The sequence below is a fragment of the Pseudophryne corroboree genome, chromosome 6 (assembly GCF_028390025.1).
Source record: "Pseudophryne corroboree isolate aPseCor3 chromosome 6, aPseCor3.hap2, whole genome shotgun sequence".
In the NCBI taxonomy this organism is placed as follows: domain Eukaryota; kingdom Metazoa; phylum Chordata; class Amphibia; order Anura; family Myobatrachidae; genus Pseudophryne; species Pseudophryne corroboree.
Window position 1 is genome coordinate 454,428,236 of NC_086449.1, and position 288,358 is coordinate 454,716,593.

Below are 288,358 nucleotides of genomic sequence, written 5' to 3' on the forward strand. Positions count from 1 at the left end.
GGTGTTATTTTGCCCACCCCTTCTCTAACCATTAGAAAAAAGTATTGGTGTAGGATTAACAACAACATTGCTGAACATTATCAAGGCCCTGTTGTGAGAAGGTGCTGTGTGGGTGTGGCTAATACCATGCGGACAGGTACACTATCAGCCTCATGGGGAGATGTATCAAATACTGGGCATACACTATACAATTATCTGCCAGATCTGGCTGGTTGGAATGAAAATCTGGAAATAGACAAGAGCAAATGACAATCGACCGTTTGCTCCCAAACACTGGAAAATGGACAAAAACTGTTGTTCATACAAGTTGTTAAATCATGGATTTAAACATTTTTCTGAATGACAGGTTTCGTCCATTTTCCAGTGTTTGGGAGCAAATGGTGAATTGTCATTTGCTCTCATCCATTTCCAGATTTTCATTCCAACCAGCCAGATCTGGCAGATTATCTGCTAGATAATTGCACAGTGCACGTCCAACTAAACCTTCGAGAAAGAGAAATTAAAAAAGTTGTCCAATCAGTTTCTGTAATTTACTGTATCTAGCACAGTCCATAATATGACAGGTAGAAGCTTGTTAGTTGCTATGGACAACTTCTCCACTCTATCTCTTTGCATCATTATGCAAGGAAAAAAATACTATTTTGATACTTACAATTTCTGGACATTGGGCCATGAGTACTGTTGTTCTGTCAGTTGGTAATTGTCACCCTTTTCTTTGAAATAAAGGGGGTCATTCCGAGTTGTTCGCTCGGTAAAAATCTTCGCATCGCAGCGATTTTCGGCTTAATGCGCATGCGCAATGTCCGCACTGCGACTGCACCAAGTAAATTTGCTATGCAGTTAGGATTTTTACTCACGGCTTTTTCATCGTTCTGGCGATCGTAATGTGATTGACAGGAAATGGGTGTTACTGGGCGGAAACAGGCCGTTTTATGGGCGTGTGGGAAAAAACGCTACCGTTTCCGGAAAAAACGCAGGAGTGGCCGGAGAAACGGGGGAGTGTCTGGGCGAACGCTGGGTGTGTTTGTGACGTCAAACCAGGAACGACAAGCACTGAAATGATCGCAGATGCCGAGTAAGTCTGGAGCTACTCAGAAACTGCTACGAGGTGTGTAATCGCAATATTGAGAATACATCGTTCGCAATTTTAAGATGCTAAGATTCACTCCCAGTAGGCGGCGGCTTAGCATGAGCAAATCTGCTAAAATCCGCTTGCGAGCGAATAACTCGGAATGACCCCCAAAGGCAGAATCCTGTACCAGTCTTAGGGGCCTATTTACTAAGCATTGGCTGGAGATAAAGTGGATGGAGATAAAGTACCAGCCAATCAGCTCCTAACTGTCATTTTTCAAACCGTGTCTGTGACATGACAGTTAGGAGCTGATTAGCTGGTACTTTATCTCCATCCACTTTATCTCCATCCAGGGCTTAGTGAATAGACCCCTAAATTGATTAGACTAAGCAGGATATGACCTGATTTGTTACCTATAAACTGGAGATCTGCCAGCCTAGAGGGTGAGCATCCTGTGCCAGGGACCCATTATTTCTGAAAATCAGTTCATTGCTTCTAGTTCATATGATATTTTATGGATTTGTGTAAAGTCTATAATGATATACAGTATATGACCATGTGGCAAAATGGGTGGCTGGTCATCATGATGTCATGATGATGGGCCTAATATTATGTGGAGGCCTGGGGTGTAGTCCTGTCCATTGCCTTGCCCACTATACAAATGTTATAAGGAAAATCACACAGAAATTTTAAGATGGAGAAAATTGCCCCCAATTTTTTCTTCTGTTCAATTTTGGTTCTGATCTGGGAAGGCCACTTTCCATTTCCATAGTATTGCCTTGATACTATGGTCCAGTCACCATAACTACAACTTGCTACAGAACAACACCTGCTGCATACAGAAGCATAACAAGGGTTTTTGGAGCCCAGGGCAAGATTATGAATGGTGCCCCCCCCCAAAAAAAAAGATTAATAATATAAGCTATGTGCGTGCGCGCAAAAAAGTGGGCATGGTCACACGCTATATGGGGCAGGGTCACGCACCAATGGGGCATGGCCACTGAAATTAGGGCTTGCTTACATGACACGTCACAATGGAAACATTCTTTTCAATTGCACCTGCACCTTACCTGTATGATGGTTTCTCACAATGTGGAACCTCTGGAGAAATGTATCCTCTGAGGCAGACGGCGTCTTCAGTCGGTATTCACTAGTCATGTAGGAGATCATATCATCCAGAAGATGCCTGTTTGTGTAGGAATATTAACAAGGTCAGCATCATACAACAGCGATTCAACCAGACTCACATTCTGCCCCCTACATCTCTCAGCACACCATCACCTACCCCCGTTTCATCTCTCAGCAACCATCACCTACCACTTGTGTCGTCTCTCAGCGCACCCTCACCTACCCCCTGTCGTCGTCACTCAGCACACCTTCACCTACCCCCTGTCATCACTCAGCACACCATCACCTACCCGGTGTCGTCACTCAGCACACCATCACCTGCCCTCTGTGTTGTCACTCAGCACACCATTACCTACCCCATGTCGTCACTCAGCACACCATCACCTACCCCGTCTCGTCACTCAGCACACCATCACCAACCCTGTGTTGTCACTCAGCACACCATCACCTACCCCCTGTGTCTTCACTCAGCACACCCTCACCTACCCCCGTGTCGTCTCTCAGCAACCATCACCTACCACTTGTGTCGTCTCTCAGCACACCATCACCTACCCCCTAAGTCGTCACTCAGCACACCCTCACCTACCCCCTGTCGTCGTCACTCAGCACACCATCACCTACCCCCTGTCATCACTCAGCACACCATCACCAACCCGGTGTCGTCACTCAGCACACCATCACCTCCCCTCTGTGTTGTCACTCAGCACACCATCACCTACCCCGTGTCGTCACTCAGCAACCATCACCTACCACATGTGTCGTCTCTCAGCACATTATCACCTACCCCCTGTGTCATCACTCAGCACACCCTCACCTACCCCCTGTCATCGTCACTCAGTACACCATCACCTACCCCCTGTCATCACTCAGCACACCATCACCTACCCGGTGTCGTCACTCAGCACACCAGCACCTCCCCTCTGTGTTGTCACTCAGCACACCATCACCTACCCCATGTCGTCACTCAGCACACCCTCACCGACCCCCTGTCGTCGTCACTCAGCACACCATCACCTACCCCCTGTCATCACTCAGCACACCATCACCTACCCGGTGTCGTCACTCAGCACACCATCACCTCCCCTCTGTGTTGTCACTCAGCACACCATCACCTACCCTATGTTGTCACTCAGCACACCATCACCTACCCCCTGTCATCACTCAGCACACCATCACCTACCCGGTGTCGTCACTCAGCACACCATCACCTACCCCTGTGTCGTCTCTCAGCAACCATCACCTACCACTTGTGTCGTCTCTCAGCACACCATCACCTCCCCTCTGTGTTGTCACTCAGCACACCATCACCTACCCTATGTTGTCACTCAGCACACCATCACCTACCCCGTGTCGTCACACAGCAACCATCACCTACCACATGTGTCGTCTCTCAGCACACCATCACCTACCCCCTGTGTCATCACTCAGCACACCCTCACCTACCCCCTGTCATCGTCACTCAGTACACCATCACCTACCCCCTGTCATCACTCAGCACACCATCACCTACCCGGTGTCGTCACTCAGCACACCATCACCTCCCCTCTGTGTTGTCACTCAGCACACCATCACCTACCCAATGTCGTCACTCAGCACACCATCACCTACCCCCTGTCATCACTCAGCACACCATCACCTACCCGTGTTGTCACTCAGCACACCATCACCTACCCCCGTGTCGTCTCTCAGCAACCATCACCTACCACTTGTGTCGTCTCTCAGCACACCATCACCTCCCCTCTGTGTTGTCACTCAGCACACCATCACCTACCCTATGTTGTCACTCAGCACACCATCACCTACCCGGTGTCGTCACTCAGCAACCATCACCTACCACATGTGTCGTCTCTCAGCACACCATCACCTACCCCCTGTGTCATCACTCAGCACACCCTCACCTTCCCCTGTCATCGTCACTCAGCACACCATCACCTACCCCCTGTCATCACTCAGCACACCATCACCTACCCGGTGTCGTCACTCAGCACACCATCATCTCCCCTCTGTGTTGTCACTCAGCACACCATCACCTACCTCGTGTCGTCACTCAGCACATCATCACCTACCCCGTGTTTTCAGTCAGCACACCATCACCTACCCCCTGTGTCTTCACTCAGCACACCATCACCTACCCCTTGTCATCACTCAGCACACCATCACCTACCCGGTGTCGTTACTCAGCACACCATCACCTCCCCTCTGTGTTGTCACTCATCACACCATCACCTACCCTATGTTGTCACTCAGCACACCATCACCTACCCCGTGTCGTCACTCAGCAACCATCACCTACCACTTGTGTCGTCTCTCAGCACACCATCACCTACCCCCTGTGTCATCACTCAGCACACCCTCACCTACCCCCTGTCATCGTCACTCAGTACACCATCACCTACCCCCTGTCATCACTCAGCACACCATCACCTACCCGGTGTCGTCACTCAGCACACCATCACCTCCCCTCTGTGTTGTCACTCAGCACACCATCACCTACCCCATGTCGTCACTCAGCACACCATCACCAACCCCGTGTCATCACTCAGCACACCATCACCTACCCGTGTTGTCACTCAGCACACCATCACCTACCCCCGTGTCGTCTCTCAGCAACCATCACCTACCACTTGTGTCGTCTCTCAGCACACCATCACCTACCCCCTGTGTCGTAACTCAGCACACCCTCACCTTCCCCTGTCATCGTCACTCAGCACACCATCACCTACCCCCTGTCATCACTCAGCACACCATCACCTACCCGGTGTCGTCACTCAGCACACCATCATCTCCCCTCTGTGTTGTCACTCAGCACACCATCACCTACCCCATGTCGTCACTCAGCACATCATCACCTACCCCGTGTTGTCAATCAGCACACCATCACCTACCCCCTGTGTCTTCACTCAGCACACCATCACCTACCCCTTGTCATCACTCAGCACACCATCACCTACCCCGTGTCATCACTCAGCACACCGTCACCTACCGGTGTAATCACTCAGCACACCATCACCTACCCCCTGTGTCATCACTCAGCACACCATCAGTGGGGAGAGTGGGGGGCACAGGGAGCAGAGTGGGGGACACAGAGGGGGGGATGGGGACACAGGGGGGAGAATGGGGCCACAGTGGTGGAAGTGGGGCCAACGGGGGGTGGGAGTGGGGCCACAGTGGGGAGAGTGGGGCCACAGGGGAAGAGTTGGGGGCACAGGGAGCAGAGTGGGGTTACAGAGGGTAGAGTGAGGCTGCAGGGGCTAGAATAGGAGCCACAGTGGGGAGAGTGGGGCCACATAGCGGAGAGAAAGGGGCACAGGGAGCAGAGTGGGACCAAGCTCAGGCACTCACCATGAACACTGGCCATGCACCGTGGGGAGCAGCGTAAACATCCCTGCAGACAGGTCCCCGGCACTCCGGAGCCAGAAGGATCACACAAGGGACCTAGCAGCCTCAGCAGCGCTATCACCAGGGAGAGCCGGGAACCACTTCACATGTAGCAGGAGATTGCACGCCGAGTGCGGAGGACAGGAAGAGTCGGGGACAGCTCCCCGCCTCGTCAGTGGCCGTTACCATGGTAACAGGCTGCCGGTTGGCTGAGAGACAGTAATTGTCAGCCAATCACCTCTGCTCAACCCCCTCCCCTTACCTAGTAGTGGGAGCCGAGAGCCAGCGGGCTGAGGCGGCAGGCAGCGCAGCAAGCTGTGTAGACAGGAGAGCATGACACATCACGGTCATGCTCAGTGCTCTGGTGGGCGCATGGGGCGAGCGGGCTGTGCAGGGGCCGGTGGCGCCCCCCTCTGCTGGGCAGACAGCGTCTTCAGTCGGGATTCACTAGTCATGTAGGAGATCATATCGTCCATAAGATGCCTGTTTGTGTAGGAATATTAACAAGGTCAGCATAATACAACAGTGATTCAACCAGACTCACATTCTGCCCCCTACATCTCTCAGCACACCATCACCTACCACTTGTGTCGTCTCTCAGCACACCATCACCTACCCCCTGTGTCGACACTCAGCACTCCCTCACCTACCCCTGTCGCCATCACTCAGCACACCATCACCTACCCCCTGTCGTCACTCAGCACACCATCACCTACCCCCTGTGTCGTCACTCAGCACACAATCACCTACCCCGTGTTATCACTTAGCACACCATCACCTACCACCTGTGTCATCACTCAGCACACCATCACCTACCCCGTGTCGTCACTCAGCACACCATCACCTACCCCCTGTGTCATCACTCAGCACACCATCACCTACCCCATGTCGTCACTCAGCACACCCTCACATACCCCCTGTCGTCGTCACTCAGCACACCATCACCTACCCACTGTCGTCACTCAGCACACCATCTCCTACCCCCTGTGTTGTCACTCAGCACACCATCACCTACCCCGTGTCATCACTCAGCACACCATCACCTACTCCCTGTGTCATCACTCAGCACACCATCACCTACATGGTGTCGTCACTAAGCACACCATAACACCCCTCTGTGTTGTCACTCAGCACACCACCACCTACCCCCTGTGTCTTCACTCAGCACACCATCACCTACCCCTTGTCGTCACTCAGCACACCATCACCTACCCTGTGTCATCACTCAGCACACCATCACTTAACCCCTGTGTTGTCACTCAGCACACCATCAGTGGGGAGAGTGGGGGGCACAGGGAGCAGAGTGGGGGACACAGAGGGGGGATGGGGACACATGGGGGAGAATGAGGCCACAAAGGGGAGAGTGGGGGCCACAGTGGGGAGAATGGGGCCACAGTGGTGGAAGTGGGGCCAAAGGGGGGTGGGAGTGGGGCCACAGTGGGAGAGTTGGGGGCACAGGGAGCAGAGTGGGGTTACAGACGGTAGAGTGAGGCTGCAGCGGCTAGAGTAGGAGCCACAGTGGGGAGAGTGGGGCCATGGTGGGGGGGAGAGTGAGACCATGGGGGGGAGAGTGAGGCCACAGAGGGGAGAGTGGGGCCACATAGGGGAGAGAAAGGGGCACAGGGAGCAGAGTGGGGCCAAGCTCAGGCACTCACCATGAACACTGGCCATGCACCGTGGGGAGCAGCATCAACATCCCTGCAGACAGGTCCCTGGCACCCCAGAGCCAGAAGGATCACACAAGGGACCTAGCAGCCTCAGCAGCGCTATCACCAGGGAGAGCCGGGAACCACTTCACATGTAGCAGGGGAAGGAGATTGCATGCCGAGCGCGGAGGACAGGAAGAGCCGGGGACAGCTCCCCGCCTCGTCAGTGGCCGTTACCATGGTAACAGGCCGCTGGTTGGCTGAGAGACAGCAATTGTCAGCCAACCACCGCTGCTCACCCCCCTTCCCTTACCTAGTAGTGGGAGCCGGGAGCTAGCGGGCTGAGGCAGCAGGCAGCGCAGCAGGCTGTCTAGACAGGGGAGCATGACACATCTCGGTCATGCTCAGTGCACTGGTGGGCGCATGGGGCGAATGGGCTGTGCAGGGGCCGGTGGCGCCCCCCTCTGCTGGGCCTGCCACGGCGCCCAGGGCACGCATCTTGCTCACCCTGTGCTAGTTGCGCCTCTGGCTGCATATTTATGGAGTTATGAATTTTAACACATACAGTACATTATTACATAATGAAGGATGATTTAAGGATCAGTTAAGGCTCAGTTAGGGCAATTGGTACAAGATGAGACAAGCTCTGTTGTTGCAGTGATGTGCATGTGACCTGCGCCATTTGCAGATGTGAGCCAGCCAGAGGCGTCACTTACTTTGTGTGCAACCGGTGTGGCGCCGGCAGAAGAAAGGGGCATGGCTTACCAAAAAGTGGGTGGGGCATTGCAGAGGGATGGGGCTTCACATCCTGACCTCCGTTTTTCATCACTTGTGGGGTTCGGGAGGTGCAGGCTGCCTCCCGCAGAGTGCTGTTTCTGCAGTGCAGGCTCCTGCTCAGTGACAGGAGCCGAGTGCTGCACATAATGTAACATAATGTGCAGCACTTGCCGACATTTTGGTGTCACCCCTCGGCGGGTGACACCGGTTGTGGGTCACACCCCCCTTGTGATGCCACTGAAGCCGGCCATACCCTATACATGGGAGGCAGTGGATGTGACCTAGAGCAGCATGGCACAATGTATACACATCGCGTCAGTGCTAGGAAATGTCAAGATCTGCAGCAACAATGGATCTGTATGCATCTGTATATGCATACTTTCACATATAACAACTTAGTTAAAGGTAATGTGTAGTCGCATGCATAAAATTATTTATTTGGAATTTTTACATACGAAAACATTTGGCAATTATGTTTGTCTTCTGTATCCCTGAGGGATGTAGTTAGGTGACCGACGGTCACAATACCTATGCCAGGATCCCGCCCCCACACAATCCTGACAGTCAGCATGCCGACTAACAGGGACTATTCCCACTCGTGGGTGTCCACAACACCCATAGAGTGAGAATAGAACCTGCGCTCACCACAGAGCCACATCAAACCCGCAAGGGGCTTTGTTGCAATCGCCGCCCCGCCGGGCATCTAAAAGCTGGGATCCCGGTGTCGGTATGGTGACGTCAACCCAACCCTGATGGTGTGAAGTATACTTCTAGGTGAAAAACTTATTGATTAGAGCCTACCTGACATGCCTCCCACTTTCTGTACTCTGAGAGTAGGTAGTTGGTAACAAGATCTCTACCAGCTCACTGTGTATTGCATGAGCTTGGGGAGGAGGTTGATGAACTGTAATGCTAGATTATGCAACAGACAATAGCAGAGCACAATATCAGATTCTTTATCCAGACAATATAACAATACACCACCATATTTGTAAAGATACCTGAACATAGGTTTTAATAGCCCAAATGTTTGTTCTATCACTCATCTAGTGGATTTGTGTGTCTCATTTACTACATGATCTACAGAATCACGTGTAAATAAAAAGAGAATTGGAAAATAAAAACGTAGTAACATACATATACAGTATTGTACTTGTGTGGGGCTGTGGGCCAAGAATGAAGAGTAAACAAAATGTGTACATACCCAGGAGCCTTCCCTCTGTCATTTAATCCACCTCAAACTTATCATAGAAGGATGACTGACTGAGGATAAAGGTATTGTGACATGAGCCAAAATACCCAGCTACAACACTCATTATTTTTTGTTTTGCATCACACACTACCTGCACATTAATAGGAAAGTTGTGGCACCCACTTATATATATGTTACTGCCCTATTTCTAGTTGGTTACAGCCCAATGTGTGTGCACTCTAAGCTTCCCAGTACATTAAGCTATAGATAATCACAATTAGATCCTCCTATATAATTTTAAAGAAATATGAGGAATCGGGTGCACATTTATAAAATGTAAAACTCTGTCAATATAATCACCTTAATTAAATATGGATAAACAGCTCCTATAAGACAATCTAGGTGTCAGGTATATAAAATGTAATATTTGTTACTTAGTTGTACAGCAACAAAAATGAGTGCTTTAAAAATAAAAAATATCAATTTGAATCACATATAAAAATGTGTTGACACTTTAAATACAAGAACAAATATAATAAAATAAAACAATGTCAATAGTTGGGCTAGTATAGATGCAGTTTTAAAGTGCTGATGTCTATAATCCTTATTTAAGTCTAATCTCTTCATTTGAATAGCAAGTAACTTTGTAACAATCTTATTTAGACAAACTCCCGAACTTTCAAATGGTATTGAGCCAGGTATACTATGCTCAGACCCCCAATTATGCTTTAATGTTTCTAACCCGCAATTGTTTAATGGGGCTGCCCTCAGTCAGACCTTTCACCGGGCACTTAAAGGCTCCGTTCGCTGCCGCACTCGTGCTGATGTTGAATGCTTTGCACAACTCCTGTAGCGGCTCGGCTTGTGGTAGGGGGAGGGTGTACCCAGGCAGAGGTGTATCTAGGGTCCCTGGCGCCCCTGGCAAAGTAAGGGACTGGTGCACCCCCCCATATTCGAAATAGGGAAGGCGTATATGCAAAAAAGGGGCATGATGTTGTCGAAAAGGGACATGACCGCACAATGGGGGTGATTCCGAGTTGTTCGCTCGCTAGCAGATTTTAGCAGCATTGCACACGCTATGGGAGTGTATCTTAGCTTAGCAGAATAGCGAACGAAAGATTAGCAGAATTGTGATTAGAAATTTCTTAGCAGTTTCTGAGTAGCTCCAGACCTACTCACAGATTGCGATCAGCTCAGGCCGTTTCGTTCCTGGTTTGACGTCACACACATGCCAAGCGTTTGGCCAGCCACTCCCCCGTTTCTCCAGACACTCCCGAGTTTTTCCCTGACACGCCTGCGTTTTTCCGCACACTCCCAGAAAACGGCCAGTTTCCGCCCAGAAACACCCACTTCCTGTCAATCACACTCCGATCACTTCAACGAAGAAAATTCTTCGTTCGGACGTGAGTAAATCTACTAAGTTTTGTGCTAAAATACTTAGCGCATGCGCACTGCGTACCATGCGCATGCGCATTTTTGCCTTAATCGCTCCGTTGCGAAAATCGGCAACGAGCGAACAACTCGGAATGACCCCCAATATTACTCCCAATTCAAATTACGTTACATAGTAGTAACCCCTTATACACATTATGTCACACACTAGTGCCTCTTACACATCATGCCCACACAGTAATCCTTGTCACAATGTGAAGAAATAAGCAGTGCATGGCGCGGCCAAGGAGGGGCATCAGCCGGCGATGCCACCCACGGCCATGGGGTATAATGAAATATTAATGGCAGTGAAAAGGTATCTATGCGCACTACCTAGTAGTGGTAATGTAGTGATATATTAAGAAAACCATTCTAGTAGTTTATTTTGAGTATCTTCACTGTGGGGCATTGCGGTGCCAAACACCGGCACCAACTCCTAGCTGCTGTGCGAACCACCAGCCCATGCAATGCCACTACTAAGTGAGTCCACCCATTGGCTGAGGGTGTCACTGCTGGTCGGCGCCCCCTCCTCGGCTGGTTCCCCTGGCGAGTGCCATCCTGACCAATGGGTAGATACACCCCTGTACCCAGGTTTAAAGACGCAATCGGTATAATTTCCGTAGATGGATGTATACACATCTGCACATACTCTCTACGCATTTTTCCACTATAGCAAATCTGCGGTTTCCTCAGAAGATGCATATTGATATCCCATTAGATAGGTATTTAAGCTGGCTGCAGCCAATCAAAAGCTTACTTTTGGACAATCACTTGTAATCATTACTAATCAGCCCAACACTACTGACCAGGAAATAGGGCAGTACGGATGGTGTAATGGTTAGCATTACTGCCTTACAGCACTAAAGTCATGGGTTTGATTCCCACCATGGCCTTATCTGTGTGGAGTTTGTATAGTCTCCTTGTACTTCCGGTTTCCTTCCACAATCCAAAAATATACTGACTAAATTAACCCTTGCATGAATGTGTGTGCATATAAAATATAGATTGAAAGCTCCACTGGGGCAGGGACTGATGTGAATGGCCAAATATTCTCTGTAAAGTGCTGCGGAATGTGTGTGCTCTATATAAATAACTGGTAATAAATAAATAATATTCAAATATATATATATAAAATGTATAAAAATATGACATATATTTAGCAGGAAATACATACACTTCAGTATATCAGTATAGCTTAACCCCTTCAGTGGTGGGTTTTCAATTTTACAGCTAAGCCCGCCCCCCGTCCAATAGGAGAATGGGGGGGGGGGGGCGGGCTAAACTCCATAATGGAGCATGCTGATTCCCAGGTGCTGTTCACGCTGAATGGCTGTCCCTGAGGAATCAGTCAGTAGTATGCCTGGAAATCTTCCGGGGTTACCAGCGCTGTCAGTGCTGGCTACCCCGGAAGATTTCCAGGCAAACCACGGAAGCGGTTAATGAACAATGTGTATACATATATATTTGGGCATCATAGAGAAATTATATTTATTTATCAAGTTTATGCTACTTTATATAGCTATGACTATTACTTGTGGAGCTCATTGTTTAAAGGGAGCTACTATAGCTCTCTTGATAAGGCTCCGGACCACAACACAGAAGGTCGGAGGATTGAGATCAAGATGGAATGTCCCTTGACTTTATCATCTATTTATTTAATTGATATTTTATAGTAAGATGCTAATTATTTATTATTGTCTTTATTATTTAGCCATTTTTTCTATTATGTTTTATATTATGGCACATGATGTTTTAGACCTAGACAGCATAATTATTTATGATCTACAGATATTTAAATAGAACCCTAGATTAGTTTGTAGATAATCAATCCTAATTTATTAGCTGTACAACCTAATTGTAAAGAGGAGAACAGTCTATTCAGGGGCTAAGGACTAAAAAATGTAAATGTGGGGTGGTGATACTGGGAGACGTGACATTGGGATGGTGACAGACGTCATCTCATTTCCCACGTCAAGTGTTCCAGTAGCACTATCACCCCACTATTTATAGTTGTATATGTAAATAAATAAATAAATGATAATAATAGTGGGGAATTAGCAATATTGTCATTTGAAATAGTGAGCAATAAGGTCAAAGAAGAGAGAACAAGAGGAGTAATAGGTGGATGGTGATGTAAGACACGTGTATGGTGACTACCGTCATCTCAGTTCCCACGTCGAGTGTCCTGACCGCACTATCATCCCCCTAATATATATATATATATATATATATATATATATAAATATATATATACATATACCAAAGGAACATAACCGAATGCACTTCTATTATTAACAAGGATGCAGGTGCCTAAACAGTGATATAACTATAATATTTCAAACCAATTACAAAATGCAGAATAGTTTGAATCAATGCAAATATTCCAGAGGAAAAAAACAGAAGTGTAAAAGGTTTTTCGATTTTCATAGAAGGATCTGTTAGTATATATACAGGCACTAGTTGATATGTTGTTCATCTCAATGTTTTCTTTTAATCCCATTGGAAACAGGGTATTTAGTGAGCATATCCAGTATGCCTCTCTCTTACAGAGGCGGTTGTACCTATCGCCTCCTCTGGGGGTCCTACAGATATGCTCTATACCCTGGCTGGAGAGAACTTTTATATCGCCATTGTGTTCTTGATTAACATGCCTAGGAAAACTATTGGTATTTACTTTTTCGAAAATACATCTCTTTTGTTCAAGAAACCTTGTGTTGAGCGATCGGGTGGTCCTCCTCAGTGGTCCCGAGAGAGGGGGGGAGAGGGTATAAATTACCCAGACCCAGGTCTGATGGAGGGGCCCAGTGAGGGTCCAGTAGGGGCCCAGGCCCCCTCCCCTTTACCTGGCAGCAGCATCTGCAGCTCTTCTTCTCAGCCCAGCACATGCTGCTGTATGCTGGGCTGCAGTGTGGCCATGGAGGTGCTTAAAATACAATATTTTTCAGTATTTTTTTTGAAGGGTACATGACCACACCTCCTGTGATTAGGTCACACCCCTTTAAAAGTACCTGGGCCCAGAACGACTCTCGACTGCCCTGGTCCTCCCCACATACTGAATGCCACAGATACAGGTAAGTAGATATACAATAAATCTGTTATGACAATAAATATGACCTACAACATCAAACTGTGTATTCTTTGTATCTCTAGGAGGAGAAAATTGATAGCTTTCATGTTTTATATAATTACAAGTGATGCATCTCGATTTCAAGCATTTATAACAACCCTTTTTAGTGATAGTAATACTTGGACTGCCAGGACAACAATTGAGAGTCAACTAGTGGTTTAAAGTGACTAGGTGAAAGATAGGTTTTTTTATGCTATTTGCTTTTCTATATACCACTTTCATTTCTTCTTCCAAGCATCTTGATAATATTCTATCCATTTTTAAGATGGGAACGTTTTTGTTCAAAGTGTTTTTAATCTTATTCGAGTTGTTGTTAAATCTAGAAACAAAGGGGGTCATTCCGAGTTGTTCGCTCGTTGCCGATTTTCGCTATGCTGCGATTTGTTGCTAAATGCGCATGTGCATGATACATGCGCTAAGTTATTTTACACAAAACTTAGTAGATTTGCTGGTGTTCCTGCGGCGCTTTTCAATCGCACTGCTGATCGGTGAATGATTGACAGGAAAGGGGTGTTTCTGGGTGGTAACTGAGCGTTTTCCGAGAGTGTGCTAAAAAACGCAGGCGTGTCAGGGAAATACGCGGGTGTGTCTGGAGAAATGGGGGAGTGGCTGGCCGAACGTAGGGCGTGTTTGTGACGTCAAACCAGGAACTAAACGGACCGAGCTGATCACAATCTAGGAGTAGGTCTGGAGCTACTCAGAAACTGCAAGAAAATATTTAGTAGCAGTTCTGCTAATCTTTCGTTCGCTATTCTGCTAAGCTAAGATACACTCCCAGAGGGCGGCGGCCTAGCGTGTGCAATGCTGCTAAAAGCAGCTAGCGAGCGAACAACTCGGAATGAGGGCCAAAGATAGGTTTATTTTGCTCCTATATTACTCAAGAGGCATCACTTGATATATCCAACATTAGTAAGTCCTCTCTATCCTTTTTATGGGTTTCTTCTAGAGCTTTGTCTAGTATGTGTTTTGGATACCCTTGATCACAAAGTGATTGCGGAACTTCATTACTTTGGATAGTTAAGTCATTATCCTCAGAGCAATTTCTTTTAACTCTGAGGTACTGACTTTTAGGTATATTATTAAGCCAGGGCCTATAATAGCAACTTGTATAATTTAGAAAGGTATTACAATCTACCATTTTTTCTATAGTTCTTTGTACTGTTTGTATTGTTTTATTATTATCCCTGGCATGCAGAGCAATATCCAAGAATGTTATTTCCGTTTTGTGAATAGTGGTAGTCAAAGTAAGACCAAAAGTGTTCGTGTTCAAAAAGTCAACAAATTATATTACCGATTGTGTATCCTCTTTCCAAATAATAAATAAATCATCTATATACAGATGGAGCCACGCTAATCTGTGTCTGGGCACGCCTGCCTAGGCATGCTCATCGCAGCGCCTGAGGCGCGCACACGTCCGGGATGTGCATGCGCCCCATTCCCTTTAATGGGAGTCTCTATGTGCACTCCCGTAGCGGGGCTAGGCGCCAGATTGCCTAGTCCCACCGACAGTGCAGGTCTGAGATGGAGCCACACTAGATGAGTGAAACACACCCAAACTCAGGTTTAAATATAGGCAGTGATCCCTTTCAATTAGTCTTGCTTATGCTGTATTGTCTACGGGACTTGGACGCCAATGGACCATTGCTTTAACATGTAAGTTTGCATCTGTATTCACTATTTTTATTTATTGATTTATTTTTTTGTCCCGACAGAGAATTCATGTTTTCTACAGCGTCCCTGAAGCCAAGCGTTCATTAGTAAATCAGGGTGTATCAATGCGTGTGTGATGCAATGCATGTTTGGCACCCGCACATCACTGCCGAAATGACAGTCCAGTAAAGTACTGTAAATCTTATTCCACTTCTCCATTCAATTCATACTTTAGGCAGCCTACACACGCCGCTGGTTAACCCCAGCCTCCCCCTTCCCCCTCCCCTGGGAGACTGCTCATTTCACAGACAGGGAGGCCAGCTTAGAGCCAATAAATTGACAAAACAGTATGCAAATGAAGGGCTCATACTACAGTAACTTCAGTTGTGGGAAGGGACTAGAGAGATCCAGAGTAATTTTTTATTTTATTTGTATCTTTGCTTGCTAGACCCAGTCCCACGTTCTGCATACAGGATACTGTGTGTATATTAAACAGTAAGTAAGTGCTTATATGAAGGACTGTACTACAGATTTTGCGTAGCAGATGAGCGGCCAGTTTGTAATGAAAACTGATCTTTTCCAGCATTCATAATTCTATTTATTGTAATGTTCTTAAATGTACGAATGTTAAAAAAAATTAATAAAGTGTAAAGAAAAAATAAATAAATGAGCATTCGCTCTTTCCGGGAATCAAACCTGGGACTATGAGCATGGGGCCTGGAACACCTCACCGCTAGGCCACAATGCCTGGTGATACAGAAGCAAACTCAGGTGTAAATATAAGCAGTGAATCCTTTCAATTGGTTTTGTTTATGTTGTGTATTCTACGGGACTTGGACGCTCACATAACCCTAATTCCAATGGACCATTGCTTTAACTGTGTCCAGAGCTGTCCCGATAATAGTTGAACCAATAAAGCTTCTTTTAAAATGCAGATTCAGATGAAGAAATACACTTCCTAAGACTGTTTGTGCTGAAAAAAGTCTTTCAATTGGTTTTGTTTATGTTGTGTATTCTACGGGACTTGAACGCTCACATAACCCTAATTCCAATGGACCATTGCTTTAAAATGTATTGATTTATATTTATATTTATTGATTTATATTTTTGTCCTGACAGAGACAAAATATTTTCTACAGCGTCAATGAAGCCCAGCGTTCATTACTAAATCAGGGTGTATCAATGCGTGTGTGATGCCCGCACATCACTGCCGAAATGACAGTCCAGGCATCATGAGGCCACTGCGTAAAAATATGCCTCCTTTATTTACAGTACGTAATGAACTTCAAGTTCTCTCCGTCTGACCGTTGGTCTGTGTACAGTATAACATTACAATTGTCACCGGCCATTTGCCAGGGCTTGCTAAGAGTACACTATTACAGTACGATTACTGTACTGTACTGTATATCCATCCACTGCAATTCACTCTACATACAGTACTGGATTAGTGGCGCATCAGCTACCCAGTGGTGAAGGTGTGTACTGCATGCTGTGTATGTTGTCGCACCTGAACGTGCCTTTCCTTGCAACACCTGAAGAACCTGAGGAATAGCTAAGGCGCATCAAATACGTTTAGGCGGAGAAACTGCAATGATGAGGGAAGCGCCATCTGTATAGATATCACTTGGGGAAAACCCTACTCCTGAACCCTCTGACATTGTGTACTAATGATGGGAGGTAGTATGGCAGTTTAAACATTGGGAAGTTACATCATCTTAATGTCTACACAGAGCTCTGGTTTAAAGATTCCAAGATGGCAGCCAACCTTATAAGTAAACGCCTCTTTGGAGGTAGTAAAGTGTATGGGGGAGTGCCTCAAGTTTTGTAGAATACAGGAGATAGAAGACTTTTTAGCCGAGAGATGTATGCTGCTGTGCAGATTCCCCCTCTCACCTCTAGTATATAGGTGAGGAAAATATTGTGGAGTCACTGGGCACAGGTAGAAGCTGCTGCTCTTAACTCTAGTTTCAACTTCAAATCCTGTAGGGTGCATAGGAGATGCAGTGAAAGTGTCTATGATTTCCCTTACAACTGTGTCCAGAGCTGTCCCGATAATAGTTGAACCAAGAAAGCTTCTTTTAAAATGCAGATTCAGATGAAGAAATACACTTCCTAAGACTGTTTGTGCTGAAAAAAGGCTGGAGCAGTAACGAAGTGTGTCTATTTCCTCTGCACACCTTACTACATTCAATGGGCCTGATTAAGAGATGGACACAGTAAGCACAGCAGCTGCATCTTTGGAGGCAGCTGCTGTGCAGAAATATGCTAATGCTGCTGGAGATGTATGGTATTTATAGATGCCTCCTGCTTGCTTGTGTGATCCACTGCTGTGTCTGAAGATACAGCATAGAATCATCTGCGTGAACATCGGCCATCTGAGTAACCTGGCTACTCAGGATGTCAGGGCCATTCGCGCTGCAAGACCAATAGATCAGTATTGTCCGACACACACCTACATTTTAGGAAACCCTCGATTTTGGGAAATGCTTCCTGTTGTCCTAATTTCCCCACACCCAAATAAATGGACACAGCCTGTCACCCTGTGAAACAGGCAGGGGCTTAGGGATACTAACAATGCATGACCCTTCTGCACATGTGCAGTACTGGTCCTGCGCATGATCAGTTCAGCTAACATCAGAGGGATACATAAACCATTGGTTTGCATAAGTCTGAATTAGCTGCAATATCATATTTCTTTCATAACTTTTATAATGTCAACAGTAGTAACATTGTATCAATCTTAGTAATTGCTCTCACATACCATTGACCTCAGTGAGAGTTTGATTAATCCCAGCCTCTGCCATTTTTATTACAACAGTAATAATAGCATATGTACTGTGCAGTGGTGCAAGTAGAAAAAATGTCTTATAGGTATTGTGTGCATGCGGTGAAGGCGCGTGCCAAAAAATTGGTGTGGCCAAATGCCACATGGTGCGTGGCCAATGAAAATGGGGACGTGATACACATATGGAGGGGCCAGATAGACATATGACTCCAATAGTGCCAGATACACGTTGCCCCACAGTGCCAGATATACATTGCCACCACAGTGCCAGATACACAAATGCCCCCACAGTGCCAGATATACATTGCCCCACAGTGCCAGACACACAAATGCCCCCACTGTGCCAAATACAGAAATGCCCCCACTGTGCCAGATACACATTGTCCCACTGTGCCAGATACACAGTGCCCCACTGTGCCAGATACACATTGCCCCACTGTGACAGATACACATTGCCCCACTGTGCCAGATACACATTGCCACACTATGCCAGATATACATTGCCCTACTGTGCCAGATAAACATTGCCCCACTGTGCCAGATACACAAATGCCCCCACTGTGCCAGATACACAAATGCCCCACTGTGCCAGATACACAAATGCCCCCATTGTGCCAGATACAGAAATGCCCCACTGTGCCAGATACACATTGCCCCACTGTGCCAGATACACATTGCCCCACTGTGCCAGATACACATTGTCCCACTGTGCCAGATACACAATGCCCCACTGTGCCAGATATACATTGCCCCACTGTGCCAGATACACATTGCCCCACTGTACCAGATACACAATGCCCCACTGTGCCAGATATACATTGCCCCACTGTGCCAGAGATACAATGCCCCACTGTGCCAGATATACAATGCCCCCACAGTGCCAGATACACAAATTCCCCCATAGTGCAAGATACACATTGCTCCACTGTGCCAGATACACATTGCCCCACTGTGCCAGATATACATTGCCCCACTGTGCCAGATATACATTGCCCCACAGTGCCAGATATACATTGCCCCACAGTGCCAGATATACAATGCCCCACTGTGCCAGAAATACATTGCCCCACTGTGCCAGATACACATTGCCCCACTGTGCCATATATACAATGCCCCACTGTGCCAGATATACAAATCCCCACTGTGCCAGATACACATTGCTCCACTGTGCCAGATATACAAAGCCCCACTGTGCCAGATATACAATGCCCCACTGTGCAAGATATACAATGCCCCACTATGCCAGATATATATTGCCCCCTCCCACTGCTCACCGCTGCCTATTTTGTTGCTGCTATGTGAGTGGAGGAGAGCGCAGCACCTCTCCTGCCCCTCAATGCACGTGAAGTCCGGTGAGGTCTCCGGTGGTGGGTATTTCAAATGAGGTGCCGGTTCATTAGCCAATCAGAGCTCGCGGACCGGTAGCTAATCAGGAGCCACGGCTGCCGGTCCGCGAGCTCTGATTGGCTAGCACCCTGCCGCCGCTGGAGAGTGAGACTGGGCATCACAGAGAATTGAGGGGCAGGAGAGGCGCTGTGCTGTGCTCTCCTCACACAGCAGACAGTGGGATGCAAGTATGGTGGATGGCACGGCAGTACGGCATACCGGCTGGGAATTTCTTACCGGTACGCCGTACCGCCCCGTACCACCATACTTGCAGCGCTGGTACTGTGTGACGATAAAGTGCTCTTCTTAAATGGAAAGAAATATAAAAAAAAATACTTTATTTATAATCTATTCTTAATTGTTTGGGTAGCTTGTTATCCAAAATCAGCAATAGTTAAAGTAATGTTTATACCAGCAGCATTAATTGTTTGAGAGGTGCTTAGCATTATTTACTATATTAGTGCAAATAAAAATTTTACAAATCAATGTAAAGTGTAGAAAGTGTTTTGCATCAGTTGTTATGTGTCAAAAGAGTGCAAAATTGAAGGAATGTTTTAGCAAAGACACTGAGTGCTGCAACCTTATAATCAGCATGTGTTCCTATCAGATGGCAGTTGCTGAGCAACTGTAGCATTGTCACAGCAATGGCTTTTGTGCTTAACAAAAACATTAGCTGTATATTTGTAAAAACAGAATTATTTTTAACTTTTCTGTTGGCACAGATGGTCCCAAAAGAACACCATGGTCTATAGTGAAATATTTTAATTTCCTGTTTCGTTTGCTACTGTGCATTTTGAATACATTCTTATGCATAATTCAAGTAACCAATGAGTTTGCAATGGCCAATACACTTTGGAATTTCACATTATTATTATTATTATTATTATTATTATTATTATTATTATTATTTATTACCAGTTATATAGCGCACACATATTTCACAGCACTTTTACAGAGAATATTTGACCATTCACATCAGTCCCTGCCCCAGTGGAGCTTACAATGACATGTACAGACACACAAATTCACTCTAGGGTTAATTTTTGCTGGGGTGCCAATTAATCTGCCAGTATATTTTTGGATTGTAGGAGGAAGCTGGAGTGCCCAAAGAAAACCCACGCAAGCACGGCAAGAATATACATGACCTCAGTGCTGTAATGCAGTAATGCTAACCATTACACCGTGCTGCCCTCACATATACTACAATTATACTTAGTGATAGATAATAAAATATATTTACTAATACTGTACTTCCCTTTAAAATAAATTGACTCAACTAACTGCACAGTGTCATTAACAAAAGTAAAGTAAAAGTGTGGACTACTGTGTATGAAAGCGTAAATGTTAGCTAAAATTCTTTCCTCCTATCCCTTTAGTACCACCACTTCTGGACTATCTATATTAAATATGGTTGTATATGTAGTTGTGTCTGAAAGCCCCCAGAAGCTCTTGTTGCACGCAAGGGGGGTGGGGTTGGTGGGAGGTTTCTAAGTACTTAAAACTAGAGATGTGCACTTGAAATTTTTCGGGTTTTGTGTTTTGGTTTTGGGTTCGGTTCCGCGGCCGTGTTTTGGGTTCGACCGCGTTTTGGCAAAACCTCACCGAATTTTTTTTGTCGGATTCGGGAGTGTTTTGGATTCGGGTGTTTTTTTCAAAAAACCCTAAAAAACAGCTTAAATCATAGAATTTGGGGGTCATTTTGATCCCAAAGTATATTAACCTCAAAAACCATAATTTCCACTCATTTTCAGTCTATTCTGAATACCTCACACCTCACAATATTATTTGTAGTCCTAAAATTTGCACCGAGGTCGCTGGATGACTAAGCTAAGCGACCCTAGTGGCCGACACAAACACCTGGCCCATCTAGGAGTGGCACTGCAGTGTCACGCAGGATGGCCCTTCCAAAAAACACTCCCCAAACAGCACATGACGCAAAGAAGAAAAAAAGAGGCGCAATGAGGTAGCTGTGTGAATAAGCTAAGCGACCCTAGTGGCCGACACAAACACCTGGCCCATCTAGGAGTGGCACTGCAGTGTCACGCAGGATGGCCCTTCCAAAAAACACTCCCCAAACAGCACATGACGCAAAGAAGAAAAAAAGAGGCGCAATGAGGTAGCTGTGTGAGTAAGATAAGCGACCCTAGTGGCCGACACAAACACCTGGCCCATCTAGGAGTGGCACTGCAGTGTCACGCAGGATGGCCCTTCCAAAAAACACTCCCCAAACAGCACATGACGCAAAGAAGAAAAAAAGAGGCGCAATGAGGTAGCTGTGTGAGTAAGATAAGCGACCCTAGTGGCCGACACAAACACCTGGCCCATCTAGGAGTGGCACTGCAGTGTCACGCAGGATGGCCCTTCCAAAAAACACTCCCCAAACAGCACATGACGCAAAGAAGAAAAAAAGAGGCGCAATGAGGTAGCTGTGTGAGTAAGCTAAGCGACCCTAGTGGCCGACACAAACACCTGGCCCATCTAGGAGTGGCACTGCAGTGTCACGCAGGATGGCCCTTCCAAAAAACACTCCCCAAACAGCACATGACGCAAAGAAGAAAAAAAGAGGCGCAATGAGGTAGCTGTGTGAGTAAGCTAAGCGACCCTAGTGGCCGACACAAACACCTGGCCCATCTAGGAGTGGCACTGCAGTGTCACGCAGGATGGCCCTTCCAAAAAACACTCCCCAAACAGCACATGACGCAAAGAAGAAAAAAAGAGGCGCAATGAGGTAGCTGTGTGAGTAAGATAAGCGACCCTAGTGGCCGACACAAACACCTGGCCCATCTAGGAGTGGCACTGCAGTGTCACGCAGGATGGCCCTTCCAAAAAACACTCCCCAAACAGCACATGACGCAAAGAAGAAAAAAAGAGGCGCAATGAGGTAGCTGTGTGAGTAAGATAAGCGACCCTAGTGGCCGACACAAACACCTGGCCCATCTAGGAGTGGCACTGCAGTGTCACGCAGGATGGCCCTTCCAAAAAACACTCCCCAAACAGCACATGACGCAAAGAAAAATGAAAGAAAAAAGAGGTGCAAGATGGAATTGTCCTTGGGCCCTCCCACCCACCCTTATGTTGTATAAACAGGACATGCACACTTTAACCAACCCATCATTTCAGTGACACGGTCTGCCACACGACTGAGACTGAAATGACGGGTTGGTTTGGACCCCCACCGAAAAAGAAGCAATTAATCTCTCCTTGCACAAACTGGCTCTACAGAGGCAAGATGTCCACCTCATCATCATCCTCCGATATATCACCGTGTACATCCCGCTCCTCACAGATTATCAATTCGTCCCCACTGGAATCCACCATCTCAGCTCCCTGTGTACTTTGTGGAGGCAATTGCTGCTGGTCAATGTCTCCACGGAGGAATTGATTATAATTCATTTTAATGAACATCATCTTCTCCACATTTTCTCGAAGTAACCTCGTACGCCGATTGCTGACAAGGTGAGCGGCGGCACTAAACACTCTTTCGGAGTACACACTTGTGGGAGGGCAACTTAGGTAGAATAAAGCCAGTTTGTGCAAGGGCCTCCAAATTGCCTCTTTTTCCTGCCAGTATAAGTACGGACTGTCTGACGTGCCTACTTGGATGCGGTCACTCATATAATCCTCCACCATTCTTTCAATGGTGAGAGAATCATATGCAGTGACAGTAGATGACATGTCCGTAATCGTTGTCAGGTCCTTCAGTCCGGACCAGATGTCAGCATCAGCAGTCGCTCCAGACTGCCCTGCATCACCGCCAGTGGGTGGGCTCGGAATTCTGAGCCTTTTCCTCGCACCCCCAGTTGCGGGAGAATATGAAGGAGGAGATGTTGACAGGTCGCGTTCCGCTTGACTTGACAATTTTCTCACCAGCAGGTCTTTGAACCCCAGCAGACTTGTGTCTGCCGGAAAGAGAGATCCAAGGTAGGTTTTAAATCTAGGATCGAGCACGGTGGCCAAAATGTAGTGCTCTGATTTCAACAGATTGACCACCCGTGAATCCTTGTTAAGCGAATTAAGGGCTCCATCCACAAGTCCAACATGCCTAGCGGAATCGCTCCCTTTTAGCTCCTCCTTCAATGCCTCCAGCTTCTTCTGCAAAAGCCTGATGAGGGGAATGATCTGACTCAGACTGGCAGTGTCTGAACTGACTTCACGTGTGGCAAGTTCAAAAGGTTGCAGAACCTTGCACAACGTTGAAATCATTCTCCACTGCGCTTGAGACAGGTACATTCCACCTCCTATATCGTGCTCAATTGTATAGGCTTGAATGGCCTTTTGCTGCTCCTCCAACCTCTGAAGCATATAGAGGGTTGAATTCCACCTCGTTACCGCTTCTAGCTTCAGATGATGGCAGGGCAGGTTCAGGCGTTTTTGGTGGTGCTCCAGTCTTCTGTACGTGGTGCCTGTACGCCGAAAGTGTCCCGCAATTCTTCTGGCCACCGACAGCATCTCTTGCACGCCCCTGTCGTTTTTTAAAAAATTCTGCACCACCAAATTCAAGGTATGTGCAAAACATGGGACGTGCTGGAATTTGCCCATATTTAATGCACACACAATATTGCTGGCGTTGTCCGATGCCACAAATCCACAGGAGAGTCCAATTGGGGTAAGCCATTCCGCGATGATCTTCCTCAGTTGCCGTAAGAGGTTTTCAGCTGTGTGCGTATTCTGGAAAGCGGTGATACAAAGCGTAGCCTGCCTAGGAAAGAGTTGGCGTTTGCGAGATGCTGCTACTGGTGCCGCCGCTGCTGTTCTTGCGGCGGGAGTCCATACATCTACCCAGTGGGCTGTCACAGTCATATAGTCCTGACCCTGCCCTGCTCCACTTGTCCACATGTCCGTGGTTAAGTGGACATTGGGTACAACTGCATTTTTTAGGACACTGGTGAGTCTTTTTCTGACGTCCGTGTACATTCTCGGTATCGCCTGCCTAGAGAAGTGGAACCTAGATGGTATTTGGTAACGGGGGCACACTGCCTCAAGAAATTGTCTAGTTCCCTGTGAACTAACGGCGGATACCGGACGCACGTCTAACACCAACATAGTTGTCAAGGCCTCAGTTATCCGCTTTGCAACAGGATGACTGCTGTGATATTTCATCTTCCTCGCAAAGGACTGTTGGACAGTCAATTGCTTGGTGGAAGTAGTAAAAGTGGGCTTACGACTTCCCCTCTGGGATGACCATCGACTCCCAGCAGCAACAACAGCAGCGCCAGCAGCAGTAGGCGTTACACGCAAGGATGCATCGGAGGAATCCCAGGCAGGAGAGGACTCGTCAGAATTGCCAGTGACATGGCCTGCAGGACTATTGGCATTCCTGGGGAAGGAGGAAATTGACACTGAGGGAGTTGGTGGGGTGGTTTGCGTGAGCTTGGTTACAAGAGGAAGGGATTTACTGGTCAGTGGACTGCTTCCGCTGTCGCCCAAAGTTTTTGAACTTGTCACTGACTTATTATGAATGCGCTGCAGGTGACGTATAAGGGAGGATGTTCCGAGGTGGTTAACGTCCTTACCCCTACTTATTACAGCTTCACAAAGGCAACACACGGCTTCACAAATGTTGTCCGCATTTCTGGTGAAATACTTCCACACCGAAGAGCTGATTTATTTGGTATTTTCACCAGGCATGTCAACGGCCCTATTCCTCTCACGGACAACAGGTGTCTCCCCGGGTGCCTGACTTAAACAAACCACCTCACCATCAGAATCCTCCTTGTCAATTTCCTCCCCAGCGCCAGCAACACCCATATCCTCCTCATCCTGGTGTACTTCAACACTGACATCTTCAATCTGACTATCAGGAACTGGACTGCGGGTGCTCCTTCCAGCACTTGCAGGGGGCGTGCAAATGGTGGAAGGCGCATGCTCTTCACGTCCAGTGTTGGGAAGGTCAGGCATCGCAACCGACACAATTGGACTCTCCTTGTGGATTTGGGATTTCGAAGAACGCACAGTTCTTTGCGGTGCTTTTGCCAGCTTGAGTCTTTTCCGTTTTCTAGCGAGAGGCTGAGTGCTTCCATCCTCATGTGAAGCTGAACCACTAGCCATGAACATAGGCCAGGGCCTCAGCCGTTCCTTGCCACTCCGTGTGGTAAATGGCATATTGGCAAGTTTACGCTTCTCCTCCGACAATTTTATTTTAGATTTTGGAGTCCTTTTTTTACTGATATTTGGTGTTTTGGATTTTACATGCTCTGTACTATGACATTGGGCATCGGCCTTGGCAGACGACGTTGCTGGCATTTCATCGTCTCGGCCATGACTAGTGGCAGCAGCTTCAGCACGAGGTGGAAGTGGATCTTGATCTTTCCCTAATTTTGGAACCTCAACATTTTTGTTCTCCATATTTTAATAGGCACAACTAAAAGACACAGAGGTAGCTACAGCCGTGGACTACCGTACTGTGTCTGCTGCTAATATAGACTGGATGATAATGAGATGAAATCAATATATATTATATCACACTAGTACTGCAGCCGGACAGGTAGATATATTTATCATGTAATGACTGATGACGGACCTGCTGGACACTGTCAGCTCAGCAGCACCGCAGACTGATACAGTAAGCTACTATAGTAGTATGTATAAAGAAGAAAGAAAAAAAAAACCACGGGTAGGTGGTATACAATTATGGATGGACGAGCGACTGCCGACACAGAGGTAGCTACAGCCGTGGACTACCGTACTGTCTCTGCTGCTAATATAGACTGGATGATAATGAGATGAAATCAATATGTATTATATCACACTAGTACTGCAGCCGGACAGGTAGATATATTTATTATGTAATGACTGATGACGGACCTGCTGGACACTGTCAGCTCAGCAGCACCGCAGACTGCTACAGTAAGCTACTATAGTAGTATGTATAAAGAAGAAAGAAAAAAAAAACACGGGTAGGTGGTATACAATTATGGATGGACGAGCGACTGCCGACACAGAGGTAGCTACAGCCGTGGACTACCGTACTGTGTCTGCTGCTAATATAGACTGGATGATAATGAGATGAAATCAATATATATTATATCACACTAGTACTGCAGCCGGACAGGTAGCTATATTTATTATGTAATGACTGATGACGGACCTGCTGGACACTGTCAGCTCAGCAGCACCGCAGACTGCTACAGTAAGCTACTATAGTAATATGTATAAAGAAGAAAGAAAAAAAAAAACCACGGGTAGGTGGTATACAATTATGGATGGACGAGCGACTGCCGACACAGAGGTAGCTACAGCCGTGGACTACCGTACTGTGTCTGCTGCTAATATAGACTGGATGATAATGAGATGAAATCAATATATATATATATAATATCACTAGTACTGCAGCCGGACAGGTATATATATTTATTATGTAATGACTGATGACGGACCTGCTGGACACTGCGGTGCTGCTGAGCTGACAGACTGCTACAGTAAGCTACTATAGTAGTATGTATAAAGAAGAAAGAAAGAAAAAAAACCACGGGTAGGTGGTATACAATATTATATATATATTATATACAATTATATATATATATATATATATATATATATATATATTAAACTCACTGGTGGTGATTATTAAACTGGTGGTCAGGTCACTGGTCACACTATCAGCAACTTGCAAGTAGTACTCCTAAGCAGACAATCACAATATATATTATACTGGTGGTCAGTGTGGTCACAATGGCAGTGTGGCACTCTGGCAGCAAAAGTGTGCACTGTACGTTATATGTACTCCTGAGTCCTGCTCTCAGACTCTAACTGCTCCCCACTGTCAGTGTCTCCCCCACAAGTCAGATAATACAGTCACACTATCTATCACTTCAGCAAGTAACTACTAGTACTCCTCCTAATGCTCCCCAAAATTACTACTGTGTCTCTCTCTACTGTCTCACTCTCTTCTCTATAAACGGAGAGGACGCCAGCCACGTCCTCTCCCTATGAATCTCAATGCACGTGTGAAAATGGCGGCGACGCGCGGCTCCTTATATAGAATCCGAGTCTCGCGATAGAATCCGAGCCTCGCGAGAATCCGACAGCGGGATGATGACGTTCGGGCGCGCTCGGGTTAACCGAGCAAGGCGGGAAGATCCGAGTCGCTCTCGGCCCCGTGTAAAAAAAACTGAAGTTCGGGCGGGTTCGGATTCCGAGGAACCGAACCCGCTCATCTCTACTTAAAACCCCACCTGTGCACACACCAACAGCCCAAAACTCCCTCCGCAAGGCTGTCTGAAACTATACCCTCTGTTCCTTGCATTGTATCAGTGACAGTTGAAACTAAAAGTAACACTTTCTCTGCACTCAGTGCCCCCTCCACAGTCTGCAGCACTGGAGCTCTTCACTGGGTTCAGTGTAGCCTGACTGCATAATGTACCAATAATGTAACATTGAAGATTACTAAACCAGGACTACGGTGTGCCCAAAAAGGGGCCATGGTCCGGGGAAAAAAGGGGTGTGGATCAGTGGGAATGCCACTATCGTGAGCCATGCCTCCTGTTTCATCACTAGCATGCCTCACCATACACCTACACAACTGTACAATAGTAAAACATGATCTCATTTTCTTTTCACATTATAACCACATTTAAGTTTAACAGTAAATGAGGTCATTATCATCATCATTAAAAAAAAATGCAGTCCACAATGTCCCGCTCTGCGGTACATTGTGCAGGAGTCTGTGGGAGTGGTAGAAGAACCTAGTACTGATCTTGGACATATATATGTACCCATTGGTCTTTTTATACACAGTATAGAGTATGGAATAATGTTTTCATAATTAACACTATAGATTGTGTATTGTATAAGCTGTGTCAAACATATTATATTAATATAAATAATGTAAGTGGTTAGCAAAAAGTTAAACATCCCATAATAATTAAATAAATACACAAACATAATAGAAACAGTAGGAGACAGAACATCACATTCTAAGCACACATTCTCCCACCTCATTGTAAGGCTCCTGTCTTTTGTCTTTTCTTCCTTGCAGATATTCTCTGGTCCAGTGCATGCGCAGCAGCTCTGCCCTGTCCTCAAACTGCATGTTGTGGCAGCAGCTATAGTGCACCATCCTCCTCCCATTTGCCTATGAAAGCTGTAATTTAATTGTCATATCTTTTGCTGTGGAGACAGAGAGGAGGTCAGGATGATCAGTAACCTGTAGCTGTGACACGTGCGGCCATAATAGAAAAAAAAAACATGTAGAGACAGATAATAATAGAGGAAGAAAGAGGCTCAAAGAAGCAGAGTACCAGCTGGAGAGAAAACCAAAGAAAATATGGGTGTAATAGATTGGGAAAGAAATAGGTAAAGAATAAAAAATAGTATCTGAGGAATTGTGAAAAGAAGAAGGAAATAGAGTTTAAAAAGAGATAGAAAAGTGAGAAAAAAAAAGCAGAGCATAGGGGTCATACCGAGTTGATCGCTCGCTGCCATTTTTCTCAGCGCAGCAAACAGGTTACTACTGCGCATGCGTATGCACTGCAATGCGCAGGCGCGTCGTACAGGTACAAAGCGGATCGTTGCTTGGCGATCGATTTAACAAAGAATCCATTCGCACAGCCGATCGCAAGGAGATTGACAGGAAGAGGGCGTTTGTGGGTGTCAACTGACCGTTTTCAGGAAGTGTTTGGAAAAACGCAGGCGTGTCCAAGCGTTTGCAGGGCGGATGTCTGACAATAATTCCGGGAACAAAAAGACTGATGTGATCGCAAGGGCTGAGTAAGTCCAGAGCTACTCAGAAACTGCAAAAAAAAAATTTGTCCCGCTCGGCTGCACACGCGTTCGCACACTTGCAAAGCAAAATTACACTCCCCCGTGGGCAGCGACTATGTGTGTGCATGGCTGATAAAAGTTTCTAGCGAGCGATGAACTCGCAATGAGGGACAATATACAGTAGCTCAAAGGATGTCACAAAGAGAGAGAGAGAGACAAACGGAAGGAAAAGTTAGAGACAGCTACTGAGGGCAGGATGTAATGGGATGTGATTTGGTGAAAAATGCGAGTTTAGTGCTAAACTCGCACATTTTGACCATCTCGCAAATGTAATAGGGTGTGAATACATTAAAACTCACATTTTTTAGGCTTACAAAAAATTAGCAAACAGCAACTCGCATCCAGATGTTTTTCAATTGAAAAGATAGATCTCGGGCAATGTAATGCAATGCCAGTTTGCAACTCAGCTCACAAAACCTCATAAAAAATCGCAAAAACTTTAGATCAGGATCTGATAGGCTAGTTTAACAGAAGCATGCACAGAATAGTGAGATCCGTGCACGCTTCTTTCTGCAAAAGTGCTAAAATAGTTTTTAAAAAAAGTAAAAAAAGAAAAAAAAAGATGTACAGGTGCCCCCCCCCCCCCTCCCCTCCCCAAAGCATAACCAGCCCTGTGCTCTTTGAGCAGGTCCGGGTTGCTAAAATACAGGGAAAAATTGACTACCGCAGACTGCAAGGTTAATTGAGGTCACCCACAATATTTCTAACACGTGTACCACCATGTATTTGTTTTTTATCTATGTTGCATTTTTCACACATCTTTTACACTTGTAACATGGTCACCTTCTAACACTCTGGCACATTACTGCTGTCCTCTTTCTAATACTCAGCAGCTACTTTGACTTGCCTAACTCTCTGATTTGTCACTGCTATCCCTTATTTGTGTGATGCCGTGAGGTGGTTTGGCTGGGGTGGTTTGGGGGTGCCCTGTGCCCCAGAGGTGAACCCATATAATGCTAGAGACATGTCCGATGAGATCACCTTGACAATTGGTGGGCAGGCTCATATATATATTGGCCAATTTATGCTAAGAACCTCAGATATGATGTATAATTAAATTGATTATAATTGTAATGGTTCTTAGGTGCACTTGCTCTCTTTTCCTATATTGTGGTCTGTATTTTCACCAGATCTTGCATAAAGGTAGAGTTTTTTACTAAAAACGCACACTGTATTACATTTGTGAGTTTCAGTATCAACTCGCACTTTCTCAAAGTTTGAGAAGGTACAAGTTGGAATCTGTCTAAAAACTCACACCACATTACATCTGGCCCTGAGTCTTTGTCAGAAAGCTCGAGAGTTACTTGCTGCCAGTCAGCTAAACTATAGTGATAGCTTAGTTTGTTAGTCAGCACAAGAATAATAACTGCTAGATAGCTAATTACTACTGCGTTCAATAGCAAAGCAATTAATCATTTCTGTCATATAATCTGTAAGTTGCTAAAACCCTGTCAGAAAGCCAGCTAGTTTAATAAGAAGGTAGATTAGTTACACAACATGTAAAAAAAAAGTGGAGAAAGGATATGAGCCCAACAAAATAGTTTTCAAACCTTTTCTGTGACTCATACTATATTGCCAAACGCTTGCATACCAAAAGGAAAACTATAACAGGCTTATCTGTTTTCAGATTAATCATGTTCTTAGATGTTCATCAATAATGGAGGATCAATCCTCCTGCACATTGTAGATCTATTGGTCGCATATATAGTTAAAGGAAAGAGAAAGGTGCAATAGTGTGATATTTACTATTGCCTCAGTCATGCCAAATAGGGCCTCTCTTCTTATCCTGTCATGTGTGACATGGCCACATCAAGCATCTTTCTCACCCAAACTGTGGGCCTTAGTCACAGAAATAAAACAACTGAACTACAACAACAAAACTACACTACCGTACACTGTACAATTTGGTGTGTGACATTTGTACATCTGTGAGTGACTGAGCCTGAATCTGACCCTCTTTTTGGAGCATCTTAGTCACGCCAAACGTTTTGCGCCATATGGTGTACCAGACAACCAGTAAGTGAGGACACAACTATGCAAGTTGATTACAGGTCATGCATAAGTGCTCCTGAGGAAGCTGGCAGTTACAAGACCAGCGAAACGCGTTGAGCTATATCTTTAAGGACCACAAGGTGTTTCTCCAACAACAACTCTGACGCTATGGACTCTTTTGCATCGACCGGATCAAATCCCAGCACAAGTCACTTACAGACCCGGATACATCCCTGTTTGCCAATTTGGATCTTCATGTATGAGATTCCTAGGGGGTTCTTCTTCCGGAAGCAAGTCTGGTAACAACAATACATGTCATCAATTGAACTTGTGAGCTTAAGTGGAATAGAGTCCTAGTCAGAAATTTGGGACATTACACCTAAAGGACATAACCAGTGGTACCTTATAATCTCAATCTTTTATTTTACTACTCCTAGCAATTGCTATAATATTTTAATAATTTACATCTGTTAAGATTGTTTAATAAATTAGTGGTTATATTTTACTTATTCTTATTTGTATCATGTCCATCATTATTTGACTTACAGCCGGCGCCAGTATACACATCTTTTTCCAGCTTTCTCACCCAAACTGTGGGCCTTAGTCACATAAATAAAACAACTGAACTACAACAACAAAACTACACTACCGTACACTGTACAATTTGGTGTGTGACATTTGTACATCTGTGAGTGACTGAGCCTGAATCTGACCCTCTTTTTGGAGCATCTTAGTCACGCCAAACGTTTTGCGCCATATGGTGTACCAGACAATCAGTAAGTGAGGACACAACTATGTAAGTTGATTACAGGTCATGCATAAGTACATCTGCTTACCAATAGTAATGTACAGTATCAATCCACTTACTGTACCTGTTGGTCTTTATTGTCGTTCTTTGATAGTCTTTATGGGGGATGTTACATATGTACACTTCGGAGAGAAGAGGAAGGACATCTGTAATGGAAATTAGAGGCAAGGGGACATGGTGCAGTCAGTGAAGGGGAAAGTAATATATAGTCAAAGAATATAAGGAGGAAAAACAACAAATACTGTAAGGGGCATAAATCACCGGGATGTAAAATATACTGCTATGGATTGTTTCAGGGAGGGGGCCCTAAATTGGTATCTTTCTTAGGGCCCCATGAGGTCTAAATACACCTCTGGTTCCACAGAAGCTGGAGTGCCACAGCTTGTCTACACAAAACAACAAGACCTTGGGGGGTATTTCAGTTTGTGGCAGCGATCGCAGTCTGAATAACTATGCACAGTGCACAAGCGCAGGGGCGCACTGCACATGTGCAGCCAGTGAGATCGCCTCTGCCTGATTGACTAAGAGACGCAGTCACGGGGCGGGAGGGGGCTTGCGAACAGCGTTAGAACGCAGTTGGCGGGGCGCGTTACGGACAACGGAGGCATGTATGGACCGTTAGGGGGGCCGGCCGTGGCAGCTGCGTGATGTCACATGCAGCCACTGTGACCGAAGACGCGGCGGTTAGCCCCTTGCCAGCGCGCAATGCTTTTGTACCTGTGAGGGGGGGGGGGGGGTAGGGCCTGACATGCAGGGCAGGCTAGCCCTGTGCTGGGCGTCCCCCCGCATGTCAGAGAAACTGATCATAGATGTGCTAAATTTAGCACATCTGCGATCAGGTTGGAATTACCCCCCTTGTCTCCACCAGCTTCGAACTGATGCATATTTCAAATTTATTTGCAGAGGAGGAGAGGAGCACAGCATGGAGAAAGTGCACCCTTCCCACCTCATTATCATTTTATAATATCTCTGCAAAGTAAAAACATATATATTTGCACTACTCTGAAAAACGAGTTACACTTAACTCCACCCTTCTGCCTATACAAAATTGCTGCATTTCCACAAGTATGGTCATCTTGTTTTGCAAACCTTTGCATTATTTAGCTTACTTAGGTGCATTTGCACAAAAATCTCACACGCTGCGGTTGCAAAGCAGAATCAGTCATTCTGAGCTTTGTAAGTGACCTCTTGTGTGTTGTGAATAGATATGGCATTCTTTATTGCAGTATTTGGCTCATGCTCATCAGTTAGATCACTTAAATTTTTTTACATTGTACTGAGGTTATAGTGTTTACTTGAGACATTGTTAATTTTCAGACCCAGCGATATTGCATAGTCATTTGCAATTTTGTTATTAGTAATATTTAACCACTAGAATACAGTATTTAAAATCACCTCAAAGTTATTTGACAAAATGATTTGCTGTATGTACACTTCTTTTTATTTACTCTACAGTAGAGTGTAACATTATATGTCATTTCACATTTACTGTAGGTAAATAACATTTAATGGTTATTCAAAACATATTAATGAAGCAGAAGTAATTGCAGTGAAAGGTTCGCCAGAATCTGCGCTAGTTGGAACAAACTTGTTTACTACAAAACAAATATGTGCTGTCATAAGCTGTTCAATTAACTTTCATCAACAACTGTAAGTAACAGCAAAAGAAGTAGTGTTTGTCTTACACTGGGATTGTCACTGCAAGGCATTTACAATTGCAATATTTATAATTATGTTTCAAATGTAGGGCAATAAGAGACCAACTTGGCAGTAAGGGGGACATTTACTAAGCAGTGATAAGAGCAGAGAATTGAGCCAGTGGAGAAGTTGCCCATGGCAACCAATCAGCACTGAAGTAACATCTATAATTTGCATTCTATAAAATGATAGAGAGCTGCTGATTGGTTGATGGGGCCACTTCTCCACTGGCTCACTTCTCCACTCTTATCACTGCTTAGTAAATGTACCCCTTAAGGTGGGTACACACTAATAGATATATCTGCAGATCAGTTGATCTGCAGATATATCTAGGGACGGACCGGGCAGTGTGTTGAGCATACACACTGCCCGATCCGTCGGGGACTGACGTCATGAACTGGGTGTACAAGCCCGCCCAGTTCAGCTGTCAATCACCGCCGGCCCCTGCAGCATGTGTACGGGCGGTCCGCCGCAACGCACCAATATATCGGTAGATATATTGGCCGTCGGCTGTGCAGCGGGACCGACGCGATACGTCTGTGAACGACGGAGTTCACAGACGTATCGGCCGTACACACTGGCCGACGGTCCCGCGATATATTGGCCGTTCAAGAGAACGGCCGATATATGGCCAGTGTGTACGGGCCTTTAGTTACTAATATGCAGCTTTACAACCAATCAGATTCCACTTATCAATTATCCGGTACATGCTAGAAATGATAGCTAGTATTTGATTGGTTGTTATAGGCAACATGTCTACTTTAGTAAATGTACTTCCTACTTCCTTTATTAGCTGTATCTGATTGTGCTATTGTCCCATCAGTGGCAGCACTGCAGCCTGGAAAACAAATGTTGCATTGCTACCTAAAATGATTGTAGGATTTCCATTCAGATCTGCAAACATGGAAAAGGATGCAGTAGCAGGGCTTGCAACATCCTGGCATACTCTAGGTAAATTCGTTGTAGTGGATGAGGTGGACATTAAGCCTTATATTCTAAATGGAAAAAGTATTGCACATCAACATATTTTATAGTTTGTGTGGTCTAATTCCATTATGAATGAAGGTTACACTGTCAAAGATCAATTTTAATATTTGGATCACAACTCAACAGAGGAATGATATAGGAGAGACAGGAAAAAAGGTGACATATGTACATATATGAAATAGAGTTGTGCGGGTTCGGATTTACTCGGTTCTTAACACCATAATTAACGTAAGTTCGGATTTATCCAGATTTTTCTTATTGGCTAACCAAAACATGTGACATTCGAGAGCCAATAAGATGCCATTTTGAGACCCGGGTAAATCCAAACTCGCACATCTCTAATATGAAACCACATTCCCTTGTCACCAGCTCAGAGCATATGGTGACTTCCAATACCTATGGTGTATGGTGTAGATCAGGCCAACCATACTTAACATAAACTGAATTTCTGCTGTGGGTTACTAATGAAATTTCTCAAAAAGTAAAAGTATATTCCAATGGGGGCATGCACAAGTACATTAGCTGATGACAGATCTGTTCAATCTTAATGTATAAATATTAATAAGATGTTTAAAATACATTTAGCCTTCACCTTTTATGAACACCTGGTGCAGTGAAAGAGCAATAACTTTTTGTATCGTATACAAAAAAACTCAATTCTCATCTACAACATGATGAGATATTCTTCATGAGGACTGGAGATCAAGGACAGCAGATGGTACAAAGAAACAAAAGAGTACTGTCTTAAATATCAAAAAGGTTAAGCATGAATATTGTTTTACTGTAGGTCAATCCCAGGTGTAGATGTAGCATCAGGATTACATTACAGGGTTATATGTTCTTCAGTACCTATAGCAGTCTGTATATTAAAAGGTAGATTTTATATAACTATAAGTATATCAGAAAACAAATCATTTCTCAATACCTAAGATACTTTGAATAAAATAAAAACATTCACATCATTTCTAAACACATGCTTAAGTCAAACAGCCATCCTGGGGAAAGCTTGTACAAAGCAATTCTGCTTATTTCCAAGCCACTTATTTACATGTACAGTCCTACTCTTACAGTATGTAGGCTAGTGTTAGCCTGCAGAAAGAGAGCAAAGTGTCTTTTTTGAGAAGACAGTTTTTCAGAGAGTGACAACTTCCCCTCTGCAGCCGCAGCACCAGAACATGGGAGTGAATATGATTTTTTTATATATATATATATATATATATATATATACACATCTAGCAGGCAGATGATGCAGCAGTGTGGTAGTCAGGTTTTAAGACTCTGTGATAGTGTAGGACCTGTATGAAGGTGGGGTACCTTGAATCGGTATACAGGCTTCCGTGCATTGGCCAATCCACCAACTAAACCCCCATCATTTATTTATTGAATTGTTGAGGATAAGTGAGTTTACTTTGGTGAGTGCTGGGTTCTCTGTTTGTATATATATATATATATATATATATATATATATTTGGTCAAGTCACATTATTATGACCACCAGCTAATAGCCAGAGTGCCAAGTGCAGCATGGACAAAAGCTATGTGGGATGAACTGTCGTTTTAGACACACATCCGGTAGCCCCCAGGTTCATTTTGATGGGTGAACTGCTCCACTGTATCATGTTGGTTGGCCCTCATGCACCTTTGCAGCCGCCGTTCACCTATCAGATCAATGGCACTTGGTGCTCCGCAGTTTCCACACCAGTTATTTGCAATGGTATGATTTGCCCAGTCACAATACACCTTCACCACAGCAGCACACGAACAGTTTACAAACTGCGCTGTTTCAGAAATACTGCCACCCTTGACCCAAAAGCAGATAATAATCCCTTTTTGTAACTTGGATAAATTGCTCCTTTTACCCTATCGCACAATTTATATACCCACCAAGCTAATGCATGACACATGACATACTTCATGGACTACGTGCTGCCGACGTCAAATGTAGAAGGTGGTCATGATAATGTGACTCAACCTGTGTCAATCTATAGAATTACAAAGGTCAGCTGCTACTCACTTCTGTTAGAAGAACTAAATAATAGAAATGGGGAAAGGAGATTGTGGGAGAGCGCTTATTGGACTCACCCTTTAAGGTGGTCTAGATTATTTGAATTGGGAATGTAAATCTCTTTCAATGAAAATGCATAAGAAGACGTGTTAACACTATTATAAAAACAGTACAATTTATTACAATAAAATTGATTGATAGTACTGGTGCAATTCTGTAAGATTAAATCATATCACAAAGTTTTACACCTGGGTGTAGGCAGTTCACAGTACACCATTCATAGAAGTGTAGAATTCATAATAATGGTATCCCCCAGGTAAATTTAGAACACAGTTATCCTAAGCGTTTCGTCTCCTCAGAGACATCCTCAGGGGTTAATTATCAATTGCAGATCCACATTCGTAGTCTACGTGTTGGAGTGCGGATGTGGTCTGCAGCATGTGGGAAGCACCATTAGAACCCTGCCTTGTAGATTTATGGAACATAAACAAAATATTGAGAAGAAAATGAGAAGTAATACTTTGTATAGACATATTACAGATTGTCAATATGGAAACATGGAGAAATCACCATAAAAGCAATAGAACATGTTAAAGTGGCCATTAGAGGGGGTATCGTTTTATTAGACTCTGTACGAAAGAAGTATACGAAATCTTTTGCCTCAGAACCTTGACACCACAAGGGCTGAATGACACAATAGAACTGAATAATGTATAAAGTGTAGTCCTCTCTTCTTTGTATGGGTAGTAGTTTATATGTAATGATACATTATTAGACTATAGCATCTATAAAAATTGTTGAAATTAGGGTGTAATAATTGAGGTATCAATGAAAGTTGGATTAAGCAGTAGATAGGTTAGTTTATGTATGTGAGATAATCTAAAATGCTGGTGGAAATAAAATAATACAGAAATATAGAGATAAAAATAAATATGAGAAGAAAACTAAAATAATAAAAAGAATGTGTAGGATTTACTTTATATTTGGAGATGTATATATATATATATATATATATATATATATATATTGAATGGTGGCAATAAGCATTCAAAAGAACTATTTTTTGTTCAACAACTCATTTTATTTACAATTGCGTGGCACAGCGATGGGGTCCATTTATTTATGTACCAGTATGAGCAAAAACACATTATGGGAGATCCTGTATTTTCAGGGTACATTACGTTTTACGTACATTACATTGACGATCTGTTTATGCTGTGGACTGGGGGCGAGGAATTATTGCTGAGCTTTATTGATAAGTTGAATACGTTGCCAGGGTCCATTAGCTTTACCAGTATTCACAGCACAGTTGAAATTAGTTATTTGGATGTCCTTGTGAGACTAGAAAATGGACTTTTAACCACAGGGATCTATAGGAAGCCGACTGACAAAAACTCTCTACTATTAGCATCAAGTTTCCACCCGATTGCGTTAAAAAGGGGGTTACCATATTCGCAGCTTGTTCGTGTGTCCAGAATCATTTCAGACTGCACTCAATTATCTGATGCCCTTGCACAAATGGGGGACAGATTTATCGCCAGAGGCTATGACAGGAATGAAGTTGGACAGGCCATCAGAAGATGTGAGCAGCATTCCCGCGAGGAATTATTGGAACCTCAAACAAAGGTAGATGCAGACCGGCTGGTCTTTGCAAGTACATATTCCATTGCATCTGGGAAAATTCGTCAAGCCATTTTAAGACATTGGCATATATTGCAAACAGACCCAGTGATGAAAGAATATTGTGCTCAACCACCATTATTCTGCTATCGGCGAAGTCGTAATTTAAAGGAACAAATTTCCTGCACAGATATTGGCCCACGAGTGGGCAGGGGAACCAGCTGGTTGCAGTTGTGTAAAGGTGCCTTCAAATGCCATGGTTGTGTCAATTGTGCATTTATGATGACTGGTAACAGCTGCTCACTCCCGACGAAAGGGACGCAGTATCCCATACAACATCGGTTGACTTGTGATACCAAGTTTGTCACTTATATGATTGTCTGTCCGTGTAAGAAACTACATATTGGGAAGACCATACGCATGCTGAAAGAAAGAATAGCGATGCACAGGTCCTCCATTAAAAAGGCCTACACGAAAATGGATGGTGGAACTCCCCCTGTTGCTAGGCATTTTGTCACTAGAAATCACAAATTGAGTGAATTCAGGTTTATGCCTATTGACCATGTGCCACCTCTGAGGAGGGGTGGTGATAGACATAGACTATTACTCCAACAGGAATGTCGGTGGATCCATAGACTGGAAGCAATGGCCCCACAAGGACTAAATGAGGAATGTTCTTTTGTTCCTTTTCTGTAGAGCTGTGATACTGTTCTATCGATGGACCCTTTTTCAGTATTTATGATTCTTGAATATTTCCGTATCTTTCGTAATAATTTACAATATGGCTGAAGCCTTATGATTCGCTTTGAGTGATGGTGTTTTTCAATACTGTGTATCATTATTATTTTTTATTTTATTATTTTGTTTGTTTTTTTTCATCTATGTTATATACTTCATGTTTAGAATGCATAGTATATATGAAAGTGGGGGATTTGATTGCTATTCCTGTTTATGCTTACTGGATATGACCCCACATGTTGCTTCTTACATGATTTAAGCATTCGCTATGTGGTGACCATGGCAACCGTTGCACTTAGGTGTTAGTGCACCAGTATACGGGTGGTTTTTCCATCGGCTGCGCAGAACGGGGGTGACTTCCTGTCTGTGGACCGAGGTGTGCGTTCCACGGGCCGGAACTTCCGGTCGCGTGGAGCGCATGGCGTGCGTTCCACGCCGGATTGCCTCTGCAATGCGCGGCTGAGTGGGACTGACCCCCGCAGCTGTGTTGTGCCCACTGGTGTAATTGGTAAGTATGGTCAGTGGGATAAATAGAGCCCACATTGTTGAGCAATATTTGCACTGCACGCAGACACTTTACTCTCTTTGGCACATGGCACTTTAGCTGGTAATTCCGCTGAAGAAGGTCTGAAACCGAAAACGGCTGTTTGGGATGCCGCCCATGCTTTGCATCTGCTGCTGTCAGGAATCAGCGCTCTGCTACGTCTCACTTACCAGCGCGCTGGTGTGCGGGCCTCCGGAGGTCTTGTCCTCAGTTGCGGCTGCATGGGTGTAGTAACCGCGAGCGTTCTATTTCACATTGCTGAGTACTCCTGAGTCTGGTCCTGTGTGGGTTTTGCGGCGTGCCGATGTTCAGCCTGTGTGGGCGTTACCATGACACATGCACGCAGCTGATTCTGATGTTCAATCCAGCTTGTATCTCCGCCTGCAGTTTGTGTCCAATCACTGCTGGGCAGGAGGTATAACTTCCAGCTTGTGGCTCTCTCACATTGCCTCGGACAACAAGTCACACACCGTGTGCCTTAGTTCTTCTGGTTCCTGTTTCCAGCGATCCCCGTGGTTACTTCCGTTTGTTCCAGTCTTCATTCTCACAGCTCTCCTGTTAAACTCCGGACTCCAATTCCATCCAGCCACAATCACCAGCAGCAGAGACTCTCCTCAGGTGTTCGTATTACCATCTCACTTGTACACTGGCTATCTGTATTCCATCCGTGCATTTCAGCAGTATTACTATTGATAGCTTAGAGACTGTTTCCTGCTTGAGCCTAGTAAAGCTATCTGGACTTGTGTGCTTTAGAGAGACTGAGTCTTTCTTATACATACCGGAGTTCTGCCTTTCAAGTTACTTTATCTTACGTTATACTGAGACTGTGTGCTATCAAGTACTATTGGACTTTAGTTATATCATCTGCCTTCAGTTTTGTTGTTTCACATTTCATTTGCAAGAGACCTCAGCTATTTAAATCCAGTTATCAACCATTGTCATTCCATTACCGGTTTTCTGTTTATACTGTGTTATCCGATCTGCTCAGTAACAATAAAACATCAGCGCCTATGCGCAGGACTATTATATTGCCTCCACGTTTTATCCATCAGACCAACACTGACCCACTAGCGCCCCCGCCGGGGACAGACAAACCTAGAGACCTGACAGTTTGTCCGAGGCCCATGGACCCGGACGGTGGTCAGAGTGTGGGGTCAGGGACACTCCAAGACCTAGTGTCATGACTGGATGGTCAAGAGGCTGCGCAGCAGCAGGTTATGCAATTCCTGCAAGGAATGTCTTTACAATTAGATACTTTGCAACAATCACTTCCAATTCCAGTTTCCCCAGTGTCCTCTTCAGTTATAGTTCCTGCTCCAGGTTCCTCAGATTCCAGCTCTCCAGTTGCTTCTGTTCCAATGTCTCGCATCCATCTTCCTACCCCGAGTAAATTTGATGGTAATTCTAAGATGTGTCGTGGGTTTCTAAATCAATGCGAAGTTCAGTTTGAATTGCAGCCACAGAACTTTCCAACACCTAGAACAAAGGTGGCTTATATTGTATCTCTTCTAGCTGGCTCTGCTTTGAACTGGGTTTCTCCGCTGTGGGAGCGAGCAGATGCAATATTGAACAACTATACTGAATTTGTTGCCGCATTCCGACGCATCTTTAACGAACCTGGGCGTACGTCTGCTTCTTCTGACCTCCTTCAGATCCGCCAGGGAACACGTACTGTGGGTCAGTATGTTATCCAGTTCCAGACATTGGCATCGGAGGTGAAGTGGAACAACCAGGCATTGGTTGCCGCCTTCTGGCATGGTCTGTCTGACCGCATCAAGGATGAACTGACTGCTCGAGATTTACCAGAGCAACTGGAAGCTCTAATTTCCCTATGTGTCAAATTGGATCTACGTCTACGCGAGCGGACCTGTGAACGCTCTCGAGGTGATCTTCGCAAGCACCGAGCTATGCCTCCTGTACAGTCTCTACCTATTATTACTGATGAACCCATGCAGGTAAACAAATCTCGTTTAACACCTGAGGAGCGGTCCAGAAGATTAAAGGAAAGACTGTGTCTCTATTGTGCTGCTGATGGTCATCTGATTGGTTCCTGTCCTGCTCGGCCGGGAAACGCCAGGTCCTAACTTGTAGAGGAGGAGTCAAGTTAGGGCTTATGAATAAAGCTCCTTCATCTCAGGATCTTATATTACCTGTCACCTTGGAAAGATCTGAGGGACTCCAATCTTTGTCTGCCTTAGTGGATTGTGGTGCTGCTGGGAATTTTATCACGCAAGCTGCAGTGGATAGACTTCATCTCCCAGTGACTAAGCTGTGTCGTCCAGTTTATCTCACGGCCGTGGACGGAAGCCGTATTTCTGAAGGTTCCATCTTTCAGCAAACCAAGCCGGTAGTTCTAGGAGTAGGCTTCCTGCATTCTGAGCTCATTGAGTTCCTGGTTATACCCAAAGCAGGCTATGAGATAGTACTGGGTATGCCTTGGCTCCAACTGCACAATCCACAATTTGACTGGTCCACATTGCAGTTAACATCATGGAGTTCCTCCTGTCGTCAGTCTTGTCTGGCTCAAGTGTTTCCAATAAAGTCTTCTGGTGTAAAGTCTCAGCCTGGCCTCCCGGAGGCCTATCAGGAATTCACTGACGTATTCAGTGAGAAAGCAGCGGATGTCTTGCCTCCCCATCGAGAGTGGGATTGTCCCATCGATCTGGTTCCAGGGAGCAAGCCGCCTAGAGGGCGTACATACCCTCTTTCAGTCCCAGAAACTCAAGCCATGAGTGAATACATAAAGGAAAATTTACAGAAAGGTTTCATCCGTCCATCCACTTCCCCAGCTGGTGCTGGATTCTTCTTCGTCAAGAAGAAAGATGGAGGACTTCGCCCCTGTATCGATTATCGGGGTTTAAATGACATCACAATCAAAAATAGCTACCCGTTACCTCTTATCACAGAGCTGTTTGACAGAGTTAGAGGGGCTTCCATCTTCACGAAACTGGATCTTCGCGGGGCTTACAACCTTATCAGGATTCGAAGTGGTGATGAGTGGAAAACCGCCTTCAATACTCGTGACGGCCACTATGAATATCTAGTGATGCCCTTCGGTTTAAGTAATGCCCCTGCCGTGTTTCAAAACTTTGTCAACAAAGTGTTTAGAGATCTCTTGTATAAATGTGTGGTGGTTTACCTCGATGACATCTTGATATTCTCCCGTGATTTAGTCTCTCATCGCCAACAGGTGAAGGAGGTTCTGCAACGTCTTCGACGGAATCATCTGTATGGCAAATTGTCCAAATGCACATTTGAAGCTTCTTCAATATCTTTCTTAGGATACATAATTTCCGGAACAGATCTTCTGATGGATCCAGCTAAACTGGAAGCTATAGAAAACTGGTCTCTTCCAACAACACTCAAGTCAGTTCAACGCTTCATTGGCTTCGCCAATTACTACAGAAAGTTTATTAAAGGCTTTTCCAGGCTAATAGCTCCAATTACCTGCCTTACCCGGAAAGGGGGAAATCCTTCCCAATGGTCTGATGACGTACTGTCTGCTTTTCACAAAAGAAAACAAGCTTTTATTTCAGCTCCTGTGTTACAGCAGCCGGATGTCAGTAAAGCCTTCATCTTGGAAGTGGACGCTTCAACGGTTGGCATGGGCGCAGTTCTGTCCCAGGTTGGCAGTGATGGTAAGACTCACCCCTGTGGGGTTTTTTCTCGTAGGTTCTCATCTGCAGAAATGAACTATACCATCGATGACCAGGAGTTGTTAGCAATCAAATTGGCCCTTGAAGAATGGAGGTATCTGCTGGAGGGTACGAGATTTCCCATTACCATCTATACGGATCACAAGAACCTTCTCTACTTGAAAGCCGCGCAGTGTCTGAATCCTCGGCAAGCAAGGTGGGCTCTATTCTTTTCTCGCTTTGATTTTAAGTTGATGTTTAGACCGGGCTCACAAAATGTCAAAGCGGATGCTTTGTCTCGCTCCATGAGCTCAAACGAGGAATCCTCAGAACAGGCTGCTCGACCAGTATTAAATCCAGTGGTTTTCGCAGCTACAGGGATGTCGCAAGTCCCGCCTCCAGGCAAGATGTTTGTCTCTGCGGAGCTTCGTCCAAACCTTCTGTCTTGGGCTCATACGTCCAAGTTTAGTGGTCACCCTGGGGTTCTAAATAGAGATGAGCGCCTGAAATTTTTCGGGTTTTGTGTTTTGGTTTTGGGTTCGGTTCCGCGGCCGTGTTTTGGGTTCGACCGCGTTTTGGCAAAACCTCACCGAATTTTTTTTGTCGGATTCGGGTGTGTTTTGGATTCGGGTGTTTTTTTCAAAAAACCCTAAAAAACAGCTTAAATCATAGAATTTGGGGGTAATTTTGATCCCAAAGTATTATTAACCTCAAAAAACATAATTTACACTCATTTTCAGCCTATTCTGAACACATCACACCTCACAATATTATTTTTAGTCCTAAAATTTGCACCGAGGTCGCTGTGTGAGTAAGATAAGCGACCCTAGTGGCCGACACAAACACCGGGCCCATCTAGGAGTGGCACTGCAGTGTCACGCAGGATGTCCCTTCCAAAAAACCCTCCCCAAACTGCACATGACGCAAAGAAAAAAAGAGGCGCAATGAGGTAGCTGACTGTGTGAGAAAGATAAGCGACCCTAGTGGCCGACACAAACACCGGGCCCATCTAGGAGTGGCACTGCAGTGTCACGCAGGATGTCCCTTCCAAAAAACCCTCCCCAATCAGCACATGATGCAAAGAAAAAGAAAAGAAAAAAGAGGTGCAAGATGGAATTATCCTTGGGCCCTCCCACCCACCCTTATGTTGTATAAACAAAACAGGACATGCACACTTTAACCAACCCATCATTTCAGTGACAGGGTCTGCCACACGACTGTGACTGATATGACGGGTTGGTTTGGACCCCCCCCAAAAAAGAAGCAATTAATCTCTCCTTGCACAAACTGGCTCTACAGAGGCAAGATGTCCACCTCATCTTCACCCTCCGATATATCACCGTGTACATCCCCCTCCTCACAGATTATCAATTCGTCCCCACTGGAATCCACCATCTCAGCTCCCTGTGTACTTTGTGGAGGCAATTGCTGCTGGTCAATGTCTCCGCGGAGGAATTGATTATAATTCATTTTAATGAACATCATCTTCTCCACATTTTCTGGATGTAACCTCGTACGCCGATTGCTGACAAGGTGAGCGGCGGCACTAAACACTCTTTCGGAGTACACACTTGTGGGAGGGCAACTTAGGTAGAATAAAGCCAGTTTGTGCAAGGGCCTCCAAATTGCCTCTTTTTCCTGCCAGTATAAGTACGGACTGTGTGACGTGCCTACTTGGATGCGGTCACTCATATAATCCTCCACCATTCTATCAATGTTGAGAGAATCATATGCAGTGACAGTAGACGACATGTCCGTAATCGTTGTCAGGTCCTTCAGTCCGGACCAGATGTCAGCATCAGCAGTCGCTCCAGACTGCCCTGCATCACCGCCAGCGGGTGGGCTCGGAATTCTGAGCCTTTTCCTCGCACCCCCAGTTGCGGGAGAATGTGAAGGAGGAGATGTTGACAGGTCGCGTTCCGCTTGACTTGACAATTTTGTCACCAGCAGGTCTTTCAACCCCAGCAGACCTGTGTCTGCCGGAAAGAGAGATCCAAGGTAGGCTTTAAATCTAGGATCGAGCACGGTGGCCAAAATGTAGTGCTCTGATTTCAACAGATTGACCACCCGTGAATCCTTGTTAAGCGAATTAAGGGCTGCATCCACAAGTCCCACATGCCTAGCGGAATCGCTCCGTGTTAGCTCCTTCTTCAATGCCTCCAGCTTCTTCTGCAAAAGCCTGATGAGGGGAATGACCTGACTCAGGCTGGCAGTGTCTGAACTGACTTCACGTGTGGCAAGTTCAAAGGGCATCAGAACCTTGCACAACGTTGAAATCATTCTCCACTGCACTTGAGACAGGTGCATTCCATCTCCTATATCGTGCTCAATTGTATAGGCTTGAATGGCCTTTTGCTGCTCCTCCAACCTCTGAAGCATATAGAGGGTTGAATTCCACCTCGTTACCACTTCTTGCTTCAGATGATGGCAGGGCAGGTTCAGTAGTTTTTGGTGGTGCTCCAGTCTTCTGTACGTGGTGCCTGTACGCCGAAAGTGTCCCGCAATTTTTCTGGCCACCGACAGCATCTCTTGCACGCCCCTGTCGTTTTTTAAAAAATTCTGCACCACCAAATTCAAGGTATGTGCAAAACATGGGACGTGCTGGAATTTGCCCATATTTAATGCACACACAATATTGCTGGCGTTGTCTGATGCCACAAATCCACAGGAGAGTCCAATTGGGGTAAGCCATTCCGCGATGATCTTCCTCAGTTGCCGTAAGAGGTTTTCAGCTGTGTGCGTATTCTGGAAAGCGGTGATACAAAGCGTAGCCTGCCTAGGAAAGAGTTGGCGTTTGCGAGATGCTGCTACTGGTGCCGCCGCTGCTGTTCTTGCGGCGGGAGTCCATACATCTACCCAGTGGGCTGTCACAGTCATATAGTCCTGACCCTGCCCTGCTCCACTTGTCCACATGTCCGTGGTTAAGTGGACATTGGGTACAACTGCATTTTTTAGGACACTGGTGAGTCTTTTTCTGACGTCCGTGTACATTCTCGGTATCGCCTGCCTAGAGAAGTGGAACCTAGATGGTATTTGGTAACGGGGGCACACTGCCTCAATAAATTGTCTAGTTCCCTGTGAACTAACGGCGGATACCGGACGCACGTCTAACACCAACATAGTTGTCAAGGACTCAGTTATCCGCTTTGCAGTAGGATGACTGCTGTGATATTTCATCTTCCTCGCAAAGGACTGTTGAACAGTCAATTGCTTACTGGAAGTAGTACAAGTGGGCTTACGACTTCCCCTCTGGGATGACCATCGACTCCCAGCGGCAACAACAGCAGCGCCAGCAGCAGTAGGCGTTACACGCAAGGATGCATCGGAGGAATCACAGGCAGGAGAGGACTCGTCAGACTTGCCAGTGACATGGCCTGCAGGACTATTGGCATTCCTGGGGAAGGAGGAAATTGACACTGAGGGAGTTGGTGGGGTGGTTTGCGTGAGCTTGGTTACAAGAGGAAGGGATTTACTGGTCAGTGGACTGCTTCCGCTGTCACCCAAAGTTTTTGAACTTGTCACTGACTTATTATGAATGCGCTGCAGGTGACGTATAAGGGAGGATGTTCCGAGGTGGTTAACGTCCTTACCCCTACTTATTACAGCTTGACAAAGGGAACACACGGCTTGACACCTGTTGTCCGCATTTCTGGTGAAATACCTCCACACCGAAGAGCTGATTTTTTTGGTATTTTCACCTGGCATGTCAACGGCCATATTCCTCCCACGGACAACAGGTGTCTCCCCGGGTGCCTGACTTAAACAAACCACCTCACCATCAGAATCCTCCTGGTCAATTTCCTCCCCAGCGCCAGCAACACCCATATCCTCCTCATCCTGGTGTACTTCAACACTGACATCTTCAATCTGACTATCAGGAACTGGACTGCGGGTGCTCCTTCCAGCACTTGCAGGGGGCATGCAAATAGTGGAAGGCGCATGCTCTTCACGTCCAGTGTTGGGAAGGTCAGGCATCGCAAACGACACAATTGGACTCTCCTTGTGGATTTGGGATTTCAAAGAACGCACAGTTCTTTGCGGTGCTTTTGCCAGCTTGAGTCTTTTCAGTTTTCTAGCGAGAGGCTGAGTGCTTCCATCCTCATGTGAAGCTGAACCACTAGCCATGAACATAGGCCAGGGCCTCAGCCGTTCCTTGCCACTCCGTGTGGTAAATGGCATATTGGCAAGTTTACGCTTCTCCTCCGACAATTTTATTTTAGGTTTTGGAGTCCTTTTTTTTCTGATATTTGGTGTTTTGGATTTGACATGCTCTGTACTATGACATTGGGCATCGGCCTTGGCAGACGACGTTGCTGGCATTTCATCGTCTCGGCCATGACTAGTGGCAGCAGCTTCAGCACGAGGTGGAAGTGGATCTTGATCTTTCCCTAATTTTGGAACCTCAACTTTTTTGTTCTCCATATTTTATAGGCAGAACTAAAAGGCACCTCAGGTAAACAATGGAGATGGATGGATTGGATACTAGTATACAATTATGGACGGACTGCCACGGTTAGGTGGTATAAAAAAACCACGGTTAGGTGGTATATATTATAATAATAATACAATTATGGATGGACGGACTGCCTGCCGACTGCCGACACAGAGGTAGCCACAGCCGTGAACTACCGCACTGTACACTGGTTGATAAAGAGATAGTAGTATACTCGTAACAACTAGTATGACACTATGACGACGGTATAAAGAAAGAAAAAAAAATACCACAGTTAGGTGGTATATATTATAATAATAATACAATTATGGATGGACGGACTGCCTGCCGACTGCCGACACAGAGGTAGCCACAGCCGTGAACTACCGCACTGTACACTGGTTGATAAAGAGATAGTAGTATACTCGTAACAACTAGTATGACACTATGACGACGGTATAAAGAATGAAAAAAAAACCACGGTTAGGTGGTATATATTATAATAATAATACAATTATGGATGGACGGACTGCCTGCCGAGTGCCGACACAGAGGTAGCCACAGCCGTGAACTACCGCACTGTACACTGGTTGATAAAGAGATAGTAGTATACTCGTAACAACTAGTATGACACTATGACGACGGTATAAAGAAAGAAAAAAAAATACCACAGTTAGGTGGTATATATTATAATAATAATACAATTATGGATGGACGGACTGCCTGCCGACTGCCGACACAGAGGTAGCCACAGCCGTGAACTACCGCACTGTACACTGGTTGATAAAGAGATAGTAGTATACTCGTAACAACTAGTATGACACTATGACGACGGTATAAAGAAAGAAAAAAAAATACCACAGTTAGGTGGTATATATTATAATAATAATACAATTATGGATGGACGGACTGCCTGCCGAGTGCCGACACAGAGGTAGCCACAGCCGTGAACTACCGCACTGTACACTGGTTGATAAAGAGATAGTAGTATACTCGTAACAACTAGTATGACACTATGACGACGGTATAAAGAATGGAAAAAAAACCACGGTTAGGTGGTATATATTATAATAATAATACAATTATGGATGGACGGACTGCCTGCCGACTGCCGACACAGAGGTAGCCACAGCCGTGAACTACCGCACTGTACACTGGTTGATAAAGAGATAGTAGTATACTCGTAACAACTAGTATGACACTATGACGACGGTATAAAGAATGAAAAAAAAACCACGGTTAGGTGGTATATATTATAATAATAATACAATTATGGATGGACGGACTGCCTGCCGACTGCCGACACAGAGGTAGCCACAGCCGTGAACTACCGCACTGTACACTGGTTGATAAAGAGATAGTAGTATACTCGTAACAACTAGTATGACACTATGACGGTATAAAGAATGAAAAAAAACCCACGGTTAGGTGGTATATATTATAATAATAATACAATTATGGATGGACGGACTGCCTGCCGACTGCCGACACAGAGGTAGCCACAGCCGTGAACTACCGCACTGTACACTGGTTGATAAAGAGATAGTAGTATACTCGTAACAACTAGTATGACACTATGACGACGGTATAAAGAAAGAAAAAAAAATACCACGGTTAGGTGGTATATATTGTAATACAATTATGGATGGACGGACTGCCTGCCGAGTTTCGACTGCCGACACAGAGGTAGCCACAGCCGTGAACTACCGCACTGTACTGTGTCTGCTGCTAATATAGACTGGTTGATAAAGAGATAGTATACAATACATACAACAATATACTACTATACTGGTGGTCAGGCACTGGTCACCACTAGTCACACTGGCAGTGGCACTCCTGCAGCAAAAGTGTGCACTGTTTAATTTTAAATTAATATAATATTATGTACTCCTGGGGGCTCCTGCTATAACAACCTGCAGTGCTCCCCAGTCTCCCCCACAATTATTATAAGCTTTGCCTTTTATACATTGATGTGCAGCACACTGGGCTGAGCTGAGTGCACACAGACTGAGTCACACTGTGTGACTGGCTGCTGCTGTGTATCGTTTTTTTTCAGGCAGAGAACGGATATAGCAGAGAACGGATATATTATATTAAAATAAATAAAAGTTAACTAACAACAACTGCACTGGTCACTGTGGTAAACTCTGTCTGACTCTGCACAATCTCTCTCTCTCTTCTAATCTAATTTCTAATGGAGAGGACGCCAGCCACGTCCTCTCCCTATCAATCTCAATGCACGTGTGAAAATGGCGGCGACGCGCGGCTCCTTATATAGAATCCGAGTCTCGCGAGAATCCGACAGCGTCATGATGACGTTCGGGCGCGCTCGGGTTAACCGAGCAAGGCGGGAGGATCCGAGTCTGCTCGGACCCGTAAAAAAAACATGAAGTTCGTGCGGGTTCGGTTTCAGAGAAACCGAACCCGCTCATCTCTAGTTCTAAAGACTTTTAAGTTTCTATCTCAAACGTATTGGTGGCCTCGTATGAAGGTAGATATTTAAGAGTTAATAGCTTCATGTCCCAAATGTGCTCAGCATAAAAATTCTCGTCAGGCTCCCGCAGGCCAATTGATTCCCAATTCCATTCCTAAGCGCCCCTGGTCTCATGTGTCGATGGACTTTATTTCTGATCTCCCTCCATCCAAAGGGTATGACACCATCTGGGTAGTAGTCGATAGGTTTTCAAAAATGGCACCCTTCATTCCACACATGGGATTACCCTCTGCTCCAAAGTTGGCTCAGTTGTTTCTTCGTGAAATATTCAGGTTACATGGACTTCCAACAGAAATCATATCTAACCGAGGAGTACAATTTGTGGCCATGTTTTGGAGGGCTCTGTGTTCAGCGCTACAGGTAAAACTGAAGTTCTCTACGGCCTATCATCCTCAAACAAATGGGCAGACAGAGAGGGTAAATCAAGAACTTGAGACCTATTTGAGACTGTATATCTCTTCTTCGCAGGATGACTGGGTAGAATTGTTGCCATGGGCGGAGTTTGCTCATAATTTCCGTTATCATACTTCAACTGACACAACTCCTTTTTTCACAGTTTATGGCCAGCATCCTAGAGTACCTGATTTCCAAGAATTACCTGCCATAGATGTGCCTGTGGCTGCTTCTGCTCTCCAGCGGTTCGCTCAAATCTGGAAAGAGATCCATTCATCTCTTAAAAAAGTTTCTCAACGGTACAAAATGTTCGCTGATCGGAAGAGGCGAGCAGTTCCTAGTTTGAAACCGGGCGATAAGGTCTGGTTATCTCTGGCTCAGAGTCCCCTCAATGAAGTTTGCTCCACGGTTTATTGGACCTTTTCCAGTAGAAAGTGTTATTAATCCGGTGGCTTATAAATTGAAACTGCCTGCTTTTTTGAAAATACCCAACTCATTCCATATTTCTCTCCTCAGACCACTAATTCTCAATCGTTTCCAGAGAACGCTTCCAGCAGCTCCAAAGGTACGAACTCATCGGGGCGTGGAATACGAGGTGGAAAAGATATTAGACTCTCGACATCGTTATGGTCATCTGCAATATCTCATTGACTGGTCTGGATATGGTCCTGAAGAGAGGAGTTGGGTCGATGCCACGGATGTACATGCTCCACGTCTGGTCCAAGCCTTCCACAGACTCTTCCCTGCCAAGCCTCGTGGGTGTTCGGTGCCCACCCATAAAGGAGGGGGTACTGTCAAGAATCGGCGCTCTGCTACGTCTCACTTACCAGCGCGCTGGTGTGCGGGCCTCCAGAGGTCTTGTCCCCAGTTGCGGCTGCATGGGTGTAGTAACCGCGAGCGTTCTATTTCACATTGCTGAGTACTCCTGAGTCTGGTCCTGTGTGGGTTATGCGGCGTGCCGATGTCCAGCCTGTGTGGACGTTACCATGACACCTGCACGCAGCTGATTCTGATGTTCAATCCAGCTTGTATCTCCGCCTGCAGTTTGTGTCCAATCACTGCTGGGCAGGAGGTATAACTTCTAGCTTGTGGCTCTCTCACATTGCCTCGGACAACAAGTCACACAACGTGTGCCTTAGTTCTTCTGGTTCCTGTTTCCAGCTATCCCCGTGGTTACTTCCATTTGTTCCAGTCTTCATTCTCACAGCTCTCCTGTTAAACTCCGGACTCCAATTCCATCCAGCCACAATCACCAGCAGCAGAGACTCTCCTCAGGTGTTCGTATTATCATCTCACTTGTACACTGGCTATCTGTATTCCATCCGTGCATTTCAGCAGTATTACTATTGATGGCTTAGAGACTGTTTCCTGCTTGAGCCTAGTAAAGCTATCTGGACTTGTGTGCTTTATAGAGACTGAGTGTTTCTTATACATACCGGAGTTCTGCCTTTCAAGTTACTTTATCTTACGTTATACTGAGATTGTGTGCTATCAAGTACTATTGGACTTTAGTTATATCATCTGCCTTCAGTTTTGTTGTTTCACATTTCATTTGCAAGAGACCTCAGCTATTTAAATCCAGTTATCAACCATTGTCATTCCATTACCGGTTTTCTGTTTATACTGTGTTATCTGATCTGCTCAGTAACAATAAAACATCAGCGCCTATGCGCAGGACTATTATATTGCCTCCACGTTTTATCCATCAGACCAACACTGACCCACTAGCGCCCCCGCCGGGGACAGACAAACCTAGAGACCTGACAGCTGCACCATGATGAATATATGCTGGATCTTACCAAGTTTCTTCAATTAAATTGTTTGTTCAAATATAGAACAGTGTGCTGGTTCTGTTCAAACCTACATGCGGATGCTGGGGGATGGACATGTATTCATATATATATATATATATATATATATATATATGTATATATTGAATGGTGGCAATAAGCATTTCTTAATTATGGCATATAAGCAATTTTATAAGTATACTTATTGAATATATATCATGACATTGATATACGGGATCCGGTCAGGATCCCAGCTGTCGGGATCCCAGAAGTCGAAATGATGGTGCAGGCATTTCCAACACTCTTTGGAATGCTGGCGCCAGTTTACCCTGCAGGAAGAGGAGGTGCCCCCAGAGAGGGTTAGGCTGTGGTTAGGTTTAAACTGTGAGGTTGGGGGATTAGGGTTAGGCGCCCCCAGGGAGGGTTAGGGTTAGGCTGTGGGGGGAGGGTTAGGTTTAAGCTGTGAGCAGGGAGGGTTAGGGGGCATTGGGGGAAGGTAAGTATACTTACCTTTCCCCTGTCAGGATTTTAACCATTGGGATGCACCTGTCGGTATTCTGACCCCTGGCATCCCCAATGCCGCCATTTCATACCCAATGCTGATATACAGAACTCTGCTGGAACACATGTTAAGATGGCCACTGGAACGCATTCTTAGGTGTCCAAATGATATTGGAAATATTTATTTATTAGCAGTTTCTTATATAGCGCAGCATATTCCGTTGCGCTTTACAATTAGAAAAACAGTTATAGAACAAAACAGGGCAAAGACAGACATAGCGGTAGGAAGGCCCTGCTCGCAAGCTTACAATCTAGAGGGAAATAGGTATTGATACACAAGGATAGATGCAACCTGTTACATAATGTTTCCCCAGATTGCTAGCTTCTTAGTGGGTTGTATGATAGGATCCCCCAGCAATGTTGGAAGACAAAATGTGAGGTTATGGGGACTGTGCAGAGGGAATGTAACTGGATAGGGAAGCATTGAAGGTTATGTGTGTGGGTCAGGAATTTGGTAGGCTTGTCTGAAGAGATGAGTTTTCAGGGTACGTTTAAAGGTTTGGAGACTAGTGGAGAGTCTTATTGTGCGTGGGAGGGCATTCCACAGAGTGGGTGAAGCCCGGGTAAAGTCCTGTAATTTTGAGTGGGAACAGGTAATACATCTGGATGAGAGACGCAGATCTTGTGCAGAGCGGAGGGGTCTGGTAGGGAGATATTTTGAGATGAGTGAGGAGATGTATGATGGTGCAGTTTGGGTAATACTCTTAGAAGAAAAAAAAGGGAAAAACAGAAGCGCTAATAGATTCCTTGTTAAAAGAACTTTTATTTTTTACTTTTTACAGCTATTGCTAGATAGCTCCTTAACATACCTAAATATCTAATTATACATTAAAAATATTACTTTTTATATATATATATATATATATATATATATATATATATATATATATATTATAAAAAATCTGGCCAGTTTTATAAAACAACAACAATGACAAAACAATATTAACACATACACAATTGGATGCTCTTCTCCGTGCGGAGAGATGGACAGTTAAATACACATAGATCACACTGTTTCCTTCTGATATTAGCAGGTTAACCAGCCTCAGGAATGATACATAGTTGCTCATTCAGCTTGTGCTTAGAGCCTTTAGGATTTTGTAACTGTGTTAAAGATGGATTTTTAGTACACAGTTTCTTGCTCAGAGTGTTAACTATTATTCACAAGTCCACGCTCTTATAGATTGTAACACATCTTTGCTTTCAAATGTATTGAGCCATGTATACAGTCTCTGTAGCTGTTCCTTTCCACTTAAATAGTATAGATGATTTTAATACACAACAGTGATGAATAGGTTAGTTGTAAATTAGCATGTAAAGCCAAAATGTAAGCTTCATTCACGGCAGTATGGAGTTTTTACAGCTCAGCTGATGTTTTTAGAGCTGATACACAGCAACGACCACTTAATTGCTCATAAGTTGCGGTGATAGAAACTTTTACTGCACCTCCGCTGATATTATAGCATGGCCATGTTGTATAGAAATAGTTACCACACAGCCTCCTGGGTTAAAGTCCTTGTCGCTCCCGGCTCCGGTGCTCGAATACCTTTTCAAGAGCCTTATCCGGAGGTCTCTGGATATTTCCCAGCGTAGTGAGGCAAGTTCGTGGTATAGCTCTCTTAGGTAAGTAGAAACCAAACGATGAGACGCGTTTCTCCACCTTTAAAACTCAGCGGCTTCCTCAGTCAGATCTTTAATTTAATTACCATCAGCGCCAGGGGGTCACTTTGTTGTGCCTTCTTTTTAGTTTGGGTAATAGCCTTGTATGTAAGTAAAAGTATTTTATATTTGACACGGTAGAATACCGATAACCAATGGAGGGACTGACAGAGCGGATCAGTAGACGAAGAACGTCTGGCAAAGAAGATTAGCCTCGCAGCTGCATTTAAAATGGATTGAAGGGGTGAGAGCCTATGTTTGGGAAGACCAGTAAGGAGACTATTACAATAATCAATGCGGGAGATGATGAGTGCATGGATCAGAGTTTTTGCAGTGTCTTGTGTAAGATAAGGGCGTATTTTGGATATGTTTTTAAGGTGCATGTAACATGATTTAGAGACAGATTGAATGTGTGGAACAAACGACAGTTCAGAGTCAAGGATGACACCTAGGCAGCGAGCTTGTGGGGTAGGGTGGATAGTTGCATTGTCAACAGTTATGGCAATATCAGGTTGGTAACTACCCTTAGCTGGTGGGAAAATAATTAATTCTGTTTTGGAAATGTTGAGTTTGAGATGGCGAGATGACATTCAAGATGAAATGGCAGACAGGCATCCAGTGACACGAGCCAATACAGATGGTGATAAATCTGGGGAGGATAGGTAGATTTGAGTATCATCAGCGTACAAATGATACTGAAATACGAAGAAGCTGATTAGTTTACCAAGAGAGGAGGTATAGATTGAGAAAAGCAGAGGACCTAAGACTGAGGCTTGCGGTACTCCAACTGATAGAGGTAGAGAAGAGGAGGTAGAATCAGAGAAGCGAACACTGAAAGATCGATTAGATAGGTAGGATGAGAACCAAGTATGGGCTGTGTCCTGAAGACCTAGGGACTCTAGTGTTTGTATGAGAAGAGAGTGGTCAACAGTGTCAAAAGCAGCAGAGAGATCTAGAAGAATAAGTAGTGTGTAATGGCCTTTTGATCTAGCAGTGACCAGATCATTCACTACTTTGGTCAGTGCCATCTCCGTGGAGTGTTGGGCACGAAAGCCTGACTGAAGTGGGTCCAGTAAGTTGTGGGAGTTAAGAAAGTGTGTAAGGCGAGTGTAGGCAAGTCTCTCAAGTAGCTTGGAGGGACTGGGTAGCTGAGAAATGGGACGGTAGTTAGAGAGTGTGTTTGGGTCAGAGTTGTGTTTTTTCAGAATGGGAGTAATCACTGCATGTTTAAACAGAGATGGAAAGATGCCAGTAGAGAGAGAGAGATTACAGATTTTAGTTAAGGTTGGGATAAGCACAGGAGACAAACTTTTGCTGACCTGTGAGGGTATAGGATCAAGAGGAGAGGTAGTGGAGTAGGAGGATGAAAAGAGTGTTGATACTTCATCTTTACTTGTGGGATCAAATGAAGAGAGAGTGCCAGAGGGTTCAGAAAGGGATTTGAGCAGGTCACTGGCTGAGTTAGAGCATACCATTTCATCTCGGATTTTATCAATCTTATCCTTGAAGTAGGAAGCAAGTTCTTGTGCACTGATAGTAGCTAGTGGGGGAGGTGAGGGAGGGTAAAGAAGTGATTTAAATGTATTAAAAAGTCGTTTGGGGTTGGTGGCATGATAAGAGATAAGAGATTGGAAATATGTTTGTTTGGCAGTGTCCAGGGCCTGGCGATAGGTGTGGTAGGTAGTCTTATATGTGAGAAAGTCACTTGGATTCTGAGATTTCCGCCACTGACGTTCTACCTTACGTGACAGTTTTTGTAGGTGTCTTGTTGATTTAGAGTGCCATGGTTGGCATCTAAGCCTACGTGGAGTGTGATGGGTAGCTGGAGCAACTTCATCAAGGGCACTCTCTAGTGTCTGGTGCAGGTGGGATACAGCAGTGTCAGGTGTGGTGAATGTAGAGATTGGTGAGAGACGTTGTTGCAGAGAAGTGGAAAGTTGTTGAAAATTTATATTGTTAGTATTTCTGCGTGTTAGAGGAGGCTTGCTTGGTTTTAGTGTCCTAGAATTTAAAGTAATAGAAGAGATTGTGAAGGTGATCAGGTTGTGATCAGAGAGAGGGAAAGGAGTGTTAATGAGTTGGGAAACTGAGCAGAGCCTGGTGAACACACAAGATCAAGGCAGTGGCCCTCCTGGTGAGTAGAGGAGTCGGACCATTGGGTTAGGCCAAGGGAGGAGGTTAGAGAGAGGAGTTTGGATGCATGAACAGATTGTGGACTGTCAAGAGCTATATTGAAATCGCCCATAATGATGGTGGAGATGTCAGAGGATAAGAAGTGTGGGAGCCAGGCAGAAAAATCTTCTAGAAATTGTTGTTTAGGTTGCCCAGGAGGGCGATAGATAGCTGCAACACGCAGAGAGAAGGGGGTGAAAATCCTGATAGAGTGATCTTCAAATGATGTGAATGTGAGTGATGGAACCTGAGGTAGAACAGTGTATGTGAAAAACTGTGACAGTAAGATTCCAACCCCACCACCTTTACTATTATTAGTCCTAGATGTGTGTGTGAAGTGGAAACCACCGTGTGACAGTGCTGCAGGGGAGGCCGTGTCTGATTGTATGAGCCATGTTTCTGTTATAGCCAGCAGATTAAAGTTGTGAGATATGAAGAGGTCATGGATGGATGTTAATTTGTTGCAAACAGAGCGTGCATTCAATAAGGCACATTTTAGTGACTTGGAGGGGGATGGGAGACACGTGATATTTATGAGGTTAGATGGATTTCTATGTTGTTTTGAGACAACCGAGTGTGAGAGGGAAAGGTGGTTGGGGCCTGGATTTGGTGATATGTCACCAGCTAATAAAAGCAGAAGAGTGAGATAAATATTGGTGGATGTTTGCGAGTGTTTATTCTGGTGGCCAATTGTGGTTGTCAAAGTACTTGCAGAAAAGTAAGTATAAAGCTCATGAGTGGTTAGAAGAGGGGAGTGGAGAATAGAAGCTGTAATGTGCACAGAGGGGTGAGTTACTGGGTGAGTGTAAAATGTGTGAAATTTGGTGAGAATTCCATGAATGGAAATAAGAAACAGTAGTTTGATGAACATGCTGTGGTTGTTCGTGTTTTCTTGGGTTAAAGTGGAGTAGGAGTAAGTTATAAAAGTAAGTTACCTTTCCTTGATGTTGTTCAATGTTTTTTCAACTGTTTTTTTTTAACTGTTCGGATAACACACTTCTTAAATCCACACTTATTAAAATCTACGCAAGCTACCCCCAGCAAGCTGACCCCTTAACTAAATCGAAAGAAATACTGTCTCTGATTAAGAATAGGCCTACCTCTTAACATTTGGTCACCTGATTGAAATGCTAATTGATCAAAGAACAAATTGCACAGGGTGGGTAATCAGACTAAAACTACTCTAGCTATCCACAATAAATGCAATCATATACATAGGAAATGGCAAGAGAAACATCACATACATTTAAATATAACTAAAGCTGACCACTGGAGGTCTTTATCTTCACATTGAGGCATTGCTTATAATCAAAATAAGGCTTGGTTCACATCTAAAATGGCCGCCGGAGATCAACAAACAAAATGAGGCTTGGTTAATATCTAAAGATGGCTGCCGAAACCTATATAAAGGGCAAAGTGAAGTTGGGGCTTGAGACATATAGCGTGGAATGTGCATGTGCATGTGCAACTGAGTGCCGGGACTGCTAATAACGGTCAATGTAAACCGCACCAGGAGGGCTCACAATTTGTCTGAGGAAGGCGATAATTGTATTATAAAGGAGAGATACAGTATTTGGTCTGTAAGCACACCATCTGTTCATTACACCCTGCCAGGACTGTATTACAGCTGACCCAGGAGAAAGCCCATGTCCACCAGTACTGTATTTATTGGTAACACCAGCAGCAGTAGATAAGAGGGAGCATACTGGAAAGTCACAAGCCTAGCAGAAGGTGATAAAATAGGTTTTATTGGAGCTGACAATTATAGTAGCCATATTTGTTTTGAGATTGAATATTACACAAGAGGACTCGTTTGTGTTCCAAAGTGAACTGTGACATACACTGAATTTGTCCTTGCCTCTTTGTTACATATACAGTATAGATCTTAATATATAACAAACTACTGTACTAATACAAGTTCATCAAAGATTGGACTTTTAGTGCATGCAAATTACCCTGTTTTTGCACAAATCAATCAACATGCTTATTTCCATGTTTGAATATATTTATTGTATTTTATTTGTATTTTAAAATGTGTATTACTTTGTAGCCTACAATATATATATGCATATGTGCAAATTTGTAGCAATTAAATTGGTTTAAACTGGTTGAGCAGCACTTTCTTTTCTTGGGGGTTAATTCCTGTATTTCTTTGTAGTTGTCTTTTATTAGTGAGGTTCACAATTACCTCACAATTCGAAGCATCAGCTAAATAAATTAATATATTGATAAGCTAATATTTCCATCAGCTAGACCAGCACCCTTTTTTTTCTTGTTTTTCGCACAAGGATAAAGCACACCAAACAGTAGAAGCAATAGATCTATATATATTTTTTATTATTATTGATTTGGAAGTCGCAGCACAAGTTCAAACTGCATGGCGTAAAGGGCTTTGAACAAAGCGCATTAGGCTAAAACACACCAAACAGTACAAACAATAGAACTTAACTATATATATTTATTTTATTTTTATTTTTTTAATTCACAGCTAAGATCAAATTATGTAGAGTCACAAAGCTTTGAGCAAAGCACACTAGAGTAAAGCATACCAAACAGTACAAACATTAGAAGAATATATTTATTTTTTACTTCGCAGCTCAACTCACACTGCAGCAATTCAAAGGGATTTTATTTTATTATGTACATGAGTAATAAACGCACAGGGGAACAGCACACAAAGGTATTTTTTTTACTTTCTTTGCAACTGATAATGACAATGCTTGTGTACACACAGCCACTTTAGATGGACACAGCACAGCCAATTTCACTAGCAGAGTACAGCGCATATACACACAGATCTGCCAAATTACAGCAGTGTACAGCGCAGCCCACAGCAGGGTTCCCCTTGTATACACACACTATAATACACATCTCGGACAATTTATCCAGCAGAGTACAGTGCAGCACATTTTCTAAAGGGGAGGACACAAAGTCCAATGGACACTGCACTGGTAACTTAGACAATTACAGGATGTCAAATATAGAAACCAACCATTTGAGAAAAATTTTTTTATAAAAAAGGGCCACTAGAGGGTCCTTCTAGAAATCAATGAGGGTTGGAGGTGCGCCACTAAGCTAGATTATAGTATTTTTTGGGGGGAGATTGTTAGTGTAGGCCACTAGTGGACCTACCACTAAAAGAGCTTAGTGTGTGGCGCACTCTTTTGAAATGATTATTTTATATTAAAAATATTTCAAACTTTTATTTCCATATTTAAAAAAAATTGTTAGCATCACAAACAGGCATCCTGTCCTATCTGATGGCATGAAAAGGTGCAAAAAATTTTTTTAATTTTACTTAGTTTAATATATCTAAAATATGAATGTGAAAATCATATATTTTTTGCCTATGAAGTAGAATCATCACGGTGATGTTAGTTATCAATAAATTTATTGTCTAGGCAAAAAGAAAAAAGGAATGTGATTAATAAGCAATATGAAATATTGGTTAAATTAGTCAGTGCTAATTTAGCTACTGATAGGCTCTCTTGAGAGACTATATTATAGAGGTGATACCATGCACTAAATGAAAGATAGCATATTTCTTTTTTGGGATAACTATTATAGGCTATCACTTATACATATACCAAGGAGTAAAATTTGAAAAACCGATACAAGCAACAGAAAGAGAGAGCACTGTAATTTGTATGGGGATTTTGTAACATATATGCACTCTTTACATCAGTCCACTGTTCAAGACTGCAGTAATAGTGTTAATGTAATTTAATACAGTTTTGTGTCCACCATTCTGCAACAGTGTATAGTTGATAAACAATCCATACTGGAGACCAGATAATGGGTACACTGTCTCAAGTATACTTGTCAGGAGAAGGAATAAAGCAAAGAAGACTTATTATTGACTGATATGAGGATAAACAATTCAAAATGAATCAATTATTAGTAATCTCATTGGATGAGTGAGATATACGCATTCATATTACATCCTTTTCTAGTAGTAAGTTATTATTCCTTTTTCTTCAAAAGGGAAAAAGGAAAAAGGGAAAAGGAAAAAGGAAAAAAGGTTACTTGTACAATTATTCAATTAACTATAGACAATGTATCCCTGGTATAGGAAATTAAACAGAATTGTAATTCAGTGAATTCTTTTTCTGGGTCACGGTTAGGCTAATCGTCGGCACATGAACTAATTGATTCCCACTTTGAGTAGCAATATACTTCATGTTGTCTGGGCACTGTAAATTATAAGCGGTAGGCTCATTATAATTACGCTCTTAAAAACTCAGTATATTCCCCAGACACACTACACCTTGATATCATTTGCTGAATATTTCCAGATAAATCTATAAGCACAATGAGTATATTGATATCATTTCATAAACAAGGCACAGACACCAGAGATGCAAAAAGAGTCCCAGGTGTGTGGAAACAGATTCCCTTTCTGCTTTTGCCCCATGTGCCCTGTTGGGCAGTGAATGAGAACAATGAGAGCAGGGAAGAGCCGTCCACCTGGGGCTGAAGGGAAAGAGAAGTGCGGGCTGCTTCTGCTGTCCACGCTTAGTATCCCCCTCCTCTGTTACATAGGAGCATTGCAGGGGAGCCCGAGATACCATGCAATGGATGAGAGGGCAGCCCTGAGTACCTGATCAACGTGCGTCCGTTGTGTGGTATGTAACCTTGCCAGATCCTCTGTGTTCTAATAGCACTGCAAGTAAAATCTCTCCATTTGGCAACCTCAGCAAGAGATGGACGCTGAATCAAGTGATTGCATGTCAGTGTCCCGTTTGTCAATACATGCTATAGGAGCCGGACGCCAGAGCAGGGATTTCCCTTGCCCGATGTATCAGGTGTGTCTGTGTGAGGTATTCACCATGGGTGGATCCCCTGTGTCCTGATGCTGTTACGAGTAAAGTCTCTCTGCTTCGGAGCCTACAAGTAAGGTCTCTCTACTTCGGAGCCTCAGCGGGAAGGGAGACGCCGGGTCGGGTGATTCCCGTACCGCCGTATTCCATGAGCGTCCGTGTCCCGCGTTTGAATGGATGACGTACGTTTCACAAAGAAGCTTGATCACATCCGTAGTGTCAAAAGGGGGTGAGGTCTCATTTAAAGCTGGAGCTATGTATGTCATAATTGATTGACTAAGTGATCACTTAAGGATAATGACTATTATTATGAAGAGGAATTGTTTAGTTATTACAAACAGAGAGATATATACGTACGTATATGTATTTTAAGGAAAAGGTAAGAATAAAGATTATTTAGCTGTACATTAGTCCGGAAGTGGATCGTTTATACCTATTGCTTAGACCTTTAATCCAATAATAGGATGTGTAGTTAAGGAGCTGCTAATTGGTATGTCTCTGGGACTCATATTGTTTGCCAAAGCAATCCATACACGCATTTATACATAAGTAGCATAAGACATAGAAGCGGTAATATCCTAATATTTATTAAAAGTATATGTATTTCCATATCATTAAGGTGAAAGTGATAGTATATAGATTAGTAAAAAATCTAACATGAAATTCATGTATGCATATCTGTTAAAAAGGAAGAGGGGATAAAGGGGGGCGGGGGGGGAAAGAAAAAAGTCGAGAGACGAGGGGGAAAAAAAGGTTCGGATTAGAAAGGAAAAACATCGAGACCACATATGAAAATTAGAAAGTCCATTATAGTAAGTGTCCACCCATTTGAAATAGTCAATAGGAGTAGTGGAACATGCTGACCAATTAATTAATATAACCACTCTATAAGTCCCTGTAAGCTCTCGGCACATTGTTTTAAATAATAATATTAATATTATCACCCGACCCGGCGTCTCCCTTCCCGCTGAGGCTCCGAAGTAGAGAGACCTTACTTGTAGGCTCCGAAGCAGAGAGACTTTACTCGTAACAGCACCAGGACACAGGGGATCCACCCCTGGTGAATACCTCACACAGACACACCTGATACATCGGGCAAGGGAAATCCCTGCTCTGGCGTCCGGCTCCTATAGCATGTATTGACAAACGGGACACTGACATGCAATCACTCGATTCAGCATCCATCTCTTGCTGAGGTTGCCAAATGGAGAGATTTTACTTGCAGTGCTATTAGAACACAGAGGATCTGGCAAGGTTACATACCACACAACGGGCGCACGTTGATCAGGTACTCAGGGCTGCCCTCTCATCCATTGCATGGTATCTCGGGCTCCCCTGCAATGCTACTATGTAACAGAGGAGGGGGATACTAAGCGTGGACAGCAGAAGCAGCCCGCACTTCTCTTTCCCTTCAGCCCCAGGTGGACGGCTCTTCCCTGCTCTCATTGTTCTCATTCACTGCCCAACAGGGCACATGGGGCAAAAGCAGAAAGGGAATCTGTTTCCACACACCTGGGACTCTTTTTGCATCTCTGGTGTCTGTGCCTTGTTTATGAAATGATATCAATATACTCATTGTGCTTATAGATTTATCTGGAAATATTCAGCAAATGATATCAAGGTGTAGTGTGTCTGGGGAATATACTGAGTTTTTAAGAGCGTAATTATAATGAGCCTACCGCTTATAATTTACAGTGCCCAGACAACATGAAGTATATTGCTACTCAAAGTGGGAATCAATTAGTTCATGTGCCGACGATTAGCCTAACCGTGACCCTGAAAAAGAATTCACTGAATTACAATTCTGTTTAATTTCCTATACCAGGGATACATTGTCTATAGTTAATTGAATAATTGTACAAGTAACCTTTTTTCCTTTTTCCTTTTTCCCTTTTGAAGAAAAAGGAATAATAACTTACTACTAGAAAAGGATGTAATATGAATGCGTATATCTCACTCATCCAATGAGATTACTAATAATTGATTCATTTTGAATTGTTTATCCTCATATCAGTCAATAATAAGTCTTCTTTGCTTTATTCCTTCTCCTGACAAGTATACTTGAGACAGTGTACCCATTATCTGGTCTCCAGTATGGATTGTTTATCAACTATACACTGTTGCAGAATGGTGGACACAAAACTGTATTAAATTACATTAACACTATTGCTGCAGTCTTGAACAGTGGACTGATGTAAAGAGTGCATATATGTTACAAAATCCCCATACAAATTACAGTGCTCTCTCTTTCTGTTGCTTGTATCGGTTTTTCAAATTTTACTCCTTGGTATATGTATAAGTGATAGCATATTTCTTTTTTGGGATAACTATTTTAGGCTATCTTTCATTTAGTGCATGGTATCACCTCTATAATATAGTCTCTCAAGAGAGCCTATCAGTAGCTAAATTAGCACTGACTAATTTAACCAATATTTCATATTGCTTATTAATCACATTCCTTTTTTCTTTTTGCCTAGACAATAAATGTATTGATAACTAACATCACCGTGATGATTCTACTTCATAGGCAAAAATATATTTTAGATATATTAAACTAAGTAAAATTAAAAAAAAAATTTGCACCTTTTCATGCCATCAGATAGGACAGGATGCCTGTTTGTGATGCTAACAATTTTTTTTAAATATGGAAATAAAAGTTTGAAATATTTTTAATATAAAATAATAATTTCAAAAGAGTGCGCCACACACTAAGCTCTTTTAGTGGTAGGTCCACTAGTGGCCTACACTAACAATCTCCCCCCAAAAAAATACAGTGCAGCACATATCAAATATATATGTATACTGCATTATGTATATATATATATATACTGCTCAAAAAAATAAAGGGAACACTAAAATAACACATCCTAGATCTGAGTGAATGAAATATTCTTATTAAATACGTTGTTCTCTACGTAGTTGAATGTGCTGACAACAAAATCACACAAAAATTATCAATGGCAATCAAATTTATTAACCCATGGAAGTCTGGATTTGGAGTCACCCTCAAAATTAAAGTGGAAAAACACACTACAGGCTGATCCAACTTTGATGTAATGTCCTTAAAACAAGTCAAAATGAGGCTCAGTAGTGTGTGTGGCCTCCACGTGCCTGTATGACCTCCCTACAACGCCTGGGCATGCTCCTGATGAGGTGGCGGATGGTCTCTTGAGTGATCTCCTCCCAGACCTGGACTAAAGCATCCGCCAACTCCTGGACAGTCTGTGGTGCAACGTGACATTGGTGGATGGAGCGAGACATGATGTTCCAGATGTGCTCAATTGGATTCAGGTCTGGGGAACGGGCGGGCCAGTCCATAGCATCAATGCCTTTATCTTGCAGGAACTGCTGACACACTCCAGCCACATGAGGTCTAGCATTGTCTTGCATTAGGAGAAACCCAGGGCCAACCGCACCAGCATATGGTCTCACAAGGGGTCTGAGGATCTCATCTCGGTACCTAATGGCAGTCAGGCTACCTCTGGCGAGCACATGGAGGGCTGTGTGGCCCCCCAAATAAATGCCACCTCACACCATTACTGACCCACTGCCAAACCGGTCATGTTGGAGGATGTTGCAGGCAGCAGAACATTGTCCTTGGCGTCTCCAGACTCTGTCACATCTGTCACATGTGCTCAGTGAGAACCTGCTTTCATCTGTGAAGAGCACATGGCGCCAGTGGCGAATTTGCCAATCTTGGTGTTCTCTGGCAAATGCCAAACGTCCTGCACGGTGTTGGAATGTAAGCACAAACCCCACCTGTGGGCGTCGGCCCCTCATACCTCCCTCATGGAGTCTGTTTCTGATCGTTTGAGTAGACACATGCACATTTGTGGCTTGCTGGAGGTCATTTTGCAGGGCTCTGGCAGTGCTCCTCCTCCTGTTCCTCCTTGCACAAAGGCGGAGGTAGCGGTCCTGCTGCTGGGTTGTTGCCCTCCTACGGCCTCCTCCACGTCTCCTGATGTACTGGCCTGTCTCCTGCTAGCGCCTCCATGCTCTGGACACTACGCTGACAGACACAGCAAACCTTCTTGCCACAGCTCGCATTGATGTACCATCCTGGATGAGCTGAACTACCTGAACCACTTGTGTGGGTTGTAGGGAGGTCATACAGGCACGTGGAGGCCACACACACTAGTGAGCCTCATTTTGACTTGTTTTAAGGACATTACATCAACGTTGGATCAGCCTGTAGTGTGTTTTTCCACTTTAATTTTGAGGGTGACTCCAAATCCAGACCTCCATGGGTTAATAAATTTGATTTCCATTGATAATTTTTGTGTGATTTTGTTGTCAGCACATTCAACTATGTAAAGAACAAAGTATTTAATAAGAATATTTCATTCACTCAGATCTAGGATGTGTTATTTTAGTGTTCCCTTTATTTTTTTGAGCAGTGTATATATATATATATATATATATATATATACATATAGAGAATTCAGCACTCACCATCGCAAGCTCACTTGTCCTCACAACATCAATAAATAAATGATGGGGGTTTAGTTAGTGAATTGGCCAATGCACGGAAGCCTGCATACCGCTCCACGGTACCCCACCTACATGCAGGTCCTACACTATCACAAAGCCTTAAGAATTAAAACCTGGCAACTGTATCACATAATATAACTGCAAATATGCCCACTAAGTTTAATGTATGCCTGCCACATATCTAGTGGCTTTTAAAGGCATACTAGTCACCTGACACAGCCGGTAAATTACTAAGGAGCAGCTGACACAGGTTTAGAACAATTGAGATTACACAGGGGTGCATGAAAAGGCCTGTGACCATGGTTAATAAGAGTTATATATATATATATATATATATATATATATATATATATAGTATTTCCAGATGGTAGGCTCTCCCTTAAAAAAAACAGCTTGCCATGGTGCCAGTCAGGAGGAATTTCTGTATATATATATATATATATATATATATATATATATATACTGTATGTATATATATATATATATATATATATAATATTTCTTATTTATTTTATATACTGTAATGGTTACTTCTCTACTAAAAAAATGTCAACTACTGTGTAGTTTACTTATACTTACCATGATGTATTAATTGTGCAGGACTTCAATTATGGCTTCAGAGGTGTCATGTATGATCACCCAGGGCCTGAGATATGACGGTGCTGTACCCCAGATCGGCCCGTGTCCTCCCTGCAGCAAGGTAGCGCAGTGTAGCCAGTGCCACAAATCTCTGCTCAGGGTAAATTAGCCTCTTCATATAGGTGTCCTCCTTTTATATTAACGAGGTTATCCGAGAGAGAAGCGCCTGGAAGGATGGATCCTTCATCTGTAAAAAAAACATCCTGAAGATATCAGGGTTGTTCTCACGTACGGTTGTTCTCCTGATCCAGATACATGTGAAAGAAGGGGTCTAGTCTTTGCAGCCAATCCTCCGTACAGCAACTCCAATTTTTGCTCCTCTTTCTCCTCCTGATAGCTTGCAGTGCTATTGCCATAGCAGCAAGAATACAAGCATGAACCTTCTTTTTTCTCAATCTCACACTCTTGTGGGGAATTACATGAATGAATGTTCTGCATCCAGACCAGCTCAGAAAATGGGGAGGTTATTCAGGGAGGCTTGTTTTAGACTCGTAATCACACCTCCCAACGGGTTGGGTATGCGTGACCATACCAACGGTGGGATCCCGGTGGCGGTATGCCGGCGGGAAGGGGGGGGCAAGCTCAACAAGCCCCTTGCAGGCTGGGTGGTGAGCTGCACTCGCCACAGGTTCTATTCCCACTCTATGGGTGTCGTGGACACCTACGAGTGGGAATAGTCCCTGCTGGTCGGCATGCCGACTGTTGAGATTCTCAGGAGTCGGGATGTAGGGGAAGGTATTGCGATCTGCAGTCTCCTGACTGCCGGTCACATAACTACATCTTCTCCCTGCCCAATATGCTAAATATAGGTACACCTGCTGGGAGTGCAGCCCACAACTGGGAGAGTGTGTAAGCTTGTACAATCATTTTCTTGCAATATTTTGGCGGCACGGGATTGAAGGTCGCAAGTGTGATTGTATATGTGTGTGCGCGCTTATTGGCACTGTGATTATGACTTCCGAATGAGAATACAGTCAATCGAACCATCCGTTGCCTCCGGGAAAGTGTGGATATACAAGTGTATACTTAGCATTATTCTGTTACCATATGTGATCCAATATAAATATACAGTAGGTGCACGTGTGAAAACTGAAACTCATCAGGTTTTTATTAACTGCATTTGCAAGACTCACACATAAGAGTGAGCCATGTGTAACAGTCAGAGGACACATCTGCTCCCTTCCCTTCTCCACTCTGTCTCATGCTTTTCCTAGCCAATAATTGGTTGATAAGACGCTAACATGCTTTCATATAGATAAAAGCAGGGAGCCGGGAACGTTTAGTACACACAGAGAAGGTCTGATATCGAAAGACACAAGCATTCATGGTGCTTCAAATTGGTTCTTCACTGCTGTTTGTAGGAGACTCTGCCATGAATTGTGCTGAAAGACTTTCTATAAACACATTTTTATAACCCCATTAGATAAAACATAGCTCAAAAAATCAGTTTAGTGTTACTTTAAATGTAAGCACTTTCAAATATTGTACTTAATCGACTGCTATTTTATGCTATATGTCTACAATGCATGTACTGTACCCACTTCTTCATGCATCCATCAGACTTTGCACTTAATCTACCATATTTTATTGATGCATTCAATGTATTATTTATGTAGGCTTTCTGTAATGTGCTGATAAGGGCATCCTAGACCTCACTGGCTCTTCCAGGCTCTCTGTTACATTCATATCCTTGCTTCACCTCACAGCCCACACACAGTCTCTTCTCTCAGCAGTAGTCATAGGGAGCTTGAATTATAGTTGCAGCGAAGTGTATTCACACATCTTAAAGACTTGTCTTAATGAAAAATTGTCCTAATTATATCCATATTTAGAGTTGCACAATCATACACTTGCAACCTTTGCACTTTAACATTTGGATCAATGATGATATCATGGAAGTGCAGGTTTGTGATGTCTTGCAGACACAAGTTAAACATATTCGATTGTGTTACTTCATATCTTGAGTCACAAGTATTGTGAAATATGTTTGTTACAATGCATGAACTGGGTGCAAATTAAACATATTTCAACTTGTAAATCAGGCCCAGTCAGTGGCTATATACATAGAAGAATAGGGGTGTCAGCAACCGACAGTGTTTTTTCTTCCCAAGAAAGTATATATTGAAGAAAACCAGTACAGGTTGAGTATCCCTTATACAAAATTCAAAATCACAAATTTGTGGGTCCCCTACTGAGATAATGACATAATAATTATATATATTATATTTATTATTTAAAAAATATATATATTTAAAGATAATATATATAATACATATGTCATTATCTCAGTAGGGGACCCAAAAATGTGAGATTTTGAATTTCAGATAAGGAATACTCAACCTGTAGTACTCTAAAAATAAGGGGGGACTACAAGCCTTTCTAGCAAATAAAAGTTTGTACATTAAATTTATTGAAAAACAAGCTAACAATGCATATAAAACAATAATTAAAAAATGCACAAAATATATAGCAAATATAAAAAAAAATGCATATATAAAAATGAGGTGATCTAAAATATAGGTTTATAAAATAGATTTTCTTATCTTAGCATGGGAAGTCAATGAGGTAGATATATATATAGGTTCTCTATGTGACCACTGTTATATTTTTTATTTGAATACACATTGGATTATTTATACCGACGGAGTGCCGCTGCTTCTTTTTTCCTTATTTGATTCATTGTTTGCTGCGGAGGGCACCCGGACTTGTCATATTATACTGAGAGTGCCGGGCATTTTCACATCATATATATATATTTATATATATATATATATATATATATATATATAAATACATATATAGCCAGCAGGTAATGTTCAGCACTCCAGTAGCATACTTAAACATATTAAATGCAAGGTTCCCTCCACGTAAACATACAATGGAAGTAATTGGCGGCACTCCTGACAAATGTTAATAAAACCAAAATGTAGAAGCCTCACTGGTTGGATTCTATAAGTGTCTGTAAGTGCCGCCAATTACTTCCATTATATATATATATATATATATATATATATATATTTATATATAGATTTATTTACTTATATCAGTGTGTATGTCCTCCTACAGTTCATATGTGGAGTGTGAGGTGACTGACACAGATGAGAAATGAAGTAAGCTCATTTTGAACCTACCCAGATTTCACTGTTAGCCACCGGTATCCTTACACAGTGATTGCTAGATGAGACACAATCTACTTGCCTCTAAGGACTCACTGTTGCAGTCTCCATAAAAGCAATATACAAACCTAGGTTCAGAGCTGGATTATGGGTGAAGCTACTGTACCAGGTTGGTTGCCCTTGGACCCCCACATATCAAGGAGCCATTATACATTTTCCAACCTGGCTACCCTGATCCATTGTGGCAGTGTGGTGCACAGGGTATTAAGAGAGTCAAGCCAGAGCAGCTCTCACTCCAGGTCATCTCCAATGACCTGTTAAAGGATGAAAAGTGATGGAGTCAATCTATTGTACTTATGTAGTTCTTGAGGGGAATACAAACATACACTACTTACATGTGAACAGCGAAGCTAGTAGCTGAATGATCACTTTGGTACTGCTGCAGTTAGATCATCAGTCACCTTAATGCCAACACATACTGTGACCAGCTGTCAGTTTGACAGAGCCCTTATAAATTAGTTGCTCTTATGTTTCCACACATCTTAATCATCTTTGCCTAGCTAGTCCCAATTGACCATTAGCTTTGCGCCACTTGAGAGGAGGTTCTCATCTGAGCTTTTGGTAGGTATGCATATTACCATAAATTATCTACATATAATATGTCATAAAGAACACAACAATATGGAATTATGGCTTGCAGTAAAGCTTTAACTATATTAAGTTGCAGAAATCAACATAAGCTTTACTTTTCAGTATACAGAAAAAAAACAATTTTGCAGTAGAACATGTATTACATCCACAATGTTAAAGAAATGTAAAGTTATAACTAGTGATGAGCAACATTTTAAGAAGCTTTTCACAAGATATTCACTAAATTCCTAATTTGGGTGTAGAATTCTCTTCTAATTTTTTTTTGTTCTGCTTGAACTTCTTCTATAATAGGGGTCAACAACCACCAGCATACAGAACAGTTTTAAGTTGCACATTAAAGGTTTGGAAGATTAATAAGCTATGGCCAATATATGACATCACGACTTACATTTAATTTCAATATTTTATAATGAAATGAGCAATTTATTTATTCAGCTACAGATAGCACACAATGCCAATAAACCTAAACTGACCAATTTTTCTGTCATCTCAGTCGGTGCATTGGTCCTGCCGGCAGCCACCATCTCTTTAATCCTGCTGCTCGTGTTATACTTCCACCACTTTACAGCTGTTTGAGTTTTAATGTGTTACATATTTTAGATAATTAAAAAATATGCATTATGTTTATTTGTTGGTACCATTACTATAAATTAATTATATTGGGCTGGATGTAATGGCATTCGAGTTTGTCGGCCGTGCGGGATGCCGGCCAAACTTGGATGTTTTTTTAAAGGGAAAATCATTTACAAGGCTAAACCATGCCCTAAAAATGATTTCCCCTTTAAAAAACATTAGATTTGGGTCGGCTTCCTGTACGGCCGCCCAAACTCAGATGTCCATATAAATATATAAGAGAAATGTATAACTGCACACTGAACGTAACTATAGTTTAGCCAGCACACTAATAGGAAAAGATTGCCTACCCCTGTACTATTATATACTTGAACGACTGTACACTACAGCGAAGAATGATTTGGCAAGGCCATTATAACCCCTATATTTCCAAACATTAAATTCTGTGGAGCTGCGTAGTAAATGAAACATAATATTCTTCTACAACTTTTTCTTTCTATACCTCTCACTTTCCAGTTTTTAAACTAATTAAGCCAATTGGATCAGTAAGTAATATTAACTGAAATCTTTTAATAAATCAGTCTAAATTTGTCACATTAGTGTTATAAATGAGAGCTTCAAATATAATGTCCTTTCCATATTCCTACTAAGGGGGTAATTCCAAGTTGATCGCAGCAGGAAATTTTTTAGCAGTTGGGCAAAACCATGTGCACTGCAGGGGGGGCAGATATAACATTTGCAGAGAGAGTTAGATTTGGGTGGGTTATTTTGTTTCTGTGCAGGGTAAATACTGGCTGCTTTATTTTTACACTGCAATTTAGATTGCAGATTGAACACACCACACCCAAATCTATCTCTCTCTGCATATGTTAAATCTGCCTCCCCTGCAGTGCACATGGTTTTGCCCAACTGCTAACAGAATTCCTGCTGCGATCAACTTGGAATTACCTCCTAAGTACAGGCACTCTAGGAAAGTGTTTTGTACCCATTAGAGATACTTTCTCTGCAATTTGTTTAAAATAATATAGTCAGACTACAGTCATATTTTTTATTATAATTTCTAAGAGAATATTTACAATATTTAGTTATGTGAGGTAATGATGCTACTCTATTTGTTGTCCTCTGTCACATTAATATGCTACAGTATGTGACTGACCAATAGGAAGATTTGAAAGACTTGAAAGCTCAGAATATGGAAAAGTAAGGCAAAGATTTATCGAATAATCCATTGAAAACCATACATTTTATTTTATTAAACTGATAGACAGTTTTTACATTCATTTTCTGATGTTACAACACGATACACCCCAAAAGTGTAGTAAATGTCATGTAATCACTGGGAAGATGCAAAGAATACAACTAAAAGGCTCTGCTGCTATTAAAATCAAGAGATTACCTACAATCAACCTCCACACTTCTAGGCAAATCCCAGCAGCACTGTAACAGTGATTTATGGAACACATGTATTGTTTCCTTTGTATACTACAGAGACTTGTTCAAGAAATTCTGAGTTATTCACAGTGTATTAGAGGCTAATTAGCTAGGTTGAAATTCCGTCACCGGCAATTGCATTATTAAAAAGCAATGTGATTTTATAATGCATTCCTTTACTATCAGAAGGCATGTAATGCCTTTTTTATTATCAGTATTTACTGTTTACTGTCACAACTGAGGGCCTGAGCTGACGGGAGGCAGCCTCAGTTGTAGGGGCTGAAGTGTAGTGGAACCTGAGAGGTTGTATCAGACCCCTAGACATGTAAGTTACACGTAGAAGAATTGCTCAAAGGCGTGACCACGACAACCAGAATAAAAGTCAATGATGTTTATTATGACATACTCCGTATCACAGCAGCAATAAAAGGAAAACATAAAATCAGCAGTGAAATAATACAGTTCCTGGGTACTACAGGGTGGCAAGGGCCACAGGGCTCTGGTAGTATGAGACAGTTCTTATTATCTTCTAGTTGAAAAGTCCTTACCAGGCCCGACTGTAGCAATGGAGATAGCCCAGGATCGTACCAGCTGGTGTTCCAGGAAAAGCTGGGCTGCTGTGGGTAAAATGGCTGCTGTGGGTACTGGCTGGAACCAGACTGATGTTAGCACGGAGTGGATTGCTGGATGGAACCAGCCAAATAATAAATGAAGCTTGAGAGCGATGAAATATGATGGATATATGGAGCTTGAGAGGGTGAAATAATAGTACTGGTGGTGAGAGGTAATCTGCAGAAATGATACCGGCACTTTAAGAAAAGCTGAACTCTGCTGGAAGCTAGGCTGGAAGCAGGTAATTCTGTAACTGGAAACAGATGAGTCCCAGAGGACTGGAGAGTCAGGCTGCACCGCAGATGGTAAACTGGAGCGGGTCTCTTTAGTGGAAGTTTGGAGATGGTAACTGGAACCTGGAAAACAACCACAGGAGAGAGAGACAAACTGGAACTAGGTTTGACAACCAAAGCACTGACGCCTTCCTTGCTCAGGCACAGAATACTTATACCTGCAGCCAGGGCCGGTGCAAGGTTTCTCGGCACCCTAGGCAAAATTTCTGCCTACACCCCCCCCCCCCCCCCCCCCCCGTCCTCCCGACCCTCCCCTTCCCCTGTTGCTTGGACAGTGGAGTGATCACGTTATCTAGAGGCTGTGTTAACAGTATGTTGATCCTCCTGAAGCAGCCAAGTAACAGCAAAAGAAAACCTGACAAATATTATATTAAAAGCACACAAGTTAAAAAGCATCCAGCCCCACATCCATATATAGTATAATACCGCAGTCTGTAGTTTTATACAGTATTATAGATAGGCATCAGGGTTGTAACTAGAACTTTGTGGCAGTGACGTGCGGTGAGGTCATTGGCTATATATATATATATATATATATATATATATATATAGTGTTCATTCTAGCACCCTGCACCTTTCAAATACTGTGCAGTTCCTCTTTCCTGCCTGGGGTGTCGCTCTCTGCTGTGGTGCTTCTCCGCACACTCTGATCTGTTACTCAGTGCTGTGATACAGACCTGTGTGTGCTGAGAAACACCAGAGCAGAGAGTGACACCCCAGGCAGGAAAGGGGAACTGCATGGATTTTGAAAGGTGCAGGGTGCTAGAATGAATACTATATATATATATATATATATATATATATATATATATATACACACACATACATATACAGTGGTCGAAGTAGACATTTTGAAGTGGGGGTATGGAAAAGTGAAGGTTGCAATTATGCACGCGCCTCCGGAAGAGGGGGTGTGGCCACTCAAATGGGGGCGTGTCCTTCAGTGTATTAGGACCCCTTATACTATCTAGAAATTCTTATACTATCTAGAAATTCACATTACAGCACACGGAATGAGCCGAAATTCACACTACAGCACATGGTATGAGCCAAAATTCATATTTTACCACACAGTATGAGCCGAAATTCACATTACAGCACACCGTATGAGCCGAAATTCATATTACAGCACACCGTATGAGCCGAAATTCACATTACAGCCCACCGTATGATCCGAAATTCATATTTTACCACACAGTATGAGCCGAAATTCACATTACAGCACACGGTATGAGCCGAAATTCACATTACAGCACACGGTATGAGCCGAAATTCACATTATAGCACACGGTATGAGCCGAAATTCACATTACAGCACACGGTATGAGCCGAAATTCACATTACAGCACACAGTATGAGCCAAAATTCATATTTTACTACACAGTATGAGCCAAAATTCACATTACAGCACACGGTATGAGCCGAAATTCACGTTACAGAACACGCTATGACCCAAAATTTCAGATTTTACCACACTGTATGAGCCGAAATTCACATTATAGCACACGGTATGACCCGAAATTCACATTACAGCATACTGTATGAGCCAAAATTCTGATTTTACCATATGGTATGAGACGAAATTCACATTATAGCAAACGGTATGACCCACAATTCAGGGACAGGGAGAGAGAGTGACAGCAAGGACTGAGAGAGTGACAGCAGGGACTGAAAGAGTCACAGCAGGGACTGAGAGCGTGACAGCAGGGACATAGGGTAACATTACCTGATATGTGCAGCGGAGGTGCGGAAGGGACTGTGGTTGTTGGTGGCGTATGAGCCCATGGTCTGCGGGGGATGCGGCGGTACTAAGCTGTCCTTCTTCGCTGCGGCGTTGATGTCCCTCTGACCACCGCCAGTTGTGGTCTGCGGTGGTCAGCTTTCAATGGCGGTGCAGCGTGCAGAAGTGAGCGCTGGTCAGCGGTGGGAGGCGGGCAGCTGTGATATAAATATATAATTTTTTTACATTTATTTTATTTATTTTTCCCTGTCCCTGCGTCCAAGTGATCTGGGGGTGTGCTGCAGTCCAAGTGATCTTGCCCAGATCACTTGGACTGCAGCTCACCCCCAGATCACTTGGACTGCAGCTCACCCCCAGATCACAAGGCGGGGAGCTGCAGTCCAAGTGATCTGGGGGTGAGCTGCCCAGACACTTGCCACCAAGCACAACTCCCCCCACCCCTCGCCTTAGTGGTCCTGGTTCCTCAGTCCCGGAGGAAGCAGATGCTGCCGGAGATGCTGAGGGCACGGAAATAGAGGTAACAGCGCTGCCTGTTGTCTCCGGAGCTGCCGCTGCTGTAGGCAACTCCAACATCGGGAGGTGCGGGGCGGCAGGGAGGGAGGGGATAGGGAGACGTGGAGTGGGAGGGAGGGGATAGGGAGACGCAGGGCGGCAGGGAGGGAGGGGATAGGGAGACATGGGGTGGGAGGGAGGGGATAGGGAGACGCGGGGTGGAAGGGGATAGGGAGATGCGGGGTGGGAGGGAGGAGATAGGGAGGCGCGGGGCGGCAGGGAGGGAGGGAGGGGATAGCGAGACGTGGGGCGGCAGTGAGGGGACAGTGAGACGCGGGTGGGAGGGAGAGGATAGGGAGACGCGGGGTGGCAGGGAGTGAGGGGATAGGGAGACGTGGGGTGGAAGGGAGGGGATAGGGAGATGCGGGGTGGAAGGGAGGAGATAGGGAGGCGCAGGGCGGCAGGGAGGGAGGGGATAGCGAGACGCGGGGCGGCAGTGAGGGGATAGTGAGACGCGGGTGGGAGGGAGAGGATAGGGAGACGCGGGGCGGCAGGGAGGGAGGGGATAGGGAGACGTGGGGTGGGAGGGAGGGGATAGGGAGATGCGGGGTGGAAGGGAGGGGATAGGGAGATGCGGGGTGGGAGGGAGGAGATAGGGAGATGCGGGGTGGGAGGGAGGGAGGGGATAGCGAGACGCGGGGCGGCAGTGAGGGGATAGTGAGACGCGGGGTGGGAGGGAGAGGATAGGGAGACGCGGGGCGGCAGGGAGGGAGGGGATAGGGAGACGTGGGGTGGGAGGGAGGGGATAGGGAGACGTGGGGTGGGAGGGAGGGATGGGATAGCGAGACGCGGGGCGGCAGTGAGGGGATAGTGAGACGCAGGTGGGAGGGAGAGGATAGGGAGACGCGGGGCGGCAGGGAGGGAGGGGATAGGGAGACGTGGGGTGGGAGGGAGGGGATAGGGAGACGCGGGGTGGAAGGGAGGGGATAGGGAGACGCGGGGTGGAAGGGAGGGGATAGGGAGATGCGGGGTGGGAGGGAGGAGATAGGGAGGCGCGGGGCGGCAGGGAGGGAGGGGATAGCGAGACGCAGGGCGGCAGTGAGGGGATAGTGAGACGCGGGTGGGAGGGAGAGGATAGGGAGACGCGGGGCGGCAGGGAGGGAGGGGATAGGGAGACGTGGGGTGGGAGGGAGGGGATAGGGAGACGCGGGGTGGAAGGGAGGGGATAGGGAGACGTGGGGTGGGAGGGAGGGGATAGCGAGACGCGGGGCGGCAGTGAGGGGATAGTGAGACGCGGGTGGGAGGGAGAGGATAGGGAGACGCGGGGCGGCAGGGAGGGAGGGGATAGGGAGACGTGGGGTGGGAGGGAGGGGATAGGGAGACGCGGGGTGGAAGGGAGGGGATAGTGAGACGCGGGGTGGGAGGGAGGGGATAGGGAGACGTGGGGTGGGAGGGAGGGGATAGCGAGATGCGGGGCGGCAGTGAGGGGATAGTGAGACACGGGTGGGAGGGAGAGGATAGGGAGACGCGGGGCGACAGGGAGGGAGGGGATAGGGAGACGTGGGGTGGGAGGGAGGGGATAGGGAGACGCGGGGTGGAAGGGAGGGGATAGGGAGATGCGGGGTGGGAGGGAGGAGATAGGGAGGCGCGGGGCGGCAGGGAGGGAGGGGATAGCTAGACGCGGGGCGGCAGTTAGGGGATAGTGAGACGCTGGGTGGGAGAGAGAGGATAGGGAGACGCGGGGCGGCAGGGAGGGGATAGGGAGGCGCGGGGCGGCGGGGAGGGAGGGGATAGCGAGACGCGGGGTGGCAGTTAGGGGATAGTGAGACGCTGGGTGGGAGAGAGAGGATAGGGAGACGCGGGGCGGCAGGGAGGGGATAGGGAGGCGCGGGGCGGCGGGGAGGGAGGGGATAGAGAGACTTCTCTTGTCTTTCAGATGCTCCAATTAAATATATTTTACACAAAAAAATATATATTTTGATAAGTAAGCCCAGACCAGGGGCGGCCGCGGCGAGGGTCTAGCCTGCCACAGCCGTCAGTCACCTCACCTACGCCAGTGTGATTTCCCTGCGGCTGCTCCATGTCTCTAACAGAAATAGACGGAGCCGCGCGTATGAGAGAGCAGGTCAGGAGACGGGCGCCACACAAGCGCTGACGTTCGTGCTGACGGCGCCTAGCAGGATGCGTGTTAGGCTGTCAGTGTGGGCGGCGCCCGTCTCCTGACCTGCTCTCTCATTACGCGCGGCTCCGTCTATTTCTGTTAAAGACATGGAGCAGCCGCAGGCCCGCAGGGAAAGCAATACACTGGGCCGGTGAGGTGACTGACGGCTGTGGCAGGCTAGACCCTCGCTGCGGCCGCCCCTGGTCTGGGCTTACTTATCAAAATATATATTTTTTTTTGTAAAATATATTTAATTGGAGCCTGCCGCCCTCCAGTGGCCAGCGCCCATAGGCAGCTGCCTAAAGCTGCCTAATGGTAGCGCCGGCCCTGCCTGCAGCAAGGAAGGGATTGGCTAGGCAATTATGCAGATTACAATGGAAACAACGGATTGGAGAAATTTGAGCAGGTGACAGAATCCAACATGGCTGTGCCCATGCAGACACTTGGAGGGAAGATTGGTTTGTAATCCATGTGGGAACTTTAACAGTAATGGCGGCGCCGGCCACAGTAAACAGGAGACGCCAGACTGATGAGTGCACATTTGAACCACGCGGGCACAACGGAGGCCGCGGCTGACGTAAGCGCCACTCTGACATGCAGAAACTCAGGGACGGCGGCGGAGGCTGCGGGAGACGCCATTCCGGATGTAACATGGCGCCGCTGTGACAGCGTCTCAGAGTGACAGGAGAGGAGGCAGGAATGTGGACATCAGTATAACAGATGGGATCCAGTCCTGGAGCGCTGAGCCAGCCTTAGGAGGCATCTGAAAGGTAAGTAATGGCGTCCAGATACCCGGATCGTGACATTTACCATTTGTGCATTTTACTAAAGGCCAATTTAAATTTACACTTGCAGCTTCTAAATTAGTATTACTGTACAGCAGTGGTGTCAGAAGGGGGGTGCAGGGGGTGCGGCCTGCACCCAGGTGTCACCCTCAAAAGGGGTGTCACCAAAATGTCGGCTTCTCCACATTTACAGGAGCCGAGTGTTGCAGTGTGACATTCTCCTGCAGCACTCGGCTCCTGTCATACTGGAGGAGCCGACACTGCAGACAGCTCACCATCATCACCAATACTACCTCTTCCATTTTCTCTGGGCATGTGCTCTAGTTATGGTATGATCTTTTAAATGTTTACATGTTCATAAAATTAATAACCCAATGTTTTACTTTGATTCATTTAATAATATAGTCTAAAATATAAGTTGGCAAGACTGTTGTAAGTGTAACTAAGGTGGGTATGAATTGTGTTGGCCAGTAGCACTATTTTCTTCTCTGTAACATAACTGACTGGACTACAAATGTTCTTATTCTGTATAAAAGGTGTGGGCAGTAGGTGAAGCCAGTGGCATGTGGTGAGGTCAGTGGCTGGTAAGGCACTGCAGCCATAATGTCTGTCGATCCCGCCAATGATTCCTACCGCTGCCGAGCCAATGCCCTCTACTGCCGCTGCCACCGCCAATGGCATACAAAATCACTGCCATCAACTGCCCGGCCTCCATCTGCTAATCCACATCTCAGTCCGATTCCGCTACTAATGCCCGTAGCATGTCTGTTCATCAAACTTGTAAAGAGCAGGCGGCTAATATATTGTTAATTTTTTAAAATTTATGGGACAGAGAGAGGAGGAATATGGGGAGATGGGAGAGAGAACAGAGGGTAGAATGGGAGTAGTCGGGGTGGAGAGCAGGGGGCAGGCTGAGAGTAGAAGTAGTAAGGAGAAGGGGGGGCAGACTGGGAGTAGTAGTGGTGGAGAGCAGGGGGCAGGCTGGGAATAGAAGTGGGGAGCAGGGGGACAGGATGGGAGTAATAGTAGTGCAGAGTAGGGGGCCAGGCAGTGAGTAATAGTATTGCCTAACCCTAACCTTCCCATCTAAGGGGGTAATTCTGAGTTGATCGCAGCAGCAAGTTTGTTAGCAATTGGGCAAAACCATGTGCACTGCAGGGGGGTCAGATAAAACATTTGCAGAAAGAGTTAGATTGGGTGGGTTATTTTGTTTCTGTGCAGGGTAAATACTGGCTGCTTTATTTTTACACTGCAATTTAGATTTCAGTTTGAACACACCACACCCAAATCTAACTCTCTCTGCACATGTTACATCTGCCCCTGCTGCAGTGCACATGGTTTTGCTCAACTGCTAACAAATTTGATGCTGCGATCAACTCAGAATTAGGCCCTAAGTACCTAAACCTAACCCTCCAACCCCGGTACCTAACCCTAACCTTCCCAGCCCTGCCTAAGTCTAACCACCCTTCTCATTCCTAAACCCGACCACCTCCTGCGTCAGGACGCCAGCACGTTCCGCTGGAATGACGTTCGGGGATCCAGCTGTTGGTATTCTGATGCCAGTAACCCGAGCGCCGTTGATATGTAGACACCAGGCTTTTGGCGTCCTTTGGGATTTTGGTGTCAGTATATCGACCGCCGGGGTCCTGTCCATCAGGAACTTAACTGCATCCCATGCAGAGTAGTGAGCACTGGCATTTCTATAATGGGTGCAGTGTGTGCGGTGCACATGGGCCCCTGAGTCCAGAGGGGGCCCCCACTACACACACAGCACCCATTTTTAAAATACTCACCTCTCCGAAGTCCAGCGCCGGCATCCGTAGTGCCGCTAGAACACAGTGAAAATGGCCCAGCAGCCATTTTCACGGCATTCTGCGCATGCGCAGTAGAGAGATCTCAGGGAAAATGGCTGCCGCGCCATTTTCCCGGAGATCTGTGCATGCGCAGTAGAGTCTGAGCCCTCTAGTGCTCAGACTCTACGGCGCTCCGGGCAGAGAGGAGGGGGCCCGACGGAGGAGGCTGAACACGGGCCTCCTCCTCTCTTAAAACGCCCCTGGTAGTGAGGCAGGCAGGGAGTAATAGAAGGGGTGATAGGATGGATGTAGTGGTGCAAAGTGGTCAGGGTAGGAGTGGAAGGGCCTCGGCGTGCATAAATTAGAATAAGATGAACAAGGATCTCCTCTTTACAGCTACTGGGTCAGAGCCACCATTGCTCCCTCCATGCTGACAGGACATACACTCGGACAGCCTGAGTGGAAGTGATGAGTCCCGCTCCTCCGGCAGCTCACATCAGTCTCTTCCCTGCATGGTCCTGCGGGGCTAGTACACAGGGGTGGACGCGGCCTGCGATTGGGTTGCATGGGGGGTGGGCGCTGCACCTCAGCTTTTCAGTGCTTCAAGCAGTGTCCACCTCGCCATTGGTGCATGCCAATGTTTGTAATACAGGCTGCACTAGCTGCAGCCTACAGACATTCCCCTGAGCACTGTGTGTGTGTGAAAGTCGGCAGTGGGAGGCCCTGGGAGGGGGGCAGGACTTCCGCTGCAGCCCTGCATATGATGCGGCCATAGAAGAGGTAATACCGCATCTGTATACTACAGCATCGTGGGGGCACTCTCGGCCACCATTTGTGTAAGCTCGGTGGGGTGAGGGGATGGCTAATGCTCATGGCAGAAGAGGAAATGCTGCGGCTATAAACTCCTGCAGGTGTAAGCTTGGCGGGGGGGGGGGGGGCTGGGCGCTAGCGGTAGCCGGCTCAGGGAAGGGACAAGGGAGGTGGTTTGGGTACGGCCCTGCCCACTGTCCAATCAAATGAACCTCAGTGACAGGGGCGTGCTTTCATATGGGCTGAAAACACGCCAGTGTCAAAGAGGCACTTCCAGTAGGTGCCGCTAGCAAGACTATTTTTAATGGACTTTTACTGTCCAATGCTTGGTCCCGCCCCCCGCTTGGACCCGTCCCCCAGTCCTTTCACACTGACAGCAGGTGGCACCAAGAGTGGTGCCTCCTAAATGTATTTAAAAAAAAAAAACATTTTTACTCGATAAAATTGATTAAAATAATATAAAGGCTAAAGAAGATACTTATGACACAGAATATGTGTCATAAGTATTTTCTTCATATTATTTTAATAATTAATGACAGGGGAGGCACTGCCTCCCCTGACTGCACGTCCCTGGGTGAAGCAACGTTTAGAGCAAGCAACAAAATTTATGAGCCATTTTATACTGCGGTCTGATAATGAAGTTTGCAAACTCGCCCTCGCCACTGTGTGCAGCCCTGGAAAGAAACCTCAGTATGGTTTGATGATGCTGGCATATCAGCTGTGTTGTTGTTGTTGATCTATGGCAGTCTCTTCCTGACTGGTGTCTGTTATTGTATGTGTGTGTTTTGGTGTACCGTCGCAAGAATGTCGGAGCTTGAATTAGAGCAATGAATGAACATTAAATTTGGCAAGAGTGGAAGTAAAATCAGAGAGCTGTTAGTACAAGTTTTTGGGGATAAAGCTATGAAGAAAACTGCTGTTTACAAATGGGAGAAACATTTTTCTGAGGGAAGAGAAAGTGTCAATGATGATGAGAGATCAGGACTGCCAGCAAGAAGCAGAACTGAATCAAACATTGCAAAAGTTTGTTAAATTTTGCATGAAAATAGTTGGCTGAATGTCAGGAGCATAGCAGAACAAGTGAATATCGACAAACAGTCAACCAAATTTACTATTTGGAAATACTGAAAAGGCTGCGTGAAAAAGTTAGACGGAAATGACTCAAGCATTTGCCAACAACTCATGGATCTCACATCACAACAATGCAAGGCATGGTGGAGGTTTGTCAGTGGGACGGCTTTGCAAATCTGCAAAACGGGAAGTGTGACGGGGGGTGTAGTGGATGTATCATGCCTGTGTCCTGCTAAGAGGCAACCTTAAAATACTCACAAAGTGATCGCAGTTTATGAGTAGCTATGGAGCTGTGCAGACTGTGGAAGTCACCATGACAGGTGCACTACCATCAATTTTTACCCTAATAATTGCACAATTAGAGCAAAATCACACACAGCTGATGTGTTGTGTTGCAGTCAATTTACCTACAATCAAAATCCCGATGGTCAAAATCTCGACAACCATTGACCGATGGTCAAAATACAGATAAGGTCAAAATACCGACATGGTCAAAATACTGACATTTAACATACCGACAAGGTGAAAATACCTACATTTAAAATGTTGACAGGTCAAAAAAGTCAGCATGGGTTTTTCATGATTTTTTCATTGAAAACGACTTGTTCATACTTTACCATCCCAGTGGACCTGGAGGGGAAATATAATGGTGCAGCGAGTCAAGTGAGGGGACGCGCTACACTCATACTGTCAGGAATCGGTGCTCTGCTATGTCTCACTTACCAGCGCGCTGGTGTGCGGGCCTCCGGTGGTCTTGTCCCCAGTTGCGGCTGCATGGGTGTGGTAACCGCGAGCGTTCTATTTCACATTGCTGAGTACTCCTGAGTCTGGTCCTGTGTGGGTTTTGCGGCGTGCCGATGTCCAGCCTGTGTGGACGTTACCATGACACCTGCACGCAGCTGATTCTGATGTTCAATCCAGCTTGTATCTCCGCCTGCAGTTTGTGTCCAATCACTGCTGGGCAGGAGGTATAACTTCCAGCTTGTGGCTCTCTCACATTGCCTCGGACAACAAGTCACACACCGTGTGCCTTAGTTCTTCTGGTTCCTGTTTCCAGCGATCCCCGTGGTTACTTCCGTTTGTTCCAGTCTTCATTCTCACAGCTCTCCTGTTAAACTCCGGACTCCAATTCCATCCAGCCACAATCACCAGCAGCAGAGACTCTCCTCAGGTGTTCGTATTACCATCTCACTTGTACACTGGCTATCTGTATTCCATCCGTGCATTTCAGCAGTATTACTATTGATGGCTTAGAGACTGTTTCCTGCTTGAGCCTAGTAAAGCTATCTGGACTTGTGTGCTTTATAGAGACTGAGTGTTTTTTTATACATACCGGAGTTCTGCCTTTCAAGTTACTTTATCTTACGTTATACTGAGACTGTGTGCTATCAAGTACTATTGGACTTTAGTTATATCATCTGCCTTCAGTTTTGTTGTTTCACATTTCATTTGCAAGAGACCTCAGCTATTTAAATCCAGTTATCAACCATTGTCATTCCATTACCGGTTTTATGTTTATACTGTGTTATCCGATCTGCTCAGTAACAATAAAACATCAGCGCCTATGCGCAGGACTATTATATTGCCTCCACGTTTTATCCATCAGACCAACACTGACCCACTAGCAAACCCCGCCGGGGAGAGACAAACCTAGAGACCTGACAGTTTGTCCGAGGCCCATGGACCCAGACGGTGGTCAGAGTGTGTGGTCAGGGACACTCCAAGACCTAGTGTCACGACTGGATGGTCAAGAGGCTGCGCAGCAGCAGGTTATGCAATTCCTGCAAGGAATGTCTTTACGATTAGATACTTTGCAACAATCACTTCCAATTCCAGTTTCCCCAGTGTCCTCTTCAGTTACAGTTCCTGCTCCAGGTTCCTCAGTTACCAGCTCTCCAGTTGCTCCTGTTCCAATGTCTCGCATCCATCTTCCGACCCCAAGTAAATTTGATGGTAATTCTAAGATGTGTCGTGGGTTTCTAAATCAATGCGAAGTTCAGTTTGAATTGCAGCCACAGAACTTTCCAACACCTAGAACAAAGGTGGCTTATATTGTTTCTCTTCTAGCTGGCTCTGCTTTGAACTGGGTCTCTCCGCTGTGGGAGCGAGCAGATGCAATATTGAACAACTATACTGAATTTGTTGCCGCATTCCGACGCATCTTTGACGAACCTGGGCGTATGACCTCTGCTTCTTCTGACCTCCTTCAGATCCGCCAGGGAACACGTACTGTGGGTCAGTACGTTATCCAGTTCCAGACATTGGCATCGGAGGTGAAGTGGAACAACCAGGCATTGGTTGCCGCCTTCTGGCATGGTCTGTCTGGCCGCATCAAAGATGAACTGACTACTCGAGATTTACCAGAGCAACTGGAAGCTCTAATCTCCCTATGTGTCAAATTGGATCTACGTCTACGCGAGCAGACCTGTGAACGCTCTCGAGGTGATCTTCGCAAGCACCAAGTTATGCCTCCTGTACAGTCTCTACCTATTACTGATGAAACCATGCAGGTAAACAAATCTCGTTTAACACCTGAGGAGCGGACCAGAAGATTAAAGGAAAGACTGTGTCTCTATTGTGCTGCTGCTGGTCATCTGATTGGTTCCTGCCCTGCTCGGCCGGGAAACGCCAAGTCCTAACTTGTAGAGGAGGAGTCAAGTTAGGGCTATTGAATAAAGCTCCTTCATCTCAGGATCTTATATTACCTGTCACCTTGAAAAGGTCTGAGGGACTCCAATCTTTGTCTGCCTTAGTGGATTGTGGTGCTGCTGGGAATTTTATCATGCAATCTGCAGTGGATAGACTTCATCTCCCAGTGACTAAGCTGTGTCGTCCAGTTTATCTCACGGCCATGGACGGAAGCCGTATTTCTGAAGGTTCCATCTTTCAGCAAACCAAGCCGGCAGTTCTAGGAGTAGGCTTCCTGCATTCTGAGCTCATTGAGTTCCTGGTTATACCCAAAGCGGGCTATGAGATAGTACTGGGTATGCCTTGGCTCCAACTGAACAAACCGCAATTTGACTGGTCCACATTGCAATTAACATCATGGAGTTCCTCCTGTCGTCAGTCTTGTCTGGCTCAAGTGTTTCCAATAAAGTCTTCTGGTGTAAAGTCTCAGCCTGGCCTCCCGGAGGCCTATCAGGAATTCACTGACGTCTTCAGTGAGAAAGCAGCGGATGTCTTGCTTCCCCATCGAGAGTCGGATTGTCCCATCGATCTGGTTCCAGGGAGCAAGCCGCCTAGAGGGCGTACATACCCTCTTTCAGTCCCAGAAACTCAAGCCATGAGTGAAAACATAAAGGAAAATTTACAGAAAGGTTTCATCCATCCATCCACTTCCCCAGCTGGTGCTGGATTCTTCTTCGTCATGAAAAAAGATGGAGGACTTCGCCCCTGTATCGATTATCGGGGTTTAAATGACATCACGATCAAAAATAGCTACCCGTTACCTCTTATCACAGAGCTGTTTGACAGAGTTAGAGGGGCTTCCATCTTCACGAAACTGGATCTTCGCGGGGCTTACAACCTTATCAGGATTCGAAGTGGTGATGAGTGGAAAACCGCCTTCAATACTCGTGACGGCCACTATGAAAATCTAATGATGCCCTTCGGTTTAAGTAATGCCCCTGCCGTGTTTCAAAACTTTGTCAACGAAGTGTTTAGAGATCTCTTGTATAAATGTGTGGTGGTTTACCTCGATGACATCTTGATATTTTCCCGTGATTTAGTCTCTCATCGCCAACAGGTGAAGGAGGTTCTGCAACGTCTTCGACGGAATCATCTGTATGGCAAATTGTCCAAATGCACATTTGAAGCTTCTTCAATATCTTTCTTAGGATACATCATTTCCGGAACAGATCTTCGGATGGATCCAGCTAAACTGGAAGCTATAGAAAACTGGTCTCTTCCAACAACACTCAAGTCAGTTCAACGCTTCATTGGCTTCGCCAATTACTACAGAAAGTTTATTAAAGGCTTTTCCACGCTAATAGCTCCAATTACCTGCCTTACCCGGAAAGGAGGAAATCCTTCCCAATGGTCTGATGACGCACTGTCCGCTTTTCACAAAAAAAAATGAGCTTTTATTTCAGCTCCTGTGTTGCAGCAGCCGGATGTCAGTAAAGCCTTCATCTTGGAAGTGGACGCTTCAACGGTTGGCGTGGGCGCAGTCCTGTCCCAGGTTGGCAGTGATGGTAAGACTCACCCCTGTGGGTTTTTTTCTTGTACGTTCTCATCTGCAGAAATGAACTATACCATCGGCGACCAGGAGTTGTTAGCAATCAAATTGGCCCTTGAAGAATGGAGGTATCTGCTGGAGGGTACGAGATTTCCCATTACCATCTATACGGATCACAAGAACCTTCTCTACTTGAAAGCCGCGCAGTGTCTGAATCCTCGGCAAGCAAGGTGGGCTCTATTCTTTTCTCGCTTTGATTTTAAGTTGATGTTTAGACCGGGCTCACAAAATGTCAAAGCGGATGCTTTGTCTCGCTCTATGAGCTCAAACGAGGAATCCTCAGAACAGGCTGCTCGACCAGTATTAAATCCAGTGGTTTTCGCAGCTACAAGGATGTCGCAAGTCCCGCCTCCAGGCAAGATGTTTGTCTCTCCGGAGCTTCGTACAAACCTTCTGTCTTGGGCTCATACGTCCAAGTTTACTGGTCACCCTGGGGTTCTAAAGACTTTTACGTTTCTGTCTCAAACGTATTGGTGGCCTCGTATGAAGGTAGATATTCAAGAGTTCATAGCTTCATGTCCCAAATGTGCTCAGCATAAAAATTCTCGTCAGGCTCCCGCAGGCCAATTGATTCCCAATTCCATTCCTAAGCGCCCCTGGTCTCATGTGTCGATGTACTTTATTTCTGATCTCCCTCCATCCAAAGGGTATGACACCATCTGGGTAGTAGTCGATAGGTTTTCAAAAATGGCTCACTTCATTCCACTCATGGGATTACCCTCTGCTCCAAAGTTGGCTCAGTTGTTTCTTCGTGAAATATTCAGGTTACATGGACTTCCAACAGAAATCATATCTGACCGAGGAGTACAATTTGTGGCCAAGTTTTGGAGGGCTCTGTGTTCAGCGCTACAGGTAAAGCTGAAGTTCTCTTCGGCCTATCGTCCTCAAACAAATGGGCAGACAGAGAGGGTAAATCAAGAACTTGAGACCTATTTGAGACTGTATATCTCTTCTTCGCAGGATGACTGGGTAGAATTGTTGCCATGGGCGGAGTTTGCTCATAATTTCCGTTATCTTACTTCAACTGACACAACTCCTTTTTTCGCAGTTTATGGCCAGCATCCTAGAGTACCGGATTTCCAAGAATTACCTGCCATAGATGTGCCTGCGGCTGCTTCTGCTCTCCAGCGGTTCGCTCAAATTTGGAAAGAGATCCATTCATCTCTTAAAAAAGTTTCTCAACGGTACAAAATGTTCGCTGATCGGAAGAGGCGAGCAGTTCCTAGTTTGAAACCGGGCGATAAGGTCTGGTTATCTACCCGTAATCTCCGGCTCAGAGTCCCCTCAATGAAGTTTGCTCCACGGTTTATTGGACCTTTTCCAGTAGAAAGTGTTATTAATCCGGTGGTTTATAAATTGAAACTGCCTGCTTTTTGAAAATACCCAACTCATTCCATATTTCTCTCCTCAGACCACTAATTCTCAATCGTTTCCAGAGAACGCTTCCAGCAGCTCCAAAGGTACGAACTCATCGGGGCGTGGAATACGAGGTGGAAAAGATATTAGACTCTCGACATCGTTATGGTCATCTACAATATCTCATTGACTGGTCTGGATATGGTCCTGAAGAGAGGAGTTGGGTCGATGCCACGGATGTACATGCTCCACGTCTGGTCCAAGCCTTCCACAGACTCTTCCCTGCCAAGCCTCGGGGGTGTTCGGTGCCCACCCATAAAGGAGGGGGTACTGTCAGGAATCGGCGCTCTGCTACGTCTCACTTAACAGCGCGCTGGTGTGCGGGCCTCCGGTGGGCTTGTCCCCAGTTGCGGCTGCATGGGTGTGGTAACCGCGAGCGTTCTATTTCACATTGCTGAGTACTCCTGAGTCTGGTCCTGTGTGGGTTTTGCGGCGTGCCGATGTCCAGCTGATTCTGATGTTCAATCCAGCTTTTATCTCCGCCTGCAGTTTGTGTCCAATCACTGCTGGGCAGGAGGTATAACTTCCAGCTTGTGGCTCTCTCACATTGCCTCGGACAACAAGTCACACACCGTGTGCCTTAGTTCTTCTGGTTCCTGTTTCCAGCGATCCCCGTGGTTACTTCCGTTTATTCCAGTCTTCATTCTCACAGCTCTCCTGTTAAACTCCGGACTCCAATTCCATCCAGCCTTAATCACCAGCAGCAGAGACTCTCCTCAGGTGTTCGTATTACCATCTCACTTGTACACTGGCTATCTGTATTCCATCCGTGCATTTCAGCAGTATTACTATTGATGGCTTAGAGACTGTTTCCTGCTTGAGCCTAGTAAAGCTATCTGGACTTGTGTGCTTTATAGAGACTGAGTGTTTTCTTATACATACCGGAGTTCTGCCTTTCAAGTTACTTTATCTTACGTTATACTGAGACTGTGTGCTATCAAGTACTATTGGACTTTAGTTATATCATCTGCCTTCAGTTTTGTTGTTTCACATTTCATTTGCAAGAGACCTCAGCTATTTAAATCCAGTTATCAACCATTGTCATTCCATTACCGGTTTTCTGTTTATACTGTGTTATCCGATCTGCTCAGTAACAATAAAACATCAGCGCCTATGCGCAGGACTATTATATTGCCTCCACGTTTTATCCATCAGACCAACACTGACCCACTAGCACCCCCGCCGGGGACAGACAAACCTAGAGACCTGACACATACATTGTCTATGTCGACCTATCTCAACATATACACACAAAAATTAAAAACTTGTTGACTTTTTGACATGTCGACATTTTAAATGTCGGTATTTTGACCATGTTGACATTTTAAATGATGGTATTTTCACCTTGTTGGTATTTTGAAGATCAGTCATTTGTTGCTGGGATTTGGACAGTCAGGATTTTGATTGTAGGTATTTCATACTAAACCCGATGTGTTGATGCCGGGTAAGCTTTAGGATTTCAAACATGCTATTTTGATATGTTTGGTGGCTTAATTGTTTGACAACATTTAATGACATTGGACAATAAAGTCCTCAAAATCAACACTATGTTTGAATACTTGCCTGTTTAATGACACATCATTAAGTGATATAATGTGGGATGTATATATCTTAGGTTAGGAAGACACAAAAAAAAAAATCCAATGGTTTGTTTGTGAATGTCCGCTAAATTGCGAACATTAGCAAAATTGCTGAAGGGTACACGCTCAATGATTTGCTAGGTACTCCGGTTGGCTCCTCTTTTGTGTACTAAAGTTTTCTTATTGCAAGTTTGCGTATTGTGGTAGACGAACACAGATGGCTGCATACGTTAATCTCTGCACATTCTGGAGGGCTGCCCAGCATAGGGCAAGGCTGTCCATCATTTGTGAGGCCACCTCCCAATGCGTCAGCAATCTAATTGCGAATGCATCGGCTCTAAGGTTGACCCCTGGCAGTGCAGCTGCCTTTTTTTATCAGAGCGGCTGCATTTGACTTCACACAGCCACCCCGAAAGCAGTCCCAGGCCATCCCTGTTCGCCCCGATCACCCAATGCCGCTTCACTGCTCCCGCATTGCAGTCAATCGCATTGCAATCGCATTGCAGTCAATCGCATTGCAGTCGCATCCATCGGGGATGCGACCGCAATGTGTGCATCCATGCAGCCACTGTGCGGGGCGCTGCGCATGAGCAGACGGGTCTGAATGACCCTCAGTTCTGTTAGCAGGTTTGCGATTGATCAGAAATAAATGCAAATTAACTTGCGTCTGCATTATTTAGCGATCCATGCTGAATTAGGCCCTGAGTTCTCAAACTCAATTGTCAGACATATATAGGACTAAACAGTACTGTGGTTGTCAATAAGATTTGCTCAATATGATAATGGTTTTCCTTGGCATTAATATAGATCAAAGGCTGTGTATTACTAATCTGAGCAATGTACCGGATATGAGTGAAGTGTTTCTATTAAACCATATAGTTCCATCATGCTTATTTAATCACTTTGTTTGGGGCCATCACATGAGGATGTTGGTCCCACGGTATTGGAAGCAGATTGTGAGTGCCAGGAATGCACGTTTGCTCTGCTTGGATTCACACAATTTACACAAAGAGCCATCACAACACCTTAACTTACTGGAATTTCCACATACTATTGTAGCACTGTCTAAAATGTGTGGAAGGTGGAATCATAAATAAGTTATGATGATGATGACAATTATTATTATTATTATTATTATTGTCTGTAATACAGTTGGGATGTAGTCTTATATAATAAGGGGACTTTCCAAAACTACAGCACATTGGCAGGATAGCACTAAACACTGCTTTATATGAAAATTATAATTTTGAGGTTTAGCAAGTGATTGCATGGTGTATATAGCACTTATGAGGTTGCATGGTTTTAAATAAGATGATTCCGACAATATTGAACATCACTACAAGGCGTCAGTGGATTAAAGTGTAATACACATGACCTCTGAATTCCATTGCCTAATAGCATGGTGCTGTGATACCAATGTCAAAGCCCAGGGCACACATTGCCAACATTCCCCAGGTCCTTTGATTTTAATTATTTTCTCCATATATGGGAAAAACTATTTGTCTCTTCATGGTCTATATAACATAGTGACATACGGCATTATTCTGTCAGCCATATTGCAGTTTGTAGCAGGAAGTTTGATTTGCCTTAGGTATTAGTCCCTCTCAACAGAGATTCATGTAATATCTGTGAGCAATAAGCTGTGAGAAGATAAGTATGACCCAGGGAACTTGAGTTATACAACAGAAATGTGATTATAATACTAAAAATAGTCTCTTCTCTAATCTTCTCTAATCATAATATATTGACACAGCAAAGGCAGCACTTCAGAATCATTTTCTTGATTTCCTCATACATGATATACTGTTGCAAAATGTATAGAAATATGTATTTAGTAGTATAACTATTATATGTAACATATCCCTTGAAGATCCAATTAAATAATAGAGATGTGTCTCCTGACCCCGCCGGTCACATAACTACATCCCACACATCATGTGTGGGATGTAGTTATGTGACCGGCGGGGTCAGGAGACTGCCGATCACAATACCTCCCCCTACATCCCGCCTCCTGAGAATCCTGACAGTCGGCATGGTGACTAGCATGGACTATTCCCACTCGTCAGTTTCCATGACACCCATAGAGTGGGAATAGAACCTGTGGTGACTGCAGGTCACCGCAGAGCCCGCAGCGTGGCGAGTGCCCCCGCCAACATTCCGCTGCCGGGATACCAGCAGAGCCTGACCGCCGGTCATGCATACCCAACCCAGATAAACAGTTCAATATTTTAGAAATCCAAACTCGACAGAAATCTGAAATGTGTCTCTGCTAATCTGAGTCGAACAGAGTCCCGATTCAGAGCTTCTCTCTAGTGGGAACTCGGATTTAAAATCTGAATCTTGGGTTATGGCATGTTTGCACGTCCCTATAGTACAGGCCTGGCCAAGCTGTGGCTCTCCAGCTGTTGTGAAACTACACAACCCAGTATGCCCTGTCACAGTTTTACCATTCTCTAAAATCAAAACTGTGGCAGGGCATGCTGGAACTTGTAGTTTCACAACAGCTGGAGAGCCACAGGTTGGCTAGGCCTACTATAGTACCTCACAATTTCAGGTGCCATTTTTTTCAATTTTCAAGAAGCCCAAAAGCAAACACTTGAAGATGGTTTTGCCAAAATCAAAAAACAAAAACAAAACATGAGGATCTGTGCACATCTGTATTAAATAAGTATAAGAAATGGACCTTATAGCCAACAGATATATGGGTATATTTATCACAATCCATGTTTCAGATGCAGATTTGATAAATTACTTGTATTCATCACAGGGATGTTTCAGTTATCGCATTTAGGGTCTGAGCTTGCGAGAAAGCTCTGTCCCTGCGAATACTCTGCACACTTATCATGTGCTGCATATGCGCCACCACCACTGACCTTGCTACTGCTACCCCGACTACCCTCTTGCTCTTACCCAGTGACCTGGTGAAGTTCTCTGTGACTCTGGTCATCTGATCACCGGCATCCAGCTCTGTGACCCCGTCATGTAATGTCTGCTGTAAATGCCAGTTTACTGCAGACATCATCAGATGACTGAGGTCACAGAGCAGGATACCGGCGATCAGATGAGGATAGTCAATGAAAAGCTCACATGGTCATTGATCACCAGACCTTGGTGATTGTAAACTTTTTTTTCTTTTCTTTTTAAACACTTGTATTTTTTTCCCCCTTAAGGTGATCAGCCTGTGATCTTATTAGACACATATGGCTGATCACAGGTGTCGGCTCCCGACTCTGCTCTGCCAGTCAGAGCAGAGAAGGAGCTGCAGTACTGAAGGGAACCATGGACAATGTCATCTCAAGATCATTATCGCAGGGCTACCTTTGGTATTTTTTCACAATTTTTTTTTTTTTGTAAATCTTAGCAGATCACATTTCCCAACTTCCCAAGTATGGGAATTGCAATCTGCTTACTAAAGAAAATGCAAAAAAATGCTCCTAAAGTCCTTTAATACATTTAGGTGAAACTAATGTGTTTCCCGCTCGTTTTCACATTATTTTTGTAAAAATAATATTGCTAAATAGGGCCAACAGTAAAAATAATACTCAGACTAAGTGTAATGTAAAAATATTAACAAAGTACAATAAATATAAAGGGGCAGATGTACTAAGCCTTGAAGAGTGATAAAAGCTTGTCTTTTTTCAAACCTAGTAGATAAGGACAGAGGATAAAGTGGGCCAGAACAAGGTGGAACTGCGTTCCGTCACTCCGCCCAGCCACTGGTAGGGGGCATCGGGTCTCGGGACTGTGCACTTTAAAGTTGGCAGCGGCCGACTGCCAATCCCGGCTTGCAGACCGGTTGCCAATTAAAAGAAGGGGAAGCTTTTTTAAAAAACTGGTTTGCGATTGGTGCGCAATCTGTCAGATTCAAAGAACGGCCTTCTCTTTTGATTGGAAACCGGTCCGCAGGAATGGCTGGTGGCCGCTGACAACTTTAAACTGCACTGCAGCCGGGACCCGGCCAATGCTGCCTGCTTCTGGGGGTGAGATGGGGGAGTGTGCCAGTGTAATACTGTATATCCACCTTTTAGGATAAAATAGGGATTGAGGCAGAGGTGCAAGTATGCGGGTACGCTCGGGTACGGAGTACCCTTAGGAATTTGGCAGCGGGTACGCAGTACCCCTGGCACACACTTTGCCATTAACACAATTATAATGTGCCAAAAAACAACAAGACCATGGTACTTGGCAGCATGATGGCTCCTCCCACTTTGTCAGGGTTACTGGTAGTGCGACAGTGGCTGTATTTTCCTGTTATATGGAGGCATTACTATATATTGTTATTAAATTGGTGGCATTACTATATATTTCTATTATACTGGAAGCATTACTATATATATTTAGCCTTGCCCCAAGATTCCCCCCCAAAAAAGGGGCTGTCATGTGGCCACACCGCTAGTGTCATGTAGCCACTCCCACTAGCAGCATGTGACCACGCCCATTTTCTGTCACTCAGTACCACTAAGATAATATTTCTACTTTCACCACTGGATTGAGGTAAGTATATGGTTAAAAAATAAAGTTTCTATGGGTTGGGGCTGGGAGACTGGCACTCGGGATCCCGACGGCCAACATACCGACCCCAGGATCCCAGCAGCAAAATGCCGGCGGGGGGGGGAGCACAATAAAGCCCCTTACATGGGAATAGTACCTTTGGGTCGGCATTCTGATCGCTCGACTTCCCGGCATCGACATGGTGGCCGCCAGGATCCCGTGCGCTAGTCACATCCCATTTCTATGTTACAGTATATATTACAGTGTTTCTAGATTAAATTCAAATCTAAAAGAAGTAAGATAATATCCAATTGGATGCCTAATATATTTACACTGGACTTTTTCCCAACACTAACCACAATTCCTTGGAGAAGATAATATTTATGTTTGTGTTGGTTTACGTTACAGTAAACTGTATGTAAAATAAACTGGGCTTGCAGTAATATTACATGGTAACAAACACCTCTTTTGTACCTTACAGGCACTAGAAATTGAGAACTGAGATAAACAAAAAATTTAGTTTTCTAAACAAGGGTTTCTGTCATTGACTACTTACAGCTTTGGTAATCAAAATATACAGTATATTCAGTATGTGTAAGGCTCCATAGGATCCAATAGGCAAAGCAAGGAAACAGGGAATTTGTAGTGATCCTCTATGTTCTACAGATTTATCTGACTGGATAAAACATGGAAGTATGTGCCAGACACATGGTACCAGTAACAATGCTAAGTCATTTTATAGCCCATAACTTTTCTTTTTATAGCACTCGGCATGTGTCATTACCAGTTACTGTCAGTAAGTGTACTGCCTGGTGCATCATACAGTTCCTTTGTGTTACAGATAACTGCACCCAGGGCAGTAGAGAGCCTGGCCAGGCCCAGGTACTTTTCAGAGGGCATGGCCATAGTATGGAAGACGTGGCACTGCACACTTAAAATACAGAAAATATAGAAATCCCTGGCCACACCGCAGCCCAGTACACAACAGCATGCATTTTTTGCAGCGCTGCGATAAGGTCAGAACTGCACATGCATATGCACCTCAATGCACAGGTCGCGTAGCACAGGTGTTGTGCATTGAGTTGTATCCCAAAGTAATGGCAAGTGATGATATCCTTTTCCTGTTTTGCAGTATGATGCTTTTATTTAGCATTGGTGTGCACAAAGCCTAATTGAGTCACCCCCAACAGTCATTTATTGTCCAATATTACTAAAAAGAAAGATATTCTGTCATAACTTTTTATTATTTTGTACCTTCACTTTCTATACTTTAATGACTCATCAGCCTTGCAATGTATTTAAACTTCATTAAATAAAGAAGTCAACGTAAGTCATTAAAAGTAAAATTGGCAATTAATGGCAACTTCTCACAAAAAAAGAATTACAATTGAAAAAAAATAACAATTGCATGTGACTATCTCTTATCTGCTTGACTTTGTTTGACAAATTTGCTATTTAGTGCAAGTTACCTCTGAGTCTGTAACGTCCTACTGGCATATGTTACTTGTAGTCTTGCCAGCACTCATCATACTGCAATTATATTAGATGATAGATTGTTGCAGCCTGCACAAGTCCAGAACACTCTACTGCCGTAAGCATTCTGACAATCTGAATCTGATTCATGTTGTTTCAACAGCAACCACAGAAATAATATGGACAAAAGTGGCTTGACCGTGGCCAAACTCATCTTTAAAAAATTATCTATAAAGAAAATGAAACGCGTAAACCATATAAGATGTCCAATGGGTAGAGACTGTACATTTGTGGATGTGTTCCCAATGGGTTCACTATGGCTGGCCGGCGGTCGGGCTCCCGGCGACCAGCATCCCGGCGCCGGGAGCCCGACTGCCGGCTTACCGACAGCTTGGCGAGCGCAAATGAGCCCCTTGCGGGCTCGCTGCGCTCGCCACGCTACGGGCACGGTGGCGCGCTACGCGCGCCACACTATTTTATTCTCCCTCTATGGGGGTCGTGGACTCCCACGAGGGAAAATAATTGTCGGTATGCCGGCTGTCGGGCTCCCGGCGCCGGTATACTGAGCGCCGGGAGCCCGACCGCCGGCAAACAGAAGACCACCCGTTCCCAATATACTGCATATCAGGAGTCCATGAAATCTTTTTGGGGGTTTTCAAAACTGATGCTTGTACATCCTCTAAAATTCAAGTGATTTGGTCATTCCATGCACATGGGTAGCTGAGGGATTGCGTAAGAGTGAGGCAAGTTAAACCCCAGGGCCGTGTCTTTGCATGTTCAGCTGGGTTGTGTGTTAAGGGCTAAAATGTGTTTGGTATAATAAATTTGTTTACTTTGACAGTTAGAGAGTTATGTTTAGCTGATGGTTATTATTGGATGGGGTAATACACTAGACTATTTCGTGACCTGTGCTTCCCCATCTTGAATTCTGGAATCTACCCTCTGGTCCTCCCTATTGTGGTAAGTCAGTGGATGGAAGCGTGGGTGGTGGTGTGAAACGGCTCAGGTTAATTTAGTGATTGTTTAAAGTTTTGTGTGTACCCTCCCTTAGGTGGTGATGCTGATGACCGTGGACTGGCACAACTGCACTGTTCTTCAATTACACCATAAGAGGATTCTAAAGGCCCATACACACTTGACGATGCACACATCGTTAACGACCGTCATTAACGACTTCCCTTGAACTTCCCTTGAACAGCTGAGCAAACGACATGAGCATACACACTACCAACGACCAAAGACCAACGACCAAAGACCAACGACCAAAGACCATTCATTGTTGAAGCATCCAAGCTGAACAGTTTTTTAAAATAATGAGCTGGGAACAGGGCTGGTGAACAGTGGCTTGGTCGTTGGTCGTTCACACCATACACATTCAACGACGTCTCTGGTCGGTAACGACCATAGTGGAAGTTGAGCATACATGCTCCACAGATAAGCGAGGGTCGTTAACGTCCCGCGGGGCCGCGCATCGTTGGTCGTCGGATGCATACACACTTGAAGATATAATGAGCAATGTCGTTGATGAGGGCTGAAATGAACGACGTCGCTCATTTTATCGTCAAGTGTGTATGGGCCTTTAGGGAAAACATGTCCTCGCTGATATTACATGCAAAGCGCACACATATGCATACGCAAAGCTGCGGCTAGTCGCACCCACAAATTAGTTGCTATAAGCAAATAGGTCACGTTAGCATTCATATGCATGTTAACGTTTGCAAACACACCTATCTCCACTGTCTTACTGTGATGTGTACGCATTGAATATAAGATCTGCGAGGACTCATCTGAATGTTGGTATGTTACATTATTGCCGTTTCTCATGAGTCCGACTCTGTACCTTTCCTTTCCCAAAACCTTCCTGATGTTTATTAAATACATTTTATCTTACATTTTTGCCAAATTCTCTGCCTCATTATTTGTAAATGAATATACAATAGCATGTATATGTTTTTTTCATGTTTTATTTTATGTTTGAAATTGTGATTCAACTTTTTTTAGATTTGATAAATCATTTATCTGCTTTAAAATATTGAGTATGCTGTTGTCAAGCCCACAGTAGCTTGTAAAATAGCTTTATTTTTGGATGGGAACACAATGAGCTATGTAAGTAAAGTATGTATGTGTATATTCCACAAAATATTCCAAAATTGGCAGCGTAGTAGAATCTAAACAAAGAAAGCCACATAAAAATAAATCTTACACTGGAAATAAGATTACATTACTGATGAATTAGACACAGTCAAGTAGGTAATGTGAATTATTCATTCATTTCAAGCAGCAACATAGTGACCTTTTATTGCAAACATTGGATCACTTTAGGTAAAAATTAAGAATTTATAAAACTTGGAAGCTTCATGTATTAAGTTACATTTGGAAAGGATATATTTGTAAAAGACCTATTAGAACAACCACAAAGATATTTTTTCATGCAACAAATTAGCGTCATAATGAGGTTTGATTGGAGACGTAGTGTCTGCAAGATATCCCAGAGGAATGGGGATCCCCTTCTCCTGGGCAATGTGCCGAACTGTGCTGCACTGTTTAATGCAAATGTAAATGAAAGAAAATAAGTAATTCTCCTTATTCATGAGGCCAGCAGTTATTTGAAATGAGCTGCCAGAGACTCTTAGTCGGCTCTCGTCGTACTTTACAACAGCACCTTTCATTGTCAAATGCTTTGAGGATTAGTTTGCTTGCAGGAAATCCATTGAAAAAAAATTTGCAAAACATTCAGGCAAAAATCTAGACTATACAGTATATATATATATATATATATATATATATATTTATTTCAAACCAAATAAACATTTTGATCTTCATGACTAAATGTAATAGTGTGATTATCTTACTATAAATAACATTGGAATAGAGCTCAATAGTATTATTCAAATGTTATAACTGTTAAAGAAAACTTCTACTGTATGTATGATAAAACATTCACAAATAAAAACAATAGTAATATTCTGATTTTAAGTCCTGAACATGTATTGACCATGTTGATTACCAATTATTTCCCCCCAGTATTACCTGGTATAACTTGCAGCTCCATGCATAGCAGCCAGTATACAATATTTCCAAAACGTCTCCTTTTTATCACCCCAAAAGAATAGAGCCCAACTATTTTACATTGTTTGAGGTGCAGTCAAATTTTTAAATTGTATTAATGCCATGTTGAGGGTGATGATGGGTGTGTATTATGCCATGTTGAGGGTGATGGATGTGTATTATGCCATGTTGAGGGTGATGATGGGTGTGTATTATGCCATGTTGAGGGTGATATTGGGTGTGTATTATGCCATGGTGAGGGTGAAATTGGGTGTATATTATGCCATGGTGAGGGTGACGTTGGGTGTGTATTATGTTATAGTGAGAGTGATGATGGGTGAGTATTATGCCACGGTAAGGGTGATGTTGGGTGTGTTTTAATGCCATGTTGAGGGTGATGTTGGGTGTGTATTATGCTATGGTGAGGGTGATGTTGAGTGTGTATTATGGCATGTTGAGGGTGATGTTGGGTGTGTATTATGCCATGTTAAAGGTGATGTTGGATATGTATTATGGCATGTTGAGGGTGATGTTGGATGTGTATTATGCCATGTTGAGGGTGATGTTGGGTGTGTATTAAAGCCATGACAAGGGTGATGTTGGGTGTGTATTAATGCCATGGTGTGGGTGATGTTGGGTGTGCATTATGCCATGTTGAGGGTGTTGTTAAGTGTATATTATGCCATGTTGAGGATGATATTGGCTGTGTATTATGCCATGGTGTGATTGATGTTGGTTGTGTATTATATCATGGTGTGGGTGATGGGTGTGTTTTATGCCATGGTGAGGGTGATGTTGGGTGTGTATTATGCCATGGCAAGGGTTGTTGGGTGCGCATTATGCCATGGTGATGATGACATTGGGTGTGTATTATGCCATGGTGAGGGTGTTCTTAGGTGTTTATTATACGATGGTGTGGGTGATGTTGGGTGTATATTAAGCTATAGTGAGAGTGATGATGGGTGAGTATTATGCCATGGTAAGGGTGATGTTGGGTGTGTATTAATGCCATGTTGAGGGTGATGTTGGGTGTGTATTATGCTATGGTGAGGGTGATGATGGGTGAGTATTATGCCACGGTAAGGGTGATGTTGGGTGTGTTTTAATGCCATGTTGAGGGTAATGTTGGGTGTGTATTATGCTATGGTGAGGGTGATGTTGAGTGTGTATTATGGCATGTTGAGGGTGATGTTGGGTGTGTATTATGCCATGTTAAGGGTGATGTTGGATATGTATTATGGCATGTTGAGGGTGATGTTGGGTGTGTATTATGCCATGTTGAGGGTGATGTTGGGTGTGTATTAAAGCCATGACAAGGGTGATGTTGGGTGTGTATTAATGCCATGGTGTGGGTGATGTTGGGTGTGTATTATGCCATGTTGAGGGTGTTGTTAAGTGTATATTATGCCATGTTGAGGATGATGTTGGGTGTGTATTATACCATGGTGTGATTGATGTTGGTTGTGTATTATGTAATGGTGTGGGTGATGGGTGTGTTTTATGCCATGGTGAGGGTGATGTTGGGTGTGTATTATGCCATGGCGAGGGTTGTTGTTGGGTGTGCATTATGCCATGGTGATGATGACATTGGGTGTGTATTATGCCATGGTGAGGGTGTTCTTGGGTGTGTATTATACGATGGTGTGGGTGATGTTGGGTGTATATTATGCTATAGTGAGAATGATGATGGGTGAGTATTATGCCACGGTGAGGGTGATGTTGGGTGTGTATTAATGCCATGTTGAGGGTGATGTTGGATGTGTATTATGCTATGGTGTGGGTGATGTTGGGTGTGTATTATGCCATGGCGTGGGTGATGTTGGGTGTGTATTATGCCATGTTGTGGGTGATGTTGGTTGTGTATTATTGAGATGTAGGGGCTGATGGGGGAGGGTATAATAATGCCATGTGGAGGCTGACATAGGGGATTTATTAATGACATATGGGTACTCATGTGAGGAGGTTGTATTAATGACACGTGGATGCTGATGTGTGAGGGTATATTTGTGTGAATTTTGGGCTTGTAAGGGAATGTATTATTGCTGATTGTGAGTTGTTTTATGGATATTAATGTTTTATTATTATAATGTGGGATAAATAAAGAAGGGAATCAGAATGGCAAGGAAGAGCAGCTGGGGAAAAGCTAGGGGTGGCAGGAGATCGAGATATACTTACATTCTGTATATATACTGTACATAAATATATATATATATATATATATATACACAGTATGGGATGTAGTTATGTGACCAGTGGTCAGGAGATCGCCAGTCACAGTACCTCCCCCTACATCCCGAAGCCTCACAAACCCGCCAGTTGGCATGCTAACTAAAAGGGACTATTGCCACTCGTGGGTGTCCGCAACACCCATAGAGTGGGAATAGAACTTGCGGCAAGTGTAGCTCTCCACCGAGCCCGCAAGTGTAGCTCTCCACGGAGCCCCGCCCACCAGCATTCTACGTCCGGAATCCCGGCGTCGGGATGCTGACCGCCGGTAAAACATATCCAATCCATATATCCATATATCTACATTCTCTCTCTCTCTCTCTCTCTCTCTCTCTCTCTCTCTCTACATATATATATATATATATATATACGTATATACACGCACACACAAGCGAATGGAGTGCTCCCGCAGAAGACACGAGTTCATGAAGGTATAAAATGTGTAAAAGGGCACTGATTAGACCATTTGATAATGAAATGGTTTGCTGGAATGAGCTAACAGAGTTTGAAAAGGGGATTATCGTAGGCTGCTCGATAGTAGGTATGAGTGTGAGAAGCATTACGAATGTGAGGAAGGTTCCTAAATCCACTGTGTATTTTGTCATTAATGCGTGGAAGAAGAACAGTCATAACGGGAATACACCTCACCCTTGAAGACCCTCAAAACTGCAAGCCAGGGACCAGTGAGTTCTAGCCAGGGAGCTGCAAAAGAACAGGAGTCGTCCCATGCAAACCATTGCTCACAAGATCAAAATGGCTACTAATGTGCTAGTTTCAACAAGAACACTTTGTAAAGCGGCCAATGCACTTGGATATTATGGACAAGCAGCTGCTCATAAACCTCTAATCCTGAACACCAGGATCCCGACAGCCGGTATATTAACTGCATCCCATATAAATATAGAGTTATTGTATCCTGTGTTAACAGGATTACATATGAAAGAAAGTAATATTGCTTTTGTAGGCATATTGGTAAGAACAGTTTCGTTAGGATGGGTGATGCGTAGATGTATGCGGTTATTTAGGAATGCACAACTTCAGAACTATGAATTACCTTTAATTTTAAAAGGGCCAAACTGCTACCTGGAGGGCTTGTTTTTCTTTACTAAAGGGAGAATGAGGCTTGGTTAACAAAAATACTTATATATAATGATTTAAAGGAATACAGGAGAGGAAGATACAGTAATTCACAGAAAAAGGTGCTTTATCAGCCAAATGCAAAAAAATTGCACTTATGTCTGCAGTAAATATGACTCTTCTTATTCCAAACAAATCAGATATTAGGGCAGATTTCATAAATGCACATAATGGCAGGTAAAATGTGCACATAATAAACTGCTTATGTTAATTATCCAATTTCTATATAACGTGTTTCATGTATACTTTCTGTTCAGTTCATGTTCTAGGTTTCTTATTTGTGCCAGATTAGCAGCCTTGAGTCTATGAGCCGTTGCATTTCTCACAGGACATACACCATCTGTTACCTTCCAAAAAGGATTATGGATTAGTCCATAATGTGATGTTCAGCACCTTAGATATCCAACGGCATTCTATAGAAATCAGTTTGTGTCAATGATGTAGCAATATTAGAATTTAACATTGAATTACTTTTTTTATATATATATTTTTTAAATGTAAACATGAACTGTATTAAAAAAAACACAATTACATGTAACATAAAAGGAAATGCATAAAGGAGAGATAATGCAACATAATTTATTGATATAGACATTATTAAACAAAAGACACTTTTTCTGGAACAGTGATTTGTTTCTTTACTTCAACAGTATATTGTGGATAAAAGTTAAATAGTATTCTTAAACTAAACTTAAATTCTAAAGAAAGTTAGAGATATACGTACCTTATTTTTCTCTACATAAAGAGCCCAAACTAATGAGAGAATTTTAGCCCATGTCTATTGGTATCCTACATTCAGATTCAAGCCGGAGCATGCATATGTAGATGTAATAAATCTGGGTACACACTATACAATTCTGAACTTGACCTGTCAGATATTGGGTCATTGGCACAAGAATACTAAAGTATACTTACCTTGCTCTGGCCCCGGAAAATCTGCCCCCGGCTGAGGAGCAAACTCCCCACCACCACCTCACATAAAAATGTTTTTGTAGATATATATATATATATATATATATATGTATATATATGGTTTTTGGGGTGAGAATATGGCCAAACCGCCAATTATACCAGGCCCCACATACAGTACCTGGGCCAGGCAAATCTCTCTATGGTTTTCTGTGTACGCTCCATATCTGGTGTTATCAGGATCGTTTTGTCTAGCTATTGTCAAATCTGTCAAGTATGTACCTAGTTTAGGATTGGCCCGGTATCACTCACCTGCTCCAGCAATATGTTCTATGTAAACCATGGTGATAGGAGCTTTTTTATTGCTGCAAGAGGCAGCAGTATAAAAAAAGGAGCCCTATTACAATTTTCAAATTAAAAGGAACCAGAAATGTATGTTAGAATGTTATCTTAAATGCATTTATATAATTGAAGTATTTGGGTCATAGTAATTATTTGAGCAGATTGTGTTGCGTTTTAGAAAGTCTACTTTATGTTTGTGAATCATTTCTGGAAGAATTTCACTTACAATGGAAGTGAAACTCTTTTAATGTGGATGCTCACTAAACTGGTTTGGCAATGATATTGGTTTGGTAATGTAAGGTTTGTATAGTTTTTGCCAATGTTGTACTGCAATTACCTTTTTCATTATGAATTCTTGTTATGGCATTTTCAAGCCTTGCGGGCAGTACATAGCTTTGTGGTAATGAAAGGGAAATGTTATTCCATTTACAGTATTTCTAGAGTAGATAAGTAATATTAGGCAAGCACTTCAATAACAGGCTTGTTTATTACACAGGATTTGTATGTAAGTTTAGGAGAGAGCACATTAAGCAAATACAGATGATCAATGTCTCTTGGTAACTACTCAATTTGTCAATTTTTATATTTGCTTTCAAAATAATTTCAAAATAATTATCTTCAACTGACCGACTTATGCTCAGCACAGGTAACTGCCTGTGGTTTACAACTTAGTCACTACAATTGTTTGATAGATAGATAGATAGATAGATAGATAGATAGATAGATAGACAGACAGATAGACAGACAGACAGACAGACAGACAGACAGACAGATAGATAGATAGATAGATAGATAGATAGATAGATAGATAGATAGTGCGTCCTTAATCTCTAAACAGATGTTTCCAAATGGTCCATTTGGTTTTTATCACTTTTTACCTAATTGTTATGTACTGTATATGCTCTTTCTGGCTGGTTTGCATGAAACCGCTGGGCTTTGTATACCATCTGTTCATGTTTCTGGACCTGGACATCATTTAGACTTTCCTTCATAGATTTCTCATGTACATTACGTCAATCATGCACTCAAATGTGTCTCATTTGGCTCAGATATTTAATATATACATTGCATTTGCAGCATATCTGAAAAGCTGAAATAATAGATTTCTTACATTTTATTATAATTATCAATATGTCTGAAAATGATGGCTCATAGAAGAGAAAAAACATAAGCCATAACATATCTACAGCAAGTGAATATAGAAATCCAGTCTACACACTGTATCTGACATAAAATTACTATATTTCTATACATTTTCTGATCCTGTTACATGCTGATAAAAATCAGACAGACATTTCGTATAGAACATCTGGATTAAAGATGCACTCATCATTATTGGGATAATTTATATGTATATTTTTACAAAGAATGAAAGCTTGGTGGACAGTTTCCTCCACTTATATCATATATTGTAAAAGCTGCTTACCAAAGCCCAAACGTAAACGCAATATCTGATAATGGAAAGAGCAATAAAAGGAGCAGTATTAACCATGAGAGACTTTATTTGACGAGGGCCAGAGTTTGTTTTCTGCGAGTTTCACCAGAAGTGTAGACATCCCAAGTTCCTAAAAAGGGGCATCTTTCAATGTGATGGAAATAAGACACAAAGAAGTAATTTTAGACATAATACTTATAAACTGTGACATCAATTTTAAGTGTAGATAAAAATCACGGATCCAGTGATCTTCAAGCACTTTACAGTAGTTTAACATAAAGCTAGAGCCTGACTTATACTACAAGAAAGAAAGATCTTAGATTTTAGGATTAGGAGGACTGACCTGGAAGATATGGCAAAACATGGAAGCATCGTTCGGCACTTGAATGCAGAGAAAGAGCATGAGATAATAATTAAAAAGTACAGCACAATGCTAATGCAGCTAATTATGAAACGCACAAGGAAATAGTATCCAGTGAGGAGGTTGGCAGTAACAACATCGACATTCATAATGTTGGCACCACAATGTTGGTATTAAAATGTCATCAAGAGTCTAACTATCAACAGACACCAGGTTGACATCCTCAAACTGTCGACAGGTTCATAGTGTTGACAACTGAGAAGTTGTCAAGTGAAATGTCAACATTCTAAGGATGCCATCAGTTAGTGTCAGTCACCGCCGGGAGGGTTAGGCTGCTGTGAGAGGTTAGGGTTAGCCTGCAGGAGGAGGGGGGTGGGGGGTGGAGAGGGTAGGTCAAGGCACCAGGGGGAGGGTTAGGCTTAGGAAGAGAGAGAGATACTCACCGGGAGGCTGCAAAATCCCAGGTCTGTGCCAGAAGTCACTGTCGCAGTAGAGGTGGTTTTGGAAGAAGATGTCAACATATCATCTGGGTAGACATGATGAATATTGACATGGTCACTGCCAATATGCTGCATCTCAACAGGTAGACCATGCTGAACATTTTAATGTCAACCTGATGATTGTTAACAGTAAACAGGTTAAGAAAAGCACTAGAAAATTTAAAATAAAGTTAATTTGCTTCTTCAAAGCAAGTATTAAAGACAATATATAGCTTTCCGCAAATAGAAGCAGAATTATAGCCCAAGATGAGGATGGCCCAGTCATTGGAAAATCTGACATGCCATTTTAGGTACACTATGGGGTATATTCAATTCAAGTCAGATCCATTCAGACTAGAGATGAGCGGGTTCGGTTTCTCTGAAACCGAACCCGCACGAACTTCATGTTTTTTTCACGGGTCCGAGCAGACTCGGATCCTCCCGCCTTGCTCGGTTAACCCGAGCGCGCCCGAACGTCATCATGACGCTGTCGGATTCTCGCGAGACTCGGATTCTATATAAGGAGCCGCGCGTCGCCGCCATTTTCACACGTGCATTGAGATTGATAGGGAGAGGACGTGGCTGGCGTCCTCTCCATTAGAAATTAGATTAGAAGAGAGAGAGAGATTGTGCAGAGTCAGACAGAGTTTACCACAGTGACCAGTGCAGTTGTTGTTAGTTAACTTTTATTTATTTTAATATAATATATCCGTTCTCTGCTATATCCGTTCTCTGCCTGAAAAAAAACGATACACAGCAGCAGCCAGTCACACAGTGTGACTCAGTCTGTGTGCACTCAGCTCAGCCCAGTGTGCTGCACATCAATGTATAAAAGGCAAAGCTTATAATAATTGTGGGGGAGACTGGGGAGCACTGCAGGTTGTTATAGCAGGAGCCCCCAGGAGTACATAATATTATATTAATTTAAAATTAAACAGTGCACACTTTTGCTGCAGGAGTGCCACTGCCAGTGTGACTAGTGGTGACCAGTGCCTGACCACCAGTATAGTAGTATATTGTTGTATGTATTGTATACTATCTCTTTATCAACCAGTCTATATTAGCAGCAGACACAGTACAGTGCGGTAGTTCACGGCTGTGGCTACCTCTGTGTCGGCAGTCGGAACTCGGCAGGCAGTCCGTCCATCCATAATTGTATTACAATATATACCACCTAACCGTGGTATTTTTTTTTCTTTCTTTATACCGTCGTCATAGTGTCATACTAGTTGTTACGAGTATACTACTATCTCTTTATCAACCAGTGTACAGTGCGGTAGTTCACGGCTGTGGCTACCTCTGTGTCGGCAGTCGGCAGGCAGTCCGTCCATCCATAATTGTATTATTATTATAATATATACCACCTAACCGTGGTTTTTTTTTCATTCTTTATACCGTCATAGTGTCATACTAGTTGTTACGAGTATACTACTATCTCTTTATCAACCAGTGTACAGTGCGGTAGTTCACGGCTGTGGCTACCTCTGTGTCGGCAGTCGGCAGGCAGTCCGTCCATCCATAATTGTATTATTATTATAATATATACCACCTAACTGTGGTATTTTTTTTTCTTTCTTTATACCGTCGTCATAGTGTCATACTAGTTGTTACGAGTATACTACTATCTCTTTATCAACCAGTGTACAGTGCGGTAGTTCACGGCTGTGGCTACCTCTGTGTCGGCAGTCGGCAGGCAGTCCGTCCATCCATAATTGTATTATTATTATAATATATACCACCTAACCGTGGTTTTTTTTTCATTCTTTATACCGTCGTCATAGTGTCATACTAGTTGTTACGAGTATACTACTATCTCTTTATCAACCAGTGTACAGTGCGGTAGTTCACGGCTGTGGCTACCTCTGTGTCGGAACTCGGCAGGCAGTCCGTCCATCCATAATTGTATTATTATTATAATATATACCACCTAACCGTGGTTTTTTTTTCATTCTTTATACCGTCGTCATAGTGTCATACTAGTTGTTACGAGTATACTACTATCTCTTTATCAACCAGTGTACAGTGCGGTAGTTCACGGCTGTGGCTACCTCTGTGTCGGCAGTCGGCAGGCAGTCCGTCCATCCATAATTGTATTATTATTATAATATATACCACCTAACCGTGGTTTTTTTTTCATTCTTTATACCGTCGTCATAGTGTCATACTAGTTGTTACGAGTATACTACTATCTCTTTATCAACCAGTGTACAGTGCGGTAGTTCACGGCTGTGGCTACCTCTGTGTCGGCAGTCGGCAGGCAGTCCGTCCATCCATAATTGTATTATTATTATAATATATACCACCTAACCGTGGTTTTTTTTTCATTCTTTATACCGTCGTCATAGTGTCATACTAGTTGTTACGAGTATACTACTATCTCTTTATCAACCAGTGTACAGTGCGGTAGTTCACGGCTGTGGCTACCTCTGTGTCGGCAGTCGGCAGGCAGTCCGTCCATCCATAATTGTATTATTATTATAATATATACCACCTAACCGTGGTTTTTTTTTCATTCTTTATACCGTCGTCATAGTGTCATACTAGTTGTTACGAGTATACTACTATCTCTTTATCAACCAGTGTACAGTGCGGTAGTTCACGGCTGTGGCTACCTCTGTGTCGGCAGTCGGCAGGCAGTCCGTCCATCCATAATTGTATTATTATTATAATATATACCACCTAACCGTGGTTTTTTTTTCATTCTTTATACCGTCGTCATAGTGTCATACTAGTTGTTACGAGTATACTACTATCTCTTTATCAACCAGTGTACAGTGCGGTAGTTCACGGCTGTGGCTACCTCTGTGTCGGAACTCGGCAGGCAGTCCGTCCATCCATAATTGTATTATATACCACCTAACCGTGGTTTTTTTATACCACCTAACCGTGGCAGTCCGTCCATAATTGTATACTAGTATCCAATCCATCCATCTCCATTGTTTACCTGAGGTGCCTTTTAGTTCTGCCTATAAAATATGGAGAACAAAAAAGTTGAGGTTCCAAAATTAGGGAAAGATCAAGATCCACTTCCACCTCGTGCTGAAGCTGCTGCCACTAGTCATGGCCGAGACGATGAAATGCCAGCAACGTCGTCTGCCAAGGCCGATGCCCAATGTCATAGTACAGAGCATGTCAAATCCAAAACACCAAATATCAGAAAAAAAAGGACTCCAAAACCTAAAATAAAATTGTCGGAGGAGAAGCGTAAACTTGCCAATATGCCATTTACCACACGGAGTGGCAAGGAACGGCTGAGGCCCTGGCCTATGTTCATGGCTAGTGGTTCAGCTTCACATGAGGATGGAAGCACTCAGCCTCTCGCTAGAAAAATGAAAAGACTCAAGCTGGCAAAAGCAGCACAGCAAAGAACTGTGCATTCTTCGAAATCCCAAATCCGAATTCCGAGCCCACCCGCTGGCGGTGATGCAGGGCAGTCTGGAGCGACTGCTGATGCTGACATCTGGTCCGGACTGAAGGACCTGACAACCATTACGGACATGTCGTCTACTGTCACTGCATATGATTCTCTCACCATTGATAGAATGGTGGAGGATTATATGAGTGACCGCATCCAAGTAGGCACGTCACACAGTCCGTACTTATACTGGCAGGAAAAAGAGGCAATTTGGAGGCCCTTGCACAAACTGGCTTTATTCTACCTAAGTTGCCCTCCCACAAGTGTGTACTCCGAAAGAGTGTTTAGTGCCGCCGCTCACCTTGTCAGCAATCGGCGTACGAGGTTACATCCAGAAAATGTGGAGAAGATGATGTTCATTAAAATGAATTATAATCAATTCCTCCGCGGAGACATTGACCAGCAGCAATTGCCTCCACAAAGTACACAGGGAGCTGACATGGTGGATTCCAGTGGGGACGAATTGATAATCTGTGAGGAGGGGGATGTACACGGTGATATATCGGAGGATGATGATGAGGTGGACATCTTGCCTCTGTAGAGCCAGTTTGTGCAAGGAGAGATTAATTGCTTCTTTTTTGGTGGGGGTCCAAACCAACCCGTCATTTCAGTCACAGTCGTGTGGCAGACCCTGTCACTGAAATGATGGGTTGGTTAAAGTGTGCATGTCCTGTTTTGTTTATACAACATAAGGGTGGGTGGGAACGGGCCCAAGGACAATTCCATCTTGCACCTCTTTTTTCTTTTATTTTTCTTTGCGTCATGTGCTGTTTGGGGAGGGTTTTTTGGAAGGGACATCCTGCGTGACACTGCAGTGCCACTCCTAGATGGGCCCGGTGTTTGTGTCGGCCACTAGGGTCGCTTATCTTTCTCACACAGTCAGCTACCTCATTGCGCCTCTTTTTTTCTTTGCGTCATGTGCTGTTTGGGGAGGGTTTTTTGGAAGGGACATCCTGCGTGACACTGCAGTGCCACTCCTAGATGGGCCCGGTGTTTGTGTCGGCCACTAGGGTCGCTTATCTTTCTCACACAGTCAGCTACCTCATTGCGCCTCTTTTTTTCTTTGCGTCATGTGCTGTTTGGGGAGGGTTTTTTGGAAGGGACATCCTGCGTGACACTGCAGTGCCACTCCTAGATGGGCCAGGTGTTTGTGTCGGCCACTAGGGTCGCTAATCTTACTCACACAGCTACCTCATTGCGCCTCTTTTTTTCTTTGCGTCATGTGCTGTTTGGGGAGGGTTTTTTGGAAGGGACATCCTGCGTGACACTGCAGTGCCACTCCTAGATGGGCCCGGTGTTTGTGTCGGCCACTAGGGTCGCTTATCTTTCTCACACAGTCAGCTACCTCATTGCGCCTCTTTTTTTCTTTGCGTCATGTGCTGTTTGGGGAGGGTTTTTTGGAAGGGACATCCTGCGTGACACTGCAGTGCCACTCCTAGATGGGCCCGGTGTTTGTGTCGGCCACTAGGGTCGCTAATCTTACTCACACAGCTACCTCATTGCGCCTCTTTTTTTCTTTGCGTCATGTGCTGTTTGGGGAGGGTTTTTTGGAAGGGACATCCTGCGTGACACTGCAGTGCCACTCCTAGATGGGCCCGGTGTTTGTGTCGGCCACTAGGGTCGCTGAGCTTAGTCATCCAGCGACCTCGGTGCAAATTTTAGGACTAAAAATAATATTGTGAGGTGTAAGGTGTTCAGAATAGACTGAAAATGAGTGTTAATTATGGTTATTGAGGTTAATAATACTATGGGATCAAAATGACCCCCAAATTCAATGTTTTAAGATGTTTTTTAGGGTTTTTTGAAAAAACCACCCGAATCCAAAACACACCCGAATCCGACAAAAAAAATTCGGTGAGGTTTTGCCAAAACGCGGTCGAACCCAAAACACGGCCGCGGAACCGAACCCAAAACCAAAACACAAAACCCGAAAAATTTCAGGCGCTCATCTCTAATTCAGACATGAAGTTGCCAGAATGGATCCGACAGGACCTATTCAATGACCGTCTCAATCCGACTTTAAAAAAAAGTCGGATTGAGATGAAGGTGCTTAGAGTGGGGAGACCAGCGGGGAGACGGGGGAGAGCTGTGGGGAGATGGGGGAAAGTAGCGCTACAACAGTGTAGCTGGGGGATGGGGCACCGGCGTCAGACCTCAAAGCAGCGTTCACCTGGCTCTAGCAAGTGGGACCTCACTTGCTGGAGCTGCATGGACGCTGCCATGAGCAGCAGTGCCCCATCCTCCAGCTATGCTGCTGTAGCGCTACTCTCCCCTGTCTCCCCGCGGCTCTCCCCCGTCTCTCTGCTGGTCTCCCCCCTCTCAGTATGGCTAGGCTTTGTTTATTGAGTTTAACAGGGCTGACTAGGGCTAAGGCATGCTGCCGCACTTGCTCTGGTAGTATCAGAGGGATAAGTCCGGGTCACTGACTTTTGGCATTGCAGCGAGGTCCCACTTGCCGGAGCCGGATGGATGCTGCTGTGAGGTCTATCTGTGGTGCCCTATCCTCCGGCTACGCTGCTGTAGCCGCTGCTCTCCCCCGTCTCCCCGCTGCTCTCAGCACCCTCATCTCCATCCGACTTTCTTGGTCGGAAATGGATTTGGCCCCGTTTCCAACAGAAGCACGCAAATCGGCTGCTATTCCGCCGATCCATGTGCTTTCCGACAAGTCGAATTCCCCGACTTGTCTGATAAAAAGCCGGGGATTGAATAGGTTGGAGCCCCTTCCGACCTGAAAAAGTCGAAAACTGCTGTCTTTCTGACAAGACAGCAGTTTCCACTTCAATTGAATGTACCCCTATATGTTAAAGAATATACATATAGAGGGGAAAGAGGCCAAAAAGAGATAAAATATACTCAAAATTAATAAAAATATCTATAGTATATAAAAAAAATATACTTAAAATAAATTCTCTTTTTCCAGTATTTGTTTCAGAAGGAGAAGGGAAAGTGGCAAGAACATTAATACAAAGGAGGGAAATACAGTGTCTGACTGGAGCATGAAGGGTTGGACATAAGGGATGTGGTCAGCACCAGAGGGGGTGTAACCAGCCACCACAGAGGCTTGGTTAACTATTAGAGACTGCATGATCTGGGCCCCATTCTAAATATATATATATATATATATATATCAGGAGACCGTCATCGGAATCCTGACAGCCAGAATCCCGAACGTAAGCATATTGGCCGGGTTAGGGTAAGGGCCAGGGGGAGGTTAGGTGTAGGTGCCACCTGAGGGGGTTAGGCTGTGGGGAGCGGGGGTTAGGGTAAGGCACTACTGGTGGGAGGTTAGGTTGAGGTACTATGGGGGTAGGTTTAGGGTTAGGCTATGGGAAGGGGGGTTAAGTTTAGGCATCACCAGGGGGAGGTTAGGGTTAGGTACAATGGGGGAGGTTAGGTTTAGGCTATAGGAAGGGACGGTTTGGGAAGAGAGGATAGCATACTTACCTCTCCCCTGTTGGGAGTTTTAAACATTGGGATGCGGCATCGGTATTGTGACAGTCGGCATCCCGTCCGCCAGTTACACATACTGAATGCATACCAGATTAATAACAGCAATGCAATGTAGTGAATACATCATAATCCTGTGAGTGCAGTATAATTGAACATATGTATAATAATTAAACACATTATGGATGGTTTGACGCTCTTCACCTCAAAGTTAGAGAATTAATTTGTGCGGGTCGCAAGCCACGGATTAAGCATGATATACTGTATAGAAGAAAAGACCAATGAGGCCTACAGCTGCCCCACTTCCTTTTTTACTACCATGAAGTGCTTATTACAAGAGTTATGGAATGGGTCCGTTTGTTCGATAGAAAGCAATGGGTCAATATTAAACTAGCCTCTCTTCCTGCACTTCATCCAGAATTACCTTGGCTTTCGGTCTTCCCCCCCGATCTCTCACCCCTTTTTGGGACCTGCTGTCACTTGCTGGTGTCGTTTATGTATTCAGACCCCTCTTTTTTTACCCCCCCCCCTCTCACTCCTTTGTTTGGAAATCCATCTTTTCCTCTGGGAATCCAACCTATTTCGTTTCAGTTATGGCACCTATGGGGTATACCGTGGGTCGACCATTTAATAGATTTGTCCAGTATAATGAGTTTTACCGCTATCCAAGCAAAATGGGACTTACCCAATAATGAAATTTTGAAATATCTACAAGTAAAACATTTTCTAATAGGACTATGTTCCCCTTCTGACTGCAGATGTGGAAACACTCCATTTGAAAACGTGCCTTTCTCAAGTGTATCCCTCTCACCCTCTTTCATTCATCTATAAGTTATTAAATGACCAACTTTTTTTCTCTACATCTAAATGGATGTGTGATTGGTAATTTGATTTACAAGGTTTGGTGGGCAAGGACGACTCACCAGAAATGTTCCGTAATAAATTTTCTAGGTCAGCAATGTGTTGGTGATGGAAACTCATTACAAAATAGTCGCTGGTATCGCTGCCCCAACTTACTTGCTGCAATATTTCCTAGAGTCCCTAACACTTCTGAGAGATGCATGGCAGCTGTTGCCGCTCCTTTACACATATAGTTGTAGTGCCCTCTCCTTCAACCTTTTTGGTGTAAGGTGATAGAAACAGTCTAATTCTCCAGGAAGACCTGCCCTCATGCCCTAGTTTTTGGAAGCTGAATTTTCTATGGAGGCCTCAGTCACAATTTAAAAAGACGCTACCTGAGCATATTCTTGGTGCCTCTAAGGCAGGCATACCAGTACAGTGGAGGTCAGTTGCTATCCCAACCATGACTGAATGGTGTGCTCGCTAAGAGCATTACATGACAATGGATGATCTTATTTCCTCTTTGGCCTCAAAAAGTGACCTGGTACCTCTGGCTGATCTATAAGGAATCTGATCATTATATGTCACTACATAGCTGCCCGGGTGATGGATAGATGACTGTGCGATACTGGCTGTGCTCTTCTTGTTTAGTTTTCCTATTATGGGCTGAAAGGCAGTTCATTTTTTCAATTCCCATTGGTTGAGTTTTCCTTTGATATAACCCCAGGCGGTGAGGCTTCTTTCTCTTCTTTCTTTACTTCTATTTTCCCTATTTCTTCTCTTCTTGTTTTTTCTTCTTTTCTCTGTTTGTATTTCCTTCTCTCTTTAACCTGTTTTTAACAACTAATATACTTGCTGAGTTTCGACACAGTGTATATTTTTATGCTGTAGAAGTGCACAGAGAGTCTATGCAAAACAAAATAATAAAGGAACAATCTTGCTTTGGACATAGCTTTTGTACTCGTACTGAAGTTTTGTTGTTTGTCTTCATATTATATGTTTGCTGTGTTCTTGGTTCTATTCTACGATATGCTCACTGTATTCTGTTTTATTGCTTGAATAAAAATAATTTGCAAAAAAAGCACATTATGGCGATCCTGTCTTTATATACCACATTAATGTACTGCACATGTGATGGGGAGACTTGTACTGGCCAAACAAAGTCAAAAACTCAATAACAACTGCATTAGTTCTAGTAAAGGCAAATTATATGCAATTGTAAAATAAATTCAAATACAGGTTGAGTATCCCATATCCAAATATTCCGAAATACGGAATATTCCAAAATACGGACTTTTTGAGTGAGAGTGAGATAGTGAAAACTTTGTTTTCTGATAGCTCAATGTACACAAACTTTGTTTAATACACAAAGCTATTAAAAATATTGTATTAAATGACCTTCAGGCTGTGTGTATAAGGTGTTTATGAAACATAAATGAATTGTGTGAATGTACACACACTTTGTTTAATGCACAAAGTTATAAAAAATATTGGCTAAAATTACCTTCAGGCTGTGTGTATAAGGTGTATATGTAACATAAATGCATTCTGTGCTTAGATATAGGTCCCATCACCATGATATCTCATTATGGTATGCAATTATTCCAAAATACGGAAAAATCCCATATCCAAAATACCTCTGGTCCCAAGCATTTTGGATAAGGGAGACTCAACCTGTATTTAATTTCTTCCCTCTAGGATGAATTAATTGTGGGCTAGTTGATGAATCCATAACTGGCAGGAACTGTGTTCATTATGTTAAAGCCCCCAGCCAAATAGAGGAGAGGACAGGGTTGTGTCATGAACACCCCTTTTATTGGCAGGAGGGCAAATCTTGGTTTTGTTTTTATAGACACGATCAAATATTTTTTAGTCATAAGTGGTCTTGCACCAGCCGGTGACTTAACCTCTAATAGTGTAACAATACATTATTTAAGTGCACAGTCTAGAACCTGATCCCTAGATTTCCCCTGTACTCCTGTGGGCCAGTCTAGCCATAAATGGGAAGTTGACATTAAGTTAAATGGTTAAATATTACAAGCTGTCTCTTAACTGAGTGTTACACATCTGAGTTACCAGACTTAAAGATCAGGCTGATTAGACTGCAGGTGAATGTTGTTTACATGGCTCTATAAAAGTATCACAGCATCAGTAGCATTCACACACAAATCTGTAATCAGAAGGTGGGTTAGGCAATCTGCATTTAATGGAGACCATTTAATGCAGATTGCCTAACCCTAACTTCATTAAAGCAAAAGAGCTGCATGAGTCCGCTTTTCTTTGTAAAAGCAAAATAAGGAATGAGCATTAAACCCCTGGCAACAAGCAGGAAACCCCTGGCAATGAGTATAGAACCCTTGGCAATGAGCATGAAAGACCTCGCAATGAGCAGGAAACCTCTGGCAACAAGCATGGTACCCAGAGCAAGAAACCCTTGGCAATGAGCATGAGACCCCTGGCAATGAGCATTAGACCCCTGGCAATGAGCAGGTAATTTAAAACATAATTAGAAACCTTACTGTGCAGAATATTTTGTAACGGACATTATTGTGTGTGGGGCATAAAATGGTGTCAGGGGCATAACTGTATGTGGCATTATCTGTAATGGTCATTACGGTGTATGGCATAATGTATGGCATAGCGTACAATGGGCATTACGGTGTGTGGCATAACATATAATGGACATTAAGGTGTGTGGCATAAGTAGTAATAAACATTACAGTGTGTGGCTTAACATGTAATCGGCAATATGGTGTGTTGCATAAGTTGTAATAGGTCTTACGGTGTGTGGCATAAGGTGTTATGGGCATTGCAGTGTTTGGCATAAGTTGTAATAGGTGTTATGGTGTTTTGCATATCGTGTAATGGACATTACGGTGTGTGGCATGACATGTAATGGGCATTACGGTGTGTGACATGACATACAATGGGCATTACAGTGTGTGGCATAAGTTGTAATGGGAGTTACGGTGTGTGGCATAATGTGTAATGGGCATTATGGTGTGTGGGAAAACGTAATGGGTGTAACAGGGTGTGGCATAATATGGAATGGGCATTATGGTGTGTGGCATAATGTGGAATGGGCATTACGATGTGTGGCATAACTCGTAATGGGCATTACGGTGCATGCAATAATGTGTAATGAGTATTACAGTGTGTGGCATAATGTATAAGGGGCATTACCGTAAAGAGGAAAAATTACAAATAATGTAAAAGGCATGAATCAGCTTTTTCCCCCCAGTGATTTTGTTTTGCCTGTGTTGTATAAGGGGGTCTACCTGACATAATGTGTATAAGGGGTACTACTGTGTGCTGTAATGTGACTGAAGGACACTACTGTGCAGTGTAATGTGAGTTGGCGCTATTCTATTGCCATGCCCCTTCCACGTGAAGCCACATACTTATTTCTTGCCACTACTCTGTTTCGAGAGTGTGTGAGTGTGTGTGGGGGGGGGGGAGTAGGCACCAAGGGTATCTTTTACCCTGGGCACCAGAAGGACTAGAACCAACCCTGTGTGTGTCTGTGTCTGTCTGTGTATGGGACAATGTGTGTGTGTGTGTGTGTGTGTGTGTGTGTGTGTGTGTGTGTGTATGGCTATGGAGCAGAGTGTGGCTATGGGGCAGTGTGTGTGTGTGTGTGTGTGTGTGTGTGTGTGTGTGTGTGTGTGTGTGTGTGTGTGTGTGGGGCCCACATTCCTTAGCAATGCATATGCAGCAGGAGGTGCATACCACCTCCCCCCTGCATTTGCATTGCGATTGCATATCAGATGAAGGGTGTAGTATGGTATGCCGGCGCTCGGGCTCCCGGCAACCAGCATACCGGTGCCGGGAGCCCGACCGCCGGCATACCGACAGCGTGGCGAGCGCAAAGGAGCCCCTTGCGGGCTCGCTGCGTTCGCCACGCTACGGGCACGGTGGCGCGCTACGCGCGCCACACTATTTTATTCACCCTCCAGGGGGGTCGTGGACCCCCACGAGGGAGAATACTTGTCGGTGTGCCGGGTGTCGGGATTCCAGCGCTGGTATACTGTGCGCCGGTATCCCGACATTCGGCGTACAGAAGACCACCCCAGATGAACATCACGACCATCATTCGTGATGTTCATCTGTGATGGCAGGCTGAGTAAGCATCAACTAACTCAGCCTTGCCATCACAGTGCGGCTTGCGGGGCCAAGGTGACTGCATCTTGCAATGCAGTCCTTGGCCTCACCACTTCCGGAAAACGGGGGCGACGCGTCTCTGTTTTCCCAAACGCTGCACCCCACCACCTCTGTCAGTGGTGCAGGCAGAGGCGTTTGCATATCTGCGCCGCAACCGCAGAACTCATTCTACACATGCGCAGAATGAGTCATGTGCATGCACAGTCCCTGAACATCGGGAAAATGCAGTAAGGACCGCTTTTGTGATCCTTACTGAATTAGCCCCTCTGTCCAGAATATGAATGTCAGTTTACTTGTGTATTTTTCTCATTTAGATCTTTTCATTTACTTTTTTGTTTAGTGCAGTAAACAGCAATATATGAGTATGCCAATATTTGCACAACCCTGAACATTTTTTTGCTAGAAATTTTTTTGTGTAGCACTGTCATACCTTACAGTTTCATGTTTGGAAATGGTTAAATCAGTTCAAATTTTTTAAGTGTCATGTAAGAGGAATTGCATTTATCTTGTTAGTAATGGTGCTCCAGATGCAGTTATGTGTTGACTAACAAATGTAACCATAGAAATTATTTGTAGATTATTATTATTATTATTATTATTATTATTATTATTATTATTATGCATATTTCAACTAGAAAGCATAGTGGTCTTTGTTCTATAATTTATTCTTTTTGGTCTCTCCTTACTTTTTTGCTTTACTTCCCTAATAGTGTTGTTTAAGAAGGAAAGAGAGACTCTGTGTTGGGGCACGCTTAAATAAAACTTAACTTTTAATTAGAATAGGATAAAAAAGTAGTACATTGACAGACACACACATATATATCTATAGAGATAGTCCTGAGAGAGGAGGACAAAAGGATTCTAGACCTCTCTCTGCTTATATCTTAAGGGGGGTACTCACGGGAGAGATGTGTGCTGAGCGATCTTAACACAGACCGCTCAGCACACATCTCTCACCCCGCTCAGCACAGCGCGATGTGCTGAGCGAGGGGGAAAGCCGACGGGGGGCCGCTCACTTCACACAACGGTGAAGTGAGCGACTCGCTAGATTGAGCCTGCATGCAGGCTCAATCTAGCATCGGCGATAGCGATGTGCGGGGCCGCGCATCGCTATTGCTGGAGGGCATACACACGGCAGATCCGTGCTTAAAATCTAAGCAATCTAGCAAGATTGCTTAGATTTTAAGCACGGATCTCTCCGTGTGTACCCCCCTTAAGAAATCTGAGTGTAGATTCTAAGGAAATTTAGAAATTACAAATTACACTTAGATGAAAATATCCGAATTTGGTTTCTACATAGAAAGAAAGATTTCTAATATTGGTCACAATGGCATTTGATATAACAACAATTTTAGGTAGACTAGAAATATAATAGATATCTGTATCCTTATGTGAAAAGCAGAGGTGTTGGAGCAACCTTTGACCTTACTGATTTTCATACCTATCTTCCTCTTTTAATTTGTCTGATCTCAGACTTATTGAATATATTATCTACCAGTTCCTTATAGTCGTATCTGTGTACACACTTGATTAGAAACCTAGAATTAGCAGTTCACTTTCCATAAGGATACCAGGATACATTTATCACAATTGGCATTGGTCAATGGACTTATATTTCTAGTCTACCTAAAATTGTTGTTATATCAAATGCCATTGTGACCAATATTAGAAATCTTTCTTTCTATGTAGAAACCAAATTCGGATATTTTCATCTAAGTGTAATTTGTAATTTCTAAATTTCCTTAGAATCTACACTCAGATTTCTAAGATATAAGCAGAGAGAGGTCTAGAATCCTTTTGTCCTCCTCTCTCAGGACTATCTCTATAGATATATATGTGTGTGTCTGTCAATGTACTACTTTTTTATCCTATTCTAATTAAAAGTTAAGTTTTATTTAAGCGTACCCCAACACAGAGTCTCTCTTTCCTTCTTAAACATTACTGTGTACTTTTGACTCTGGGTGCACCACCAACAATAATAAATCCTTGAATACCGTCTACAGGCATCTCTAATGTAAATGCACTGTTGGTCACAAGGGACAAATCTATTAAAGAGCCCATTACAAAAAGATTGTACGTAGTCCTGTGCGGCACCCAATTAATTCTTTTTCCCTAATAGTGTAACAGTTGTTACATTGAAAATGTTTTGAATCTCAGAAACAAAAAAAGGTGACAAAAATAAAAATAATACAAAAAGAAACACTTCTCTTTGGCACCTTAAGGTGCCCATACACTATACGACCTGTAAATGATTATTTCACTTTAACGATTTCCCTTGAACTCCCCCGGCAGTCCTGGGCAAACGATGTATTACAATACACATGATATATCTTTAAGCTACATCCAGGAGCATGTTGTCGTTGACAATAGCTTCAGATCTTCCCTGCAGCAGAATCAGATCAGAATCTCCAACCAACGACCAGCAGAACCGTGCATCGTGATCATTATCGTTCACAGACACTGAACGATCTGCCCTATTATGAAAGATTTGTAGTTGCGATCCGTCAGAAATGACCAAATCGCATCTTAAGTCTGGAATGTTGTCACATTGCATTTTTTTCCTGCTTACCAAACAGAGCAACAAAAAAAAAAATATTGGATTTAGAGTACAACTCAAATCCCCAAAACGTTTTTTCGATTAGCATTTCTTTTACCAGTGGACATGGGTACCCTGATTAGCACTGTTATCTTTTCTGAAAAGTGTTTTTTTGTATAAGATTACTTGATCATCATCTTTCAAGCTTCTATCGCTTTCATAGGCCTGGGTAAGAGCAGAGACAAGAAAATTTGTTTTACATAACAGAATTAATTTTCTATTTTTAGGAATCTAAATATATCACTTTAACAAAGCCCATCTGCTATAAAGTAAACTTTGTATTTAAAACGTATCCTTCAAAAATATTTATAATTCTTTTGGCTATATTTCAAAATTGTTACTATGGAAATATTGTTATGTTTTATTTTATTTTAATAGACGTATTACTTTCAGGCCTGGGTAACAGTAATATTCCAACAGCACCATCTAGTGGCCACTATATAAATATTTTGGGAACTAGACTTTTTTTTTTTAAATAAAGAATAATTTATTTATTACCATTTATTCATATAGCGCCACACATATTCTGCACCGCTTTACAGAGAATATTTGGCCATTCACATCAGCCCCTGCCCCAGTGGAGCTTACAATCTATATTCCCTGCCACATGTACACACACACACACACACACACACACATTCACTCTAGGGTTAATTTTTAGTTGGGAGCCAATTAACCTACCAGTATATTTTTGGATTGTGGGAGGAAACCGGAGTACCCGGAGGAAACCCACGCAAGTACGGGGAGAATATACAAACTCCACACATTTAGGGCCATTCTGGAAATTGAACCCATGACCTCAGTGCTGTGAGGCAGTAATGCTAACCATTACAATAATCAAATCAATCACTCAAGGTTCATACAAGTGCAAATCCACAGTTTTTATGACTACAAATGTGCTATGTTTGGAGCAATTGGGACAATTCTTAACAAAATATAATATTTCAAACTAAGCCATTTCCAAATACTGTATGTTAAAATTTGGTATAAAATGTAGAGTGATAAATTAAAATAAAATAATAATAGAGATGTGTGGAGAGGTTCTCCAGAGATCTGAATCCACCCGAATTTTGTGGATCCAAACTGAACCCGGTCCAGATCCACGAGGAGATAGGATCCGAACTGAGTCTTGGTACAAATCTTCCCATGGTTCATAAATCAGTTTTTAAATACAAATTTTGGGTTTTGGATTGCAAGAATGACATAATTTTAGCTATTTATTTTTTATTTTTTATCAATGATTATCAATATTTGTATCAGTTTTAAACTGAACCGAAAACCAAATGCAAACCAAAACACTTGAGGTTGCCAAAACACGACCATGAGCATAAGCGGATCCGGGGGGGCACTCAGGCCCGTGCCCCCCCCCCCACACACACACCACCCCCTGCCGTTTCTGACTTCTTTTTTTCAAATGGAGAACAGCAGCAGATACTGCTATTTCCGTCAGTCAGATTTTATAAAAGAGCCGTCAGGCACTAGGACCCGCCGCGGTTCTAACAGCAAGTCCGTGTGGTAACCAATGGGGAGGCTGGAGCTGCCGTTCCAGCCTCCCCCTGCTCACACTGCAATCTACCTCTCCCACTGCCAGCCGGCCAGAGTCCAGCCCAGGCGCGGGGTTCAAATGCCAGCATCGAGTAAGACTGTTACATTTGACGGCGCAGAAGGCTTCATTAGCCCTCACTGCACCACAGTTTCCCAGCGCTTCCTCCTCCACTTCCTTTACCATCATGCTAGGTGCAGTCATACCCAGCCTCAGGTTTGAAAAGGTGGCCCGTGTGATTGTGACAGGGCTGTCCTGCAGATGTCTTATGCTGCTTGTTGGAGATCCAGCTGGCTGCTTCTGCTAATCAAAGATGGACAGTTTGTGTCCAGCAGTCTGAGTCTCAGTGCAGTGCCCAAAGCAAGGTATGCTGCACCTGCCACCACCAACTAAAAACTTTAATAATTATATTGTGCTGGAGTGCATTCCAGGCTCCCTTAACTAATGGAACAGATGACCAACATTTCAAGGCCCAATCAGCCTTTTCATCAGGGTGAAACATTGGCAATAATCCAGGATGCGCTCCTATAGCCAATCATTACCTGATGGCATATTCTGTGAGGCCACGCCCCCTGTGATACCACACCCCTTCTCTGGGAGTTGGCGTGCCTTAGGTTCATGTAAATATAACTTACCGTTCCCCTATCATGGTGCCCCCCCTTTCATTTTCTTCTGGATCCGCCCCTGACCATGAGTTAGAACCAAAAGTAAAACATTGGAGCTGTGCACAAACATCTCTATCTAGTAACAACAGGAATTTATACCCATGATACATTACCTGTATAATGGGCTGTAACAAAGAAATATCTAATGCTGTGCATTAAGCATAAACATGTAAAAGGTTACAATCCCACAAGAGAGACCTTTATGTGCTGTGTGGTAGAACAAACAGGCATTCTGAGAACAAGCAGGCAGTCTGACTTCATTTATTCACATTGTTCAAGTGCTTATGAAAGCTCCTGAATGGCCTGATCTGTAAATGATTGAACTGACAATTCTCTGGAGCTCTTAGTACAAATAAAATAAAATACTATTTTAGGCTCCATGCCTCGTAACTGCAGCTTTCTAGGAACACTGCCAGTCAAATGAGGAAAGAGGTCTTTACTATAATTTTTATGACACTTAAATTAAGCACAATGGATGATTATCTGATGGCTTAGTATTTAATTTTTTATGCATAATAAAAAATATACATTATGAATGCACATAAAAAAAAGATTTACCAGAAGACATATTAAAAACAGAATTCTTAATGAATTCTTATTGAATACATTAGGTTTTCATAAAAATTAAGACTAGTGTGTTTTTAAAGTGAATCTCCGCTTCATTTTTACAGATTATATTTTTTTGTACTCTTTAAACTTTATTTTATGACTGCAAATATCTGTAGCTATAGTAGTTATTTTCAATCTTCTGAATACAAAGTACAGTATGTGTGTGAGATTGTTTTTGTACAATGTACAGTATGAGTGCTATTTAATTGTCAAGTTGCAATCAATGCCCCAAAGTTACCAAAGGCTAGGGGGTATATTTACTAAAAGTCAATTTGGGTCGATTTTGATTGATTTTTGGTTGATGTTTGGATGATTTTTGATCGATTTTGTGTTTCAGGGTATAAATTACACATTTACTGGCAGATGATTTTTGACATCCTTTTTAAAAAAAAAAAGTTAAATTTCATCTGTTAGTAAAAGTGGGATTTATGGGTATATTTACTAAAAGTTGATCTAGGTCGATTTTTGATCAATTTTGTATTTCAGGGTCTAAATTCCACATTTGCTAACAGCTGATTTTTTTTTTAAATTGTCAAAAATCATCTATTTGAAAATGTTTGATTTAGACCTTGAAACAAAAAAATTGATCAAAGAAACGACCAAATATCGACCAAAAATGTATCAAAATCGACCAAATCGACCATATCATAAATATACCCATAGGACTTATTAATTTACCTAAAATACATTTCCATTGAATTATTTATACTAAACTAAAAAGATTTGATTCTTAACTACATATATATAATACAATTAGTTTATTGATACACTGCACTTGTTTTGACAAAATGAAAAAGAATTAGAGAATTACAACTGAAATAATTGCAACCGTTTTTAAGGAACAGTCTATAAAGGCATGTTTATCTCATCCCTTGTTTTATTGTACAGTATTCAGGCACCAACTTTCCCATAATGCACTCAACAGCAAATATCTTTTTTTGCGTGTGTCATGAAACATCTCATCACTGGTTATGTGCCCTCTAGTCAGTGGTCTGTCTACTGCATGCTCACAACAATCAATGGTCTTCTCATTTCAAATATATTTCAATCATGATCACAAAACTGACATTTTTCTTTAAATAGCATGCAAAAATCTATATTACTCTGTCTATCAGAATAAACCACTTAAAAGCTGAGTTTGTTCATTTATTATGTAATATCAAATAATGTAATATGGTGTGTGCCTAACTCAAGTGCACTGAATACCATATACACAACTGCCATGCCACACACTTTTACAAGGTGCCACAGTGATTGATAGTTGCCACGATAACTCCCAACACCTGACACCTGCGCATTAAAGATGTTGAGATGCTGAACTAAAGGAAATCTGCAAATTTGGGGAGGTGGTTTGTAGAGATGAGCGCTGGAAATTTTTCGGGTTTTGTGTTTTGGTTTTGGGTACGGTTCCGCGGCCGTGTTTTGGGTTCGACCGCGTTTTGGCAAAACCTCACCGAATTTTTTTTGTCGGATTCGGGTGTGTTTTGGATTCGGGTGTTTTTTTCAAAAAACCCTAAAAAACAGCTTAAATCATAGAATTTGGGGGTCATTTTGATCCCAAAGTATTATTAACCTCAAAACCATAATTTCCACTCATTTTCAGTCTATTCTGAATACCTCACACCTCACAATATTATTTTTAGTCCTAAAATTTGCACCGAGGTCGCTGTGTGAGTAAGATAAGCGACCCTAGTGGCCGACACAAACACCGGGCCCATCTAGGAGTGGCACTGCAGTGTCACGCAGGATGTCCCTTCCAAAAAACCCTCCCCAAACAGCACATGACGCAAAGAAAAAAAAGAGGCGCAATGAGGTAGCTGACTGTGTGAGTAAGATAAGCGACCCTAGTGGCCGACACAAACACCGGGCCCATCTAGGAGTGGCACTGCAGTGTCACGCAGGATGTCCCTTCCAAAAAACCCTCCCCAAACAGCACATGACGCAAAGAAAAAAAGAGGCGCAATGAGGTAGCTGACTGTGTGAGTAAGATAAGCGACCCTAGTGGCCGACACAAACACCGGGCCCATCTAGGAGTGGCACTGCAGTGTCACGCAGGATGTCCCTTCCAAAAAACCCTCCCCAAACAGCACATGACGCAAAGAAAAAAAGAGGCGCAATGAGGTAGCTGTGTGAGTAAGATAAGCGACCCTAGTGGCCGACACAAACACCGGGCCCATCTAGGAGTGGCACTGCAGTGTCACGCAGGATGTCCCTTCCAAAAAACCCTCCCCAAACAGCACATGACGCAAAGAAAAAAAGAGGCGCAATGAGGTAGCTGACTGTGTGAGTAAGATAAGCGACCCTAGTGGCCGACACAAACACCGGGCCCATCTAGGAGTGGCACTGCAGTGTCACGCAGGATGTCCCTTCCAAAAAACCCTCCCCAAACAGCACATGACGCAAAGAAAAAAAGAGGCGCAATGAGGTAGCTGACTGTGTGAGTAAGATAAGCGACCCTAGTGGCCGACACAAACACCGGGCCCATCTAGGAGTGGCACTGCAGTGTCACGCAGGATGGCCCTTCCAAAAAACCCTCCCCAAACAGCACATGACGCAAAGAAAAATAAAAGAAAAAAGAGGTGCAAGATGGTATTGTCCTTGGGCCCTCCCACCCACCCTTATGTTGTATAAACAAAACAGGACATGCACACTTTAACCAACCCATCATTTCACGACTGCCACACGACTGTGACTGATATGATGGGTTGGTTTGGACCCCCCCCAAAAAAGAAGCAATTAATCTCTCCTTGCACAAACTGACTCTACAGAGGCAAGATGTCCACCTCATCATCATCCTCCGATATATCACCGTGTACATCCCCCTCCTCACAGATTATCAATTCGTCCCCACTGGAATCCACCATCTCAGCTCCCTGTGTACTTTGTGGAGGCAATTGCTGCTGGTCAATGTCTCCGCGGAGGAATTGATTATAATTCATTTTAATGAACATCATCTTCTCCACATTTTCTGGATGTAACCTCGTACGCCGATTGCTGACAAGGTGAGCGGCGGCACTAAACACTCTTTCGGAGTACACACTTGTGGGAGGGCAACTTAGGTAGAATAAAGCCAGTTTGTGCAAGGGCCTCCAAATTGCCTCTTTTTCCTGCGAGTATAAGTACGGACTGTGTGACGTGCCTACTTGGATGCGGTCACTCATATAATCCTCCACCATTCTTTCAATGTTGAGAGAATCATATGCAGTGACAGTAGACGACATGTCCGTAATCGTTGTCAGGTCCTTCAGTCCGGACCAGATGTCAGCATCAGCAGTCGCTCCAGACTGCCCTGCATCACCGCCAGCGGGTGGGCTCGGAATTCTGAGCCTTTTCCTCGCACCCCCAGTTGCGGGAGAATGTGAAGGAGGAGATGTTGACAGGTCGCGTTCCGCTTGACTTGACAATTTTCTCACCAGCAGGTCTTTCAACCCCAGCAGACTTGTGTCTGCCGGAAAGAGAGATCCAAGGTAGGCTTTAAATCTAGGATCGAGCATGGTGGCCAAAATGTAGTGCTCTGATTTCAACAGATTGACCACCCGTGAATCCTTGTTAAGCGAATTAAGGGCTCCATCCACAAGTCCCACATGCCTAGCGGAATCGCTCCGTGTTAGCTCCTCCTTCAATGTCTCCAGCTTCTTCTGCAAAAGCCTGATGAGGGGAATGACCTGACTCAGGCTGGCAGTGTCTGAACTGACTTCACGTGTGGCAGGTTCAAAGGGCATCAGAACCTTGCACAACGTTGAAATCATTCTCCACTGCGCTTGAGACAGGTGCATTCCACCTCCTATATCGTGCTCAATTGTATAGGCTTGAATGGCCTTTTGCTGCTCCTCCAACCTCTGAAGCATATAGAGGGTTGAATTCCACCTCGTTACCGATGATGGCAGGGCAGGTTCAGTAGTTTTTGGTGGTGCTCCAATCTTCTGTACGTGGTGCCTGTACGCCGAAAGTGTCCCGCAATTCTTCTGGCCACCGACAGCATCTCTTGCATGCCCCTGTCGTTTTTTAAAAAATTCTGCACCACCAAATTCAAGGTATGTGCAAAACATGGGACGTGCTGGAATTTGCCCATATTTAATGCACACACAATATTGCTGGCGTTGTCCGATGCCACAAATCCACAGGAGAGTCCAATTGGGGTAAGCCATTCCGCGATGATCTTCCTCAGTTGCCGTAAGAGGTTTTCAGCTGTGTGCGTATTCTGGAAACCGGTGATACAAAGCGTAGCCTGCCTAGGAAAGAGTTGGCGTTTGCGAGATGCTGCTACTGGTGCCGCCGCTGCTGTTCTTGCGGCGGGAGTCCATACATCTACCCAGTGGGCTGTCACAGTCATATAGTCCTGACCCTGCCCTGCTCCACTTGTCCACATGTCCGTGGTTAAGTGGACATTGGGTACAGCTGCATTTTTTAGGACACTGGTGACTCTTTTTCTGAGGTCTGTGTACATTTTCGGTATCGCCTGCCTAGAGAAATGGAACCTAGATGGTATTTGGTACCGGGGACACAGTACCTCCAACAAGTCTCTAGTTGGCTCTGCAGTAATGATGGATACCGGAACCACGTTTCTCACCACCCAGGATGCCAAGGCCTCAGTTATCCGCTTTGCAGTAGGATGACTGCTGTGATATTTCATCTTCCTCGCAAAGGACTGTTGGACAGTCAATTGCTTGGTGGAAGTAGTAAAAGTGGTCTTACGACTTCCCCTCTGGGATGACCATCGACTCCCAGCAGCAACAACAGCAGCGCCAGCAGCAGTAGGCGTTACACGCAAGGATGCATCGGAGGAATCCCAGGCAGGAGAGGAATCATCAGAATTGCCAGTGACATGGCCTGCAGGACTATTGGCATTCCTGGGGAAGGAGGAAATTGACACTGAGGGAGTTGGTGGGGTGGTTTGCGTGAGCTTGGTTACAAGAGGAAGGGATTTACTGGTCAGTGGACTGCTTCCGCTGTCGGCCAAAGTTTTTGAACTTGTCACTGACTTATTATGAATGCGCTGCAGGTGACGTATAAGGGAGGATGTTCCGAGGTGGTTAACATCCTTACCCCTACTTATTACAGCTTGACAAAGGGAACACACGGCTTGACAAATGTTGTCCGCATTTCTGGTGAAATACTTCCACACCGAAGAGCTGATTTTTTTGGTATTTTCACCAGGCATGTCAATGGCCATATTCCTCCCACGGACAACAGGTGTCTCCCCGGGTGCCTGACTTAAACAAACCACCTCACCATCAGAATCCTCCTGGTCAATTTCCTCCCCAGCGCCAGCAACACCCATATCCTCCTCATCCTGGTGTACTTCAACACTGACATCTTCAATCTGACTATCAGGAACTGGACTGCGGGTGCTCCTTCCAGCACTTGCAGGGGGCGTGCAAATGGTGGAAGGCGCATGCTCTTCACGTCCAGTGTTGGGAAGGTCAGGCATCGCAACCGACACAATTGGACTCTCCTTGTGGATTTGGGATTTCGAAGAACACACAGTTCTTTGCTGTGCTTTTTCCAGCTTGAGTCTTTTCATTTTTCTAGTGAGAGCCTGAGTGCTTCCATCCTCATGTGAAGCTGAACCACTAGCCATGAACATAGGCCAGGGCCTCAGCCGTTCCTTGCCACTCCGTGTGGTAAATGGCATATTGGCAAGTTTACGCTTCTCCTCCGACAATTTTATTTTAGGTTTTGGAGTCCTTTTTTTACTGATATTTGGTGTTTTGGATTTGACATGCTCTGTACTATGACATTGGGCATCGGCCTTGGCAGACGACGTTGCTGGCATTTCATCGTCTCGGCCATGACTAGTGGCAGCAGCTTCAGCACGAGGTGGAAGTGGATCTTGATCTTTCCCTAATTTTGGAACCTCAACATTTTTGTTCTCCATATTTTAATAGGCACAACTAAAAGGCACCTCAGGTAAACAATGGAGATGGATGGATACTAGTATACAATTATGGATGGACTGCCGAGTGCCGACACAGAGGTAGCTACAGCCGTGGACTACCGTACTGTACTGTGTCTGCTGCTAATATAGACTGGTTGATAAAGAGATGTAGTATGTATGTATAAAGAAGAAAGAAAAAAAAACCACGGGTAGGTGGTATACAATTATGGATGGACTGCCGAGTGCCGACACAGAGGTAGCTACAGCCGTGGACTACCGTACTGTACTGTGTCTGCTGCTAATATAGACTGGATGATAATGAGATGTAGTATGTATAAAGAAGAAAAAAAAAAACACGGGTAGGTGGTATACAATTATGGATGGACTGCCGAGTGCCGACACAGAGGTAGCTACAGCCGTGGACTACCGTACTGTACTGTGTCTGCTGCTAATATAGACTGGTTGATAATGAGATGTAGTATGTATGTATAAAGAAGAAAGAAAAAAAAACCACGGGTAGGTGGTATACAATTATGGACGGACTGCCGAGTGCCGACACAGAGGTAGCTACAGCCGTGGACTACCGTACTGTGTCTGCTGCTAATATAGACTGGTTGATAAAGAGATGTAGTATGTATGTATAAAGAAGAAAGAAAAAAAAAACACGGGTAGGTGGTATACAATTATGGATGGACTGCCGAGTGCCGACACAGAGGTAGCTACAGCCGTGGACTACCGTACTGTACTGTGTCTGCTGCTAATATAGACTGGTTGATAATGAGATGTAGTATGTATGTATAAAGAAGAAAGAAAAGAAAAACCACGGGTAGGTGGTATACAATTATGGACGGACTGCCGAGTGCCGACACAGAGGTAGCTACAGCCGTGGACTACCGTACTGTGTCTGCTGCTAATATAGACTGGTTGATAAAGAGATGTAGTATGTATGTATAAAGAAGAAAGAAAAAAAAACCACGGGTAGGTGGTATACAATTATGGATGGACTGCCGAGTGCCGACACAGAGGTAGCTACAGCCGTGGACTACCGTACTGTACTGTGTCTGCTGCTAATATAGACTGGTTGATAATGAGATGTAGTATGTATGTATAAAGAAGAAAGAAAAAAAAACACGGGTAGGTGGTATACAATTATGGACGGACTGCCGAGTGCCGACACAGAGGTAGCTACAGCCGTGGACTACCGTACTGTACTGTGTCTGCTGCTAATATAGACTGGATGATAATGAGATGTAGTATGTATAAAGAAGAAAGAAAAAAAAACCACGGGTAGGTGGTATACAATTATGGATGGACTGCCGAGTGCCGACACAGAGGTAGCTACAGCCGTGGACTACCGTACTGTACTGTGTCTGCTGCTAATATAGACTGGATGATAATGAGATGTAGTATGTATAAAGAAGAAAAAAAAAACCACGGGTAGGTGGTATACAATTATGGATGGACTGCCGAGTGCCGACACAGAGGTAGCTACAGCCGTGGACTACCGTACTGTACTGTGTCTGCTGCTAATATAGACTGGATGATAATGAGATGTAGTATGTATAAAGAAGAAAGAAAAAAAAACCACGGGTAGGTGGTATACAATTATGGACGGACTGCCGAGTGCCGACACAGAGGTAGCTACAGCCGTGGACTACCGTACTGTACTGTGTCTGCTGCTAATATAGACTGGTTGATAATGAGATGTAGTATGTATAAAGAAGAAAGAAAAAAAAACCACGGGTAGGTGGTATACAATTATGGATGGACTGCCGAGTGCCGACACAGAGGTAGCTACAGCCGTGGACTACCGTACTGTACTGTGTCTGCTGCTAATATAGACTGGATGATAATGAGATGTAGTATGTATAAAGAAGAAAAAAAAAACCACGGGTAGGTGGTATACAATTATGGATGGACTGCCGAGTGCCGACACAGAGGTAGCTACAGCCGTGGACTACCGTACTGTACTGTGTCTGCTGCTAATATAGACTGGATGATAATGAGATGTAGTATGTATAAAGAAGAAAGAAAGAAAAACCACGGGTAGGTGGTATACAATTATGGACGGACTGCCGAGTGCCGACACAGAGGTAGCTACAGCCGTGGACTACCGTACTGTACTGTGTCTGCTGCTAATATAGACTGGTTGATAATGAGATGTAGTATGTATAAAGAAGAAAGAAAAAAAAGCACGGGTAGGTGGTATACAATTATGGATGGACTGCCGAGTGCCGACACAGAGGTAGCTACAGCCGTGGACTACCGTACTGTACTGTGTCTGCTGCTAATATAGACTGGATGATAATGAGATGTAGTATGTATAAAGAAGAAAAAAAAAACCACGGGTAGGTGGTATACAATTATGGATGGACTGCCGAGTGCCGACACAGAGGTAGCTACAGCCGTGGACTACCGTACTGTACTGTGTCTGCTGCTAATATAGACTGGATGATAATGAGATGTAGTATGTATAAAGAAGAAAAAAAAAACCACGGGTAGGTGGTATACAATTATGGATGGACTGCCGAGTGCCGACACAGAGGTAGCTACAGCCGTGGACTACCGTACTGTACTGTGTCTGCTGCTAATATAGACTGGATGATAATGAGATGTAGTATGTATAAAGAAGAAGGAAAGAAAAACCACGGGTAGGTGGTATACAATTATGGACGGACTGCCGAGTGCCGACACAGAGGTAGCTACAGCCGTGGACTACCGTACTGTACTGTGTCTGCTGCTAATATAGACTGGTTGATAATGAGATGTAGTATGTATAAAGAAGAAAGAAAAAAAAACCACGGGTAGGTGGTATACAATTATGGATGGACTGCCGAGTGCCGACACAGAGGTAGCTACAGCCGTGGACTACCGTACTGTACTGTGTCTGCTGCTAATATAGACTGGATGATAATGAGATGTAGTATGTATAAAGAAGAAGAAAAAAACCACGGGTAGGTGGTATACAATTATGGATGGACTGCCGAGTGCCGACACAGAGGTAGCTACAGCCGTGGACTAGCGTACTGTACTGTGTCTGCTGCTAATATAGACTGGATGATAATGAGATGTAGTATGTATAAAGAAGAATGAAAAAAAAAACCACGGGTAGGTGGTATACAATTATGGATGGACTGCCGAGTGCCGACACAGAGGTAGCTACAGCCGTGAACTACCGTACTGTGTCTGCTGCGACTGGATGATAAATAATGATATAAAAAATATATATATATCACTACTGCAGCCGGACAGGTATATATTATATAATGACGGACCTGCTGGACACTGTCTGTCAGCAGAATGAGTTTTTTATAGAATAAAAAAACACCACACAAGTCACACGACGAGTGTTTAACTTTTTCAGGCAATCACAATATAGTATACTTATACTATACTGGTGGTCAGTGTGGTCAGGTCACTGGTCAGTCACACTGGCAGTGGCACTCCTGCAGCAAAAGTGTGCACTGTTTAATTTTAATAATATGTACTCCTGGCTCCTGCTATAACCTATAACTGCTCCCCAGTCTCCCCCACAATTAAGCTGTGTGAGCACAGTCAGATATTATACATAGATGATGCAGCACACTGGGCTGAGCACAGATATGGTATGTGACTGAGTCACTGTGTATCGTTTTTTTCAGGCAGAGAACGGATTATATTAAATAAAACTGCACTGGTGGTCACTGGTCAGTGGTCAGTCACTAGTAAACTCTGCACTCTCTAGTACTCCTAAGCTCCAGTAAATCAAGTGTCTCTGTCTCAATCTCACTCTCTCTCTTCTAATCTAAATGGAGAGGACGCCAGCCACGTCCTCTCCCTATCAATCTCAATGCACGTGTGAAAATGGCGGCGACGCGCGGCTCCTTATATAGAATCCGAGTCTCGCGATAGAATCCGAGCCTCGCGAGAATCCGACAGCGTCATGATGACGTTCGGGCGCGCTCGGGTTAACCGAGCAAGGCGGGAAGATCCGAGTCGCTCGGATCAGTGTAAAAAAAGCTGAAGTTCGGGCGGGTTCGGATTCCGAGGAACCGAACCCGCTCATCTCTAGTGGTTTGTCTTCTGTATGCATCAGTGTTATTGCTTGGTAGTGAGTGGAATGCTCTGCAGCTAAGGCACCATGGTTCACTGGAACCGGAGCTAATGGAGACTGTCAGTCAGCAGAGCCTGCTATGAGAGGGACTTCTGAGAGAAGTGGAAGTCACAAGAGCAGAGTTGTGTTGCTTTAGTCCAGATGCACACAGGGGTAAATGTATGATCCTCCATTATGGGGGATAAGTGGTATCAGCGCATGTTATGTGCACTGATACCACTTCTCCACCATGTATGACTCTGGTGGTGTGCGGCAAGCTATGTGCCCCTGTCATTATTGGCGTTGCTATCTGTGGAGCCGGCTGGGGTTAAGACACAGCGTAACAGCACAGGCATCACCGTAAGGAGGATTTTTCACTCCTCCTCTCCAGCATGCAAGATGATATACATCTCGGTGCTAGTGCTTCCTGCTTTGCCTCAGTAGAGTTGCAAAGTGGAAAGCGCTATGCTAGCACGATATGTGCTGGTATCATACATCTGCCCTACTCTTTCTGCTAGTGAGAGACTGGGGGGGAAGGGGGGTAGATGTATGATCCTCCAATATGGAGGAAAGTGGTATCAGTGCACGTTATGTGCATGTATGACTGGTCGGTGTGCGATACATATCACCACTGCTCAGTGGTGCAAGTAGAACAAACTGTCTTACAGGTACTGAGTGCACGCGGCGAAGGCGTGCGCGCCAAAAAATGGGTGTGACCAAATGCCACATGGGGCATAGCCAATGAAAATGGGGGTGTGATACACATATGGGGGGAGGGGCAGATACACATATGACACCAATAGTGCCAGATACACGTTGCCCCACAGTGCCAGATATACACTGCCCCACAGTGCCAGATACACATTGCCTCAATGTGCCAGATACACAAATGTCCTCAGAGTACCAGATATACATTGCCTCACAGTGCCAGATATACATTGCTTCACAGTGCCAGATATACATTGCCTCACAGTGCCAGATATACATTGCCTCATAGTGCCAGATATACATTGCCTCACAGTGCCAGATATACATTGCCTCACAGTGCCAGATACACATTGCCCCACAGTGCCAGATACACATTGCCCCACAGTGCCAGATACACATTGCCCCACAGTGCCAGATACACATTGCCCCACAGTGCCAGATACACATTGCCCCACAGTGCCAGATACACAAATGCCCCCAGAGTGCCAGAGATACATTGCCTCACAGTGCCAGATACACAAATGCCCCCACTGTGTCAGATATACATTGCCACCCAGTGCCAGATACAGAAATGCCCCCACAGTGCCAGATATGCCCCCAGTGCCAGATTCAGAAATGCCCCTAGTACCAGATACATATGTCCCCCCAGTGCCAGATTTGCCCTCAGTGTCAGATACACATGTACCCGCAGTGCCAGATATACATTGCCTCACAGTGCCAGATACACATTGCCCCACAGTGTCAGATAAACAAATGACCCCAGAGTGCCAGATATACATTGCCTCACAGTGCCAGATACACAAATGCCCCCACAGTGCCAGATATGCCCCCAGTGCCAGATTTGCCCCCAGTGTCATATACACATGTCCCCGCAGTGCCAGATATGCCCCCAGTGCCAGATATGCTCCCAGTGCCAGGTATACATGCCCCCCCAGTGCCAGATATGCCCCCAGTGCCGGATACACATGTCCCCACAGAGCCAGATATGCTCCCAGTGCCAGACATACATGCCCCCCCAGTGCCAGATATGCCCCAAGTTCCATATATGCTCCCAGTGCCAGGTATACATGCACCCCCATCCTCCCCCTCCCACCACCGGTGCTGCTGTCGTGTGTGTGTGTGTGTGTGTGTGTGTGTGTGTGTGTGTGTGTGTGTGTGTGTGTGAGGAGAGCACAGCCTGCGCCTCTCCTTCCACTCAGTCTCCGACGGGTGTCTTAGTTCAATTCAGCGCCGATCCGTGAGCTAATCAAAGCTCACGGTCTGGCAGCCTTGAGCTCTGATTGGCTCACGGGCGGCACTGAATTGAACGAAGACACTGAGGGGCAGGAGAGGCGCAGGCTGCGCTCTCCTCCCCTCGCATCAGCTGCAGTGCGGCGGTGAGCAGCAGAGGGATGGAGAGACGGATGGACGGAGCGGCGAGGAGCAGTGGCCCGTCGGCGTGGGTACGGTGTACTCATGGCCAAATTCTTAAGGGTACGCCGTACCTACCCGTACCTGCACACTTGCACCGCTGCTATCTACAAGACAGCACATTGATATACAGGGCAATATATGAATGGTCAATAGCACTGACTGTTCTGACACCTTCATCTATCGATTTCAACAGCTTAAGGTGTCGTTGCCCATACACCACATCAGGGACAGCGCTGCTCTTGGCTGTGGTAGCTGCCAACTCCGAGCTGCCCAGAATATTTTGTGAGACTTGTGAGATCTCGTTCATGCTCAGTGAGCCGGCCAGAGGAGAGACACAGAACATCAGCACCAGGCTGATGCGCTGTGGTGGGGGTCTAGCAGAGATTGCCTGGGGGGAGTTTTCACTCCTTCACTTCAGCATCCAAGATGTTAATACATCCCCAAAGTCCGAGTGAGTTCTGAAGAACAAAATGTTCATGACTTGTAGACAGTGATGAAGAATACTGAATGGAGAAGTGACTTGTGATTTGTAAACAATGCTGAAATACACTGTATGAAGAGATGACTTGTGATTTGTGAACGATGCTGAAGAACACTGAATGAAGATATGACTTGTGATTTGTGAACGATGCTGAAGAACACTGAATGAGGAGATGAATTGTGATTTGTAAATGATGCTGAAGAACACTGAATGAGGAGATGACTTGTGATTTGTAAATGATGCAGAAGAACGCTGAATGAGGAGATGACTTGTGATTTGTAAACGATGCTGAAATACACCGGATGAAAAGGTTACTTGTGATTTGTAAATGATGCTGAAGAACACTGAATGACGAAATGACTTGAAGAACAATGTTGAAGAGTGGATCATTGTGAGCACTGACAGCAAACGGAGACCCTCTACCAGATAGAGGGCCCAGCAGTTAAACCACAAGGGCAGGTGGACTGGAAGCAAAGGACTGCAATAACACAACTAACCACCGGGTGGCCTCCACAGATCCAGGATACCAGGGGTTAACCTGGGAGCACAGAGCTTGAGCACCTTACAGCAGCAAGTAACTTGAAGCACTAGTACCATAGCTAAGCATCCAACCCTTTTTATAATGGGAAACAGCACCGGATTGACTGGACGCGAACTGGGATACCTATTGGCTTGGCTTGGTCTCCAACATGGCGGCTCCCTGCACAAAGGACACATGAGGAATCAGCACACAGCCACTACTTCTGGCCTCAGCCCCCCAGATGCCGCACTCCAGCAAACAGACACTTGGAAACAGACATTTCAGGCTGCCATGCTCCGCTCCCCAGGACCCAGACCCCGGCCTCCTGACGCCCAGCAGCAGCACCAGAGAACCTCGCTGCTGCAGCTCCTATCCGCCGCAGCCACACCAGCTGGCTAACAGGAGGGCCGCAGGGACCAGAACTGGAGGTAAGACTCTGAATGCTGACATTTAATCCTGATATTTGTATAATTTTGCTATACACTGTATTAGAGATGAGCGGGTTCGGATCGTCGAGATCCGAACCCCCCCGAATTTCACCTATTTTACACGGTTCCAAGGCAGCCTCAGATCTTCCCGCCTTGCTCGGTTAACCCGAACGTCATCATCCCGCTGTCGGATTCTCGCGAGATTCGTATTCTATATAAAGAGCCGCGCGTCGCCGCCATTTTCACTCGTGCATTAGAGATTGAACAGAGAGGACGTGGCTGCGGTCTCTCCCTGAAAAGCTCCATATCTGTGCTCAGTGTGCTGCAAATATCTGTGCTCAGTGTGCTGCACTGTGGGGACCACCAGTATATAATTGTAGTAGTACAGTACAGTAGGCAATTGCTGTATCTTGCAGCTCTGTGTCAAGTATACTATCCATGTCTGTGCTGCATTATTGTGAGCAGTATATAGTAGGACAGTGCAGCATTTTGGTGACAAGCAGTATACATATACAGTAGTACAGTACAGTAGGCCATTGCTGTATCTTGCAGCTGTGTCAAGTATACTATCCATATCTGTGCTGTATTGTTGTGAGCAGTATATAGTAGGACAGTGCAGCATTTTGGTGACCAGCAGTATACATATAGTACAGTACAGTAGGCCATTGCTGTATCTTGCAGCTCTGTGTCACTTCTAGTATCCTGATCAGTGCTCAGTATCTGCTGCATTGTAGTGAACAGTATGTATACTGTACTGTGCGACGTGTGTTATACACCTGGTGATTTTATACATCCTGTAATCTGTACTGAACGATGTGTGAGATACACCTGGGGATTATACATCCTGTATACTGTACTGTGCGGTGTGTGATACATCTGGTGATGATTATACACCCTCAGTGTCGGACTGGGGCATGTAGGGCCCACCGGGGGAATACAGTTGTAGGGGCCCGTGTTTAGGGGTGTGGCCAGTCTCCACATTGGTTTGCCTAACCATTTTGCAAGTGTTGGTCCCCTAGATAAATATATACAGTAAATACTGTAGTGCATGCATGATAATGTACTAGATTAGTAACAGTACAGTCTGAAACCTAATCCCTAGAGGAGGGGGTGGGCCCACAGGCAGTAGGGCCCACCGGTGGTTTCCCCTGTACCCCTGTGGGCCAGTCCAACCCTGTACACCCTATATACTGTACTGAGCGATGTGTGAGATACACCTGGGGATTATACACCCTATATACTGTACTGTGCGATGTGTGAGATACACCTGGGGATTATACACCCTGTATACTGTACTGTGCGGCGTGTGATACACCTGGTGATGATTATACACACTATATACTGTACTGAGCGATGTGTGAGATACACCTGGGGATTATACACCCTATATACCGTACTGTGCGATGTGTGAGGTACACCTGGGGATTATACACCCTGTATACTGTACTGTGCGGCGTGTGATACACCTGGTGAGGATTATACACCCTATATACTGTACTGAGCGATGTGTGAGATACACCAGGGGATTATACACCCTATATACTGAACAAGAAAGATTCCTGGCGCTGTGATTTAAATAGGTGTGTATGCTGCTCTCTCAGGGGCAATTGGTGTTTTACCCCTACAATAGAAAAAGAAAAAGGAAAAACCAAACGAGAGAGCGCTATTCACATCTAATGTGGATTTTATTTTTACTTAAATATTAATATATCTCAAACGCACATTATATACTTAAGGTGCCGGCCGGCAATACAACAAATCAATAAAATATCACAATAAAAACAATATTTATGCTCTAAATGCTTAATTTCATATGCACAATTGGGTTATAACCACAGCACTCTAGCTTGTTACGTCTCTCTAGTGAGACAGATATTATGTGCAAAACATGTAACGAATTGTTATATTCAGATACATTGTAATAATTTACCCAGGTTTAACAGTGGACCATGTACCTTTGTAGCAATCTTATATGGTACTTATGTCCATATGTCCATTGATCTGGTTAATAAAACACGTGTTAATAGTAATGAGTTAGGCAGTCTTAATATCAGCTTGTTTAGTGATATTTAAAGCAGTTCATGCAACAGCTGATTTATGAAAGATAATCACTGTCCCGCAGTGATGTATGATAGATTTGTGTACCGTACATACGCCTCTGTTCAGTCACAATGCAAGTGACGGTCCTCCTGGCTAATCTTTCATGGGTAGCCTTTTAACGGAGTGAGACAGTGTCTGCTTTTTCCACGGTGCGGTGACTCTTTCCTCCCGGCCGGTGCAGATATTCTCGGCCTTATCCGGAGTCCGTGGGCAGGTGATTGAAGAGGCGTCCCCTATGCTGTGGGGATAGAACTCAGCTGGCCGGCTGATAAGATTGTCCGCTGTAGTATGCAAACGGAGATGCTGACAGACGCGTTTCCCCGCCTACTCGCAAGCATCGGCGGCTTCCTCAGTGTCATAAAGGAAAGAGTCGGGAGGAAAGAGTCACCGCACCGTGGAAAAAGCAGACACTGTCTCACTCCGTTAAAAGGCTACCCATGAAAGATTAGCCAGGAGGACCGTCACTTGCATTGTGACTGAACAGAGGCGTATGAACGGTACACAAATCTATCATACATCACTGCGGGACAGTGATTATCTTTCATAAATCAGCTGTTGCATGAACTGCTTTAAATATCACTAAACAAGCTGATATTAAGACTGCCTAACTCATTACTATTAACACGTGTTTTATTAACCAGATCAATGGACATATGGACATAAGTACCATATAAGATTGCTACAAAGGTACATGGTCCACTGTTAAACCTGGGTAAATTATTACAATGTACCTGAATATAACAATTCGTTACATGTTTTGCACATAATATCTGTCTCACTAGAGAGACGTAACAAGCTAGAGTTGCTGTGGTTATAACCCAATTGTGCATATGAAATTAAGCATTTAGAGCATAAATATTGTTTTTATTGTGATATTTTATTGATTTGTTGTATTGCCGGCCGGCACCTTAAGTATATAATGTGCGCTTGAGATATATTAATATTTAAGTAAAAATAAAATCCACATTAGATGTGAATAGCGCTCTCTCGTTTGGTTTTTCCTTTTTCTTACCCTATATACTGCACTGAGCGATGTGTGAGATACACCTGGGGATTATACACCCTATATACTGTACTGAACGAAGTGTGAGATACACCTGGTGATTATACACCCTATATACTGCACTGAGCGATGTGTGAGATACACCTGGGGATTATACACCCTATATACTCTACTGAGCGAAGTGTGAGATACACCTGGTGATTATACACCCTATATACTGTACTGTGCGATGTGTGAGATACACCTGGGGATTATACACCCTGTATACTGTACTCTGCGGCGTGTGATACACCTGGTGATGATTATACACCCTATATACTGTACTGAGCGATGTGTGAGATACACCTGGGGATTATACACCCTATATACTGTACTGTGCGATGTGTGAGATACACCTGGGGATTATACACCCTCTATACTGCACTGAGCGATGTGTGAGATACACCTGGGGATTATACACCCTATATACTGTACTGTGCGATGTGTGTTATACACCTGGTGATTATACATCCTGTAATCTGTACTGAGTGATGTGTGAGATACACCTGGTAATATCTGTGCTCAGTGTGCTGCATTGTGGTGACCACCAGTATATTATAGTAGTACAGTACAGTAGGCCATTGCTGTATCTTGCAGCTCCGTGTCAGACTAATGGGCCCTACACACATGCCGATATCACTGCACGATATGAACAATCTCGTTCATTAATGAACGAGATAACGTTCATATCGTGCAGTGTGGAGGCTCCAGCGATGTACGATGCGCGGCCCCACACTCATTCATCGCTGGGACCATGTCGGCTGTGCATGCAGGACAATATGGACGAGATCGTCCATATTTGCCTGCAAGTCTACGGAGCCGGGTGACAGGGGGAGTGAAGAAACTTCACTCCCCCCCCGCCGCCGGGTCGCCCGTCGCCCGTATCGGCGGTCGGGCAGCTCGGCGGCACATCGCCGAGTGTGTAGGGCCTATCAGTTCTAGTATCCTGATCAGTGCTCAATATCTGCTTCAGTGAGGCATTGTGGTGACCACCAGTATATAGTAGTACAGTACAGTAGGCCATTGCTGTATCTTGCAGCTCTGTGTCACTTCTAGTATCCTGATCAGTGCTTAATATCTGTGCTCAGTGTCAGTGCTGCATTGTAGTGACCAGTATACTACAGTACAATAGTCCAGTACTGTTCTCGCTGCTCAATGTCAGTTCTCCGTAGCATCATCGGTGATCAGTATAATCAGTTCTCAGTATAATTAGTGCACTGTTAGACGTGTGCCCGTTTTCCACCATTAGTGCAGTGGGATTTGACAATTGATGAAGTTATTGTGTCCCCAGTACAAAATCCCATCTAGATTCCACTTCACTAGGCAGGTGATAGCGAGATTTTACCAATTAATATCAGTGATTTATAATTATTGATTACAGTGATCTTGCCAAATAATTCCAGTGATTTTGTCATTTTCTTCCAGTGATTTGGACCAATAATACCATTGATTAGAACGAATAATTCCTGTGATTTTGTCATTTTCTTCCAGTGATTTGGACCAATAATACCATTGATTAGAACGATTAATTCCAGTGATTTTGTCATTTTCTTCCAGTGATTTGGACCAGTAATACCATTGATTAGAACGAATAATTCCAGTGATTTTGTCATTTTCTTCCAGTGATTTGGACCAATAATACCATTGATTAGAACGAATAATTACTGTGATATTGAAGTGTTTGTGTCGCTTAGCTTAGCCATCCAGCGACCACAGTGCACCTCTTTTTCTCTTTTCTTTGCATCATCTGCTGTTTGGGGACTATTTTTTTAAGTGCCATCCTGTCTGACACTTACGTATATGTCCAGTGGTGCTGCCATTTGATATAATTCCCGACATTACTGCCATTTAATTCCAGTGATTTTGTCATTTTCTTCCAGTGATTTGGACCAATAATACCATTGATTAGAATAAATAATTCCAGTGATTTTGTCATTTTCTTCCAGTGATTTGGACCAATAATACCATTGATTAGAACAAATAATTCCAGTGATTTTGTCATTTTCTTCCAGTGATTTGGACCAATAATACCATTGATTAGAACAAATAATTCCTGTGATTTTGTCATTTTCTTCCAGTGATTAGGACCAATAATACCATTGATTAGAACGAATAATTCCTGTGATTTTGTCATTTTCTTCCAGTGATTTGGACCAATAATACCATTAATTAGAACAAATAATTCCAGTGATTTTGTCATTTTCCTCCAGTGATTTGGACCAATAATACCATTGATTAGAACAAATAATTCCTGTGATATTGAGGTGTTGTTGTCGCTTAGCTTAGCCATCCAGCGACCACAGTGCACCTCTTTTTCTCTTTTCTTTGCATCAAGTGCTGTTTGAGGCCAATTTTTTTAAGTGCCATCCTGTCTGACACTGCAGTGCCACTCCTAGATGGGCCAGGTGTTTGTGCCGACCACTTGGGTCGCTTAGCTTAGTCATCCAGCGACCTCGGTGCAAATTTTAGGAATAAAAATAATATTGTGAGGTGTGAGGTGTTCAGAATAGACTGGAAATGAGTGGAAATTATGGTTATTGAGGTTAATAATACTATAGGATCAAAATTACCCCTAAATTCTATGATTTAAGCTGTTTTTGAAAAAAAACACCCGAATCTAAAACACACCCGAATCCGACAAAAAAATTTCATGGAGGTTTTGCCAAAATGCATCAGAATGTAAAGCACGGCTGCGGAACCGAATCCAAAACCAAAACACAAAACCCGAAAATTGTCCGGTGCACATCATTTTTCCGCAACGCAGCGATTAGGTGGAAAATGCGCATGCGCATGGTACGCAGCGCGCATGCGCTAAGTACTTTCACACAAAACTTAGTAGATTTACACAAGCTCGAGCAACTTTTTCCATCGCTCGAGTGATTGTAGTGTGATTGACAGGAAGTGGGTGTTTCTGGCCGGAAACTGGCCGTTTTCAGGGAGGGTGCTAAAAAACGCAGGCGTGCCAGGTAAAAACGCTGGAGTGGCTGGTGAAACGGGGGAGTGGCTGGCCGAACGCAGGGCGTGTTTGTGACGTCAAACCAGGAACTAAACGGACTGAGGTGATCGCAATCTAGGAGTAGGTCTGGAGCTACTCAGAAACTGCAAGGAATTATTCTGCTAAGCTAAGATACACTCCCAGAGGGCGGCGGCCTAGCGTTTGCATTTCTGCTAAAAGTAGCTAGCGAGCGAACAACTTGGAATGAGGGCCAATGTTTTTCTTATTCAGCTGTTTCTTTATTTTGGAGTGCTGCCTTGGGATTTCATAGCAATTGGACAGCCATTCTTACACCCTTGAGATGTCCAGCAGTTTACAAATGCCCAAACCCCTGGTGGTTTCAAACACATCTCTGGAACAATCCCCAATAATAATAAAAAAGGCATCAATATAGATAAGCATATTAGCAATATACGTTAAAGAGTGGTGTAAGAGCAATAACGGATACAGGCAGTGCCGTAAAAGTCTTGGAAATTGTAGTGGGAGGAAGAAATAAGAAAGGAATAGAATCAGAGGTCAGAGGATTATTCAAGTACTGTAGGGTTGTATCCCACCCCCAAATGACTGCAGCCTGTTAATCAGACTGAGACTTTGCCTACACTGCATCCAGAGCCACAGAACCACAGAACCACCAGGGGCCCATGCATACTTGTTTGTAAGAAACAAAGAGCATGTCCCACCGCATTCACATTCATCCATTAATTAAATAAATAAAAGCTGCACTGTGCAAACAATTAACACAAATATTGAAAATGGCAAAAATACAGTTTATACTGTTCTTGGCTACCATTCTAAAAATAGAGAAGTTGCTACAGATGGAGCACTCCACTGCACTGGACTACACTCATCTAGTGATGCTCCATCGCAGACGTGCACTCCTGGCGGGACTGAGTGATCCGGCACCTAGCCCCGCTACGGGAGTGCACAGAGATAATCCCATTTAGTGAATGGGGCATGTGCGTGTCACGGATGCACGCGCGGCCCAGGTGCTGTGATGGATGCGCCTAGGTTGGCGCGCCCAGGCACAGACGGAGCCACGATTAGCGTGGCTCCATCTGTATGGTGCAATTCGGCAAGCCCATCATACCTTATGGGACTCCAGGTGACACCAATATTACATAAGAAACATGTTCTGTAGACTTGCTAGATTACATTTTTTAATAGTGTTGGAAAACATAACAATTTTGATTATAATTCCTTTTAGCTTGACATAGATCATAATTTTACAGTTAGCATAAACTTGGTTGTGATTTTATTCTATTGAAATATAAGAAAACCTTTTTATTTTCAGGAAAATGTTTTTGCTATGAACTAGATGTGGCAGAGACATCCAACACAGAAGCAAGAATTCAAACTAAACACCTGGGAGCTGAAATGAGTTTTGACACATTCATTTCTGCAGGGAAGCAATCACATTGCCCTGTTAAATAATCTTACACAGGCCTACAATTAGATATCATTAATCTTATGTTTTGCAGAGATGATCAAAAATTATTTCATTTAAGCAATATGACAAATAAGCAACACATCATCACTAATGAGCATACACAGGTGCATGAATCTAAATTGTTCTCTGCTGTACTTTACCTTGAAAGCATTCCCTTTATCAGGCATTTCATTACTGTTGAAAGAAATGTCTTATTAGAAACATCTGCTTGTGCCTTTACATTACATGTAAACTAAGACCAGATTGTTTGATTCTACATGCAAAACTTAAATCATTTCTGTTTTTTGGTCAGAAAATAATTGTAACATGATTTCCAACATATAACAGGTGGGATGACTATATCACTGAAGATTCCCAAGGGCAACATGGAGCATAAAAGCACATAGTTCTACGTTAAAGCATATTACTAAGGCTGTAATGAAAACTGTTGAGCCTCAGTAATTTAATAGGGCATAACACAGGTGGGTATCTGGACGTGAACTAGGTCAATGTGGAAAAAGGTCAACATCAGTTTTTCACATTTAAAAAAAACTTTTTTTCATACTTAACGATCCACATGGACTTACAATTGGGAACGGTAACCTGTGCTGAGCGCATCAGTAGCAGAGCGAGGCACCTTGCCTGAAGCTTGGCGAGCAAAGCAAACCATGCGAGGGGACACAGTGCACTACTTGGGGTTCCCGGTCACTTTTTGAAGAAAACGACACCCAAAAAACATAAAAAAAACTCATGTTGACCTTTATCCATATCGACCTTGTTCATGTCGGCCTAATGCCTGTGTTGACCCATTTGCTGTGTCGACCTACTCACTGTTGACCAATATACATCAACCTAATGTGTGTTGACCAAGACGCTGTTGACCCTGAGTCAGATACCCACTCAGGTGTGGGAGTATGTCAGCGGCGGATTGGGACGCCAGGGACGCCGGACCAGATTCCGTTTGGCTGGTCCGGATGTTCCTCAGTGGCCGCCATCACCCCTCCATGCTGGCCGGCTGCCGCGAGCGGAGCTTAGCTCCGATCGTGGTAGCATTAACTTAAAAGTTATTTAAAGATGGCCACCGGAGGAGCTGCTGCGCATGTGCAGCCGCAGCAGCTCCCCCATAAGCCTTTGTAGGGTCGGGCCGTCAGTTAGCACTGGCAGCTCCGCCTCCGGGGCTGCATCCAGCCCAGATTCAGCCTCCAGCACCCAGGCCAGAGTCTGCGTGCCTCCAGCCCTGTGGCTTCCTCCGGCCCCAGACAGTTTGCCTCCAAGCAGCAGCCAGGCAACTGAAGGACACAGCAGCCTGGCTGTGTCCTATTTACTTCAGGATGTGCTATAATAAATATATATATATATATATATATAAATATATATATATATACACTGTATATGTGTGTATGTATATGTATATATATATATATATATATATATATACTGTATATATGTGTGTATATATATAAGTATGGTATGTAGGCGGCACTCGTGGACTTAATTCAAATAAGAAACCCGGACACTCCTGGGTTGAATACAACGTTTCGGATTTATTATCCTTCGTCAGGTATATAACAAATGCAAGAAATCAAGCTTACCTTTATGCAGTTAAGAAACACCAAGTGAAAGTGAAAGTAAGTGCAAAAACACTCCCCATGCTGCTGCTGCTGACGTCATCACCAATAGACGGCGCCTGAGCAGTGACTGGGACAAAGTGAAAATGAAAGTGAAAGTAAAAACCGTTACCATGGTTACAATGATACATTGTACAAACGGACATTACTACAAATGATCTTACAGCAATACTACAAAAAATAGCAACATAACCATTATAAGAAACAATTAAAGGAAATCATTTCATTCAGTCCATGCGGGGAAACAGTATTCAAAAGATGTATCCATTTAATTTCTAACTGCAGAAGGATCTTTCCTCTATCACCCCCCCTGATATCTTCCTTGACATGGTCCAACATCATGTAGCGTAATGAGGAGAGACTGTGCTTGCAAGTTTTAAAATGTTTGGCAACAGGCTGATCTATGTTTTTCCCTTCCAATATCTGCTTAATGGCACTGCGGTGTTGTGCCATTCTTTCTTTGAACTGGCACACCGTTTTGCCTATGTAATATAAGCTGCAAGGGCACCTAATGCAGTAGATCACATATTTGCTGGTGCAAGTAAAAACATGTTTTAATTTGATCTGTTTACCACTATGTGGATGCCTGATATAATTGCCGGTGTCCAGATAGGTGCAAGTAGTGCAACCTAAGCACCTGTAGTTTCCTGGTTTTTTAGTCATGAAGTGTTTAGGATATGTGGGTGACATGTTAGCAATGTCAACATGTATCACATGGTCCCCGATGTTTTTACCCCTTGTATAACAAGGTAGTAACGCACTTTCAGACAATTCTGCAAGGTCTGGGTCTGCTTGGACTACTGGCCAAACCCTTTTAGCGGTACTGACAATGGTCTTAGTAGATACCGTGTAATTGTTGACCCAAATCATGGTAGTGTCTATTTTATTAGGTTTGGGACAGGTGATATTCTTTACTTTAGGTGCTTTGAGTGCCTTAATTTTAGCTGATTGTAAATCCTTGTTGCTGTACCCCCTTTCTAGAAATTTTTTAGTCATAAGTTCCATTTTATTCACCTCATCAACAGGATCACTGCAAATGCGGTGAACCCGTAAGAATTGCGAATAGGGGAGACCTCTTTTAAGGGAGCTCGGATGGTGGCTGGAGGCATGCAGCATATTGTTGCAATCAGTGGGTTTCTGGTAAATAGATGTACTGAAGTCAACACCACGTATTTTTACCTCTACATCTAAAAAATGTATGTTTTCCTTTTGAATGTTCCACGTAAACTTGATGTGTCTGTCCCTAGTGTTGGCCAGTGACATCATATTAGTGAATTCCTCCTCTGTGCCCCTCCATAGGAGGAACACGTCGTCTATATATCTTGTATATAGGGGTATGAGATTGGCCAGGTCCTGGTCATCAAAGAACAATTGGTGTTCAACTAGGAACATGAAAGCATTCGCGTAGGTTGGTGCGACACAAGATCCCATCGCACAACCCCGGGTCTGCAGGAAAAATTCATTGTTAAAAATAAAATAATTTCTCTCCAAAACCAACCTCAAAAGTTGCAAGAAAAAATCCACATTAGGACCAAGATAGAGGGTGTTATTGGTAATCAAACTTCGTACAGCCTCGAGTCCCCTGTCATGAGGAATACTAGTGTATAGGCTTACTACATCAATAGTGCCTAGCCAGCAGTCTTCAGGTATAACACCAAAAGATCTGAGTTTATGCAAAAACATTGTTGTGTCTTTCAGATATGTAGATTGATTCTGAACTACCGGCTGGAGGTAAAAGTCAAGATATTTGGATACTTGATAGTACAAGGAGTCCCTGGCAGACACAATGGGTCTGCCAGGTGGCTTCTCACTGTTTTTATGCAATTTGGGAAGCATATTGAATACGGGTACCCGTGGATAATTACAACACAAAGCATTCTTTACAGATTCAGTAATATGTCCAGCCTCAACCGCAGACAGCAAGACATCCTCAAGCTCCCTTAGATACATAGCAGTGGGATCAGCCTCTAGCTTGGTATACACATTATCATCACATAACTGTCTGTAAGCTTCATCTCTATAATCACATAAGTCTTGCACCACAATGCCCCCACCTTTATCGGCAGGGCGTATTGTTATGTCATTACAGGTCGCAAGATCACGCAATGCCTGCCATTCAGCAGGTGATAAATTCATGGTGCTAGTGACATTTTCTTTTTCACATAAATCAATACAATTAGTGACAGTTCTAGTGAAAGCTTTTATGGCTGTGTTGGAAGAATAGGGGTCAAAGTTAGATTTTAGTTTAACAGGACATGCTGGTTTATCAATTTTAGTTAAAGGTTTATCAGAGTCATTTTTACTAAAGAATTCTTTCAGTCTCAGTTGCCTGTTAAGGCGACTCAGGTCAACTTTGCTTTTGAGACTATTATGGGGGTTAGTCGGAACAAAATTCAAACCTTTACTCAACACCGCAGTCTCAATGTCAGTCAATGTGCGTGATGATAAATTATATATCATTTCTTTGTTGTTTTTGCAGCTCGCTTTGGTCTCCCTTTGGCATTGGCCGCCACGTCTGGTTCTTTGTCTTCTGCGCCGTCCTCCTTTGCTCTCGATTTTACCCCTAAAGGGGAACGACCTCTGGAATTGGTGCGACTGGTGCTTGGTAGTTCTGCTTCACTGTGAGAAGTTCCACTGGAGGTGTCAGTATCTTGAGATGATCGTCCAGATTGTTTATTAAATTTATTGAACCTCCTGCGGTATGGTCTCCGTCCGCCCGGTTGCGGATTCGCCCAGTAGTATACCCGGTTCTCATCATAGTCTCTATTGACAGTAGCCAATTTTTTGGTTTTAAATTGAATTAATTCAGATCTGTATTTTTCTACCTCTGTGTTTAATTTAGCGATCCAGTCCACAGAAGTATCTGAGATCAGAGCATCCAGGCTGTTCTGCTCCAGAGTTTTAATTTTCTCTCTGGTGATGGCTAACTCCCTTGTGGATTCTTCAATGACGAGCAGCATTAAGTCAAACGAGGCTTTATTTAAAACGGCTGCCCATTTCCGACAGAAATCTGTGTTGAAGCGTCCAATGGTGGGCATGTTTTTAATGCGAAAGCCCCTGGGGATTTTTTTCTCCCGAAAATAGTCCGATAAGCATACTCCATGTAGGTAGAAATCAGTTTCCCTGTTTCTGAGTCTCAGAAAATCAGTATAGATTTGTTCACTGGTTTTGACTCCAGTAGTTTGTGCCAGCTTGTCTGTAATCAGGATCCTGTTGGCATCAATATCAGATAAGGATAGAATTTCCCCAGTTAGTAGTGTAGTTGCTCTGTATCCTGGAACGTCCTCTGGTATCGTATCCATGATGTGCGGTCAGGTGCAGGATAAAATCAAAGAAAATATACTGACCCACTTGGTTCAAAGAAGTGCGGTTGCCTTAGCAATGGTGTGGATATGGCAGTCCAACCTATAGTAGAGTAAAGATACACTCGGCACTCCGCCAAATAAATGTAGACATCTTGCCCGGTGCCTTCCTTCTGAGTTTGATATAAGTATGGTATGTAGGCGGCACTCGTGGACTTAATTCAAATAAGAAACCCGGACACTCCTGGGTTGAATACAACGTTTCGGATTTATTATCCTTCGTCAGGTATATAACAAATGCAAGAAATCAAGCTTACCTTTATGCAGTTAAGAAACACCAAGTGAAAGTGAAAGTAAGTGCAAAAACACTCCCCATGCTGCTGCTGCTGACGTCATCACCAATAGACGGCGCCTGAGCAGTGACTGGGACAAAGTGAAAATGAAAGTGAAAGTAAAAACCGTTACCATGGTTACAATGATACATTGTACAAACGGACATTACTACAAATGATCTTACAGCAATACTACAAAAAATAGCAACATAACCATTATAAGAAACAATTAAAGGAAATGTGTATATATATATATATATATATATATTATAGGCTATTTGTTAGTGGCAGCACTCACCGGACTTAAGGGCCCTACACATTAAGCGATCCACCGCCGAGCTACCCGACGACGGATATGGCCAACAGGCGACCCGGCGGTGGGGGGGGGGGGGGAGTGACGGGGAGAGTGAAGTTTCTTCTCGTCACCCGGCTCCATAGCAGTGCAGGCAAATATGGACGAGATCATCCATATTGGTCTGCATGCACAGGCGATGGGGCACCAGCGATGAACGAGCGCGACCGCTAACAACCTCTTACGGAAACTGAGGGACATCATTGCACAATGGCTTACCCCAATTAGACTCTCCTGTGGATTTGTGAAATTGGACAACGCCACCAATATTGTGTGTGCATTACATCTGGACAAATTCCAGCATGTCCCATGTTTTGCACATACAATTATTTTGGTGGTGCAGAATTTTTTGAAAAATGACAGGGACGTGCAGGAGATGCTGTTGGTGGCCCGAAAAATTGCAGGCCACTTTCGGCATATAGCCACCACGTGCTGAAGAGTGGAGCACCATCAAACACACCTGAACCTGCCCTGCCATCACCTGAAGCAAGAGGTGGTAATGAGGTGGAATTCAACACTCTATATGCTTCAGAGGATGGAGGAGCAGCAAAAGGCCATTAAAGCCTATACATCCACCTACGATATAGGCAAAGGAGAGGTAATGCACCTGACTCCAGCGCAGTGGAGAATGATTTCCGTCTTGTGCAAGGTTCTCCAACCCTTTGAACTTGCCACACGTCAAGTCAGTTCAGACACTGCCAGCTTGAGTCAGGTCATTCCCCTCATCAGGCTTTTGCAGAAGCAGCTGGAGAAATTGAAGGAGGAGCTAATATGGAGCGATTCCGCAAAGTATGTGGGACTTGTTGATGGAGGCCTTCATTTGCTTTGTCAGAAATCAAGGGTGGTCAATCTATTGAAATCCGAGCACTACATTTTGGCCACCGTGCTCAATCCTAGGTTTAAAGTTTATGTTATATCTCTATTTCCGGCAGACACAAGTCTACAGAGGTTCAAAGAACGTTTCAGAGATAAGCCTCCTTCTATCAAGTTCCTTCAATTGTCTGCCCGATACCGTTTGTTTACCAATCGATTGGGAATCCCAGGAAGCAGACAACACACACGGTTATGTTGGCAAAATGAGACTGAAGCTCGTTTAATCAGCTTGGCATTCTATAGCAAAAAGGTACTTGCATGTACACTTGATACACGTCACATATTAAAACAATAATGCATCTCTTCTCAGAACTCCTCTCTAGCTGACCCCCTTCTTCGTGTCCTTCACAAGAAGTCTAAACACAGAGAAACTGTCTATAACATATTTTCAAGACTATAGCTACGACCTTGCTTCTCACAGAATGTACTAACTGTGAAATGTCAGCATTCTTATGGTTTCTTCACAAAACATCTTTCTTGTTCACTACAACATGGCTGCTACTTAAACAAAATGGGTGATAATGGGTGATAGCTGCTAAAGCTCAATTCATCTCTCTCAAACGTGACCCGTCAACAGCTTCTCCTTCACTTTCTCCCACAACTGGGGCTGCGAAGAAAAGGATAACATTTACTAGCCCACCTGCTGGTGGTGATGCAGGGCAGTCAGGAGCGTGTGCTGATATCTGGTCCGGACTGAAGGACCTGTCAACAATTACTGATGTGACTACTGTCACTGCATATGATTCTGTCACCATAGAAAGAATGGTGGAGGATTATATGAGTGACAGCATCCAAGTAGGCATGTCAGACAGTCCGAACGTATACTGGCAGGAAAAAGAGGCAATTTGGATGCCCTTGCACAAACTGGCTTTATTTTACCTAAGTTGCCCCCCTCCAGTGTGTACTCCGAAAGAGTGTTTAGTGCAGCCAGTAACCTTGTCAGCGATCAGCATAGGAGGTTACTTCCAGAAAATGTGGAGAAGATGATGTTCATCAAAATGAATTATAAATTCCTCCGGGAATACCTTTACCAGCAATTGCCTCCAGAAAGTACTCAGGGACCTGTGATGGTGGATTCCAGTGGGGACAAATTAATACTCTGTGAGGAGAAGTATGTACACAGGGGTGAGGAATCGGAGGATGAGGATGAGGTTGACATCTTGCCTCTGCAGAGCCAGTTTGTGCAAGGAGAGATTGATTGCTTCTTTTTTGTTGGGGGCCCAAACAAACCAGTCATTTCAGCCACAGTCATGTGGAAGACCATGTCACTGAAATGATTGGTTTGTTAAAGTGTGCATGTCCTGTTTATACAACATAAGGGTGGCAGGGAGTTTCCAAGGACAATTTCATCTTGCACCTCTTTTTCTTCTTTGCATCATGTGCTGTTTGGGCCTAGTTTTTTTAAAATGCCATCCTGTCTGCCACTGCAGTGTCACTCCTAGATGGGCCAGGTGTTTGTGCTGCACACTTGTGTCACTTAGCTTAGTTATAGAGCCACCTCGGTACAACCTTTTGGCCTAAAAACAATATTGTGAGGTGTGAAGTATTCAGAATAGACTGGAAATGAGTGGAAATGAATGTTTTTGAGGTTAATAATACCGTAGGTCCAAATTACCCCCAGATTCTGTGATTGCAGCTGTTTTTATGTTTTTTTCAAAAATCATCCAGATCCAAAACCAAAACACGAAAGGGTGGTTTTGACAAAACCAACCCAAAACCAAAACATGAGCGGGGAATTAGACCCAAAACCAAAACACAAAACACGAAAAGTGTCCGCCACACATCTCTACTTTAAATTAGTAACATTAATATTAATATTAAATCAATATTAAATGAGAGATCAAAGGGAGCCAAAAGTAGGTGAGTATTAAACATTAAACCAGAGCCCATGCGTCAAAAAAATGCACCTTTGACAAATAACTTCTAAAACACCAAAAGACCTTGTGTGTATCTACAAGGCTCATCAAAATAAGCACAAATGTCATTAATATGTGTTCTTTAGAGTGAAACCCTTTTTCCCATAAGTACTAGATAGGACATACTTATCCTATTGCAAATTATTGCAATTTTGCCTAAGCATACAACTACACACAAAAAAGACAATACAAAAAATTATTATATACAACATATTACAAAAAAGGGGGTTCCATGTATTGGTCATGAAGTGCATCTTTTTATATATATATATATATATATATATATATATATATATATATATTCAAAAAGCCAAATTCTTTGTTGTTACCGCAAAAAGATATTTAAAGCATTAATGTTTAATGGATTGGACATACTCACCTGCTTTTGGCTCCATTTGATCTTTTATTTAATATTGATTTAATATCAATATTAATGCTACTACTTTAAAATCCTAGAATGTATTTGGCGTGGTTAGGATAATCAGTATACAATACTCTATAATGCTGTGACAGATTTTATTTAGTTGATCCCAGTGCACCACCACTAATACAATCTATGTGGACACCAGTGTGTGATGCTGATCGACGCCGTTGAGTGTAGTCACTATGGCGGTTTGCGCTCTACAGTCACAATTCCGGGTTGAAGCGATGCGTCTCAAACACCGAATATGACGTGGCGCACATGCTACTGTGCAATCGCTCAGTGTGGAGGTGCTGGCTTTTTTTTGTGTTTCTGTGTAAGTGACCTAAAGGGTTCTTAATTAAACATAAATGTATGATCTGTTATATTTAAACAAGTGGTGCACCGGATATTATTGGAGATGCTAGATAGGAGGAAGAGGGGATATTGTATGATATGTTGTACGGACAGTACGGATGGTGTAATGGTTAGCATTACTGCCTCACAGCACTGAGGTCATGGGTTCAATTCCCACCATGGCCCTAACTGTGTGGAGTTTGTATATTCTCCCCGTACTTGCGTGGGTTTCCTCCGGGTGCTCCGGTTTCCTCCCACAATCCAAAAATATACTGGTAGGTTAATTGGCTCCCAACAAAAAAAAATTTACCCTAGCATGAATGTGTCTGTGTGTACATGTGATAGGGAATATAGATTGTAAGCTCCACTGGGGCAGGGACTGATGTGAATGGCCAATTCTCTGTAAAGCACTGCGGAATATGTGTGCGCTATATAAATAACTGGTAATAAATAAATAAATAAATATATACAGGATGTGATGTCGTATGCGTTCCAGCTTGGAATGTGGAAGTGAGCGTTTTGGTGCCATTTTTTGAATTAGAGAGGTATAAAGGGAGCCAAGGGGCATTACCAGCCTTGTTGCTCGACTGTGATGAGGAATGCAACTAATGCCTGTCATGCTGTAGTGACTCCTGATGAAGGTCTGGAAAGACCGAAAACGTTTGAGCTGAGTATGAAATTTTAGCTAATAAATGGATTGCTGTTTATATGGAAATCTGGAGAGTGCCCCTTCTATATCTGTACATGTCAATACCTTGTTGTATTTTGGGTGACACCCCAGTGGATATGGTTTGGAAGATGAGAGTGCGACCTTACACGGATATATATATATAGATAAATTACCAGTAATAAAGGATTCAAAGTCTCCTGAGTGCCGCCTGTATCCACCTCTGTTTATGGACACATGTTCCCAGGGAGGGCACCAGAACAGGGAGTAGCAGTCATTGGCAAGTGGTGACTGGGGAGACGGTGAGTCGCACTGACTCTACCCCAGGTAGAGGGTGACAGAGAGAGAGTGACAAGGAAAAGCAGTGAATGACAGGGAGAGAAAGTGAGTGACAGGGAGAGGTAGTGGGTCCAGGAAGAGGCAGTGGTTGGCCTGGGAGACCGAGTGTGGCAGGAGGAGGCAGTGGGTGGCAGGGAGAAACAGAGGATGGCAAGTGGTGACTTTGAAAGCAGCGGATGACAGAGGGAGGAAGTGCGTGACAGGGAGGGGCAGCAGGTGACTGGGAGAGGCAGAAGGTGACAGAGGCTCTGGATGTTAGTGAGATGCAGTGGGTGACAAGAAGCCATTGGTGAAAGGGAATTGCAGAGGTTGACAGGGAGTTAGTGACAAGGAGTGGCTGCCCAGACAGTGGTAAAGGTGGAGGCAGTGGGTAACTAGGAGAAGCAGTACGTGGTAAGAGGTGACTAGGGAAGCAACGAGTGACAGGTAGAGGTTAAGTGTACAGGGAAAGAGTGACAAGAAGAGGCAGTTGATGGCATGGAGAGGCAGAGGTTGAAAGAAAGATTAAGTGGATTTCAGAAAAAGGCAGCGGAGAACTGGTGAGCCATGGGTAAAGTCGGAGGCAGTAGGTGATGGGTGGAGGCAGAGGGCAACCAGGAGAGTTAAAGAGAGAGAGGCAGTGGGTGACAGGCAGAGTCAGTAGGAGAAGGTGACAGAGAGAGGAAGTGGGTGGTGGGGAGAGGCAGTTAGTGGCAAGGCGAGGCAGAAGGTGACAGGGAAAGGTAGTGACTAACAGGGAGAGGCAATGGTGACTAGGAGAGACAGAGGGCAACAAGGAAAGGTATTGAATGACAGAGAGAGCTACTTGGTGACAGGGAGAGGCAGAATATAACAAGGAGAGATGATGGGTGACTGTGAGAGGCAGTGGGTGACTGGCAGAAGCAGAGGGTGACAGTGAAAGGCAGTGGAAGACAGGGAGAGGCAGAGCAAGACAGGGAGTGGCCATGGATGACATGGAGAGGCAGAACTGCATGGCTGGCTCAGTTGTGAGGTGGCTGGCAGGCAAGGGCACTCAGTTACACACTGTAACAGTCACAGTATAACTCAAAATATGTTTACTTGCTGCTGGAGGGCCCATGTCAAAGCAGAGTGACTGGCTTGGCTTAGTTTGGCCATGCGATGGACCAGCACTGTAGACCAGGGGCATAGCCAGAACTTTGTGGTCCCCATAGTAACATTTTGAAGGGTCCCTGTACCAATGATTCTAGCAGTTTTTAATTTTATGCCCCATAATGGTACCCTAGTTCATTTTCTGACCCATAGTAGTGCCTTAGTTAATGGTATGCCCCATAGTAGTGTCCTAGTTTATTTTATGAACCAAAGTAATGTACTACTGTAGTTCACATTGTGTCACATTGTAGGGCTGCCAGTACACATTATGAACCACAGTAATGTACCCCAAATTTACATTGTGACACAGTGCCCCCAGTTCATATTGTGCCACATTACAGTGCCCGAGTTCATATTATGTAACATTAATACCCTCCAGTTAATGTTATACCACATTACAATGATCAGTTCCAGGGGCATACCTAGAGATATTGCAGGCCCCAAGTAAAAAGTTTGTAAGAGCCCCTATGCTCCACCCAATGGTGAAAAGTGTATATGACATCTGCAACTTTGACAGATAAGGTGGGCCCCTTTCAGCTCTGGGCCCCATCGCAGCTGCACTCCCTGCAACTTTGGTAGCTATGCCCTTGATGCAGACAGTTTCTCCTATACACCTGTCAAGATCTTTACATCATCCCCGACAGCAGGAACAGTACAGCCTCAGCACCCAACCAGTCCCAGGCACTCAGGAGGCAGATAGTAGGAGCGAGGGGGAGATGATAAGAGGACTCCTCCCCCTCCTTGTCCGGCCAGACCACTTTTTCTTAGTCAGGGCCCACTGAGCAGTGGAAGGCAGCAACATGAGCATGGAGTGTCTCTACTATCTGTCCATTAACCCTAACTCTGTACTGAAGTTTCTGCTGTACCGTATAGTGCTTCTGATCCACTTTTAAAAACTGCTGATCTCAAAGGCGTGAAAACCACATGGTGAGTATTCTCTGTCACATATAGTACACCATTGCACAACTACTGTACAGTAGTGTCCATAAGCACATGATACTGTTTCCATTCTTCATACAGTGTTGTGTTTGAACTGAGCAACATGCCATGCCTGTAAAAGAAGAATTTGAATGGGCATTAGTCTACAATCACTTTTAATATCTATTCCCCTGAGCTATATTAATAATAATAATAATAATAATAATAATAATGATAATAATTTTATTTATATAGCGCTCTTTCTCCAATAGCTTAACAGATACAAAGCATAATATAGTACAGAAAATAATGCAGTACAGAACAGCTTTTCATAATATACAGAAGCATGGAGATACTAAAAGGGACATTATGGAAATGCTTGAGTAAACAGGAAAGTCTTGAGTCTACTTTTGAAGGATTTTATAGTTGGGGCCTCTCGCACTGTGTGGGGAAGTGAGTTCCATAGAGTCGGAGCCACATGGCTAAAAGCTCGACCCCCCAGATGAATTACGAGAGATTCTAGGTACTGCTAAAAGTCCTTTTTTTTACATTGTCTATGTTTACTTGATTTCATTTACTAGCAGACGTCCATCTACATTTCTACATTCTTCTTACATTTACACCTGTAACCTGCAACGTTTAGAGCTTTCATTTTGACAGTGTATATTTGAATTTTTATTTTAAGATATATTGAAAGCAGCTGTTAACACATGCTGTAGGAGTGCTTGAATATTTTATTATTATTATTCCTTTGTTGGGTAAGCCTGAGCATATCTCGTGAAGTGTTTAGTTGATAAGTATATCATTAAGTTTTCTATTATCAGGCTCAACAAGGAGAAAGTTTTTTTTTATATATTTAGGCTTTTTTATTGAGAATGATCAATAACCAAAACAATTTTGTACAGAGACAGGTACAGGTAGAAAAGTTGAATGAGCAGATAAAAAATAATAATAAATAAATAAAAAATAAATAAAAAAATGTGTCCGCATTGTGTCATGGAGTTACAACATAAGAACATTTTCGGACAAAATTAGAGTGAAATATATCGTTCCATGGAAATATAGGCTATCAAATGGTAGCAGTACACAACCTGTGTAAATTCAAACGTGTACGTGATCAATCTCTTATTTTTCATTTAAAGTATAGAACCTATACTAAAACTGAGAAAAAAATTATTAGAAGTAAAAAGAAAAAGAAAAGAAAAATAAGGAAAGAGAAAGAGACAGCGTAAAAACAAAAGGGGAAAGTTGAGAGAGTTACAGATAAGGAAACGGGAGGTTGGCTGTAAGTCCAAGTGAAGATAACAGAAGAGGAAATAGCAGAGGTATTAGCAGAGTCCGGGAATTAATAGAGAACGAGCGAGGTATCACGGGGACCAAATGTTGTGAAATTGGGCCACTGTGTTGTTCCGCAAGCTAGTGATATATTCCATATTGGCTATATAATTAATCTTAGTCAGCAGTAATGCCTTGGAGGGTGGAGTCAGCAGTAATGCCTTGGAGGGTGGAACAAGGAGAAAGTTTATACACATCAACTCTAAGGGGTAAATTTACTAAACACCAGGCTCTTGGACCAGTCCTGGTTCAAAAATATAGGTAAAAAGACAAAGCGGTTCCCCATATTTTTAAAACCAGCACCAGGCTTCACTAGTAGGGTGGTAATGCTGTAGCCAGGGGACACGCTTATATTGGTCCTTGTGGCTGTAGCATTAACCTCCCTAACTAATCAGCCCAAGATAATTGTGTCCCCTGGCTGTGGCATTACCTATTTGCTAGTGGTGCCCAGTGCTGGTTTTAGAAATACAGGTGACCCCCTTTTTTTCCCCTCGTATTCTTTTAAACCAGGACAGGTCCAAGGGCCTGGTGCTGGTTCTTAAAATACTGGGGAACTCTACACAATTTTTCTTATGTAATTTTGGAACTGGCACCAGTTTAAAGAGCCTGGGGCTTGTGGAGGATCAGGCAATTTAAAAAATATATATATTTTTTTTTTTTTACATTTTTACAGAGAAGTACTGATATGTGCAGGCTTCATGTTCGGGAGTGTTTGGATGCCAGCAAACCGGGCAGCCGAATACAAATGCATACACCACTGGAAAAAATGATTTCCTAAAACAAAGGTACATAGTAAATTCCCATATTTCAGTTTGAAAAAAACACCCGTATCTGATCGATCACATCCCTGTTTAATCTTGGGCAAAACAAGGAGCTTAGTAAATTTATCCCAAATAATCAATAATTTGACATATTTTTAAAAATGCATTCTCCTAAACATACACGGTGAACTAGTTTTACAATACTGTTCTATTTTTGGCTTCATTCTTGGCCAGTAAAGTTAGTCAGCGATAAAGTCTCTAGTTCTCTAGACACCCAAATGCCCATGACAGTCATAGAGTATGTTTAAAACTTTAGGATCAATTTTATTGGGTATCACCAACTGTCTTTTCATCCTGCCTCTTCTTCTCCTTCTTCCCCTCTGAAGACTAAAGAATCCCTTTGTCAGTACAAAAGTGTATCTTCTTCATTTATCAACATTTCTGGCCTCAGCTGTTTCTTCATAGCCAATTTTCCCACACCTATGGATCTGTCTATTTGCTTATCCTCTCATAACTGAGCTCAGCTGAATTGCCGTAGCTCACCCAACATCAACTAACACAACCAGCATTAATGTTTTGGTATGGCCTGTTCACTATCTCCTAAGGCAATGATGTATTCTCGAGCTGGAGGTAGTGTAACAAGTCCTTAATGACAAATACTTAAGACCTCAGGAGTAGGCACCTTGACCCATTCCTCTTCCAGGGAAGTTGACTGTTTTTTAGCCAATCTGAACTAGGTGGCAGTATCAACATTTCCCTTTCATGTCTAAATTTGAGGGTAAAGTTGTAGTTAGAGTAACCAACTATCTGTGACCATTGGTGTCTAATTTGGATGTGGTCTGAATGTACGATAGGTGGTTACTGTCTGTGTGTACTTCAAATCATGCCCCATACAAATGATCATGCAATCTGTCCAGGGGTGTTTTAACAGAGGAGGGGTCTCCTGTGCAGACTCCGGGTGGGCCCCCTCGTCTACATGGTGCAGTAGTCTCTGGCATCATACCGGAGTCTACTGTGCATGTGCAGATCTCCAGAAACATGGCACCCACCATGTTCCAGAGACCAAATTCACTACTGCGCATGCGCGGTGGCAATTTTTAAAGAGATTTTTGCCAGAACTGCAGCGCTGGACGCTGGAGAGGTAAGTATTAATATATAGGTGCAATGTGTGTGATGTGGGCCCCCTTTGGACCCAGAGACCTGTGTGCTCTGCATGCTTTGTGCCTCTTATAGAAATGCCACTGAATCTATCAACTATGGCCCTTTTGAGTGGCAGAAACTCCAACTTGTGGACAGGATAATTTTGCTCTCTGGGTGATGACCCTCTTTTGATGTAGTGCACAGTTCTCAACTCTACAAATTGCTTTTGTCCAAACTGTCAAAAGAGGAATCCACATGCCGTACATAGGGTGGTTCAGTGTCTGCATAGGTTAGTATGGGGCTTAGCATGACAGGTCTCCAAATTCTGGAAAGCAGTTTCATGTGCATCTGGTCAACATTCTCCAAAAGTGTTAATGGTGTGGAAATAAGCTCACACCTTTTTGAGACAGGTACTCTTGGGTCAATTCTGCTAAGGCTTGGGGTTTGGCCAAGCTCACATAGGCCCTCATTCCGAGTTGTTCGCTCGCTAGCTGCTTTTAGCAGCATTGCACACGCTAAGCCGCCGCCTACTGGGAGTGAATCTTAGCTTTGCAGAATTGCGAACGAAAGATTTGCATAATTGCGAATAGAAATTTCTTTGCAGTTTCTGAGTAGCTCGGGACTTACTCTGCCACTGCGATCAGTTCAGTCAGTTTCGTTCCTGGTTTGACGTCACAAACACACCCAGCGTTCACCCAGACACTCCCCCGTTTCTCCAGCCACTCCCGCGTTTTTCCCAGAAACTGCAGCGTTTTTCCGCACACACCCATAAAACGGCCAGTTTCCGCCCAGAAACACCCACTTCTTGTCAATCACACTCCGATCACCAGAACAATGAAAAATCCTCGTTATGCCGTGAGTAAAATACCTAACTTTTGTGTAAAATAACTAAGCGCGTGCGCTCTGTGAACCTTGCGCATGCGCAGTAAGCGACTAATCGCAATATAGCGAAACTCGGCAACGAGCGAACAACTCGGAATGAGGGCCATAGTCAAGTACAAATCTTCTGGAATAACAGCAGAACCCCAAGCCTCACCAAGAATCCAAACCAAAACCAAGAATCACAATTCTTTCAACCTCTGGGACCTAAAAGTGCGTACGCACTGGGTGATATTGTCATCACTCGCTCATTTTTACCCTCCTAAGCAATATTGTTTGCAATGTTGCCCACTGTATATGCTGTGTCAAAGTCAGAAAAATATCACTATGCACACTGCCATATTTGCACCTCATATGTGTCCCTGCTGCGCATGCGTGCGCTCTCCCGTGCGTGCGCATACTCGCTGTTGCGGGCACCCGCAGGCGCACGGTATGCGCATTTACGGTAGAGATTGTGTGCGTCTAGCGGGCGACTCTTTCGTTACATATTTTCACCATATAATGTATTTTGTAGATTATGGTCCCTTTGATAGAATCTGAAAGTTTGGTTAATATAGAATGTTCATGTACGGAGAAATCCCTCTTTGTTTGATACGAAGGGTCAGACAGGAGTAATACAGTGGTGTTTAGTATCCATCGGAAGAGTATTTAATTAGCAATATTCCGGTGTTGGTTTGGAGCGGATTAATCGCTCGTGCGAATAGTTATGGACATAAGAAGTTTATGTCCATTTACTATTATTTGCACTTACTTATCCATGCGGCGGGAAACCTAGTTTCCCACCCACCCGAGCAGTTGGAAATTGTCACAGCCCACCTGTATGAATCAACCTATGACCTTTTGCTATAATGCGAGGAGGAATTCCTGTGTCCAATGAACAATGAGATTGTAGGGACCATTGAATTGTATTGTGTGTGGGGCATAAATAGACAAGCCGATCACATCCAGCTCACTCTTCAACGGTTCTCATTGCTGATAATCGGGAGCTGGATGTCCAGAGGCGCATGCGATCGTTCCCCTTTGTGTGTAAGTTTTTCTCCGCAATCATATTGTCTTCCTTGTTATTCTGAGCCATATCTCTCCATATCTCTCTCTCTCTCTCTCTCTCCTCCTTCTCTCGTATTCTCTTAAACGTAATAGTATTGTATTGTATTTCCTGTGTAGTTATCTGGTTAGTTAGTCTATGTTATATTGTAGTGTATGACTTGTATTGTATTAATTCTTTTGCAAGTATAACATTCATAATATATATATAAGGCGTTGGACCCTAAGCCCAGGTATCTGTGTATTTCTCATAGTGTTAAGTATTTCTCAGAGCGTCGGTGACGCTCGAACAGCTTTTGAGTTAATCAGGCTACACAAGGTTGCATCTACACTCTATCATTACTCTAAGGTTTTGCTGCATAATACGTTGTTTATGGTTTAGATATAAAGGTTTAACATTGTGAGCGTCTGCGCCGCTGGTGATCTCCTCGTGGTCCCGAGCGTCCGCTACGCTATAGCGAACCATTACGTTAGTCAGCAGCCAATAGCGTGCCTGCCTGTGATCTCTTGGCCGTGAGCGAACGTGACGCTTGAGCGTCTCGACCACGGCTAAGCGATTGTTACGCAACGTGCGTACCCTTACGGTACTCCATACGTAAATAGCGTACAGTGTTCTTAGACCTCATAAAGGGTTTTATATAAGATAAATATTTAGCTTTATCAATTGGGGGCTCGTCCTGTCCTTCACATATCTCTGCTAGGAAATTTCAGCAGACATTATCCATCAGCAAAGGGCGGGAGATCATATTCTTCGCAGTGCTGATGGGATAAGCGTCTGCTTCGCTTAGTAAAGGGTGCTGAGGGAATCCGGAACCGGAGGTAAGAACAACACGCTAGTGTCTTTTAAAACTGTTTATTTCTATCTTGCGTACGCACACACGCATATCTGCATTTCTTTTTCGTGTATTTTCATATATCACTCTCCTGTTTGCCATTTTATAATTGATAAAACGTGCTAAGAGAGATTTGTCGCTATTTCATAGTTAAAGTGTAAAAGTAATGCATTAAGGGATAAAGTGTAAAGCACACACGCAGCTCTACCTAAAGGTACAAGGAGAGATTGGTGTGGGGTTCAGTAGAGGATCGAGGATCATCTACATTGATAAACGGGTACATTGTGTTACGGTGGACATTGGTTTTGTGTACACGTGTCTCTAACAAAGGGCTGAGACTCGCGTACGCAAAGGCCGACGCACGCAGCGTAAATTACGCAACGGAGCGTCTGGGTACGCCCACGTAACTCAAGTCACACGATAGTGTTGATTTTTAACAAGCGAAAAGGTGGCAAGGCGATAAATAGCGCAACAGGCGATAAATAGCGCAACAGGCGATAAATAGCGCAACAGGCGATAAATAGCGCAAGTTTATTTTAGTATTCGAAATTTTAAATTAACAGATCCTTCTCCAAATTTACAACACATCTGGTCTAAAGAAAATTTCTGCGCAGAAATAGAAATAGAAACAAAAGTGTATATGTGGTGAGTGAGTGTTTGTTTTTACAATTTTGGGGATTGAACCACAGAAATCATCGAGTTCTCGTGAAGGTACATACGTGTAAGTGACATGCACGGTGGCTAGGGAGGCATCCCTGGTTAAACATAAAATTTGAGCATTAGAGTGTAGCGGAACAGGAGGTATAGCAGACCAGGAGGTCAGACCAGGAGGTCATATAACAGACCAAGAGGTCTAGGTACAAAGAAGTCCGCTATAGAGACAAGGCACAACACCAAGAAGGGTTGGTGCAACACCCATATAGGCCATAAAAGCTCAGGCTGAAGGAATTCGCAGCTGCCGAATGTCGATTCCACTGGTCGCTCCGTACATAAGATTAGTTGCTTATGTGCTGAACGACTGTACCGCACGTAATTGTGTGCATTAGTTAGTAACCTGACCAGTACCATTTGTGTACAAACCCGGTCACAAACGCTATTTGTACATTCTAACGTGATTTGTGTAATTTTTTATTTTTTCAAAAAGGGAAGTTCGCTGGTCACTCTAGAACTATCCGACAACCCCACCTTTACTGGAAAGGGTTAATGCTCTTCGGATCATACCTACATGTTCCAGTAAACTAAGGTTAATAGGGGCCCTGGGTCGAGTACGCCAGCACTATATCAGTGTGTGGGCATATTGGTCGGCGTGGGCGAGTGAGTGAGGTGCTCGGTAAACTTCACCGTCAACCTATCTTTGAATATTTTGGTTTTTTGTAAGGGTTCGCTGAACACCCTGATATAAAGGTCAGAGGTAGAGCAAGCAACACCTGCAAATTATGGGGGCCAGTTGTTCAGGAAGGGGGCGATCAACCTCGGTTCGGGTTGATTCTGTAAACCGACCAGTCGGGTCGGCAAGGTATGTAATGTGTGAAAAATACGGAAGACACACAGAAATTTTATGTGATGAATGGGAAAGAATGACTGTACATGACGGGGTGAAATTCCCAAGAATAGGTAGCTTTAGCCCAGAAGTGTTACTAAATCTAAGGAGAAGGATAGGTCTTATTAAACCAGCAAAGAGACGGATCAAACATTGTGATTATTTGCAGTTATGGCAACAGGAAAGTGAATTGCAAAGAGAGTTAACTGACATATCTGACTCTCATCTTGGGAGGAGAGACATGGCAATGGAGAGGATTATGGTTGCGGAGAAAGGCACAATGTTGAACAATAAAAATGCACTTAGCAACTGTAGTATAGATGATAAGAATAAGTGTAATAAACATAACAATGATAATTGTAATGCTGTTAAATGTACAACTATTAACCCGTGCAAGTCGCACCCCATGTCAAACTTCCCTCAGGAATACGAGCAAGAAAGTGAACCCAACACGATGTCGGCACCTCTTCCAGCAGCCATCACACAAGACATCCAGGTGGACGCGACCAAATCGGTAAAGGCAATAATCAAACCCCCTAACGGAGGGTCAGGTGAGGTCGTGTCCACAGGTACGTACAATGTTTTATATCACGCACAAACAAATGTACCCCATATTGTAAGACCAAAACAAGGTGATGTAATTGAGTTTAGTCCTGTCAGGGTGATCACAGTCCCCAATGGGAAGACTGACGATCAGGGAACCATTCCCGTCCAGGACAGTGCAATGCGCTGTCCCTGGTCCCGGACCGAATTGAGATCAATTATGTCTGAATTTCCTGATCCTAGGAAAAATCTAGTCGCATGTCAAAAGTTCATTAAAGAACTAGGAAACTCAACAGAACCCACCAACAAAGATTGGCAGACAGTGCTGAGGGCATGTTTGCCCTCCAGTGTTGACCCTGCGAAATTTATTGCTGATTGTAAATTAGACACGGAGGTACCTTGTACGGAGGAACACAATCAGGAATGTATTAAGCAGATAAACCAACAGTTGGAAGTATATTTCCCTGCCGTTGTCAAGTGGAATGAAATCTTCTCCATAAGACAAAACGAAAGGGAAAGTATTTCCAATTATTTCAATCGAGCACTGCAAGTAATGGCTAGGAACACTGGGATCACAGACATCAAAACATGCGCACAGCATAGAGAAATAGCGGTTAAGGTATTAATGAATGGTTTAAAGGAGGTATTGAGAACAAGGGTACAGACCACCAACCCAAACTGGAGAAATATCTCAGTGGCCGCATTAAGAGAGGCCGCTATTGATCATGATCAAAATATCACCAGGCACAGGGAGTCACAAAGTGATAAGTTAATGACCGCAAGTATACAGGCCCTAACCACAAGACCACTCCAGCATAAGCCCCAAACCCCTGCGAGAAATTTAAATGTGGAAATCTGTTATAATTGCCAGAAGGAAGGCCATTATGCAAGAGATTGTAGATCAAGAAATTTACAGAAGGTATATAAACCCCCTAGACAACAACATAACCATGATATCCAAGGAAGCAGGGAAGTACAGGGAAAGCGGTTGATGGTGATGAGCATCCGAGCGTTTGAGGAGGCATCAAATCAACCAAGGCCCCATTTCACTGACACTTGGAGGAAGCCCAGGGTTTGTTATCGTTGTAAAAGAGAAGGGCATTATGCCAGTAACTGTAACATCCCACGTAAGGTCAAACCCCCTAGACAATGAAAATGACACACCAAATTACAATTGGGGATCATATAGGAAGAATTTTGAGCCACACCCATGATATGTAGTCAGGAAAGGTGATCATTAGGACTGATGGTAAGCCTGAGGTTATAGTTAATAAATTGGGAGGTCATTCCCTGAAGACACAGGAATGACCGGGTGAAACGTTGTAAATATATCTGTGGAATGTTTCTTTTTCTCTCCCCATCTCTGACAATTATTGGTAGGACTCAAACATTGCATGTCTGCTTGGTCTTTGCAGAAGTCTACCAAACCCCAGCATGACCTATCCGCATCAATGTATTCTGGCCAGATACAGACAGTGGAATATGGAGGTGCTGGGGGGAGGGACTGCGCAAGGAAACCATTGGACATGTAGATATGACAGCCTGATGATCTGACAATGTTTTAAAATGTTTGAAAAATGTTTTTTTCGCTGTTGTTGTTCACTGTTGATTTATGTGATATATACATATATGAATTGTTCTCTCTCTCTTTTGTTTTTTTTGTTTTCTCTCTTCTTTCTCATGTTTTTATGTTTTAAAGATGGTATGTCACACCTCAGTTAGACAAATGGTAATGCAAGATTTTTGCTCCTTACAGAAAGATCGCTGGTTTGGAAGGAATATTGCATCATCGGAATGTTCGTTTGGAAGACTGAGAGACAGCACCTTTGAGATGACAACAGAACAGGAAGAACGACAAAGACTAGAGAACTTAATTATCGTAACAAGTTTCTCTCCCCCTCAAACTGATTTTCTGTACCCCATTACAAATTTCTTCTTTTCTCCTCCTGTAAGATGGACTTGCCCAAAGAGACTGTGATATGGATTTTCCTGTTGACCATGATGTTGACCAGAGCAGTCTGTTCCGGCGAGAGTACCAGTGAGGTCGAGAAAGGATCCAGAAAGATCCCGATGACTGAGACAGAGGTGTAAATTTCCAATAACAACACAACCACCAAGCAAAAGGCGAGTACCGGAAACGATCTAGCAGCCATGTTATTTGTAAACATTGTTAGCTGAAAAGAGAACTGTATCTGTAGGCTCTGTGACAACGTAGTTGAGGATGGGTGCATTAAGAAATGCCAATCCAGTTTTAATATCCACATGGACCGGCACCCCTTGAGTGACTATCACTCCTTAGTGGGTAGTGTTTTAAATCAGACAGATTGTTGGGTATGCTCTCAAGTACCTCAAGGTCATAGCAAATCAGGACTAGTACCATTTCCTTTAACGATAGGGGAGGTACTTGAGCTAAAGGGTGGGAGACCGGTGGACAGGAGGTTTAATATCTCCAGTCCTCCTAGTTTGAAGCTCCACCAATATCATGTGGATAGGTCCCTAATATGTTTTAACATCTCCAATCCCCGAAAGCCGGGAAATTGGGAAGTGTCATGGAGTAACCAAACCATGACCTTTTCATATAGAGCAGATAGAATGCCGACAGATACAGAGCTTATACGCCACATAGCCAGTAGAGAAAAATCTTTCCGATATAGGTATACCCTAGGAAGTAGGATTACGAGAGTTGGAGAGGTATCACCAGGATACTGCGCACATATCGTACAAACTGATACGTGTACTAAACAGATGGGAGCATTAGGGTTAGGAGATTTCACATGGAAGATGTGTAATATGGTTATGTCCTACTCCGTCCCATATGTTCTCCCCGATGATGCATATTTCATATGCGGGAGGAAGGCGTATAAGTGGCTTGCCCAAAACTCTGAAGGATTGTGTTATATTGGAAAAGTACTGCCTGAGGTAATGACTGTATCACATGCCAAAATGAAAGATATACACCGTGTTGCCCAAGCTCCTTATACTCACACCCATTACGAGCACGTAGTTAAACGGCACCTGATAGAAAGAACAGAGCATCCGGCCTCTGACATGATCCATGAATCCAACAGAACAAGAGAAGAGAAGGACTCTTTGTTGGGGCACTCTTAGTCAAAAAATTATTAGACACTAAAACTTAACTTTTAATAAATATAATAAAAATCTAGTGACTCAAAAATGAAAATCGTGAACAGAAATATTCATGCATATCGCTCAATGCTTCTATTATAGGAATATATATGAAAATTGCCTGGGTGAAAATTATTTGTAATTAATACTTTAACTGGGACAGATCTGTCTATAATTTGAGACAGGATATAGTTGTAGTCCCTGAGGAATACTACCTATGTTCAGTTTTTTAGATATTGTGAATATTCTTAAGAGAGAAAAATTAAAGGCAATGTGATCTTTAAATGTTGCCTTTGGGGGTCCTTAGACACCTACTGCTCTATATTTAGGCAGTGGTGTTACCGGGAAGGCTTTTACTTGAATAAACAGTGTATTGTTCGACTTTATGCAGTAGATAGAAGTCTGAAAATACGATATTTGAAATAAAAGGCATTTACATATTCGGCAGTAACACAGTAATGCAGTAGATAGAGGTTTAAAAAAACAGTATTATAAGTTTTCTATGGAAATATGTTGAGATGAAAGAATTATATATGGCATATTTTGTAGTAATACAGTGAAGTCCTAATGTTCAAAATACAGATAAGAGAAAGAAAGCATTAGAAATAAAGAAGGGGGTGTCTTACTTCTGCTGTTCAGCTGGGTTGTTTACTGCACCTGGTGTTCGCTGTTGGTCCCCCACACAGTTACTGACCAGGCCTACCACAGATTTGCTTCCAAGATCGGACGAGATCAGGCGTATCCTGTGGAGTATGGCCGTAATCTGCTGAATGAGAGAGTATGACTACCAAAGTGCTTCTGCTGTCCAGATTAGTGGATGAGAGAGCATGAAAAATAGAAGTATAGTAGGCTCTATAATGTTGCCATAATTTGTAGTATACCCAAGTAAGCTTTTATAGTGAGATAGATATATCCAAGAAGAACTTGATGCTCTCCGCTATTTTTAAACTAAAGGTATTTTCTTTTTGTCAAGTGAAAAATATAGTGTCTTTTAAGAGACACACTGATAAATTTATGCTAATTTGATGTCGTAAAAGCAAAGTATTTTTGCATGCTTAAAGAGTCATATTTAGCTGGTGAGATTAATGTCATTTATCCGTATTTATGGATGTAACGTATGAAACAAATACCCAGAAATATGATGTGAATATCAAAAATGCTCTAAAATTCAAAATACTAAATACTAACACGCTGTAATCACTTAATTATTGTGCAAATATTGCATATAGTCATACTGCATATAATGTGAGTGTCAGAAATGCTCTAAAATTCAAAAATGGAAAGTATGAAACAATTGCAGAGAAATATGATATGAATATCAAAGATGCTCTAAAATTCAAAATACTAACAAGCTGTAATCACTTAATTATTGTGCAAATATTGCATATAGTCACACTGCATTAATTTTAGCAGATTGCTGAATAGATATGAACAAATATAGTTGTATTGAAAATTAATAGAAATTATACTTAATATAAAAATGATACATTATAAATTTTGTAGCCCAAAAAGGGGCGCTTACTGAACCGGTATATCCCTTAGTGTGGGAGTGGGCTGCGCAGTCCCACAGAGTCCCACTAACCAAACGGCCCGTTTCACCTATCCATAGGCTTGTTCACTGGTGAAAATACTCTCCAAATGAGGGTATATGTAGTGTAGGTATAATTACCTAAGTGGCCGCAGGTAATTGAAATGGAAGCGCCGTACTTCCGGAAGTGCGTGTTGAACTAGGTCTATCTGTAGTGCTGGGAGCGCTTTGCGTTCCACTTCATCGATTCCCGGATGTTTGTGCGGAGGACACTTCCTGTCAGGTATTGAAGCGTCAGGCGTTGTCATGGGTACATGACATCAGACGCGGGTATGTCCGGACAAGACGCGATCTCGTGGTGTGAGGGATGACGTATCCGTAGTCATGGGAACGCATTGCGTTCCACAGACTCTGCTAATGGATACATTATGGAGAAAGCATTTCCTATCACGTGTGGAGGCATCTGACGTTGTCATGAATACGATCTGATGCTTTTAGTTAAAGTATTGTCCCTTGATGTGAGGAATAACATTCTGAGCTGAGTTTATCTGTAACTATCGAAACACTTAGCGTTCCGTGGACTTATTTGGTAGAGGCTTGTTGGGAAAGCTTGTCCCGTTATGTGCAGTGGTGTCTGTCGTAATTAAAATAAATAAAGGCAGGTGCCTATCAGATGCAATGCTCATATTCAAAACCCCCGTGTGCAGGTGGGCTAATGATAGTGTATGCCCTTGATGTTATTTTTCTACAGGGCAAAATTACATATGAGAGGGAACGCTTTTTGCTGGGTTACAGAAAATGGGGTACAAGATGAGAAAAGGGAGAACATAGATGACCAAAGAATAAAATAAATGATTGGAAATAAATAAATGTAGGTGAAGGAAATATAGATATTAATAAAATATAATATCTATTATATGAAGCAAGAACGTGTGATAGGAAGAAAGGTGTATGAATTTCCCTTTATAGGAAGAAAGGTGTATGAATTTCCCTTTATGTATATGGTAAGCTTAAATGGATAAGTGTTACGGTGAATGAGTGTGTTAACTAGTGTGCCCCATAATTGTGAACCTTGTTATAAAAAATATAAAATAAAATAAAATAAATTAAAGTCAAATATAGAGGGCTAGTAACAAAGTATTTGCTGGAGACCTTCCCTAAGCTGATGAACAAGTATAAATGTATATATTTAGAAGTAAATATAAGTGTAGAGATAGTGTGAGGGTAAATTGGTGTGAAGCGTTTGTAGATATGTGAGCTCACATATCTACAAACGCTTCACACCAATTTACCCTCACACTATCTCTACACTTATATTTACTTCTAAATATATACATTTATACTTGTTCATCAGCTTAGGGAAGGTCTCCAGCAAATACTTTGTTACTAGCCCTCTATATTTGACTTTAATTTATTTTATTTTATTTTATATTTTTTATAACAAGGTTCACAATTATGGGGCACACTAGTTAACACACTCATTCACCGTAACACTTATCCATTTAAGCTTACCATATACATAAAGGGAAATTCATACACCTTTCTTCCTATAAAGGGAAATTCATACACCTTTCTTCCTATCACACGTTCTTGCTTCATATAATAGATATTATATTTTATTAATATCTATATTTCCTTCACCTACATTTATTTATTTCCAATCATTTATTTTATTCTTTGGTCATCTATGTTCTCCCTTTTCTCATCTTGTACCCCATTTTCTGTAACCCAGCAAAAAGCGTTCCCTCTCATATGTAATTTTGCCCTGTAGAAAAATAACATCAAGGGCATACACTATCATTAGCCCACCTGCGCACGGGGGTTTTGAATATGAGCATTGCATCTGATAGGCACCTGCCTTTATTTATTTTAATTACGACAGACACCACTGCACATAACGGGACAAGCTTTCCCAACAAGCCTCTACCAAATAAGTCCACGGAACGCTAAGTGTTTCGATAGTTACAGATAAACTCAGCTCAGAATGTTATTCCTCACATCAAGGGACAATACTTTAACTAAAAGCATCAGATCGTATTCATGACAACGTCAGATGCCTCCACACGTGATAGGAAATGCTTTCTCCATAATGTATCCATTAGCAGAGTCTGTGGAACGCAATGCGTTCCCATGACTACGGATACGTCATCCCTCACACCACGAGATCGCGTCTTGTCCGGACATACCCGCGTCTGATGTCATGTACCCATGACAACGCCTGACGCTTCAATACCCGACAGGAAGTGTCCTCCGCACAAACATCCGGGAATCGATGAAGTGGAACGCAAAGCGCTCCCAGCACTACAGATAGACCTAGTTCAACACGCACTTCCGGAAGTACGGCGCTTCCGTTTCAATTACCTGCGGCCACTTAGGTAATTATACCTACACTACATATACCCTCATTTGGAGAGTATTTTCACCAGTGAACAAGCCTATGGATAGGTGAAACGGGCCGTTTGGTTAGTGGGACTCTGTGGGACTGCGCAGCCCACTCCCACACTAAGGGATATACCGGTTCAGTAAGCGCCCCTTTTTGGGCTACAAAATTTATAATGTATCATTTTTATATTAAGTATAATTTCTATTAATTTTCAATACAACTATATTTGTTCATATCTATTCAGCAATCTGCTAAAATTAATGCAGTGTGACTATATGCAATATTTGCACAATAATTAAGTGATTACAGCTTGTTAGTATTTTGAATTTTAGAGCATCTTTGATATTCATATCATATTTCTCTGCAATTGTTTCATACTTTCCATTTTTGAATTTTAGAGCATTTCTGACACTCACATTATATGCAGTATGACTATATGCAATATTTGCACAATAATTAAGTGATTACAGCGTGTTAGTATTTAGTATTTTGAATTTTAGAGCATTTTTGATATTCACATCATATTTCTGGGTATTTGTTTCATACGTTACATCCATAAATACGGATAAATGACATTAATCTCACCAGCTAAATATGACTCTTTAAGCATGCAAAAATACTTTGCTTTTGAGACATCAAATTAGAATAAATTTATCAGTGTGTCTCTTAAAAGACACTATATTTTTCACTTGACAAAAAGAAAATACCTTTAGTTTAAAAATAGCGGAGAGCATCAAGTTCTTCTTGGATATATCTATCTCACTATAAAAGCTTACTTGGGTATACTACAAATTATGGCAACATTATAGAGCCTACTATACTTCTATTTTTCATGCTCTCTCATCCACTAATCTGGACAGCAGAAGCACTTTGGTAGTCATACTCTCTCATTCAGCAGATTACGGCCATACTCCACAGGATACGCCTGATCTCGTCCGATCTTGGAAGCAAATCTGTGGTAGGCCTGGTCAGTAACTGTGTGGGGGACCAACAGCGAACACCAGGTGCAGTAAACAACCCAGCTGAACAGCAGAAGTAAGACACCCCCTTCTTTATTTCTAATGCTTTCTTTCTCTTATCTGTATTTTGAACATTAGGACTTCACTGTATTACTACAAAATATGCCATATATAATTCTTTCATCTCAACATATTTCCATAGAAAACTTATAATACTGTTTTTTTAAACCTCTATCTACTGCATTACTGTGTTACTGCCGAATATGTAAATGCCTTTTATTTCAAATATCGTATTTTCAGACTTCTATCTACTGCATAAAGTCGAACAATACACTGTTTATTCAAGTAAAAGCCTTCCCGGTAACACCACTGCCTAAATATAGAGCAGTAGGTGTCTAAGGACCCCCAAAGGCAACATTTAAAGATCACATTGCCTTTAATTTTTCTCTCTTAAGAATATTCACAATATCTAAAAAACTGAACATAGGTAGTATTCCTCAGGGACTACAACTATATCCTGTCTCAAATTATAGACAGATCTGTCCCAGTTAAAGTATTAATTACAAATAATTTTCACCCAGGCAATTTTCATATATATTCCTATAATAGAAGCATTGAGCGATATGCATGAATATTTCTGTTCACGATTTTCATTTTTGAGTCACTAGATTTTTATTATATTTATTAAAAGTTAAGTTTTAGAGTCTAATAATTTTTTGACTAAGAGTGCCCCAACAAAGAGTCCTTCTCTTCTCTTGTTCTGTTGCCTTAACCTATTGACTCTGGGAGCACCACCGACGAGTGATTAGCACACACTGAGTACATAATTATTCTAAAGTCGGTCACAGATAAAGACCTGTCGCTGGTCAATATCTGCACTAATAACCTGTTGCGGAACTACCCCTTTGTAGATTAATCATGATCCATGAATCCACCGGGATTCAGTTTCTAATCGCGTTAGACATCACTCGCACCGCCAGAGGAGTGTTGAATTATAAATACATATCTGCGCTTGCAAATTTGTTAGACAATATCACAGAAATGTATGATGACACGTTTAGGTATACTGGAAGAGAACTTCAAGCTTATAAAACAGAACTGGTCCAGCATAGAATGGTTCTCAATTATCTCACAGCAGTGACAGGCGGATATTGTGTCACACTGGCAACGCAGTACGGCGTGAAATGCTGCACATATATTACGAATAGCACCGAGGACCCGGTCGAGGTCATAGACCAAAAGATGGACGATATTCTCCAATTGAAGTGGGAATTTCGCAGGAGACACAATCTCACCCTTGCTGCTGTGAGTAATGAGCTGACTAGTTGGGTGTCATGGTTGAACCCGCGAAATTGGTTCTCTGGCTTAGGAGAATGGGCTCAAGGAGTCATAATGGATGTTGGGAAGTTTCTTCTATGTATCTTAGGTGTTGTCATATCCATTGGCTTGATATTTAGATGCGGTCAGGCTTTAATGAAGTGCAAACGAAGTACTAGGGTGATGAGTTTAAGGAGTGAGGAAATTGTAATTCCAATGGATTTGATTTATGACCCAAATGTAGAAACAATGATGTGATGAAAATGCGATTTCTACGGTCCGTTTCTTTCACCTGTTTTTCTGGTTTTTCCCAAGGTAAAAAGACCCACTTTTGACGAGGAATTTGATGATCCGGTATACAGACAACTGATGGATTAAAGAAGAAGTTTTGTCAACCTTATACACAGATTTTGATGAACAATGCCATAGACCCCCAGTTTCCCTAGAAATTTTAAAATTACGCTAGCCCAACACTTTTGTAAGCCTATGGACATTGACAAAGCTTTTTGCCCACACGCCTTTTGGCAAAAGCACAAAGAAGACAGCATTCAACAGACACCGAACAAGACTTCAACCGACAAATGTTCATTAACCTGACATAGAATACCACTGCATTTACCGTAATTATGTCTTTTCTTCATCTCTACAACCTTCAGGTAATTACACACATAGTTGATAGGGAATACAGGCACAGATATCAGCAATCACATATTCCCCCATTCATGTATCATCAACTAAAATGTGCTCCCCATTTTGTTGCAACCAAAACCCGAAAAGAGCTCGGTAAAGTTTGACAGCCCATCCACAGACCCGTACCACGGGATAAGAAGGAATTCAAATGTATACTTCGCAATACCTCGAAGCTTGATTTAAAACACGTACGGCACGATGATACATGACCCCCAAACACGGATTCATACACACATGCTTCTGCTATCTCACTAGGTCATACCCTTTCTCCTACCTTCTCCTCTCCTCCCCTACCCAACCATGGAAATGTATTAACCCCTGACATATATTTTTCTCGTTTTGAAATGTTTTAGGAAGTGGCAGTTATTGTTGACTGCCAAAGGGTGGACTGTCAAAGTCAGAAAAATATCACTATGCACACTGCCATATTTGCACCTCATATGTGTCCCTGCTGCGCATGCGTGCGCTCTCCCGTGCGTGCGCATACTCGCTGTTGCGGGCACCCGCAGGCGCATGGTATGCGCATTTACGGTAGAGATTGTGTGCGTCTAGCGGGCGAATCTTTCGTTACATATTTTCACCATATAATGTATTTTGTAGATTATGGTCCCTTTGATAGAATCTGAAAGTTTGGTTAATATAGAATGTTCATGTACGGAGAAATCCCTCTTTGTTTGATACGAAGGGTCAGACAGGAGTAATACAGTGGTGTTTAGTATCCATCGGAAGAGTATTTAATTAGCAATATTCCGGTGTTGGTTTGGAGCGGATTAATCGCTCGTGCGAATAGTTATGGACATAAGAAGTTTATGTCCATTTACTATTATTTGCACTTACTTATCCATGCGGCGGGAAACCTAGTTTCCCACCCACCCGAGCAGTTGGAAATTGTCACAGCCCACCTGTATGAATCAACCTATGACCTTTTGCTATAATGCGAGGAGGAATTCCTGTGTCCAATGAACAATGAGATTGTAGGGACCATTGAATTGTATTGTGTGTGGGGCATAAATAGACAAGCCGATCACATCCAGCTCACTCTTCAACGGTTCTCATTGCTGATAATCGGGAGCTGGATGTCCAGAGGCGCATGCGATCGTTCCCCTTTGTGCGTAAGTTTTTCTCCGCAATCATATTGTCTTCCTTGTTATTCTGAGCCATATCTCTCCATATCTCTCTCTCTCTCTCTCTCTCTCTCCTCCTTCTCTCGTATTCTCTTAAACGTAATAGTATTGTATTGTATTTCCTGTGTAGTTATCTGGTTAGTTAGTCTATGTTATATTGTAGTGTATGACTTGTATTGTATTAATTCTTTTGCAAGTATAACATTCATAATATATATATATATATATATAAGGCGTTGGACCCTAAGCCCAGGTATCTGTGTATTTCTCATAGTGTTAAGTATTTCTCAGAGCGTCGGTGACGCTCGAACAGCTTTTGAGTTAATCAGGCTACACAAGGTTGCATCTACACTCTATCATTACTCTAAGGTTTTGCTGCATAATACGTTGTTTATGGTTTAGATATAAAGGTTTAACATTGTGAGCGTCTGCGCCGCTGGTGATCTCCTCGTGGTCCCGAGCGTCCGCTACGCTATAGCGAACCATTACGTTAGTCAGCAGCCAATAGCGTGCCTGCCTGTGATCTCTTGGCCGTGAGCGAACGTGACGCTTGAGCGTCTCGACCACGGCTAAGCGATTGTTACGCAACGTGCGTACCCTTGCGGTACTCCATACATAAATAGCGTACAGTGTTCTTAGACCTCATAAAGGGTTTTATATAAGATAAATATTTAGCTTTATCAGCTGCAAGGCATGCCCAATGCGCGCTCCCGGGGGTCATTAACGACCCCCACTATTGGCTGTACATGCAGCTCAATTTGACTATATTTTCAGATGCTGCATGTTTGGGCCAGCCGTGGCATGATGTCACTGTGCTATGTCATGAGTGATATCGCATAGTGTGTATGCATGATGTCGACGGCCCGTGAGGGTAAGGGAAACAGTAAGGGATATCGCTTATGCAGTGTATCGCCTAGTGTGTACCACATTTAGACTCTTAACCACAGCTTCCACTTTGGTAGGGTCAGTAGAGATCCCATCACAGCTCAAGATATAGCACACATATTAGAACTGAGACTGACACAACTTGCCTTTTGCAACTGACAATTTCTACCCTTACAGTTATTAATGAGCCAATAGTTTTAACAGTCTTTCATTATATTCCGTCACGGTTTTCCTGAACACAATAAGGTCATCAAGGTACACTATGACCTCATAGAAGTTCATGTCTCCTGCCACTTCATCCCTGCAGCATTGAAAAGTGGCTGGGGTATCTACCACACCTTGTGGTATATTTTTTAATTGTAATAAACCTTCTTTGCAGTTGAAGGCCACTTGGCTGCAACTTTAAGGCTCATAAGTATTTGGGGGAGGAGACGGGTCTTTTACTCTAGGGTGGAGATGTGCTGTAGCCAGAGACTGCATCTTCCGACACAGATTCTCTGGCCTCGGCACCTTTGTTGTGATGGATATTGTGAGTTAACTTACAGTAACTCAGATGTCCGATGGTCCTGATGGTGCTCTGATGCTGTGTCTTCATATGCATGCAGTGGATCTGAGTAGGCACAGGTTGGAATCTCATTTCAAAAGACAACACCTACATAATTTACATACCTTCTCAGATCTGCTACTACCAAAGACATAGCATGCACCTCTGAATCTGGCCCATTGATTGAAAATATGAAAGTAGGCAGTGGTCGAAGTGGAAATTTTGAAGTGGGGGGTATGCAAAAGTCAAAGATTTAATTATGCACGCACCGAAGATGCGCACGCTCCAGAAAAGGGGGTGTGGTCACCCAAAAAGGGGGCATGGTCACCCAAAAGGGGGCATGTCCCGTGTAGTAGAACCCCTTATTCTATCTAGTACTGGTGCCCCTTTCACTTTATAGCACACGGTACGAGCTGAAATTCACATTATAGCACACGGTACAAGCCGAAATTCACATTGAAGCACACTGAATGAGCCGAAATTCACCTTGTAGCACACTGAATGAGCTGAAATTCACATTGTAGCACACAGAATGAGCTGAAATTCACATTATAGCACACTGAATGAGCCGAAATTCACATTGTAGCTCACAGAATGAGCTGAAATTGTGACAGCAGGGACAGCCAGAGTGACGACAGGGAGAGAGACAGTGACGACAGGGAGAGAGACAGTGACAACAGGGAGAGAGACAGTGATGACAGGGACGACAGGGAGAGAGAGTGACGACAGGGAGAGAGAGTGATGACAGGGAGAGAGAGAGAGAGTGACGACAGGGAGAGAGAGAGAGAGAGAGAGAGTGACGACAGGGAGAGTGATGACAGGGAGAGAGAGTGACAACAGGAATGACAAGGAGAGAGAGTGACGACAGGGAGAGAGAGTGACGACAGGGACGACAGGGAGAGAGAGTGACGACAGGGAGAGAGAGTGACGACAGTGGCAACAGGAAGAGAGAGTGACGACAGGGACGACAGGGAGAGAGACAGCGACGACAGGGAGAGACGGTGATGACAGGGAGAGTGACGACAGTGACGACAGGGAGAGTAACGACGGGGAGAGTGATGACAGAGACGACAGGGAGAGTGACAACAGTGACGACAGGGAGAGTTACGACAGTGACGACAGGGAGAGTGACGACAGTGACGACAGGGAGAGAGGTGACAGCAGGGGAACATTACCTCATTTGTTGCTGGCAGTGGTGAGCTGCTGGCGGCATCGGGCGGCTAGTGGCGGGCGCCAGGCAGCTGGTGTCGGGCGCCAGGCAGCTGGTGGCGGGTGGCTGGCGGCGGGTGGCAGGTGAGCGGCGGGCGGTTGGTGAGCGGCAGCGGCTGGTGAGCAGCGTGCTCGGGCGGCTGGCAGCGGTGAGTGGCTGTGAGCTACTACAGTGCTCTACACAGCCGCCGGCCGCCGCGCAGGGCCAGAGCGCACCATGTGCAACAGGATGGCCACTTCCCTCGCCTCCTGCTGCACTTTCATGTGCTCATTTCCAGGTCAGTGGAAGAAGTGGTGGTATACCATATCGCCGTATACTGCCCCACTTCGACCACTGATAGTAGGGCATAATTCAGAGATGTATGTTGATCTATGCATGCATAGAAGCTACACTACACATTTGCAAATCCGGGGTTGTAATATTGCTCGCAGTGCCCCAAAGGCTGCTAGCATTTGAGGTCCTTACAGAGAATGGGGGGATGTCAGCCCAATTCTCTGGGCGTGATGAAGCCAGTAGCAGCGTCCTTCACTGGCTTCAGCAGTATGAATTACACAGCTATCCTGAATAACCAGATATTTTCTCAGATGACCGATGTTCATGAAGATGATCCAATTCTGCGTTCTCAGACACTGCGTTCTCAGACACACATCCGAGAAGCCAGCAGGAGGCATCTGCGGCAGTAGCATATAATCGCACAGCCGCTGTGTACTAAGGCATGCCAGCTGTACAATTAGCGTACATCTCTGAATCAGGCCCATAGTTTTACTGTTCATATACTTACAGAACATTTCCAGGCTATAGGTGCCAATAACTTACTGTGTCCAATAAGATAAATTACCAATGTAAGAGCTGCAGAGGTGAATGTGTCTGTGGAACTAATGGTAGTGCTAGTAGCAGGCTCATCATTATGTGACTAATGGTATATATAGAGTGGCAAATGTCTTCACCAGCCATTGACCTTCTTATTGTATTTATGTTCAAGATAGCTTAAGAGTCATTGTTATCAATAACTCCTCATCATCCTCTACTACAATGTAACAGCTGTTCTCATCCCTCTCCCAGAGCCTCACATTCCAGACAGAGCTTGATAAATATAGCATTTTAGTAGCCCCTATAAACACCTATGGGGGCTGCTTTTGCAATTGAAAATGGAGGACAGCAGCAGATACTGTACTGTATATCCAATTTCTGCTGCAGTTCCTCTATTCCTGTGAAGTTTAATATTTTCAGATACCCTGTGATGAAAGTGTCTTTTTTCAAGGAAAATCTCACACATTTTATTTGTTATTTATGCCCCTAAATCTGAGCAATGAATGAAATCTAAACACTTGGAACAATGCCATAATGCTCTCATTGACTATTTATACTAATGAGTCAATTTAAATCATATGCCAGTGACTGCATTTAGATATACTAATGGAAAAAAATGTATGATACCAATCTCTTAGCTAATGAAAACACTGGCAGCATATAATCACTGTAGTTATAAATAAATGGAAGGAAAAGATATTGCTGCACATTCATCAATAGCTGCGGATCAATAAGCACACTTCTTCTGATCAATATACATACCGTAAAATCCCACAATGGAATAGGTAACTTATTACTGCAATTTTTCTTAAGAAATCAATAACTTTTTTTTTTTTTTTTTCCCGAAAATGACCATTAGTAATCAGGTAAACCCCTGCAATGAAATAAAAGTTCATTTATGCTTTGAGCTCTCATTGATATATACATTAGTACAAAACTGTGCAAAGTTATACTTAAAATTCTTATTTCTACCAATTAATATATGCAATAATGGCAATCAGTGGCTCCAGCTAGTCATTTATCATAAAAAAAAAAAAAAAAAAAGAATAGAAGAATAGTTTCTACTTACTATATTTAGTTATGAGTGTAAGATTTACTGAAAACAAAGAAAACAAGTTATTGCTTAATAGATTAAACTGCACAGGAATAATATGAGTGAGTGAGCATGGACTCTGCTTGTACCAAAGTTTGTTAATACGAAATGGAAATTCTACTATAAAAGGAAGAATGTGGTATAAAAAGTTAATGTTCAGAATGTTCGATATTTAGACTGTCAAAAGCAGAATGACAAGTTTAGGGGAGTCAGCAGTAGAGATGAGCGCCTGAAATTTTTCGGGTTTTGTGTTTTGGTTTTGGGTTCGGTTCCGCGGCCGTGTTTTGGGTTCGAACGCGTTTTGGCAAAACCTCACCGAATTTTTTTTGTCGGATTCGGGTGTGTTTTGGATTCGGGTGTTTTTTTCAAAAAACACTAAAAAACAGCTTAAATCATAGAATTTGGGGGTCATTTTGATCCCAAAGTATTATTAACCTCAAAAACCATAATTTACACTCATTTTCAGTCTATTCTGAATACCTCACACCTCACAATATTATTTTTAGTCCTAAAATTTGCACCGAGGTCGCTGTCTGAGTAAGATAAGCGACCCTAGTGGCCGACACAAACACCGGGCCCATCTAGGAGTGGCACTGCAGTGTCACGCAGGATGTCCCTTCCAAAAAACCCTCCCCAAACAGCACATGACGCAAAGAAAAAAAGAGGCGCAATGAGGTAGCTGTGTGAGTAAGATTAGCGACCCTAGTGGCCGACACAAACACCGGGCCCATCTAGGAGTGGCACTGCAGTGTCACGCAGGATGTCCCTTCCAAAAAACCCTCCCCAAACAGCACATGACGCAAAGAAAAAAAGAGGCGCAATGAGGTAGCTGACTGTGTGAGTAAGATTAGCGACCCTAGTGGCCGACACAAACACCGGGCCCATCTAGGAGTGGCACTGCAGTGTCACGCAGGATGTCCCTTCCAAAAAACCCTCCCCAATCAGCACATGATGCAAAGAAAAAGAAAAGAAAAAAGAGGTGCAAGATGGAATTGTCCTTGGGCCCTCCCACCCACCCTTATGTTGTATAAACAAAACAGGACATGCACACTTTAACCAACCCATCATTTCAGTGACAGGGTCTGCCACACGACTGTGACTGATATGACGGGTTGGTTTGGACCCCCCCAAAAAAGAAGCAATTAATCTCTCCTTGCACAAACTGGCTCTACAGAGGCAAGATGTCCACCTCATCTTCACCCTCCGATATATCACCGTGTACATCCCCCTCCTCACAGATTATCAATTCGTCCCCACTGGAATCCACCATCTCAGCTCCCTGTGTACTTTGTGGAGGCAATTGCTGCTGGTCAATGTCTCCGCGGAGGAATTGATTATAATTCATTTTAATGAACATCATCTTCTCCACATTTTCTGGATGTAACCTCGTACGCCGATTGCTGACAAGGTGAGCGGCGGCACTAAACACTCTTTCGGAGTACACACTTGTGGGAGGGCAACTTAGGTAGAATAAAGCCAGTTTGTGCAAGGGCCTCCAAATTGCCTCTTTTTCCTGCCAGTATAAGTACGGACTGTGTGACGTGCCTACTTGGATGCGGTCACTCATATAATCCTCCACCATTCTATCAATGTTGAGAGAATCATATGCAGTGACAGTAGACGACATGTCCGTAATCGTTGTCAGGTCCTTCAGTCCGGACCAGATGTCAGCATCAGCAGTCGCTCCAGACTGCCCTGCATCACCGCCAGCGGGTGGGCTCGGAATTCTGAGCCTTTTCCTCGCACCCCCAGTTGCGGGAGAATGTGAAGGAGGAGATGTTGACAGGTCGCGTTCCGCTTGACTTGACAATTTTGTCACCAGCAGGTCTTTCAACCCCAGCAGACCTGTGTCTGCCGGAAAGAGAGATCCAAGGTAGGCTTTAAATCTAGGATCGAGCACGGTGGCCAAAATGTAGTGCTCTGATTTCAACAGATTGACCACCCGTGAATCCTTGTTAAGCGAATTAAGGGCTGCATCCACAAGTCCCACATGCCTAGCGGAATCGCTCCCTTTTAGCTCCTTCTTCAATGCCTCCAGCTTCTTCTGCAAAAGCCTGATGAGGGGAATGACCTGACTCAGGCTGGCAGTGTCTGAACTGACTTCACGTGTGGCAAGTTCAAAGGGCATCAGAACCTTGCACAACGTTGAAATCATTCTCCACTGCACTTGAGACAGGTGCATTCCACCTACTATATCGTGCTCAATTGTATAGGCTTGAATGGCCTTTTGCTGCTCCTCCAACCTCTGAAGCATATAGAGGGTTGAATTCCACCTCGTTACCACTTCTTGCTTCAGATGATGGCAGGGCAGGTTCAGTAGTTTTTGGTGGTGCTCCAGTCTTCTGTACGTGGTGCCTGTACGCCGAAAGTGTCCCGCAATTTTTCTGGCCACCGACAGCATCTCTTGCACGCCCCTGTCGTTTTTTAAAAAATTCTGCACCACCAAATTCAAGGTATGTGCAAAACATGGGACGTGCTGGAATTTGCCCATATTTAATGCACACACAATATTGCTGGCGTTGTCCGATGCCACAAATCCACAGGAGAGTCCAATTGGGGTAAGCCATTCCGCGATGATCTTCCTCAGTTGCCGTAAGAGGTTTTCAGCTGTGTGCGTATTCTGGAAAGCGGTGATACAAAGCGTAGCCTGCCTAGGAAAGAGTTGGCGTTTGCGAGATGCTGCTACTGGTGCCGCCGCTGCTGTTCTTGCGGCGGGAGTCCATACATCTACCCAGTGGGCTGTCACAGTCATATAGTCCTGACCCTGCCCTGCTCCACTTGTCCACATGTCCGTGGTTAAGTGGACATTGGGTACAACTGCATTTTTTAGGACACTGGTGAGTCTTTTTCTGACGTCCGTGTACATTCTCGGTATCGCCTGCCTAGAGAAGTGGAACCTAGATGGTATTTGGTAACGGGGGCACACTGCCTCAATAAATTGTCTAGTTCCCTGTGAACTAACGGCGGATACCGGACGCACGTCTAACACCAACATAGTTGTCAAGGACTCAGTTATCCGCTTTGCAGTAGGATGACTGCTGTGATATTTCATCTTCCTCGCAAAGGACTGTTGAACAGTCAATTGCTTACTGGAAGTAGTACAAGTGGGCTTACGACTTCCCCTCTGGGATGACCATCGACTCCCAGCGGCAACAACAGCAGCGCCAGCAGCAGTAGGCGTTACACGCAAGGATGCATCGGAGGAATCCCAGGCAGGAGAGGACTCGTCAGAATTGCCAGTGACATGGCCTGCAGGACTATTGGCATTCCTGGGGAAGGAGGAAATTGACACTGAGGGAGTTGGTGGGGTGGTTTGCGTGAGCTTGGTTACAAGAGGAAGGGATTTACTGGTCAGTGGACTGCTTCCGCTGTCACCCAAAGTTTTTGAACTTGTCACTGACTTATTATGAATGCGCTGCAGGTGACGTATAAGGGAGGATGTTCCGAGGTGGTTAACGTCCTTACCCCTACTTATTACAGCTTGACAAAGGGAACACACGGCTTGACACCTGTTGTCCGCATTTCTGGTGAAATACCTCCACTCCGAAGAGCTGATTTTTTTGGTATTTTCACCTGGCATGTCAACGGCCATATTCCTCCCCCGGACAACAGGTGTCTCCCCGGGTGCCTGACTTAAACAAACCACCTCACCATCAGAATCCTCCTGGTCAATTTCCTCCCCAGCGCCAGCAACACCCATATCCTCCTCATCCTGGTGTACTTCAACACTGACATCTTCAATCTGACTATCAGGAACTGGACTGCGGGTGCTCCTTCCAGCACTTGCAGGGGGCGTGCAAATGGTGGAAGGCGCATGCTCTTCACGTCCAGTGTTGGGAAGGTCAGGCATCGCAACCGACACAATTGGACTCTCCTTGTGGATTTGGGATTTCGAAGAATGCACAGTTCTTTGCTGTGCTGCTTTTGCCAGCTTGAGTCTTTTCATTTTTCTAGCGAGAGGCTGAGTGCTTCCATCCTCATGTGAAGCTGAACCACTAGCCATGAACATAGGCCAGGGCCTCAGCCGTTCCTTGCCACTCCGTGTGGTAAATGGCATATTGGCAAGTTTACGCTTCTCCTCCGACAATTTTATTTTAGGTTTTGGAGTCCTTTTTTTACTGATATTTGGTGTTTTGGATTTGACATGCTCTGTACTATGACATTGGGCATCGGCCTTGGCAGACGACGTTGCTGGCATTTCATCGTCTCGGCCATGACTAGTGGCAGCAGCTTCAGCACGAGGTGGAAGTGGATCTTGATCTTTCCCTAATTTTGGAACCTCAACATTTTTGTTCTCCATATTTTAATAGGCACAACTAAAAGGCACCTCAGGTAAACAATGGAGATGGATGGATTGGATACTAGTATACAATTATGGACGGGCTGCCGAGTGCCGACACAGAGGTAGCCACAGCCGTGAACTACCGCACTGTACTGTGTCTGCTGCTAATATATAGACTGGTTGATAAAGAGATAGTATACTCGTAACTAGTATGTATGTATAAAGAAAGAAAAAAAAACCACGGTTAGGTGGTATATACAATTATGGACGGGCTGCCGAGTGCCGACACAGAGGTAGCCACAGCCGTGAACTACCGCACTGTACTGTGTCTGCTGCTAATATATAGACTGGTTGATAAAGAGATAGTATACTCGTAACTAGTATGTATGTATAAAGAAAGAAAAAAAAACCACGGTTAGGTGGTATATACAATTATGGACGGGCTGCCGAGTGCCGACACAGAGGTAGCCACAGCCGTGAACTACCGCACTGTACTGTGTCTGCTGCTAATATATAGACTGGTTGATAAAGAGATAGTATACTCGTAACTAGTATGTATGTATAAAGAAAGAAAAAAAAACCACGGTTAGGTGGTATATACAATTATGGACGGGCTGCCGAGTGCCGACACAGAGGTAGCCACAGCCGTGAACTACCGCACTGTACTGTGTCTGCTGCTAATATATAGACTGGTTGATAAAGAGATAGTATACTCGTAACTAGTATGTATGTATAAAGAAAGAAAAAAAAAACACGGTTAGGTGGTATATACAATTATGGACGGGCTGCCGAGTGCCGACACAGAGGTAGCCACAGCCGTGAACTACCGCACTGTACTGTGTCTGCTGCTAATATAGACTGGTTGATAAAGAGATAGTATACTCGTAACTAGTATGTATGTATAAAGAAAGAAAAAAAAACCACGGTTAGGTGGTATATACAATTATGGACGGGCTGCCGAGTGCCGACACAGAGGTAGCCACAGCCGTGAACTACCGCACTGTACTGTGTCTGCTGCTAATATATAGACTGGTTGATAAAGAGATAGTATACTCGTAACTAGTATGTATGTATAAAGAAAGAAAAAAAAACCACGGTTAGGTGGTATATACAATTATGGACGGGCTGCCGAGTGCCGACACAGAGGTAGCCACAGCCGTGAACTACCGCACTGTACTGTGTCTGCTGCTAATATATAGACTGGTTGATAAAGAGATAGTATACTCGTAACTAGTATGTATGTATAAAGAAAGAAAAAAAAACCACGGTTAGGTGGTATATACAATTATGGACGGGCTGCCGAGTGCCGACACAGAGGTAGCCACAGCCGTGAACTACCGCACTGTACTGTGTCTGCTGCTAATATATAGACTGGTTGATAAAGAGATAGTATACTCGTAACTAGTATGTATGTATAAAGAAAGAAAAAAAAACCACGGTTAGGTGGTATATACAATTATGGACGGGCTGCCGAGTGCCGACACAGAGGTAGCCACAGCCGTGAACTACCGCACTGTACTGTGTCTGCTGCTAATATATAGACTGGTTGATAAAGAGATAGTATACTCGTAACTAGTATGTATGTATAAAGAAAGAAAAAAAAAACACGGTTAGGTGGTATATACAATTATGGACGGGCTGCCGAGTGCCGACACAGAGGTAGCCACAGCCGTGAACTACCGCACTGTACTGTGTCTGCTGCTAATATAGACTGGTTGATAAAGAGATAGTATACTCGTAACTAGTATGTATGTATAAAGAAAGAAAAAAAAACCACGGTTAGGTGGTATATACAATTATGGACGGGCTGCCGAGTGCCGACACAGAGGTAGCCACAGCCGTGAACTACCGCACTGTACTGTGTCTGCTGCTAATATATAGACTGGTTGATAAAGAGATAGTATACTCGTAACTAGTATGTATGTATAAAGAAAGAAAAAAAAACCACGGTTAGGTGGTATATACAATTATGGACGGGCTGCCGAGTGCCGACACAGAGGTAGCCACAGCCGTGAACTACCGCACTGTACTGTGTCTGCTGCTAATATATAGACTGGTTGATAAAGAGATAGTATACTCGTAACTAGTATGTATGTATAAAGAAAGAAAAAAAAACCACGGTTAGGTGGTATATACAATTATGGACGGGCTGCCGAGTGCCGACACAGAGGTAGCCACAGCCGTGAACTACCGCACTGTACTGTGTCTGCTGCTAATATATAGACTGGTTGATAAAGAGATAGTATACTCGTAACTAGTATGTATGTATAAAGAAAGAAAAAAAAACCACGGTTAGGTGGTATATACAATTATGGACGGGCTGCCGAGTGCCGACACAGAGGTAGCCACAGCCGTGAACTACCGCACTGTACTGTGTCTGCTGCTAATATATAGACTGGTTGATAAAGAGATAGTATACTCGTAACTAGTATGTATGTATAAAGAAAGAAAAAAAAACCACGGTTAGGTGGTATATACAATTATGGACGGGCTGCCGAGTGCCGACACAGAGGTAGCCACAGCCGTGAACTACCGCACTGTACTGTGTCTGCTGCTAATATATAGACTGGTTGATAAAGAGATAGTATACTCGTAACTAGTATGTATGTATAAAGAAAGAAAAAAAAACCACGGTTAGGTGGTATATACAATTATGGACGGGCTGCCGAGTGCCGACACAGAGGTAGCCACAGCCGTGAACTACCGCACTGTACTGTGTCTGCTGCTAATATAGACTGGTTGATAAAGAGATAGTATACTCGTAACTAGTATGTATGTATAAAGAAAGAAAAAAAAAACCACGGTTAGGTGGTATATACAATTATGGACGGGCTGCCGAGTGCCGACACAGAGGTAGCCACAGCCGTGAACTACCGCACTGTACTGTGTCTGCTGCTAATATAGACTGGTTGATAAAGAGATAGTATACTACTAATATTATATATACTGGTGGTCAGGTCACTGGTCACTAGTCACACTGGCAGTGGCACTCCTGCAGCAAAAGTGTGCACTGTTTAATTTTAATATAATATTATGTACTCCTGGCTCCTGCTATAACCTATAACTGGCACTGCAGTAGTGCTCCCCAGTCTCCCCCACAATTATAAGCTGTGTGAGCTGAGCAGTCAGACAGATATATAATATATATAGATGATGCAGCACACTGGCCTGAGCCTGAGCAGTGCACACAGATATGGTATGTGACTGACTGAGTCACTGTGTGTATCGCTTTTTTCAGGCAGAGAACGGATATATTAAATAAACTGCACTATGTGTCTGGTGGTCACTCACTATATAATATATTATGTACTCCTGGCTCCTGCTATAACCTATAACTGGCACTGCAGTAGTGCTCCCCAGTCTCCCCCACAATTATAAGCTGTGTGAGCTGAGCAGTCAGACAGATATATATAATATTATATATAGATAATAGATGATGCAGCACACTGGCCTGAGCCTGAGCAGTGCACACAGATATGGTATGTGACTGAGTCACTGTGTGCTGTGTATCGCTTTTTTCAGGCAGAGAACGGATTATAAATAAAACTGGTGGTCACTATCAGCAAAACTCTGCACTGTACTGAGTACTCCTAATGCTCCCCAAAATTAGTAAATCAAGTGTCTCTCTAATCTATTCTAAACGGAGAGGACGCCAGCCACGTCCTCTCCCTATCAATCTCAATGCACGTGTGAAAATGGCGGCGACGCGCGGCTCCTTATATAGAATCCGAGTCTCGCGATAGAATCCGAGCCTCGCGAGAATCCGACAGCGTCATGATGACGTTCGGGCGCGCTCGGGTTAACCGAGCAAGGCGGGAAGATCCGAGTCGCTCGGACCCGTGAAAAAAAACATGAAGTTCTGGCGGGTTCGGATTCAGAGAAACCGAACCCGCTCATCTCTAGTCAGCAGGACAACTAGTGGGCCCAAGCTAAGAAGGCTTCCTTTGTGCGCACTCTTTTTTTGTATCATGTATTGTTAATAATATTAAAACGTAACTTTTATTCTCTTATGTTAAAAGAGTGTAGGCATGACATGAGAAAAATGTTTGTCAGCCTAGGACAAAATTAAAATAGATAAATTTAAATTCACTCAGATCTCAGTCCTATTCCTTTCTAATACAAAAAATTGTTGGAGTAGGGCGGAACCTCCCAATAGTATAGGAGTATCGGTAATTGTGTTCCCCCTTTATCTAACTAACCCAAAAGAAGGTCAAATACCTAATAAGGGCATAAATAAGGTGTGTCAAAGTGTTAGGGTCTCCTGCCCTGTGCTGCCACGTCGTCATGGCAACCAGGAGACAAGTGCTAGCGGAGTAACCTGAGCGCAGCTGATACTCCGGTTCGGGTCTTTTGCTGTGCAGTGGTTACAGGCAGGGGATCCGGTGCTGGTTTTTGTGCTCACAGTCTGTGAGGTCTGAGGGGGGCGTGGACAGCACCTGCTTTATAAGGCCTCTTCTCAGGTTAAGCAGATGCTGCTGAATCTTTGTTGGTTAGTCAGTTCCTGAAAGTTAGCCAGTACTGTGTAGCTTTGTATTTGTTTTTGCTTACTGCAAATAGGCCTGGGAATTTGGTACTACACTCTGCCAATCCAGACCTAGCAGTAAGACTGGAGTCAGTCGTTTAGCCTGCTGAGGTTCTTTTGCTATTTTGTGAACCCAGCAGGTTAGTGGCTGTACTTTCAGACCTGCCTGCTTAATCCTCTCTCACTGTGCAGGGCGTCCATGTGTCAGTTTAGTGGCAGTAAGCTGAACCTGGGCCCTGCAAGTGAGAATAAGGATTGTGGAGACTCTCCTTGTGTCTATTATTCCATCTCTGACCAAGGAGTTTACTGCCACACCCGATGGTAACCCTTTAGGGTTTTGCTGTTGCCCTTAGCAACAGCATTTCGGGTTCTCTACGTATTAAAACACAACATCTTGCTTTTTCCATCTGAGCATTTCTAATACTAGGGAGACACCCAGTTTCTTAGCCTCTGGGCTTCTCTGTTCACTCTGTGTTGGTTTTGTTACCCTATCACCTTCTGTGTACGTTATGTCATATTTCCCAGTCTGTCTGTGACTTCATTTGTTTTGCATCCCTCTCTGTTCAGCTACCAGTACATTCTTGCAGGCACTGGTGTGCATAACAGTTCAAACACCAGCACATTAATGAAGGCACTGGTGTGCATAACACAAAGGGACACAGTCCTATCATAAATAAGCAGAAGTGAAAATATCAATAATTAATTAAATTCCTAATGCAGGTCGTGTTTTCTCAATTATTGAGATCCTTTTTAATAAATTGCGGTCTCTGAACAGCCTGTCATATGCAGCTCCCTGCTTGGTACTCGTTCAGTGTGCATTAATTAAGGTGATGATTGTTTGTTGATAACTGTTTATCACAGATAGTGACCGATAAGGATTATTGGAGATACATCAAACAATAATAAAAAATCATTACCTGATCAATCTACCCACAACACGGGAACAAAAATGCTATTTTATCACAAATGTAGCTAGACACTACTAATCTCAACTGCCACAACCCTGTTTTCAACAGTGGAGAGGTTATATAGATACATTTATTGGACTGTATTACAAAATGATACCAATTTCATCTCGTTGTTACATATCAGAAACAATTGCTCTCTAGACATTTTTTTGAAAGGAGAAATTTAACATATTATACGCTGTAGTAAAGGAGCATATATTACTGAAGTGTCTGTGCTCTATTATTCTATTCTTCAGCAGCAATAATTAATTATGCAAAAATCACACTTCTGGCCCAAATAGTAATATTATGGCAGTCTATCAGTGTCCAAATCTATTTATGCATATAAATCAATATAACAATAAACTGTGTTGTCCAGAGCTGTCACCTAAAGTACCTGTAGCAGAAAAAAGTTTTTTATATAACCGTTTGTAAGTTAGAATCAAATTGCAGTATTATAATAGCAAGATAGAATAAACTAAAACAAGTGTGGCCCGGCGCTCAAAGCGGGATCCCCCTTCTACTGTTGTCCCATGTGCCTATGGGCAGTGAATTGAGACAATGAGAGTGGGGAAAGCCGTGTACGCTGGGACAGAAGGAAGATAATTACGAGTGACTTCTGTTGTCTTTTCTCCGCTTGCCTCCTCCTCTGTTGTGTAATCACATTGCAGAGAAGGTAGGCAGTGTTTCTGAGATGAGAGAGTCACTCCTGAATACCTGCTATATAGTGGTATAGGAGGTGAGGTGCTGCTTGAAGCCAGTTGAGTGCCATGCAGGGAGCCGCTCTAGCTTAGGCGCCGAGTTGTGTGTTCTTCACGTGTACCCGTAAGTAACGCCTGCCTGTAGCCGATGACGTACGTTTCACGAGTGCTTGGTCACATTGGAGCGTGAACGTAGTCATCCACGGAGAGTATAAATAGTAGTTAAAGTAGAGGCATCAATTACCTCATTGAGTAAACCTGATCTTTAATTTCAAATAGGGAGAGTATCAATGTAGTTAATTTATTGGTTGGGGATATTTTATTCCTCATTTCTGAAAACAAATAATTCAATAGTTATATCTGATTCCTTACTCCGTATACCCATTTATATTTGTTCATTTATCATGGGTTTACAGTTTTTTTATACACAGATACTATGATACAGAATTGTGACACATTAGACACTTATTTAATCATGGAGCAAAGGCTTAATATATGTAAACGTAATAATAGGGGTATTTCAACAATCTCCAAAAACGTATCTAGTTTTCAATTATGGACTTTTACAGAGCATATCAACTTACTAGCATCTGAAATTTAATAATACAGATTCTTTTTTACTATACAGTTTTCTTGTTTAATGTATATATAAACCATTTTATATATACAATTTTTTCTTGTTGATAAAATAACCTAATACTCATGAACTAATTATATTTTTAATACCAGCACCCCTACATATAGTCCTCATTTGAATATTAACCATCTATATCTTCACGCTCTTTTTATATATGTAGGATTCATTATTTGAACCCCACGGGAGTCTGAATATATTTAATTCAAATTGTTCAGAACTATATATACCCTTAGTTTCAATCTCAAAATCACTGTTATACTCTAACTCCAATTTCAAGAACCAACAAAGGCATATGGAAATTCATTTAACTGATACTTTAATAAATGGAACAGGAGGGTAACTAGTTACTAGACCCACGATATATTAACAAATATAAATGGGTATACAGAGTAAGGAATCAGATATAACTATTAAATTATTTGTCTGTTTTCGGAAATGAGGAATAGAATATCTGCAACCAATGAATTAACTATATCGATACTCTCCCTATTTGAAATTATCAGGTTTACTCAATGAGGTAATTGATGCCTCCAATTAAACTACTATTTATACTCTCCGTGGATGACTACGTTCACGCTCCAATGTGACCAAGCACTAGTGAAATGTGCGTCATCGGCTACAGGCAGGCGCTACTTCCGGGTACACGTGATGAACACACAACTCGGCGCCTAAGCTAGAGCGGCTCCCTGCATGGCACTCAACTGGCTTCCAGCGGCACTGCACCTCCTATACCACTATATAGCAGCTATTCAGGAGTGACTCTCTCATCTCAGAAACGCTGCCTACCTTCTCTGCAATCTGATTACACAACAGAGGAGGAGGCATGCGAAGTAAAGATAACAGAAGTCACTCGTAATTATCATCCTTCTGTCCCAGCGTCCACAGCTTTCCCCACTCTTATTGTCACCATTCACTGCCCATAGGCACATGGGAAAACAGTAGAAGGGGGATCCCGCTTTGAGCGCTGGGACACACTTGTTTTAGTTTATTCTATCTTGCTATTATAATACTGCAATTTGATTCTAACTTTCAAACGTTTATATAAAAAACTTTTTTCTGCTACAGGTACTTTAGGTGACAGCTCTGGACAACACAGTTTATTGTTATATCGGTTTATATGCATAAATAGATTTGGACACTGTTAGACTGCCATAATATTACTATTTGGGCCAGAAGTGTGATTTTTGCATCATTAATTATTGCTGCTGAAGAACAGAATAATAGCGCACAGACACTTCAGTAATATATGCTCCTTTACTACAGTGTATAATATGTTAAATTTCTCCTTTCAAAAAAATGTCTAGAGAGCAGATGTTTCTGATATGTAACAACGAGATGAAATTGGTATCATTTTGTAATACAGTCCTATAAATGTATCTATATAACCTCTCCACTGTTGAAAACAGAGTTGTGGCAGTTGAGATTAGTAGCGTCTAGCTACATTTGTGATAAAATAGCATTTTTGTTCTTATATCATGCCTACACTCTTTTAACATAAGAGAATAAAAGTTAAGTTTTAATATTATTAACAATACATGATACAAAAAAAAGAGTGCGCCATAAAGGGAGCCTTCTTAGGCTTAGGCCCACTAGTGGTCCTACTGACTCCACTAAACTTGATATTGTACCTTGCTTTCAGGTGCACCTCCAACCAAATTTAATTATTATTTTAGATTTATATCTATGGAAATTCTCTTTTCATATTGGTTGGTTATACATTTGACAATAATATCTCACATAACTGTGATAGTCTACAAGGCTATATGCCTCTCCTACTATTAACTGCAGAATGTCGACAAGGTTTGAATGTCAACATTCAAAATGTTGACATTAGATATGTATGCAGACCCCCATGTTTTGGTTCTAATTCACCATCATGTTTTGGTTTTAGCAAAACCATCCTCAAGTGTTTTGGTTTGGATTCAGTTTTTGGTTCGGTTATAAAAATGATTAAAAAGTCATAATCATTGATAAAAATTGATAAAAATATCTAAAATCATCAAATTTTTGCAATCCAAAATTTAAAATCCAAATTCCAAACCACAGAAAGATCTGAACCCGGGGTAGGGTTTTGGTACGGATCCACAAAATTGGTGTGTATACTGATTTCTGGATAACTGAACTGTATATCTCCGTAAACCAATATCACTACTACTTCATCACATTCTATATCTGGAACTGATCACTTTTGATGCTATTAGGCAATGTTGATTATTTATATTTGTCTACTATATGCATTTTTATTTTATTTAGGCATAACGCTCAACATATCCAATCTGTGAATCAGGACTGGAGTTGTGCATATGTAGCCACAATATACAGTAGGCAAGCCCACTTATGGTGAGTCTAATCCAAATAGGAACATGGGCAGTGTAATTAGCACACACATACATGGCTGGTGTGTGTGGCATATGTTTATTATTGCGCTGCTATGAACAGGAGAACTTTCCCAAAGAGGGACATATAACTCAAACAAGAACGGTCCGCCTAAATCAGAACAGTTGAGAAGTATGATTTAGTGAATGGCATGATTGAGCACCCTTCTCTTTGAATACAGATTGCATCGTGCAATGCTATTCCTTCTGCACTGCCATAGTTATACGATAGAGTGGGTGTCAAAACACAGTATTTACTAAGCATAAGAATTGATGCTGTATTGTGAACGTATGTTAATGTTGAACAGTATCTAATCCCCAATGTCATCACAAATTTGCTGACAATTTTTTATAGTGCAATGGAATTAACTATAAACCTTCTTCTCTTGCAGAGTTTGTTTCCTTATTTCATTTTCAAACTATTTTATTTAAACTGATTTGCATTGTCTCATGCTGATCACATACAACCTAAATTTGGGACATATAAACATTAAAATGACTATAATATATATATAATCAAATCAAGCGCTCTAAATCAATTCTAAATCCCAAATATACTGCAATTTAAAATGTAATTGCTGCTCACATAAGGTAATCTGATATACCAACTTGAACACTGTATATTATACTAATATAGAGGGAGTGCACACACACATATAACATTTATTTTAAAGATAAAAACAATTATACTGGAACAATATCGAAACCGCACTGTGTAAAATATCTATAGTTACCACTTATTAGAAACATATGTTGATTTGGCATCAAAGTTCACAGATAGTCCATTGATGTTAATGAAATTAGTAGTATAATAAATGCACAATATCTATAAATGTGGAGGTTTCTCTTTGCTGTTGGCTATATAAGTGCTTTGGAGGAAGAGCAAGACCAAATGAGGTTTTAAAAGTCCACCCAGAGCAAACTTTATATTACAACTGTACAGGTGCTTTAGAATGAAGGCAATAGAGGTTTTTGCGGTCCTCCAGGAGCACATGTATTTCCACCCCCCCCACCCCCCGCTGCCTGATTTAAGCTCATCACCTGTTTGTTAATGTCCTGCGATGTACGATTTGTCAGGATGGCGCGGTTGGGGTGGCAGCGGCTGTATTGCGGTACAAGTCCCGGGGAGGGAGGATGTGGCTCATAGATGTTCCAACAGTGTGGGTGGTCTGCACTTACAAGCCTCCGGTAATAGCACCTACAATTTAATTTCACAGCAGGGCGGTCAGGATTTCCTTGACGCGTTTCTCCATCATATACTGTAGAAGGTTTCTTCAGAAGGTTATCCAGGTAGACAGGAAGAGCAGTATTTAAATAATGTAGTGGCCAATAGTCTTAGTTCATCAATTAAATCATTATTATCAATGTTTAGCAGGTAAACCATATTGAATTGTTTATTGGGAACCGCACAAGTGTTTACTTGCTAAACACGCAAAAACCTATTTTGCCTTCATTCTAAAGCACCTGTACAGTTGTAATATAAAGTATGCTCCGGGCAGACTTTTAAAACCTTATTTGGTCTAGCTCTTCCTCCAAGCCACCTATATAGGCGACAGCAAAGAGAAACTTCTACATTTATAGATATTGTGAAACTATTATACTACTAATTTCATTATCATCAATGAACTATCTATGAACTTTGCTGCCAAATCAACATATGTTTCTAATAAGTGATAACTATATTCATTTTACACAGTGCTGTTTGGATATTGTTCCAGTATAACTGTTTTTATCTTAAAAATAAATTTTGTATTTTATATGTGTATGTGCACTCCCTCTATATTAGTATAATACATTTGGGACACACTGGGGTAAATTTACTAAGATGGGAGTTCTATTTAAATTGGGATGTTGCCTATAGCAACCTATCAGATTACAGGTATTATCTTCTAGAATGTGGTAGATAAATGAGAAGTAGAAGCTGATTGGTTGCTATGGGCAACATCCCATCTTAGATAGAACTCCTGTCTTAGTAAATTTACCCCACTGTGTTAGAGGGTGGTCTTCAGTATGCCGGCTGTCGGGATCCCGGCGCACAGTATACCGGCGCCGGAATCCCAACAGCCGGCATACCGACACTTACTCTCCCTCGTGGGGGTCCACGACCCCCCTGGAGGGAGAATAAAATAGCATGGCACGCTTAGCGCGCCACCGTGCTCGCAGCATGGCGAGCGCAGCGAGCCCGCAAGGGGCTCATTTGCGCTTGCCACACTGTCGGTAAGCCGGCGGTCGGGCTCCCGCCGCCGGTATGCTGGTCGCCGGGAGCCCGACCGCCGGCATACCATACCACACCCGTGTTAGACACACCCTTTGGGAAGTCTCTGCTTTATAATGATCCATGACATATATAACATACAGTAATACTGTATATAGCAATGTTATTGTTCTTTCAGAAATTTATCCATCTGCTTTGCTTCTGTTTATCATTATGCCAGACACCTTGCTTACCATTTACATTTGAGTGAATTTGAATCTTGGTCCTGCTTCACAGTGCCAGTCAGCAGGAGCCTTACATAATAATCTGGTCTAAACAATGGAGTCCTTACTAGGATCTATCATACTACAATATACTAACATTTTCATACTATAGGAGCAGCAAAATTGGAGACATCAAACACACCCCTAGAGATTTAGAAGACTTTACTAATGCAATTAGAAGCTTAATTTTCTGACACTCCACAATACTCACAGGTACCGTATTATATTTTTACCTTCTGACTATTGGTCAGAAAGCATCCACCTGCAAACGTATGGTGACTTACAAAGCATTGACAATAATAATAATAATAATAATAATAATATTTTACTCCCTGCAACCATAAACTCTGTTCTACTAGACAAGCAAACCAGCCCTAAGAACCAATTACATCCACGCTTGTATTAATCTGTGAAGGTGACTCAAATGTACAGTACTGGTAGATTGATTTTGGAGCCTTTGGCTGAAACTTTCAAACATTGGGATGAAGCCCGTCCTGCCCTAACTGAGATGATTTATTTTCTTTACTTTAGGACCAGTGAAATGATTTCATAGATGATCGCGATCCCCATTCACATTTGCCTGTGGTCCTATAGGACTGACTTGGCTGAGTCAGCATCATCCTCCAATGAAGTAGGCTAATGGTTCTATTTGTTTTACGTTCACTTTCTGCAAGGATAACGGCAGCAGCAAGTCAGTTAGTTCTGCAGCTTGTTCTGGTGATGGTCCAACATGATTTAGATATCGTATTCTAGCCTGTCCTACTACCAGTGATGGTAACCCATGTCCTTCCTGTCCATTCGCAAGCTGCTTTTCCAGTCTTAGAAACTGCACTTTACAATCCAAGTAATGGGTGGCTATAGCTAAAATTACAATATTTGTTTAAAATATGTCTTCTTATGACTGCCCCATTGATTTACCTACCAGATTAGTTTTCAGCTAACAGATTTACAATACATGAACCAAGTTCTTTATTCACAGGAAAAAGATACAAGTACAGGTTGAGCTTCCCTTATCCAAAATTCTAAATCCCAAATTTGTGGGTCCCCTACTGAGATAATGACATTTTGCATTTATATCGGAACTTGTCATAGGATTTTATTAGGTCTGTGCCCTGGATAGTAAATGCTGTATATATACATTCAACCAGGGTGGTTATTATCATTGGGTGGGTCTCTGTACATACCATGGGCTTATGTAGCCATATATGTAGCGATGCAGAACAATGAGATTCTAGTGTGATAATTCATTTTGATTAAGCTGCAATGATCTAGCGCTAAATTTTTGTGCTTATAAAGCTACATAGGTGGTGACACCGAGTAGTGTCTGTTTAGTATAATAGCTCACCTAGTAAATGCTTTAATGGTTTAATAATATACTATGTTGTATATGCCCTTAACTAGTATTCTTGCTTGTGGTATGTTTAGATAGTATTACACATGTATGTTATTTTTTCAGCGACCCGATGCATTGTTGTTTGTATGTTGTCATGGTGATGGGGATCACATCAGCAGGAGGTGACGTAGTGCGCCGTCACTTCCGCTGCGCCGAACGGAGCAGCCGGCATCCCGCCCGGCACACGTTGTTTCACACAGGGTGATTTACAGCCTTTATAAGGTAAGATTCTAACGCTTTATTGTATACCTGAGGAAAATGCCCAAATAAAAGCGGCATTGAAATGTCGTACTTTATAATCTGCCTGTCTGAGAGCTTTTATTGGTAAAGTCATTTGGAGTGCCGCGTCTGCTGTCCATCTATATATATATATATATATATATATTTATACATAATATATATACACACAACATATGTCATTTTCTCAGCAGGGGACCCACAAATTTGGGATTTTGAAGTTTTGATAAGGGATGCTCAACCTGTACTTTGAAAAAGATGCAGTATTCACTTAATGTTATAAACTGATAGAAGATTATGGGGGAAATTCAATTAGCCGCTGTAATTTACCACTGGCTAATTTAGCCCCAGCTGGCAGCACTTCTCAGAGATTTGAACAGAGTCAAAAAACAATCCTTGAAAATCAGCAGATTAACAGGTACCGAGGCCCTGTTAACACACAAATCTCTGAACTTTTCACAGATTCTGTGTGATAATGCCCATTAACCCATGTTAACTGCTGCTAATAACACGTTAAGTTAACGGGTGTTAGTAAGGTTCTCGGGTGAAAAAGGGCATGCAATTGAATAGCCAAGGGTGTTGAAGCCTGAGGCTACCTCCCTTTTTCACCTGTGGTAATTAAATTCCCTGATTAATGTACAGGAGCTTCCATACTATGAATAAGTCTTCAGATGCTCATTTTATTAATTCCAGAAATTATTTATTCCTGTTATGGAATTAGTTATAAGGCTTAAATATTACCTCCCCCCCCCCCCCCCCCCCCCAAAAAAAAAGGAGCTGGCATGGTCTATCATGGAGAACCCCCAAAGATGCACTGCGTAAACAAATGCACTCATGCAACAAATGCAATGCACTGCAAAAGCAGTGCTAAATAACTTTTCTGCTTTAACTAATAATCATATTGAAAGTGAGTGAGTACTATGCATAAAGTATGTGCCTCAGAAATATCAGTATACCCTACTGTAGTTTGCATTTGAATATTGCTGTCATTATTAATGAACACAACATATGTGTCACGATCCTGACTGTAATTCTCGTATTTGGTGACTTACCTCTGCCATCTGTCCTGGATCCTGTGCCGTTTTTGCTCACTGAGATAAACAGCTTCTCAGCACCATGACTTTCCTGAGTTCTCTGCCTGGAAGGTAATAGTTAACGAGCTCCACCTGTGGTGATCTTCTGTGTGAGTCTGAATTCAGTGATCTGAAGTTTAGGCCTAAAAGCCAGCATCCTATGAATTGCAGAAGTTCAGGCTTCAGTGTTCTCTCGGCCTGCTAGGCCTCATTTTACATCACAGCCTAGGCTAGAGTAGTCACATGACAGTGACTGTTCACCTGACCCAGAGTTGTCCAATCCTCTTCCAGCCTGAGACTCTCTGCATCATCTAATCCTGCTCACCAATCACCAAGGACCAGGAAGTATAAGTCAGGAGGCTGAGTTAGAAACTGGGCCAGTTCCTCGTGTCACACACAGCTGTGTGTGAGCTTTCTCCAGAGCTCCCGTATCCCTGTGGCCTCCGTGCCTCTGCACCTCCGTGCCTCTGCACCTCCGTGCCTCAGTATCTCCGTGCCTCAGTATCTCCGTGCCTCAGTATCTCCGTGCCTCAGTATCTCTGTGCTTTCAGCACCTCGTGCCTCCAGTACCTCCGTGCCTCAGCATCTCTGTGCTTTCAGCACCTTGTGCCTCGGTACCTCTGTGCTTCAGCACCTCCGTGCCTCCTGTACCTCCGTGCCTCAGACCCTCCGTGCCTCTGCACCTCCGTGCCTCAGAATATCCGTGCCTCAGAATCTCCGTGCCTGCACCACCGCGCCTCTGCACCTCCGAGCCTCTGCACCTCCTAGCCTCTGCACCTCCGAGCCTCTGCATCTCTGTGCCTCCAGCACCTCGTGCCTCAGCACCTCGTGCCTCAGCACCTCGTGCTTCCAGCATCTCCGTGCCTCCAGCACCTCGTGCCTCCAGTATCCCGTGCCTCAGCACCTCCATGCTTCCAGCATCTCCGTGACTCAGCACCTCGTGCCTCCAGTACCTCCGTGCTTTCAGTACCTCCGTGCCTCAGCACCTCCATGCTTCCAGCACCTCCGTGCTTCCAGCATCTCCGTGCTTCCAGCATCTCCGTGACTCAGCACCTCGTGCCTCCAGTACCTCCGTGCTTTCAGTACCTCTGTGCCTCAGCACCTCCGTGCTTCCAGCATCTCCGTGACTCAGCACCTCGTGCCTCCAGTACCTCCGTGCTTTCAGCACCCCGTGCCTCAGCACCTCCGTGCCTCCAGCATCTCCGTGCTTCCAGCATCTCCGTGCCTCCAGCACCTTGTGCCTCCAGCACCTTGTGCCTCCAGCACCTTGTGCCTCCAGCACCCCTGTGCCTCAGCACCTCGTGCCTCCAGCACCTCCGTGCCTCAGTACCTCCGTGCCTCAGCACCTCCATGCTTCCAGCACCCCAGTGTCTCTACGCACCCCAGGGTCTCTACGCACCCCAGTGTCTATACGCACCCCAGTACCTTCAAGCACCTCAGTGCGTCCAAGCACTTCCGTGCCTCCTAGTACCTCAGTGTCTCCAAGCGCCTCCGCGCCTCCTAGCATCTCAGTGTCTCCAAGCACCCAGTGCACTTTAGCGCAGTTGTACCTGGTATCTTCACTGATTCATCTGCGCCTTTCCAGTTCTGTCTTTCAGGAGACCTTCAGCGTGCCTCCTGTCTGCCGACCTAATCCTGCATGAGGAGAACCTAGATTCGGCCATCTCTCCTGCGGTTCCTCTTCCCAGTCACCAGAAGAAACCCCGAGTCCACAACACTCCCAAACCAGGTCAGTGGTAGTATTCATATAATCCTCCAGTCGCCCGCACAGACTTCACGAACACCGGGTTCACAAAACCTCAGTCATGACAGTAGGAACTGGCCACATGGACCCGGCCGAAAGTGTTTGTCTGACGCAGGACCTCCTAAGAAATATTGCAGGACGCTTGGAAGGTCTGGAGTCGACTCAGCATCAATTAGCACAGTGTCTGCAGCGGAATTCTTTCTCCAGAGATTCTCTGACCTTCTGCACTGAGACTCCTGACCAACTGCAGTTTTTCTACCAGATGTTATTACAGTTACAAGAACTTTTGTCTAGTATTCTTTCTGTGATGCCTGATCTCTTCAGGAATACTACCAACGTTGTTGATCCTGTTTTGTCCCATCCAGTTAATAGAGTCTCTTCCTCTGTGCAAGGAAAAGTTGTTCATCAGAGCTATCCACGGCCCAAACTCTCTGAAGCTGAACGTCAGCGGCGTAGGGAGCTACACCTCTGTCTTTACTGTGGAAATTCCAGTCATTTTGTTAAAGACTGCATTCTTCGTAAGCCAGGGAAGGGTGACAAATCTCAGTATCACAGTGCTCATGTCTACAAGTCATCCACAGTAGCCGATCCTGCTACTTCTGACAGGAGTATCAAGATGGCTACTCTGAAAGAGACTCAAATTTATGACTGGGGTCCGGTGATTAAAGGACCTTATTCCAAGTTGGGTGTCCAGAGAAGAATATTAAAGCCAATTATAGTCACAGAGGAGTCTGTGTCTTTAGCCCAAGGAGGGGCATCCGTGTCTTTAGCCCAAGGAGGGGCGTCCGTGTCTTTAGCCCAAGGAGGGGCTTCCGTGTCTTCAGCCCAAGGAGGGGCGTCCGAGTCTTCAGCCCAAGGAGGGGCGTCCGTGTCTTCAGCCCAAGGAGGGGCGTCCGTGTCTTCAGCCCAAGGAGGGGCGTCCGTGTCTTCAGCCCAAGGAGGGGCGTCCGTGTCTTTAGCCCCAGAGAGGGGTTCAGAGTGTCCAGCCCCAGGAGGGGCATCTTCAGAGTGTCCAGCCCCAGGAGGGGCGTCTTCAGAGTGTCCAGCCCCAGGAGGGGCGTCTTCAGAGTGTCCAGCCCCAGGAGGGGCGTCTTCAGAGTGTCCAGCCCCAGGAGGGGCATCTTCAAAGTGTCCAGCCCCAGGAGGGGCGTCTTCAGAGTGTCTAGCCCCAGGAGGGGCGTCTTCAGAGTGTCCAGCCCCAGGAGGGGCGTCCGTATCTCCAGCCCCTGTGAGGGGTTCAAAGGGTCCAGCCCCCGAGAGTCTACAGAGTGCTGCCCAGCCAGAGAGTCTACAGAGTGCTGCCCAGCCAGAGAGTCTACAGAGTGCTGCCCAGCCCCGTGAAGTGGGGGCTCTTGCCTCAGCCCAGCCCCGTGAAGAGGGGGCTCCTGCCGGTCCAGCAATACTCCAGGCCCTGCCTGGTCAGTCCCTTCCGGTTCCAGCTGGTCCATCGATACTCCAGGACCAGCCTGGTCAGTCTCCTTTGGCTCCAGCCAATTCAAGTATCCTCGGATCTAATCCAGTCCTACTCGTCCAGCCAGAGATTTCTCCAGTTTCAGTCTGTTCAAACTCATCTGGACTCAAACCGATTCCAAGCATTGGTCCGAGTAAAGAACTTTTGTCAGTTGGTCCCAGTAAAGGACTTCCACCATCTAGTTCTAAAATTAGACTTCAGTCTGTCTCTGATTCTGTTTCCTCGTCTTCCAGCTTTGAGTCCACAACTTCTGCAGGGAAATCTAATACATCTTCTCATCAATGTCAGACTAAATCTGCTGTAGCCACCAAAGTCAAGAAAATTCCCAAGGCTACTCACTTAAAGTCTGAATGTGCTACAGAGCCGGATACCGATCTGAGTACAGTTTTCTCAGCTTTGTCCCTAAGCTTGTCTGAGCAACCTAATGTTCCATCTGCTGATTCGGATAAAGGACATCAGACTAATATTGCTGAGAAGGATACTGATGTTGCTTTCTCAATCCAGTCATCAGAGTCATTTGCCTCAGTCGCAGACGCGAGTGTCGCAGCTTCAGGGGAAATTACTAGCATCACCATCCAGAATGAGATTTCGAGTGACTTTTCAGTCTCATTTGAGGATTCCAGTGAGGCAACTTCAGAAAGGATATTTTCTCATCAATGTCGGGATAATTCTGCTGTAGCATCTAAAGTCAAAAAAAATACCAAGGCTATTGACCTAATGTCTGAATGTGTACCTCAGTCTAATGTTTCAGTGACATCTGTTTCCTTGAGTCCAATTTCATCCTCCACTCAGTCTTCTGAACATTCAGCCAATGCTCCGTTTTTTGACTCCTCGCTTTCTGAGCAAGATAATGCCTTGATGAACCAATACCTTAAGAATTTCAGTGATGCCAACAATTGGGAAACTGTACAAAGACAACAGCCTGTTGATTTAAGAGTTGGTTATGTTTCCATTGATTCCACTCCAAGTTCCTTGTGTTATTCTGAACTTGTTAATGCAGCTTACAAAACGGATGTAGTTACTCCCAAAGAAGACTGGTATCTTCCAATAGACTTGGACTCAGACTCTGAATTTGATTCAGTTTATGATTCTACTCCTTTCCTGGGAGGTCCCATTCGTTCCTGTTATACTTTAACGCATGGAGAGGATCCAGAATTACCAAAAAACTCTACAGGTCTCGGTATGAAAAGTCCTCACTATAGAACAAGAATTAATTTAAGCCTCAGTGGAGTGCTAGCTTCAAAAGCACAATCCTCTCGTACTACTAATCTAGGAAAGAAACCTTCTACAGTTTATTCCTCAGTCCTTTCAGATGAAGGAAATTCCAGTTTTGTCAATGATGGATGGTCTACCTGTTCAGAAGATGATCAGGAAGACTTCTGAAGAATTCAGCTTAAGTTTTGTTTCTGGACCCTCAGGTTTCCACTTTTCTGAATCTTTGTGTACAAGTTATTCGTCAAGTTCTTCTGTATGAATTTCTCAAGTTCCCCTAAGATTCAAGTTGGGTGTCTGGAGTTCACCCTTGAAGAGGGGGGTACTGTCACGATCCTGACTGTAATTCTCGTATTTGGTGACTTACCTCTGCCATCTGTCCTGGATCCTGTGCCGTTTTTGCTCACTGAGATAAACAGCTTCTCAGCACCATGACTTTCCTGAGTTCTCTGCCTGGAAGGTAATAGTTAACGAGCTCCACCTGTGGTGATCTTCTGTGTGAGTCTGAATTCAGTGATCTGAAGTTTAGGCCTAAAAGCCAGCATCCTATGAATTGCAGAAGTTCAGGCTTCAGTGTTCTCTCGGCCTGCTAGGCCTCATTTTACATCACAGCCTAGGCTAGAATAGTCACATGACAGTGACTGTTCACCTGACCCAGAGTTGTCCAATCCTCTTCCAGCCTGAGACTCTCTGCATCATCTAATCCTGCTCACCAATCACCAAGGACCAGGAAGTATAAGTCAGGAGGCTGAGTTAGAAACTGGGCCAGTTCCTCGTGTCACACACAGCTGTGTGTGAGCTTTCTCCAGAGCTCCCGTATCCCTGTGGCCTCCGTGCCTCTGCACCTCCGTGCCTCAGTATCTCCGTGCCTCAGTATCTCCGTGCCTCAGTATCTCCATGCCTCAGCACCTCCGTGCTTTCAGCACCTCGTGCCTCCAGTACCTCCGTGCCTCAGCATCTCTGTGCTTTCAGCACCTTGTGCCTCGGTACCTCTGTGCTTCAGCACCTCCGTGCCTCCTGTACCTCCGTGCCTCAGACCCTCCGTGCCTCTGCACCTCCATGCCTCAGAATATCCGTGCCTCAGAATCTCCGTGCCTGCACCACCGCGCCTCTGCACCTCCGAGCCTCTGCACCTCCGAGCCTCTGCACCTCCGAGCCTCTGCACCTCCGAGCCTCAGCATCTCTGTGCCTCCAGCACCTCGTGCCTCAGCACCTCGTGCTTCCAGCATCTCCGTGCCTCCAGCACCTCGTGCCTCCAGTATCCCGTGCCTCAGCACCTCCATGCTTCCAGCATCTCCGTGACTCAGCACCTCGTGCCTCCAGTACCTCCGTGCTTTCAGTACCTCCGTGCCTCAGTACCTCCATGTTCTCTCGGCCTGCTAGGCCTCATTTTACATCACAGCCTAGGCTAGAGTAGTCACATGACAGTGACTGTTCACCTGACCCAGAGTTGTCCAATCCTCTTCCAGCCTGAGACTCTCTGCATCATCTAATCCTGCTCACCAATCACCAAGGACCAGGAAGTATAAGTCAGGAGGCTGAGTTATAAACTGGGCCAGTTCCTCGTGTCACACACAGCTATGTGTGAGCTTTAATGCTGAGCTCCCTAAAGTTGTGATCTCCAGAGCTCCCGTATCCCTGTGGCCTCCGTGCCTCTGCACCTCCGTGCCTCTGCACCTCCGTGCCTCAGTATCTTCGTGCCTCAGCACCTCCGTGCTTTCAGCACCTCGTGCCTCCAGTACCTCCGTGCCTCAGCATCTCTGTGCTTTCAGCACCTCCGTGCCTCTGTACCTCTGTGCTTCAGCACCTCCGTGCCTCATGTACCTCCGTGCCTCTGCACCTCCGTGCCTCTGCACCTCCGTGCCTCAGAATCTCCGTGCCTCAGAATCTCCGTGCCTCTGCACCACCGAGCCTCTGCACCTCCGCGCCTCTGCACCTCCGAGCCTCAGCATCTCTGTGCCTCCAGCACCTCGTGCCTCAGCACCTCGTGCTTCCAGCATCTCCGTGCCTCCAGCACCTCATGCCTCCAGTATCCCGTGCCTCAGCACCTCCGTGCTTCCAGCATCTCCGTGACTCAGCACCTCGTGCCTCCAGTACCTCCGTGCTTTCAGTACCTCCGTGCCTCAGCACCTCCATGCTTCCAGCACCTCCGTGCTTCCAGCATCTCCGTGCTTCCAGCATTTCCATGACTCAGCACCTCGTGCCTCCAGTACCTCCGTGCTTTCAGTACCTCTGTGCCTCAGCACCTCCGTGCTTCCAGCATCTCCGTGACTCAGCACCTCGTGCCTCCAGTACCTCCGTGCTTTCAGCACCCCGTGCCTCAGCACCTCCGTGCCTCCAGCATCTCCGTGCTTCCAGCATCTCCGTGCCTCCAGCACCTCGTGCCTCCAGCACCCCTGTGCCTCAGCACCTTGTGCCTCCAGCACCCCTGTGCCTCAGCACCTCGTGCCTCCAGCATCTCGTACCTCCAGCACCTCCGTGCCTCAGTACCTCCGTGCCTCAGCACCTCCGTGCCTCAGCACCTCCGTGCTTCCAGCACCCCAGTGTCTCTACGCACCCCAGGGTCTCTACGCACCCCAGTGTCTATACGCACCCCAGTACCTTCAAGCACCTCAGTGCGTCCAAGCACTTCCGTGCCTCCTAGTACCTCAGTGTCTCCAAGCGCCTCCTAGCATCTCAGTGTCTCCAAGCACCCAGTGCACTTTAGCGCAGTTGTACCTGGTTTCTTCACTGATTCATCTGCGCCTTTCCAGTTCTGTCTTTCAGGAGACCTTCAGCGTGCCTCCTGTCTGCCGACCTAATCCTGCATGAGGAGAACCTAGATTCGGCCATCTCTCCTGCGGTTCCTCTTCCCAGTCACCAGAAGAAACCCCGAGTCCACAACACTCCCAAACCAGGTCAGTGATAATATTCATATAATCCTCCAGTCGCCCGCACAGACTTCACTAACACCGGGTTCACAAAACCTCAGTCATGACAATATGTCTGCAATTTACTGGCACAGTTGTAGTCAACTACTGTTTGCAGGGTCTTTGCCGCTAATTTTTTTTTTTTTTTTTGAGAAGCATTAAACATAGCTAAAAATAAATAAATAACAATTTTACAATAGTAGCAAAATAAAATTCTGCCATCTGGAAAATTGTATTATTGTCTACTCGTCATCTGTTAAACTTGGCTAACCCCGCACTTGTAGAGGGCACAAATGAAATCCAAATGATTGGAAACATATTGTTAGCGCTGGGAGGTGCGTGTCCCGGTCATTGCCATGGAGCCGGGAAGCTGCACCTCCCACTGACCCCTGCCCGGCACCTAGCAACAGGCAGACGCCGTGTGCAAGGTTTTCTGGTTCCCGCCCAGCGCCTAGCAACAGGCAGATGCTGGGCGCAGAGTCTCCTGGTCCCCGCCTGGCGCCTAGCAACAGGCAGACGCCAGGTGCTGTGAGCCACCGGAACCCTAGCAACGGGGGCGCCGGAGGCAGACAGCATTCCCCGTTGCTGGGTAACTAAGTACCCAGCTGTGTACAAGGACGTGCAGCAGGACAGCTGTCCGATATTTGCAATTGAGGAGTTTCTTCTGTGATTGGTACAGCACCGTTTATATCTTCCTGGACACTCCAAAGATACTGGTGATAGTTGTTACTTCTGTGTGAACCTGTCAGATCGTTGGAGATCCTGCCTCTGTTGTGCTGTGACCTGGAGATTTTGACTGATCGATCCTTGACCAGATCTTGCCAGCCGGTGTTTAGGTTTTCGTGGAGTAGCTTTAACTGTGAATACTGGAACTTCCCAGTTGTCGCATACTCCCCTGAGTTCCAGGTACTCATCCATAACACATATCCCCACTGTAATAAAGAATGTGATTCTTACCTTTACTCCAGGGGGAGAAAGACAAATGGAGCACTCACCAGTCTTTTCATTGATTTGAATATCAAAACGAAATTTTATTCTCCAGACAGCACAGCATGACTGTTTACTGCAGTCCTATATGATTGTAAAAAAGCCCAAACATTTTCGGTCATATCCAGACCGTCATCAGGGGACACAAAGAACATCAAAGAGCTGTCACATCACAATTAGAATACCAGCAGCCTAACTGACCATGCCTCACCGGCTCCCTATATACCAACCATTCAAAAAAACGCGCCAAAATTGCGTCATCATATGGGCGGAGTTAGCCCATTATATTCATCACTGTATGCACGAACAACCATAGTAACAATGCATGTATGTGCTAATACAAATATCTCCCTTGTCTATCAATGCCTCCAGTATTACACATATTACCATGAGTAAACGGGCATAGACGGACGAACATCACATCTCGTAGTGGTTGCCTGGCAACCACCACGGGGCCGTCCCATATCCGCCAGCCGCCAATGAATACCTGGGCGGAAGTGACGTGTCGGACTGGTTGCCAAGCAACCTTCCGAGCGTCTCCCCACATTCTGCCAATGACTATCTGGGCGGAAGTGATGTAGCGGACTAGTTGCCGGGCAACCTGCCGAGCGTCTCCCCGCATTGATTCCATGATGGGAGGCGGTGACACCTTCATGTGGTTGCCAAGCAACCTGCCGAACGCCTCCCAAAAGCAGTCCCAAATGCAAACAGAAATATATATGTGTGTGTCGTCTCGTGGGGGTTGCCAAGCCACCGCACACGAGATCCATAATATACAACAACATGGCCATAGCACCATGGGACAGATACTCAGCAGCCAATCCCACACATTCGGGGATCAAAATTAGAGATCCTAGTATAAAAATTAATACTAAACTGAAGACTAATCACCTAATCACTGTGATTTATAGGTGACCAATTATGGTTGTTCAGTTTAAAGACTGTGGGTAGTAAGGAGCCAGTAAGGTACGGACAATCAGTCATGACAAAAAACAACAACAAAACACACAAGTATATAAACACACATACATATGTGTATATATCTAAAACACATACATATATGGACACCTATTAAAAATTGTATATATAAAAAAATATACTTTATAATCCCTATACAGTGCACTGGTCTTAAAGGACAAAAACCATGTCCATTATCTAAGGAAAATCCCTAGATGATTGTTCTCATTTAGCCCATTAGGGGCTAGAGTTCCCAATTTGAAAATCCATCTTGCCTCCAATTTCCTCAAAATGAGAGCACGGTCTCCACCCCTCTCGGGTTCCGGCACCCAATCAATCATGCGACATCTAAGTGCTGAACCCTGATGTCCCGCTTTGAGAAAATGCTGTGCAACCGGTTTATCAGATGTACCAGATGTAATTGCTTGATGAATCGAGCTCCTATGATTTGCCATTCGTTCTCTAAAAGTGCAGGTCGTCATCCCAACGTATGCCAGGCCACATGGGCATAGAAGCATATAGACAACATGGCTTAGCCTGCAATGAAGCTTATATCGGATGTTGATCAGTTTGCCAGTGTTGGGGTGTGGGAAGGAAGTACCCGGCAGCAGCGAGCGGCACGTCACACATCCCACACATCTGAAACAACCTGGCTTCTTGGAGTTTAGCCACGTATTGCTTTCCTTGGCATCAAAGCGTCGGGCAGGTTGCATAAGGATCTGCTTCAAGTTTCTACCACGCCTGTAGGCCATCATTGGTGAATTCTCCAAGGTACCCTTAAATTTCGGGTCAGATCTTATTAGCGGCCAGTGCTTTTTCATGGTTTTAGAGATAACAGGAGACATATCATCATACTGTGTCACAAATATCATCCGATTCTGTCCGTGATCACGTTTCTGGTGAAGTCTCAATCTAGCTTTAGTGAGACAGCTCTCGACCACGTTCCTTGTATATCCCCTCTCGAGGAAACGTTCTTTCATCTGTCTGATTTGAGCTTCCGCGGTATCAGGATTGGTATTATTTCGTAGAACCCTCATAAATTGGGAAATAGGGAGACTTGATTTGAGGGTGGGTGGATGCTTACTTGTCGCATGCAGGAAGGTGTTTCTATCAGTTTCCTTCCTGTATAATGTGGAGCCCAGTTTTGTTCCATCCCGGAACACAGTCACATCCAAAAAGTTAATGGAGTCATATTCACAAGCCCCAGTGAAGCGGACCGTGGACTCTAAATTATTGAGTTCATTCAACATAAAATGAAATTCCTCCCTGGTGCCATTCCACAGTAGAAATATGTCGTCTATAAATCTCTTATAGTAGGCAATCTTATTAACAAATTTAGGATAGATGTTCCTAGACTCATAATCATGCATGAAAATACCTGCGTACATCGGGGCCACATTAGACCCCATTGCGGTCCCCGAGCACTGAAGGTAATAATTGCCCTGATAAGTGAAGTGATTATGTATCAAAATTAACTCAAGCAACTCAAGGATAAATTCACATGGAAGATGCATATTTCCATGCCTGATCATCAATTTCCTAACCGCCTCAATCCCCTCAATGTGGGGGATGATAGTATATAAAGATGATACATCCAGGGTTGCAAACAACATATTTTCATTAAGATCTCCAAAGGCAAAAATATTATCAAAAAAATCACTTGTATCACGAAGATAACTCGGAATATAGGGGATAAGTTCTTGTAAAAAACTATCCACAAAAATGGCTAGGGGCTGTAACAGAGAACCCCTGGCAGAAATAATAGGTCTGCCAGGGGGGTCCACCAATGACTTGTGGACCTTAGGTAGCGTATAAATCAATGGACAGATTGGATGTTCCACCCTTAAATACGAGGAAACCTGTTCAGTGAGCCAGCCATTCTGTGTGGCCATATCAATGACCTGATCTATTCGCTTTTTTATTCCTGGCATAGGATTCATAGTGCACTTAGTATAAGTTGTTACATCCGCCAGCTGATGTTTAATTTCCCTGTCATAATCAACTGCATTCTGAATAACAATTGCCCCGCCCTTATCCGCAGGGCGGATCACAATGGTGTCATTTTCTCTCAGGGATTTAAGGGCCTGTCTCTGTGGGTAATTTAGATTGTCAAAATCCCTCCTATCTTTAGAGTTCTTACAATCATGTTCTGTCATCCTTAGAAAAGTACGTATACTAGCATTATTTGTCTGTGGATCAAAAAGGCTCGGTTTCAAAAAGTGAGAACCGGTTCGTTCAAAACAGCCAGTCTCATCCTTATCCATGAAAAAATCGCGTAGCCTTAGCTTCCTACCAAACTTATAATGATCCACAGCAAAATTAAACTCATCATGTCTAGAGGAAGACACAAAGCTCAACCCCAGGGCCAGAAGAGAGCCTTCCGCCTTGGACAAAACATGATTGGATAGATTAAAGATACATCCTGTGTCTACCTCCTCCGACTTCTTCTGCCTGAATCCCCCCCTCCGCGGGTGTGGTCTGCCTGGCCTCCAGGTGTACCTGCCCTTCTCCTTCTTTGGCCTAAAAAACCACTTGGTGGAAGTGGCGCATTAGGTTCGGAGTCAGACGCCGACTGTGATGTAGAAGATTCTAATTCAGGTTTACCCCTGTATCTCTGTGGACGATATGTCCTCTGTCTCCTACCTCCATTTGGGTTACCAGATAGCCATCTATAGACATTATGTGTGGCATAGTCATTAGTTACAGTCTGCAGTTTTTTTTCTCTTAAAAGAGACCAACTCCTCTTTATAAATGTTTATCTGTGTTTGGATCCTTTCACACCAATTCTCAGTCTTGTCATTTTTTAAGGTCGTTAGATTAGATTTTTCAAATTTCGTGATCTCATCACGAACCTTCACCAATTCGATGCTGACTTCCCCAATCACTAGCAGAATCAGGTCCAAGGAGCACTTATTGAGGACCCCGCACCACTTGCTGCAAAATACAGCATTGGTTATACCAATAGTTGGAGTATTAGTGATGCGGAATCCTCTAGGTATCCTCTTGGACCTGTGATACTCTGATAAGAACTGACCATGAAGTGTCAATTCTATCTCCCTTCTTTTGAGACGTATGATCTTATGTACCAAATCAGTAGGTTTCTCATCAGGGAGCCTAGTGAATTACTCCAGGGGGGTATATTTACTAAGGTCCATATTTAATTTGAGTTTGTATTTTTCTTCTAAGTGTGATTACGGGAATTTACTAAACACAAATCTCTGCAGTGTTGGGGCTATTCGTATTGTTTTTCCTGGCTGAGTTCACAAATACGAATGAATAGACCATCGGTCAAACATGGCTGTTATTTGATACAACTCCGTAATTTACTAAGAATTCATATTTTCAATCACTGCCGACAATAGCCAAACACTGCCGGGAAAGCATAGAATTCGTTAAAAAATTGAGCTTTCAAATAGACCTGCTTTTTGCTGGCATGTTCAGATAGTCATGCACGGATCAGTGACATCCATGCATGCTTATCTGTGGAAAGGGGTCTGAAATAGTTAAAAATAAAAATTGCGTGGGGTCCCCCCTCTTAAGCATAACCAGCCTCAGGCTCTTTGAGCCGGCCCTGGTTGTTTAATTACCGGGGAAAAATTGCCTGTGGTCCCCCCCTATTTAGACAACCAGCACCGGGCTCTTGGGCTGGCCCTGGTTCCAAAAATATGCGGAACAAAAGACTAGGGGTCCCCCGTGTTTTTAAAACCGCACCGGGCTCAACTAGCCAAGAAGATAATGCCACAGCCGGGGGACACTTTTATACTGGTCCTTGCGGTTGTGGCATTACCCCCCCAACTAGTCACTCCTGGCCATGGTACCCTGGAGGAGTGTGGACCCCTTAAATCAAGGGGTCCCCTCCTCCAGGCACCCAAGGGCCAGGGGTGAAGCCCGAGGCTGTCCCCCCCATCCCTGGGCGATAGATGGAGGACTGATAGCTTTTTGTTTGTAAAAAAAGAATATTGTCTTTTGTTGTAGAACTACAAGTCCCAGCAAGCCTCCCCACTTGCTGGTACTTGGAGAACCACAGGTACCAGCATTCAGGGAAATAACAGGCCCGCTGGTACCTGTAGTTCTACAACAAAAGAAATACCAAAATAAGAACAAGAGACACACATTGTGACAGTACAATTTTATTAAAACACACTTACACACTCATACATGCTTACCTACATCCCACGCTGACCCCTTCTCCATGTAGAATCCAATCGTTTACCTGTTAATCCAAAATTCCAATATACTCGCCTATTATCCAGTGATGATCAGTCCTCTTCAATCCACAAGTAATCCACAGCCTTGACAAAAAAAAACTGAAAGCCCGATCCACGGCACTAAAAAGGTTCCATGTTTACACATGGAACTCCTTTCCCCGAATGCTGGGACACCCCCCCCCCCCCCCCCCCCGTGGCTCCTGTCACTGGAGATCCCGCAGCCAATCAGGGAGCGTCACGTCACGGCGCTCTCCTGATTGGCTGTGCAATACTAGCCTGTCAATCAGGTGGAGCGCAGCAGCTAGAATGGAGCTTAGCGCAGCTCCATTCTGTCCTATGATATGAACTTTGCGGTCTACCCAGGGATGGGGGAGACAGCCTTGGGCTTCATCCCTGGCCCTTGGGTGCCTGGAGGGGGAATCCCTTGATTTAAGGAGTCCCCACTCCTCCATGGTACCCCGGCCAGGGGTGACTAGTTGGGGGGGGGGGTAATGCCATGGCCGCCGGGACCAGTATTAAAGTGTCCCCCAGCTGTGGCATTATCTATCTGGCTAGTGGAGCCCAGTGCTGGTTTTAAAAATATGGGGGACCCCTACGTATTTTGTTCCCCTTTATTTTTGGAACCAGGGCCGACCCAAGAGTCCGGTGCTGGTTGTCTAAATACGGGGAGACCCCAGGCAATTTTTCCCCTGTATTTAAACAACCAGGGCTGTCTCAAAGAGCCTGAGGCTGGTTATGCTTAAGAGGTGGGACCCCACACATTTTTTTTAAACACTTTTAACTGTTTTAACTCTTTTTATACTGTACACAATAAAGCCCTGCACGGATCTCACAACAATACGAATAATACGAATAACATAGACATTGGAAAATATGAAAAATTAAAACTCAGCAGTTTAGTAAATTACCGAAAATTATTTAAAAAAGCTGCAGAAAAATATGACCGATAAAATTCGAGTTCAAACTCCCACCAATTCGGCAGAAACACAAATCTTAGTAAATAAACCCCCAGGTCTTTAAAACATAAGAAGTCAAATCCTTTGGATTAAATATGAAACTCTAAAATAAAATAAGGAGTTGCAGCATACATCCAAAATGTCAAAATGCTACAAAATACTATAAATGACAGCAATATTCACAATGATATATTATTCATAAAGTATAAAGTCAATGAAATATGTTAATAATGTGATAATTTATTACATAACATTCTGCATTGATCCAATGTTACTTTGATTAAAGTCAAATTACAAACTATTTTATTTTACTTATTTTAAGGGAATATCTGCTTTACTTGTATTTTTATATGATAGATTGCAAAAAAAGAGCACTGTAATAGTCGCTATTACACATAATAATTAATCGATAATGAAATAAAAGTGTGAAACGTATAACATATAATTCTAAAGGCTGCTACTCTAGGTAGCTGACTATAATGATTTCAGGAATTCATATATTTAATTCTAAGGACATTGCTGTCTGATTGCACAGAATAACTCAACATAATTTTACACTTTAATGCATTACCAGTATAAAGTTAGACTAATTTCATGCAGTTAGCAGTATTTATGTTTAAGTTAATTTTCCTTTAATGTATCTAGAAATGTGTATTCAACTCAGTAACACATTCTGACAAATACATGGAGTTCTGAATAATCATATAAAATAAGTTAAATCAAACAGAGTTTAATTAAAGTATAAGTTAAATTAAAGATGGAAAATTAAAATGATATACCATTATGTAAAATAGCAAGTTGTCATTTTTTCCCGAACTGCACATGCATCAAAGTCGCACTGCATAGGTGTGGTGATTCATAAGCAACAGTGGACACAATGGCGGTCATTCTGACCCAATCGCATGCTGCAGTTTATTGCAGCTGTGCGATTGGGACAGAACTGCTCATGCGCTGGCACCGCAGTGTGCCGGCGCATGCCAGATGGCCGAAGGCCATTGGGCCGCTACGATCGCCTCTGCCTGATTGACAGGCAGAGGCGGTCGCTGGGTGGGGGAGTGGAACGGCGGCATTTGGCCGCTGTTTCATGGGTGCGGTCCAGCCAACACAGGCCGCTGCGGGCCGGGGAGCGATGAGTAGCTCCCAGCCAGCACGCTAAAGCTGGACTGGTTGGGAGCTACTCTTGAAGTGCAAAGGCATCGCCACTGTACAATGCCTTTGCACTTCTGCGGGGGGGGGGGGGCAGCACTGACATGCGTGGCGGACTAGCCCTGTGCTGGGCGTCCCCCCGCATGTCAGTGTGAATGATCGTAGCTGTGCTAAATTTAGCACAGCTACGATCATCTCAGAATGACCCCCAATGAGGATTTATTTGCAAAGTGTGTGACAGGCAGTGACTGGTTATGGGAGGTAGCGGGAGAGGGGTGGCTTCTTAAAAGCATGAGGGTTATTCAGTGGTCCAGTGGTGCAACCAATGACTGACCGAAGTTGCGTCTTTGGGTTTTTTTTATTCTTTATTTTATTTTCAAAGAAAATTATAGTAACAAGTGTCCATGTGCAAATATAAGGTGGTAAACACATTTGGTACAACAAAAGAAGAAGACCAGACATTTAAGTAATCCAGCAAACATAAATAAGCAGAAGTCCAGCAAAGTCGATTCAAAAACTTGATGGTACATCTGTGAAGCAAATTGGTGGATGCTGATGGACACAGATATTTTAAATGAGGTTTGGAGGAAGTAGAATACTGAGTGTGATAGTAGTTCCTTCTGAAAAGGGTATTTGGTATACAGGTTCATGGTGTTGGTCTCAGTAGCGAGGAATCCCAGTTCCTTTTACTGTCCATATTACAAACACAACTTGGCCAGATCTGTCTTTCTGTGAAATAGTGCATTTTGGGGTGGTACAGGGCAGGTACAAAGTGATCACGTGGTACCACGGTACCCCCCTGACTTGTGGGAGTGCCAGACAGTGTCAGACTGTGGCAAGAAGGGCTTACCACAGGAATACAGTGGTAGGGGCCCATGTTTAGAGATGTGGCTATTTTCCAGATGGGGTGTGGCCGGTCACCACAAAGGCCTAACTTACCATCAGAGAGTGTATGGTCTGGGCCCCTTTATAAATATATATATTATTAAATAGTGCATTCATGATAATGTACCAGATTATAATAATAGTAACATAGTAACATAGTTGGTGAGGTTGAAAAAAGACCAGTAGTCCATCGAGTTTAACCTTAATTATATTATATTCCAAATTCTATTCTGGTTAAAGGCTATATCCTTGTATATCATTTCCGTTAGAAATGTATCTAACCCATTTTTAAACGCAATGACTGAGTCCGCAATTACAACCTTCTCGGGCAGTGAATTCCATATTCGTATTGCCCTTACAGTGAAGAATCCATTCCTGCGCACGAGTACGAAATTTAATCTCCTCAAGCCTTAGCGGGTGTCCGCGCGTTTTGTGTAGAGGTCTCTTAATAAACAAATCACCTGATAGCTCCGCATATTGCCCCTATATATTTGTAAATATTAATCATATCCATAGAAATTTTAACCCATAATGTCTCCACAATATCTCCAGTTCCCTTGTAAATAACCTCCTTGAAGTATGGTTTTAGAAATGGTTTAACGTAAAGACATACACCACCCCCTCTTTTAATAGCCATGACTTTCCTGAAAAGAGTATAACCCTCCAAGTTAGCTGCCCAATCGTGAGAATCATTCCACCATGTCTCCGTGATACCTATAATATTATATTGTTCCTTCATTATAAGCAATTCTAATTCCCCCATTTAGCCTGAAAGGCTTCTTGCATTTGCAAGCATACACTCCAGATTAGAAATACCCTTATCTATTTGTCTATACATTGGTATCCTTTCCCATCTTAATTTAGCATTCCCTGATTTTTCAATTCCAGTTGTTCTTCCCCTCCCCCCTTCACCACCACCGTGATATTTAATACCATCCCCCTTTACTGCACTCACTAATTAACCCGTAGCTTCTTTATAATCCTTCCCCCAAGACCTCTAATTTAAAATCTCCTCAAGCCTTCTAACCATCCTGCCCCCCAACACTGCTGCCCCCTCCTCATTCAGGTGCAATCCATCATGACAAAAAAGATGGCGCCTGACTGAGAAGTCCGTCCAGTGTTCCAGGAACACAAATCCTCTTTCTTACACCAGTCTCTAAGCCACACATTTACCTCCCTAATCTCCCTCCCTGGGCTAGCGCGTGGTACAGAAAATGTTTCGGAGAATGCACTGTTGAAAATACACCATAGTCCTGTGTACTGTAGTATAATGTAACATATGTATAATGTACAATTCAAGTGCACAGTCTAGAACCATACCCTGATAGAAGGATGTGGGACCTCAGATAGTAGTGCCCACCAAGGGTTTCTCCTGTACCATTGTGAGCCAGTCCAACAATGTTGCCAGGAGAGTGTCATGGGTGTGAATAAAAAGCTCTGTGTTATTCTTAGTCATCTGTCTGTTTCTAACTGAACTCTTGCACTTATCATGGGGCTTGTGCAGATACTATTGATGACAATTGCTGCGGCCAGAGTAAAATCAATGGGCAGCACTGGTTTCTGCTTGCAGATACACGATTCCCTACATTAGTTGAATGAATACTTGCATTAGCAAAAAGTAGTAGAACAATATTCTGCAGCTGCCCTCAACTACAGCCATTTTGTGTGTAACTCATGTTAAGTTTTACTAAAACACAAGCACATAGCTACAGTAGGTGCAGGAGGTGCGGCTGCTAAGGGGATGGGGCCACCTCTGGAGGCCAGGGCTGCCTCACCCTGCTCCTACTTGCACTGCCAGCAGATGGACGCTCACTTACTGAGCCCATTGGTTCCTTTTTATTTCTTAGCTGTGTACTTCTGCACTGCAGCCACATCTACTCTCACGACTGACTCTGTCTCTTCTCCTGGTGCTGGGAGGAGGCATGTCTGACTCTGCAGGGACATCCCGAGAACAGGCAGCACATCCTCCCAGCATCAATGAGGAGAAACGGATCTGTCCAAGAGAACAGATGGTTGCAATGGATTTTTAATCCTAGGGAGACTACTGAATATATAATTTCCAGCAGACACAAATCTCATTTATTTACATACAATACTGTCATTATTCATTTAGCAAACTGTAAATCTGACAGGTTACATCTTTACCGTGGGCAGATACAGTATCTGGACATCTTACTGTCATTCTCCCGCACCAGTTAATTTAAAATTTGTTACCTTTACTCCAATCTGCTAAAATGTGACAAATAATTTCTCTGGCCTAATTTGTGTTTGGCATGGCAGATAGATTTTGCTAACCTGCCTTATCTTTTAAACTTCTAATTATATAGTATTTACCATGAAATTGTTAAGCTCTGTTTGGTGTTAAAAGGAACATCTCATTAAATTTAAAACAGCTTATGTACTACAGGTTTGAAGGAAACACTCGGTAATGGGGAATTCAGGCTACCTTTATGCATGCCATCTTGCCCAAAAATAATTCTTATGTCCATTTCAGCTGTGGTTGACATTGAGTATTGAACCTTTATACTTCTCACACTTCCAGGATTGTGTCAATTGTGTCCTCCCACCACAAGCAATCCTCTTTTGGCAATTGTAGAGATTTTAGCCCCCAAGAAAACCATTCTATGTAAATGGAAATCTCCTATTGTCAATGCAGTCAAAGGCAGAATAACTATACTGTACCTGCTTTATTTCAATAGAGGTACCAGATTTATTTCAATAGATGGACAGTCCTTTGAGGTATTGAGAAGGGAGTTGAATGTGTATACAAAAAATTGGAAACCACATCTCAATTTCCTTACCCAGCAGAACAGGTGAAAACATTAGAATTATTTGAATCCACTGAATGCCACTTCATAAAGCAGCATTTGCTATTGTTACAATGAATTTTTTTCTTCTTGTTTGTGTTTTTTGGCTTGAAAAAATGAAAAAAATACTGTATATATAAAACATGTATTGTAATTATTTTGGGTGTTAATATGTAGAAAATGTCTATATAATAATTTGAATGTCACTGCATGTGCTACTCCAAATGATCTTCTCTATAAATATCAGGGTCATTAATCAAATAAGAAAGGTTACAATCACTGAAACTATTACTCAACCAGAAAGATTTTAATTACTATGTATCCCAAAGAAATTGCTCCAAGGACAGATGGATGTCATATAAATTGTAATACAGTGTATTTTCTTTCCTTTTTAAAATTACTTTCGGTCATATGATATGGCATCCTTTGAAATAATGTTCCACAGTTTTATTTATTTCTGTAAAAAACAGAAAGGCAATAACAGACCATGACATTTAGCAATATTAAAAAAATATATATTTTAGTGAAACAAGGAGCAATCAATGCAGTTGTATGAACATACAGAACAGTGAGGAGAAATTATAGAGTTGATGGTAAATAAACCAATCTGTTAATTCAAACAATTTAATAATATAGTTTTGGGTTTCACCATCCACATGCTCTCCATATAGAGTATGCCTCACTTCTTGTAGATGCATAGGACATCCTTCCCTACATACGGAAGAGCAGGCCTCATATCAAAATACAGTAATTGGAGTAACATGTGTTTAACCCTGTTCAAAAAATGGGGGAAGCAAGTAGTGAAATTGATCAAAGTCATGTATTGGCCACATTTTCAAAAATTCTGAAAAAAGAAGACCTACTGTATGTAAGCTTGCATTTCAGACAGCATCTGGACTCTTCCTCAACCATATACCTCTGCTAGTTTTGTGAAATATATACACCCTGTTAATCATTTTAAAGTAAAACCTCTGTAAGACAGTGTATTTCAAATTCATAGTACTACTATGATTCTTCAGCAGGGTTGCAGGGGACCATGGATCCGCAATACTGTTTAACAACACCAAATTTTGGCATGCTGAGGTAGAAGTAGCTCAACAAAAATTTACTTAATCCTATTGGCTGATATAAATGACAATAAGGTCAACAAAGTAGTGGGTTCCTATGGTAAAAGAGTAGCCAAGGAGAGGAGCTAACAACATGATGGCTTTGTAAACATTTAGGATTGGCATAATGGTCAACACTACTGCCTCACAGCACATGGTTGTCTGGGTACTCTCTTTGGTGTCCTCCCATGCTTCAAAAACAGACTGTAAAGTTAAATGGGTTTTGCAAAAAAAACACAAAACCCTAGTATATATGTGTGAGTAGTAGAGAATATAGAGTGTAAGCTCCACTGGGAAAGAGATTGTGAGGTATCCCCCCAAAACACCCATTTTTGGATGGAACCCGCAAATATTAAGTGTCCCCTGGATGAATCTAGGGGTGGCAGCAGCAGATATCAGCGAAATCTAATGTGGTCCCTCATGTTTGCCTGTAAAGCAGCCCCCATGGGTTTTTCTTAGGGGCAACTTAATTTCCACATTAATAGTAGCTAACACCATTGTAAACTATAGGCTACACTCTGCAGTACTTACCTGCTGATGAAACCAGGATATTAAATTTAATACCCAAAGAAACAGGTATTTGAGGTTTATGGTCACACACCAGGATATACTACTTGCTACTTTAAAGATGCTTTAGCAGTTGGATGTCTCCAAGACGGTGCCAGCATCAGCATTTGCACCTGTTATCCATAACTTACAAAGCAGCTCTTTACTGAAAGGCTTCTCCTTACAGTATAATGGCACACACTTGCTTGTAAGGCAAGTGTGCACATGGCTTGTTTTCCAGTACACAAAGAAAGGATGACACACTAGAGGACCTCTCAAAGTAAGTCTTTTGCTCTGCTGCCCCCTCTGTTGGATCATTGTACATTTCACTTCACAGCATATTGCTCATAATAAACCATCTTGCATATATATTTATCACGTTTTTGGAACCTTAGTTTTTGGACATTCTATCCTTGAAGGGAAAAATATCTTTCCAAAATGTACTAGGAAAATGTCAGAATATATTGTTCATATTGGGTCTGATTCATATGTGGTTGGAGTGGCTATTGCTGCTGCTTAAGAATCCCTTGTGTGCTGCTATTCTTAATTCATCCTTTTTTTAAATGTATTATCTACTAAATTTTATTTGTCTTTATTTTTTTGCAATTGCAGTGTCAATTTTTTATATTATTAAATGATCTCATTAGATACACTTGTTTTCTGACTCTATCACTATGCCCACCTATTCATCAAAGCATACCCTCCTGATGCATAACCTAGTCCGGAGGCCGCTGCTCCATCCCCCTGCCTCATGCCTTGAACATCTCAGCTTTGCTTGCATACTTCCATCAGGCTACCTCCCGCTTGCTTGCACCTCATGTCATCTGTCTGTCGACCCTTCCCACTAGATTGTTAGCTCCTCAGAGCATGGCACTCTTTCCTCTTGTTATCTAAGCCCTCTTCTCGACACATTTCACTCGCAGCTCTCCCCTACTCAGCCATCTTTACCAGCTTTTTCTCCTGCTGGTAAAGGCTCATCTCCATCTATGGCCACCAGCCCCTAATAGTACGATGATCACTCCCTCACTACTTACATCTTAGCTGTATTATGTCTTGAGAATTGTGGTGTTCTTTGTTACCTCTGTTATTTATTTACTGTAATGCTAAGTTTTGTATCCCAATACTGTCCTTTGTACGGCGCTGCAAAACACTTGTGGCGCCTTATAAATAAAATGTAATAATAATAATAATAATAATAATAATAATAATATGCAAATCAGCGCTTCAACTACCTTCCTTTTAATTAACAAATATGCCCTTTAACCTAAAATACACCAAACCTGTGTTCATCTACTATCCTTAAATTTGGGTTCACACATACAGTATGCGTCTATAAACTTTATAGTATCCATTCAGTCAACGGAAATCCTTTCGGAGAGCTTATGGCTTGATAGCAAACGCTTCACTATTAGATTTTCTCAATAGATTACATAATATATGCAGCATAGAGAGTCTTTTGTGAGTTAAACAATTCAAAGAGGAATTATTTTGGAACTGCATTATTAAAGTATACATATACTGTAGTTTGCACTAAACATTTTCTCTAGTTTTTTATATATATATATATATATATATATATATACAGTTGTGCTCATAAGTTTACATACCCTAGCAGAATTTGTGATTTTCTGGCCATTTGTCAGAGAATATGAATGATAACTCACAAACTTTTCTTTCACTCATGGTTAGTGGTTGGGTGAAGCCATTTATTGTCAAACAACTGTGTTTACTCTTTTTAAATCATAATGACAACAGAAACTACCCAAATGACCCTGATCAAAAGTTTACATACCCCAGTTCTTAATACCGTGTATTGCCCCTTTTAACATCAATGACAGCTTGAAGTCTTTTGTGGTAGTTGTGGATGAGGCTCTTTATTTTCTCAGATGGTAAAGCTGCCCATTCTTCTTGGCAAAAAGCATCCAGTTCCTGTAAATTATTGGGCTGTCTTGCATGAACTGCACGTTTGAGATCTCCCCAGAGTATGAAAGATGCAAGGGTCTTTCAGGAGTCCAGAAACTCACTGACCTTTTATATACACACACTGATTACAAGCAAACAGATCACAGGTGAGAAAGGTTACCTTTAGTAGCCATTCAAACCCGTTTGTGTCAACTTGTGTGCATGTTATCAGGCCAAAATCTCCAGGGTATGTAAACTTTTGATCAGAGTCATTTGGGTAGTTTCTGTTGTCATTATGATTTAAAAAGAGTAAACACAGTTGTTTGACAATAAATGGCTTCACCCAACCACTAACCATGAGTGAAAGAAAAGTTTGTGAGTTATCATTCATATTCTCTGACAAATGGCCAGAAAATCACAAATTCTGCTAGGGTATGTAAACTTATGAGCACAACTATATATATATATATATATATATATATATATATATATATACACAGGTTGAGTCTCCCTTATCCAAAATGCTTGGGACCAGAGGTATTTTGGATATGGGATTTTTCCGTATTTTGGAATTATTGCATACCATAATGAGATATCATGGCGATGGGACCTAAATCTAAGCACAGAATGCATTTATGTTACATATACACCTTATACACAGCCTGAAGGTCATTTTAGCCAATATTTTTTATAACTTTGTGCATTATACAAAGTGTGTGTACATTCACACAATTCATTTATGTTTCATATACACCTTATACACACAGCCTGAAGGTCATTTAATACAATATTTTTAATAACTTTGTGTATTAAACAAAGTTTGTGTACATTGAGCCATCAAAAAACAAAGGTTTCACTATCTCACTCAAAAAGTCCATATTTCGGAATATTCCGTATTTCGGAATATTTGGATATGGGATACTCAACCTGTATGTATGTATGTATATATATATATATATATATATATATATATATATATATATATATATATATATATACATGTATACATGTATACATTGTTTGTTTTTTCCACTTCTTATGTCTTTTGAAAGAATTTAAATGAACATTAAGCTGCCATACTGTATATCAGGATTTATTCCCCATTACTGTTTTTAAAAGGTCAAGATTTTTTTTCTGAATCTTTTATGAAAATATGTCCATTTAATTGACTTAAATAAATGGACAAAACTATTAACAAGCATCCACATTATATTTTGTTACATATTATCTACTTACCTGCAAATCAATTTTATATGCCATATAAAACACAAATGTAATAAAGCTGTAATGTCTATTATTTATCATGTGTTGCAATATGTCACTATTTCAATTTTCATATCTGTATATGAGTTTTAGAAATTGATTCAAATTACTGGTTTAGCTCAAATATTCAATCAAAGTTATTTGAAAACGTAAGGTGGGCTTGAACTATACTGAAACCTGTACAGTCAATGTAAAATGTATAAGGATTTTTTTTACAGGTCCATTTAAACTTATGTAAGTAAGTGACAACAATATTATATTATATACTGTAGGTGATTTGTGAACTACTGTAACCATGGGGGTTGCAGATCGGCTTGTAAGTGTATGTCACTGAGACAGTCACAAACGGATGTTTCCAATTACTGATGGAAGCATGGCAAACTGGTTTTCAGAGATGAAAAATGCTGCACAGTAATTTTTAATAGATAACATTCATCTTATTTGTCACAGTCCACTTTTGTTAAATTCTTATCAACTGAAAATCCTATTAATTTATATTGTAAAATATAATGAAAATATTAACGTCAGTATTGCCTAGTTTGTAAAATATCAACAATAAATGTACTTTATTTTTTTGTAAATGTAATTTTAGAAAAACATTTTTTTAAATGTATATTACCTAAAATATTATTATAATTTACTGCTATCATCCTTTATTTCCAGGTCCATTTAAACGGGTTGGATATGCGTGACGCCGGTATCTCGGCAGCGGAATGCCGGCAGAGGGGGCAAGCGCAACAAGCCGTGGACACCCACGAGTGGGAATAGTCCCTGTTGTTCGGCATGCCTACCATCGGGATTGTGAGCGGGCGGGACTTCGGGGCCAGTATTGTGACCGGCGGTCTCCTGACTGCCGGTCACATAACTGTATCCCATTTAAACTGTTATAAACAAACAGTTTTTTTTTTTTTTTAAACCATTTAGATCAGCCCATACTTAATGTTTAGGAAGGAGACAATGGGAACTATTCACATAGTTTTGTGATTGCCAATTGTTACTTTTCACTGTATAACAATGGTGTTAAGGAACTATTAAGGTATACCTTGGCCCAGCAATGCAAAAATAAGGCCCTCTGTGATCTGGCCTTAAGTTGCAGTCTGCACTGGAATTGTGTGTGCATGTGGTGGCGAAGCAGCAGTTCAATGATAGAGGGGCATATTTATTTATCCTGGTGAAGTGATAAAATGGAAGGTGATAATGCATGAGTCAGTCAGATTCTAACTGTGATTTTCCAAACCCAGCCTGTAACTTGACAACTATGAGCTGATTGGCTGGTACTTTATCACCTTCCACTTTATCACTTCACCAGGCTTAATAAATCTGACCCAGAGTGGGCTAACGGGTGTGCTAGCAGATGGATGAGCAGGAAGAAGGGAATTCAGCAGTGTGGAAGCTGGGTCACGTAAGAGGGAGCAGCTCTGGCAGTGGCAGAGTAAGCTAGCAGTGCAGGGTCAAGAGAGTGAGGTGACCCAGCACCAGGTCACTGGTGGTAGGTGCAGTGGCAATCAGTGAGGTGGCCCGGCATCTGCAGGACCCAAGAACCTCTCGAGATAAAGTAATGGGTTAAAAAGATCTATCAGATATTACCCATTACTTAAGCGACAGTGTTCAGTATATTAAGGACACTGAACAGGGGGCAGAGACATTGGTGAGAAGTCATATGATTGGCAGGTGTCACTGATGAGGGTTAGAAGAACAGGAAGAAGGCTGAGATGGCACATTTTTTTCTAGAGAAGAGAAACAGAAAGCAGAGCTTTCCGTGCTTCTATGAATTGCTCTTCTCATACTGCTGTATGGGGAAGTGATCCTGACACAGAACTGGGGTCCTGCTAGAGAATTACAAGATTTCGTCATAGTAAACCCTTCTGTGAATGAAAAGCCCTTTTATCACTGAAAAGGTGCTCTTCACTGCTTCATAAATAGACCTCAATTGGCTTAATTTATGATTTAAAGCAGCACTCACAGCCAGCGTAAAGCTCAGCATGCTAGTTTTCACCTCCAGCCCTCCAGGAAGCAGCAGCTAACAAAAGGCGCCTCTTTATAAATAAAGCATAATGTACCTGCTGCTGAGATAAGCGCAAAGCAGATGTAGATACTCCTGCATTGTGTGCATGGAATTAAATGCATACGTTTGTTGTAAGCTTGTTAGTGGTGCACTGTCCCCTATCCATACACTTGGTTTAATACTGGATATAATTATCAGAGCACCAATCCTATAGAAAGTGCAAAAGATGCATCTGAGACAGTCATATTAACACTTCTGTCCAGCTCTGCATTGCTTGCAATTACAATGACATGCTCTCTGAGCTAAATCACATGCAAGTGAAGATGAAACTGAAATTCAAGATACGGGCATATATTCAACTCTGTCTCAGCCCACTTGTGTGCAATGCATAGTAGCATAGAGCACTGCTGTGTTTAAAGGAATCTGAATGGGTAAGGTTCATTTGCACTGGTGGTCCACATAAGGCAGATGTTCCCAAATGCAGTCCTCAATGCACCCTAGTGGTCCAAGTTTTAAGTATATCCATGCTTGGCCACAGGTGACTTAATTAGTACTGTACCTCAGTCAATTTGAATTAACCATCTGTGCAGAGCCATGAATATACTTAAAACCTGGACCATTGGGGTGCCTTGAGGACCGTGTTTGGGAACCTCTGACTTAGGGACAATGTTTCCTTATCATACTTTAGGTATAATGGATGTTCATACTAACCCTAACCCTAATAAAATGCTATAATTATGGGAAGCTAAGTTACTGGAAGCCCTAAATCTGAAAGTGGAGAAGAAACAAAATAAATATGTGCAACTTAAGTCAAGGTGGAACAGAGTGATTTCTTTACTGAAAAACAGGAGGAAGTAGCTCTGTGTGACTGAGGAAAGGGGGTGTATTGCATGAACATGCTAGGTATTATCACATTGTAGCACCAGCTTTGCCATTCAAATGTCCCATCTGTATTGCAAAATAAAACAAAACAAAACTAAAAAACCCTGAAAAGGAATAATAGTGTAAACAACAAAACTTGTTTCAGTCACTTAATAAAGAACAAAAGCAGTTTAGCTTTGTTATCACTCTGCATCACATGCAGTTGCCTAGTGATGAGTTGCTCCAACGTTAGACCTTCTTTTATAATAGTACCAATACGTTAATAAAATTGTAGGAAAATGAAAGACTTACAAGTTTGCCAGCTTTGTTCACTAGCACCAGCTAGCACAAAAAGGCATGACACCGGGAATCTCATTGGTTCTCTGAAAAATTGGATTACAGAAACATACAGTCTTCAAGTTGTGCTTTTCCTTTGCCAGTCCCCATGCTCCACAACCAATGGCACTAATAGACAGCCCGGTTTCCAGTATTACTATACATGGGTTATTCTCGGCCTATAGAAACCAACTCTTGGCTAGTCAACACAGGCATACAAAAATTAGGTGGAGATGAAAAAAAAAACCTACATGCTGAAAAACCCCTTTACTGCCAGCCAATTATAGGTGGATTGTTTGAAAAATCTATTGTAATTGCTAAAGATTAATTTTAAGAAATTCAAGATACACTCTACAAACGGGCGTACTGTATATTCAACTCTGTCTCAGCCCCCTTGTGATAGACCACTGATGGACCACATGGGTTCATCTTGCCCTATAGAAACCAACTCTTGGCTAGTCAACACAGGCATAAAAACTCAATTTAGGTGGAGATAAAAAAAAACCCTACATGCTGAAAACCCCCTTTACTGCCAGCCAATTATAAGTGATTTGTTTGGAAAATCTATTGTAATTGCTAGAGGTGAATGGGAGTCCTGGAACTCCAGCCTTTGATACATTTATAGTGTGTGGATCGGTTTTAAAGGGTATTTTAAAGGGATTTTTCATGTTTGTTTTTCTTTCTTTACCTTTTGGACTATGACAGATAAAGATAAATAAGATTTTATTTTATACTTAACAAAGTGGTTAAAGAAGGGTTATCAGGTGTCTTTTACTCAGTTAAATGTGTTTGAAAATTGTGTATGAGTGTATTTTACTAACCTTTTGGTATAATGGACAAGGTAGAGATCTGCCCTCCCTTCCTCTTTCTTTCCCCTTAGGTTCTAAAGGTTCATTAGGTGCAAAAGAGTGACCAACCAGCAGCTTAATGGCGCAATAATTGGGTACAATCTCCTTCTATTAAGAGCTTGACAGGTAGAACACTGCCAAATTAATATTCCAGGTGGAATATGGTAGGATGGGGTGATAGGCAACTTTTGGCAGGCAGTTGCCTCCCTTTTATTTCCCCAATTTTTACTCCCAATGCGTTTGATAGCGGCATTGGCTCTATCAGGTAACGGCTATCTTCCCTTTTACTGATCTTTTTCTCTTTTCCCGAAGGCATGTGATAGCTGCGTTGGGGTGCAAACTGAAATACATATTATAGTTGCATTGATAACTAATTTGCCTATAGACAGGACTGGTTCTGGCTGCCATTTGTCACCTTAGTTTAAATTTTGTTATGCGGAAAGATGACGTTTTATTGACATAATTGTAATTGTTGTCCATTCTCATTATTTTTAGCATTAAGTATTAATGTATTTAAAGGCGTTAATGTATGTATGACATAAGCCAATATCAGCTGTTAAGGGGTTTATGCATGAAAAATAGATTGCATGACATTCTGACATGTGCATGCTAACCTGAGCTTGTATACTAAGGGGAATAGGCAAACAGTTGGACGATGAACAGGGAAGAGTAAAAAGCGGAGAGGTAAAGGTGGACAATACAGAGTATTTAGGTTGTATTGTACTAAATAAATCTTGATTCACTATTTCTGGCAGGATTGTTAACATCAATTCAGGCACTTCATTTACACACACAAACACACACACACACACACACACACACACACACGAGGAGCCCCTTCAGAATTATGACACTGGTGATGTTACCGAGCTGTAAACAGCAAGATTGAGAGATGGGTTTAATGTACAGAGTTAAGGAGTGAGTGAATTCAAGGATAACCATGAGGCAACAGGATTTAGGGGACAGAAGAGAGGGTGATGTTATCAACAGCAAAAGATCCATAGACCCTGGAAGAGTAAAAGAAACAGTAAGTTTTATCCTGGACATGTTAAGCTCCAGGAAGCACTGAGACATCCAGGATGACATGGAAGAGGCACTTGGAGATGGAATTGGCAGTAAAGAAGTCAGTGGAGAAGAAGAGTTGGTTGTCATCACTGTATCAATGGTATTATAGGCTGAATGAGCTGATGAGGTTTTCAAAGGAAAAGAGCAATAGAGGGAGAAAAGAAGAAGGCTGAGAACAGACCCTTGGGGGACACCAACAGGTAGAGGTAGTGAGGGAAAAGTAGAGACAGAAAAGCAGTGGGTGGTTGACAGTGCCGAAGGTGGCAGACAGGTCAAGGAGGATGAGAAGGGAGAAGTGACCCTTGTCCTTGACCATACAAAGGTCACTGGTGATGACTTAGATGAAACAAGTTTCAGTGTAGTGGAGGTAACCTAAACAAGATTGGAAAGGGTTTGAGAAGTGAATGGATGTAATAGAACAAAGTGAGATGGAGAGAGACATTAATCTCAGAGCTTGATGGCAAATGTGAAGTGAAATACATAAAGAATTATTTCAGTCAAATAGCACCAATGGTATCCAACAAAGGTTTCTGTAGCTATCCTCAAGAGTTAAACTTTACAATGATAATTCTCCTGTACACTCTTCTCTTCTAGTGTGGTATCTCACATTTATCTACAGATGGATCCATGTTTACCTTGGCCTTTAATAGGATTAACTGAGCCAGACGTAATCCCCTGCTGTAATGACTTTATCTCCTGATCTATTGTTCTCTGTATTGTATTGCAGCTGAGAACAATAGATGAAAGGCTTATGTTAAAAAACCATGGTGTGCCTAGGCGCAGCAAAGAAGTCAAGATAAATGTAGACCCATCTGTATCACACAGTGATTGGAAAATAGTGATTCCCAATAGGAAAAGACCATCAGGTGTTAGAAACAAATGATTCAGGAAAACAGGCTCTGTACATGAAATTTTGAATAATATTCCTTTATACCTAAAGGTTGTCTGCTACTGTATGTATTTGTGGATGAGTATTGTTTGAAAGCTGTTATAGATACGTATACTGTATGAAAAAACTTTGCTGGTATTAACCTAAAGTTACAAGTTGATAAAATATTTATAGTGATACACACTCTGGATAAATAAAAATAAGATTTCACTGATTTCTCTTCTGATTCTAGAACTAGTTACAGATGTTTCCTCAAATAAACATCATACAACGCAAGACACCTGAAATAACTGAGCACTCTGAGGTGAGAAGAGTGCTGTATTTTTCTTCAAATTTTGTGCCTTACTCGCAGACACAGTGAAAAGCCACTTGCAGTGTACAAGAGAGGCTAGGTTATGACTTTAACAGCACAGGAACTGGTTTTACTGAACACACATACAAAGTTGCAGAGACAGAATGTAGCTATGTAGTTAAATGGTTAGTCACTATGTGCTGTCTCTTAACTGTGTGGTATTGTGTATGACTCACCTGTCTAAATAACTGTGTCTGCATATACACAAATCTGTTACTGTGTTATTGGAGCACCACAATGCTGTATGGCTGTATAGTACTTAGCCCAAGAGAGATTGATACTTTGGGCCAAATTCAGACTGTATCACTGCAGCAGCAGCGATTGCAGTCTGAAGCCCATAGAGAAGTGCGCACCCCGAGAGGCCCAGTGCGATGCTAAAAGCATCTGCCTGATTGACAAGCAGAGGCAGACGCGGGGTGGGAGCGGGCGTGCCAACAGCCAACAGACAATGCAGGCATAATTGGACCATTGCTGGGGTGGGCCGCGGCTGGTAGACGCCTGCCAGAAAAGCTAGGTTGCGCAGGCAGGGAGCTACTCAGCGGGTGCAAAAGCATCGCCGCCATGCGATGCTTTCGCACCCGTGCGGGGGGGGGGGGGGGGGGGCTGACATGCATAGTGGACTAGCCCTGTGCTGGGTGTCACATGTCTGAGTAACTGATCATAGGCGTGCCAAATTTAGCACATCTATGATCAAATCTGAATCACCACCTTTATCTCATTGACTGCTGTTTGTCTTCTATCACATGTATCCTGTAATAAAACCTACTCTGGTTTGGAATCAATGTATGAATTAACCTCCTTGCTCACATCCACTATGTACCTATTAACTTGTAGGCATCTGGTCTCTGTATCCCACATTTTGCATTATATTCTCTCATAGTCCACTTTAGATTCATCTCAGACTGGTTATTCGAAAAGTCCACATACACAGACCGTTCTCTGCAAAATGCCATTTTTAACCCATTTTCTCCATCAGCACTGCTTCATTCTCCAAGTGCACTTATGCCTTCATACATCTATGAGCACATATTATTTAGATACATTTATGAAGCATGGACTAGCATTAATAAAAAAGCTAAAACGTAACCATACCTCCTCTCCATACATCTCAATTTGGGGTAAGCCTAATTTTATTCCCTCTAGCTGTTAGGCGCCGGGGTCCGCTTGTCTGCGCGGCCCGGCGCCTAGCAACTAGAGACGCCGTGCGCGTACAGCCGCCGGCTCCCTAGCAACGCTAGACGCCGGGCGCGCTGAGCCGCACGGACCCTAGCAACGGGGACGCCACTGGCGGACCGCGTTCCCCGTTGCTAGGCTTTAGGAAATTAAGATATTCACCTGCTCTCTGGCCGTGCAGCAAGGCAGCTGCACGGCATTTATTCTAATCAGCCTTTAGCAGCTGATTGGAGGACTCCTTGTTAAATACACTCCCAGGGCTTCTCACAGACGCCGGTAATAGCTTCCTGCATGCTGCCTTTGTTTGCTGAGAGTCTGTTTCCAGTCCTGCTGTATCCGGTCATTGCAGTCCTCAGAAGTCCGGTATTCGGGAGTTGTCATCTCATCCCAAGAGGTCGTTTGGTTCCCTGGAGTCCTGACTGATCACCGTTTTATATCCAGTGGTGTTCGTGAGTTGCGGCTCTGCCGTGTGTTGCGGCTCAGCCGCTTTACCTTTTATATTTTGTGTTTGGAGCATTTGCGGAGGGTTCCGCTTCCACAAGTCCTCTCTGGTACTCGGCGGTGCCGGGTAGGAGAATTGGACAAGTGGATATTTTGGTTGTCCTTTTCCCTGGCGGTTTCTCCGCACATATTATAGTTTTGAGTTTGCTTAGCCCCTGGCCTGGTTGTTTAGTTAGAGGGCCTCTTGTTATCACCCTGTCTCGGGTTTCCCTTTGTCTCTCATTAAGACCGGGGGGCATCGGAGTTGGGCAGACATAATCCGCCCTTCAAACGCGGCTGCCAAGGGCTCAAGAAACCATAGTCTCGCAGGGGATTTCTGACAACACGGGTGAGACAACGGAGTTAGGGCGCCAGGGGCTATTTTCCTGTCCTGCTCCCTTCCCCAGCATTCCATTCCAGTGCTCCGGTCCTTGCTATAAGATCTCCTCTGACCAGAGTGCTGGAATCATAACATTATTACCGGCCATACCAAAACTTAAAATTAAACGGGGTTTAATTTTTTCTCATTCAGTTTTGTGAGAGTTTATCGGCCTCATGAATCCAACAGGTTTAGGGCAAAATCCTGGTCAGCTCTTAGTCAGCCAGATTCAAGAACTTACTCAGATGGTTCAGGATCTTTCTCTTCGGGTGAAGTCGCAGGAAGATCTTTTGCGAGCTTCCCCAAGGGTAGTCCCTGAACCAAAGATGCATTTGCCTGACCGTTTTTCTGGTGATAGAAAAGAGTTTTTTTTAATTTTAAAGAATCCTGTAAGCTTTATTTTCGTTTAAGACCGACTTCCTCGGGTACTGAATCTCAGCGGGTCGGGATTATTATTTCTTTGCTCCTGGGGGATCCTCAGACCTGGGCATTTGGTTTAAGAGCAGAGGATCCGGCATTGTTGTCAGTTGACGCTTTTTTTGAGTCTTTAGGGCTCTTGTATGATGACCCTGATAGAGAGGCGTCCTCTGAAAGTCAGTTGCGCGCTCTCAGACAGGGTAGAAATCCTGCGGAGGTTTATTGTACGGAGTTTCGCCGTTGGTCGAACGACTGTGGCTGGAATGACCCAGCCCTGCGCAGTCAGTTTCGCCTCGGCTTATCAGAGTCTATAAAAGACAGTCTCCTTCAGTACCCCGCTCCTGAGACTCTCGATAAACTCATGGAGCTTTCTATTAAGATTGATCGTCGTCTCAGAGAGCGGAGGGCTGAAAAAGGAGCACCTGTAAGGTCAAGTCCGTGTGTATATTCCATTCCTGAAGACGTAGAGGAGCCCATGCAGATGGGTCTCTCCCGGCTGTCTCCTGAAGAAAGAGCCAGAAGGCAAAATTCTGGTCTGTCTGTACTGTGGTGGTAAGGGACATTTTGCTCGTAATTGTCCGAACAAGTCGGGAAACGCTTTGACCAGGTGAATTGTGAGGGGGTTCACCTAGGTCTGCAGCTTATCTCCTCGAATAACTCCCTTTTAGTCCCAGTTAAAGTTTCCTTTGGCAGCCTCAGTTCTTCGGTGTCGGCTTTTGTTGACAGTGGAGCTGCAGGAAACTTTATGGATTTAACTTGGGCTAAGGCCTTAGGCATTCCTCAGTTACCTTTGGGTAGGTGTGTCACCATGCATGGCTTAGATGGGAGTCCGCTGTCTAATGGGATTATTTCTCTCCATACACCCCCTGTACTACTTACAGTAGGAGCTCTACATTCCGAGAAAATCGAGTTCTTTCTTACACATTGCCCAGCAGTTCCAGTTGTTCTGGGTCACCCTTGGCTGGCTTTTCATAATCCCACCATTGATTGGCGGTCGGGGGAGATTTCACAATGGGGTACTTTTTGTGATAAGGAATGTATCACGTTTCCAGTCAGAGTAGCAGCTATCATTCCAGAACTCATTCCGGTGGAATACCAGGAGTTTGCTGATGTTTTCTCCAAAGGCAATGCGGACATTCTGCCTCCCCATCGGCCTTATGATTGTGCTATTGAGTTAATTCCTGGTGCCGCATTGCCAAAGGGAAGATTATATGCATTATCCGGGCCAGAAACTGCGGCTATGAATGATTATGTAAAGGAGAGCCTTGAGAAAGGATTTATTAGACCATCAAAATCTCCTTTAAGTGCAGGCTTCTTCTTTGTGGAGAAAAAGGATGGCTCGCTTAGACCTTGCATTGATTTTAGAGCCCTGAATAAGATCTCAGTTAAAAACACCTATCCTTTGCCGTTGATTTCTGTACTCTTTGATCAGTTACGTTCTGCTGTGATTTGTTCTAAAATTGTCCTTAGAGGAGCGTACAACCTCATCCGAATTAAATCTGGAGATGAGTGGAAAACGGCCTTCAGTACTCAGTCGGGTCACTACGAATACCTGGTGATGCCGTTCGGCCTGTCCAATGCTCCGGCAGTTTTTCAAGACCTCATTAACGATGTGCTCCGTGACTTCCTAGGGAAATTCGTGGTCGTTTACTTAGACGACATCCTGATTTTTTCTGAATCAATGGAACAACATGTTACCCAGGTGCGTCTGGTTCTTCAAAAGTTACGCGAGAATCATTTATATGCCAAGCTGTAGAAGTGTGAGTTTCATGTCACGGAAGTATCTTTTTTAGGGTACATAATTTCCCCTCAGGGATTTTCCATGGAACCAAAGAAACTCCTGGCCATCCTTAGTTGGGCGCAACCCACCAATTTAAAAGCAATTCAGCTCTTTTTAGGGTTTGCGAATTATTATAGGAGGTTCATTGATTCTTTTTCTGACCTGGTTGCTCCCATTGTAGCTCTGACAAAGAAAGGAGCGGATCCTACCAACTGGTCGCGTGAAGCTGAGTTGTCCTTCCGGGCCTTGAAACAAGCCTTTGTCTCGGCTCCAGTCCTCAGACATCCTAATCCGGAATTGCCCTTTGTGGTGGAGGTTGATGCCTCGGAGGTTGGAGTGGGGGCTATCCTTTCTCAAAAGGATCCAGAGTCTCTGGAGTTACATCCTTGTGCCTTTATGTCCAGGAAATTCTCCTCCGCTGAATCCAACTATGACGTTGGTAATCGGGAGTTACTGGCGGTAAAGTGGGCTTTCGAGGAGTGGAGGCATTGGCTGGAGGGAGCAAAACATACTATTTCGGTATTGACTGACCATAAGAACCTGCAATACATTGAATCGGCTAATGCCCGGCAGGCACGTTGGGCATTATTTTTTACGCGTTTCAAATTTCTAATCACTTTCAGGCCTGGTTCCAAGAATACTAAGGCTGATGCCCTGTCACATAGCTTTCTTCCGGTTCACAATAACAATCCTGTTACCCCCATACTTCCATCTTCGGTCATCTGGGCGGGCCTCACACAAGATTTATTTACCCAGTTAAAACAGCTTCAACACCAAGCTCCTGGAATTACTCCTGCTGGTCGTCTTTACGTCCCTGAGTTTTTGAGAGCTACTGTTTTAACGGAATTCCATGATAACAAAGTTTCAGGGCATCCAGGAGTCTCTAAGACATTGGAGTTAGTCTCTCGCTCAGTATGGTGGCCTGGTCTTTCTAAAGACGTCAAGGAATTTGTTTATTCATGTCAGGTTTGTGCACAGCATAAGGTTCCCTGTTCCTTGCCCATCGGGCAACTTATGCCCTTAAATGTTCCTCTCAGGCCGTGGTCTCATATTTCCATGGATTTTGTGGTTGACCTTCCCCTTTCAGCCGGATTCCGAGTCATATGGGTGGTAGTGGACCGTTTTAGTAAAATGGCTCATTTTATTGCTCTTCCCCAATTGCCTTCTGCCCAAGAGTTGGCAGTTTTGTTTCTCCGCCATGTATTCAGGCTTCATGGGTTGCCTACTGATATTGTTTCTGATCGGGGTCCACAATTCATCGCACAATTCTGGAAATGTTTTTGTGCCTCATTGAAGATGAAATTGTCGTTAACATCCGGTTACCACCCACAATCCAACGGGCAAACCGAACGAGTTAACCAATCATTGAAACAATATTTGCGCTTGTATTAAGCCAAACTCCAGAATGATTGGTCCGAGTTTCTTCCGTTGGCTGAATTTGCTTACAATAATTCTTGTCATTCCTCCACTAAAGAGTCTCCATTCTTTTCAGTTTTTGGTTTTCACCCCAGAGCTAATTCTTTTTTTCATCATTCCTCAGTCTCCTCGCTAACCGTAACCTCCCATCTCAGAGCCATTTGGAAAAAGGTGCACCTTGCTCTCAGAAAAGCGGCCTTTCGAGAGAAGAAATTTTCTGACAGGCTCCGACGTCCTTGCACTTTTAAGGTGGGAGATAGGGTGTGGTTGTCGACTCGCAACATCAGGCTTCGACAATCCTCGGCTAGACTGGGACCCAAATTTATTGGGCCATTTCTTATTATTAAAAGAGTCAACCCAGTTGCCTTTCAGTTACGTTTACCAAGATCTCTCAGGATTGGAAATACGTTTCATTGTTCCCTGTTGAAACAATACGTTTCTTCCAGTAGATTTCCTCGGAAGATCTCTCAGGGTAGATCTCCAGTGGATGTACAGGGACAACAGGAGTTCTTGGAAGAGAAGGTTCTCGATTCCAAATTGTCCTGGGGTCGGCTGTATTTTCTAGTTCACTGGAAAGGCTATGGTCCGGAGGAAAGGTCTTGGGTCCTGGATAAGGATCTTCATGCCCCGAGGCTCAAGAGGGCATTTTTTCGGGAATTTCCTCAGAAACCTGGCTTTAGGGGTTCCTTGACCCCTCCTCAAGGGGGGGGTACTGTTAGGCGCCGGGGTCCGCTTGTCTGCGCGGCCCGGCGCCTAGCAACTAGAGACGCCGTGCGCGTACAGCCGCCGGCTCCCTAGCAACGCTAGACGCCGGGCGCGCTGAGCCGCACGGACCCTAGCAACGGGGACGCCACTGGCGGACCGCGTTCCCCGTTGCTAGGCTTTAGGAAATTAAGATATTCACCTGCTCTCTGGCCGTGCAGCAAGGCAGCTGCACGGCATTTATTCTAATCAGCCTTTAGCAGCTGATTGGAGGACTCCTTGTTAAATACACTCCCAGGGCTTCTCACAGATGCCGGTAATAGCTTCCTGCATGCTGCCTTTGTTTGCTGAGAGTCTGTTTCCAGTCCTGCTGTATCCGGTCATTCCAGTCCTCAGAAGTCCGGTATTCGGGAGTTGTCATCTCATCCCAAGAGGTCGTTTGGTTCCCTGGAGTCCTGACTGATCACCGTTTTATATCCAGTGGTGTTCGTGAGTTGCGGCTCTGCCGTGTGTTGCGGCTCAGCCACTTTACCTTTTATATTTTGTGTTTGGAGCATTTGCGGAGGGTTCCGCTTCCACAAGTCCTCTCTGGTACTCGGCGGTGCCGGGTAGGAGAATTGGACAAGTGGATATTTTGGTTGTCCTTTTCCCTGGCGGTTTCTCCGCACATATTATAGTTTTGAGTTTGCTTAGCCCCTGGCCTGGTTGTTTAGTTAGAGGGCCTCTTGTTATCACCCTGTCTCGGGTTTCCCTTTGTCTCTCATTAAGACCGGGGGGCATCGGAGTTGGGCAGACATAATCCGCCCTTCAAACGCGGCTGCCAAGGGCTCAAGAAACCAGTCTCGCAGGGGATTTCTGACAACACGGGTGAGACAACGGAGTTAGGGCGCCAGGGGCTATTTTCCTGTCCTGCTCCCTTCCCCAGCATTCCGTTCCAGTGCTCCAGTCCTTGCTATAAGATCTCCTCTGACCAGAGTGCTGGAATCATAACACTAGCCACAATAGCAAGTTTCAAACATGGAGACATGCTGGTCTTAATATGGCTACAACGATATTTGATCCGGGTGGAAACATACTCCCCTTCTCATCTCTTGGAGATGTTTATAACCTTTCTAATAAACATTTCTACCTACAGCTATGCCATTATGTCAACTCAATCCCTCCTGCTATGGCTATTCCTGGTTCATCAGATTCACTCTCAATCCTTTTACACAAACTCCTATCTCATAAATATAAGACCAAATTCCTCTATAACCTTCTACTTTCACCTACTGATCCTCTCTCACAAAACTCCCTTATTTTTTCTTGGCAAGCTGATATTCCCGAAATACATGATATCTCCATGATCTATTCTCACTTAACCTCTACTATGAAAATACTAAACTCATCCTATCTTCAGGAAGTACATTTCAAGACTCTTCATAGACTGTATGTAGCACCTGCACAACGAAAATATATGATCACCACTGATTCCGGGAAATGCCCCAAATGTAAGATGCGTGATGCAAAATACATGCATTGTTTTTGGTCCTGTTTAAAGGTCCTGAAATTCTGGCGTAAAGTGTTACATTATATCAACTGTGTTGAATTTACATCTTCCTCCTGATCCTCTAGCCTGTCTGTGTCTTAAGTTCCAGAATTGGAATTTGGGCCCTCACATGTCTACAATGATTCCTTTTTTGACTATTACTCTTAAGGGGGGTACTCACAGAGAGATCCATGCTTAAAATCTAAGCAATCTGACTTGATTGCTTAGATTATAAGCACAGATCACTTGTATGTACCCCCCTCAGCGATAGCGATGCGCAGCCCAGCACATCGCTATCACCGGTGCTAGATTGGCCTGCATTCACCCGCTGGGTGAAATTAGCGGCCCCCCCGTCCTACCCGCATCGCTCAGCACACATCGCACTGTGCTGAGCAGCGGGAGAGATGTGTGCTGAGCGGTTCGCTCAGCACGCATCTCTCCCGTGTATATAGGCCTTAACACTGGCAAAAAAGCTAATACTCACTCATTGAATTAGTAGATCAGTACCAAATGTAGGAACACTAAAATCTAGATTAATACAATTGGTGTTATTTGATAAGAGAACACTTATGTATGAGGTTGGTGAAACAATTAACAAGTTTAGGAGAAAATTGGGAGTCTACATCTCAATGTTGGACCAATCTACTCAGTGTCTTATTCTTACTAATTTTATTTAACACTAAAGTTCATAGCTACAGATATTTATTTACTTTCTTATCTTACCTAGATGTAACAAGAATGTGTGCAAAGGACTTGACAATTTATATTAAAGATGTCTTTTGCTTCTACTTAGTTACTTGACTTAGACTATCATATACCTATATTTTGTGGTTTCTCTTTAGACATGATCACATACCACAACGTTAGTTGATGTCTTACTCATCCATCACTTAACTCTTTATTAAGTCCTTAGTGCCCTACTGTTATTTAATCTCCAACATTAATGACGGCTGTCATCTGGTAACTATCCATGTCATTTAGAACCTAACCCACCTATGATGGTCTCTAAGCTGGATATTCAACTTTATCTAGTTCTGGGTAATCCTGGTGTTTAGGTATGATTTCATTACTTTCTATATCTACAATTATGTGACTTTCTTCATGTTCCTTCCCTATTGTGTCTGTCATCCGCCCTCACTTACCAAACTATTTCAAGTTATTAATTCAACTGCCTGTTTATTAATATCACTCATAAGTGTTATACTTTTTCTTGAAATTGTGGTCTTTTATCACACTATTGCTATAGAAAGAGGACTTCATGTCCCTTGGAAGAGACTTACTTTTACTGGACTGGTATCTATTATTACATAACATATCTTAGTTGGTATTTTGCAATGTTTTCTACTGTAACTATTAACCAGTTATCTCAATCGGTTATATTTGATTGACTCTTTATATTTTAAGGGGAAACTCTAATAGTATATCACCATTATCTTTCAGTGTATTTTTGCTACATGTATACTGATGTTTATTGCTGTTAAACTCAAATAAGATACTTATACAAACTTGTAGGCATCTGTCAATAGGTTATGGGCCAAGTTATGTGGCTGTGAAGCATATATTTAACAGGAATACAATTTCTTATTAAAGGTGTAAATGGATGCTCTAATCGCAAGAATGAGCTTCATAAAATTGAAAGGCTCAGAGAACTACTGTACTCAGAAATTTGCTGTAGAAATGCTTTTAAAACATGAGAAGCTGTGGAAACTCATGATTGATCCAGGAGACAACCCAAATCCTGATGAGGTAGATAGAACCATTAAAACCATTGGCTTGGCTGTAGAACATCATATATAGCCAAGACTTATGTGAATGACCAAATATTCTCCGTAAAGCACTGCAGAATATGTGTGCAGTATATAAATAACTGGTAATAAATAATAAACAATAAATAAATTGTCAATGGGAAGTTAGTCTAAGGACATAAATAAATACATCAATAAGATGTTTTCCATTACCCAGCAATTAATGTCTGTTGGAGTCCAGGTAGACAATAAAGAAGTAGCTATTGCTATGTTACAGAACCTGACCCCAGAGTCAAATACCACTGCATTAACTACTGACATTGTAAAAGCAAAGCTGTTACAATTCCAGGAATGGATACCTGTTGACCATATTGCTGGAACATCTGCCTTATATACTAAGGACATTGAATTTAAGAGACCAAAGTACAAATACTTTGTAGGGCATAAGGTTTCAGATTGCAGACTAAAAGACCAAAGTGGTATGCAGAAAATCACTATAACAAAAATGAGTCAGCTTTGAACATAGCAGACAGTCACATACTGTAAGAAACTGCAGGTACATGGACTCGGGGGCCACTAGACAGGTTAGTTGCAAAAAAAAATGGTTTGACTCATTGAGTGAATGTGAACCCATTACAGTCAGAGGAATCAGGAGGGATAAAGTCCCCATATTTTCTAAAGTCATAACAATTACAGTGAACCTAAAAATCAAAATCAAAACTTTGAACTAAGTTAATCGCTATCAGTATTTTTGAGAAGAAAAACTACAAAGTCAACTTTGCAGAAAGCAAGAGTGCTGTGCGTAATATGAAAGGGACCAGTGCCGCAACTAGACATTTTGGCGCTGTGTGCATGAACCAGCATTGGCTTACCCCCGCGCACATTCAAAAGAGGGGCCAGTGCGCGCCATGGCCGCGTGAAAAAAATTTGCGGCGTGGCTTCATGGTGAAAGGGGCATGGCCACTAAATAATACCAATTCATATTACAATGTACAGTAGTCTCCATTATTCAAATTATGCCACACAGTAGTACCACTAACACAAATGACACCAGGTAGAGCCCCTTTTGCACATTACGCCAGGTAAAGCCCCTGTCACACATTACACCAGGTAGAGCCCCTATCACACATTACGCCAGGTTGAGCCCCCTTTACACATAACAGCATGTACAGTCCCCATTTACACAGTACGGCAGGTAGTGTCCCCCTCTTACACATTACGGCAGCAGAGTCCCCTTTTTACACATTACAGTGGCAGAGTCCCCTTTTTACACATTATGGACAGGCACTACTGGCACACACCTATACCTCTTTCAGACTGCTAGCTTCTAACATGGAGTGACCCGGTATTTTAACCCTGGTATCAACTGGGGTTGTACATGGTTTCAAGACTGGTCACTGTGCAGTGTGAATGGGATGACGGGTCGATGCGACCCATTTCCTGTTCACACTGAATGGACGGGTGTCGCTTGGAGATCACCTGATCTCCAAGCACCGCTCCCGCACACGTCACAGCTGACATCACCAACCTGGCAATATGCCAGGCTGGTCCACACTTGGGAAGCACCTGTGTATAGCTCCCAGGTGCAACCCCCCATGTGCGGTGTGGAAGGCGTACTAGTTTCGGCCCTGTGTGTGAGTAAAGTGAAGTGTGTGTGAGAGCAAGATGTACTGTGTGTGTGTGTGTGTGTGTGTGTGTGTGTGTGTGTGTGTGTGTGGTGTGTGTGAGAGAGCGAGCGCAAGGTGCAAGGTGTAGTGTGTGTATTATATGCCTCAGCACACTTTTAATTTACCTTTCCTGGCATGATATGGCTAGTGGAGAAAACTCCAGAATGTTAGCTTCCTCCATGCTTTCTAGTCCCACAGGCTTGTGGCAGAGTGGAGGAGGCAGGGCTGCTGGGGACATGAAGATGAGGATAGCTGGGTCAGCCGAGGCCAGGCACACCGCTAGCAGAGCATATTTCACAGCGGGTGCCTGGCAATTCGGCCTCCGGCGGTGGTGGCAGCTACTGCATACTTGCCTACTTTTGAAAAGTAATTCCAGGGAGATTATAGATTGCACTCTAGTGGATTGCCGCTGAGGGGTCGTGTCACATTCCACCCAAGGGGCATGTTTATCTCCACCTCAAGGCGTATTTATTGTCACACAGGGGTGAAAACTAATGTACAAAGTGCAGTACTGGCTACACACTGACATCACACCTACATTACACAGCAGGACTAAATGCCGACATCACATCTATGTTACACAGCAGGGCTACCTGCCGACATCACACCTACATTACACAGAAGGGCTAAATGCTGACATCACATCTATGTTACACAGCAGGGCTACCCGCCGACATCACACCTACATTACACAGCAGGGCTAAATGCCAACATCACATCTATGTTACACAGCAGGGCTACCCGCCGACATCACACCTACATTACACAGCAGGGCTAAATGCCAACATCACATCTATGTTACACAGCAGGGCTACCCGCCGACATCACACCTACATTACACAGCAGGACTACCCGCTGACATCTCACCTACGTTAGACAGCATGGATACAAACTGACATTGCACCTACATCATTATACACATACAGTATACTGTATGTGACACACATACACATGTGACAGACATTAAACCAGCCTACTACTTTAAAGTTTAAGCTTTAATGTTTTTACATATTTTTTTTTTTAAACAGACCACCTTGGGGGGGAGGCCACTGCTACCACTCTCGCTGCTGCTGAGAAACAGCCTCGCCCAGTGTGCTAGCGCTACTGTGCTAGGCGGCCACTCAGGCCCGGCGCTACCCGCTCAGTGAAGGGATGCAGTGCAGGGAGGCGCTGGGACGGAGAGGCGCTCCCCCTGCTCTGCATTCCTTCCCTGCTGCGCCGTCCTGTGCCCCCTGCTGCTGCTGCTGTGCCTGTCACTGTATGACAGGCACTGGCAGCGGCGCCTGCAGCGTGAATAGCCTCCTCCCTCCCCTCACCTGTGTGACAGGACAGCGCTGTGCACGGTACATAAGGGGGTGGGGCTAAGCGGGCGGAAGGGGCGGGGCTAAACGGGACAGAAGGGGGCGGAGCTACACGGACCAGGCTGCTGTAGTGTAGGGAGACTGGCTTAGGTAAGTGAAGTGTGAGAGGGAAATATGTGTGTGTGTGTGTGTGTGTGTGTGTGTGTGTGTGTGTGTGTGTGTGCGCTTATGTGTGCTTTAAGGACGCTACTACTACATGGGGGGCATTACGTGTAACGACGCTACTAATGGGGGCCATTGCGTGTATAGACGCTACTACTGGGGGGTCATTACGTATAAGGACGATACTACTACTTGGGGGCATTATGTATAGGATGCTACTATTACTGGGGGGGCATTACGTATAACAATACTACTACTGGGGGAGGGCATTACGTATAAGGATGCTACTACTGGGGGGGGGCATTATGTATAAGGACGGTACTACTACTGGGGGCGCATTACGTATAAGGACGCTTCTACTACTGGGGGTGCACTACGTATAAGGACGCTACTACAACTGGGGGGGGGGCATTACGTATAAGGACGCTACTACTACTAGGGCGGAATTATGCATATGGACGCTTCTACTACTGGGGGTGCACTACGTATAAGGATGCTACTACAACTGGGGGGGGCATTACGTATAAGGACGCTACTACTACTAGGGCGGAATTATGCATATGGACGCTTCTACTACTGGGGGTGCACTACGTATAAGGACGCTACTACAACTGGAGGGGGCATTACGTATAAGGACGCTACTACTACTAGGGGGAATTACGTATAAGGACGCTTCTACTACTGGGGGTGCACTACGTATAAGGACGCTACTACAACTGGGGGGGCATTACGTATAAGGATGCTACTACTACTAGGGCGGAATTATGCATATGGACGCTTCTACTACTGGGGGTGCACTACGTATAAGGATGCTACTACAACTGGAGGGGTCATTACGTATAAGGACGCTACTACTACTAGGGGGAATTACGTATAAGGACGCTTCTACTACTGGGGGTGCACTACGTATAAGGACGCTACTACAACTGGGGGGGTCATTATGTATAAGGATGTTACTACTACTGGGGGTGCATTACGTATAAGGATGCTACTACAACTGGAGGGGGCATTACGTATAAGGATGCTACTACAACTGGAGGGGGCATTACGTATAAGGACGCTACTACTACTAGGGGGAATTACGTATAAGGACGCTTCTACTACTGGGGGTGCACTAAGTATAAGGATGCTACTACTACTGGAGGGGTCATTATGTATAAGGATGCTACTACTACTGGGGGTGCATTACGTATAAGGACGCTACTACAACTGGAGGGGGCATTACGTATAAGTACGCTACTACTACTAGGGGGAATTACGTATAAGGACGCTTCTACTACTGGGGGTGCACTACGTATAAGGACGCTACTACTATAGAAGTAATACCCAAAAGACGGCCCTATGTTTGGAAGGACAGAACTGTCAACTCTCGCTTTGTGACCCCCATACCCAGAGCTCCTGCACTTAACATAAAGAAAACTGAAGGCCCTCTGGTATGCCCAATCAGGTCAGTCCTTTGTAATGCCAGATCTATAAGAAACAAGACTGCAACAATTGCTGACCTTATTGAATCTGCAGATCTAGCCTGTATTACAGAGACCTGACTAGACGAAAATGCAGCACCTATATTGGAGGCTGCGGTACCAACAAACTACTCTGTCATCCACAACCCAAGACTGGACCGCAGGGGTGGCGGGGTGGCTATCTGCTTCAAAAAAGAACTTAAACTTAGGGTCCACCCTATTGAAATTACTCGCTCATTTGAGTGCATTGCTGCCCAGAGTTCGACAGGATTAGGTTTCAGAGTACTTCTCATCTACCGGCCACCTGGAGATGGAAAGATATTTCTACAAGAAATTGCAGACACTGTTGCTGGCCTGGTTCTGGAACATCAAAGATGGCTCATCCTCTGGGATTTCAATGCATGGGTGGATGATGAGCTCTCACGCCTTGGCCAAGACCTCCTGTGCACAATGAATGGTCTGGGCTTCACACAGATAATTCCCTCTGCCACACATAAAAGTGGTCACACTCTTGATCTTGTCTTTCAGATTGGATTAGAAGTCACTGACCTAAAAATAAACCCAGTCATCTGGTCAGACCACTACTCCCTCTGGTTCTCAGTTGCAACCCCTCAAATAAGATCTCTGCCCGTGGAGTTGACCAGGTACCGTCCAAGGAGGGGTATGACTCCCCAGGCTCTTGCAGCAAATATGGATCTCTCTGCTATACTGGGTGCCTGTGAAGATCCCTGTTCCCTAGTCCGTTATTATAATAGGGATGTTAAGGCTGCAATTGATATTATCGCCCCTGTGCGTATAAGACCTCGTAAACCACATCGTCAAGCTCCATGGTACGACAACAGTGTTAGTGAGCTCAAGAAAAGGGGGCGTAGACTGGAAAGACGATGGAGGAAGACTAACCTAGTGGATGACAAAATAAAACTAATAAAGCATAACGAAGAATATCAATCGACAATCACTCGCAAGAAATCACAGTTCCTGTCAAATGAGATCACAGCAGCAAACAATAGGCCAGCTCAACTTTTCCGCACAGTGGAGATGCTTTGCAAGCCAGCATGCCTGCAGACTGATGAGACCCTTTTCCAAGCAAGATGCAACGAGTTTGCAAACTTCTTTGCAGATAAAATATCCACCATCCGGGCTGGAATATCCACAGTGCCATCAAAGGAGAGCCAAACTACAAAGCCTGCCAATATAAGCTACCTGCCTTCATGGACCAGCTTTGACCCAGTGGATGTAAAGGACACTGCTGAAATTGCTCGGATTTTGCGTCCCACCACCTGTGGCCTGGACCCAGCCTCAACCAAGCTTCTAATAGGTTGTACGGATATAATCGGTCCTGTCTTTGCAAAAATTGTTCAATGCTCTTTGCAGACAGGCATTTTTCCTGGACCCCTAAAGGAAGCAATTGTTAGACCACTTCTTAAAAAACCTAATTTAGATCCCGACTGCATGTCCAACTACAGACCGGTATCAAACCTTCCTTTCCTAGGAAAGGTTATTGAGAAAGTGGTTGCAAATCAACTGGAAACTCGCCTGACAACCCATGATATTTATGATCCATTTCAATCAGGATTCAGGAGAAGACATAGCACTGAAACAGCCCTGGTGTGTGTGTTAAATGATCTTCTGATGGCAAAAGACAGAGGTGACTGTTCAATATTAATCCTTCTGGATCTCTCGGCAGCATTTGATACCGTGGACCACGGGCTTCTGATTGAGCGACTGATACACTTCTGTGGTCTGGATGGCACAGTCCTAAACTGGTTCAAATCATTTCTCACAGGCAGGTCACAGAGAGTATCATCTGGATTATACTCATCACCACCAGTGCCATTGCCATGTGGTGTCCCACAAGGTTCTATACTATCCCCCATGCTTTTTGCAGTATACATGCTCCCATTGGGCGAAATAATCAGGCGCCATGGCCTGGTCTACCACTGCTATGCAGATGATACACAACTGTACTTGTCCTTTGCTCCGGGCACTGATAACCCAGTAGCAACCCTGAATGGCTGTCTAGCTGAACTACAGGAGTGGATGAGCGCCAGTTGGCTGCGACTGAACCCGGATAAAACAGAGGTCCTTATAATACGACCGCAACATCAAAGGACAAGACTGCAGCATAGCCAACCAACTGGACTTACACTCGGGGATTCAGAATTACAGACCAGTGATCATGTGCGGAATCTTGGCGTTGTCCTGGATGATGGCTTGACACTTAAACATCAGATATCAGCCAAAATCAAATCCTCATTCTTTCACCTGAGGAACATAGCCAGAATCAAGCACCTAATTCCCTCAGATGATATGCCAAAAGTCATACATGCATTTGTATCATCTCGATTAGACTACTGTAATGCCCTCTACCTTGGTCTACCAGCAAAAGAATTGCAACGCTTACAGCTGGTGCAAAACACAGCTGCCAGGCTGTTAACCAAACAGCCCCGTTCCAGCCACATAACACCCATCCTCTACTCCCTTCTCTGGCTGCCTGTAAGATGGCGAATCCTCTTCAAGATTGGCTTACTGAGTTTCAAAGCATTACATGACCAAGGCCCAAGGTACCCTGAAACAGCTTCTGATCCCATACTGCCCCACTCGATTACTGCGATCTGTAGATGAAGGACTTTTAGCAGTACCTAGAATCTACCGTAATTCATCTGGGGGTCGAGCTTTTAGTCATGCGGCTCCGACTCTATGGAACTCACTTCCCAGCACAGTGCGAGAGGCCCCAACTATAGAATCCTTCAAAAGTAGACTCAAGACTTTCCTGTTTACTCAAGCATTTCCATAGTGTCTCTTTTAGTATCTTCATGCTTCTGTATTTTATGAAAAATGTACTTCATTATTTTTCTGTACTATATTATGCTGTGTATCTGTTAAGCGCCTTGAGTCCTATTGGAGAAAGAGCGCTATATAAATAAAATTATTATTATTATATTATTATTACTACTGGGGGGGCATTATGTATAAGGATGCTACTACTACTCGGGGGCATTATGTATAAGGATGCTACTACTACTGGGGGGGCATTATGCATAAGGATGCTACTCCTACTGGGGGGGCATTATGCATAAGGATGCTACTACTACTGGGGGGGCATTATGCATAAAGATGCTACTACTACTGGGGGTGTATTATGTATAAGGACGCTACTACTACTGGGGGGGCATTACATATAAGGACGCTACTACTACAGGTGGGGCATTACGTATAAGATGAATAAGATTGTGCTACATTGTGGTGTAATTTTGAATGGGGGTACTATTGTGTGGCTATGCCCCTTACTTGTGAGACTACACCCCTTTTCGCGTCGCGCGCCAAAGGAATATGGGAGGGCGCAAATTTATAGTTTGCAGGGGGGCGACGAACACCCTAGCACCGGCCCTGCGGCCCCTACTACTCACAATGCTGTGGCGGTCACTGGCCTTTAAACATTACAGTATGTCTCCCCGGAGGGGGTGCAGACAGTGGAAATCCAGGAGCTACAAGTAGATTTGCGGGCCTGCAGGGGTGCCGTGGATGGGGAGGAGGATGTGAGGAGAGAGAGAGAGCAGGAGAATTGAATCTGTGTGCATGTGGTGGGGGTAGGATTGGAGCTGTGAGGAGACAGAACAAGCAGTAGAGGGGGATCTGGGTGGGGGACCGGGAGTCGGGGGTGCTACAGATGGAGAAGGGGGGGTGTGGGGCTGTGAAGATATTTATTTGAGGGGTGCATACGATTACACACACACATATATATATATATATATATATATGTATGTGTGTATATATATATATATATATATATATATATATATATACACACAATGTGAGTTGCCTGTAGTATTGGGAGACACAGTCCACTGCCCCCTTTATCAAAAAAACAGGCGGCACTCCACGGATTTGGTGAAGAAAGTTAAAGTTTATAAAACGGACAGCATGAAAAGTCCAATGTTTTAACACCGCGGCCGGTGTTTTTTTCAAGGACACATGGTGAAGCAAACAGTGTAAAAACAGCTCTCACCTTGAACACCTTGCACACACCAGTGCAGTCAGACGGGTGCGGAGGGCGGGAGAGTCGCCGGCGGCTCCAGCGTCTGGCCGCAAAAGATGACGTCACCCTTGCTAGGCAACCAGTAAGCCAACCACCCGGCGTGTCCCGCTGCTGCGCTGGAATGCAAGATACACAAACATTATTAAATACAGTGTGTATAATATGAAACAGTAGCAAATAAAGTATACAAACGTGACACAAAATAAATCAATAAGAGGAAACAAAATAAAGTTTCCAGCAATGGGGGTAATTCTGAGTTGATCGCAGCAGGATCTTTGTTAGCAGTTGGGCAAAACCATGTGCACTGCAGGGGAGGCAGATATAACATGTGCAGAGAGAGTTAGATTTGGGTGTGGTGTGTTCAATCTGCAATCTAAATTGCAGTGTAAAATAAAGCAGCCAGTATTTACCCTGCTCAGAAACAAAATAACCCACCCAAATCTAACTCTCTCTGCACATGTTATATCTGCCTCCCCTGCAGTGCACATGGTTTTGCCCAACTGCTAACAAAAATCCTGCTGCGATCAACTCAGAATTACGGCTGCTGGTACCACCAGGCACCTACATGCAATATATGTCCAAGTGCTTACGTGCAGAATGCATAAAATTAAAAAGCATATATGCAACCCTTAGGTCGACGTGAAAGTCCAGTTCTCACTCCTCACACTTCCTCCTCTTAATATGGTAGCATGTAAAACAGAGGGGAGAGGAAAACCACATGTGCAGTACAGTAATTTAATAACATATACACACATACATGGGACATGGACAATCACAATAAGAACATAATAAAAGGTGCAGGGTAATAAAATTTCCAAGTGTGACAGCCACAATGGGATTGCAGAGCAATTACCAGAGAGTCCGAGAACCCAAAAGAGTCCTCAAACAAGTTCTTTAATTTCCAGACTCCGCCCGGGTAGGAGCTGGAAAGTCCCTGGTCATTGGAAATGCAGACCACCGTGAACGCTGACCACAACTGAAGTACCCCAACGCGTTTCAACTCCCGTTCCTGGAGTCTTTCTCAAGGCTGGATATTACCTGCATACTCCCCATCCAAATATTTAAACATTTTTGTAGCCAATCACAAGTAACGTCATGACAAATTTCTCCTGTCACTGCATGTGCGTGCCGCCGGGTTACCATGGTGACAGGAAGCTCCTCTCCGTCGCTTCCGTCCTCGGGTTTGTGGTGCTGTTTCCATGGTAACCCGATATTGCGGAACGTCACTTCCGGTTACGATGCCCTCCGTCAAGTTGTCATAGTAACTAGCCGGCCCGCCTCTCTCAGCAGTGCGTCTTTGCTGCCTCCGAGTCCCGGTATCTATTGTCATGGTTACGCTGTCAACAAAACCCGTTATGGACGGCTCCAAATGTTCAGTATTTAATCCTTTACAAAAAATATTCGTCCAGCATATATGTCTGGTGATTTCAACAGCAGAATTGTAAAGTAATTCTAAAAATGGAAAAATACATAGAATAAAACACAAAATCTAATTACAAATACAATGGCTAGTATGAAACTAACCAGATTAAAAAACCTCACATGAACCACTTCAATTCAAAGTCATAATTAAGACCCATAGGATGCAAAGTATTAAATTCATAGATAAAATGCATCTCGCTTTTAGCTAAAAGTGTAGCAACATCCCGATGTCGCGGCCGGCATTTAACCACCTTAATAGCTCCAAATCTAGCTATCCCACTTGTGGAGCTCTTATGATGCATTTTAAAGTGGTTTGACAGGGCATGAGACTCCAAACTCTTCTTAATGTTCCTACAGTGTTCGCTTACACGTACTTTAAGGGGTCTAGTGGTTCGCCCTATATAAAAGAGGTGACACCTGCACTCAATAAAATAAATAACATTTTTGACATTACATGTAATAAAATCCCTAATTCTAACATTTTTTCCATTAATACACACGGATTCGAGTTTTTTTGTTCCATCGCTAGGTACTTCTCTGCAGCCGATACACGTACCACAGCGGTGGAAACCCTGAGTAAGAACCCTACCTTCTCTTTTCTTAGGGGGTATGTAGCTATTAACCAAAGAAGTCTTTAAATTGGGGGCCTTTTTATAAATAAAGATGGGATAATCAGGTAGTACTCCCCCTAAGACCGGGTCCTTTTTGAGGATATTCCAGTTCCGTCTCACAGATTTCTCAAGTTCCTTATGTTGAGAATTATAGCCAGTAATAAATGCCCATTAAAATTTCTCTTTATTGGACGCCCTAGTTGACTTGTCCGCCAGTAGATCTACTCTCTCAATTTTCTCTACCTCCTCCATTGCTTTCTCTAACTGGACGGTATTATAGCCACTCCTTTCAAATCTTCCTTTTAATTCCTGGGCCTGATCCTGATAGGTCTCGGCCTTGGAGCAATTTCTCTTAAATCTCTTCAGCTGTCTATAGGGAATAGACTCCAACCAATTGTGGTGGTGACAACCTTCAGCATTTATATAAGTCAAACTAGGGTATTCAATTATCCGCAAATTCGCGGCAAAGGAAAACAGAAGAGAAGTGTGTTAGAGATCACATTAGAGAGTTTTTGGGGACTTAAATTGTGTGAAATGGCGGTTATATGCATTTTTTTTTAAATGCAAAAAAATGATAGAAAGCAAGTTTTTTTGAGCAAAATAAATGCTCTCATTAAATTTGGGGTACATGAAAATGGGTATAAGTATATATTTGGGTCATTTTAGGGTACTTTAAAAAAAAGTGGAAACAGACCGATTACTCCCATCTGCAAGCCTAAAAAACACCTGTCCCACTCATAAAGCACCCCAATATACCTGTCCCATACCTTGAACCCCAATTTCCATCACTTTTTACTTTTTCACCCCAAAAATGACATGTCATTATTGGCCAATTAAAAATAATTAAAAACTTCAACGTGCCTAATTAGTCATAAAGGGGGGTGTCCCAGGAGTTCTGTACCATATCCAAACATTTTTACCTTAAAATTGTGACTTTTCCCAACTTTTCACCTGCTTCAGAGAAGGTGAAGTGAAATTAGTGAAAACATGATCACCGATAAATTTTCCAGGATAATTGAATAGGCTGTAATTGCATTTCACGTGAAAAGTCCGGTTTTTCACCCGAAAACCGGACTTTTCACGTGAAAAGTCCGTTATCATTGCTAATTGAATATGGCCCAAAGAGTCTGTCTCCTTGGTATAAGTGCAAGTAGATAAAACATTCCCCTCTACGTTCAAACTCAAATCTAGAAAATTAACATTAACTTTGCTTATGGAAAATGAAAGTTCTATATTAAGGTTATTGGAATTTAGATAACTGCAAAAAGATTTCAACTGTGTGGCATCACCCTTCCAGATAAACAAAATATCGTCGATATAGTGCTTCCAGGACACCAGGTTCGCTCCAAATGGGTGACCCTCATAAACGAAATCGGATTCCCATTTTCCCATAAAGATATTAGCATAACTCGGAGCGAACCTGGTGCCCATCGGCGTACCGACTTTCTGTAAATAATATTCACCCTCCACCAAAAAATAGTTGTGAGTGAGGATGAACCTAATTCCCTCAAGAATAAACTGTTGGAGATTTTCTTCCAGGGAACTTTTGCTTAAGTAGGAGGCAATAGCACATATCCCCGCCTCATGATCAATAATTGAGTATAAAGACCTGACATCGGCTGTCACCATTGTCAGGTCCTCCTCCCAAGTTATAGTTGACAAAAAATTAAGCAAGTCCTTAGTGTCCTTTAGGTGTGAAGGGTTAGTCAGCACCATAGGCTGTAAAAAGAAATCTATATATTCGGAGAGATTGGCAGTCACTGACTGGATCCCCGAAACTATCGGGCATCCAGGTGGATTCAAGGCGTCCTTATGGACTTTAGGTAGAAGATAAAGGGCTGGTACCACTGGATTAGAATTGAGCAAAAACCTTTTTTCCATATCGGTTAATACTTCTAAATCACCATATTTATCAATAAGGATTTGCAATTCAGAATTAAATTTGTTCGTCGGATCTGACCTTAATTTTGAATAGGTCTCCTGATCTCTTGCATGTATTTCCAGCTCCCTAATGTACCAGCTCTTATCCATAATAACAACCCCTCCGCCTTTATTGGCTGATTACAAAACTATATCTGAATTGGACTTTAAATCTCTAAGGGCTGCCCTTTCCTTAAACGATAAATTGGACCTAAAGCCAGTTGGTTTGATATCTCTCAGGTCCCCTTGCACAATCTCACTAAAAGTCTCAATAAAACTTCCTTTCACATGAGCCGGAAAGAAGAGGGATTTTGGTTTAAACGGAGTAGTGCTAATAATCTCTGCTTCTCCAAGTTCTCCTATGACAGATTTGGACATAAAGAATTTCTTTAAACATAGTTTACGGACAAATTTATTTATGTCCACAAAGGCCTCAAACTTATTGATGGGTATAGCGGGAGCATACTTAAGGCCCTTCTCCAACACATTTCTTTCATGTTTAGTTAGAACATGGGAGCTGATATTGAAGATCTTCACTCCTGACCTAGTATCAGTTGGGGGGTCTCCTTCTAGGATTACCCACCGTATGGTCCATAGATTTCAAATGGGTAAATTCTGTGCCCTCAACCACTTCCGATGGTTTCTTTCTTTTCTGACTTACAGATCACCTAATGGAAAAGAAATGTGGAATCATCAGAGGGAGTACCGGCCTAATAGGTACAGAAAGAGGGATCTGGTATATAGAGGGAGGAATGATTCCTGTCAAAATAGGGCATTTTCACCCCCACGATACCACCAGATGAGATCTCAGGGTAAATATCGGAGAGGGTATAGATTAAAAGATGACCATATTCCTACTGAGAGGATAAATAATAGACAGAGGAATGGTATGAGGGGAAATAATGGGTATGGGGCCTCTATAAGTACCCCAGCCCATTATAAAAATATGTTTGAGGTATTAAGAGAGACAGGAGACCACTCCCATTTTTTAGATGTGGGAGGGAGGAATCAACATTGGAGATAGCCCATTATAGAACACATAGAGGCAAAAGGGGGGGGGGGTAGAAAAAGGGGGAGACAACCTAGAAAGAAGAAGAAGAAAAGTAAGAAAAGAAAGAAACCATCAGAAGTGGTTGAGGGCACAGAATTTACCCATTTGAAATCTATGGACCATACGGTGGGTAATCTAGAAGGAGACCCTCCAACTGATACTAGGTCAGGAGTGAAGATCTTCAATATTAGCTCCCATGTTCTAACTAAACATGAAAGAAATGTGTTGGAGAAGGGCCTTAAGTATGCGCCCGCTATACCCATCAATAAGTTTGAGGCCTTTGTGGACATAAATAAATTTGTCCGTAAACTATGTTTAAAGAAATTCTTAGGGCCATATTCAATTAGCAGTGATAACGGACTTTTCACGTGAAAAGTCCGGTTTTCGGGTGAAAAACCGGACTTTTCACGAGAAATGCAATTACAGCCTATTCAATTATCCTGGAAAATTTATCGGTGATCATGTTTTCACTAATTTCACTTCACCTTCTCTGAAGCAGGTGAAAAGTTGGGAAAAGTCACTATTTTAAGGTAAAAATGTTTGGATATGGTACAGAACTCCTGGGACACCCCCCTTTATGACTAATTAGGCACGTTGAAGTTTTTAATTATTTTTAATTGGCCAATAATGACATGTCATTTTTGGGGTGAAAAAGTAAAAAGTGATGGAAATTGGGGTTCAAGGTATGGGACAGGTATATTGGGGTGCTTTATGAGTGGGACAGGTGTTTTTTAGGCTTGCAGATGGGAGTAATCGGTCTGTTTCCACTTTTTTTTAAAGTACCCTAAAATGACCCAAATATATACTTATACCCATTTTCATGTACCCCAAATTTAATGAGAGCATTTATTTTGCTCAAAAAAACTTGCTTTCTATCATTTTTTTGCATGTAAAAAAAAATGCATATAACCGCCATTTCACACAATTTAAGTCCCCAAAAACTCTCTAATGTGATCTCTAACACACTTCTCTTCTGTTTTCCTATGTTAGTTTAGCATTTTTTGGGGTACAGGCTGATTTCCCCATTTTCACCTGCACTTTTCACTGCAAGAATTTTCACGTGAAACCCGGTCGGAATTGAATAGGTCGAAAAATGGAGCGTTTTCGCGGCAATTTTCGGCCGATTGCCGCGAAAATTTTCGGGCGAAAAATTGCCGCAAATTTGCGAAAAATTGAAAAATGGAGCGTTTTCGCGGCAATTTTCGGCCGATTGCCGCGAAAAATTTTCGCGCGAAAAATTGCCGCGAATTTACGGATAATTGAATACCCTAGTTTATGTCCAAATCTGTCATAGGAGAACTTGGAGAAGCAGAGATTATTAGCACTACTCCGTTTAAACCAAAATCCCTCTTCTTTCCGGCTCATGTGAAAGGAAGTTTTATTGAGACTTTTAGTGAGATTGTGCAAGGGGACCTGAGAGATATCAAACCAACTGGCTTTAGGTCCAATTTGTCGTTTAAGGAAAGGGCAGCCCTTAGAGATTTAAAGTCCAATTCAGATATAGTTTTGAAATCAGCCGATAAAGGCGGAGGGGTTGTTATTATGGATAAGAGCTGGTACATTAGGGAGCTGGAAATACATGCAAGAGATCAGGAGACCTATTCAAAATTAAGGTCAGATCCGACGAACAAATTTAATTCTGAATTGCAAATCCTTATTGATAAATATGGTGATTTAGAAGTATTAACCGATATGGAAAAAAGGTTTTTGCTCAATTCTAATCCAGTGGTACCAGCCCTTTATCTTCTACCTAAAGTCCGTAAGGACGCCTTGAATCCACCTGGACGCCCGATAGTTTCGGGGATCCAGTCAGTGACTGCCAATCTCTCCGAATATATAGATTTCTTTTTACAGCCTATGGTGCTGACTAACCCTTCACACCTAAAGGACACTAAGGACTTGCTTAATTTTTTGTCAACTATAACTTGGGAGGAGGACCTGACAATGGTGACAGCCGATGTCAGGTCTTTATACTCAATTATTGATCATGAGGCGGGGATATGTGCCATTGCCTCCTACTTAAGCAAAAGTTCCCTGGAAGAAAATCTCCAACAGTTTATTCTTGAGGGAATTAGGTTCATCCTCACTCACAACTATTTTTTGGTAGAGGGTGAATATTATTTACAGAAAGTCGGTACGGCGATGGGCACCAGGTTCGCTCCGAGTTATGCTAATATCTACATGGGAAAATGGGAATCCGATTTCGTTTATGAGGGTCCCCCATTTGGAGCGAACCTGGTGTCCTGGAAGCGCTATATCGACGATATTTTTTTTATCTGGAAGGGTGATGCCACACAGTTGAAATCTTTTTGCAGTTATCTAAATTCCAATAACCTTAATATAGAACTTTCATTTTCCATAAGCAAAGTTAATGTTAATTTTCTAGATTTGAGTTTGAACGTAGAGGGGAATGTTTTATCTACTTGCACTTATACCAAGGAGACAGACTCTTTGACTTATATAAATGCTGAAGGTTGTCACCACCACAATTGGTTGGAGTCTATTCCCTATGGACAGCTGAAGAGATTGAAGAGAAATTGCTCCAACGCCGAGACCTATCAGGATCAGGCCCAGGAATTAAAAGGAAGATTTGAAAGGAGTGGCTATAATACCGTCCAGTTAGAGAAAGCAATGGAGGAGGTAGAGAAAATTGAGAGAGTAGATCTACTGGCGGACAAGCCAACTAGGGCATCCAATAAAGAGAAATTTGAATGGGCATTTATTACTGGCTATAATTCTCAACATAAGGAACTTGAGAAATCTGTGAGACAGAACTGGAAGATCCTCAAAAAGGACCCGGTCTTAGGGGGAGTACTACCTGATTATCTTTATTTATAAAAAGGCCCCCAATTTAAAGACTTCTTTGGTTAATAGCTACATACCCCCTAAGAAAAGAGAAGGTAGGGTTCTTACTCAGGGTTTCCACCGCTGTGGTACGTGTATCGGCTGCAGAGAAGTACCTAGCGATGGAACAAAAAAACTCGAATCCGTGTGTATTAATGGAAAAAATGTTAGAATTAGGGATTTTATTACATGTAATGTCAAAAATTTTATTTATTTTATTGAGTGCAGGTGTCACCTCTTTTATATAGGGCGAACCACTAGACCCCTTAAAGTACGTGTAAGCGAACACTGTAGGAACATTAAGAAGAGTTTGGAGTCTCATGCCCTGTCAAACCACTTTAAAATGCATCATAAGAGCTCCACAAGTGGGATAGCTAGATTTGGAGCTATTAAGGTGGTTAAATGCGGGCCGCGACATCGGGATGTTGCTACACTTTTAGCTAAAAGCGAGATGCATTTTATCTATGAATTTAATACTTTGCATCCTATGGGTCTTAATAATGACTTTGAATTGAAGTGGTTCATGTGAGGTTTTTTTAATCTGGTTAGTTTCATACTAGCCATTGTATTTGTAATTAGATTTTGTGTTTTATTCTATGTATTTTTCTATTTTTAGAATTAATTTACAATTCTGCTGTTGAAATCACCAGACATATATGCTGGACGAATATTTTTTGTAAAGGATTAAATACTGAACATTTGGAGCCGTCCATAACGGGTTTTGTTGACAGCGTAACCATGACAATAGATACCGGGACTCGGAGGCAGCAAAGACGCGCTGCTGAGAGAGGCGGGCCGGCTAGTTACTATGACAACTTGACGGAGGGCATCGTAACCGGAAGTGACGTTCCGCAATATCGGGTTACCATGGAAACAGCACCACAAACCCGAGGACGGAAGCAATGGAGAGGAGCTTCCTGTCACCATGGTAACCCGGCGGCACGCACACGCAGTGACAGGAGAAATTTGTCATGACGTTACTTGTGATTGGCTACAAAAATGTTTAAATATTTGATGGGGAGTATGCAGGTAATATCCAGCCTTGAGAAAGACTCCAGGAACGGAAGTTGAAACGCATTGGCGTACTTCAGTTGTGGTCAGCGTTCACGGTGGTCTGCATTTCCAATGACCAGGGACTTTCCAACTCCTGCCCGGGCGGACTCTGGAAATTAAAAAACTTGTTTGAGGACTCTTTTGGGTTCTCGGACTCTGGTAATTGCTCTGCAATCCCATTGTGGCTGTCACACTTGGAAATTTTATTACCCTGCACCTTTTATTATGTTCTTATTGTGATTGTCCATGTCCCATGTATGTGTGTATATGTTATTAAATTATTGTACTGCACATGTGGTTTTCCTCTCCCCTCTGTTTTACATGCTACCATATTAAGAGGAGGAAGTGTGAGGAGTGAGAACTGGACTTTCACGTCGACCTAAGGGTTGTATATATGCTTTTTAATTTATGCATTCTGCACGTAAGCACTTGGACATATATTGCATGTAGGTGCCTGGTGGTACCAGCAGCCAAAATTCTTTTCTTATCTAACAATTTGTGGTGTTTTGGAGAAACACCGTTTCTGGCTACGGGGACTATAAGGCAGCCCTTTTTTTAGACTGCGCGACACGTGGGACAACTTGACAGATTCTTCTTTTCCAACTCAGAATTACCCCCAATGTGTATGTGATAGATTAAAAATAGCTGTGCATTATGAAACCGGGAATCAATGTCAAAATGTTCAAGTGAGTATCATCATGTATGAATATAAAACCTCGAACTATAAGAGACAATCATGAATAACTATGGAACATAACTCTGCTATATACTACACCGCTCAGATAGACTAATAGTTGTATATTAAAAGAAACAATGCAGCACAATTACTAAAGCAACAACATAATGTCACTAGAGAAATACGCTCCATGTTAATTTTTCATTAAGTCCATGCGGTGCTACAGTGTTCAACAGGACAATCCATCGCATTTCTCGTTGCGACAGTAATTTCTGTCTATCGTCGCCTCTAGTGGAAATAGGAATATGATCCACTATTTGATATTTCAAACTTGAAAGTGAATGTCTGCAAAGTTTGAAATGGCGCGCGACTGGCTGGTCGTTATCCTTTCACTCTATGGCGGCTTTAATAGCAAATCGGTGAAGGGCCATTCGCTCTTTAAATGTCCTGATGGTCTGACCAACATACAGTAGTCCGCAACGGCAGATGATGACGTAAATGACGAACTGAGAACTATGTATAGTATACTTCTTGCCCGTAGATGGATGTTGGAATGTTGGACCAGCTATAAGGTAATTGCATGTGGTACATGAAGGGCATCTATAACACCCTTTGCGTGTGGACATTGCCGACTTTGGGGAAACATCTGTATGTACCAGCAGGTCATGTAGATTACGCCCACGCTTGTAACTGGGCATCACTGATTTACTGTGAAAACAAGGCAACGTGTTGTCACTTTTCACAAGCTTCAGCAACAGAAACTAGAAGTTTTAACGAAGCCCCGGGCATCTCAATTACAGCCAAAAAGTGGTGAAACACTATCCGAAAAAATCCCGTTGGTCACCGAATTCACTACGGCCAGTTCAGAGATTACCAGCGCAGTAAGTGTGCTCTGGCCAATAGTGAAAAGTGACAACACGTTGCCTGCAGGCAACTCACATTGTATACATTTTGAAGGAGGGCACCCAAGTTATATGATCTTTAAGTGAGTGCCAACTAACCTACATGGATATAGATAGATAGATAGATATATATATAGCGTGAGGGGATGACGGCGGCACTCAATCAGACTTTGCAACTGAAGTATAATCTTTTATTGTGCCAACATGTTTCGGGGGTAACACCCCGTCCTCAGGGCCAGACAAGCCTCACAGTGCCAAAAAACATACATTTATAGACAAACAGACAGACATTAACCCTACTCACCTGCTCCACGGCGCGACCGCCCGCCAGTCCGTCCGACCATGCTTCCGCATTGGCGTCCCATGACGTCAACGGTGCGCCGCGTCGCAGGGGAGTTCCCATAGTAACCAGCCAACGCTGGACGGGAGCTGAAAAAAACATGCATAACAACAATTAAAATTTGAATCAGCTAAAAACAACTTCCCCACTGGTCAGTCATTAAGGAATAGGCTGCACGGCTAGGTTGTTAAATGACAACAATAACAGATTGGTTCATTAACAGCCCCGGGTACCTCGGGATATGCTTGAAATAACATACTGCGTGCAATTACATAACAATAGCAAAAACAAAAACAATCCAAATATGATTATAATCCCCCTAGGATATGTAGGACCCAACTCGAACAATATCTATTAACAAAGGTGATTATAGAGAATCAAACCATCTATAGAAAACCTTGAATGCCCAAGTTTTCATTCAATCCTTTGGGGGATATTGTCCCCAATTTGAAAATCCACCTGGATTCTTTCTGGAGCAATAACTTGTCCCGATTACCGCCCCGTATTGATGTTGGGACATGGTCTATTAATATGGCCCTAATGCTAGCCACATTATGGCCTGCATTAAGGCAATGGCGCGCAAATGGCTGTTCACTAGAGCCTTTTTCCAGGGCTTTCTTGATGGCACTACGATGTAGTGCCATCCTTTCCCTGAACTGACGTATGGTCTTGCCCACATAGGCAAGACCACAGGGGCAGGACAACATGTATATAACATGTGTAGTGGTGCAGGTTAAACGGTGTGAGATCTTAATTTTCTTACCCGTATGGGGGTGGCTAAAGGTGGTCCCCGTAATCAAGGTGTTACAGGTGACACACCCTAGGCACCTGAAGCATCCATTTTTGGTCCGCAAAAAATGTGATTCCCGACTCTTAGTGAGATTGGTAATATCAAGTTTGATCACATAATCACCAATGTTGCGTCCCCGAGTATGACTCGGTAAGAGAGTGGTATCAGACAGTGAGGATAATGCCTGATCTGACTGAACAATAGGCCATAGCTGTTTGGCTCTTTTTACCAACCTATCTGATCCTGTGGTGTATTTATTGACCCAGGGAAGCTTGTTGGTTCCTAACCTGGTTTTCCTACTGTTCCGGCCCGTACCTAATGTCTGTTCTCTTGTCATGTTTAGTACTTTTCGTTTAGTTTGTTCTAATTCCCTCATGGGGTACCCTCTCTCAGCAAATTTTAATGACATCTGATCCATGGCTTTATTAGCCTCCTCAGGGTCTGATGTAATACGACGTACCCTAAGGAATTGCGAGTATGGTAAACCTTTGCGCAATGAGATGGGATGGAAACTTTGATGGTTTAGTAAAGTGTTTCTATCCGTTGCCTTAATGTAAATGGATGTAGCCAAAACTCCATCTTTAATTGTAATAGTGACGTCTAGGTAATTAACTGTGACGTCATCAATGACATAAGTGAACTGCACTTCATGTCGTGTGGAGTTGTGGTTATCCCATAAGGCCGCCAACTGTTCTCTTGGACCACCCCACAGGACCAGCAGGTCATCTATAAATCGTCTATAGTATACAACATATTGTGTGACCTGGGGATTCAAATAAAACATCCGGGTTTCAACCAGGTGCATAAATGCATTTGCGTACGAAGGGGCCACCGCTGACCCCATCGCACACCCGGACAGTTGTAACCAAAAAACCCCATTAAACACAAAATAATTACGTTTCAACACCCTATCTAAGAGGGTCATGAAGAATGTGACCTCAGGTCCCTGATAAATGGGGTTGTTATCAATGAGCATCCTCACCGCCTCCATACCTGCATCATGGGGGATGCAGGTATAGAGACTGGTGACATCCGCACTACACAATTGTAACTCCTCAGGTAATGGGCCCAATGCTTGTAATTGCAATAGCAGTGACGTCGTGTCCTTAAGGTAAGACGGCAAGGACTGAATACAGGGATTGAGAAAGGAATCCAAATATATGGAAATGGGATGGTACAAAGATCCCCTAGCCGACACTATCGGGCGGCCCGGAGGGTCGACCATGGACTTATGGACCTTAGGTACCGTATAAAACAACGGTACTCTGGGATAATCAGTGGTAAGTGCCTGAGTGACCTCTGTTGGTATAGTGCCTTGCTGATGCGCATTTTTGAGTATTTGATCTAACTCAATCTTATACTCTTTAGTAGGATCTTTAACTAGCCGTTTGTAGGTTTCTACACTGCCCAACTGTCGCTGACACTCCTTAATATAGTCATCCAAATCTTGGATAACTATAGACCCCCCCTTGTCCGCCTTGCGGATCACTATATCAGTCCGTTGTGACAGTTCTTTCAATGTTTGCATTTCTTGTTTGGACATATTCGGATGGAGTGATCTGGTATCTTCCAAGGTGCTTTCCCTTTCCAACATTCTTGTAAATGTGCGGATAGAGGGATTTAAACTAGGGGGGTCAAACTGGGACCCGGGTAATATTTTCCGTAATTGGGCAGGAATGGCTGAATCCGGTCGCTCTTGCGTCTGGTTGTTGAAATGTTCCTTTCTTTTTAACGTCCTGTTCAATCGGTAAAGTTCCACCTTATTTTCTAGAGGATCAGGATAAGTGGTCGGAACATAAGACAGTCCCTTGGCCAATATCCGGTATTCAAGGTCCGAGAGATGGGTGGAGGATAAGTTAAATACCAGGTCCTTTAATGACGAGGAGGCTTGCGAACGTTGGATCCTCTGGTTTTGACCCGACCTCCGCGTCCTCTGCCGCGACCTGCGGTTGGTGTCTGGTTGGATCGGGTCTGTGTGCCCTGCGGTTGCTGGCCTAAAGGGAGCGGGCCTTCTTGTGTGGAGGTGTGACCAGTGGCATATTCAGAATCGCTCGCCGATGTGCTCGCCCCCTGTTGTAGTTCTCTGCGTCGACGAGTTTGTTGTCTGCGATTAGGATATCGCTGCTCCTGAGATGGGCGTACACTGCCCAGCCACGGGTATACTTGCCGTTGTTCGTAATCTCTTTGGACCGTCTTTAATTTATCTTTTTTAAATCTGATCAATTCTTGGCGGTAGGTATCCATCTGGTTCGTGAGCTTCGCCATCCAATCAGTCTGGCTGTCCGTGGTAAGTTTCAATTTGTGTTCAACTTCAAACGTTGATATTTGTTCCTTAATGGCATTAAGCTCCCTCGTGGACTCCTCCACCACTAGTAACATGAGGTCCATGGAACACTTATTTAATACCGCTACCCACCTGCGGCAGAAAGAGGTGTTATATCTACCTATGGTGGGCGAATTGCGGATCCTGAACCCTCGTGGTATCAGATTACTCCTATAATAATCTGATAGGGTAATGGCATGGTATGTAAAATCACACTCTCTTTGTCTCATTCTGAGCAACTTGTTGTACAGCTCTTCTTTGGTATTCACCACAGGTTCATCCTCCAATCTCCTTTCCACCAAAATGGCCTTAGCTTCCGCATCAGAAAAGCTCAGGCGTTCCCGAGCATCCCTGTGTATGAGATCCAACGCGGCCTCCAAGTCAGCATTTAAAACTGCCATAATCAATATGCACAATTTCCGTGTCTCCTGATATAGCACAGTCCCGTAATGACCAAACTCAGGGAGAGCCTGATAAAATCAAATTACAGCTAGAAAAAGGGCTGTAGGTAATGTCCTGGTCCTGCTTGATCATAAGCTTTATGTAATGGGGTTGCCTTGGTATGGGGTCTACTTCTTAGCCAGCAATAGGCCTCCGTGTGTAGGTCCTCCAATGTAGCGAACAAATGGACCCGGCACTCCCCAGGGTGATGAGTGTTAAATGCTGCGGTGCCCTCCTAGTGGAATGTGCATTCCACAGTACAGCGTGAGGGGATGACGGCGGCACTCAATCAGACTTTGCAACTGAAGTATAATCTTTTATTGTGCCAACATGTTTCGGGGGTAACACCCCGTCCTCAGGGCCAGACAAGCCTCACAGTGCCAAAAAACATACATTTATAGACAAACAGACAGACATTAACATTAACCCTACTCACCTGCTCCACGGCGCGACCGCCCGCCAGTCCGTCCGACCATGCTTCCGCATTGGCGTCCCATGACGTCAACGGTGCGCCGCGTCGCAGGGGAGTTCCCATAGTAACCAGCCAACGCTGGACGGGAGCTGAAAAAAACATGCATAACAACAATTAAAATTTGAATCAGCTAAAAACAACTTCCCCACTGGTCAGTCATTAAGGAATAGGCTGCACGGCTAGGTTGTTAAATGACAACAATAACAGATTGGTTCATTAACAGCCCCGGGTACCTCGGGATATGCTTGAAATAACATACTGCGTGCAATTACATAACAATAGCAAAAACAAAAAATCTATAGATGGTTTGATTCTCTATAATCACCTTTGTTAATAGATATTGTTCGAGTTGGGTCCTACATATCCTAGGGGGATTATAATCATATTTGGATTGTTTTTGTTTTTGCTATTGTTATGTAATTGCACGCAGTATGTTATTTCAAGCATATCCCGAGGTACCCGGGGCTGTTAATGAACCAATCTGTTATTGTTGTCATTTAACAACCTAGCCGTGCAGCCTATTCCTTAATGACTGACCAGTGGGGAAGTTGTTTTTAGCTGATTCAAATTTTAATTGTTGTTATGCATGTTTTTTTCAGCTCCCGTCCAGCGTTGGCTGGTTACTATGGGAACTCCCCTGCGACGCGGCGCACCGTTGACGTCATGGGACGCCAATGCGGAAGCATGGTCGGACGGACTGGCGGGCGGTCGCGCCGTGGAGCAGGTGAGTAGGGTTAATGTTAATGTCTGTCTGTTTGTCTATAAATGTATGTTTTTTGGCACTGTGAGGCTTGTCTGGCCCTGAGGACGGGGTGTTACCCCCGAAACATGTTGGCACAATAAAAGATTATACTTCAGTTGCAAAGTCTGATTGAGTGCCGCCGTCATCCCCTCACGCTGTACTGTGGAATGCACATTCCACTAGGAGGGCACCGCAGCATTTAACACTCATCACCCTGGGGAGTGCCGGGACCATTTGTTCGCTACATTGGAGGACCTACACACGGAGGCCTATTGCTGGCTAAGAAGTAGACCCCGTACCAAGGCAACCCCATTACATAAAGCTTATGATCAAGCAGGACCAGGACATTACCTACAGCCCTTTTTCTAGCTGTAATTTGATTTTATCAGGCTCTCCCTGAGTTTGGTCATTACGGGACTGTGCTATATCAGGAGACACGGAAATTGTGCATATTGATTATGGCAGTTTTAAATGCTGACTTGGAGGCCGCGTTGGATCTCATACACAGGGATGCTCGGGAACGCCTGAGCTTTTCTGATGCGGAAGCTAAGGCCATTTTGGTGGAAAGGAGATTGGAGGATGAACCTGTGGTGAATACCAAAGAAGAGCTGTACAACAAGTTGCTCAGAATGAGACAAAGAGAGTGTGATTTTACATACCATGCCATTACCCTATCAGATTATTATAGGAGTAATCTGATACCACGAGGGTTCAGGATCCGCAATTCGCCCACCATAGGTAGATATAACACCTCTTTCTGCCGCAGGTGGGTAGCGGTATTAAATAAGTGTTCCATGGACCTCATGTTACTAGTGGTGGAGGAGTCCACGAGGGAGCTTAATGCCATTAAGGAACAAATATCAACGTTTGAAGTTGAACACAAATTGAAACTTACCACGGACAGCCAGACTGATTGGATGGCGAAGCTCACGAACCAGATGGATACCTACCGCCAAGAATTGATCAGATTTAAAAAAGATAAATTAAAGACGGTCCAAAGAGATTACGAACAACGGCAAGTATACCCGTGGCTGGGCAGTGTACGCCCATCTCAGGAGCAGCGATATCCTAATCGCAGACAACAAACTCGTCGACGCAGAGAACTACAACAGGGGGCGAGCACATCGGCGAGCGATTCTGAATATACCACTGGTCACACCTCCACACAAGAAGGCCCGCTCCCTTTAGGCCAGCAACCGCAGGGCACACAGACCCGATCCAACCAGACACCAACCGCAGGTCGCGGCAGAGGACGCGGAGGTCGGGTCAAAACCAGAGGATCCAACGTTCGCAAGCCTCCTCGTCATTAAAGGACCTGGTATTTAACTTATCCTCCACCCATCTCTCGGACCTTGAATACCGGATATTGGCCAAGGGACTGTCTTATGTTCCGACCACTTATCCTGATCCTCTAGAAAATAAGGTGGAACTTTACCGATTGAACAGGACGTTAAAAAGAAAGGAACATTTCAACAACCAGACGCAAGAGCGAACGGATTCAGCCATTCCTGCCCAATTACGGAAAATATTACCCGGGTCCCAGTTTGACCCCCCTAGTTTAAATCCCTCTATCCGCACATTTACAAGAATGTTGGAAAGGGAAAGCACCTTGGAAGATACCAGATCACTCCATCCGAATATGTCCAAACAAGAAATGCAAACATTGAAAGAACTGTCACAACGGACTGATATAGTGATCCGCAAGGCGGACAAGGGGGGGTCTATAGTTATCCAAGATTTGGATGACTATATTAAGGAGTGTCAGCGACAGTTGGGCAGTGTAGAAACCTACAAACGGCTAGTTAAAGATCCTACTAAAGAGTATAAGATTGAGTTAGATCAAATACTCAAAAATGCGCATCAGCAAGGCACTATACCAACAGAGGTCACTCAGGCACTTACCACTGATTATCCCAGAGTACCGTTGTTTTATACGGTACCTAAGGTCCATAAGTCCATGGTCGACCCTCCGGGCCGCCCGATAGTGTCGGCTAGGGGATCTTTGTACCATCCCATTTCCATATATTTGGATTCCTTTCTCAATCCCTGTATTCAGTCCTTGCCGTCTTACCTTAAGGACACGACGTCACTGCTATTGCAATTACAAGCATTGGGCCCATTACCTGAGGAGTTACAATTGTGTAGTGCGGATGTCACCAGTCTCTATACCTGCATCCCCCATGATGCAGGTATGGAGGCGGTGAGGATGCTCATTGATAACAACCCCATTTATCAGGGACCTGAGGTCACATTCTTCATGACCCTCTTAGATAGGGTGTTGAAACGTAATTATTTTGTGTTTAATGGGGTTTTTTGGTTACAACTGTCCGGGTGTGCGATGGGGTCAGCGGTGGCCCCTTCGTACGCAAATGCATTTATGCACCTGGTTGAAACCCGGATGTTTTATTTGAATCCCCAGGTCACACAATATGTTGTATACTATAGACGATTTATAGATGACCTGCTGGTCCTGTGGGGTGGTCCAAGAGAACAGTTGGCGGCCTTATGGGATAACCACAACTCCACACGACATGAAGTGCAGTTCACTTATGTCATTGATGACGTCACAGTTAATTACCTAGACGTCACTATTACAATTAAAGATGGAGTTTTGGCTACATCCATTTACATTAAGGCAACGGATAGAAACACTTTACTAAACCATCAAAGTTTCCATCCCATCTCATTGCGCAAAGGTTTACCATACTCGCAATTCCTTAGGGTACGTCGTATTACATCAGACCCTGAGGAGGCTAATAAAGCCATGGATCAGATGTCATTAAAATTTGCTGAGAGAGGGTACCCCATGAGGGAATTAGAACAAACTAAACGAAAAGTACTAAACATGACAAGAGAACAGACATTAGGTACGGGCCGGAACAGTAGGAAAACCAGGTTAGGAACCAACAAGCTTCCCTGGGTCAATAAATACACCACAGGATCAGATAGGTTGGTAAAAAGAGCCAAACAGCTATGGCCTATTGTTCAGTCAGATCAGGCATTATCCTCACTGTCTGATACCACTCTCTTACCGAGTCATACTCGGGGACGCAACATTGGTGATTATGTGATCAAACTTGATATTACCAATCTCACTAAGAGTCGGGAATCACATTTTTTGCGGACCAAAAATGGATGCTTCAGGTGCCTAGGGTGTGTCACCTGTAACACCTTGATTACGGGGACCACCTTTAGCCACCCCCATACGGGTAAGAAAATTAAGATCTCACACCGTTTAACCTGCACCACTACACATGTTATATACATGTTGTCCTGCCCCTGTGGTCTTGCCTATGTGGGCAAGACCATACGTCAGTTCAGGGAAAGGATGGCACTACATCGTAGTGCCATCAAGAAAGCCCTGGAAAAAGGCTCTAGTGAACAGCCATTTGCGCGCCATTGCCTTAATGCAGGCCATAATGTGGCTAGCATTAGGGCCATATTAATAGACCATGTCCCAACATCAATACGGGGCGGTAATCGGGACAAGTTATTGCTCCAGAAAGAATCCAGGTGGATTTTCAAATTGGGGACAATATCCCCCAAAGGATTGAATGAAAACTTGGGCATTCAAGGTTTTCTATAGATGGTTTGATTCTCTATAATCACCTTTGTTAATAGATATTGTTCGAGTTGGGTCCTACATATCCTAGGGGGATTATAATCATATTTGGATTGTTTTTGTTTTTGCTATTGTTATGTAATTGCACGCAGTATGTTATTTCAAGCATATCCCGAGGTACCCGGGGCTGTTAATGAACCAATCTGTTATTGTTGTCATTTAACAACCTAGCCGTGCAGCCTATTCCTTAATGACTGACCAGTGGGGAAGTTGTTTTTAGCTGATTCAAATTTTAATTGTTGTTATGCATGTTTTTTTCAGCTCCCGTCCAGCGTTGGCTGGTTACTATGGGAACTCCCCTGCGACGCGGCGCACCGTTGACGTCATGGGACGCCAATGCGGAAGCATGGTCGGACGGACTGGCGGGCGGTCGCGCCGTGGAGCAGGTGAGTAGGGTTAATGTTAATGTCTGTCTGTTTGTCTATAAATGTATGTTTTTTGGCACTGTGAGGCTTGTCTGGCCCTGAGGACGGGGTGTTACCCCCGAAACATGTTGGCACAATAAAAGATTATACTTCAGTTGCAAAGTCTGATTGAGTGCCGCCGTCATCCCCTCACGCTGTACTGTGGAATGCACATTCCACTAGGAGGGCACCGCAGCATTTAACACTCATCACCCTGGGGAGTGCCGGGACCATTTGTTCGCTAGATATATATATATATATATATATATATATATATATATATGAAAAAATGAAGTAAATAAAAGCGCCTACTAGTGTCAGTGCATTCAAGTAAAATAAGTTATAACAATAAGTGACAACTTAGCTTCGAGTAATTTCAGGCTGATGACTCTTAGAAGCGGGACATGTGGAGAAAAAATAAAAGCAACATAGTGTGTACTGTTTTTTTAGATAACCTAATATTTTTTTACAGCAGCTCAAGAGTTAGGAATTTTGCTCATTCCAATAATTATCTAGAGAGCAGGTTTAAAAACAAACAACAACAATTTTAATATACAAAGTGGTTGTGACTTGAAGCTATTGTAGCTACTGGTAAGGTTACACACGCATATGAAATTGTTGTAGACCTGTGTATTTGAACTTGTTATCCAAATCCCTGAATCATAAGGTCGCATACCTATATGAACTTGCGTTAAGGCCTATGCGTTTGAACTTGTTATTCAAGCACTTAACCATAAGGCTTAATCAAACTTTCACCTGTGTACCCCACCGGTGTGTGGTTTTTTCAAGTATCCAGAATACGTAATTGCCATTTCATTGATGCACTAACAGTATTTATCAAGCACTAGAGACATACCCCTGATGAAGTCTTAGAGTAAGACGAAACGCGTCGGGTTATTTGTTCATAAACATCAAATCTCCGAATTGTCAAAGGAGAAGGAGGAATCTATCAAAGTTATTTCAACTGGTCCTCTGTACTATATGGTGTTATCTGCAAGAAGAGATACTATACCGTTTTGTATCATTGCTTTTATGTTGTAATAAATTTTTACATGGAACATGTTAAATGTGATTTTATGCTCACGAATTAGGAGTAAATATCTTACAGAGACTGCTGTTTTTCCCCATTGAATATTGGGTGGAAAAACAACCCAAGTGCGCCCATTCCTCTACTGGCACATATATATATATATATATATATATATATATAAATGTAAGAAAAGCTGGCACTCGTTCAAAGACAAAAGGTAATTGCCTGGTTGCCTTCCTGAATACGTCTTGCAACGTATGACAATAGTAGGTAGAAGGCGGCACTCCAAGGTCTTACTAATCACTGAAAAAGATAGGTGCTGGACACCATGAGCTGCAGTAATGTTTCAGTTTATTAACTAAACTTTCGTCAATACACCATACACACATACATATATAACACACACACCTCCCCACTCACCAAGCAGGGGATCAGCTGTGTCCAGGACAAGGCAACATTCTATTATGCTCCGCCCCCAAAATGCAGCGATTCGCGGGTCTTCCGAACTTTTGAATGATGGGTCCGCAGTGGCTCTGCTGCCTGTCACTGATTGTGGTGCTGGCAAATCTGAGTGGATGCTGGGGGAGACTGGTGACTGGAGGAGCTCCACAGACTCCTCCAAACTGCAAGCCTCTGGAAGGTGCTGGCATACAGTTTAGCATGGTGACTGACGTGCTACTGGGGGCGGGGACACATATAGCATTCGGTCCCTCCGTCCTACTAGCTTCTCCTCCTTTAATTCCGGTAAGGGAGAAGGGGGGACGGTGAGGGGAGCTGTGTGCAGTGGGAATCCGGGGGTTGCTCTTCAGTTTGCGCGGCACTCTGGCAAAATACGGGAGCCTCCCGCGGGTAGGCAAGTCTGCTTGGTGGGTGGTCTGAGACTCCAGAGTCCGGCAACATTTCCCCCCTGCAGCCCGCCCCCTCTCCTTTACAGTCAGCGCTGTCGCTGTTAGACGCTCAGCCCACGCTGTTACACAAACAGCAGACACAGTCCAGCCAGAGTGCTCACCTGCTCCGGAGCTGCTGCCAGCTGCCTCTCCCCCCAGCTAACCCCACAGACAGGTGTGCCCACACCCGCAGCGGAACACACGTCTGCACAGCGGGGGACTCGCCAGTGCTGCCACATTAAAACACAACAGGGCAGCCAATTGGGGGGTCTGCGCACAATGCGCTTCCATCACAAGTGCGCTGTGTGCAATGCCCACTCTGCACACACGTGGTTACGGCCCTGAAAGGGACAATAAAAGCCACTTGCTACCTGATGCCAGCAGCTCTATGTCTTAGATACTGAACAGTGTTATGTGATGGCTACTCATAGCCAGACTATCGAACTAGTGCATAGGCGACTAGAACATATAGGGTATGAGAATATACAGAAACTTCAAGAAGGGATGGTGACAAGAATGGCAATAAGCAATTCTGAATACCCATTATGTAACATTTGCATCAAGGGTAAGCAAACCCGATGCCTATTCCCGAAACAAGAGCTGAGGCACCATTATCTTTGATGCACAGATGTATCTAGTCCTATGGAACATGAATTGTTTAGTGGATTCAGGTACAGTATTTCATCACACTGATAGACGATTTTACAAGGCTGACACATGTACATTGTAAGGGGTAAATTTACTAAGTTGGGAGTTTTTTAGAACTGGTGATGTTGCCCATAGCAACCATTCAGATTCTACTTAACATTTATCAAGCTGCTTCTAGAAGATAATATATAGAATCTGACTGGGTAACATCACCAGTTTTAAAAAAAACTCCCACCTTAGTAAATTTATTCCAAAGAGTAGAAACCCCCCTTTCAAAATCTTGTGTTTGCCACTGACACTGAATGATATATTGCGTGACAGCGACATATATCGTTCAGTGGCCATATACATGCTGTAGTTAATGATATCTTCACTGCAGGCAGATGAGAAGATTCTATAAACAATGCACAGAGTGCGCAATAATGTGTACACGCTAGAAGATGTGGACGATTTATAATTCCAATTCGGCTCAAAACAAAAATCATCCAATATATTGTCTAATGTGTACCCAGCTTCACAGATTGTATCTTTCACTTCATTAAGATTTCTATTTCCTATCAGTAAAGGTAGAGGCCTAGTGATTCTCTCATTGGCTGTTGTTCTGATGTTGTCGGTCGTTTCTAAAGATATACTACCAGTAAGGATCTCTCACTCACCATCCAATGCAGAATCTAGAGGGCAAACTGGTTTATCCTTTCTGCTCTTCCCTTCTCTTTGTGATTCCTTATTTTGAGATTTATGAACAAAATTCATACATGCATATGTTCAAAATTGTAAAGTACTGTAGGAAACATTGCAATTACTACGAAAGAAAGAAAATAGGGCTTTTTAATATGTTCATGTTACATCCTTCTATGTTTATACTTTAGTCAATATATTTTTTTATATTTAGGCATCTCTAGGAATATGGTACATATCCCATTCTCTTGTTTGTCACACTTTATCTACTTGTTGCACATATGTGTATTGTTAGTCCTTTATAAAAGACCCAATAATGTAATAAAGGTTACGTTTGAATTGACAGTACCGTATGTTGTTTTAAAAAGTGTACGTTCCATACAGTTTCTTCTCCTACTGTACTTATCATTACTTATCATTCTGACTCTATAAGAGCACTACCACTGTTGAAAATATATTTGTGACATTTTGGTTCAACTAATTTTACACAGTGGTATTTGTATCCAATTAACTACAGGTTGAGTATCCCATATCCAAACATTCCGAAATACGGAATATTCCGAAATACGGACTTTTTTGAGTGAGGGTGAAATAGTGAAACCTTTGTTTTTTGATGGCTCAATGTACACAAACTTTGTTTAATACACAAAGTTATTAATAATATTGTATTAAATGACCTTCAGGCTGTGTGTATAAGGTGTATATGAAACATAAATGAATTGTGTGAATGTACACACACTTTGTTTAATGCACAAAGTTATAAAAAATATTGGCTAAAATTACCTTCAGGCTGTGTGTATAAGGTGTATATGTAACATAAATGCATTCTGTGCTTAGACTTAGGTCCCATCACCATGATATCTTATTATGGTATGCAATTATTCCAAAATACGGAAAAATCCGATATCCAAAATACCTCTAGTCCCAAGCATTTTGGATAAGGGATACTCAACCTGTACTATTATACTAGTTCTGTGACTAATACCCTTTTCTAACTTTAATAAGTTAACAACTTAGGCCTGTAAACTAGCTAGGGTGTGTGTGCTTCCATGCCCACAGTGAAAGAACTGGGGCTTTTCTGGCACACAACAGATAGAGTGGTAACACAAATGTCTGGTGCACTCTAGTAACCAGGGCCTAGACTTTGTGTGGGTATTGAACTAGTAGAAAATGTAAAAGCCATATACAGTATCAGGGCCGGATTAAGCCTTAGGGGTGACCGGGGCACTTTAGACAGGGGGTCCCCAATGGAAGGGGGGGGCTGTATAAAAGATTGTGTATACCTCCCAACATGACCTATTCCAGGCGGGACAAAATGCTCTTTACATGGACTTCTTTTATATTATATTAATAATGATTGTAGTCACCTGTGTTGAACTATTTAATTGATGAGAAAGGTGTTTCAACACAGGAGATTCCCATCATAACTTAAGAAGGAAGGAGGTAGAGAGCATTTTGTCCCTCCTGGAATGGGTCATGTTGGGATGTATAGATTGTGTATATTATATTTAGCCCATTGGTGTATATTAGATGTATACTAATAGTTTTATAATGCCTGGGTACTGTTTATAGCTCCACCTAATTGAAAGACAACTATTTTATACAATTTTCTTGTAGTGGAATAAAGACAACTTTAAGAACAACCTTAAAATACACACAGAAAAATCAAATCTATAATATCTATAATAGCAGCAACACCTGTACTACTTACACATTGGGACAGGACTCAGGAGGACTGTGTGTGTCTCTCTCTAGACCCTCAATAGATAACAAGTTACACGGGACTCAGACACCCAGGTGTGGAGAAAGCTGTAAGTGACACAGGGATCTCACCCTGTGTCACTTATAACTCTCTCCATCCTCTATCTCTCCTCTGGTTGGGAAGATCAGTGGATAGTTCATGAAATCTGATACTTCTGTGTCTCTGCCTGTACTGCTTCTGTCCTGCTCGCATTCTGACTGTCTGGTTCTGCTGCTGGATAAGAGGGAAAGCTGGTGATGTCAGTGTGCCATGGCCGGGGGGCCCCCGACAAAGGGGGGCCCTGGGTACAGTATGCCCTGCACCCTCCCCTTAATCTGGCTATGTACAGTATAGCTGCTGATATCTTCTGGTTTTTCTCTTTAGCTTGTTGAGTTAAAGCCTATAGGATCACAATGAATCAATGTAATGTGGTAATTATTATGGCCACTTTGAATTATATATCTCCTTATTAAATATTTTTGAATATATTTTAATAAAACAGAGGCAGCAGCAGATGATAAAATAGCATGTGCTCTGTAGAAATGTAGTATGCTAGATTCCGTCTGCAGTGCCGAAAGAGCAGGCTACAGTTTTTCAAATGTTAATATTTAGTGTTCTATAATAGAAATCCAAGTTCCAAAACGTAATCTCTAGCCAATATCTGCTATCTTTTATTTTTAATATTCACCTGTTGTAGTTTGTTGTGCTGAAAAATAAGTCTAACTTTTATACTGTAATGCTAAAATCTAATATCTAATAAAATCAGACAGATTGGAGCAGTATTGATAAATGGCTTTGTCTGGTTTTTCTGTCTGGAGAAAAAAAAGAAGCAAGCAATGCCTCACAGTGAAGATGAGACAGTCAGAGCAGAAAACATGAACTATCCATCCAGAAGATGGATCTTGTCTGTATTCATCTTATTAATACTGATCTTTATCACAGCAGTGATAAATAGTGGAAAATGGCAAAACATACAATAATTTCAGTGCTTAAGTATTTGATTTTTTTATCTGCTATTTTGTTAATGGTAAATATTACAGCAGAAATAGCCTTTTCTTGCTTTGTAAGCTGATGCATTTTAAACAGCAAAGGTTTCATAGGGAGACATGAAGCATCTATACTAAGACAAATGTGGAGGATAGAACAGCACATATTTACTCTACTCTCCAGATTTGCCTCTTTGGATGCAACAGTGTAAGTACCACCAAAAGTTTTCTATGTCAGGGTTGTCTGACTGGCTGGCAAATAACTCAGGAGGAACAAGCTAGCACCAGATTCCACACACGATAAGGAGAGTGCCTGGCTGGGCACGATATCTATATAAGATTCTTACAATTTTGTGATTGGTTGAAGAGGTCAATTGTTGCTAGGCAGATCAGTGTTTTGAGTGAGTGGTAATTGGTTAGGGCCAGCCTATCGGTGAGTGTAGGGGATGTGTTTAGTGCATTAAGGGTAGAAACTTCCAGATTTGCTTCCTCTTGTCGGCTGGAAAGATAAGTGAAGGCTGTATTATAGTCTGCCTGTCTCTTTCTTTCTTTCCTTCAGTTTTCTGCCTTATTCTCTATTTTTCCCCTTAGCACCTTTTCTTCTATTCTATCTATTCACCTAGCCTTATACTTATTTTCTATCCTGCTGCCTATATTGCCCCTGTGTTACACTGCCCGGCTCCCGTGTGCCTCCCCACCCTGCCATTATGCCCAGGCCTAAGCGCGCAGCCCCCCGTCCCCAAAGGCTGGCGGATGCTGCTCCCGCATCGGGTGCTGTGCGCCTCCACCGCCCTGCTGCTATCCCCACGGGTAAGGCTCCCAGCTCCGGAGCGGGAGGCGCGACGGTGCCCGTTCCGTCAGCGCCTCCCGTCTCTGCGCGCAATGCAGCGCCTGGCGGCTCCGTGCGTCCCGCTTCCAGCGGTCGGGCACGGCGGCCGTCAGCGCTGGGCGGTCACTGTCTCGGGCCGGGTATTCGGCACCCCCGAGTGTCACGGGGGCTGCAGCGCCGGGCGGCCGCGTCTCTCCCGCAATCAGCGGGTATGGGACGGCGGGCGCGGGCGCCGCTGTAGGCGGCATGCGCGGCGGGGATTCGGCACCCCCAGTCTCACTGGTTTCTTGCACAAGGGAGGTTGCGGGCGCAACTACCCTGGGGCATAGTGGGCTCCCCGTGGGTCCCGCGCCCGGTGCTTTTGGGGCCTCTGACGCACCCCTGGCTGCTGGTGGGCATCACAGAGCCCCAGTGGCCGGGGGGGTCAGCGGGCATTTTGAGGAGGTTAATAGTTACAGCCAGACCCTCCTTGGTCAGGCTCCCCCCCTGGCGGCCATTTTAGTGCCTGTCTGCACATCCCATGGCCCTCAGCAAGCTGCTGGTAGCATGCTGAGTGGGGAGGTGCAGCCATCTGCTGGACACTTAGAGGTGCTGCGGGCCTTTTCTGTACAAGGCTCCGCAGCAGCCTCTGTGTCTTTACCAGGCCAGCATTCCGTTACGGATTTTCGGTCCGTGGCGGGGGATAGCTTTGCTACGAGCACCCTTGGCTTGCCGGCATTCTCCTCCCCCAGCGGTACGGGCCTACCTTACTTGCAATTCCCATTTCCCCCGGTAGTTTTGCAAAGTTTCCCTCCACTAGTTTCCACTCCGCAGGTGGTCCAGTCAGTCTGGTCCTCCGGGATGGGGCAAGCTTTCGCCACCCACCTAATGTTTCTTCTTTTGCGGGAGGGTTTCAATCCACTTCACTTCTGGCGCCAGCTTTCCATCAGTTCCCATACTGTCAACCGCCTTATCCCCCGGCGCAGCCGGGGCCTTACGAGTATCCTTGGCGGGGCGGTTTTGGGTCCCCAGCATTAGCCAAGCAGCTACGGTGCCTCCGTACCTTCCCCCAGCCCACGCGCCGCCGGCTCAGGTGGCACCGCCTATGTCAGGTACACCGCTGCATTTGGTGGCCCCGGGCGGGGAAGCGCTGCGCCCCCTCCCCGGTTCATCTGTTGGTTTGGCCCAGGGGCCGGGTAACTTAATTCCGCTTGTTTCTGTTCCCGAGGTTAGTGCAGACGTCTCTGCAGCCCCTTAGGCTGCTCCGGTGCAGGACGGATCTGGGAGGCGCGGTTATATGGACACATCTCCAGCAGATGCCGGTTCTTCAGTTCCGGGGTTTCTCGCAGGCAACTGAGATGGCCGACGTCCCTGGCCCTTCCGGTTCTGGTGAGCATGACGTTGCAGCTGATTCATCTGTTGTATCTTCATCTTAATCCTCTGCTAGCAGCGAGGGGTCTGATTCCCCCAAACGCCCGCGCAAGCTCGCTAAATTAGTTGCGCGCGAAGTCGCCAAGGTGGTAGGCAAGGACAAGGTGCCGAAAAAGGCGGCGGCTCCTGAAGAGCCGCCGTTGTTTTCGGAGATGGTGCGCTGTGCCAACACGGCTGTTACTCGGGGCTTACGGAAGAGGATGAAGGAGAAAATAGTTAAAGGGAAATTTGTCGACCTTTTCACCCTCACGGATGACATGAGGAAGGATTTCGATAAGGCTAAGAAGGCGGGGGGTATCGGTGAAAACGCTTTCCGGAGCTTTCATCATTGGTTGAGAGGTTTCTTGGTCTTTTCTGCCATTTACCTAAAAACTCGCCCTGCCGAACATCTTAATGTGGTGAAATACATGTTTTTGATTAATGAGATGTTCTTAAAGTACAAAGGTTCCATTTGGAGGGATTATGATGAAAAATTCCGTAAGAATCAGGATGGCAATCTGACGTTACCTTTGGGCTTTAAGGATGTCGAGGTTTGGATGGAGGTTTCCAACCAAGTGAGCAGTGCGGATGAAGGGCAGACCAAGAGGAAGTTTTCGGGGGGTAAGAATGTCCCTGGTACGGCGGCAAAGGGCAAGTGTTTTGCATTTAACGACTCTAAATGCACTAGGGGTGCGGGCTGTCGTTTTCGTCACTCCTGCCGCGTCTGTGGAGCCAATCACCCTGCCAAGGATTGTAGGTCCGGAGGCGGGGTTAAGCAGGCCGACCAGGGTGCCGCTGGCGGCAGTGCGAAGTAAGGCACCCTCACCCATAGTTGTACCTGAGTTGGCTAAATGGTTGCACCGTTACCCCAGGACGGCGGATGCTGAGTTCTTGTTAGCCGGGTTTAGTTGCGGTTTTCGTTTGTCCATTTCGGAATCAGTGTATGTTGTGTCTCGCAGGAATTTGAAGTTGGCGACGGAGTTCCCCCATGTGGTCAGGCAGAAGGTGGAGGCGGAGGTGAAGTTAGGTCGCATGTGTGGCCCTTTCACATGTGAGCCATTGCCTGGGTTATGCGTATCTCCCTTGGGGGTGGTTCCCAAGAAGGCGCCGGGTAAATTCCGCTTGATCCAGCATTTGTCCTACCTGCATGGGGGCTCCGTTAACGACGCCATTCCTGAGGAGTTTTGCACGGTCAGGTATCAGTTGTTTGATGAGGCCCTGGAGTTGATCCGGGGTTTTGGGCCCGCAGCACTGTTGGCCAAGTTAGATGTTGAATCCACATTTCGCCTTCTTCCCCTTCACCCCGACTCTTTCAAGTTCATGGGTTTTCGGTTAGGCGGTTTCTTTTATGTTGACAAATGTTTGCAGATGGGTTGTTCTGTCTCTTGCGCCTACAACGAGAAATTCAGCTCATTCCTGCATTGGTGCATTTCTGCTGGAATGGGGCACGTTGGCATCGCCCACTATCTCGATGACTTTCTTTTTGTATGCCCAGGAGGCAGCAACATTTGCCAGGAGCTCCTTTTTTCGGCGACCGCCTTGTTCAGGGTTCTGGGAGTGCCTGTTGACCACGATAAGACAGAAGGACCCACGTGTTGCCTTTCTTACCTGGGCATCGAGGTTGACACTAGCGCAGGTTGTTGTCGCATTCCGGCCGACAAGGTGAGGAAGCTTTTAGGACAGATCGAGGACTGCTTGAGTAAGCGTAGAGTTAGATTTCGTCAGGTACAGTCCCTTTTAGGCTCCTTTAATTTTGCTTGCCGGGTCATTCCTATGGGGAGGGTTTTTTGCCGCAAGCTTGACTGGGCCACGGCTGGAGTGACTGGGCCACGCCACACCATTCGTCTGTCTCGGGAAATTAAGTACGACCTTAGAACTTGGTCGACCTTTTTGGTAACTTTTAATTCAGAATTGTTGTGGCCTCTCCGGCCCGTCGATAATTCTTCCCTGGAGCTGTTTACAGATGCTGCAGGTTCTACGGGTTTTGGTGCTTTTTTCCAAGGCGAGTGGTGTGTTTCGGCCTGGCCCCGGTCTTGGGTATCTCGTGGTTTTACTGCTAACGTACTTTTATTGGAACTGTTTCCGATAGCTGTGGCAGTGGAGTTGTGGGACTCTAAGTTGGCGAACCAGACGATTGTCTTTTGGTACAACAATTTGGGGGCGGTGAACAATCAACGTGCATCATCGTCGCAGGCTTTGCGGCTGTTGAGATTTTTGGTGTTACAATGTCTCCGTTTTAACATCAATTTCACGGCGAAGCACGTGCCTGGGGTCGAGAACGGCATCGCGGATGCGCTGTCACGTTTCGATTTTGCCAGGTTTCGCAGGTTGGCCCCCGGGGCGGAGGCCCTAGGATTGACATGTCCAACTTCTGTCTGGAAGATTATAGAACTGGCGTAGCTGGCTTGGCGCTCATTGGCCCCTTCGACCCGTCTGGCATACGCTGCGGCTTGGTGTGAGTGGCAGGCGCATCAGCCTAGGTTTGGGGCCGGGGGTAAGTCGGAGGAGGATGTTTTGTTGGCCTTTGTTTGGGAGTGTTACCAGAGTGGTAGGTCCAAGGCGTCCATGCGCGCGGCGTTGGCGTGGATTTCGTTCCATGCCCGGTTGCAGCAGGGGACGGACCCTACCAGGTCTTTTACTTTATCCAAGGCGCTCAGGGGTTGGGCGAGGTTAAGTCCGTCCCAGCCGGACACGTGCAGACCTATTGACACGCAGCTGTTGCGCAAGCTCATGGCGATTCTGCCGGCGGTGACTGATTCTGCGTTTGAGGCGTCCCTTTTCCGTGCAGCCTTTTCCTTTGCGTTTTTTGGGGCCTTTCGAGTTGGCGAGCTGGTGGCCGCTAATAAACGGTCCACTGATACAGGCATGCTTTTCAGGGACCTGGTGCTCAAGGAAGGTGTCGTCATGTTTAGGTTGCCCCGTTCCAAGACCGACCAGCTGGGTCGAGGACGCTGGGTGACTTTGAAGGCTCAGGAGGATGACGAATTATGCCCTGTACTGCTCGCAAAAATTTATTTACCTTTACGGCCTAAATGTGGTGCTCAAGTACTACTGCACGGGGATGCACTGCCTCTCACTCGGTTTCAGTTTGCCGCTGTGTTGAAGTGCTGTTTGGTCGCCCTGGGACTTAATAGCACTGAATATGGGACGCATTCCTTCCGCATCGGTGCGGCAACTTGCGCTGCGGCGCGTGGACTTCCACCGCCAGCCATTCAGGAAATGGGACGTTGGAAGTCAGCGGCGTTTAAGTCTTATATTAGATTGGATAAGGTTTAATGTTGCGCTACTTGCGCTAACCCAAAAACGTTGTTTACCTGCCAATTTTGGAATGGTTAGCGTTCCACAATTGGAGGTGTGAAGGAATTTTTAAAATTTTTCCTCCGAGGGGTCCTAATTACAATTGACTGACACTCCAGGTCCACGGGAGGTTTCTAAGTTTTCTCCTTCACTTGGGTTTTATGTTACTAACTGTTCGGTTCGGTCTAACGGTTCTAATTACCCGTTTTATGTGCACGGCCTGACAGCTAGGTTACTTTTCATTTTACAGTGTCCACTGATTCCACCGAACAGATTTGGGTAGTTGGCCACTCTTACGTATTTTGGGGCGAGCGTCATCCCCTTGCTGATAGGTGGTCGCAGAGTATGATGGTTAGGTGTGAGAGGTCTCAGATGGTCTGGACTCTTGGAGCTGTTGTTCCAGCACGAGCAGCGTTGGGGGCGTCCCCAATGGTTGCTGCTGCACTTGGGCAGTAACGATGTAGGTCACCTTAAGGGTATAGATCTTATCCTTCGGATTCAGGCAGATTTGGGGGAACTTAGCTTGCTTTGGCCTGGTGTACGCTTGGTTTGGTCTGACATTATTCCTAGGTTTGTCTGGAGGGGATCCCGGAACGTCACAGCGCTTGACAGGGCTAGGAAGAATATTAACTATGCTGTGTCGAAGTTTGTGTTGGCTGCTGGTGGTTTGGCTGTTAGACATCCGCTATTGATCCGCTATTGGTGCTCCAGAGTCCCTTTTATTTTAGGAAGGATGGTGTGCATCTCTCCCATCTTGGGATTGGAGTTTTTCTGAGGGCGCTGTTTTCTTGTCTGGATTAGTTTGTTATCTTTGTAGGTAGGGATAGGATTTGTTTTGATAGGTATTTTGTTCATGTAGTTGGATTTCATTTCGTATTGGGTTGGCGGGCTGCGTTTCCGTGAAACTGGCAGTGGCGGGAAGGCGCTACTGGCCAGCGGTCACTTGTAGCATAAGTGGTGTTGTGGGGCACTTACCCCTTTTGAAGGACGGCGAGTGTGTCCTGCCCTTGCGGGGGAGGGGGGGGGGGGGCGAGGGGCGCTTCCTTGGGGAGCGTCCTCACTCTGCTATAGGAAGGGGTGGTGAGACCTTCGCAACACAGGTTATGCTGATATATATAGATGGGGCGTTTCAGTCGCACCCATGACAGATGGGGCGTTTAGTCGCCGCCATTTTGTATGATTATGACTAGAGCTGGTTAGTGGTAGCATCTTCCTGGACACCCACTACGAGTGAGGTCATTCCAATTAATAAATTCAATGACCATTTAATCCAACGCAGTTGTGTCCGTGTCGTTATTTTTAGTTGATAAGCTAGCTTAAAGTGTATAGTTAATGTCAAGCACAATAAATGAATAGACGCCTTAGATAAGGAGAGTGCCTGGCTGGGCATGATATCTATATAAGAGTCTTACAATTTTGTGATTGGTTGAAGAGGTCAATTGTTGCTAGGCAGATCAGAGTTTTGAGTGAGTGGTAATTGGTTAGGGCCAGCCTATCGGTGAGTGTAGGGGATGTGTTTAGTGCATTAAGGGTAGAAACGTCCAGATTTGCTTCCTCTTGTCGGCTGGAAGATGGGCCTTATATATGAGCCCAAGGGTGCATGTGGGCATTATACACAGGTGCAGTAGTATAAACTGCTGAAAATATGGTGAGATTTGATCGGATATGTGTAGAAAAGGTAGGAGGGGAGGCACTGCCGTACCTGTTATAGACTTTTTACTCCAGAGTTTTGACTATAAAAATGATTATAATAATACAAAGAAGATATTTCTAATCTAGTCTTTGTACTGTTCATATACTTTATATAGTCAAAACTCTGGCGTATACTTTAGCTTGACAGGAAAGGCCCTGCCTCACCTGAGTCACCTCACCATGGTTTCAATATGCTATCTCGGCATTCGGGATACCGGCGGTCACATGACATCCCGAACTGAGAATACCAAGGTCAGGGATATTAAAGAGCAATGCTTTGGTTTTGGGGCTATTACATTTATAGAAGGGTACAGAACTAAAGTTATGAAGAATTATCTGGAAAACTGGTAGTAAGGTCTCAGGTTTGGAACAATATATTTATCATTTATAGAAATGCCTTCAATATCATGAGATTTCCTGACCATAATAAACATAAGTGGGTAGAAAGTTACCCCCGTCTAGTGCCATTTAATATGGGGAAAGAATTTGACAAAATGGGCCTCATTATAGAACTAAGATGGACTATAGTATACTACCCTTGATCTCAAACAGTAGTAAGACCTCAGAGAGTAAGGAGCAGTGTCGCCATACAAATAGTTTCTCAGTATACATGGAAATAACAAGGAGAGCAGCCTGAAAGTTGGCAATAGACTTCATGACATCCAAAACTCTATGGGGGTAATTCAATTTATATTTCAGCCCGGGAGCGGTAAGCTGAAATGCACAAAAATGTACCTGTTTGAGGGCTCAAACAGGACTTTTTACATTGTGCCCATTACTTTGGTCGGGTTTAGTCATTTTGCGCGACTAAGCCAGAACTCTCTGGGTGCAATCATCGTGAAAAAACCCACACAATTAGATGGGAGATCAGGTGTGCAAAACAACTGAATTTCCCCCAATGAATGTTTTCTTACGGAGAATCTGTTATAACGTTTAATGTATAATGTTTTTTTAATGTATATCAAAAAAGTTGATTGTTTTTAGCTAAAGCAACCTACAGTATGTGCACCATACAAGTAGCTCACTGTGCTTCTTTGCTGGCTTTGTGTACATGTCAACCCCCCCAAACTTCATGTTCCGAGCCAGAATCCGAGTCCGGCTCGTGACTTCCCGCCAGACTCGGAAACCAGAATGAGGCAAAACTTCATCATCCCGCTGTCGGATTCTCGCGGGTTTTGTATTCTATATAAACAGCCACGCGTCACCGCCCTTTTCACTCCGGACTTGAAGAGTGAGGGAGACAGACCTTTGTCTCTCTCTGTGGATGGTGGCATTGGGTGGGGACAGTGTGTGCTGTGTAGAGGTGCTGTTCCTGTCACTGTGGTGTACTTGTGCTGTTAGGGGGGCTGTCCTGGCTGTCACTGGTGTTTCATGTGCTGTTAGGGGTGCTGCATCTGTACATGGGTGTTGCCATCCTGGCTGTTACTGTGGTGTACAGTGGCCCTGTCTAGTATGCTGTAAAAAATCAAGGGTATAGTGAAAATAAATGTACACTGGCCCTGTCTTGTATGCTGTAAAAATTCAGGGGTGCAGTGAAAATAAATGTACACTAGCTCTGTCTTGTATGCTGTAAAAATTCTGGGGTGCAGTGAAAATAAATGTACATGGGCCTTGTCTTGTATGCTGTAAACATTCAGGGGTGCAGTGAAAATAAATGTACACTGGTCCTGTCTTGTATACTGTAAACATACAGGGGTGCAGTGAAAATAAATGTACACTGGTCCTGTCTTGTATACTGTAAACATACAGGGGTGCAGTGAAAATAAATGTACACTGGCTCTGTCTTTTATGCTGTAAAAATTCATGGGTGCAGTGAAAAAAAAATGTACACTATCCCTGTCTTGTATGCTGTAAAAAATCAGAGATGCAGTGAAAACAAATATACACTGGCCTTGTCTTGTACTGTGTGCTGTAAACATTCAGGGGTGCAGTGAAAATAAATGTACACTGGCCCTGTCAAGTACGCTGTAAAAATTCAGGGGTGCAGTGAAATTAAATGTACACTGGTCCTGTATGCTGTAAAAATACAGGGGTGCTGTTGTTAAAATAAAAGTACACTGGTCCTGTATGATGTAAAAATACAGGGGTGTTGCTGAAAAAAGTACACTGGTCCTGTATGCTGTAAAAATACAGGGGTGCTGTTAAAGTAAATGTACACTGGTCCTGTATGCTGTAAAAATACAGGGTTGCTGTTGGTAATATAAAAGTACACTGGCCCTGTATGCTGTAAAATACAGGGGTGCAGTGAAAATAAATGTACACCGGCCCTGTCTTGTATGCTGTAAAATTACAGTGGTGTTGTGAAAATACAGGGGTGCTGGCACTGTCCGCGGTTGCGATGTCTAAGTCTGACCTTCACAACACTGTATGGGAAGCGGAGGCTCCTACCACCTGATGTTGAGATTGAGGATGTCACTGTAATCAGGATGAGGAGGATATTGGTACACCAGGATGAGGAGGATATTTGTGTAGCTGGCGCTGCAGAGGAAGTTGATGAGGATGAGGATTCTGATGGTGATGTGGTTTGTTTGAATAAGGCACCAGTGGAGATAGTTTTTGGCCTTGGGATGAAAAAGACCATTGTCATGCCTAGGCAAAATACCAAAAAAGCCACCTCTTCGATGTGTAATTATTTCTCCACAAATCTGGACAACAGGTGTCAAGCTATCTGTTGCCTTTGTCAATCCATAATAAGTAGGGGTAAAGACGTTAACAATCTAGGAACATCCTCCCTCATACGTCACCTGCAGTGCATTCATCAAAGTCATTGTCAGGTTCAGAAACTTTGGGTAATAGCATATGCAGTCCACTGACACCTACTGTAAATGATGTGGTTTGTTTGAATATTATTTCTTTGTGAGGATGATGATGTAAACACTGAAGGGGGGACCTGAGGATGAGGATGACATCTGGCCTCTGTAGAGCCAGTTTGTGCAAGGAGAGATTAATTGCTTCTTTATTGGTGGGGCCCAAACAAACCAATCATTTCAGCCACAGTGTCAGGTCTCTGGTTTTATCTGTTCCTGGTGGGGGCACTAGTGGGTCAGTGTTGGTGCGATGTACAAAGCGTGGAGGCAATATAAAAGTCCTGCGCATATGCGCTGATGTTTATTAGCACAGAGGTCACAGAGCAGATGCTATAACAATGAATAATAACTGAAGACCGGCAATGTAGCAAACAATGATTAATAACTGAATCCAGAAGTACTGTAACTGAAAGTCTCTTGCAGCAGAATATAAAAATAACTTAATTGGCTGAATGCAGATGAATAAACAAAACTCTGGTAATACTTGAAAGCACAGTCTCTGTATAACAATATGAAATAAACGGAAAACTGAATGCAAATGGATTTGAACAGCAGAACTCCGGTATAGTTTAGAAACACACAGTCTCTATAGAGCACAAGTCCTTATGGCCACACTAGGCCCAAGCAGGAGACAGTCTCAATGCAATTAGTTGGTAAACTGCTGAGAAACACAGGTTGATGTACTGATAATGAAGTGCACAGGAAAGGCAATGAAAGGAACACCTGATGAGAGTCTCTTACTGCTGATGAGCTTGTAACTTGCTGTGGTTGAAGTCCGGAGTAAACAGGAGAGCTGTAGAGTGATGAGTGGAACAGTGAAGGTTACCACGGAGGATCGCTGGAAACAGGAACACAGGAACCAGGAGAACTAGACACACCATATGTGACTCGTTGTCCGAGGCGATGTGAGTGAGCCATGGACTGGAACTTATACCCCTTGCTCTGCGGTGATTGGTCACTGAACTCTGGCTGGAAGCACAGTGCTGGATTAGATGCCTGGATCAGCTGAGTGCAGATGTCATGGCAGCGTCCACACAGGCCGGACGCCGGCACACAGCAGAATACACACACAGGACCAGACTCAGGGGTACTCAGCGACATAGGAGATGACGCTCACAGTCAGCGCATCCATGCAGCCGCAACTGGGGCCATGACCTCCAGAGTCCTGCACACCAGCGCGCTGGTAAGTGAGACGCAGCTGAACGCCGATTCCTGACACAGTTGTCACTGAAATTATTGGTTTCTTAAAGTGTGCATGTCCTGTTTATACAACATAAGGACAATTCCATCTTGCACGTCTTTTCTTTGCCACATCATTCCAGGGGTGCTGCCCTATATGGGGTGCTGCCCCTCTGCCCTACCAGTCCAGGGGTGCTGCCTCACTGCTGTTTAAGTCCTGGGGTGTTGTTACCTGTCTGCGGTGCTGTGTAATTCTTGAGGGGTGCCACCTATGCTGTATAAATCCAGGGGTGCTAACGTATAATTGCAGGGGTGCTGCTGTACTTGATCCTAGGTTTAAATGAAAGCATAGAAAAGAATATGAAACAAGCGTCGACATCACAAACAGATTTGTGAAAACATAGCCGCAAAGGTGGAAATGGAAATTGCAATAAGACCACATTTGTGTCTAAAGTCAGTGTGACTCAGAAGAAACAGAATCATAATCCAGCACAAATGCCAGAGAGGTAAAACAGAGATTTTTTGCCAGAGCATTAGAGAGAGATTCTTCTCAATTATTGCATGTTAGGGACTCACTCAAATGAATGGCTCCAATTAGTCAACCTTAATTTTGATTTATTATTGATTTTCCACATTTTGGGATTATTTATTTACAAGATGCGCATTTGTTTTCCAAAAGGCTGCATAGGGTTATCACAAGACCTCGCGGTGTTAGAAGAACAGAGTTTCAGTGATCTTGTATTGCATCAGCTTTCCATTGCACTGCAGCACTAGATGGGCCAGGAGCTCCTGTGAGGCACAAACATTTACTGAATAAGGCCCAGTATGGAGTCTCATGGTCTCTTACAGCCAGGAAGATGTCTGGCTTGCCAGGCTGAGGCATGCTGTGAGCACAGAGGTTAGCGTTGCTTCCTCCCACAGTCCTGCTTATAGTATGAAATGATTTTCAACTGTAGAGTGGAAAGCTCCACTAGGGTAGGTGCTCAATAACAAAAAAATCACTGCACAGTCCTGCTTAGTACTGTACCAAACAACCCAAACTCAACTTGCCCCATCCGGGGCTGCTGTGGGGGCTCAGGAAGGGCTGCTAAAACATCTAAGGGGCTGCTTTATTTAAAAATTAAATGTGAAACAAATAAACAAGACACACAGGTATGCTCACATGCGTGTAACTGGGATACACAGGTATGCTCGCATGCATGTAACTGGGAGCTGTGAAAAATTAAAATAAGGCATCTGCCACAAAATATGTAAATAAAAATGCAATTAAAAAAATGGAAAAAAAAGAAACCCACAAGATTTTCACAAAATAACTCTCCAGTTTCCCTGGAGGTGAAAATATCCAATCTTGATCCTGTGGTATACACCAGTTTATTTGCATCCCAGCATTAAATCCAAGATTATCTTAAACCCTGAAAATGGAGACGGGGGTACAAATTTGGAGGCTTTAGTCCCTAGTTTTTCAGTTTGTCTAGAAATGCGGTAATTGTATATTTGCTTGGTTGAAGTCCTTTCCGTTCCACACCAATATAGGCGTGAAGGTGAAAGCCTGTGTGTTGTTCCTGATTGCGTGTGCCTCTCCAATTTTTAATCACCTTCTTGACACAGGGTGTAATTCAGACCTGATCGTAGAAGCAAATTTGTTAGCAGTTGGGCAAAACCATGTGCACTGCAGGTGTGGCAGATATAACATGTGCAAAGAGAGTTAGATTTGGGTGGGTTATTTTGTTTATGTGCAAATACTGCAATGAGTAAATACTAGCTGCTTTATTTTTACACAGCAATTTAGATTTCAGTTTGAAGACACCCCACCCAAATCTAACTCTCTCTGCACATGTTATATCTGCCGCCCCTGCAGTGCACATGGTTTTGCCCAACTGTTAACACATTTGCTGCTATGATCAGGTCTGAATTACCTCCACTTTCCTCTTCCTCTTGCCTCTTCTCATAATATAAAAAGTAATCAAAGAAGGAGGTGGTATGTTTGTAGCTAGCTATGATTCAGAGAACTTGGCAAGCTTTTTCCAGGGGGACCACCTGTCACTGAAATGATGGGTTTATTAAACTGTGCATATCCTGTTTAAACAACATAAGGGTGGGTGGAAGGGCCCAAGGACAATTCCATCTTGCGCCTCTTTTTCTTTGCATTATGTGCTCTATGGGACCTAGTTTTTAAAACTGCCATCCTGTCTGCCACTGCAGTGCCACTCCTAGATGTGCCAGGTGTTTGTGCCGCCCACTTGTGTCGCTTAGCTTAGTCATCCAGTTAACTCAGTGCAACCTATTGGCATAAAAATAATATTGTGAGGTGTTCAGTGTTCAGAATAGACTAGAAATGAGTGGAAATTAATGTTATTGAGGTTAATAATACCGTAGGCTCAAAATTACCCCAAAATTCTGTGATTTTAGCTGTTTTTATGTTTTTTCAAAAAACATTCAGATCCAAAACCAAAACCCGAAAGGGTGGTTTTGGCAAAACCAATCCAGATCCAAAACTCGAATGGAGATCCAGATCCAAAACCAAAACACAAAACCCGAAAAGTGTCTGTCGCACATCTCTACTTCTAACTAAGGCCCAGATTTATCAAGCCTTTGAGAGTGATAAATTGCACAGTGGATAAAGTACCAGCCAACCAGCTCTTACAGTAACTGCTATGTTACAGGATGTGTTTGAAAAATGACAGTTAGGAGCTGATTGTTTGGTACTTTATCACCGTGCAATTTATCTGGGGCAGTTACAAGGACGGCACCCCAAAAGTACTACAGGTTGAATATCCCTTATCCAAAATGTTTGGGACCAGAAGTATTTTGGATATCGGATTTTTCCGTATTTTGGAATAATTGCATACCATAATGAGATATCATGGTGATTGGACCCAAGTCTAAGCACAGAATGCATTTATGTTTCATATACACCTTATACTCACAGCCTGAAGGTCATTTAATACAATTAGATAATAAGGCAGCGCTTCTTACTTTGAAAAAAGATTTTTACTTTTACGATAATCAAAACACATACAATTTATCACAAATTGATACCAGCCAGTATCACGCATATAAAAATAAATACAGAATACAAAAAAATCTATATTAAAAATATATATGTATATCTCCAATTCCAGTTAAATACAAATATATTATAGCAAACACCTATGCAATCATTAGAAATTACCTGAAGGTCAACATTCAATTAGCATATGTGTTCTTAAATACACCATTTAATTTAATCCCCTTCTCAATGAGGCTCCTGTTTGGATGGATGGTATCTTTTCAATGTCACCTGATACTGTGCACTAGGTTGGTGGTTAATACATCCACATGCAAACTGGTAGCAAGATGTTAATCAGTAGGATGTTAAAGATGTTTAAATGGATACTATCCTTCAGTGCCACCTGATACTGTGCACTGTCCGGTAGGTTAGTAGTTAATAAGTCCTCATGCAAAATGGTAACAAGATGTTAAATAGTAAGATGTTATTAGTAAGCCCGCATGCAAATTGGTAGCAAGATGTTAATCAATACAATGTTATTATAACCCACAAACAACCAGTTTGTATTGAAAGCGTCCATATAGTTCAGCACCCCAGATGATTAATGGTGCTGCTGCATGTTGTTAATAATGAGCTGTTAAACAGATGGTCAGCAAATACGTAAAATAGTGCCTATATTAAAAGGCAACCAAACACCAGAGTCCAGAATTCCACCTAGAGTACATACACTCTGCTCCGTACCCAAATATGTACTGTACCTCTCATTAGCATGGCAGCTTCTTTATGGATGGTAAATGGGTGACTGGACTCCTGTGCAGTGCTCCTATGCGCTTCCTTATGCTGCTCCCCAGGGGTGCTAAGGAGATGTACATATTTGGGTATGGAGCAGAGTGTACTCTAGGTGGAGTTCTGGACTCTGGTGTGTGGTTGTCTTTTAATATAGACACTATTTTACGTCCATCAGAAAACAAAGGTTTCACTATCTCAGTCTCACTCAAAAAATTCTGTATTTCGGAATATTTCGTATTTCGGAATATTTGGATATGGGATACTCAACCTGTATTACATATAATACTATATTTTCTCTAATAACTAATATAGAAGCTATAAGGGTTTAGATGTAAACATATACGCAGGGCCGGTGCTAGGGTGTTCGGCGCCCCCCTGCAAATGATAAATTTGTGCCCTCCCATATTTTACAAAGGAACAGCGTGTGGCAAAAGGGGTGTGGTCTATAAGGAAGGGGAGTGGCCACACAATAGTACCCCCATTTCAAATTACACCACACAGTAGCACAATCTTATTCACATTACCCTGCACATAGTAGTGCTGTTTATACACATAATGTCCACAGTAGTGGTGCCGGTTATACACATAATAGCCCCTGTAGTAGCGCTGGTTATACACATAATAGACCATGTGGTAGCGTCGGTTATACACATAATAGCCCATGTGGTAGCACCAGTTATACACATAATAGCCCCTGTAG